General features: G+C 39.7%; 1 protein-coding gene and 2 pseudogenes across 1 annotated transcript; 2 read left to right on the forward strand and 1 right to left on the reverse strand.

Moving 5' to 3' along the window:
• Positions 1 to 10,872: 10,872 nt before the first annotated feature.
• Positions 10,873 to 151,394, forward strand: LOC127669341 (zinc finger protein 431-like; annotated as a pseudogene).
• Positions 41,591 to 42,121, reverse strand: LOC127669955 (60S ribosomal protein L23a-like). Its single transcript, XM_052164218.1, has one exon. The coding sequence runs from the start codon at positions 42,110 to 42,112 to the stop codon at positions 41,642 to 41,644; it is 471 nt and encodes a 156-aa protein (XP_052020178.1). The 5' UTR covers positions 42,113 to 42,121; the 3' UTR covers positions 41,591 to 41,641.
• Positions 151,395 to 255,636: 104,242 nt separating the features above from the next.
• On the forward strand, positions 255,637 to 283,569 carry LOC127669342 (zinc finger protein 431-like; annotated as a pseudogene).
• Positions 283,570 to 288,358: the final 4,789 nt, after the last annotated feature.

Here is a 288,358-nt window from a genome sequence, read left to right on the forward strand (position 1 = left end):
CACTGAAACATTTAAGTTTGAGTTTTGATTTTGATTTTGACTGTGCACTGATATTTTTCCCTCTTGAAGGAAGAAAGTATTTTAGTGGAGTCCACAGTTAAGAGACTTTGAATTTTTAAAATATTTTGAATTTTAAAAGATTTTGAACCATTTAAAGGAATTGAATTTTTAATATGTAAACACTGTGGGAGTTTTAAAGTTATTTATATCTTGGGGATGAATAAGAAAATAAGGTTTGAGGCTAAATAGTGATGGGTTTGTGTGTCGAGTTGACAAGAGGTCAATTGTACTAGCTGGTTTTGTGTGTCCACTTGACACAGGCTGGATTTATCACAGAGAAAGGAGCTTCAGTTGAGGAAGTGCCTCCATGAGATCCGGCTGTGGAGCATTTTATCAATTAGTGATCAAGTGAAGAGGACCCCTTGTGGGTGGTGTCATTCAAGGGCTGGTAGTCTTGGGTTCTATAAGAGGGCAGAATGAACAAACCAGGAGAAGCAAGCCAGTTAGGGACATCCCTCCATGGCCTCTGCATCAGCTCCTGCTTCTTGCCATGCTTGTGCTCCAGTACTGACTTCCTTTAGTGATGAACAGCAGTGTGGAATTGTAAGATGAATAAATCCCTTCCTCCACAACTTTCTTCGTGTTCATGATGTTTGTGCAGGAATAGAAACCCTGACTAAGAAAAGGGGAAATGAAAATGAGTACCAGTTGAGCCTTGCCAGTATAAGAGCTCAGGAAAGATCAGTGCAGAGGAGAAGACACGGGGGTAATTGAAGAATCAGAACTGAAGAGATTTTGAAATGATGGTGGGACTTGCAGAGTTGTGTGTGTGTGTGTGTGTGTGTGTGTGTGTGTGTGTGTGTGTTTGTGTGTGTGTGTGTGTATGTGTGTGTGTGTATTGGGGGGAATGCTTGTCCTGATATGGTTACCCGTTTTTTGTTTGTTTGTTTGTTTTCTATTGTCTTCACCATTCTTTATGTCTGAGTGTATTCTTCCTTTCTGTCCCCTAATTGCTTTTGGAGAAACTTGGAAATACAGTTTTGCCATTGGGAAAGCAGTGGTGAAACTTAGCGGATCATTGAAGAACTTTGTTGCTTTCCTTTAAAAACAAAATGAAACAAAACTAGAATTGTCCATCTGTTGAGTCTGGAATTCAAAACAGTTAAAAAATGTATAACAGCACTTTATCTTCATCATTATTATTATTTTGGATTTTCAAGATTTTTTTTCTGTGTAGACCTGGCTGTTCGTGATCTTTTTCTGTAAAGTAGGCTGGCCTTGAACTTACAAGAGATCCAGTTGCCTCTGCCTACAGAGTGCTGGGACTAAAAGCTAGCACCACCACCACCACCACCAGACTTAAGAAATCAGGAGAAAGGCATTTTACTTTTTTGGTGACATACTGATCATCCCATTTGGGGAAATTTAATTTACAATTGTAATGAGAATTATGTATCTAGGTGGTCTAGATCATGTTCAGCTACCTGTAGAAAGGAATGTGATTTGACATCACTTAATAATGGCTTTCCCTATTGTGCTACCTCATATGGCAGACACTGCAGCTCCCCCAGCATTGCTGATGGAGACTATGCTAACAGCAACAGGGGCTGAGTTGGATGACACATGTGTGTTAGACATTAGGGATACCATACAGCACCAGTATCCAGAACAGATATCACTTTGATAACTGTCATGGATGCTGCTTATGCCTGGTGTGGTAGAGATGGTGAGAGTTTATTTGTTAAACAATTGAGATAGTGGAGTTGATGTGTTAAGTGGGGAGTCTAGCATCTAATCAGTTATCGAATGCCCAGCGAATGGTTATATGGAAAGGCTTAGGATGAGCCTTATTTAAGTATGCATGCATATATATTAAAAATAATAGCAGTGTATTTAAATTGTTGACAGACCGTAAAATTAAATTTGTTACAGGAAATAAGAGAGCTTTTCCTTTTAACTTAGAGAACTAATATAAAATAATAATGAGTGAATGTCCCAGATGTCTAGAAAAACAAAGATATATAAGTTTTAAATTTTTCCCCTTAAAGACCTCTGTAATAGACATGCTATGAATAGGATTTGATTAAAAAACTAAAACCTTAAAATAATTTTTTTTATTTAAAAAACAAACACATTTGGATGTGGAATTTACCTTTCCATCAAATGCAGAAGTGTGACACCTGAGGTTCAGCCTTAAGGCATCAGGCAGGGAGTTTGCTGGAAATTAAAGTGCTGTTGACTTGTCAGGATGAGATGAGGCTGTGGGAGAAGATGATCTGGATGTTTCCTGAATGGATGGGTAAGGGGATGGCCTTGGAGCATGTTTGAGACAGGTGGGACATTTTACATCTTCTCAAAGCTTTTTTCTATCATTTTTTTTTAGTTTGATTTGTTTTTTTTTTAAACAGGTTTTCATCATTAGCCCAACCTGTCCCTAGATATTGTTGTGTAGACCAGGCTGGCCTCGAACTCACAAGAGATATGCCTGCCTCTGCCCATCAAGCACTGGGATTAAAGGTGTGTACCACCACTGCTTGGCTATCCAGGTTCTTTGGAAATATGGCTGGGCATAGACTAACAGTGAGATTCACCGGAGACCTGAGACCACATGACAACTGCTAATTGTAAAACCTATTCTTGCTGTCTCACTGTTTAGTTGAAACAGTAGGGATATGAGAAGGGTTTAGAGGGGTCATAACTTCAGCGGGCAAACCATTAGCTAAGTGGCGAAACTTTTGTCCCATATTTTTTTGAATGTGTTTGCAGTTATCATTGTAAAGCCATAAGATCCTCCAGTGTTATTTAATATGACACCTGAGAAAGAAGGTCAAGCCCTGTGTCCAGAGGTTGCTGCATTGAAGCAACTTGCTGTAATTTCTAAATGTTGCCTGTAAGCTATTTTCCCAAACTGAAGTCCTTTGAGGAGGATACATGTAGAGTGTGATGTTTATTAACCTGAGTGTTTTGAGACAGGATCTTGCTGTGTAGTCTAGGGCTGCCCTAGAATTTACTATGTCTTCTATTTTGGCTGGAACACACTGCAGTTTCCTGGTTTACAAGAGAGCAGTGATGATGATGATCATGATGATGATGATGATGTGTGTGAGTGTGTGTGTGTGTGTGTGTGTGTGTGTGTGTGTGTGTGATGGCAGTGTATGCATGCCTCACCTGACTAGGCTTATGCATTTTAAGAAGCTCTTCAGAGCCTGGGGAAAGATGAGGTGTGTCCTGACCTCAGAGTAGATAATAAATTGATCAGAAAGTACTAACTAAAGACAAGGACATTTTACTGCCATTATTTAATAAACACAAGAATTTCTTTAGGTACAGTATGTTTTTGAGCTTAGGAAAACCGATGGTGTGAGTCATATTTACTCTTCTGTTATATGCGAACTGGAACCAATAATAATGTAAAGATATCTCCCAGGTTCTTGGATAACTCACTTTCCACTTTCATTGAATGTGGAAAAGAAGACTTTATTCTTTTGTTTGTTTGTTTGTTTGTTTGTTTGTTTTCAAGACAAGGTTTCTCTATGTGGCTCTGACTGTCCTGGAACTCACTCTGTATGCCAGGCTGGACTTGAACTCAGAAATCTGCTTGCCTCTGCCTCCCAAGTGTTGGGATTACAGGCATGTGCCACCATAACCTGGCGGGGAAAGAAGATTTTGATACTATGAAAAAAAAAAAAAGAATAGGAAGGCAGATGAGCAAAAAGACAGAAGCTGATTTAGAACAGCACAACAAACAAATCTTTTGACCTAATCCTGAGATTAATACTAACCCTGACATTTCTTCTTTGTGTAATAAGGATACTATTGATCAAGAATAATAGTGGTAAACTTAACCCTAACCTTGAGCCTAACCCTGGGAATTGCTCTAAATCTCTAATCCTATCTTAACCCCTTAATTTCCTAAGCAGGCTAACCATAACAATGCTTGTCTTGATCCTAACCATAACCCTCTAATTCCCTAACCCTAACTCTAACCTTGGTTACTGTGGGGGATGTTTCTTAAGTATACCTTTTGAAGTGAGAAACCCTTTCTTCTTTTTTTTTTTTTTTTTTTTTTTGGCTTTTTGGCTTTTTGGCTTTTTGGCTTTTGGATTTGTCGAGACAGGGTTTCTCTGTGTAGACCTGGCTGAACTGGAACTCACTCTGTAGACCAGGCTGGCCTCGAACTCAGAAATCTGCCTACCTCTGCCTCCCAGAGTGCTGGGATTACAGGCGTATGCCACCACCGCCCGGCGAGAAACCCTTTCTTAATCTTGATCTTTTGAAATGTTCTGATCCACCTTTGATCTAGGCTATATGTGCTTTTTGCAACCTACCTATAGAAGTGTCATGAAATCGATCTTTAGTGTTAATAGCTTGGGTCATGCATTGTTTCATCTATTACTGGGTCAGATTGATATGGCCAATGTACCTTCAGTAATGGTCTAGGCAAGCTGCTCACCATGACTTTGGGAAGAAGACAAGTGCTTTGAGGAAAGCTCAGGCACAGGTCATGGTAAGTGCAGGGTCCTGGCTCACAGAGGGGAGGAACAGGCAGCTGACCAGCCTGAGCTGGAATGTTGTTTCCTCCCACAAGGCTGGGTGAGGTAAGATACCTCTTGGAATCTTATTTCAAATGTTGAAGGGGTGCGAACCACTCCTGAGATCTTGAAAAGGTATGGCCCTGGATAGGAAGCACACTTTAACCTGAGGAGAGATAAGGCTGACAGGCCAATCAAGGGCACCAGGCAGACCTGCCAGTCAGACAAAGAGGCAGGCTTTTTTGGAAGTCTTTCTGTGTGTTCACTGTAGCTGTGCAGTTTGAATGGTTCTCTACGTCCTGCTCTGAGCTCTGCTGTTGGGTGCTGTGAGGGGACTTCAGGGAACCTCTGAAATCAAGACATGGTGAGCACAGGATCACTGCCCACAATGGGGAGGAACATGCAGCTGAGCAGTGGGATCTGGGGTGGTGGGTCCTCTATGGGGTTGGATCGAAAGCACTAGCCAGATGTGACTTCCTGTGAGGTTTCTAGTGGTGCTTCTTACTTGCAAGTTCAGGCCGTGACCTATGAATAACTCCAGTATCATGGCTGATTGTAATTCTGTCCAAAACATCTGGACTAGTTGCTTTCTTGTAGAAGCTTGGGTAGTTTCTGTGAATATGCATCACCTGTATCCAATCTATATTTTCTTTTTATAATATACATTAAGAAGACAAGGTCAGTCCTGGAGAGATGGCTCAGAGGTTAAGAGCTCTGGCTATTCTTACACAGGCCATTATGTTCAATTGTTAGCAACCACATGGTGGCTCATAACTATATGTAATGGAATCTGGTGCCCTCTTCTGGCCTTTAGGAATACATGTAGGGAGAACATTGTATAAGTAATGAATTCATTCCTTAAAAAATTAGAAGACAGATATGAGTCTAATAGTTCTGATTTCATACATTACTCATTCTATTGTTAAGTTTGTTATTTTTTCTATAGTTTTTTATATTTTTTAATATGTTTAGTGTTTTGATTATTACGTGTCAAAGGGACTTTTTTCCCAATGTTTGGTATTTTTGATATTTCTTGTACATTAACGGGCACCTTTATTGGTTTAGGAAAAAAATTCATTCATGATTTCATTTGAAATATTTTCTAGACCTTTATGCAGATTGATCCTTTTCCTCTTCCTCCTCGTCTTCTCCTCCTCCTCCTAATTCTCCCCCTCCTCCTCTACCTCTTCCTCTTCTTCCTCTTCCCCATATTCTTCCTCTTCCCCATATTCTTCCTCCTCCTCTTCTTCTTCTTCTTCTTCTTCTTCTTCTTCTTCTTCTTCTTCTTCTTCTTCTTCTTCTTCTTCTTCTTCTTCTTCTTCTTCTGTTTCTGCTTCTGCTTTTGCTTCTGCTTATTTTTCCTTATTCCTGTCTAACATGTCCTGAGAAATTAAACTAAACTGAAACATGTAAGAGTCTGATGCTAAAGAGGTTGTTTATTGGAAAGACGTGGAGGGAGAACCTTAGGATGGTGATTTATTTTCTTGTTTGGTATTCCTTATCTTCCTATGCTGGTATCTAGGCAGGTGCATTTGTGGTGACTATTAGTCTAGGTAAGGTTTCTCAGTTTGTCTTGTTTGTGTGGGTATTTATTCCTTTGTTGCAATTTTCTGTCTAGATTTTCAGTGTTGGCTGAGTGTGGCCTCTTTTACTGACCTTTTGGTTTTGTTCAAGAAAGATTGCTGGTTAATGTTGAAAGCTAGGAGAGGAGGTGCGAAGAAAGAGATAATCTCAGTACACAAGGAAACATAGTCAGAAGAGAGTTAAAGCTGCCAACATTTCAATATTTCAGAGCTACAGTCATCTGAAGGAACCTCAGTTGAGGGTGTGCCCTCATCAGAATGGCTGGTTGATATGTCTGTGTGAGATAGTGTTGATGATTGATGTGGGAATGGTCTTCTACTGAGGGTGCCAATATTCATAAGCAAGTGGGTCTGGGCTGGATGAGAGAGCTACCTGAGCATGGGACACTGACAAGCAGGAGAACAAGCCAGGTGACAATGTTTCCCATGCTTTAACCTTCAGTTTGTAGCTTCATTTTCCACTCTAAGCACCCAAAATGATGAACTGTGATCTGAAAAAAAAATCACAACTGTTTATTACCTGAGATGCTTTTACTCAGAAGATTCCATCACAACAGCATAGTAGGTAATTAGAACAACAAAAATAACAACAGCAAATGATATCAATAATTGATTTTGCTGCCAGACATAATCTATCTTCTTATTGGATGGAATGTGGAAATTATCAGAAACTGAGATGATGAAAGTCATAGAAAGCTTTTCATGGATCTTAATAAGTTATTCTTTTATGACTTGGAAGATTGGAGTGTTGACAGTATGTAGCCAGATGCAATTGAGATCATAGCATTTCAGAAGAAAGTAGACACTGTGTAAACTTTAGTGAGAGGTCATTTGTGTGATATTTTGTCCAAAAACCTTTTCTCCTTGTCTTACACATGAAATATAGAGTGGAGTAAAATTTAAAAATAATGGGCTGATTTCTAAATTTTCATTCTATCTGTATGCATTTGTGCATTTTCCCCACTTATTATTTATTATTTATTTATTATATTTAAATTCCACTTTCTCCCATCTCTCCATTCCACCTTACACAGTCTTTCATCTCTAAGCCCTTTTACCTCTCCAAGGAGCATGGGGACCACTGGAGTATCAAACAACTATGGCATTTCAAGTTTCTGCATGGTTAGACATATCTCTCTTATTAAATTTAGACAAGGCAGCCAAGTGAGAGAAACAGTGTACTGGCTGGTTTTGTGTGTCTATTTGACACATGTTGGTACTACTACTGAGAAAAGATCTTCAGTTGGGGAAGTGCCTCTATGAGATCCAGCTGTGGGGCATTTTCTTAATTAGTGACTGAGGGCAGATGGCCCCTTGTTTGTGATACCATACCTGGATTGGTATTCCTAAGTTATATAAGAGAGAAGGCTGAGAAAGCCAGGGGAAGCAAGTCAAGAAAAAAAATACATTCATCCATAGTCTCTGCATCAGCTCCTGTTTCCTGACCTGCTTGAGTTCCAGTCCTGACCTCCTTTGGTAATGAACAGCAGTGTGTAAGGATAAGCTGGATAAACTCTTTCCCACCCAACTTGCTTCGTGGTCATGATGTTTGTGCAGGAATAGAAAACCTGGTTAAGGTAAATTGGTACAAGCAAAATGGGGTATTCATGTTACAACCTGACCATGTTTGGGGGAGGGCTGTACAATGACTTTGGAACTTTAGGCTAGAAAAGCCATTGGGTGTTAAGAGCTATGTGGAATGTTCTGTAGGAGTTTAGAAGATAAAGATGAGAACAGTGAAGAAAATGGTGCCCTGGCTTGTGAAATTTCAGAGAGAATATTTAAGTCTTATCAGGGCTGTTGCTCTTTTGATTGTGAGGATTCGGTGGTTTTGGTTTGCTGGGGCTGACAAATCACCTGTGGTTAACAAGATACTAGAACTATTAAAGCAAAGCCTTTTACATTACTGGGAATATTGATGCTGGTTAGCTAGAGCGAAGAAATTAGTTGTGATTAAGAAGAGACCTGCATCACTGAGGTGAAATCTTCTAGAAAGTGTTTTCTGAGAGCACATAATTTGTGTTCCGGGGATAGGGACAGTTGTAATTTGTGCTGTGCTGGACATGGTACTGTGTAAGAGTCACCCAGGTGGTACTGGATTTGAAGGCATGAACAACAGCTGGGCCTTAGCACTGTGAGAGTCCATGGAAGGACATTGGTGAAGATGCAACCTCAGTTGAACTTGATGGCCCAGGAATGAAGGGGTAATGTATAGGAGTTGAGGATTAAAAGTTCAGGAGAAAGGCGTTTCTGTTTTTTGGCAACATGCTAATGATCTTGTTTGGGGAAATATAAATGTGAGTTGCGAGGAGAATTAAGTATCTGGGTGGTTAAGGTAATGGTCATCTACCTGTAGAGGGGAATGTAAGTTGATATCACTTTATCTTAGCTTTCCCTGTTGTGCTCCCACAGATTGCAGACACTGCAGCTCCCTTGGCATTGCTGATGGAGACCTTGATGACAGCAACATGGGCAGAGTTGTATAACACATGCGTGTTAGGCATTAGGGAATCCGTACAGCACCAATATCTGGTACAGATACCACTTTGATAACTGTCCTGGATGCTTATCCGGTACAGATACCACTTTGATAACTGTCCTGGATGCTGATTGTGCCTCATGTGGCAGAGATGATCGGAGCTTTTTTGCTCAACAAATGAGATATTGAAGTTGTTGTGTTAAGCATGGAGCCTGGCATCTAATAAGTTACCAAGTGCCCAGGGAATGGTTATATGAAATGCTTAGGCTGAGCCTTATTCAAGTATGCCTACATATATTTTAAAAATAACAGCAGTGCATTTAAAATGTTGACAGACCCCATAATTAATTGTCTTACAGTGGATAGGCCATCTTTTCCTCTTAACTCTGAGAACTAACATAAAATAATAATGAGTGAATGTCCCAGATGCGTAGAAAAGACAAAGATGTATAAGTCCTGACTTTTTTTCACCTTAAAAGGCATCCATAATAGACATGCTCTGAATAGGATTAGATTCAAAAACCAAAACCTTAAAATATTTTTTTATTTAAAGAACAAACACCTTTGGAAGTGGGATTTACATAGCAATCAAATGCAGAAGTGTGACCCCTGAGGCTCAGTCTTAAGGCATGAGGCAGTGAGCTTGCTGGGAATTAATGTGCTGTTGATTTGTCAGGGTGAGATGAGGGGGAAGATGACCTGGATGTGTCCTCAATGGATGGGTAAGGTGATGGCCTTGGAGCATGTTTGAGACAGGTGGGACATTCTGCATGCTTATCAAAGCTTTTTTTTTTTTTTTTTTTTAGTTTGATTTGGTTTTTTTGGTTTGTTTTTTGTTTTTTGTTGTTTTTTTTTTTTTAGAAAGGTTTTCATCATTAGCCCAGTCTGTTCCTAGATATTGTTGTGTAGACCAGGCTGGCCTTGAACTCACAAGAGATCTGCCTGCCTCTGCCCATCAAGCGCTGGCATTAAAGGTGTGTACCACCACTGCTTGGCTATCCAGGTTCTTTTGAAATATGGCTGGGTATAGACTAACAATGAGAGCCACATGAGACCTGAGGCCACATGGCAAGTGCTAAGTACAAAACCTGTACTTGCTGTCCCATTGTTTAGTTGAAGCAGTAGGGATATGAGAAGAGTTTACAAGGGTGATAACTTCAGCAGGCAAGACATTAGCTAAGTGGCGAAACTTTTGTCCCTTATTTTTTTTTGACAGTGTTGCAGTTATCACTGTAGAGCTGTAAGGTCGGCCAGTGTTACTTAATATTTCCCCTGAAAAAGAAGTTCAAGCCCTGTGTCCAGAGGTTGCTGCATTGAGGTAACTTGCTGTAATTTCTAAATGTTGCCTGCAAGCTATTTTCCCAAACTGAAGTCCTTTGAGTAGGATACATATAGAGTGTGATTATTAACCTGAGTGTTATGAGACAGGATCTTGCTGTGTAGCCTAGGGCTGCCCTAGAATTTACTATGTCTTCTAGTTTGGCTGGAGCACACTGAAGTTTCCTGGTTTACAAGTGGCCAGTGATGTGTGTGTGTGTGTGTGTGTGTGTGTGGCAGTGTATGCGTGCCTCACCTGACTAGGCTTATGCATTTTAAGAAGATCTTCAGAGCCTGGGGAAGGATGAGGTGTGTCCTGACCTCAGAGTAGGTAATAAATTGATCACTAAGTTCTTAATAATAACAAGGACATTTTACTGCCATTCTTTAATGAACTTAAGAATTTGTTTAGGTGCAGTTTGTTTGTGAGCTTGGGAAAACTGATGTTGTGAGTCATATTTACTCTTCTGTTGTATGTGAACTGGGCCCCATAATAATGTAAATATATTTCCCATCTGGGAATTCTAGGTTCTTGAATAATTCACTTTCCATTTTCATTGGGCCACTAAAGAAGATTTTATACTTTTTTGTTTGTTCGTTCATTTGCTTTTTTCAAGACATTTGCTTTTTTCTCTCTATAGCCCTGGCTGTCCTGGAACTCACTAGACCAGACTGGCCGTGAACTCAGTAATCTGCCTGCCTCTGCCTCCCATGTGCTCAGATTAAAGGCATGCACCATCATCTCTTGGTGGGTGTGGAAAGCCGCGTGTATTCGCCATTACAAGATGGCGCCGGCTTCCACTGTGCCAGCTTCGCTTTCTTAGTAAACAAGCTATCTGCGCATGTGCAAGAGTATTTTCGCGCCAAATCTCTGCCCGTCCCAGGGCACTCGAATGAGGTCATGAGTAAACAGTCAATCAGGTGTGTACACGTCACGCCAAGGGGTATATAAACCGCGTCCATGTTGGGCGCGGCATCTCCCTCCACGAAAAGCGTCAATAAAGCTTGGCTACAGAAGAATCCTGAGTGTGCTGCGTCGTTCTTGCTGGCGAGACGAAAGCGCGGGACAGGTGGGGAAAGAAAAAATTGATACTATGAAAGAATATAAAAAGGACTAGGAAGGCAGAAGAGCAAAGAGATAGAACCTGATTCCACTCAGCATAACAAACAAATACTTTGACCTGAGATTAACCCTAATACTGACATTTCTTCTTTGTGTAATAGGGATACTATTGATCTATAATAATGGTGGCCAGCTTAACCTTAACCCTGAGCCTAACCCTGGGATTTACCCTAAATTTCTAATCCCATCTTCCCTATATTTTCCTAAGCATCCTAACCCTGACAATGCTTGTCCTGATCCTAAACATAACCCTCTAATCCCCTAACCCTAACTCTAATCATGCTTATTGTTGGGGATGATTCTTAATTATACCTTTTGAAGTGAGAAACTCTTTCTTAATCTTGGTCATTTCACATGTTCTGATCCACCCTTAATCTAGGTTGTAGATGCTTTCTGCCACCTACTTGTAGAAAGGTCATTTCTTTATTTGTACTTCTTTATTTTACAAAACAAAAGTGATTTGTTTGATTATTTTATTTTAAAACACACATTGGAAGTACTTATTACTTATGTATTCTGGTATATAATAAAGATCATCTGTAATATCCTGCAACATGAAGTAAAACAGCCCTGATTTTTCTAATTTTCCTTGGCTGACAGCCTGTATTGGGACATTCTATTAACTACCTTTTCTTTATACATAGAAAGATTAATATCCATGATTTGAGACAGGCTTTTCTAGAACATCTGTACTAATCCAACTGTTTTTTTATTCTCTACTTTGCCAATGATAAAAATGCCCTGACTAGCAATAGTGCTCAACAGTGATTCCATTGTGTTTCTGGCTTTTCTCCTTGGGCTGTTTGATATCTAACATCTGTTAAAGGGAGCTTCTGTTTTCCTGTGCCAAGCATTTATCCATAAACAAAACTCTTGTTTTTGTTTGTTTGTTTTTTGTTTGTTTTTTGTTTTTGTTTTTTGTTTTACTTTTTGAGACAGGGTTCCTCTGAATAGCACTGGTTCTCCTGGAAATCACTGTGTAGACCAGGCTGGCCTCAAACTCAGAAATCCACCTGCCTCTGCCTCCCAAGTGTTGGGATTACAGGCCTGTACCACCACTGCCTAGCTAAAATGCTTGTTAGTAAAAATCGATCTTTAATAGCTTGAGTCATGCATTCGGTCATTTATTCCTGGGTCAGATTGATATGGCCAATTCACCTGCAGTAGTGGTCTAGGCAAGCTGCTCACCATGATTTTGGGAAGAAGGCAAGTCCTTTGAGGAAAGCTCAGGCACAGGTAGTGGTAAGTGCAGTGTCCTGGCTCACAGAGGGTAGGAACAGGCAGCTGACCAGACTGACCTGGAATGTTGTTTCCTCCCTCAGGGCTGGGTGTGGTAAGATACTTCTTATAATCTTATTTCAAATGTCAATGGAGTGTAAAACAATCCTGAGATCTTGAAAAAGTGTGTCCCTGGATAGGAAGCACACTTTAACCTGAGGAGGGATAAGACTCACTGGCCAATCAAAGGCACCAGGCAGACCTGCCAGTCAGACAAAGAGGCGGGATCTTCTGGGATTCTTTCTGTGTGTTTACTGTAGCTGTGCAGCTTGAATGGTTCTCTGTGTCCTTCTCTGAACTCTGCAGTTGGGTGTTGTGAGGGGACCTCAGGGAAACTCTGAAATCAAGACATGGTGAGCACAAGATATCTGCCCACAATGGGGAGGAACATGCGGCTGAGCTTTAGGACCTGGGAAAGTGGGTCCTCTATGGGGTTGGATAGGAAGCATCAGTAAGATGTGACTTCCTGTGAGGTTTCCAATGGTGCTTCTTAGTTGCTAGCTCAGTCCATGACCTATGAATAACTTCAGTATCATGGCTTATTGTAATTCTGTCCAAAACATCTGGACCAGTTGCTTTCTTGTAGAAGCATGGGTGGTTTCTGTGAATATGCAGCACCTGTGTCCAATCTATATTTCCTTTTTATAATATACATTAAGAAGACAGGGTCAGGTCTGGAGAGATACTCAGAGGTTAAGTGATCTGGCTATTCTTACACAGGCCATGAGTTCAATTCCTAACAACAACATGATGGCTCATAACTATATGTAAGGGAATCTGGTGCCCTCATCTGGCCTTCTGGATTACATGTAGGGAGAACATTGTATAAGGAATGAATTCATTCCTTAAAAAATTTGAAGACAGATATGAATCTAATAGTTCTGATTTCATACATGACTCATTCTATTGTTTACTTTGTTTTTTTTTTTTTTTTTGGCTGTAGCTTTTTTTTTATTTCTTTAATATGTTTAGTGTTGTGATTATTATGTGGCAAAGGGACTTTTTCCCCAATGTTTGGTATTTTTGATGTTTCTTGTACATTAACGGGCATCTTTTTTGATTTAGGAAAACTTCATTCATTATTTCATTTGAAATATTTTCGAGACTTTTATGCTGATTGATCTTTTTCGTCTTCCTTCTCCTCTTCCTCTTCCTTCTCTTCTTCTTCTTCTTTTCTTCTTCTTGTTCTTGTTCTTCTTGTTCGTGTTCTTTTTTTCTTCTTCTTTTCTTGTTCTTGTTCTTTTTTCTTCTTCTTTTCTTGTTCTTGTTCTTGTTCTTGTTATTGTTCTTCTTCTTCTTCTTTTTCTTCTTCTTGTTCTTCTTCTTGTTCTTCTTCTTCTTCTTCTTCTTCTTCTTCTTCTTCTTCTTCTTCTTCTTCTTCTTCTTTTTCTTCTTCTTGTTCTTGTTCTTCTTCTTTTTCTTCTTCTTCTTCTTCTTCTTCTTCTTCTTCTTCTTCTTCTTCTTCTTCTTCTTCTTCTTCTTCTTCTTCTTCTTCTTCTTCTTCTTCTTCTTCTTCTTCTTCTTCTTCTTCTTCTTCTTCTTCTTCTTCTTCTTCTTCTTCTTCTTCTTCTTCTTCTTCTTCCTTCTCCCTCTCTAACATGTCCTGTGAAACTAAATTAAACTGAAGCATGTAAGAGTCAGATGTGAAATGGTTGTTTGTGGGAAAGGAGTGGCATGAGAATCTGAGGATGGTGACTTATTTTCCTGGCTGGTATTCCCTAGCTTTCCATGCTGGTGTCTAGGCAGCATCATTTGTGGTGATTATTGGTCTAGGTAAGGTTTCTTAGTTTGTCTTGTTTGTGTGAATGTTTATTCCTTTGTTACAGTTTTCTGTCTAGATTTTCATTGTGTTGGCTGAGTGTGGCCTCTTTTATTGACCTTTTTGTTATGTTCAAGAGAAATCACTTGTTAGTGTTGAAAGCTAGGATCAATCCACAAAGAGACATAGACAAGAGAGAGGTAAATCTGCCAGCATTTCATTATTTCAGAGCTACAGTCATCTTAAGGAGCTTCAGTTGAGGGTGTGCCCTCATCAGAATGGCTGGTTGTTATGTCTGTGTGAGATAGTGTTGATGATTGAAGTGGGAAGGGTCTTCCATAGAGGACGACAATATTCATAAGCAAGTGGGCCTGGGCTGGATGGGAGAGCTACCTGAGCATGGGACACTGACCAATGGGGAGGAACATGCAGCTTAGCAGTGTGTGCTGGGGTGGCAGGTCCACTGTGGGGTTGGATTGGAAGCATCAACCAGATGTGACTTCCTGTGAGATTTCTACTGGTGCCTCTTACTTGCAAGTTGAGACCATGACCTATGAATAACTTCAGTATCATGGCTGATTGTAGTTCTGTTCAAAACAGCTGGACTAGTTGCTTTCTTGTAGAAGCATGAGCAGTGTCTGTGACTATGCAGCACCTGTGTCCAAACTATATTTTCCTTTTATAATATACATTAAGAAGGCAGAGTCAGGCCTGGAGAGATGTCTCAGAGGATAAGAGCTCTGGCTATTCTTACACAGACCATGAGTTCAATTCTTAGCAACCACATGGTGGCTCATAATTATATGTAATTGGATCTGGGATCTGGTACCCTATTCTGGACTGTAGGAATACATGCAGGGAGAACATTGTATTAGTAAAGAATTAATTCCTTATAAAAAGACTAACCCTAGCACTGGCATTTTTTTGTGTGTAATAGGAATACTATTGATTCAGTGGGATCATCAAGAATAATGGTAGTCAGCTTAACCTTAAACCTGAGTCTAACCCTGGGACTTATCCTAAATTTCTAATCCTATTTTAACTCCTTAATTTCCTAACCCTAACAACCCCTATCCTGATCTTAACCATTACCCTCTAATCCCTTAACTGAAACCCTGATATCTGTGGGGGATGCTTCATCTGTTGTATGTAAACTGGTTTGGTTGGTATAATTAAATCTCAACTGGGGGGAGGTCCTGCTTGACTTTAGGATGTGGCCATCTTCAGTGTCTAATTCTCACTACTATACATTTCAGCTAAGATCGGCCCCATAGACTCGCTCTTGCCATCGCTTTCATTGTCTGTGGCACATCCTTTAGCCTGTACCCTTAGAACCCTGACAGCTACAGATTTCAATTCATTTTCCTGACAATATGGCCCTTCCTTTTCTCTCACCACACATGTTCCTTGCGTCCCCTTTCCCTTTCTTTACTACTGGCCCTTCCAGTTCTCTGTCTTTCATCTGCCTCCTATGTCTGCTTTATTTCCACTTCTGAGTGAGATTCAACCATGCTCATTTTTGCCTTCCTTTTCTTTTTTAAAGATTTATTTATTTATTCATTCATTCATTCATTCATTCATTCATTTATTATTATAAGCAGGGTATCTGTCTTTAGACACACCAGAAAAGGGTGTCAGATCTCATTATGGGTGGTTGTGAGCCACCATGTGGGTGAGGGATTTGAACGGTGGACTTTCACAAGAGCAGTAAGTGCTCTTACTAGCTGAGTCATCAATTCAAGCAGTTAGCCTTACTGCTTGTTTATCTTCTTCAGGGACAAAAAATGTAGTATGGATATCCTGTAATTTATGGTTATTATTCATTTGTTAGTGAGTACATACGTGCATGTCCTTTTGGATCTGGGATACCTCATTCAGGATGATATTATCTAGTTGTACACATTTGCCTGTAAAAATTTTTGTAAAATAAACATGTCTTTAAGCTGCTATATATCCATATCTTTAGTTTTGAAATATAGTCAAATATATAGGTTCTTTTCTATTTCTTAGGATGGCATATGTTCATGTTGTCAATATTATCTGAAATTTCAGGATCATTGCGTGCCTGGTGTATGCCATTCTACCTCAGTCTTTGTTTGTTCTGAAATGTTTATATTAATACAACTCTTTTGCCTGTGTGCATGAATAAGAATATCATGTGTTTCTCACCTTTACTATTGTCAGAAGATGGCCTCAGAAGTCTTGATTTTGAAGTAATGAGTAGTTGTTGGTCCTGTGTGTTTGTGAGAAATTAACCACCATTATGTGGAAGACAAGCAAGAGCTTTCCACTGATGAATTCTCTCTCCAAACCTACAGTGCTTATTTATAATCAACATTTATATTACTATTATTTTCATCTGTTCATTTGTAACTATTTAATCATGCATTGTCTTTTAGTAAAATTTTATTAATGTTATAGTTTAAACTGTTGCACTTCATGTGTCTGCAACATTAATACAGATCTGAAATGAATGCATGATTCTTTGTAGCGACTTTGTAGTAAAGAATTGTGAGTTCTCTATCATTTTGTTTCCTTGGTTGATTTTGGTAGAGTATTGATGTTCTTAATATATAATTTTGGTCTCCTAGAACACATTACATAGGCCATGCTGGAGTCAAGCTAAATGACATATACCTGCCTGTAGCTCTGTGATTAAAGGCATGAGCAAATACGCCCAACTTGCCCCTGAGTTCACACAATTTTTCAGATGTGTGTTCAGTATTGTGGATCTGTTTCCCCTGCATCAACTTCTCAATTGGCAATTCTCTGGCAAGGCTGTATCCTAGTCAATATGTTCAAAATTGACATACCTACATCTTATAATTCAAGATCCCTCTAAAATGACATAGTGATTATAAATTCTGAGTCAGAATATAAGTGGATCAAGTGTCAAAATTATATGTATATGTTTTTGAGGAAGCATATATTTCCTTTACAGTGATGTTAATATTATCCTTTGTGTTATACACATGCATGGGATATTTTGGATGCTGTGAATTTTGATGATGTACATGTGAACTTCTCTGGGGAAGAGTGGAATTTGCAGGATCCTTCCCAGAAAAATCTCTACAAAGATGTGATGTTGGAAACCGACCTGAACCTCAAAGCTATAGGTAAGACTGTTATTTTTTTTCTAAAGGAAAGAAATGTTTCTTGGTTATTGATGATATTCTATTATTTTAATTGTGAATAATAAAGATTGAGCTGAATAATTCAGTTTTACTGAATTTTAATTGTAACATTCATAATGCAGTGATAATTCACAGTACCTTGAATTTTGCCTAATTTCCAATAGTATGTCATTGATTTTCTGGTACTATGTTTTAGGCTACTATCGGGCAGACCATCATCTTGAAGAACATTGTCAAATTAGTAGAAGACGTGAAAGGTAATTTTTATGTGCAAGCGGATACAAATTTGCCTCTGAGGAAATTTCCATATGTTCTGGAATCTCCAATGAAAAGCAAGAGTGTAAAATAACAGTCCTTTTAAGTGCAGCTCTAATTATAATGTTCTTACAAAACCATTTACCTTGAGATCTGATATCTGGTTAGTGTATCCATTTGATATGTAGCTCCTTTAGAACTATGCTATGCACATGTCAATCTGTATTGTCTCATAGTTCTTAGAAATTGTATATTGAATAGTGAAAAATTTTATTCAAAACATCCTAATAAGCAAATAGTCCATGTTAAGATTATAGGGATATTGAAGGAAGCAACAATATTTTTTTTTGTTCTAGAACAATGAGAAGATATGTAGCATTCTGCCTTTGATAGACATTAGGAATATGATGTACATTTGCAACTAAGTGATTTTATATTTTTACGGAGAATATCCCCAAACTCATAGTGTAGAAAATCTTTATGGGAACTAGGAATTTGGAAATTTTTCTGTGTATCCTGGTTCACACTAAAATGTGTTGTAATTCACTCTATAGGGAAAATTATGAATGTAATTATTGTTGCAAAGATGAAAGTTGTTCAAACTTTCTTCAGATAGCTGAAATATATTATATAAAAATCCCTTATATAAAGAGGATGTTATAAATATGAGCCATGTAATAATGATCACAAGTGACTTGAACAACTCATGATGATGGAGAAAACCATAAACATACAAAGGGATAAAACCTTAAGATCTGATGCTTTTCTACCATATACCAAATTGTAAACATAATTCAAACTGATTACATGATTCATAAGAGTAATTAATACAGTAAAGGTTTCACATATGCTAATTATTGTTGCAGTCTTGTAAGAAGTCATAGTGGCGAGAAACACTATGAATGTAACCAATGTGGTAAAGTCTTGGCAAGATCCAGTCATCACCAATATCATAAAGGAACACATACTGGAGAGAAACCATATGAATGTAATCAATGTGGTAAAGCCTTTGCAAGACCCAGTGATCACCAGTATCATAAAAAAAAAAACACATACTGGAGAGAAACCTTATGAATATAATCAATGTGGTAAAGCCTTTGCATGTCACATTACTCTCAAATACCATAAAAGAACACATACTAGAGAGAAACCTTATGAATGTTATCAATGTGGCAAAGCCTTTGTACACTATAGTCATCTCCAAAGACATAAAAGAACACATACTGGAGAGAAACCTTACGAATGTAATCAATGTGGTAAAGCGTTTTCCCAGCACAGTACTCTCAAATACCATAAAAGAACACATACTGGAGAGAAACATTTTGAATGTAATCAATGTGGTAAAGCCTTTGTGCAGTATGGTCATCTCCACTAACATAAAAGAACACATACTGGAGAGAAACCTTGTAAAGGTAATCAATGTGGTAAAGCCTTTGCATGTCACATTACTCTCAAATACCATAAAAGAACACATACTGGAGATAAACCTTATGAATGTAATCAATGTGGTAAAGCCTTTGCACAGCACAGTCATTTCCAAGGACATAAAAGGACACATACTGGAGAGAAACCTTATGAATGTTATCAATATGGTACAGCCTTTGTACACTATGGTCATCTCCAAAGACATAAAAGAACACATACTGGAGAGAAACCTTATGAATGTAATCAATGTGGTAAAGCCTTTGCATGCCACAGTACTCTCAAATACCATAAAAGAACACATACTGGAGAGAAACTTTGTAAATGTAATCAATGTGGTAAAGCCTTTGCCCAGCATAGTCATTTCCAAAGACATAAAATGACACATACTGGAGAGAAACCTTATTAATGTAATCAATATGGTAAAGTCTATTCACAATGGAAAAGTCTACATAGTCTCTCGGCTGGAGAAAAACCTAGTGAGTATAATCAGGAAATAAGCAGGAATTATGATACCATCATTGTAAGAATGATAGACATGGGTGTTTGGTATGATTTCAACTGTGGAGCTGGGTGTTATAATGTTTTAGCAAAGAATGTTTCTGCCTTTTACCCTAGTCTAATTAGTTTCCTCGAGGTTTAGGTAAAGACATTTACATTACTTGGATTGACAAAGTAAGTCTCAAAAATCCCCATATAAAATTTGGCCTGACACTTTTAGCAAGCATAGAAAACTAAGAAAGGAAAAATACAAAATGTAAGGTTCAAAATGCAAAGCATCATCAGTAAGTTGAATGAAGTAAAATCCTATTATCAAGGATATTCAATGATATTAAAGTAATGGTTACATTAGGGCAGGGTTCCGTCTTGCTAACCTTATGGTATTGCAGTTGAATGAATGTGAACAGTGTCATGTTAGGAATTATTATTACCTGGGTATTGTTTTCATATGGAGATACAAAAATACAAGTATGTATCAAAGAGAGAAGGGATGGATCTTGATTGCTATTCTGAGTTTTCAACTTAAGTTCTAAAATTAAAAGCTTAGATCGAGGCATGGTGTTACATGATTGTTATCCCAGCATTAAGGAGACAGAGCCCTGCAGATCTCCATGTTCAAGGTTAATCTACTGAGCATGTTCCTGGAGCAACATGCATAGGCAGTGACGTTTTTGAAAAATAGAAAGTGGGTGATAATGTAACAGAAGGGGTCATGTTTCAGCCACATCAAGCAGCAGAACTCAGCAGCTTTGTCTCTGTGGCTCTGGATTTAGAGGCAAGAAGAGAAGTGACTAGTGAGACAATGCTAAGTACCTGTAGTTCAAGAATTAGAGGTGATGGAAAATAAACCTGCATCACTGAGGTAAAATCTTCTGAGTAGTGTATTCTGAGTGACAAAGAAGGTGTGTTCCAGAAATATCCAAGGTTGGACCTAATGGTGCAGCTGGACTTGGTCATGTGTCCTAATCACCCAGGTGGTCATGGTTTTGAATCCATGAAGTTGTCATGCAGAACAGCTGAGGCTTGGCATCATTGAACAAGCATAAAGGAGGCTATGGGTCAACTATGAGCCTAGTTGCAGCAGAAGTACCCAGCACCCTGGAGATGCAAATACCATGGGATCAACATCAAGAACTTAAGGAACAGAGTGGAGTCAACCAGAGCTTAGAGTGATACAGATGACAGAGTTGGAAATGTGACCCAAACTCTTTGGAGGAGCAGAGATGATCATGTGTGGACAGCGGACATTGAAAAAAGAATCTCAGATATTGAAATTAACTTAGTGACTCCAAGAACTTGAGATGTTAGAACTGTATCTTATCTACTCAGGAAAACTACTTTCAGGGAATAAAATCACTCAAAGAGCAAGAATTCTGCTGCATTGAACAAAGCAGAAAGGAGTTGGAGATCTGAAGATAACTTTGACAACTGATATGGAGATGAAGAGTTTGGAGATTGCTCATCTGGCTTTGGTCTTTTTAGGTCCATTATTTCCTCATGATGCCTTTAGGAAAGGTGAACTATAACCAGTAAATTTGGAGGTAAATTATGTGCTTTATGATTTTGAACATGATTACACGATAGGATTAATTTCAAAAGAGTCTTTGACCTTTGGACATTTTTGAGACTGCTATAGTCTGGACTTTTGAAGTAGGAGCTCATGTATTCTGAATGTTTAAGTGTGATCCCTGTACACTCATGTGTTTGAACAATCATATGGGAGCCAGGCAGTGCAATGTAGTAATTTAAATATGCCAAGCTAAGTGAGTGAAATTATGAAGACGTGTAGCCTTGTTTGAGGATGTGCATCACTTTGGTGGTGGGCTTTGAAATTCCTACCAGTGCTGGAGAGACCCCCATATTAGGTCCCTGGAAGACAGTCTCTTCCTAGCTGCCTTTGGATAAACATGAAAAACTCTCAGCTTCTTCTCCAGCATCATGTCTGACTGCATGCCTGCCATTCTTCCTGCTAAGATGACAATGGACTAAACCTTTGAAAGTGTAAGCCATCCCCAATTAAAAGGTTGCTTTTATCAGAGTGGTGTTCTCATGATGTCTTTTCATAGCAGAGGAAATGCTAACAAAGAAACTCTGTAAGTTCTGTGAGTATATGCAAAGGAATAATGTCTATGGACAACTCTTTAGTCTTCATGTTCATGAAAGTGTACATTCTAGAGAAAATCTTTATGAATGGGTTTAGTATAATGAAGCCTTTGCAAACCTCTATAATCTTCATTATGAAACTATTCATACTGGAGAGAAATTCTGTGAATGTTAGCAGTGTGGTAAAACCTTTATGTTATGGCATCCCTGAGTTCCAACACAAATTAAACACCAGGACACTTCAAATGACAAGATTTTTGTAGTCAACTTACTGCTAATTAATCAGGACCATAAAAATATACTCAGAAGCTTAGCCATTGAATTTTGTTTGTATTTTTTAGTTAGCCATGTATCCACGAACATTTCTGAAAGTGTTTATTAGCTCAGGAATTGCCTTTGGGAAGATTTGTTTCACTTATGCATACAACCATGTCAGCTTCAAATAAATGTTATTTTACTTACTCTTTTCTAATTCATATTGCTTCCATACTCTTCAGTTATATTAATCTAGTTAAACTTTTAGATAGAACTTTGAATATATATATATAGAGAGAGAATGAACCACCTTGTTTTGTTTGTGAATTAGGGGAATTGATTGGAATATCTCCCATTTAAATTAATGTTCGATGTAGGCTTGTTGTAATGTAATGTTAGTATATTTAGGTATATCCTTTGTGTGCTTATTTACTCCAAGAATTTTTTCATAAAGTGGTGATGGATATTGTCAGAGAATTTTCTTCACCTAATGAGATGATCACTTCTTATTTATGCTTTACACTTTTGGCACATTATGTTGAGCCATCCCTGCATCTCTTTAATAAAGCCTACCTCGTTGATCATGATTGAAGACCTCTTAATGAATTTTCCATTTTATTTTATATGTTGTTTTACTTTATTAAGGTTTTTCGGCATTTGTGATTTTAAGAAAAATTGGTCTGTAATTCTATTTTGTTGCTTAGTCTTTTTTTACTTGATATTTTAGCATCCATGGGTTCACAAAATAAATTGGCTAATGCCTGTTCTGTGTTTATATTGTTGAATACATTGAGGAGTATTCTCATTAACTCTTCTCTGGAAGTCTGGTAGGATTCTACCCTAAATCTCATAGTCCTGGTCTCTTTTGGTGACAGATTTGTAGTGACTGCTCTTTTTCTAGATGTTTTGGTCTGTTTAAGTTGTTTATCTTAGGGCTGGAAAGATTGTTCAGTAGATAAGACCACTGGCTGCTATTCCAAAGGTCATGAATTCAATGCCCAGAAAACACATGGTGGCTGACAACCATCCGTAATTGTGTTTAATGCCCTCTTCTGGTGTGTCCGATTAAGTTTAAATGGAAAGATCTACATGTAATCCAGAACTATGAAATACATGCCTTTAATTTGTGTCTTGATCATGGAGGCCACAGCATTTGTTTAGATGTTTAAGTTATAAAAATCCCACCTCTAATCTGGGCCATGACTTGTAATGCAAGCCTATATAATGACATGAAAGAAGAAGGCTTTTGCTCATTAGCTTCTTACTCTCACCTCAATAGAAAGTACATTCCTGCACTGTCATTAAACTCAGCTTTTTTGAATTCTGGCTTCTTCTAAAGATAAGTTGTGATATCCAGCCTTGTGGTCATAACAACTATTGGATCCTTGGATTTTACTTTCATAGCTGGTTATTTTTGAAATAGCTGGCCCACCAGAGACTCTAAGTCATTCTAAACAATACCCTTGATACAGAAAAAAGTTATTAGTTTGTCTTTCTTTCTTTCTTTCTTTCTTTCTTTCTTTCTTTCTTTCTTTCTTTCTTTCTTTTTTTCGTTCTTTTATTTATTTATTTATTTATTTATTTATTTATTTATTTATTTATTTTTGGTTTTTTGGATTTGATTTTTTCGAGACAGGGATTTTCTGTATAGCCCTGGTTTTCCTGGAACTCACTCTGTAGACCAGGCTGGCTTTGAACTCAGAAATCCGCCTGCCTCTGCCTCCCAGAGGGCTGGGATTACAGGCCTGCACCACCACCACCCAGCTTAGTTTGTCTTTCTTTGAACTCCTGACTAATATACTAGACAAGAACAGAATACTTTTAGAGCAGTTTGGATCTCACAATCATCTCAGCTCAGTTACAAATTAAAAATGGCCACCTTCCCTTAACCTTTTGTTCAGGTGATCCTTTGATGCTGGGTGTCTATCACTACTGGAAAAGACTGTTAGTAGCAAATGTGTAAATTATCTCAATTAGAACACAAATAATATAATTATAGTAGGACATCAGATAGGGAGACTCCCGATTCACTGCTTAATGGTAAACCAGATGTCATAGATTCTGTAGCCTGACATGGCACCCTCAGGTGACAGTAGATAATTTTTATCCTTGTATTTACAGCACCAGTCTTGAGAATGACAAAATTTCTTCTCCCATAAATTGACACTCTGTCAATACACATAAATTGATACACTGTCAATCTCATTAATCAGATCCTTTCTAGGGATATCCACAAGAACAAAGCACTGGAAAAAAACACATTTTTCACTATGCCATGAGGTCTCCAGCAGTAATAGAGCAGCACTGACTAAACCTCTCCAACCTTAGTCTTTCAGAGATTCTCCTCCAGATGTATGTGAACACTAAGGCAGGTTCTATCTAATCCAACAGAGATGAAGGTCTGCAAATGGTTGCTTATTTGGATAATAAAATAAAAGCTCTGTGCTAATCATTAAATGTTTGCATATTCATTTGTTTTAATGAGGCTTTACAAGATATAGATAGCTTTTAAATTATTAACATGGTCTTTCCTGAATAAAAAATGAAATAAGTATATATTATAATTCAAAGCACAGGTATGTTATTCTTATGTGAGGGAGGACAATGTTCAATATGTACAATATGTCTCCTGGTCTAGGAGTAGCTAACTTTATAGAACTAGTTTAGAACCTTAAGGGGTAGAGACCATGTTTTGTACTAGAATTGGGATAGGGTTCAATGAAATAGCATTGTAACCAGAATTGTATGTTTACATGTTACATGTCCTTAAAAGTAGAAAATAAAATTTAAGTATATATCCCCATGTTATCTACTGAAAAAAATATTCAAACCCATATGACCATTTTATAATTAATTTACCAATGTCTATACATTCATTAAATATATTCTTATCCTTTTGTATCAAATTTTAAGTTTAATTTCATTAGGAACAAAAGGAACTAAGGTCAAATTAACAAGTTTAATTTATTTGTAATCCATTTGCTATTAAGTACATGATATTAATAACAAACCAGAATCCCATATGTTAAGAGTTTATACATAAATAATAAAAAGACAAATTTCCATAAGACATGAATTTGTGTTTATTGCTTGTTGGGATTCTAATTCCATAATTTTCATAGTTAAATTCAAATTTCACAGAGACCTTTACCAGTCTGTCTGACTCTTGTCAACTTATCTTTTGAATATCTGTTGGGTTTTGTGAATATCAAGTTCATTGCTTCCTCATTAGTTTGCTAGTTTTGGAAATATATGACTAGAAAAACTTAAACGTCCATTTGAAAAACCATTATATATGCAAGGTAGAATCTATCAGAATAAGAATGAAAAAAGCATGAAGATAAAAAATGAGACTTCCGGTTTCTGTCTCAACCTTGTGGCCATCCTCTGCTACAGCCATGCCGTACCCAAGTGGCACAGGGAGGTAGCTAACCACCAAGAAGTGCAGAGAGGCCAGACAGCACAGGTAGCAATTCCCCTGCTGCTCAGAGGATCACGTCTGGAACCCTCTAGTGGAAGCCTTCCATTTTCTGACTCCAGCTTGGGACCACGCTTTGCCACAGTGCGCCATACACTAGTGATGCAGGCAAGTAGGCAATCACCCAGGAGTGCAGAGAGGACATACAACACAGGTAGAACCACCACTGCAAGTCAGAGGAAACAGCCAGAAACCCTGAGGACACAAGAATCTAGGAGAAGCCTGGAACAGGAGATTTCTGAATTTCGCCCACACCCAGGGCTGATCAGGGCCACAGAGCTACACACCTAAATACAACAACAAGTGAGCTGATCTCACAGGAGTACCTGCATACCTGTGTACACAGAGATAACAGGCCAGTTTTATCAGAAATGTTATAATACATGGCTGGCCCTTCACTACAGCTGTGTTCTCCATCACAAGATGTGATTGCTCAGTGAAGTTTCCTAACTGAAGTCCTCCAACTTTGTGTTATTTTTGTCATTCAATACCATGAAAATGAATATGAATATGAATTTTATTCTTAATTTCTATTAAACAACATGCTAGCATTTCCATTGACATTACATGAAATCTGTAGATAAATTTGGAGAAAGTGAACATTTTGACAATATTAACTCTTCTAATGTCACAACAAAGTGTATCTTTTTATTTCCTTTAGTGCATGTTTTTCTCAGCAATTAGTTGTGACTCACATTATACATGCTTTTGCCTCTATTCTTGTTTCTTTCTGTAGCTTTGATAAAAAACACTATAGCAAAAGTGACTTGGGGAGAGAAGGGCTTTATTTGCCCAGTCAGCAATCCATCATGTGGAAAGGCAGGGCAGGATCTGGAGGCAGAAATCATGGGGATCTGTTTTTTTTTTTTTCAAATCTTGTTTTTTCTTGTATTTAAATAGTTTCATCCAAAGTATGTTGATTGGTTTTTTCCCTCCCAGAATCCTCTCTGATCCTTCCTACCTCCTTAATCTCATAAAGTTAGCTAATTCTCCCTCTCAACCTTTCTCAAAAAAAAAAAAGAACAAAAAATATAAATCAAAACAAAAAAGCACAATAAAAATAAATACCAAATCAAAATGAAACAAAAATTCTCTGTTCAAAAGTATGGATGTTGCATGAAATATTTTAAAAAGGGCAATCCATGTTACCTTCTGCAAAGCACCAGCAGGCAGGCCTGCCTGGTCTCAGCCAGGCAGACATTAAGACATATTCTCAGCCTGATAGACTCTCTGACTCAGAGCTCTGAAACCTTTCCACCTGGTTCGCTATGTTCCCATGGTGGGCTGTTGTCACCCCTGTCCCCATCCCCTCACACACTTTAAAATATCTGTGGCTGGCTGGGTTGTCCCGCCACCATATCTTCCTCTGGAACTCAATTGAGTCTCTTTGGGAAGGAAAACACCACACAATCTTAGGTTAGAATTTGCAGGTAACACAATCGCCGGGCATAGAAACTAGCATCCTAACTTTGTATGCTATTTCAGTTATAAATCCTATGGTGGTATATCCCGGAGGATCTACCACCTAAACTTGGGGCATCTCACTACCAGCATTGTGTCTCCATGCTTTCTTCTGTCCAAAAGGAAGTATCTTACTCCTGTTCCTCCTCATCTTCTCCTACATATCCAGTGATAGTTTCTTTAAAAACTTTATTCATTAGGGGAACATTCTGCCACATATGGAAGTTACAACAATAGCCCTGGACTATATAACAAAGCACACTGTGTAATTTTCTGGTGGCATTTTCTCAGTTGAGGTTTACCTCTTCAAAAATTATTTTAGATTATGTCATGGCCAGCATAAAAGTAGCAATCACATTGGATTAGTCTAATCTGTGTCAATTTGATGATTAGGAATAACCATAGAAACACCCTTTGTTAAATATAATCTTTGTGTATATGACACAAAGAAATTCCCTTAAAATGGTCAGTTTGAATGTGGGGAACACATCACCTGGCAAGAAATTCTATTTCCACAGAGAAGACCCATGTAATCATTACAATCAGATCAAATTAAAATCAAATTCTAACAGTAAAACAAGCTACCTGTAGACAATCCAGGGCAGGCTATTGGCCAAAGAGAGGATCAGCTATATTTTGGAGCTAGCATGCATATATAGTATGGCAAATATGCCTAGGGATGGAGCTTACTACAGGGATCTTAGCGTTTCCATTGCAGTCACCACCAATCCTTCACAGACATGGCCACAGTTCAGTTTACCTTGGTCTCTCCCACAATTAAGGTCCTTACATTGGGTGTCATAAGGATTCTATTGATGTAATAGAGATCCTAAGATAACTGTCGAAATAATCTTAACCCCCAGCATTTGGGGATGGAAGTGTTTATTTCATTTTCTACTTCTTCATTAAAGTGCATCATACAAAGGAGTTAGGGCAAAAAACAGAAGTCTTGAACCCAGAGGTAGCCACCGAAGCAGAAACCATAGAGAAATGCTGGTCACTGTCCTGCTCCTTAAGGTTCGCTTAGCCTGATTTCCTGTAGATCTTGAAGTTCACCATCCGAGGAATAGAACCATAGACTCACTAATGAGCTAGGCACTTCAGTGAGCTTAGCCAATCAAGAAAATATATGAAAGACTTGCTGACAGGCAAATGTAGTGAGGAAATTCTCTCAATTGAGATCCACTCTTCCTAAATTATTCTTGCTTGTTTCAACTTGTAATTTCTGGAAGTTTTGTGGTAGAATTGTTGGGATATCTTATATATAATATGCTCTTTTCTAACAAAAGATTGTAAGAACAAGATATAAGAAACGATGAGTGAAAGTGTGTGCAGATCTAAACAAAGAATTTTCACCTGCAGAAATTCAGATGGCTGAGAAACACCTTAAGAAATGCCCATCATCATTAGTCATTAGGGAAATGCAAATCAAAACAACCCTGAGATTTCACCTCACACGTCAGAATGGTTAAGGTCAAAAACTAAGGAGACAGCAGGTGTTGGTGTGGATGTGGAGAAAGAGGAACACTCCTTCACTGCTGGTGGGGTTGCAAGATGGTACAACCACTGTGGAAATCAGTCTGGCGGTACCTCAGAAAACTGGACATGGCACTTCTGGAGGACTCTGCTATATCTCTCCTGGGCATATACCCAAAGGATACACCGGCATGCAATAAAGACACATGCTCCATTATGTTCATAGCAGCCTTATTTATAATAGCCAGAAGCTGGAAAGAACCTAGATGTCCCTCATTGGAGGCATGGATACAGAAAATGTGGTATATTTACACAATGGATTACTACTCAGTAATTAAAAACAATGAATTCATGAAATTCGTAGGCAAATGGTTGGAACTGGAAAATATCATACTAAGTGAGGTAACCCAACCACAAAAGAATACACATGGAATGCAATCTCTGATAAGTGGATATTAATTATCCCAGAACCTCTGAATACCTAAGATACAATTCACATAACAAATGACTCCCATGAAGAAGTATTGGGAGATTCCTGATCCTGGAAAGGATTGATCTAGCATTGGAGGGGAATATAAGGACAGAGAAAAAGGAGGGAGGTGATTGGAGAATGGATGGAGAGAAGAAGGTTTCTGGGACATATGGGGAGGAGGGATCCGGGAAAGGGGAAATCATTTGGAATGTAAACAAAGAATATAGAAAATAAAAATATTAATAAAAAATGGGGGAGTCAGACACACTAGGCCTTACTGTTGGTTGTGACTCTGTAATGACAGGGTGAGCAGCTTGTGGCAGACCTGTTTTTTGCTATGTGCGTGTTTACATTGGCTGGTTGTACATCACAGTTGTCCCCATTACAGTTTGTAGACAGATTTCTAAACAAACCTGATGAACAAACACATGAATCCCAGCATCCCAGTCTCTAACCACCCTGCTTAGCACACTATTCATCTGTGGAGTCTTTTTAAGGGAGTCCTTCATCAGCTAAATGCTACTTACTGTCACTACGTCCTAAGATTGGTAAATCCTTTTGTAGGACCTCCTTTTGTGGAGACCCCCACTCCATGCTCGGGATTGTGTACACCCAAGGAACTGCAGGAGACCAACTTCATGCAAACACACGAGGCAGTTTATTATCGGAGCTCTGGGCTGACACGTATCTCGCACAGGAGACAGAGGAGTCGACCCTGAGGCTCAAAAGTTAGGGGTTTATATAGGAAACGTCAAGGGGTTTTGGCGTGGTTACACATGATTTGCTGATCCAAATATTGACGGAGGATTCTGGTGTGCAGAGGGGGCTTTTTGGCATACATACAGCTTGGGCCATCAGCAATGTAAGAGGGAGATTTAGTTTGTTATCAGGAAGGTAACTTTGACATTAGTAAACTGCATCCAAGAGACAGGAGACAGGAGACTCCAGTCCAGATGATATATGACCCATAGGAGTTTTCCCAGGCATGCCCCTTATCTTTTATGGCTGGTCTGTTTGTGGAATGACTCAATCACAACCTTGCTTCAGGTTGTCCTGCATGCCCGGGCTCTAAGTCTGCCTGCTGCCTCAACTATGGATTCTGAGAAATCCTTGCTCCCTTCAATGTCTACCATTTATCTGTATTATTTTTCGATTAAAACCTTCACTATTTCAAGTTCTACTCAATTTTCTCACAAATATTTTCAGTAAATGTTTCTACTACCTTTTTCAATTAGTTTAGAAATATTTATATGTCTAATATTTTATCTGTATTATCTTTTCTGATATCTTAAATTATAATATATTTCCTGTATATTACTTCAATTGTATTAGAAATATTTTCCATCAAAATCTTCAATTTTATCAAAATTGTTTCTAGGTTCTTGGACAATGATCTAGGTATATTTTCTATGTTTACTATTATACTATAATATTTTCCATCTAATTCTGCATTTTTAACACATATCTATATATATATATTAATATTACTTGAATATTAGTTAAGAGAAACTTTAATTTTATCAGAAAATATTTCTATTTAATTTTCAATTATTTAGAGATGTTTTTATGTACACAATATTATCTGAGTAATTTTCCATGAAAATCTTCAATTTAACATTACTTTTCTATATATTGCTTCAATTTATCAGAAATATTTTCCATGAAAATCATCAATTTAATAAGAAAATGTTTGTAAATGCTTGATTTAGTAAAGATGATTTATCTTTTACCATTATTATTTTCCAACAGATTCTTGAATTTTAACACTTTATTTTTCAATTTTTTCCTAAAACTGAGTTTGCCTACACATTTAGTTTTCTTTGTCAACTTTTTATGTATATTTATTTTCAATGCCAAATCTTAATTTTAAATAAATTTTCTGTATATTTCTTCAATTTTATAAGAAGTATTTTCCATGAAAGCCATCAATTTGATTAGAATTTTTTACATGGTTTTTCAATCAGTTTTGATGTATTATCTATGTGTATACTTTCATGTGTATTATTGTACATCAAATTCTTCAATTTTAATACACATATTTATATATTTCTTCAAATTCAGTGAAAATGTCACATTGGCATTACTGTCAGTCACTCAGAGACTGCTGGCCCTGCCCTTGACCCACGCCGACCCCGCCCCTCGCCCCTCTATCTCAGCCCAGGGCAGGAACCATGTTGGAGTCCCTGACTGTCACCCAACAACCGCTGGCCGCGCCCCCTGACATCACCAGAGCCCCGCCCCCACCCCATGAGCCTGCATCTCAGCCCCTGGCGGGCGCCATGTTGGAGTCCCTGTCCATCACCTGGAGACCGCTGGCCCCACCCCTGACATCCCTGTGGCGCCGTCCCAGCATCCAGCCTCCTGGAATGATGTCATTTCCTGTCTTCTATTTTCTGAATGAAATTGGGCTGGGAGTTTGAATGTGCGTGTTGGTCGGAGGTCTGGCAGGGGTGGAAAGGAGGTGATCATGCGCATTTACAGCTGCTGGGATTGCTGAGCTTCCCGGGCTCTGAGCAGCCCGGCCTGGAATTGTGGAACGGGACCGCATTCGCGTGCGCATTCGGATGAAGATAGTGCTCCATGCTGCGGGTGTCTGTGAGCTCTGGAGTCACTCTGCTCTATCCTCCTGTCGTCTCCGCAGACGTGGTATGTGAGTTTGGAAAGGCCTGGCTAGGCGCGGTCTTCCTGCTCTGCTCTGGAAAGTTTATAGGGGGACTGAGTGCAAACTCTCTCTGTGCTCTGGGCGGGGACAGTGGCCGGGAAAGGCGCAGGTTTCCTGCTCTGGAAAGTTTACAGTGCAAACCCTCTCTGTGCTCCGGGCAGGGACAGTGGACCAGCAAGGCACAGGCTTCCCACTCTGGAAAGTTTGCAGCAGGGCAGAGTGCAAACCCTCTCTGTGCTCCTCCAGGCAGGGACAATGTCCGGGCAAGGTGCGGGCTTCCCGCTCTGGAAAGTTTGCAGGGGGACGGAGTGCAAACTCTCTCTGTGCTCAGGGCAGGGACAGTGTACAGGCAAGGCGCAGGCTTCCCGCTCTGGATAGTTTGCAGCAGGGTGGAGTGCAAACTCTCTCTGTGCTCTGGGCAGGGACAGTGGACTGGCAATTCGCAGGCTTCCCGCTCTGCTCTGGAAAGTTTGCAGCGGGGTGGAGTGCAAACCCTCTCTGTGCTCCTGGGAGGGACAGTGGACAGGCAAGGACTGGGCTTCCCGCTCTGGAAAATTTGCAGCGGGGCAGGGTGCAAACCCTCTCTGTGCTCCTCTGGGCAGGGACAATGGCCAGTCAAGGCGTGGGCTTCCCGCTCTGGAAAGTTTGCAGGGGGAAGGAATGCAAACTCTCTCTGTGCTCCAGGCAGGGACAGTGGCCGGGAAAGGTGCAGGCTTCCATCTCTGGAAAGTTTACAGTGGGGAGGAGTGCAAACCCTCTCTGTGCTCTGGGCAGGGACAGTGGACTGGCAAGTCGCAGGCTTCCCGCTCTGCTCTGGAAAGTTTGCAGCGGGGGCGGGGGGGGGGCGAAGTTTGCAGCAGGGCGGAGTGCAAACCCTCTCTGTGCTCCTCCAGGAGGGGACAGTGGCCTCCTGGCAGGACACTCCTGTGGGAATGGAAGAAGAGCCTGGGCTGCCCTGTATTGCTGGGCTGTGTGCCCGGCCCTTGCTTCTGCCTGTGAGCTGCTGAGTTAGGTAGGGAATTCACAGGCCAATAAAGTGAATCCAGTTCTTTAATGAGACAGGCTGGGCTGTGAAATGACAAAGACCTGGTAGAGTTTACAGAGGTCTGGGCTGACACTTTCCCAAGGAACATAAATGATCAAGTTGGAGCTGGATGGGGTCAAGGGCTGTAGGTTGGGTGGGGCTAGGTTCCAGGGTAACTTGTTTTTTTTTTTTTTGTTTTTTTTTTTCTTTAGTAGTTTTTTTTAATTGCTTTACTTTAGATGTTTAGTGTTTTGATTGTGCAGCAAAGGGAATTATCCCCAAACTGTTTGGTATTTTGGATGCTTTTACATTAACTCTGGCTATATATTTATAATAACTCTGGCTATTCTTACATAGGCACCTTCTTTAGTTTAGGAAATTTTCATTTAGGATTTTATTGGAAATGTTTTCTAGACATTTATGCTGATTTATCTTCTTCACTCTTGCCCTCACCTTCTCCTTCTGAGGTGTTCCCTGTGGGTGTGCAGCTTGAATGCTTCTCTGTGTCCTGCTCTGAGCTCTGCTGTTGTGTGCTGTGAGGAGTCCTCAGGGAAGCTCTGAAATCAAGACATGGTGAGTACAGGATATCTGCCCACAATGGGAAGGAACATGCAGCTGAGCAGTGGGTGCTGGGGTTGTGGATCCTCTATGGGGTTGGATTGGAAGCATCATTAAGATGTGACTTTCTGTGAGGTTTCTATTGCTGCTTCTTACCTGCTAATTCAGGCCATGACATCTAATTACCTTAAGTATCATGGTTGATTGTAATTCTGTCCAGAACATCTGGACTAGGTGCTTTCTTGTAGCAGCATGGTTGGTTTCTGTGACAATGCAGCACCTGTGTCCAAACCTTTTTGTCTTTTATAATATACATTAAGAAGACAGGCTTAGGGCTGGAGAGATGGCTCAAAGGTTAACAGCTCTGGCTATTCTTACACAGGCCATGAGTTCAATTCTTACCAACCACATGGTAACTCATAACTATATGTAATGGGATCTGGTGGCCTCTTCTGGCCTGCAGGAATACATGTACTGAGAACTTTATATAAATAATGATTTCAATCCTTAAAATAATAAATTGGATATGAATCTAATAGTTCTGATTTCATACATTAATAATTTTTGTTTTGTTTAGTTTGTTATTTTTTCTCCTGTAGTTTTTTTATATTTCTTTAAATTATATGTTTAGTGTTTTGATTTTTATGTGGCAAAGAGACACTTTCCCAATCTGTTTGGTATTTTTGATGCTTCTTCTACATTAACAGTCATCTTCTTTAGTTTAGAAAAGTTTTCATTTATGATTTCTGTAGAAATATTTTCTAGACCTTTATGTTTATTGATCTTCTTCTTCTTCTTCTTCTTCTTCTTCTTCTTCTTCTTCTTCTTCTTCTTCTTCTTCTTCTTCTTCTTCTTCTTCTTCTTCTTCTCTTCATCCTTCTCCTCCTCCTCTCCTTTCTCCTTCTCCTCCTCCTTCACTAATATGTCTTGAGAAACTAAACTAAACTCATTGATTCAAAAGAGGTTGTATGAAGCGAGGCAGAGTATTAAAAATCGGAGGATGTTGAATTATTTTCCTGGCTGGAATACCTTATCTTTCTGTGCTGGTGTCTAAGCATCTGCATGTGTGGTTATTTTAGGTTAAGTAAGGTTTCTCAGTTTGTCTAGTTTGGATGGGAAGTTATTCCTGGGTTATAGTTTGCTGTCTAGATTATCAGATAGTGTTGACTGAGTGTTACCCCTTTTACTGCTCTGCTTGTTGGGTATGGTCAAGAGGGAATGCTGGCTAATATTGAAAGCTAGGATAGGAGGTTGGCAGGAAGACATAATCTTAGCAATCCACATGGAGATGTAGTCAGGAGAGAGGTGAAGCCGCCAACATTTCAGTATTCCAGAGCTACAGTCATCTGAACAGGCCTCATTTGAAGGTGTGCCTTTGTCATAATTGCTGGTTGTTCTATCTGTGTGAGATAGTATTGATGATTGATGTGGGAAGGCTCTTCCACTGAGGGTAACAATATTCATAAACAAGTGGGTCTGGGATGCATGAAAGAGCTACGTTAGCATGGGACACTGACCAAGGACGACAACAAGCCAGGAGATAATGTTTGTCCATGCTTTTACCTTCAGTTTGTCCTTTCAGTTTCTACTCTAATCTCCCAAAGTAGTGAACTGTGGTCTGACAGATCCATTCACAACAACCATTTATTACTTGAGATCCTTTTGGCCAGAGGATTCCAGCACAGAAGCAGAATAGCAAGTTAGAACAGCAACAACAAATGGTATCAATATATGATTTTGCTGCTGGACAGAATCTATGTTCTCTTTTGAAGGAATATAGGATATATCAGAAATTGAGATGGTAAAATTCATAGAAATCTGTGGATGGTATTTGATCATTTTTTTTTCTCACAGGACCCGGAAGATGGAAGTCTTGACAGTATGCAGCCAGAGAAAATTGAGAACATAGCATATCAGAGGAATACAGAAACTGTAAATTTTAGTGAGAGGTCATTTGTGTGATATTTTGCCAAAAACACTTTTTCCTTGTCTTATACCTGCATATAGAGTGGGGTAAATTTTAAAAATAATGGGCTGATTTCTTAATTTTCATTCTTTTTATATGTATTTGTCACTTCCCCACTAATTTATTTATTTATTTATTTATTTATTATTAATTTTATTTAAATTCCATTTTCTCCCATCTCTCTTTTCCACCTTACACAGTCTCTTATCCCTAACTCCTTTATCTCTTCAAGAAGCGTGTGCATCACTGGCATATCAAACACCTATGGAATTTCAACTCTCTGCATGGTTAGGCATAGCTCTCTTACTGAATTTAGACAAGGCAGTCAAGTGAGTGAAAGAGTGTACTGGCTAGTTTTGTGTGTCAACTTGACTCAGACTGGAGTTATCACAGAAAAAGGTGCTTCAGTTAGGGAAGTGCCTCCATGAGATCCAACTGTGGGGCATTTTCTCAATTAGTGATCATGAGGAGAGGGCCCCTTTTGGGTGGTGCCATCCCTGGACTGGTACTCTTAGGTTACATAAGAGTGCAGGCTGAGCAAGCCAGGGGAAGCAAGCAAGTAAGAAACATCCCTCCATGTCCTCTGAATCAGCTCATGAATCCTGACCTGCTTGAGTTCCAATCCTGACCTCCTTTGGTAATGAACAGATGTATGGAAGTATAAGCTCAATAAACCCTTTCCTCCCCAACTTGCTTCTTGGTCATGATGTTTGTGCAGGAATAGAAACCCTGACTAAGAGAAATTTGTACCACTATAATGGGGTATCCCTGTGACAACCTGGCCATTCTTTTGGGGAGGATTGTTCAGAGATTTTGGAACTTTGGGTTAGAAGAACCATTGGTTGTTAAGAGCTCTGTGGAATTTTCTGTAGGAGCTTGTATGATAATCTTGAGAACAATTCAGAAAATGTTGGCCTGGCGCGTGAAATTTAATAAGGAAAATTTAAGATTCTTTTCAGGGCTGTTGCTGTTTTGATTGTGAAGATTCTTTGGTTTTGGTTAGCTGGGGCTAAAGAATCAGCTGAGATTAACAAGATACTAGAACTATTAAAGCAAAACTTTTTACATTACTGGGACTATTGATGGCTCCTTCGCAGGAGCTAAGAAATTAGCAGTGATTAAGAAGAGCCCAGCACCACTTAGCTAAAATCTTCTGGGAAGTGTTTTCTGAGAGTACAGAGGCTGTGTTCCAGAGATAACCACAGTTGTACTTTGTGCTGTGGTTGGAATTGATAATGTGCATATGTGTAACACAGACAGTACTGGTTTTGAAGGTGTGAAAGTCCCAAGAAGAACAGCTGAAGCGCAGCACTGTGAGAGGCTGGCCATGTAAGCCCTTTGGTGAAGGTGCAATCTCAGTTGCAATTGAAAGCCCAGGACTTAAGGGGGTCATGCATAGGAGCTGAGGCTTGGCACCATGAAAAGTGCCTAGGAGAGGCTATATGTGAAGCCTAGTTATGGCAGAAAACAGCAGTGTTTTGGAGATGCCAGTACCATGAGATGACCACCAAGAACAACAGCAGCAGTGGAGTACAGGCAGCTGGACCCTAGAAGACAAGTTGTGTGCTACAAAGGGCAGAGTGGGAGAAATGACCCCATCCCTCAGAGGAGCCTGGATGTTCTTGAGTTGGATTCCAGACATTCAACTATTTAAGTTTGAGTTTTGCTTTTGATTGTGACTAACCTGATATTTTTCCCTCTTGAAGGAAGAAATTATTTTAGTGGAGCCCAGAGTTAAGAAAATTTGAATTTTTAAAGTACTTTGAATTTTAAAAGATATTGGACCTTTTAAAGGAATTGAATTTTTAATATGTAAAGAGTATGGGACTTGAAAATCTATTTCGATCTTAGGGATGAATAAGAAAGTAAGGGTATAGGATTAATCGTGATATATTGGTGTGTCATGTGACAAGGGGTCAAATGTACTGGCTGAATTTGTGTGTCAACTTGACACAGGCTGGAGTTATCACAGAGAAATGAGCTTAAATTGGGGAAGTTCCTCCAAGAGATTCAACTGTGGGCCATGTTTTTCAATTAGTGATTAAGAGGGAGGGTCTGTTGTGGATTGGGACCATCCATGGACTGGTATTCTTAGTTTATATATGAAAGCAGGCTGAGCAGGCCAGGGGAAGCAATCCAGTAAGAAACATCCCTCCATGGCCCCTGCATCAGCTCCTGCTTCCTGACCTACTTGAGTTCCAGTACTGACTTCCTTTAGTGATGAACAACAGCATGGAAGTGTTAGCTGAATAAACCATTTTCTCCCCAACTTGCTTCTTGGTCAAGATGTTTGTGCAGGAATAGAAACCTTGATTAAGACAAAGGATAATGAAAATGAGTAGCAGTTGAGCCTTGATAGTATGAGAGAACAGGAAAGGTCGGTGGAGAGGTGAAGTCTCAGGGGCAGTTGAAGAGTCAGGACTGAAGAGATTTTGAAACAAAGCTGGGTCTTGTAGAGCTGTGTGTGTGTGTGTGTGTGTGTGTGTGTGTGTGTGTGTGTGTGTGTGTGGGGGGACATGCTAGTCCTGATTCAGTTACGTATTTTCTTTTTCTATTGTCTTATCTTGGAGGTTCACCATTCTTTATGTCTGCATGTAATTTTCCTTTCCATCTCCTGATCGCTTTTGGAGCAATTTGGAAACACAGTATTGCCATTGGAAATGTGATGTAGAAACTTAGTAGGTCATTGAAGAGCTTCATTGCTTTCCCTTAAAAAAATCAAAACAAAACAGGACTCTAATTGCTAATCTATTGAGTTTGGAATTCAAAACAATGAAAAAATGTATAACAGTACTTTATCATCACCATCATTGTTATTATTATTATTTATTTTCAACACATTTTTTTTTTCTGTGTAGACATGGCTGTTCTGGAACTTGCTCTGTAGACCAGGCTGGCCTTGATCTCACAAGAGATCTGCCTGCCTTTGCCTACAGAGTGCTGGGATTAAAGACTTGCACAACCACCACCAGGCTTAAGAGTTCAGGAGGAAGGCATTTCACTTTTTTGGTGACATGCTGATCATCATGTTTGGGGAAATTTACTTTACAGTTATGATGGGAATTAAGTATCTGGGTTGTTAAGATAATGTTCATCTACCTGTAGAAAGGAATGTGAGTTGACATCACTTAATAATAGCTTTCCCTGTTATGCTACCAGAGATGGAAGATTCTGTAGCTCCCCCAGCATTGCTGTTGGAAACCATGCTAACAGTAAAATGGGCTGAGTTGGATGACATGTGTGTGTTAGGCATTAGGTATTCCACACAGCACCAGTATCTGGTACAGAAATCACTTTGATAATTGTCATAGCTACTTCTTATGCCTGGCCTGGTGTTGCAGAGATGATGAGAGTTTATTTGTTCAACAAATGAGATAGTGGAGTTGATGTGTTAGGCAGGGAGCCTGGCATATAATAAGTTATTGAGTGCCCAGGGAATGGTTACATGGAAAGCTTAGGATGAGCCTTATGCAAGTATGCATGCATATATTTTAAAAATAACAACAGTGCATTTAAAATGTTGACAGATCCTAAAATTAAATTTCTTACAAGAAATAGGACAGATTTTCCTCTCCACTTAGAGGACTCAAATAAAATAATAATGAGTGAATGTCCCAGATGTCTAGAAAAGGTAAAGATGTATAAGTTTTGATATTTTTTCTCCTTAAAGGCCTCCATAATAGACATGCTATGAATAGGATTTGATTTAAAAACTAAAACCTTAAAATGTTTTTATTTAAAATACAAACATTTGGAAGTGGGATTTACCTTGCAATAAAATGCAGAAGTGTGACTCCTGAGACTCAGTCTTAAAGCATCATCCAGTGAGCTTGCTGTTAATTAAAGTGCTGATGACTTGTCAGGATGAGATGAGGCTGTGGGGGAAGATGATCTGGATGGGTCCTCAATGGATTGTTAAGGGGATGGACTTGGAGCATGTTTGAGATCGGTGGGACATTTGGCATACTTGTCAAGGGTTTTTGTTCATTTGGCTGTTATTCTGGGTTTTTGTTGTTGTTGTTTTTTGTTTTCTTTTGTTTTGTTTTTTGAGATAGGGTTCCATCATTAGCCCTTGCTGTCCCTAGATCTTGTTCTGTAGACCAGGCTGGCCTTAAACTCACAAGAGATCTGCCTGCCTCTGTCCCCCCCAAGAGCTGGGATTAAATGTGTGCACTACCGCTGCTTGTCTGTTCAGGTTCTTTTTAAATATGGGAGGACACAGATTCATTTTCTCTATGATTTGTGATAGGCTTATCTGGAAAATCTGTACTAATCCAACTGTATTTTCTTTTTTAATTTGCCACTGTTGAAAATGTGATGATTAGTAATAGTGCTCAACAGTGTTTCCCTTATGTTTCTAACTTTTCTTATGAGGTTGTTTGAGAAGGGAGCTTCAGTTTCCCTGAGCCCAGGATTTAGACAAAAAACAAAACACTTGGTTTGTTTTTGTTAGTTCTTTTCTTTCTTTCTTTCTTTCTTTTTTGGAGACAGTGTTTCTCTGTATAGCAGAGGCTGATCTGGAACTCACTCTGTAGACCAGGCTGGCCTCGAACTTAGAGATTCACCTGCACGCCACCCAAGTGCAAGGATTCCAGGCATGCACAACCACTGCCTGGTTAAAATTGTTGTTTCTAAATATCAATGTTTTATGTCAGTAACATGGGTGATACATTGGGTCATCAATTCCTGGGTCAGATTGATACGTCTAATGCACCTTCAGTAATGGTCTAGGCAAGCTGTTCATCATGATTATGGAAAGAAGACAAATGCTTTGAAGAAAGCTCAGGCACAGGTACTGGTAAGTGCAGGGTCCTGGCTCAGAGAGGGGGGAGCAGGCAGCTGACCTCCCTGAGCTGGAAAGTTGTCCCTCCAGCATGGCTGGGTGGGGTATGATACCTCTTGGAATCTGATTTCAAATGTAATGGACTGCAAACCACTCCTGAGAGCTTGAGTAGGTGTAGCCCTGGATAGAAGCACTCTTTAACCTGAGGAGGGCTAAGATTCACTGGCCAATCAAGGGCGCCAGACAGACCTTCCAGTCAGACAAAGAGGCGGGATCTTCCGGGTGCCTTTTGGTGTGTTCCCTGTGGCTGTGCAGCTTGAATGATACTCTGTGTCCTGCTCTGAGCTCTGCTGTTGTTTGCTGTGAGGGGACCTCAGGGAAATGCTGAAATCAAGACATGAGGAGCACAGGATATCTGCCCACAATGGGAAGGAGCATGTGGCTGAGCTGTATGTACTGGGGTTGTGGGTCCACTTTGGGGTTGGATCGGAAGCATCAGCCAGATGTGAGGTTTCTAGTGGTTCTTCTTACTTGCTAGTTCAGGCCATGACTTCTTAATAACTTCAGTATCATGACTGATTGTAATTCTGTCCAAAATAACTGGACCAGTTGTTTTTTCGTAGAAGCTTGGGTGGTTTCTTTGACTATGCAGCACCTGTGTCCAAAGCTTTTTGTCTTTTACAATATACATTAAGAAAGCAGGATTAGGCCTGCAGTGATGGCTCAGAGGTTCAGAGTTCTGGTTGTTCTTACACAGGCCATGACTTCAATTCTTAGCATCCACATGGTGTCTCATGACCATATGTAATGGGATCTGGTGCCCTCTTCTGGCCTGCAGTAATACATGCAGGGAGAACATTGTATAAGTAATGAATTTATTCCTTAAAAAAAAAAAGAACACAGATACGAATCTAATAGTTCTAATTTCAAACATTACTAGTTTTTGTTTTGCTTTGTTTATTAATCTTTTTCTGCTGTAATTTTTTTAACTAATATGTTTAGTGTTTTGCTTATGATGTGGCAAAAGTCTCTTTCCCAATCTGTTTGGTATTTTTGATGCTTCTTGTACATTAACAGGCACCTTCCTTTAGTAAAGGAAAGCTTTCATTTGTGATTTACTCAGAAATTCTTTTCTTTATGCTGATTCTTCTTCTTCCTCCTCCTCCTCCTCCTCTTCCTCCTCCTCTTATTTCTCCAACATATACTGAAAAAGTAAAACACAAGCGCTCTGATACAAAAGAGGTTGTTTGTGGAAAAGAAAAGGAGTGAGAACCTGAGGATGGTGACTTATTTTCTTGACTGGTATTGTTATCTTTTATGCTGTTGTCTAAATATCTGCATTTGTGATAATTATTGATCGAGGTACTAGTTTCTCAGTTTGTCTTGTATGTGTGGGAGTTATTCCTCTGTTACAGTTTTCTGCCTTGACTTTAATAGTATTGGCTGAGTGTTGTCACTTTTACAGACCTATTTGTTATATTCAAGATAAATTGCTGTTTAATGTTAAATGCAAGGAGGGGAGGTGTGCAGGATAAGAAAATCTTAGCAATCCACTAGGTGTCATAGTCAGGAGTGAGGTGAAACTTCCAACATTTCAACATTTCAGAGCTATAGTCATCTGAAGTTGTCTCATGATTAGAAACCCTGACTATGAGAAATTGATACCAGGATAGTGGGGTATCACTGTGACAACCTGACCATTGTTTTGTGGAGCACTGTAGAAGGACTTGGGATCTTTGGGCTAGAAGAGCCATTGGTTGTTAAGAGCTCTGTGGAATGTTCTGTAGGAGTTTGTATGATAAAGTTGAGAACAGTGCAGAAAATTATGGACTGGCTTGTAAAATTTCAGAGGGAAAATTTAAGAATCTTATCATAGCTATTGCTGTTTTGATTGTGAAGATCCTGTGGCTTTGGTTTGCTGGGGCTGAAGAATCACCTGTGATTAACAAGATACTAGAACTTCTTTTTTTTTTATGGTGAAAAAAATGTGTATATTTAGAATTAGCCATCTGGACTCATTTTAGATGATCCCAATCTTGTTGGCAACATCTAGAGCATCATAATCAGGAGCCAAGCGAACATACGCCTTCTTCTCTCCATCAGGCCTTATTAGGGTGTTGACTTTGGCCACGTCAATGTCATAGAGTTTCTTCACAGCCTGTTTGATCTGGTGCTTGTTGGCCTTGACATCCACAATGAACACAAGCGTGTTGTTGTCCTCTATCTTCTTCATGGCTGACTCGGTGGTCAGGGGGAATTTGATGATAGCATAGTGGTCAAGCTTGTTTCGCCTGGGCGCACTCTTTCGAGGGTATTTTGGCTGCCTCCGGAGCCGCAGGGTCTTGGGCTGCCGGAAAGTGGATGACGTTCGGATCTTCTTCTTTTTGTGGCTGTGGACTCCTTTTAACACTGTCTTCTTAGCTTTCAAGGCCTTCGCTTTGACTTTGGCTTTGGGAGGGGCAGGAGCTTCCTTCTTCGCTTTCGGCGCCATCTTGGCGAAAAGCGATATTAGAACTTCTAAAGCAAAATCTTTTACATTATTGGGACTATTTATGGCTTCTTACTGGAGCTAAGAAATGAGTGGTGATTAAGAAGAGACCAGCACCACTGAGGTGAAATCTTCTGGGAAGTGTGTTCTGAGAGCACAGAAGATGTGTTCCAGAGATAACCACGGTTGTACATTGTGCTGTGGTTAGAATAGGTAATGTGTAAGTGTCACATTGACAGTACTGGTTTTGAAGGCATGAAGGGGTCATGAAGAACAGCTGAGGCTTGGCACTGTGTGAGGCCATGGAAGGCCATTGTTGAAGGTGCAAACTCAGTTGAACTTGATGTTCCAGAAATGAAGCGGTCATGCATACGAGTTGAGGCTTGGCATCATGAAGCAAGCCTACGAGAGGCTATTGGTAAAACCTAGTTACAGCAGAAAACAGCAGTGTTTTGGAGATGTCAGTGCCATCTAATGACCACCAAGAACAATAACAGCAGTGGAGTACAGGCACCTGGGTCCTAGAAGGCAAGGTTGTGCTACAAACGGCATAGCTGGAGAAGTGACCCAAGCCCTTGAAGGAGCCCAGAAAATGGTGAGCAGGTGATTTGGATTCCAGATATTGGAGTTTGATTTTTTTCCTTTTGATTGTGACTGTACGCTGATATTTTTCCTTCTTGAAGGAAGAATGTATTTTAATGGAGCCCACAGTTAAGAGACTTTGAATTTTTAAAAGATATTGGACATTTTAAAGGGATAGAATTTTTAATATATAAAGCCTGTGGAACTTTTATTCATCTTGGGGATGAATAAGAAAGTAAGGGTTGAGGATTAATAGTGATATGTTGGTGTGTCAGGTTCACAAGGCGTCTGATGTACTGGCTGGTTTTGTGTGTCATCTTGACACAGGATGGAGTTATCACAGAGAAATGAGCTTTAGTTGGGGAAGTGCCTCCATGAGATCCAACCTTGGGACATTTTTTTTCAATTAGTGATCAAGAGCATAGGGTCTCTTGTGGATTGGGGCCATCCATGGACTGGTATTCTTAGTTTATATAAGAGAGCAGGCTGAGCAAGCCAGGGAAAGCAAGCCAGTAAGAAACATCCCTCCATGGCCTCTGCATCAGCTCCTGCTTCCTGACCTGCTTGAGTTCTAGTCCTGACTTCCTTTAGTGATGAACAGCAGCATGGAAGTGTAAGCTGAATAAACCCTTTCCTCCACAACTTGCTTCTTGGTCAAAATGTTTGTGCAGGAATAGAAACCTTGACTAAGACAAGGGATAGTGAAAATGAGTAGCAGTTGAGCCTTGCCAGTATGAGAGTCCAGGAAAGTCAGTGGAGAGGTGAAGACTCAGGGACAGTTGAAGATTTAGGACTGAAGAGATTTTGAAATGAAGCTGGGTCTTGCAGAGCTGTGTGTGTGTGTGTGTGTGTGTGTGTGTGCGTGTGTTGGGGGGACATGCTAGTTCTGATCTGGATACCCATTTTCTTTTTCTATTTTCTTATCATGGAGGTTCACCATTATTTATGTCTGAGTGTATTCTTCCTTTCCTTTTGGAAGAACATCGAAACACAGTTTTGCAATTGTGAAGGCAGTGTTGAAACTAAGAGAATTGTTGAAGAGCTTCCTAGCCTTCCTTTAATAACAAAACCAAACTAGAATTGCCCATCTGTTGAGTCTGGATTTCAAAACAGTGAAAAAATATATAACAGCACTTTATCATCACCATCATCATCATCATCATCATCATCATCATCATCATCATCATTATTATTGATTTTCAAGACAGTTTTGTGTGTGTGTGTGTGTGTGTGTGTGTGTAGCCCTGGCTGTTCTGGAACTTGCTCTGTAGACCAGGTTGGCCTTGATCTCACAAGAGATCTACCTGCCTCTGCCTATAGAGTGCTGGGATTAAAGACTTGCAGCACCACCACCACCAGTCTTAAGAGTTCAGGAGGAAGGCATTTCACTTTTTTGGTGACATGCTGATCATCATGTTCTGGGAAATTTAATTTACAGTTATGATGAGAATTAAGTATCTGGGTGGTTAAGATAATGTTCATCTACCTGTAGAAAGGAATGTGAGTTGACATCACTTAATAATGGCTTTCCCTGTTGTGGTACCACAGATGACAGACAAAGCAGCTCCCTCAGATTGCTGATGGAGTCCATGCTGACAGCAACATGGGCTGAGTTGGATCACACGTGTGGGTTAGGCATTAGGTATTCTGTACAGCACCAGTACCCAGTACAGAAATCACTTTGATAACTGTCATGGCTACTGCTTCAGGGAAGGTCTGAAATCAAGACATGGTGAGCACAGGATATCTGCCCACAAAGGGGAGAAACAGGTGGCTGCTCAATGGGCACTGCGGTGGTGCGTCCTCTATGTAGTTGAATATGAAACATCAGCCAGTTGTGACATCCTGTGAGATTTCTAGTGGTGACACTTACTTACTACTTCAGTATTATGGCTGATTGTAAATCTGTCCAAAACATCTGGACCAGAAGCTTTCTTGTAGAAGCATGGGTAGTTCCTGTGACTATGCAGCACCTGTGTCCAAAGCCTTTTGTCTTTTATAATATACATTAAAAAGGCAGGAATAGGGCTGGATAGATGGCTCAGAGGTTAAGAGCTCTGGCTGTTCTTACACGGGCCATCTGTTCAATTCTTACCAATGACATGGTGGCTCATAACCTTATGTAATGGGATCTGGTGCCATCTTATGGCCTGCAGGAATACATGCAGGGGGAACATTCCATACTTAATGGATTAAATACTTTAAAAAAACAAGACAGATATGAATCTAACTGTTCAATTGTATACATTACTAGTTTTATAACTTAATGTTTTGTTTTCATTCTGATAGATTCTACCTTACATATTTAATAGCTTCTCAAAAGAACCTAAATGTTTGCGCAGTCATATACTTCCAAAACAAGCATACTAACAAAGGAAGCAAGCTTGTAGGCCTGATACTTCTTCTTTGTGTAATAGTGATCTCCTTGACTCAGAAGGCTTGATTCAAGAATCATATCTTGTACAGAGTGGTTATATTAACTAAATCTGTGGTGAAGACACATGGCCCATGCTATATTCATGATATCATTATCAAAGAAGATCATGATGTTCCATGATTGCTTCCATATTATGAGGGAGGATCCCCAAATGAAATGTAGAACAACCAAAGTGATCGTGGTTTTCTATTTTATGTGACCAGGTTCCCCAGGAGTTCCCCAGACTGATTTCCAGTCAGGGAATCCCAAACTCTTGGATAAGGAAATCCCATATTCTTGGATAATTTACTTTCCACTTTCCTTCAGGCTGGAAAACAGATGTTGATATTTTGAAAATGAGTACACAGAAGGCAGAGGAGAGAAAAGATAGTAGCTGATTTCACAAACCACAACAAATCCTTTGCCCTAACCCTGGACCAAACCCTAACCCTAATATTTCTTCTTGGTGTAAAATGCATACTATAGACTCAGCGAGACCATCAATAATAATGTTTACCACCTTAACCCTAACCCTGGCCTTCAACTTGGGACGTACCCTAAAGCTCTAACCCTAACTTAACCCCTAAATTTCCTAATCACACTAACCCTAACAACCTTACCCTGATCTTCACTGTAACCCTTTAAACATTTAATTCTTATGCAAACCCTCCTTACTGATATGATCTTTCTTTCTTTCTTTCTTTCTTTCTTTCTTTCTTTCTTTCTTTCTTTCTTTCTGTCTGTCTGTCTGTCTGTCTGTCTGTCTGTCTGTCTTTCTTTCTTTCTTTCTTTCTTTCTTTTTGTTTGTTTGTTTGTTTTTCAAGACAGGGTTTCTCTGTGTAGCCCTGGCTGTCCTGGAACTCACTATGTAGATCAGGCTGGCCTGAAACTCAGAAATTTGTCTACCTCTGCCTCCCAAGTGCTGGGAATAAAGGTGTGCACCATCACCGCCTGATTCAATATTTCTTAATTATACCTTTTGAAGTAAGAAACCCTTTCTTAATCTTGATATTTTGAGATGTTTAGATCCACATTTGATCTAGGCTATAGATTCTCTTGGCCACCTACATATATATAGGATATTGAGCAAGTGGTTTTTTTTGCTTTGTTTTGTGTTTTTTGGTTCTGAGCCTCTACTTTTTTTTTAACAAAAAATGTCGATTTCTTTTTTTGTTTGTTTGTTTCTTTTTTTTTTTTTTTTGAAACTGGCATTAGTATGTACTTATTTCGTCAAAATTCTAGTTTATACAGAAAATCAGTTGTAATATCCTGCAACATGAAGTCAACCAGTCCTTGATTTTTCTAATTCTCTTTAGCTGGCAGTCTTTATTGGGACATTCTATTAACAACCCTTTCTACATACTTAGATTTATTTCCTTTATGATTTCAGATATGTTTATCTAGAGAAATTGTATTACTCAAACTGTGTTTTTTCTCCACTTACCCACTGATGAAGATGTGCTGGCTAATAATATTGCTCAACATGATTTCCCTTACGTTTCTGGCTTTTCTCCCAGGGTTGCTTGTCACCTATCATCTGGCGAAAGGGAGCTGCAATTTCCCTGAGGCCAGAATGAAGCCAAGAAACAAAATTCTTTTTTTAAGATTCATTCATTTATTATGCTTAAGTACACTGTAGCTGTCTTCAGAGACCCCAGAAGAGGAAGTTAGATTTCATTACAGATGGTTGTAAGCCACCATGTGCTTGCTGGGATTTGCACTCTGGACCTTTGGAAGAGCAGATAGCGCTCTTAACGTCTGAGCCATCTCACAAGCCCCTTTAAAAAAATCTTTATTATTATTATTATTATTTTCTTTTTCTTGGTTCTTCGAGACACTGTTTCTCTGTATATCCCTGGCTCTCCTGGAACTCACTCTGTAGACAACCTGGCCTTGAGCTCAGAAATCTGACAGCCTCTGCCTAACAAGTGCTAGGATTAAAGGTGTGTGCCACAACCGCCAGGCCAAAATAATTCTTGCTTCCTAAAATCCCTCTTTAATGCTAATAACCTGGTAAACTTTCCCCTCCTGAGTCAGATTGACAGCTCCACTGCACCTTGAATATTGGGCTATGAAAGCTGTTCACCTTGATTTCTGGAAGAAGCAGGCAAGTCCTGTGGGGAAATTTCAGGAAAGGTCTAAATGTCTAAGTCTGGATTATTGCTAACAGATGGGAGGGACAGGCAACCAGTAAGGTAAGTCCTCCCCCAGGGCTGGGTGGAGTGAGATTCCTCCTGGAGAGTGGGCCTAAATGCTAATTAAGTGTAAACCAATCCTTTGATCTTGAAAGGGACTGGCCCTGGACAGGAAGGGCCTTAACCTGTAGGAAGGATTAGACTCACTGGCCAATCAAGCCCGCCAGCTAGACCTGCGAGTCAGACAAAGAAGCGGGATTCTAAGTGACTTTTTGTGGTGTTCTCTGTGTGCAGCTTTGATCTCTGTTGTGGGTACTGTGAGGGGGCCTCAGGGAAGCTCTGAAATCGAGTCATGGTGAGCAGAAGATATCTGCCAAGAAAGGGGAGAAACAGGTGGCTGAGCAGTGGGAGCTGAGGTTGTGGGTCCTCTGGGGTTAGATTAGAAACATCAACCAGATGTGACTTCCTGTGAGATGTCTAAACGTTTTTCTTACTTGCTAGTTCAGGCCATGACCTCTTGATAACTTTAGTATCATGGATGATTGTAAATCTATTCAAAATATTTGGACCAATTGCTTTCTTGTATAAGCTCTGGTAGTTTCTATGACTATGTAGTAACTGTGTCCAAGCCCTTATACTTTGATAATATACATTAAGAAGGCAGGAATAGGACTGGAGAGATGGCTAAGAGTTTAATACGATTATTATTTTGCAAATGGACTTTTTCTTACTCTGTTTGGTATTTTAGATGCTTCTTGTACATTAAGAGACAACTACTTTTCTTAAGGAAATTTTCATTTATGATTTTATTAGAAATATTTTCCAGACCTTTATCTTCTTTTTCCTCCTCCTCCTCCTCCTCCTCCTCCTCCTCCTTCTTCTTCTTCGTCTTCTTCTTCTCTCTCTCTCTCTCTCTCTCTCTCTCTCTCTCTCTCTCTCTCTCTCTCTCTCTCTCTCTCTCTCTCTCTCTCTCTCTCTCTCTCCAAGACAGTGTTTCTCTGTGTAGCCCTGGCGGTCCTGGAACTCACTCTGTAGACCAGATTGTCCTCGAATTTAGAAATCAACTTCCCTCTGCCTCCCAAGTGCTGGTATTAAAGGCATGTGCCACCACTGCCCAGAGTTCCTTCTCCTTCTTCTCTACTTCCTCTTCTTCCTCCTCCTCCTCCTTTCTTCTCTTCATCCTTCTCCTTCTCATCCTTCTTCTTCTCTAAACATTTGTGTTTTTCACTTCTCATATGTTGCGATCTCTTGGTTTTTTTTAGTACCAGGAAAGGTTTATATTTCAGATTTTTCAAATAATTTATCCATATTTTCTATTCATTTTTTAATGCTTGTGATTCTGTCTTCCATCCTTATTCTTGGGGGAGAGCCTTGCCTAAATAATTGACAGTGTACAGAAAATTTCAATGGCCTGTTCTTAGTGACATAGGATATTTTACACTTGATCTTAGCCAAAAGGCCGAGAAGCAATGACATAGGATATTCGTAAGTCATTATCTGCCTCTCTCACCTGCTGCTGTTTCTAGTTTGTGCATTATATACATGGACAGCCTGTTATTTTTGTTCCCTGTCTCTGTTCCCTGCACATGCGCTCTATTATTTTTTTTCTTCCCTCATTGCTCTTTCCGTGCTTCCAGTCTGTCTGCCTGTCTTCATGTTCTCTTGTGAACTTCAATCTCAACCTAAGGTTCTCACTCTTCTCCCTTCCCCCATACAACCTCTTCTGCTTCAGATATCTTGCATTTTTTTTTAGTTTTTCAGGACCTGATGTGAAAGCATAACTTGGATTTCTTGGTGACATAGTTTCCTGGCTGTTATTCATTATATTCCTATGTTGATGTCTAGCCATCTGGGTTTGTGGTGATAATATCTCTAGGTATTAGTTAGTGCGTTTGTCTTGTTTAGTGCGAGTTTTATTCCTGGGTTAGAGTTTGCCATCTGGATATTTAGAGAGTGTTGCCTAAGTGTTGTCTCTTTAGTTACCTGTTTGCTGCATATATTCAAGAGGGAATTCGGACTAATGTTGAAAGCTAGGTGGGTGGTTGACTGAAAGAGTTCATCTTAGCAATCCACAAGAAATGTAGTCAAGAAAGATGTGAATCTGCCAACATTTCAGAGTTACAGTCATCTGAAGGAGCCTCACTTGAGGATGTGCCCTCATCAGAATAGCTGGTTGCTGTCTGTGTGAAATAGTGTGGATGATAGATGTGGGATGTTTCTTGCATGGAGGGTGACAATATTCATAAGCAAGTGGGCCTGGGTTGGATGAGAGATCTACCAGAGCATGGGACACTGACTCAGTATGGAAGCAAGCCAGGAGGCAATGTTTGTCCATGCTTTTACCTTCAGTTTGTACTTTAAGGTTCTACTCTAAGCACCCAAAGTGGTGAGCTGTGATCTGACAGAACCATTCTTTTATGACAACAACCTTTTATTACCTGAGATGCTTATTCTCAGAGGATTCCATCATAGCAGCAGAGTAGCAAAGTACAAGAACAAAAACAATAAAAGCATTATCAAAAAAATGATTTTGCTGTTGGACAGATTCTAGGTTCTCTTTTGAAGGAAAGTGGAAATTATCATAAATTGAGGTGGCAAAAGTCATATAAAGCTGTTTATGGATCTAAATCGGTTGTTCTCACAGGACTTGGAAGATTGAAGTTGACAGTTTGCAGCCAGAGGAATTTGAGATCATAGCATTTTAAAGGAAAATAGATACTAGGTAAATTGTAGCAAGTGGTCATTTTTATGATACTTTGGTGTGAGGGGCCGCCCGTTGCTCCTGCAAACTCCACTACAAGGTGGCATTCGCATCTAGTTAAAATGTATCTTTAACCGGCGATTCAAATCAGTGCGCATGCCTGAAGTGATTTAACGTCCTTCGGTCTCTGCCTACCTCGTGGCGTAATATGGGCTGATGAGCTACAACCAATTAGGAAGTGCCACGTCCTAGGCGGGCTTACCAGCCTATATAAGGGGACGGTTTTTCAGACCGTTAGAGTCTCCGTGGTTGTAAGCTTATGCTCTGCCTCTCAAGAGCCATTAAAGCATTCTACAGAAGGAACCTGAGTGTGCCGCGTCGTTTTGCTGGCGAGACGGTAGCGCGGGACACTTTGGTAAAAATAATTCTTTTCCCTTACACCATGAAATATTGAGTGGGTTAAAATTTAAAATAATGAGCTAATTTCTAAATGTGTATTCTATTTATAAGTATGTATTCATTTCCCCACCTATTTAGTTATTCTTTATTTATTTAATTTAAATTCCTCTTTCTCCCATCTCTCCATTCCACCGTATAAAGTCCTTCATCCTAACTCATTTTTATCTCTTCAATGAGTGTGGGGACCACAGGATTATCCACCAACCATGGAATGTCAAGTGTCTTCATCATTAGGCATATCTCTCTTACTGAGGTCAGAAAAGGCAGCCAAGTTAGGGGAACAGTTTGGACAGACAGGCAACAGCATAAGGGACATCTCCTGCTACATTTATTGGGGGAAACAGATGAAAACTGAGTAGCTCCTGTAAAATATGTGTGTGTGTGTGTGTGTGTGTGTGTGTGTGTGTAGGGTACTCAGTCTATTCTGTGTATGCTCTTTACTTTGTGATTCAATCTCTTAAAGTCTCCTAGTGTCCAGTTTAGTTGACACTGAGGGTCTTTTTATGGATATCCTGTTCCTTCAAAGGTTCTCAATCATTTACACAACTATTCCAAAAGCCCCCCTGTTTTCTGTCCAATGATAGGTTGTGGGTGTTTGCATCTATTTCAGTCAGGTGCTGGATGGACAGTGTTGGAGGACAATTATGCTAAGATACTCTCTGGAAGTAAAACAAAATAGAATCCTCAGTAATGCTAGGGATTGGTGCTTGTCCATGGGATGGGTCTCAATCTAGTCTGGGTATAATATGGATATTCCCTCATTCTCTGCTTCATCTTTTTAACAACAATTCTTGTAGACAGCACAAATTTTGAGTGGAAAGGACTTTGGTTATGTTTGTGTTCTTAACTCTCCACTGGGGGTTCTGCCTGGCTTCAGGATGGGGCCTCTTCAGTGTCCATAACTCATTGACATGTATTTCTGCTTAGATTACCCCCAAAGACTCCTTGGTGCCCTCAAATTTGTCATCTCTGACAAATAATAAAGATACCACACGCGTCTACCCTCACCTGCTGCAGATTTCAATTTATTGTCCTAGTTGTCATTTATCTCTGACCACACCTGTTCCTGTTCTCTCCCACTTCACATTTCTTATCTGCTCTCTTATACAGTTCTCTCTCATATATGTGCCTCCTATGACTGCTTTATTCCCCCTTCTGAGTGAGACTCTACCATGCTCACTTCAGTCTTCCTTCTTGGTTAGCTTCTTTTGGTTTATGGAGAGCAGTGTGGATACCCTGTACTTTATAGTTAATATCACTTGTTAGTGAATACATACTAGGTTGTCCTTTTGTGACTGGGTTATCTCAGTCTGGATGATAATTCATAGTTGTATCCATTTGCCTACAAAATTCATGATGTGCTTGCTTTTAATAGCTAAATAGTATTCATATTTTAAAAGAAAACACCTTTTCTAAATCCACATTTCAGTTGAAGGACATCTGGACTTTTTCAAGTTTCTAGGTATTATAAATAATACAGATATGAATTTAGTGGATCAAATTCTCTGGTGGGTATATGCCTGAGGAGGTGGCCTATGTGAAATTCTTCCTCCTGCAAAGTCGAAAATTAGTTCAAGAACTGGGAAAATTATTTCATAGATCCAAGAAGAAACTTTCAACTGTGGTAAAAGTGAGAGAGGGTGCATCAACATAGAAGCTAAACTTGATAGGATCACCCATATTATGCTGGTTCTGGAAAGTGACAGAAGAAAAATTCAAGGTCATGGATTATTCCTTTATGGTTTCACTTTTGCACTATTCTAGCTATCTGTTGGCAGAGTCAGAGCCTCAGTTAAGGCTCTCAGATTTCATTGCCTAGAAGTTGTGAGTATGATGGTTAACTTGCATTTGGGGGTCATAATGTGTTGATACCTTAGGCATTGATAAATCTGCTAAAAAGAGAGGCATATAGGGAGAGGGAATAACCAAACTGAGAGATGTATGTGAAGTTACAGAAGAGTGCTACCTAAGCCTTTAGAAACTGAAGTCCAATTTGGTTAAGACAAAGATATAGGATTTGGTGTTTGTCCTGATGTGTTTCTTGTCTTGGTCCAATCTTCTCTCCATATGTCCACGTTCCTATTATTGGAATATGAAGGAGTATTCTGTGTCATTCCATGCTGGAAAGATAAAACATGTTTTCTGAATTACGATATGTGGCTGTTCAGCTGTTGCCTTGAGTGTCAGAGGAGACTTTAGAACTTTGAACAGTGTGGGAGCCCATAAAGACTATTAGGATCACAGGAGAGTGAATGCGTTTTCACCCAAGGAAGAGCGTGAAACTATCATGAACAGGGCCACAATGCAGTTTAATGAAACATAAAGCATCAAGATAGGAGGAATTCTGTAATGCTTGTCTGTCCTGTCTGGCTTTCTTTGTAGAATTTGTGGAAGGTCATGTATGAGAGTCTTTTCCAGAGACCTATTAGGGGAGATGACAATGTATGTAGATTTAGAAAGTTCATTCTTCCTTAATTTTTTTTTATCTCCAATAGTTTATATATTTTACATTCCCCTGATCACTGTCCCCACACTAGGTCCCTTGCCCTCACAAACTCCTTCCTCCAAATCACCTCTTTTTTTGCTTTTAGTGGGTGTGGGCCCCATGGGTATCCCCACACCATTCAGTTTCCTTCAAAAATGACATGGTGATTAAATTATAACTTCCGAATCAGGAAATAATTGGAGGAAGCACCAAAATTAAATAAATATTTTGTGGCAAAGTATACATTTACTTCACAGTGATATCAGTATCATGTTTTGTGTTGTACACGTTTGTGGGGTATTTTAGGATATAGTGACTGTTGTTGATGTGCATGTGAACTTCACTTCAGAAGAGTGGAATTTACTTGATCCTTCACAGAAGAATCTCTACAAAGATGTGATGCTGGAGACCTACTGGAACTTCACTATTATACGTAAGACTATGAGTTTTCTTATGACTTTCAAAATAATGGAGAGATGTTTCTTCGTTATTGGTGATATCCTGTTATTTCAGTTGAGAACCAGGAAGATTGTGCTGAATCTACCAGGTTCAGTGCTGTGAAAATTCACAGTAACGTGAATTGTATCTGTTTTCCAATCTAAATCATTCCTTTTCTGGAATTGCATTTTAAGTTCCCATTGGAAAGACCATCATATTGAAGAACAATGTCAAACTTCTAGAGATCATGAAAGGTAATTTTCATGTGCAAGCTGAAACAATTGTGCCTCTACCAAAATTAGTATTTTCTGGAAGCATTAAATTAATGCAAGAGTGTTAAATTTCAGCCATTTAAATGTAGCTAAGATTATAATATTCTCTTAAAACCATGCACCTCACTGTAGATTATGTGATTTCTGTATGCAAGGCATTCCCTTAAAAAGAAGACAGGGAAACAATGCCTTTAGTGATAACTTTATTTGATTTACAGCTTCATTAGTGCTATGCAGTGAATCCTCCAATCTGTGCAGTCTTATATTATTTAGATGTTGCATATTAAATAGTGATAAATGTATATCCACAATCTTTTAGTAAGTTAATAGTCCATGTTTCTTTGTGGTACTAATATTCGTGTAGTGACATTGCTAAAAATAACTGAGAGTTCAGTTTATGAGAGTATAGAATGATGTCATGGAGAAACCTTAATCAAAATATCAAATGTCTATGAGGAACAAAATATCAAGCAGTGTGAATGCAATGTGTGTAAAAATCTTTCATTTGTTCTTCTTTAAAAGATATATCATGTGTCACAATAATTTTTAGTTACATGAGCATAGGGATATTGACCTAACCAATGTAACTTTTTCTATCCCAAAACAATGAGAGTATATGTAGTATTTTGGATTATTAGACTTTCTGATTATGATAGAAGTTTGCAATTAATTGGTTTTCTAAATTTATTGCAAACTTCCCCAAACTCACACTTCAGTAAATTTTTATGAGTACTAGAATTTGGAAAATCTTCTGTTTCTCTTGGTTCACATTGGATGTGATATTATTTGCACTAGAGGAAAAACTATGAATGCAAACAATGTTATAAAGCTCTAAGTGGTTCCTATTTTTTGAGATAGGAAGTACAATAGGATGTATATTTTTTCATATAGCAATCCCATATAAAAACAGATATTATAAATATGAGACATGCAGTAACTATCAAAGGTATCTTCAGCAACCCATAATGTGGGAAAACACCATCAACATATAATGTGATAAAACTTTAAGGTCTGATCCTTCTATACCATTGGACCAAATTGTACACTTAAGTGATACTGATACAATGATTGATCAGGGTAATGAATGTTGTAAAGATTTCAAATGTGCCAATTATTGTTGCAGGCATGTAAGAAGTCATAGTGGAGCAAAACCCTATAAATGTAATCAGTGTAGTAAAGCCTCTGCAAAACCCAATCATCTTCAATATCATAAAAGGGTACATACTGGAGAGAAACCTTATGAATGTAATCAATGTGGTAAAGCGTTTGCAAGACCCAGTGATCTCCAAATACATAAAAGAACACATACTGGAGAGAGACCTTATGAATGTAATCACTGTGGTAAAGCATTTGCAAGATCCAGAGATCTCCAAGTTCATAAAAGAATACATACTGGAGAGAAACCTTATGAATGTAATCAATGTGGTAAAGCCTTTGCAAGACTCAGTGATCTCCAAATACATAAAAGAACACATACTGGAGAGAAACCTTATGAATGTAATCAATGTGGTAAAGCCTTTGTCAGATCCAGAGATCCCCAACATCATAAAAGAACACACACTGGAGAGAAACCTTATGAATGTAACCAATGTGGTAAAACCTTTGCAAGACCCAGTCATCTCCAGTATCATAAAAGAACACATACTGGAGAGAAACCTTATGAATGTAGTCAATGTGCTAAAGCCTTTGCAAGACTCAGTGTTCTCCAAATGCATAAAAGAACACATACTGGAGAGAAACCTTATGAATGTAATCAATGTGGTAAAGCTTTTGCGAGACTCAGTCAGCTCCAAATACATAAAAGAACACATACTGGAGAGAAACCTTATGAATATAATCAATGTGGTAAAGCCTTTGCAGGTTACAGTAATCTCCAAAGACATAAAAAAAAAAAAAAACACATACTGGAGACAAACCTAATTAATATAATCATGAATTAAGTGGGAGTTAAGAGGAGTTCGGAATAGGAATATGAGAGACATGGGTGCTTACAATTATTTCAATTTTGGAAACGGTTATTATGTTTTGGAAAAGAATGTTGCTGCCTATTAACCTTGCCTAAAGAGTCTACATGTGATTAGGGCAAAGATTTTTATATTGATAGCATTGATAAAGGAAGTCTCAAAAATCCCCATCTAGACTTTGGAGTGACAGTTTTGATCAAGCACAGCAAACGTAGAAAGAAAACAACTACAAAATGTAAGGTTCAAAGATCAAAGTATTATCAGGAATTTGAATGAATCTAAATCTGTATTCAAGGATATTCAATGGTATTTAAGGAATGGTTACATTAGGGTAAGTTTCCATCCAGCTAAATTTAGGGAATTGCAGTTGTATGAAAAATTCTTTTATGTTAATAATTATTGTTATCTAGTTATAGTTTTCATGTGGAGATACGAAGATAGAATATGTGTCAAACTGACAAGAAATGGATTTTGATTGCTATTCTGGGTTTTCAATTTAACATATAAAAGGAAAAGCTAAGGTCCAGGCATGGTGTTACATGATTTTTATCCCAGAATTTAGGAGACAGAGCCCTGCAGATTGCTGAGTTCAAGGTTAATCTACTGAATAACTTCCAGGACCACAATGTTTAGGCAGTGAAATTTTTTGAAAAAATAGAAAGTGGGTGATAAAGTTATCAACGGGGCAATGTTTCAGCCACATCAAGCAACAGAACTTAGCAGCTTTGTTTATGTGGCTCTGGATTTAGAGGCAAGAATAGAAGGCACTAGTGAGATAGTTAATTCTGGAGAGCTGTAGTTCAAGCATTAGAGGTGATGGAGATGAGATCAGCATCACTGAGGTAAAATTTTCTGGGTAGTGTTTTCTGAGTGACAAAGCAGGTGTATTCCAGAGATAGCCAAGATTGGGCATAGTTGTGAAACTGGACTTGGTTATGTGTAAGAATCACCCAGGTGGTACTGGTCTCGAATGCATGAAGTTGTCATGCAGAGCTGCTGAGCCTTGTCACCATTGAGCGATCATAACAGAGGCTCTCTGCCCAGCTTTGTTACAGCATAGGAACCCAGTACCGTGAAGATGCAAGTACCATGGGATGAACAGCAAGAACAGTAGGCTAGTGGAGTTAGCCAGAGCTTAGAGTGATACAGGGGGCAGAGCTTGAGAAGTGACCCAAACTCGTTCCAGGAGCAGTGAAAATCATGTGTGGATCCTGGACATTGAAAAAAAGAAGCTGTGATATTGAAATTACCTTGGAGACACCAAGATTTTAAGATGTTAGATCTGTGGGATACATGCTCAGGAAAATTGCTGTCAGGGAATAAAAGCACTCAAATTGAAAGAATTATGCTTCAATAAACAAAGCAGAAAGCAGCTGGACATCTGAAGATCACTTTGACAACAGACATGGAGTTGCAGTTTTTGGAGATTGCTCAGCTGGTTTTGGTCTTATTTAGGTTAAGTATTCCCTCATGCTGCCTTTAGGAATGGTGAAGTATATACTGTGAATTTGAAGGTACATGGTGTGCTTTTTGCTTTTTTTGTTTTTGAACATGATTACATGATAGGATTTATTTCAGAAGAGTCTTTGACCTTTGGACATTTTTGAGATTGCTATAGATGATGGAGACATTTGAAATAGGAACTCATGTATTCTACATGTTTAAGTATGATGCCTATACACTCTTGTGTTTGAACAATCATATGATGGCCAGGAAGTGCAATGTTATAATTTAAATATGCCAAGATAAGTGAGAGGCATTATGAAGTGGTGTGGCCTTGTTGGAGGAAGTGCATCACTGTATGGGTGGGCTTTGAAATTACTAACATTGTTGAAGAGTTCCACCTATTATATCCCTGGAAGACAGTCTCTTCTGAGCTGCCCTTGGATTAAGATGCAGAACTCTCAGTTAAATGGGGCTTTTATAGAAGTTTCTTTGTGCATTATGACTTTTCATAGCAATGGAAATGAATGAAAGTAACACTTCAAGTTCATTTAAAGTTCTCAAGACTGCACAATTCTGTAGTCTTCATTTTCATAAAAGGATATGTGTTAGAGAGAAACCTCATGAAAGTGTTTAGTATAATGAAGCCTTTGTACACCTCTATATTCTTCATCATTATGACACCATTTATACTGTAGAGACATTCTGTGAATGGTAGCAATGTAGTAGAGTCTGTATGTTATGGGATACACTGAATTACAACACAAATCAAACACCAGGACAATTAAAATGACAAGAATTTTTTGTAGTCAATTTGCTACTCATTAATCAGGACAGCCAAAATATATTCAGAAACTTAGCCATTGATTTTTGTTTGTATTTTTTAGTCAGTCATGTATGCAACAACTTTCCTGAAAGTCTTTATCAGCTCAGGAATTGCCTTTGGGAAATTTTGGTTTACTTATGCATATGACCATGTCATCTTCAAATAAACGTAATTTCACTTACTGCTTTTTAATTCTTATTGCTTTCATCCCCTTCAGCTATATAGCCCTAGTTAAACATTTAGATAGGACTTTGAATAGATACAGAATGAACTACTTTGTCTTGTTTGTGAATTATTGGAATTGATTGCAATATCTCTCCATTTAATGTAATGTTGGCTATAGGATTGCTGTAATGCGATGTTAGTACATTTAGGTATATCCTTGTGTCCTTATTTACTCTTACTCTAATAATTTTTCCATAAAGTGGTATTGGGTATTGTCACATAGTTTTCATCACCTAATGAGATGACCACTTATTTACTCTTTACACTTTAAGCAACTTATGTTTAACCATCCCAGCATCTCCTTAATGAAGCCTACATCACTGAGCCTGGTGGACGACCTTTTGATGAGTTTTCTATTTTATTTCGTTTTATTGGTTTTGTTTTTTTTAAGTATTTTTACATATGTGGTTTTAAGGAAAATTCGTCTGTAATTCTCTTTTGTTGCTTAGTCTTTTTTGACTGGATATTTCAACAATCATGTGTTCACATAATACATCAGCTAATGATTCTTCTGTGTCTATATTGTTGAATACTTTGAGAAGTATTCTTATTAACTCCTCTTTGGAAGTGCTGTAGTTTTCTACCCTAAAACTCATGATCCTGGGCTCTTTTGTTGGTAGATTTGCAGTGAGTTCGCTTTTTCTAGATATTTAGGTCTGTATAAGTTGTTAGGGCTAAAGAGATAGTTCAGTGGATAAGAGCACTGGCTGATCTTCCAAAGTCATTGGTTCACTGCCCAGAAAATGCATTATGGCACACAATGATCCATATTTGCATTTAATGTCCTCTTGCGTGTGTGAATACAGGGACAGTGTACTCATAAACATTAAATAAATAAATAAATAAATAAATAAATCTTTTTTTTAAACGTTGTTTATCTTAATTTGATTTAATTATGGTATATGTATCCTATCCATGAAATTACCTATTTATTTTAGACTATCCAATTCGGTAGAGAACAGGTTTTTTAAAACTAGCCCTTTATCATTTTCTGAATTTCTGTCTTTTATTTTCTCCTCATTTTCATTTTACATTTCATTAATTTTGACATTCTCTGTCTTTTGATATGGGATTGTGTGTCTTGTTTAATATAATGTTCAAAGGATCAACTCCATGAATCATTGATTCCTTCTTTCTTCTCTTTCTCTTTTATTGATTTCAGCCCCCAGTTTGATAGTTTCTTGATGTCTACTCCAGTTTATTATTCCTCATTCCCTTTTTTTCTGTACTGGACTTTAATTTGTACTCTTATATTACCAATATGTAAGCTCTCCATCTTTAAATATAGACATTTGTGCTATGAACTCTCTTCTAAGCACTACTTTTATTTTCTTTGTGTTAAATAGGATGCTGCGTGTTGCGTATTAATTTTCATTAAATTCTAGAAAATCTCTAATTTCTTCCTCTATTTCTGCTTTAACCTATTTTTCATTCAGTAGTGTGGTGTGCAGCTTCCATGAGTTTGTAAGCCATGTGCTCTTTCTGGTTTTGTTAATATCCAGTTGTAATTCATGGTGGTCTGAAAAGACACATGGTGTTTCAAATTATTTGTATATATAAAGACTTATATTGTGTCTGAATATTTGGTCAGTTTATAAGTTTCATGAGGTGGTGAGCAGGAGGCATATTCTCTTATATTTCAGTAGAATGTTCTCTAAATATCTGCTGGATTCATTTTCATTCTTTCAGTTAGTTGGAGTATTTCTGTTTAGTTCTGGTCTGGAGAATTTGTCCACTGGTGAGAGAGGGGTATTGAAATCACTGAGTATATTTGGACGAGGGTTATTATGTACTTTTAGCTTTAAAAAATGTGTCTTTTATAAAGGTTGGTGACCATGTGTTTAAGGCAAAGATATTAACAATTACAGTGTCATCTTTGGAGATATTTATTCCTTTGAGGAATATGTAGTGTACCTCTCTAGTTGTTTAGATTATTTTTTGTTAAAAATCTATTTTGCTAAATTTTAAAATGGCTACACCAGCTCTCTTCTTTGATCCATTTGATTTGAATATATATTTATGTCCCTTTACCTTGAAACAATGCTTATTCTTGATGTTGAACTGTAATTCTTGCATGTAATAGAAGGATAGATTTGTGTTAGCATTCATTCTGTTAGTCAGTGTCTTTTTATTGGTGAACTTAGATTATGGATATTGAAATGGTTCATGAACAGGGATTGTTACCTTCTGGAATTTTGTTGTTTTTGTTGTTGTTGTTGATTTTGTTGTTGCTACCACAGGGTGTTTTGGTACTGGGCTGTGTGTGTGTGTGTGTGTGTGTGTGTGTGTGTGTGTGTATTTCTCTGTGTGTGTGTGTATGTGTATGTTTGTGTGTGTGCTTTCCCTTCTTTGTAGATAACACAAGACTTTTGACTACCTGTGAATCATGAACTACTTTGGGTTAGATTCTTCTTCGATCACTTTTTTAGGTCTGTATTGGTAGACAGATATTTTCAACAGATCTTCCTTTATATGCTTTTATGGCTTTTATAACTTTGTAGCATTATTTGTTCTTTGTATTGTATGTTTTGATTATTATTTAGGGAAGAGACTTCATGTTTTGGTCCATTCTGTGAGGTGTTTTGATTATTCTTGTGCTTTGTTAGATACATCCCTCTTCAGGTTAGGAAACTTTTCTTGTATGAATTTTTTTGTCAATACTTTCTGAGACTCTGATCTAATGTTCTTCCTCTATTCCTAGTCTTCTAATGCTTTGACTTTTCACAATGTCCTGGATTTTGTGGATATTATGTCAGGAAGTATTAGATTCATCAGTTTTTTCTGATGTGTCCATCCCTTCTATTGTATCTTCCATGCTTGAGATTTGTCTTGCATCTCTGTATTCTCTCAGTGAACATTGCCTCTCTAGTTCCAATGTGCACTCTAAAATTTTTATTTCCAGTATTTCCTCAGTTTGTGTTTGCTTCATATTTTTTGTATTTCTTGGTCTCGAATAGTTTGTTTCCTTCAACACTTGGTTTATGATTACTTTATTTATAGATTTATTGGTTTCCTCCACTTTTTTGTTTGTGTTTTCCTGGCTGTCTATGAGGTTTTTATTGATTTCCTCAAATTGTTTTTTCCTGGATTTCTGTAAGTGATTTAGCCTTTTCCTCTTAAGGACCTCCAGGAACTTCTTGGCTTCAAAGCCTTTATCTCATAATGCAGCTATGTTGGGATATTTAAGAACTACTTTGGTAAATGGACTCACAGTCATTAACCAGGGAGCAATCAATGTTTGTCCTTATTACATCATCTTTTGCCAACATCATGGAATAGAATGGTGCTATCACTTCTCAAAGTGAAAAGATCCTTTTCATGTGGATGAACTTGATATACAATAGTTTGTTTCCATACAATGAAATTTCTTGTGGGGACCTCCTAAGAAACCATGATAGAAACAGAATGAATACTACCTAGTTGATTCTATCTTTATTTGTTTAAAAATCAATAATCAATCTCAAATGCATTACTGCTATTATCTCTTGTTTGATTTTATTCCCCAATAATTCCAGATAATTAAGAATCCCTTCATGCTTTTTTTTTCAAGTCCTATTGATTATTTCTGTTTCCCGAAAAGTTGCCTGTAGCTGAGGCTTCCTCTTTTCATGTAATTGAGAATTGCTTTGAGCAGTCCATAATTTCTCTGCTGCTCAGTGCAGGAATGTGTGTCTTGCAACTCTTCCAGACTATTCATTGACTGTTCAGTAAAAAGTAATAATAAAACACTTAGTGGGTTCCTCCAAACTCTCTGTCTTTTCTTGGGGTTTAAAATGAAGAGCTTCCTGTGCTAGAATCAATTTCTAAGACCATCTTTGAAGCATGGTTAATCACAGTACAAAAAGGGTTGGAAAAAGAAGGTAAAAGCTTCCCTGCTTTGACTGTGATTTGCATTAGCAAGGAGTTGACAGGTAGTCAATTGTAGATGATCAATAAATGTCCTGACTGACCATTTCTCACATATGCATATTAGGCAATCAAGAATCTATATAAAATACTTTATGTTTAACCAAAATAATTTATGTTTTTTGTTAATTTTTTGTTAAAAATAATTTATGTTAAACCAAATTACTGGAGTAACACTGGTTCAACCAAAATAGGAAATCTAGGTATCATTATGTATTCCTATCTACAAGGAAAATTATTTTCAAGATTTAAAATATTCAGCTTGAGAGAAAAAATTATAAGCAAAATGTATGTGCTCTAATATGAAATCGTAGACTCTGGACATATGGCCATGAAGCCTGGTACATTTTACAATAATTTTGGTATTATAATTACATCATTTCTTTCCTGCCTTCCAAGATTACTTAAGAAAAATGCATAAAGCATAATAGTGGGGAGAAGAAAGGTAGATGGGGCTTCAGTTCCCAGACTTGGTGTCTGGGGTTGAGACGATGAAGGAGAGAGAAGAGGAAGAAGAATGGGCTATGGGATAGGTGGATTGGCCATGAGGACTGGCCCGGGGGTCTGAGCAGCCTAGGTAGAACATGGCAAGTCATATCTCACTGTTATTAACAGGAACTATACAACATTTTCTGCCCAACTCTAGAGTTTAAAATCTTATTATAAATACCAAGTCTTTTGTGTCTTTTATTTTTACCTTTATGATTCAAGTGTAGTAAAAAAATAAGTAAATAAAATAATATTTACCACAACAAGGTATCTTTAATTATTGTTTCTCTCTGATGATTGAAATGGATTGAAAATTAAGATGGCAGAGGATACTCAGTAGTCCTGGCTCTTGTTCTTTCCAAAAAGTGTCACAGTTTAATCAAAAGTAAAAGCTGTGACTAATAGTCTATACAACAAGTAAGTCCTACAATGTGTGATAATTTCATTCTAATTCCTATGGTTTTGTTTCCTCTTTGTTTCCAACCCATTTCCCCACTAAATGAAAGCTCAACTCAATCAGTTAACAAATCAAGCTACAACCCTAGATTGGGCAGATCTCCACCTACTCTATTTCCATCTATGTTATCCCATATAACTTGCAGTTTCTCCAGGTCCCCAGCTTCTTTCTCTGCTGCCTCTCTGTTCATCTTCTGTAGCTCCTCCCCCTCCTGTTTATCCCACAACTTGGAGAAATGGTACTTTGCAGATCAGTTTTAGCGTTCGATTTCGCAGCAGCAGCAGCTTCAATTCTCTAATGATGACTCAGTTTACCACTCAGAATCGGTTTAGGGTATAAGGTAAGTCCACATCTTGAGGGTTCTCCTTATAGCCTATGAATGAGCCATCTGTCTTCAAAAGGACGTATCTTTGCCTACAATTTCTTTTTATATTCTCCCAGTTGCCATTTTATGAATCCTGTGCTTCTTTTCCACCTGTAGGTTCCACTAAAGAGGACTCTGTTTTATAAGATTCTTTGGAGCAACTCCTGTTTATGTTGTCTGGAAATTGGCAGTTTGGCTCATAGGTCATCAGGCAGTGGCAGATCGAGTCACTCACAAACACCTCATGGATACATCAGCAGTCCAGTTCAGTAGATTCAGGTTAGCAACAATGGTGAAATTCCCCCTCTTCTGAACCCAACCTTCTTTCACTATGGTAACATCGCTCATGATGCCCCCCCCCCCAACTTGGTCAAAGTAGCTACATGTTTTTTTTTAAATATAGTTATTAAATACATATTTGTGGTCCACATACAGAGGTCACACATGGATCTGGAGGCTGTCTAGTAGGGGAAGGACATGAAAACCTGCAGTCTAAAAGATACATAACATAATGGCCAGTATGAGGTTTTGTTTTCTCATTAAGCAGCAGCATAGCCTGCTTTCAAACAAAACACTGACATTGCTTATCTCAAAAGAAGCTTAGTAAGGTGGAAGCAGAGATTGAGAGCTAGGGCAAAAGCATCAGGAAATGAGAAAGAAATCAGAAGGATGTAGAGCAGTTCATAGCCTAGATGTCAGCAGTGTGATGAACAGTGAAGAGAAGAGGCAGCTAGGTTAAAAAGTGACTTAGTGCAATCCTTACTTCAGAAGATGAGCACAACTCTTGGTACATGGTGTGCAGTTACTGATCTAGTAAATGTCTTTTCACCACTATTTCTCCATTAATATCACCAGAAGCAATTTGCTTTATTTGGCACCGATAGTCATATACCTTTACAGTTTTGCCTTGAGAATATATTATGTGTGCGGCCCTGTGTCATCAATAAGGTAGAAGGGATCTGATCATCTGTGTCGTCCAATACATATGCTATTCATGCTCTAAACTGCACATTATGTAGAAATTACCTAGAGAGCACAAGGTGTCAATTAATTTTGAATCTTTGGTAACCCATAAGGGCATCAGAGGACTAAAAATAAATTCAACTAAAATGTAGTAATCTTCTAATTCAGTACAATGCTTAGGAATCTACTAGTGTAGGATATACAGACATATTAATTCCTAGGTGGAAGATAAGTCATTGCACTTGGCCACTCCCACAACAAAGAAAGAAGCACAACATTTAGTGTGTATAACTCAACTCTGCAGACACTACATTCCTCACTTGGATTTGTTACCCTAGCCAGTATACCAAGAAGCCAAGAAAGCTGCTAGCTTTTTGCTGGGGACTAAAAGGAGGAGAAGGCTCAGTAGCAGGCTTCTCTACCTGCTGGCTGCTGTTCAGGCTGCTCTACCAGTTTCATGGTCAGATAGTAATGTCTTTTGGAGCTTTGACAGACCCTTATAATGAACCATAAGTTTTGAATATTGGACCAATGTTCTACTATCATCACCTTAATACAACTATTTTCCCTTTTAAAGACAGGTCTTGTCCTGCTATTCCTTGTTTGTGGAAATTGAGTATGTTGAGCCAGGGGAATTTTAGTGATCCCCAAATAGACAAACAATGGAGAGAATCCGACACAACTCAAATCAGGGTCTTTATTCTATTAGAGCTAACTTGGGTCCCCTCCCCCAATGTATCACCACCACACATGATTTTGATGGTGGGGGAATCTTTAATATCTATAAGGGCAAGGATTTAGGGTAAGCATCAAGCAGGGAGTACATGTGCAAGCATCTAATTGAAAATCTACTGTAGCCTTTAACATAATTGGCTGGTACTTGGAGTCATTTCATAAATTTAACTTCTGCTCCCATCGGCATTGATAATCATTAGGCAAGGGATGGGTTTGTAAACTGGGGACACAGGTTTGTTGGGGTAATACCCTGAGACAGTGGTCTTGTGGAGGGTGTAACCTGGAAACTCTGGTCTTGTTGAGGATTAACCTACAGACTGAATTTAGGCTCAGGCTTTGTTTGGGGCAACTTAGAAACTATTGCTAGGTATCAGCCTGTGAGTTTACCTGAGTTCAAAATAATGTCTGGTTCTGAAAAATGGAATCTGACATTAAAAGATTTTTCATTTTAGTGAGGAATGGAAACGCAGATATTTTAGCTTCTGTATTCTGAGACCTGGCACCACACTCTCATGAAATCAGGTGACAGTAGATTCTTATTATCCATGATTTTCAGCACCATTCTGGAGACACACAATATCTCTTGTTCCACACAATGACCTCTGATTCACTGTCAGTCTCAGGAATCAGATTCTTTCTAGGGATCTTTACAAGAACAGAGCACTGCAAGAAACATTTCCTCAGCATTCTCTGAGGTCTCCTGCAGTAAACAGCAGCACTAATTAACCCTCTCCATGCCTGCTTCTGGACTCTGTGGGAATTGTATATATGTGGTACAAAGTATTTCAGCAGTCAGAACACCCATGTATTATAAAATGTTCTTATTCAAAATATTATTTTAATTGTTTTATATAAATTATTATCGACATCTACAATTCCAGTTCAGTTTTTATCATGTGAACTCTTCCTCAAGAGACACTTCTCTTGAACTAAGATTTATTTTAAATAGATATTGATATGAATGATAATTTGTTAGAGATTTTTGTTTGGTTTGATTTTTTGTTTTTGATTTTGTTTTTATTTTTGGGTGTTGTTGTTGTTGTTGTTTGTTTGTTTTTGGCTGTTTTGTTTTATGATACAAGGCTTCTTAGTATAGTCCTGACTGTCCTGGAACTCACCCTATAAACAATGATGGCCTCAAAATCAGAAATCCACCAACCTCTGCCCCCCAAGTGATAGGATTAAAGGTTTTCACCACCACTGCACAGTGTGTTTTTGTTTTATGTGTGCAAAGACCTGGTCTGATTAACAAGTACTGTACAAATAGACTTAGTGTTCATGCTTATAATCCCAGCACCCAGAAGATGGAGCAGAAAGAAAACCATTGAAGAATATTGTTAGACAGGACACAATGAGTTTGAGATCATCCTGGGTCACAGTGCATGAGTAAATACATATAATGAGAACAGCACATATGTCTTTCCCAGCATGAAATGTTAACACTTGTCACGTGGCTTCTCTGTGGTCCTCATTCCTTCTTTCCTTTTGGCCTGGACTTGCTTTGGATAGTGTATAATCATAGTAGTTTTCAAATATCCTAAACTTTGTGGTGTTAACCAACAAGTTTTCAACATACCCTGATTTAAACCAAATTGCTCCCTCTCTATAAAGTTCTTTAACTTTCACAAAAGTAGAGAACATGTTTTGAAATTGTGGTTTAGTGTACGTTTCAGGGTGGTTTCTTTATAAAGTGTATAAAGCACTTGAATAATGACAAGGTCCTGATGTGGTCATAACTTTTATTTGTGTGTGTCTGTGTTGAGTGTGTTCCTATTTTCTCTCGCTCCCCCCCTGCTCAGTCTCTCACTCTCGTTCACTCTGTGTGCTTAGTCAAGCTCTCTCTGTATGTCTGTGTGTATGTTTTATCTGTGAACATTTGAGTATTTATGTGTCTGTATGTTTGTATGTGTCAGGGAGCACGCATGATTAGTGTAATGGGGGGCTCAATCTATTAGTTAGAAGTGCTCTCTGATAATGGAATGATGTTTTATATTTGGTAAATAGAGATTTCAGATTTGGCATCAGAAAATAATAAGGTTGACCGGGTTTTCCACAGCTGTGCGCAGACCCTGCTGTGCTGAGGTAAATCACGATATGTTCTTCCATCCGGGACACTGAGACACATCTGCGTGTGACAACGAGGATCAGTAGTGAGGATTTATTTTCTAAATAACAATACAAAATACCAAACCCTGAATCCTGTCATATCTGTGACCCCTGATGTTGTCTCCTGTGATATTACCCCCTGAGACCCTAGGACCCCTTTACCCACAATATCCCACTGTGACACCCCAGAGTTTACATGTGATATCTGGGTCAGGTGTCAGGTCAGGGTTCCCATGTTAGGTCAGGGGTTGCCCTTGGGGTCCAGGAACACTCTGGAACCCAGAGTTTACCCCTGCCTGTCCCCTCAGAATGTGACCTGTGAGGCCATAGAGGACCTACAGCGGTAACAGTGAGAACAATTCAGAGAGGACCAGGCGTGGGCTGTGACATCATTGGGGGACACCCGAGGTCTCAGGAGAAGCCCTGTTTAGTGTGGTGGGGTAAAACAGACTGCAGAGGGGGCGTGATCAGGGCTGGGAGATGGAGGGGCCAGTGTCCTGGTCAAGTCTGGGTCACTGGAGAGTGTCATCAGGGACACAGGGCAATTGATTTCAGGGCCACAGCAGAGAGTTGGAGTCAGAAAGCACTGTAGTGGTCATGTAGGGGTCAGAGGTCATGGGTCACATGTGATATCTGGGTCATGTGTCAGGTCAGGGTTCCCATGTTAGGTCAGGGGTTGCCCTTGGGGTCCAGGAACACACACCCATCCGGGACTCTTAGTGATCCCTGGCCATACACAGATATGCCACCCCACCTTGCCCCAGTGACAGCTGTTTTGCCTGGCCCAAATAGTGCTAGCCCAGTGTCAGGGTGCAAGGTGGTTCATTCTCGACCTAAGGACCCCACTGTATCACTCCTGGGTATAAACCCAGAAGATGATCCAACATGTAATATGGAAATATGCTCCACTATGTTCATAGCAGACCTATTTATAATAGCCAGAAACTGGAAAGAAGCCAGATGTCCCTCAATGGAGGAATGGATACAGAAAATGTGGTATATTTACACAATGGATTACTACTCAGCAATTAAAAACAGTGAATTCGTGAAATTCTTAGACAAATGAATGGAATTGGACAATATAATGCTTAGAGAGGTAACCCAGTCACAGAAGAACACACCTGGTATGCACTCACTGATAAGTGGATATTAGCCCAGAAGCTCGGAATACCCAAGACACAATTCACAGATCAAGTGATGTCCAAGAAGAATGCCACTCTGAAGTTTGAAGCAGCTGCTCACTCACATCAGGTGTATAAATAATCAGGAAGCCAAGAGCAATGAACACCTGCTGCTGCTCAGCCCCTTTTCACACACTGCCCGGGATCCTAGCCAGGGAATGGTGTGGGCCACAGTGGGTGGGGCTTCCCACACCAGTTAAAATAACCCAGGCAGTCCCTTACAGCCACGCCCCGAGGCACCTCACCTTTGTTAGGATTTTATCTAAACTCCGCCCCCCCAGGTACCAGGCAACAACCGGGTATGCCCCACCCCACCGTTACCTGACAACAGTCAGTTAGGTCTGGTGCACTATAAAAGGGGATGCCTGCTCCTCCCCCTCTCTTATTCTCTCACTCTCACCTTCCCTCTTGCCCCTTCTTGGGTTCCCCTCCCTTCTTCTCCCCTCCCCCCTCTCTCCACGTGGTCATTGCCGGCCTCTGCTTCTCTACTCTCTCCCTCTCTCTGCCTTTCTATGCCTCTACTACCCTCTTAATTCCCTTCTCCATGCCCTGAATAAACTCTATTCTGTACTATACTGTCTTGTGTCTGGTAACCTCAGGAGGAAGAGAAGCCTTGGCCTGGATGTACTGAGGCACCCCATACCCCCACACCGCTGTTAGTACATATTCTCTCACCTCTTTCTCTTTTAATGATCACAACACCCCTGGCCACTCCTGATTTTATCCAGTAGACAATTGAGGTTAGCCACCCTGGGGGCTTTGAAGCTCGGTCTATTTATCTAGACACTGTGGTCCTCTATCTTGCCTTGCAAAAGTATATGAAATCATTTTTTCAGAAAGTAATAGATTTTTATATTTAAAAGTATTTTATATTTTATATTTCTAAAACCTACTTATTGGAATTTGTGCATGTACTAGCTTTCCAACCAGATCTTTTTTTCTTTCTTTTCTTTTCTTTCTTTCTTTCTTTCTTTCTTTCTTTCTTTCTTTCTTTCTTTCTTTCTTTCTTTCTTTCTTTCTTTCTTTTTTCTTTCTTCCTTCCTTCCTTCCTTTTTTTTGTTTTGTTTTTGTTTTTTTTTTGTTTTTTGCATTTGTTTTTTTCGAGACAGGGTTTCTCTGTATAGCCCCGTCTGTCCTGTAACTCACTCTGTAGACTAGTCTGATCTCAAACTCAGAAATCCACCTGCTTCTGTCTCCCAGAGTGCTGGGATTACAGGCGTGTGCCGCAGCCGCCACCACCACCCAGCTTCCCACCAGATCTTAAATATATTGGGGACTATGCCTGACAAAATAGACGTTCAAAAGTTAAAAGGCTGTGTGGGTATAAACCAGGGCTAGAGACTTCTACATATTCTGCTCCTTGCTCCCCTCTCAATCCCCTCCTTACCAAGGGTAGTATTTTCCTTCATTACTGTAAATAATATGACTGCCCAGTGGCTTCGTTCCACATAGATCAAAGCTCTTTGTAATATTTACCTCATTTTCTCGCCTTGGTCAGGGAGCGGCGAATTGCTAGTTAGCCTAGGATGACCACTCCCACTCCACAGATGAGAACAAAAGCAAGGATTCAAGAACTGACTCGTGGGTGGAGAGAGCACCTAGTCACAGCCTGACAGGGAAGCATGGCTCCCTAATGACTATGTGGGTGACTTGGATTTCCCATATGGCATTTTCACCATGAGCATAAATGGTCTCAACCTCCACTCTTTCCCTCAAAGTGACTCCCACTGTTGATTTCTTCAAATCTCTGTGTAGGGTTGTCAGTTTTAAAGGGAAGTCAAGTATGTGTTTGGAGGAGGTGGTGCAGTATGGTATGTTGGAAGGGGGTGCCTCTACGAACCATGCTCAGGCAGTACTTCCCCATACAGTACCAGCAACAGGATGGTATAGCATAGAAAAGAGTTTAGGGCATAGAGAGTGGAGTTGAGGGAGTAGAGACAGAAAAAGGCAGAGAGAGAAAGACAGAGAGAGGAAGAAGAGGAGGGGAGGAAGAAGAGTGAGGCAGGTCATGAGCACATGGAGATGGTGGGAGGGTAATGGGGACAGAGGAGAAGGGGAATGGGCAGAGAGGGGGAAGAGGGTAAGGGAATAAGATCAGGAGAAGAGAAGAGAGTGAGGAGGAGACAAGCAGCCCTTTTTAGAGTGAGTTGTCATACCAGACTGTTGCCAGGTCAATGTGGGGCAGAACCTAGACAAAATGCAAACAGCCAGGACTACAGGACCTCTTAGAACTAAAGAAGGGAATCCTGGGGCCTGGCTGTGTGGCAAGCCAATGCAGAGTCTACACAGCATATTTTTGTCAATCTTCCTTGCTGAAAAATTGTGGTTCATGCTGCCTAACATTCATGCGAGTCACCTGTTTGATCCTTGATGGCCTCTGAACTAGGAATGCCATGACCTGTGACCCTGCTCAGTCCACACCTCTATCACTGAGCTGAAAGAGTATCCTGGAAGGAATTGACTCTGTGGTTTGAGGTTGTGTATAAAGTATCCTCGAGAACCACATCCAAAAGCAGATTCAGGGAACAGGAATCCCCTAAATCAAAATGTATGGAAAAACATAATTCCTGTCTACCAGTAGAGCTTTCTTAAATATTAATTAAATGGGAATCTTAGGTGAACATTTTAACTCCTGGTTTACAGTGACTGTTCAAAAACATTTGTTAGGAGTATAGGGGTTACTTTTTTGTTTTATTTTATTTCATTTTTTGAGACAGAGTCTATGTGGCTCTTTCTGTCCTGGAACTCATTATGTAGACCATAAATCTATCTGCCGCTGTCTCAAGAATGCTGAAATTAAGGCAAGTGCCACCAGGCCTGGCTGTAGAGGTTTATTATATGCTCAAGCCTTTCTATTCAGTTCTTAATTTCAAAAGCTCAGCAGGACTGACCATTGGCCTGTCTCTTCCTGTTCCAGAACAATCCATCCATTCCTAGACTGTGCTGAAAGTCTCCTATGTCCCAGGAGTTACATCAGAACTGGTGGTATTTCAGACATGTTTTCATCATGACAGCAGCTTGGCCTGGTCTCCCGCCACTCTCTGCTCTGCTAGGACTTCTCAACCAGCGTGGGTAGTGTTGGAGGTGTTGGTGACGGCCTTGGAACACAGCCTCAGCAAAGTAGCACTTGACTGAGAGCCATATGACTGATCATTCCGGAGTCATGAGTTCTGGGATGCCTTCTATTCCCACCTTGGAACAGACCAGGCAGTGTTGCTGACTGAACTGTGCTTTAAGGTCAGCCAATGGTCAGGCCTGTGTGGCAGTAGGGACCTTTCTTCTGCAGAAGGGGAACATGGTCACAGTGTAATGAGTAAGTCTCATTCTGAGTAGGTATGTGTGTTCATTGTGTGTCCAGAATGGCTTTCACTCAAAGCACTCTGACCACAGAGCCTTGCTGTGGGACTTCACACTCACAAGATGTGTGAATCTTGAGACTGCTCTGCTGACAAATATTCATCAAGAGCTCACTGTGCACCTGTGTTTCCATTGGGGTGTATACCAAAAGCAGATGCCGTGAGAGGATTTGTTGAGGAGGGTCCCACACCCACCCCACCCCCCCCATGAGGATGTTTAGAAAGGTGTGGGTTCAGGGCCACACAGGATGAAACAGTAACCCGAGTCCCAGGGGGAGCCTCTGTGTTACCAGATCCAGCCCTCACAACATAATCATCATGGAATGCTCTCAGTGCATATTTGTGGGAAGCCCAGCTGAAGGGACCTTTAGCTAAGGGACTTCACTGCTCGTGTGTGTGTGTGTGTGTGTGTGTGTGTGTGTGTGTGTATGTGTATGTGTGTGCACAAGCACACATGTGCTTGCTGAGAAGAAATCAGAAGAAACACCACCTTCTTTAGCTGGCTTTCCTTTTTTTCTCTCATTCTCAGCGTCCCCATGGATCAAACTCACCAGAAACCTGGAAGCAGTTGCCATGCAGTACAGTTTTGTGGGTCTGTTATATGGGGCAGATGGCAAAAAGGAAAGAAACCGGAGCAGGTGTGGGTACCTGGGACAGTGAATGCAAGATATAAAGATCCATGTTAAATTGCACACTGGGCAACAACTCAGATTATGTGGCGACCAAAGCTCATACAGTGTTTTAGAATCTGCCTTAAGCAAAAACGCAGGCCAGGAGTGGTGGCTCACTCTTTTAACTCAGCTGTTGGGAGTCTGAGGCAGGTGGATCTCTGTGTGTTTCAGGCCAGCCTGGTCTACATTGTGAGTTCTAGGACAGCCAGCTAGAGTTCCATAGTGAGACTGAGTCTTAAAAAATGAAAGCAAACAAACCAACAAAAAATCTAATTGGTCAAACCATAGCAATAACAAGAACATCACCAAACCCGAGGCCTTTCCCAGTGCTTCAGAAGCTGCAGATCCAAAGTGCAGCTTGAAGCCTGCGCTTCCAGCCTCTAGGAAGGAGATGGTGACACAGAGCAAACTGATGTTATACAACAGCAGCTTAAATACTGCGGTGGGTTAAGTAAACACCAAGATGTGTTTCAGATTTAAGATATTTGAAATGAGTCTCTTCTTTTATTTCATTTCTTGCTTTTTTTTTTTTTTTTTTTTTTTTTTTTTTTTTTTTTTTTGGTTTTTCGAGACAGGGTTTACCTTTGTAGCCCTGGCTGGCTACCCTGGAACTCACTCTGTAGACCAGGCTGTCCTCAAACTTGGAAATCCACCTGCCTCTGCCTCCCAAGTGCTGGGATTAAAGGGATAAATGTGTGTAAAACCACTGCCCAGAGCCACAGTAGCTGGTAAAACAGCAAGCAGGCTGCAATCCACACTTCCCAGAAGCCCTGGGACTCAGAGGAACATGACTGCAGCTCTCCCCCGCCCCTTAAGGGTTTAAAGACTACAGTTCCCAGCATGTATCATTATAAGTATCACAACTTCCGGCATGCATGCTGTGGTGACAGGGGAGTGCTGCCTTCCTCTTGTCCTGCCTGCCCCAATGCTTGCAGCCAATGGGAAGGCTCTGACCTACGAGGTGTGGTGTTGTCATGAGTCTAGGGAAGCAGATAGCCTTGGTGTAAAACTGAGCCACATTGTGAGGTCTGTGTGTGTGTGTGTGTGCCTGTGTGTGTCTGTGTGTGTGTGTGTCTGTGTGTGTCTGTGTGTGTCTGTGTGTGTGTTTGTGTTGGGGAGGCCACACTAGTCTTGATCTAGTGACCCATTCTTTTGCTATTGTCTGATCGTGGAGGTTCACCATTCTTTACATCTGCATATATTTTTCCTTCCTTTCTCCTCATTGCTTTTGGAGCAATTTGGAAACACAGCTTTGCCATTGGGAAGGCGGTGGTGAAACTTAGCAGATCATTGAAGAGCTTCATTCCTTTCCTTTTAAAAAAATACAAAATAAAACTAGAATTGCCCATCTGTTGATTCTGGAATTCAAAACAGTGAAAATAAATGTATATCAACAATTTATCATCAATATTATTATTTTGCATTTTAAAGACAGTTGGGTTTTTTTGTTGTTTTTTTGTTCTTGTTTGTGGGGTTTTTTTCTGTGTATTCCTGGCTGTTCTGAAACATGCTATGTAGACCAGGCTGGCCTTGAACTCAAAAGAGATCCACCTGCCTCTGCCTTCAGCGTGCTGGGACTAAAGGCTTTCACCACCACCACCAGGCTTAAGAATCCAGGAGAAAGGCATTTCACTTTTGTGGTTACATGCTGATCATCATGTTTGGGGAAATTTAGAGTTATGATGAGAATTAAGTATCTGGGTGGTTAAGATCATGTTCATCTTCCTGTAGAAAGGAATGTGAGTTGAGATCACTTAATAATGCCTTTCCCTGTTGTGCTACCACAGATGGCAGATGCTGCAGCTCCCCCAGCATTGCTAATGTAAACCATGCTGACAGCAACGTGGGCTGAGCTGGATAACACGTGTGTGTTAGGCATTAGGGCTTCTGCACAGCACCAGTATCCAGTACAGATATCACTTTGATAACGGTAATGACTGATGCTTATATCTGGTGTGGCAGAGGTGAGGAGAGTTTATTTGTTAATCAAATGAGAATGTTGTGTTGATGTGTTAAGGAGGGAGCCTGGCATCTAATCAGTTATTGAGTGCTCAGGGAATGGTTATATGGAAAGCTTCAGCTAGGCCTTATTTAACAATACATGAATATATTTTAAAAATATCAGCAGTGTGTTTAAAATGTGGAGAGACACTAAAATTAAATTTTTTACAGGAAATAGGACAGCCTTTCCTCTTAACTTTGAGAACTAACATAAAATAATAATGAATGAATCACCCATTTGTCTAGAAACGACAAAGATATATAAGTTATGAATTTTTCCCTTAAACGTCTCCATAATAGACATGGTATGAATAGGATTTGATTTGAAAACTAAAACCTTAATTTTTTTAATCACATTTGGAAGTGAGATTTACCTTGCAATCAAATGCAGAAGTGTGACTCCTGAGACTCATTCTTAAGGAATCATGCAGTGAACTTGCTGGGAATTAAAGTGCTGTTGCTTGTCAGGGTGAGATGAGGCTGTGAGGGAAGATGATCTGGATGAGTCCGCACTAATCCTAACTCTAACCCTAGTTACTGTAGTGGATGGTTCTTAATTGTACTTTTTGAAGTGAGAAACCCTTTCTTAATCTTAATCTTTTGAGATGTTCTGATCTACCTTTGATCTAGTCTGTAGATGCTTTTTGCAACCTACATATGGAAAGGACATTTTTGGTTTTTGTATTATTATTAATTTATTTTACAAAACAAAGGTGTTTTTTTTTTTTTGTATTTTACAACTGGCATTAGGAAGTACTTATTTGTTAAGTATTCTGGTATATAATGAAGACCGGTGGTAATATCCTGCAACATAAAATCAAAAAGTCATGATATGTCTAAATTTTCTTGGCTGACAGCCTTTATAGGAACATTCAATTAGCTACACTTTGTATATACATAGAAAGATTCATTTTCTCTATGATTCAAGATATGCTTATCTAGAAAATCTGTACTAATCCAACTTTGTTTTTTCTCTACTTTGCCACTGATGAAAATTTGCTGACTAGTAATAGTGCTCAACAGTGATTCCCTTATGTTTCTAGCTTTTCTCATTGGGTTTTTTTGATAACTATCATCTGTAGAAGGGAGCTTCTGTTTTCCTGAGCCCAGCATTTAGCCATAAACAAAAGTCTAGTTTTGTTTTGTTTTGTTTTGTTTTTGTTTGTTTGATTGATTGATTGATTTTTCTTTTTCTTTTTTTTTTTTTGAGACAGGTTTTTTCTGTATAGCCCTGGCTTTCCTGGAACTCACTCTGTAGACCAGGCTGGCCTGGAACTCAGAAATTCACCTGCCTCTGCCTCCCAAGTAATAGGATTACAGGCACGCACCACCACTGCCTGGCTAAAACTTTTGTTATTGAAAATCTATCTTTAAATTAATAGCTAGTGTCATGCATTTGGTCATCCATTCTTGGATAAGATAGGTACGTTCTAGTCAACTTGGGTAATAATCTATGCAAGTTATTCATCTTGATTATGGGAAGAAGACACGTGCTTTGAGAAAATCTCAGGCAAGTTCAGAAGTGTGGACCACTTAATGTCGTGGTTTACAGAGGGAAAGAACTGGCAGCTGACAGGTCAGAGCTGGAATGGTGTGTCCTCCCTCAGGACTGGGTGGGGTGAGATTCCTCTTGGATACTTCTTTCAATTGCGAATGGAGTGCAAACCACACCTGAAATCTGGGGGGTTGGGGAGGTAGGAGGTTGAGCCTAGGCCTGAAGCACACTTTAACCAGAGGAGGGGTAGGAATCACTAGCCAATCAAAGCTGCCAGGCAGACCTGCCAGGCAGACAAAGAGGCGGGATCTTCCTGGTGCCTTTCTGTGTCTGTGGCTGCGCAGGCTTCAATGGTTCTCTGCCCACTGCTCTGAGCTCTGCTCTTGGGTGCTGTGATGGCACCTCAGGGAAGCTCTGAAATCAAGACAAGGTGAGCAAAGGATGTCTGCCCACACTGGAGAGGAACCCACAGCTGAGTGGTGGATGCTGGGGTTGTGGGGCCCCTATGGGTTTGGATCTGAACTATCAGCCCGATGTGACAACCTGTGAGGTTTCTAGTGGTGTTTCTTACTTGATAATTCGGGTCATGTCCTCTTAATAACTTAAGTATCATGGTTGATTATAATGCTATCCAAAACACCTGGAAAATTTGCTTTCTTGTAGAAGCACAGACAGTTCTGTGACTATGCAGCACCTGTGATTTAACCTTTTTGTTTTTATAATATACATAAAGAAGGCAGAAATAGGACTGGAGAGATGGCTCAGATGTTAAGAGCCCTGGCTGTTCCTAAACATGAAATGAGTTTAATTCTTACCAACCACATGGTGGCTCATACCAATGTAACAGGATCTGTTGCCCTCTTCTGGCCTGCAGGAATACATGCAGGGAGAACTTTGTATAAATAGTGGATTAAATCCTTAAAAAGAAGAAGATGGATATGAATCTAATCGTTCTGAATTCATACATTACTAGTTTTTGTTTTGTTTAATTTGTTATTATTTTTTCTGGTGTAATTTTTTTGTTTATATTTCTTTAACTGATATGTTTAGTATTTTGATTATTATGTGGAAAAGGTCTCTTTCCCAATCTGTTTGGTAGTTTGGATGGTTCTTTTACATTAAGAGGCACGTTCTTTAGTTTAGGAAAGTTTTCACTTATTATATATTTGGAAATGTTTTGTAGATATTTATGCTGATTGATCTTCAAACTCGCCCTCACCCTCTCCTTATTCTGAGGTGTGCCCTGTTGCAGTGCAGGCTTGAATGGTTCTTTGTGTCCTGCTCTAAGCTCTACTGTTTGGTGCTGTGAGGGGACCAAAGGGAAGTTCTGAAATCAAGACATGGTGAGCACAGTATATCTGCCCACAATGGGGAGGAACATGGGGCTGAGCAGTGGGTGCTGTGGTGGTGGTCCTCTATGGGGTTGGATCATAAGCATCAGCCAGATGTGAACACCTGTGAGGTTTCTAGTGGTGCTTCTTACCTGCTAGTTCAGACCATGACATCTTAATAACTTCAGCATCATGGCTGATTGTAATTCTGTTGAAAACATCTGAACCAGTTGCTTTCTTGTAGAAGCATGGGTGTTTCTGTGACTCTGCAGCGCCTGTGTCGAAATCATTTTTTCTTTTATAGTATACATTAAGAAGGCAGGATAGGGCTGGAGAGATGGCTCATATGTTAAGAGCTCTGGCTGTTCCTACAGAGGTCATGAGCTCAATTCTTAGCAACAACATGTTGGCTCACAACCATATGTAATGTGATCTGGTGCCTTCTTCTGGTCTACAGGAATAACTGCAGGGAGAACATAGTATAAGTAATGAATCCCTTAAAAAAAAGAAGATGGATATGTATCTAATAGTTCTGATTTCAACCATTACCAGATTTTGCTTCGTTTAGTTTGTTATTTTTTTCTGCTGTTGTTTTTTTGTTTATATTTCTTTAACTTATATGTTTACTGTTTTGATTATTATGTGGCAAAAGTTCGTTTTCCCTATCTGTTTTATATTTTTGATGCTTTTGTTCATTAACAGGCACCTCCTTTATTTTATGAAAGATTTCACATATTATTTCATTTGAAATGTTTTCTAGACTTTTATGCTTATTGATCTTCTTCTTCTTCTTCTTCTTCTTCTTCTTCTTCTTCTTCTTCTTCTTCTTCTTCCTCCTCCTCCTCCTCCTCCTCCCTCTCTCCTCCTCCTCTACTCCTCTTCCTCATTCTCCTTCTCCTCCTCCTCGTCCTCCTCCTCCTCCTTCTCCTCCACCTCGTCCTCCTCCTCCTCCTGTTCCTACTACTCTTTCTCCTTCTCTTCTCCTCCTCCTCTTCTTCCTCCTTTTCCTCCTGTAACATATCCTGAGAAAATAAACTAAATTAAAATGGAAGAGATATGATGCAAAGGAGGTTTTATGAGGAAAGGGAGAGGACTGATAACTTGTCTATGGTGACTAATTTTTCTGGCTGCTATTCCTTATCTTCCTATGCTGGTGTCTAGGCATCTGCATTTGTGATGATTATAGGGCTATGTGCTGGATACTCAGCTTGTCCTGTTTAAGTGGGAGATTATTGCTGGCTTATAGTTTGTTGTCTAGATTATCAGAGAGTATTGACTGAGTGTTGCCTCTTTGACTTAACTGTTTGGTGGGTATATTCAAGAGGGAATGCTGGCTCATGTTGAAAGCTGGGAGAGCAGGTGGGCAGTAAGAGATAATCTTAGCAATGCACAAGAATACATAGTCAGTAGAAAGGTGAAGCTGCCTACATTTCAACATTTCAGAACTACAGTCATCTGAAGGAACCTCAATTGAGTATGTGCTCTCATCAGAATGGCTGGTTGCTAAGTCTATATGAGATAGTGTTGATGAGTGAGATGGTAAGGTTCTTGAACTGAGGGTGACAATATTCATAAACAAGTGGGCCTGGTCTGGATGAGAGAGTTACCTGAGCATGGGGCACTGACCAAGCAGGAGAGAAAGCCAGGACACAATGTTTGTCCATGCTTTTACCTTCAGTTTTTAGCTTCAGTTTCTACGCTAAGCTCCCAAACGGATGAACTGTGGTCTGACAGAACCATTCACAACAACCGTTCGTTTATTTCCTCAGATTCTTTTGTTCAGAGGATTCCAATAGCAAAGTAACAAGTTAGAACAACCGAAACATCGAAAAAATCATTATCAACAAGTGATTTTGTTGCTGTACAGAATCTAGGTTCTCTTTTGAAAGAATGTAGACATTATCAGAAATTGAAGAGGCAAAAGCTATAGAAAACTATTCTTGGATCTTAGTCTGTTGTTCTCATACGACGTGGGAGATTGGAGTATTGACAGTATGCAGCCAGAAATATTGAGATCATACAATTTCAGATGAAAATAGACACGGTAAATTTTAGTGAGAGGTCATTGTGTGATAATTTGGCCAAAAATCTTTTCTCCTTGGCTTACACATTGAAAGACTGTGTGAGGTAAAATCTAAAAATAATGGGCTGACTTCTATACTTTCATTCTAGTAATATGTATTTGTTCATTTCCCCCACTCATTTATTTATCATTTATTTATTTAATTTAAATTCCATTTTCTACAATCCCTCCATTCAACTTAAACAGTTATTCATCCCTCACTCCTCTAAGGGGGGGTGCAGTCTACTTGAGCATTTGCTAAGAACAGAATTTCAAGTCTCTGCATGGTCAAGCACATCCTCTCTTACTGAGTTCAGAGAAGGTAGCCAAGTTAGGGGAACAGGTTGGATAGACAGACAACAGCATAAGGTGCATCTCCCGCTTTAGTTTTTGTGGGACCCATGTGAAGATGGATAACATATGTATTGCATATATGGTGTGGGTCTCAGTCCATCCTGTGTATTCTCTTTGGTTTGTGGATCAGTCTTCTAATGTCCAGGTTAGATGAATCTGAGGGTCTTTGAATGGACTTCCTGTTCCTTCAGTGGCCTTCAACCCTCTCCCCAAAGACACCCTAATACTGTCCAATGTTAGGCTGTGGGTCTCTACATCTGTTATAGTCTGGTTCTAGATTCAAACTCTCACAGGCCAATGCTGCTAAGGTGCTGCCTGAAAGTATTATACAGTATCCTCAGTAAAGTTAAGGTTTGTTGCTTGCCCATGGGAAGGGTCTCATGTTGGGCAGGTTATCGCTAGGGCATTCCTTCAGTCTCTGCTCCATCATTTTGATTAAATTTCTTGTAGACAGGACAGATTTTGACTGGCAATGGTTTGGGTTCAGGTGGTGTCCTTAACTCTCCACTGGGGGTCCTACCTGACTGCAGGATATGACCCTCTTCAGGGTCCATATCTCATTTCCATGCATTTCAGCTAATATTACCCCCATAGACTCCTGAATATCCTCCATTTTGTCATCTCCGGCACATGTTAAATATACCCTACCCTTTGACCACCATCTACTTCAGATTTCAATTTATTTTCCTGACCCTCTTGACCTCTCCTGTCTGTCACCTCACCTGTTCCTGTTCTCTCCCCTTTCCCCTTTCTTATCTGCTCTCTTATCCAGTTCTCTCTCTTCCATCTGCCTCCTATGTCTGTTTTATTCACCCTTCTGAGATTGAGCCACAGGCAATTGGATCTTCTTTCTTGTTTAGCTTCTTTTGCTCTATGACGATTAGTGTGGATATCCTCTACTTTATATTCAATATTCACTTGTAAGTTTGTACATACATGATTTTCCATTTATGTCTGTGTTATCTCAGACTGGATGATAGTTTCTAGTTGTATCAATTTGCCTGTAAAGTTGTAATGTCCTTGTTTTTAATAGCTGAATTGCATTCAAATTTGGAAATGAAACACGTTTTCTGTATCCATATTTCAGTTGAGGAACATCTGGACAATTTCAAGTTTCTAGCTGTTGTAAATAAAACACAAATGAACTTAATGGAGCAAACGTTCTGGTGTGTATGTGCCTGAGCAGGAACCCAACATAAATTTTTTCCTCCTGTTAAGTCATAAATTATTTGAAGGAGTGGGCAAATTATTTCCTAGGTCCAGGAAAGTGAGTTAGTGCTATCCTTACTTCAGAAGATGAACACATCTCTTGGTACATGCTGTGCAGTTACTGATCTAGTAAATGCCTTTTTGCCACTACATCTCCATTAACATCAACAGAAGCACTTTGCTTTATTTGGCATTGACAGTGGTATATCTTTATATTTTTGCCTTGAGAATATATTGTGTTTGCATCCATATGTCATAACAAAGGTAAAAGGGATCTTGATCATCTGTGCCTTCCAATAAATGTGATATTAATTATCTAAAGTGTATATTATGTAGAAATTACCTAGAGAGCACAAGGTGTCAATTAATTTGGACTCATTGTTAACCCATATGGTCATCAGAGGACTGAAAATAAATCCAACCAAAGTTGTTTAGTAGTCTTCAAATTCAGTAAAATGCTTAGGAATCTAATCATGAAGGGTATTCAGATACATTAATTCCAAGGGGAAAGATAAGTTTTTGTGCTTGGCCACTCCCACCACAAAGAAAGAAGCACAATAGTTAATGTGCATATCAGGACTCTGGAGACACCACACACTTCATTTGGATTTGATACCCCAGCCAGTGTATCAGGTAGACCAGAAAGCTGCAAGCTTTCTGTAGGGAGTAAAAACAGGAGAAGGCTCTGGAAAAGGAGCAGGCTGCTGTGCAAGCTGCAATACCAGTTTCATGGTCAGACAGGAGTGTTGTTTGGAGCAATTGGCACACCCTTATTGTGAACTATAGGATTTGAATATTGGACCAATGCTCTACCATCATCATCTCAATCTCACTATTTTCTCTTTTAAATGCAGGTCTTGGTCTGATATTCTATGTTAGTGGAAATTGAGCAAGTTGAGCCAGGGGAGCATTATTGATCCAAAAAGAAGCCACACGCAGGAGCTGATCAGATGCAACTCAAAGCAAGATCTTTATTCTATTAGAGAGAGCTCCAGCCCTCTCCCCCAATGCACCACCATCATGCATGATGGTTTTGATGGTGGGGGAGCCCCTAATATCTATAGGGGCAAAACTTTATGGTAAGCATCAAGCAGGGAGTACATGTACAAGCACCTAATTGGAAAGCTACCTTGGCCTTTAACATAAATGACTGGTGCTGGAAGTCATATCATAAACTTAAACTCCTGCTCCCTTCTGCATTGATGGTCAATTGACAAGATATGGGCTCATAGGTTTGTTGGGGAGAATACTCTGAGACACTGGTCTTGCTGAGGGTGTAATCTGGAAACTCTGGTCTTGTTGGGGATTGACCTAGAGACTGGATTTAGGCTCAGGCTTTGTTGGGTGCAACTTGGAAACTAGTGTTAAGTATCAGCCTGTGAGTTTACCTGAGTTCAAAGTTATGTGTGGTTCTCTAAAATGGAGTCTGACGTGAAAATTTATGGCATCTCAGTGAGGAATGGCAAAGCAAATGTTTTAGCCGCTGTAGGCCAAGACCCGACTCACATGAAATCAGGTGACAGTAGATTCCTGTTATCAATGATTTTACAGCACCATTCTGGAGATACATAACTTCTCTTGTCCCACATATTGACTATCTGATTCACTGTAATTCTCAGGAATCAGATTCTTTCTAGGGATCTTCACAAGAAGAGATCACTGAAAAAAAAAAACAGGTTAAAAGATAAAGATATTTTTAAATTAATATGTTTTTGTCTGTATAATAATTCAAATATGTATATGTCATAATTTAAAGAACAGACTTGTTTTTCTTGTATGAGTGAGGACTAAATTCAATGTGAATAACATCTCTTGGTCTAGGAGTTTAAATCCCTTTAGAATTAATTTAGAACCTTAAGGGATACAGACTGTGTTATGTACTGGAATTTGGATAGGGATCAGTTAGATGCCATTTGGATATCTGTGTGTTTACTTATATCTTGTACTTAAAAGTAGACAATAAAATTTAAAAATATGCCAGGTGGTGGTGGCACACTCCTGTTATCCAAGCACTCTGGGAGGCAGAGGCAGGCCAGTTTCTGAGTTCTCAGCCAGCCTGGTCTACAGAGTGATTTCCAGGACAGCCACGGCTATACAGAGAACCCCTGTCTCAAAAAAACCAAAAATAAGTAAGTAAGTAAATAAATAAATAAAATTTGAAAATATATCCTTAAGTTACATATTCCCAAGTAAGATTTAAACCCATATTATTAATTTATATTTATTTTACATGTTTGGATTTATTGAATAAATATATTTTCATCATTTCAGGTAGCTGCTCGCAGCTCAGTTCAAATGGTTTACCGGTGCAACTGGAAGGAAAGCTGGATATGGGATAAGGGTGACAGGAGAAACATAGAACCAAAAAAAAAGATTTCCTGCTCAAAGCTCAACGTTTTATAAAGGTCTCCAAATACAAATAGGAGGGGCAAGACCCCTCCCCCAAAAGCTGGAAACAGGTCTGCAGAAATGGTTCTGCCTGCTCAGCAGGAGGCTGGCATCAGGTGGAGGCTATGGTTCTTGGAGAACAATGGGCTTCACCTTGGTTTGAGAACTCCATTCTAGGTGTGAAGCAGTGGCTAGCAGAATTTTGAAACTCCTGCTCAAAAAGGCTGGGGATAGGGCACACTTTCATATAAATATATAACTTTAATGTCATAAGAATCAAAATGAAATAGGGCCATATTAGCAAGTTTAATTTAATTGTAATCCATTTGCTATTATGTACATGATATGAAATACAAACCATGATCTCATGTGAATGGTCTATACACAGGAAATAAAATTACCTATTTTAGTAAGCCATGCATTTTTGTTTATTTATAATAAGGTAAAAACTATTAGAATAAGAATAAATCAAAACAGTAAGATGTAAAATGTAGGCCTGGAGAGATGGCTCAGCAGGTAAGAGCACCGACTGCTCTTCCAAGGTCATGAGTTCAAATCCCAGCACCCATATGGTGGCTCACAACTATCCATAAACAGATCTGATGCCCTCTTCTGGTGTCTAAAGACAGCTACATTGTACTTATATATGATAAATAAATCTATAAATAAATAAATATCTTTTTAAAAAAAGATGTAAAATGTAGCCGGGTGGTGGTGGTACACACCTGTAATCCCAGCACTCTGGGAGTCAGAGGCAGGCAGATTTCTGGGTTTGAGGCCAGCCTGGTCTACAGAGTGAGTTCCAGGACAGCCAGTGCTATACAGAGAAACCCTGTCTCGGAAAAAAAAAAATCAAAAAGAAATCGAAACAAAACAAAAAACAAATCCAAACAACTAAAAAAAAAGATGTAAAATGAATAATGAATAATTATTATAATTTGTGTAATAGGGATACTGTTGATTCACTGAGACCATCAAGAATAATGATGGCCACCATTTTATCTTGTACCACCTGGTTATATTTATTAAAACTGTGGTGAAGACACATAGCCCATGCAATATTTATGACATCATTATAAAAGATGACTAAAAAGTCCCATGATTTTTTCTCTTATGAAGATCCCCAGGTGAAACTTAGAACAACTAAAGCAGTATTAATTTTCTGTTGTATGTGAACTACACCCCATAATTATGTAAAGATATTTCCCATCTGGGAATTCAAGGTTCTTGGTTAACTTACTTTCCACTTTCATTGGGGCAGGAAATATTTTAATGTTCTAAAAAACTAGTACTAGAAAGAGAGATGAGTAAAAAGATAGAAGCTGAGTTCACTTAGCAAAACAAACAAGTCCTTTGACCAAACCCCGAGTCTTACCCTAACCCTGGCATTTCTTCTTTGTGTAATAGGGTTACTATTGATTCAGTGGGATCATCAAGAATAATGATGGCCACCTAAACCTGACCCTAATCCTGGGGATTATCCTAAATCTCTAATCCTGTCTTAACCCCTTAAATTCCTAAGCAACCTAATTATAAAAACCCTTATCTTGAACCTAACCATAACCCTCTAATCTCCTAACACTAACTCTAACCCTTTTTACTGTGGGAGATATTTCTTAATTATGTCTTTTGAAATGAGAAACTCTTTCTTAATTGAGATCTGTTGAGATGTTCACATCCATCTTTGACCTAGGCTATAGTTGCTTTTTGCAGTCTACACATAGAAAAGGTCACGAAAAGGTAGTTCTTTGTTTTTTGTACTTGTACTACTTAAATTTCCTGAAGAAAGGTGAATTTTCTTTAACACTAGTAGTAGGAAGTACTCATTTGTTAAGTATACTGGTATATACTGAAGATCAGCTGTAATATCCTGCAATATGAAATTAACCAGTCCTTGATTTTTCTAACTTCCCAGGACAGACAGCCTTTATTGGGACATTCTATTAGCTGCCCTTTCTATATACATAGAAAGATTCATGAAAAATCTGTAAAAGTACAGATCTAGAAAATCTGTACTAATCCAAATGTGGTTTTTCTCCACTTGGCACTGATGAAAATGTGCTGACTAGTAAGAGTGCTCAACAGTTTTTCACTTATGTTTCTGCCTTTCCTCCTGGAGTAGTTTGATACATGCTTCATCTGTTGAAGGGAGGTTCAGTTTTCCAGAGCCAAGCATTTATCCATAAACAAAGCTATTGGTTTGTTTTTGTTTGTAGCTTTTTTCTTTCTTTCTTTCTTTCTTTCTTTCTTTCTTTCTTTCTTTCTTTCTTTCTTTCTTTCTTTCTTTCTTTCTTTCTTTCTTTCTTTCTTCCTTCCTTCCTTCCTTCCTTCCTTCCTTCCTTCCTTCCTTCCTTCCTTCCTTCCTTCCTTCCTTCCTTCCTTCTTTCTTTCTTTCTTTCTTTCTTTCTTTCTTTCTTTCTTTCTTTCTTTCTTTCTTTCTTTCTTTCTTTCTATCTTTTTAGGACAGGATTTCTCTGTATAGCACTGGCTCTCCTGGAAATCACTCTGTAGATCAGGCTGGCTTCAAACTCATAGATTCACCTGCCTGCGACACAAGTGCTAGGATTACAGGCATGTACCACCACTGCCTGGCTAAAACTGTTGTTTCTAAAAATCAATATTTAATGTTAGTAACCTGGGTGATGCATTGGGTCATCAATTCCTGGGTCAGATTTATATGGCCAATGCACCTTGAGTAAAGGTCTAGGCAAGCTGTTCACAATGATTATGGTAAGAAGACAAATGCTTTGAGGAAATCTCAGGCACAGGTCCTGGTAAGTGCAGGGTCCTGGCTCCGAGAGGGGAGGAGCAGGCAGCTGACCAGCCTCGACTGGAATGTTTCCTCCCACTGGGCTGGATGGGGTAAGATACCTCATTGAATCTTATTTCAAATGTTAATGGAGTGCAAACCACTCCTGACATGTTGAAAAGGTGTGGCCCTAGATAGGAAGCACACTTTAACCTGAGGAGGTCTAAAAGTCACTGGCCAATCAAGGGTGTGAGGCAGACGGCCAGTCAGAAAAAGAGGCGGGAACTTTCCGGTGTGTTCCATGTGGCTGTGCAGCTTGATTGATACTCTGTGTCCTGCTCTGAGCTCTGCTGTTGTTTGCTGTGTGGGGACCTCAGGGAAACGCTGAAATCAAGACATGGTGAGCACAATATATCTGCCCACAATGGGGAGGAACATATGGCTGAGCTGTATGCACTGGGGTGGTGGGTCCACTATGGGGTTGGATTGGAAGCATCAGCCAGATGTGACCACATGTGCAGTTTCTAGTGGTGCTTCTTACTTGCTAGTTCAGGCCATGACCTCTTAATAACTTCCGTATCACGGCTGTTTGTAATTCTGTCCAAAATATCTGGACTAGTTGCTTTCTTGTAGAAGCATGAGTGGTTTCTGTGACTAAGCAGCACCTGTGCCCAAAACTTTTTGTCTTTTACAATATACATTAAGAAGGCAGGATTAGGCCTGCAGTGATGGCTCAGAGGTTCAGAGTTCTGGTTGTTCTTACACAGTCCATGATTTCAATTCTAAGCAAGAACATGGTGTCTCATGACCATATGTAATCATAGGAATCTGGTGCCCTCTTCTGGCCTGCAGTAATACATGCAGGGAGAATATTGCATAAGTAATAAATTTATTCCTTAAAAAAAAAAACACAGGTATGAATCTAATAGTTCTAATTTCAAACATTACTAGTTTTTGTTTTGCTTGGTTTGTTAATTTTTTTCTGCTGTAATTTTTTGTTGTTTTTTAACTAATATGTTTATTGTTTTGATTATGATATGGCAAACGTCTCTTTCCCAATCTGGTATTTTTCATGCTTCTTGTACATTGATAGGCAACTTCCTTTAGTCAATGAAAGCTTTCATTTGTGGTTTTCTTGGAAATATTTTCTTTATGCTGATTTTCTTCTTCTTCTTCTTCTTCTTCTTCTTCTTCTTCTTCTTCTTCTTCTTCTTCTTCTTCTTCTTCTTCTTCTTCTTCTTCATATTCTCCTCCTCCTCCTCCTCCTCTTCCCCCCTCCTCCTCCTCTTTCTCTAACATATATTGAGAAAGTAAAACACACAAGATCTCTGATACAAAAGAGGTTGTGGAAAAGGAGAGGAGTGAGAAGGTGAGGATGGTGACTTATTTTACTGGCTGGTATTACATATCTTTCTATGCTGGTCCTAGGTATCTGCGTTTTTGGTGATTATTGGTCTAGGTACTAGTTTCTCAATTTGTCTTGTTTTTGTGGGAGTGTTATTCCTGTGTTACAATTTTCTTTGTAGATTTTTAGAGTGTTGTCTGGGTGCTGGCTCTTTTACTGACCTGATTGTTATGTTCAAGAGGGATTGCTGGTTGATGTTGGAAGCTAGTAGAAGAGGTGGGCAGGGTAAGAAAATCCTAGCAATCCATAAGGAAACATAATCAGGAGAGAGGTGAAGTTGATAACATTTCAACCTTTCAGAGCTACAGTCATCTGAAGGTTGGCTGGTGGCTCAGTCTCTGAGAGTTTCCTAGTACCCAGGTTAGTTGACACTGAGGGGCTTCTTATGGGTTTCTTTTTCTTTGGAGGCCCTCATTTCTTTCCCCAACTCTTCCAAAGATCCGCTGTGTTCTGTGTAATGTTAGACTGTGGGCTCTGCATCTGTTTCAGTCAGGTGCTGGATGGAGACTCAGAGAACAATTATGCTAAGCTACTCTCTGGAAGTATAACAAAGTATATCCTCCATATAGTCAGATCCTAAAGATGCCTAAACTCTTATATCCCTGTCAACTAGAGATTTCAATATATTTTCCTTGTCTTATGGCCCTTCCTTTTCTCTCACCACAGCAGTTCCTTACCTCCCCTTCCCCTTTCTTAACTACTGGCCCTTCCAGTTCCCTCTCTCTTTCAACTGCCCCCTTTGACTATTTTACTTCCACTTCAGAGTGTGATTCAACCATGCTCATTTTAGCCTTCATTCTTTTAAAAAAAAAATATATTTATTTTTTATATGTAAGTACCCTGTATTTGTTTTCGGACACACCAGTGGAGGGCATCAGATCTCATTACTGGTGGTTGTGAGCCACCATGTCGGTGCTGGGATATGAACTCAGGACCTTCACAAGAGCAATCAGTGCTTTTGCCAACTGAGCCATCTATCTAGCCCCTTGGCATTCCTTCTTATTTAGCTTCTTCAGGACCAAGAAATGTCATGCAGATATCCTGTAATTTATAGTTATTATACATTTGTAAGTGAGTACATACATGCATGTCCTTTTGAGTCTGGGGTACTTCACTTAGGGTGATAGTATCTAGATGTATCCAATTCCTGCAAAATTCATAAAGTTCTTGCTTTTACTAGCTGAATCGTATTCCATTTTGTAAATGAATCACATATTCTGTATCCAAATTTTGGTTGGCGGCCTTATTGATTTTTTTAGTTCCCAGCTGTTATAAGTAAAACAGATATGAACTTAGTGGAACACATGCACTAGTGGGTAGATGTCCTAAGAAAATATCCTAAGTGTAACATTTCCTCTGGCTAAATCTTAAATTAAGGGAAGGAATAGGTAAAGTGTTTCCTAGTCCCAAGAATGTACTTCAAATAAAACCTGCTGCAACTGTGGACCAAGTGAGGCAGAGTCCATCACCTTAGAAGCCAAACTTAAGAGGATCTTGTATATGGTGTGGCTTCTGAAAACTGATAGATGATAAATTCGAGTTCCTGGATTCTTCCTGTATGGTTTCAATTTGGCACGATTCCAGCCATCTTTTGGCAGAGTCAGAGCCATGGGGAAGACTCCATGAGAGTTCATTGCTGTGAAATTATGAGGATGATTTTTGAATTGTATTTTGCGACCACAGCTTGTATTGAGATAACTAAAGCATTGGTAAATCTGCCATGGAGAGATGTATACAAGGAGAGGATGTACCCAAACTGTTACAAGAGGTGACCTTCAAGATTTTGCCTTGTGTGTCAGAAGAGACTATAGATGTTTGAACACTGTAGGAGTTCCTACAGACTGTTAGGATCCCTGAAGAAAGACTGAATGCATTTTCATCACAGGATGAATATTTGCCCATAGCGTCAAGGGTCACGATGCAGTTTATTTAAACCAAAAACTTCTAGATAGGATGATGTCTTTGACTGCTTGTCTGTCCTGTCTGGCTTTCTTTGTGAATCTTGTGGAAGATCTTCTGGTAGGAGCCATTCCAGATACCTTCCAGGATAGTGTTTATAGAATGAAATTTTTATTTTTTCTCTCTTTTTCTGCTTTTCCAATAATTTATATATTCATTGTCACCCTTATCACTATCCCCATTATATGTCCCTTGCCATGGCAGAGTCCCTCCCCGAGTCTCCTCTGTTTTTCTTTGAGACGTTGTGGGGCCCCCAGGTATTCCAAAAATTGGTGCATCAATTCTCTTGTGAGTTAAGTAAATCCTCTCTCACTGAGGCTAGACATGGCAGCCCAGTTAAGGAAACAGATTCAAAAGATATCCCCCCCCCCACAGCTATAGGGAAAACCCTTGCTACAGTTGTTATTAAACGACCTTCTGAGCCTGTGAGCTACACATCTGCTATATATGTGCCAGGGGCCTTATTCCGTCCTGTGCATGATATTTGGTTGGTGGCTTAGTCTCTGAGTGTCCCCAAGGGTGCTTCTTACTTGAGTCTCTTGGTCTTCGTGTGGAGTTCCTATCCTCCTCAAGGATAGCAATCTTTCCAACAAATGTTCCATAATAGTCCCCAAGGTTCATGCAATGTTTGATTCTGGATCTCTGCAGCTTTTTCGTTCAGCTGCTTGGTGGATCCTCTCAATGGACAATTGCTCAAGGATTCAGTATGGGAGCACAACAGAGTGTTGTTAATAATGTCAAGGATTGGTGCCTGTCCATAGAATGGCACTCAAGTGGGGCAAATTTTCATTGGCCATTTCTTCAGTCTCTGCTCCAGATTTAACCCACCTATTAGAGGGGAAATACTGTGTTCTTGGTGTCTACTGTGTTGTGGTTGAAACTGACCCTTCAGCTTTCTTCTCATGCTCCCATACCTTCACTATAATCTCTTTCCTTAAATTATATAAAATACAGTAGATACATTTGCTATTCAATAATAATCTATTTATTAGTCTGGTTGCTTTATATTTTTAAATTTATTTTATTTTTTGCTTTTCTTTTCCAAAACATATTTCTCTGTGAACCTTGTCTGTCCTTAATATAGGAAGAGAAACTGCAAAAGACACATGTCTTGTGCTTGTAATATAAGCATATTTTTGTGCGGTTTTTCATGCACATCTTTAGTACTGAAATTTGGCCAAATATATAGACTATATTCTATTTCTCAAAATGGCATATATTCATGACATCAATATTATCTGAGCATTCAAGTTCATTAGGTTTCAGATGAATGATGTTCTTTCTCTGTCTCTTGTTTGTTCTAAAATATTTGAATACATGAAAATATTTTGCCTGTGTGCATGAATATGAATATCATGTGTGCCTCATCTTTACTGTTGTCAGAAGATGACCTGTAAACTCCTGATCTTGAAGTAATGAGTAGCTGTTGGCCCCATGTGTTTGCAAGGAATTGTCCACCATTATGTGGAAGATGAGCAGGAGATTTCCAATGCTGAGATCTCTCTCCTGCCCTATGTTTCTTATTTGTGATCAACATTTATATTACTGTTATTTTCATCCATCCATTTGTAACAATTTAAGCATGTATTCTCTTTTAGTAAAATTTTATTAATGTTATAGTTTAAACTGTTATACTTCCTGTTTCTGCCAGATGAATTCAGATGTGCAGTGAATGTATAATTCTTTGTAGGAACTTTAGTAAAGAACTGTGAGTTCTCTGTCATTTTTATTTCCTTGGTTGATTTTTGTATGGATTGAGGGTTTTAAAATATAACTTTTAGTCTCCTAGAACACATTACAAAGGTCATGCCAGTATCAACTTATTAGCCATACACCTGCCTGTGCCTCTGATTAAAGACATGAGCAAATACACCCAGCTTGCCCATCATGTTTGTCATTAGTAATTGTTCATACAATTTTTCAGGTGTGTTCTCAGTACTGTGGATCTGTTTCCCCTGCACGTCCCTCTCAGTTGGCATTTTCTCAGTTGGCATTTCCCTAGCAAGGCTTTATCCTATTCAAAGTGTTCAAAAGTGACAGAGGTGTAACTTATAATTAAAGATCCTTCTAAAATGACACAGTGATTATAAATTTTGAGTCAGAAAATAAGCAGAGCAAGCATGAGAATTATGTGACTATATATTTGAGAAAGCATATATTTATCTTCTGGTGATGTTAGTATCATGCTTTGTGTTGTACATGTATGGGATATTTAGGATGCAGTGACTTTTGATGATGTGCATGTGAAATTCACTGAGGAAGAGTGGAATTTGCTGGATCCTTCCCAGAAGAGTCTCTACAAAAATGTGATGCTGGAAACCTACCTGAACCTCAAAGTTGTAGGTAAGACTGTTAATTTTTTTTTCAGAAGGAAAAAAAATGTTTCTTGGTTATTGATGATCTTCTATTATTTTAATTGTATGAAAATTGAGCTGAATAATTCAGTTTCACTGAATTTTCACTGTAACTTTCACAGTACAGTTAAAATTCACAGTATCTTTAATTTTGCCTATTTTCAAATAGTATATCATTGATTTTCTTGTACTGTGTTTTAGGCTATAATTGGGAAGACCATCATCTTGAAGAACATTGTCAAAGTAGTAGAAAACACGAAAGGTAATTTTCATGTGCAAGCTTATACAAAATTGTCTCTGAGGAAATTTTAATATCTTATGGAATCTCCAGTGAAAAGCAAGAGTATAAAATAAAAATCCTTTAAGTGTAGCTATGTTTGTAATATTCTTACAAAACCATGTACCTCAAGATCCAACATCTGGTTTGTGTATCCATTTGATAAATAGCTCCAATAGAGCTATGCTGTGGACCTGACATTCTGTATAGCCTCAAAGTATTTAGAAATTGAATAATGAATAATGATAAATCTATATCCAAAGCATTCTAATAAGCAATTAGTCCATAGAAAGTTTGGTGATACTCATATTCTTGTAGTAATATGGTTAAGTTTGGTGAGAGTGCATTTTATGAGTATCAAGAATGTTGGTAGACAATATTGCACATGGTATGAGAAACAAAAATTCAAACAGTGTGAATTCAATGTGTAAAATTTTCATTTATCTGTACAGAGCCATATTGGGGCAGTCTTGCACTTGGTCAGAGTTTGACTTTGGTCAAGGTTAACTTCTCCCAGTTAGCCAGGATCCTGCTCCACCTAGGGTGGAGCGCTCGTAGTAAAGGTTAAGTTCATTGTTCCTCCAGGTATAGGGATTCCTGAATTAAGCAAGTGACCCACCCAGCTGCCGGAGCAGTCAAGACGAAGACCTCCAAGAGAAGCTAGACAACTTCCACCGGAACTCAGCCTGGAGTCTGGGGGGAAGGGTTTGCCCGAACTGTTAAAAGGTCTGGCGCCATTAAAGTTTAGGGCTTTGATCAGTGAACATTGACTTGGCCGCACGTTCTTTTCGCCCCTCTTCCCTATGACCCCAAAATTCTCTCAACAGGTAACCCGGTTTACATGTGGCTGCGGGCAGCTACATATTGGCGCCTGAACGTGGGAAGACCTGGCACGAGAGAATTTCTTGAGGTAGCCCTATCCAGCGAAGCTTCGCAGAAAAAGGTGAAAATTAATGGTATCCGCACGGTAAGCAACATAGAAGTCAAAACTAGCGCTAGTGAATTCGTGTCTATTGTTGTGAGTGCAGGAATGGATACAGTTTTTCAAGCATACTGTGTGGACCCAGCGCAGGACTGCTTGGGTTGATAAGATAGGGAAATATGGGGAAGGAATTTGGCAGGCATTTGCCCAAAGCTCGTAAGAGCTGATTTCGGCGAAAAGAAAGGGGTTTTTAAAAATAGGCATATGTCCACAGCTTCTAAGAGCTGTTTAAAGAGGAAAATGGATGCAATTGCTTAACAAGCACGCTTAACTTTCTGTATATCTTTCCGTGTTTGTCCCGGTGCACCGACCGACTGTCTATGTGTATGTTTATGTCCTCTCTGTGTCTTTGTGTGAATGACTGTTTCATGTTAAAAAGAAAAATTGGTAAAGATTACATCTGCTGGTAACCTCTTGAGCTAGCCACAGTTTGTGTGGGGATTGATTCAAAGCCACGCCGCGACAGCGCAGCTCACTCAAGAGGCAAACATGGCTGGGGAAAAAGCCGCTCTTAAAGCCCAGAAACCTCAAGATTTGGGAAGACCTTGGTTTGACTTGTGAAATTCATGTAGTCGCTTTATACTTGTTTCTAATTGGTTTTAATGATATAAGGCTTTACATTTCTTGACTAAAGAGTTATAAATTAATTGGTTATTATGTAAAAGGTATAGTGTTATTAAGAAAAGGTTAGTTTAAAACTGGTGATTCAGTGTTAGAGCTATCTTAACTAACTACACGTGGCCTAACGCCACTCATGCCTTGTTCTTGTTTATAATTGGATTTAAAGGTATATTTTGCATGACTTGACTATAGAGTATTGGCTTAAGTCACTGGACATGATTTAAAAGGTATAATGTTATTAACAAATGTTAGGTGAAAGCTGGTAGTTTAGGGTAGTCGCCATTTTTAAACAAACACGTGGCATGACGATTAAGGCTGGTAGTTTAGGGTAGTCGCCATTTTGAACAACACCACGTGGCATGACGGTTAAGGCTGGTAGTTTAGGGTAGCCGCCATTTTGAACACCACGTGGCATGACGCAATCCAGGAAATACAGGCCTTTGGGACGCTCCTAAATTGGCATGGTGTTTCATGTGAATCTTGGCCTGGAGATTAGACTTAATGAAGATTAAGATTTAAAATATTGTCTCTTTAATAAGTTACACTGTTATACACTTGAACATAAGAACTGGCATACAAACCTTGTGCTGTAAATATGTGTTTGCCATTAATTTTAAAGAAAATAGATTGTTTAAAATTGGGATTTGCTTCCAAAATTACAATTGTGCTCTAATATTGCAAGAAAACATTGAGTTACAATAAAAATCAGTGTGTCATTGGCTACAGTTTTCAGTTTGCAGGCTCGTAATTGTTAACATTTTGTAATTAAGATAATTTTGAGAGTGATACAGCTATGGGTTTTAGAGGCCCATTGCCACTTTTCCACAAGTTTATAGGCTACAATGGTAGGAGCAAAATTTAACCCTCCAAGATTAAAAAGGATATCTCTGTAGAAATGTATTTGATATCAAGTAGGTTCCTTTGACCATGAAATTACAGGTTTCTTTTGTTTAATCCTGTCTTAGTTAAAAGGCTCAGGTCTAGTCCTTGCCAAGGACTAAAGGTAGATCCTAGGGCAGATAAAAAAAAATGTGTTTTGTCTCTGTTTCAATACTAGAAGTTAAGATCTTAAAATTTTCAGTGTATAATGTTCATAGAATGTTTGTTACAGGCCCTTGCTCCTATAGACTTTTAGAATTTTTAGGTAAATGGCTTTCAAAGGTTGTTAAGATATATTAATTGGCTTTATCTTATATTTACCTCATTTTAAGCTTGCCACAGAAGGTCTTAAACCTCTGTTTTCAAGGTAGGAAACGTTTGTTCCTTGCTTCAAGCAACAATCAAATTTATTATTAATGATCTATTACATGGCAAGCATTTTTAGGCAAAATTAATAATTGTTATCCAAAAGATAATTTGTACTATCAGATCACATGTTTATTCCTTTAAGTTTCTCCCTGCTTCAACACAGATACCTGAATTGGGTGCTATAGCAGCTATTTTTAAGATGTTAAAGGTCAAGCTTTTAATAATAGTAGATATACATAGCTCATGGTTTATAATTGCTTAAAATTGGTCCATTTTTAATACTGCTAATTCTTAATTTCTACAGTTTATACAAATGTGATTCAAATTTCTAAGAACAAAGGATATGTTCTCTAAATGACTGTCCTTTAGGTATTTGAAATAATTTTATATTTTGTGCACATCAAATTGTAAAGATTTGTTCTTGATGTCCTCAATTTCTACCTCTACCACGTAATGGTGTTAATCCTAGAGGACTTAGTTATTACAGATAAATGATATTCATATTTCTAATTTAAAAGATTAAAAAAATATGTACATGTGACTAATGATTCATTTTTAGGCTGTCTAGTTGCAACTGCTCTAACAGAAAAAGCAACTATATTTTATATAATTACATAGTTATTGCCTATGTTATGGTTTCTACTTTGTGTTCCAACTTAAATTAATAAAACAATATCTTCTTGGAAGAAAGAAGAGAGGGGAAATTGTGTCCCTGTGCATATAATTTAAATTATGCTTGCATGTTTTTAAAAAAAAATTTTAAAATTTGGATGCCAAGAAACTCCTTGCTAAATGTATATGACATCTTGTAATTAGACATATTGATGTCTAGGTGAAATGAAGGAATTCACTTACTAACATATGCCATGATCCTGATTTAATATTGGGGGAGAAGGCATGTCCTCTGTTTTTTCCACAGAATGCTGCAGAAGATATGCTGACTGTGTGCTTGCTGAATGCCCAGACCATGGTAACATAAGAGCTATATTGGGTATATGTTCTTGACTTACCTCAATTGTCAAATGTCCCAGGTTAGATAAATTGCCTAGCTTCAAGCTTTTAGACTTTGTGGGACAGAACATGGAGACTGTTATGCTAGCTTAGGAAAAATTAATTAGAAGAGTTAAAATGACTCTTCTCCTTATTGTGCTCAGCTGACTCAACCATAGACTGGTCTAGAAATAATTCCAATATTGAAGATTCCAATTTTGAAGATGGCTAACAATCTTCAGCCAGCTGTGTTAATTTAACATATAGTCTCCACTTTTCCTGAGAAGTAACAGCTTATTTCTTGATTCACAAGGCTACCTCTCCCACCTCAGAGGCCAAGCCTTGGGTCCTTAAAGTTGTTAATTTACAACTGAATTGGATACTTCTGGGACAAGTTAATCCTATTCCACCTTTAACTCTTGACCTTGTCTGTTAAGCAGACTGGCTGTCTCCACCCAGGCTCACCTGGATGGAGAGATTACATGTCTGTTAAAGACACTTGCAGACCCCCCTGGCTTCAAAACTTACACAAGTGGATCTCCAAAGAGGGAGCCACATAGAACTCAGATCTATGTGTGTTTGTTTATGAACAAACATGGGTACCAGCGAGACGTGCGAGGCAAAGCACTGCATGGGGAGGTGAATTTCTGCTTCTGAGTCCCCAGGAAGTACACCTAATTGCATAGGGGTTAACGTCGAGAGGCTGTCCTTAAAATAATAAGGGAGCCTATTACCCCTCCTCTGAAAAAGACGTTATACAATATTTAAGAGGAATTACGGTCAATGCTTCCCCTCCTGGTTAAGGCCCGCCTTCTTATGAAGGATATTTATCCACTTGTTTTCTACCTCCTCGTGTTCAAATTAATAAAAAAAGGGAGGACATGTACAGAGCCATATTGGGGCAGTCTTGCACTTGGTCAGAGTTTGACTTTGGTCAAGGTTAACTTCTCCCAGTTAGCAAGGATCCTGCTCCACCTAGGGTGGAGCGCTCGTAGTAAAGGTTAAGTTCATTGTTCCTCCAGGTATAGGGATTCCTGAATTAAGCAAGTGACCCACCCAGCTGCCGGAGCAGTCAAGACGAAGACCTCCAAGAGAAGCTAGACAACTTCCACCGGAACTCAGCCTGGAGTCTGGGGGGAAGGGTTTGCCCGAACTGTTAAAAGGTCTGGCGCCATTAAAGTTTAGGGCTTTGATCAGTGAACATTGACTTGGCCGCACGTTCTTTTCGCCCCTCTTCCCTATGACCCCAAAATTCTCTCAACAGGTAACCCGGTTTACATGTGGCTGCGGGCAGCTACATTTATCATTCTTTTTTTTATTATGTATATCATGTTACAATGGATAAAAAAGATGTGAGCATAGGAATATTGAAAGAGGAAACATAAAATTTTTTGTTCTAAAATAAGAAACTACATAGTATTCTGACTTTAATAGAAATTAGTAATGTGAAAGATATTTCCAATTAGTTGGTTTTCTAGTTTTACAGAGAATATCCCAAAACTCATAGTTTAGAAAATCTTTAAGGGTATTAAGAATTTGAAAATTCTTCTGTGTGTCCTGGTTAATAGTCAAAAGTGTTGTAATTCACCCTAGAGGAGAAAATATTAATACAATCAGTGTTATAAAGATCAGAGTTGTTCTTTCTTCAGATAGCTAAAATACATCATATTAAAAGAGGGTGTTATAAATATGAGACATGTAATAACCATCACAGGTGTCTTGAACAATTCATGATGAGGGAGAACACCATGAACTTATAAATTGCTAAAACCTTAAGATATGCTTCTTCTTTACCATTAGAAAAATTGTAAACATAATTCATATTGATTACATGATTGATCAGAGTTATGAATGTGGTAAAGATGTGCTAATTATCGTTGCAGGAATGTAAGAAGATATACTGGAGTGAAACTCTATGAGTGTAATATATGTGGTAAAGCCTTTACAAGATCAAGTCATCTCCAATATCATAAAATAGCACATATTGGAGACAAGCCTTATGAATGTAATCAATGTGGTAAAGCCTTTGCAAGACCCAGTGATTTCCAAAGACATAAAATGATACATACTGGAGAGAAACTTTATGAATGTACTCAATGTTGTAAAGCCTTTGCAGCTCACAGTTATCTACAAAGACATAAAAGATCACATACAGGAGAGAAACCTTATAAATGTATTCAATGCAGTAAAACTTTTGCACATCACAATACTTTCCAATATCATAAATGAACACATACTGGAGAGAAACCTTATGAATGTATTCAATGTGGTAAAACCTTTGCATGTCACAGTACTTTACAATATCATAAAAGAACACATACTGGAGAGAAACCTTATGAATGTAATCAATGTGGTAAAGCCTTTGCACAGAACCATGCTCTCCAAATACATAAAATAACACATAATGGTGAGAAACCTTATGAGTGTAATCAATGTGGTAAAGCCTTTGCACAGCACAGTCATCTCCAAATACATAAAAGAACACATACCGGAGAGAAACCTTATGAGTGCCATCAATGTGGTAAAGCCTTTACACAGCACAGTCATCTCCAAATACATAAAAGAACACATACTGGAGAGAAACCTTATGAGTGCCATCAATGTGGTAAAGCCTTTGCACAGCACAGTCATCTCCAATATCATAAAAGAACACATACTGGAGAGAAACCTTATGAGTGTAATCAATGTGGTAAAGCCTTTGTACAACGCAGTCATCTCCAATATCATAAAAGAACACATACCGGAGAGAAACCTTATGAATTTAAATAATGTGGTAAAACCTTTGCACAGCACAGTCATCTCCAGTATCATAAAAGAACACGCACCAGACAGAAAACTTATTAATGTAATCAATGTGGTAAAGTGTTTTCACCAGAGATACGTCTCCAAATTCTGTGTGCTGAAGAGAAACATAATGAATAAGATCATGAATTAAGTGGGAGTTAGGAGGGTATCATAGTAGGATATGATAGACAGACATGGGTGCTTGGGATTATTTCCATTCTGGAGATTTTTTTTTTATGCTTTTGTAAAGAAGTTTGCTGCCCTGGTATGAAGAGTTTCCTTGAGGTTAAGGTAAATCTGTTTACACTAATTGTATTGAGAAAGTAAGTCATGAAAATCACTGCATAGAATTTGGTGTGAAAGTTTTTAACAAGCATAGAAACTAAGAAAGGAAAAATAAAAAAAGAAAGGTTCAAAATACAAGGCATCATCAGGAAGTTGAACGAAGTTAAAATTTCTGATCAAGGATATTCAGTGGCATTAAAGGAATTGTTACATTAGTACAAGATTACATTCAGCTAAACATATAGGTTTGCAGTTTTATGAAAGAGAACTGTATCATGTTAGGAATTATTATTACCTGGTTATTGTTTTGATGTAGACATATGAAGATACAAGTATGTGTCAAATTGCTGAGGGATAGATTTGGATTCTGGGTTCTGAATTTAAAATATAAACAGAAAAGCTTAGTTCAAGGCATGCTGTTACATGCTTTTTAACCCACCATTCACGAGACAGAGTCATGCAGATCTTTGAGATCAAGGTAGATCTCTAAGCAAGTTCCAGGAAAGCCAAGATTAGGCAGTGATATGTTTGAAATATTGAAAGCTGCTGATAATGTAATAGAAGGAGCCATGTTTCAGCACTAGTAGGTAGTAGAACTCAGCAACTCTGTCTTAAATGGTAAGAATAGAAGGATCTACTAAGACAATTGATGCTGGCTAGCTGGTAATTAGAGGTGATGAAGAAAAAATCAGCATCACTCTGGTGAAAACTGACTAGTATTTTCTGAGTGACAAAAATGGTGTGTTCTAGAGCTCACCAAGTTTGGACCTAATGGTGCAGCTGTCCTTGGTCATGTGTAAGAATAACCCAGGTGGTACTGACTTCGAGTTCATGAAATTGTCATGCAGAACAAATGAGGCTTGGCACCATTGAGCAAGCATAAGGGAGGTTATGGGTCAAGACTAGTTCTAGTAGAAGAACCCAGCATCTTGAAGATGGAAGTATCATGTGATGAACAGCAAGAACAACAGGAACAGTAGAATGGAGTCAACCAGAGCTTAAAGTGATACAGAGGGCAGAGCTAGAAAAGTGACCTCTTTGGAGGAACAGAGAAGATCATGTGTGGATCCAGGACACTGAAACAAGGACCTGTGAAATTGAAGTTATCTTAGAGACCCCAAGTTTTTGAGATGTTAGAACTGTATGATACCTGCTCAGGAACTGAATAAAACCTTTCAAAGGGAACAAATTGTGCTCAGTGAACAAAGCAGAAAGGAGTTGGAGACCTGAAGTACACTTTGATAACAGACATGGAGATACAGAGTTTGGAGATTGTTTTGCTGGCTTTGGTCTTCCTTTGGTCTAGTATTTCCTCATCATTACCTTTACGAATAATAAAGTATATCCTGTGAATTTCAAGATATATGATGTGTTTTATTGTTTCCAAAAATATAGCGGATTAATCTTGCATGATAGGATTAATTACAGAAGAGTCTTTGACCTTTGGACTTTTAACATTTTTGAGACTTTGATAGATGATGGTGCCTTTTGACATTGGAGATCATGGATTTTGCAATATGCTTTCTTTAAGTATGGTCCCCATACACTCTTGTGATTGAACAACCATATGGGGCCAGGCACTGGAATGTGATAGGTATGATTTATGTGGGGGAGGGAGTGGAAATAATAGGAGGTGTGGTTTTTTGGAAGAAAGTTTAACAGTGTTGGGGTGGGCTTTGGGGATCCTCCCAGTGCCGAAGAAACCCTCCTTTTAGCTCCCTGGAAGAAGGCTCTTCCTAACTTTCTTTGGATCAAGATGCAGAACTCTCATATCCTTCTCCAGCATTATGTTTGCCTGTATGCGTACTATGTTTCCTCCTATGAGGAAAATGTTCTAAACTTCTGAAACTGAAAGACGGCCCGAATTAAATGTTTGCTTTTATAAATGTTGCATTGATCATCTCATCTATTCTTAGTAATTAAAATCTAATTTAGAAATAAAGTGAGTGAATTTAGGTTGGTGAAGCTTCTGCACAATTCTACAGTTTTCTTCATCATGTACGAATTCGTACTGCAGATGATCCTTGTGAATATATTTGGTATGGTGAAGGCTTTGCAAAAATCTGTAGTCTTTATCGTTATGAAATTATGCATGCTGGAGAGAAATTATATGAAATACAGCAATGTGGTATAGCATTTATGTTGTGTGTCCCCTGAAGTCCATCACAACTCAAACATCATAAGAATTCAAATGATATGAAATTATTGTAATCAAGTCAGTACTGATAAATATGGGTGAGAAAATACACTTCCATGCTTATCTGAAATATTCCACCCCTATCCACACAAAGTCTGAAAGTTATATAGCTTCCGTTCCTGAAATCCACAACTACCAGTGACAAGTTATATCTATATTTCCCCCTCAATCACTACATTTTCCTATTCTTAATCTATTTCAACTGATACAGAATATACATGTTATGCTCTCGCCTATCATAATCATATGTTCTTTTGTGGATAGAAACAGGTATTATATTTTGAGGAATAAAACTGGAGTAATAGAAATTATGGTTATGAATAGTTGTTATTTTGGGGGAACAAAACTTGAATAAAGAAAGCTACCTAGAAATTTTTAAGTACTAAGGTCAAGTATCACCTGGCACTTAAAATAAGTTTGAACTTACATTTAAATGAAAGTTGTTAACAAAAAGGCAGTCCTTAGGACAAATTTCTTTTTGCTTGTTCCCAATATCTATATATTATAGACACACACACACACACACACACACACACACACACAGATGCACACACACACACACACACACACACACACACACACACACACACACACGGGGTCATTTGCATAAATTTGCATGCACTGTCAGTCTCAGGAATCAGATTCTTTCTAGGGATGTTCACAAGAACAGAGCACTGCAAGAAACATGTCCTCAGCATGCTCTGAGATCTCCAGAAGTAAGAGAGCACCACTAAGCAACCCTCTCCATTCTTAGCCTTGCAGAGCCACACTCTCCACCAGGTGCATGTGGACCCTGAGGCGGATTCTATCCACTCCAGCTGGTAGTAAGGTTCCTCCCAACATTCTCTTACCTACAATCACAGATTAGAAGGTCTTCTCAACTGCATATGTCATCTGATGGGCCTAATCTGCATTGATATCCTAGATGCGATGTGACAAATTTGTTGCAAACTGACAATCACTGATCCTGTGGCTGGTTACGGAACTCAAAAGATCCTGACATGCATGGTTAACAGCCTAAGGCAATCAGCATACCTACCTCATGTTCCTGTCACTACAGGTTTCCAGAATTTTCTCTCTTTGATTGGGAGTGATCCAGCACACTTACTTGGAAGGACAAAAGCCAAGTGTAGTGTGGGCTGCAGAGATGTGTTCTTCATTAAGAACATTTGTTGCAGTCTCAGAGGCCTCAGGTGACAGCTACAAACCTCTTTATCTCGAATTCTGGTGGAATCTGATGCCTGCTTCTGTGTGAGTGTTTGTTTGTTTATTGTGTGTGTTTGTATGTGTCAAGGTGTGTCTGTGTGTGAGTGAGCATGTGTGTGAGTGTCTGTGTGTGTGTCTGTGCTTGTATGTGTTACGGTGTGTTTCAGTGTGTGTGTGTGTGTGTGTGTGTGTGTGTATGTGTGTGTGTATGCACATGAGGATGTCTGTGCCTGGGAATTTCATATTCTTCTTTTGCATGATGTTATAGACCAAGGGATACTAAAGGGAGAGATATTTCAAAGCCACAGAGGGTGATATGTATGGCAGATTCTCTCATTCCCCAGCATGCTCAATGGATCTGCATATCATCCATACCTAACACACAATATTCATTCCAATCACCATCTTAGGTTTTCTTTAAGGGTCCATTTCATGGGATGCAGGTCCTCTGGTTTGCATGGCCACCACACACACCTGAACCACTTTCCTTACCTAATTTGAAGAAATAGTTGTATGACAATGTTTCTTAAATTCCTGTATTTAGCCTTTCCCATTCTCCAGGTATCTCACAAATTCTCCTGCCTTTCCATGAATATAGCACTGGGGCTGTATTGGCAAGATGAATATGAATGGACTGGGACTGTAGTCAGGTGTGAGAGAATATCTGTATTTTTTTTTGGTGTTCGTACAATGGATCCTCCTACATTTTAAACTAACCAAAGGGGTGAAATCCAAAGAGAAGCAGTTTTGGTGTTGCAAAGAAGGTTTATTTTAAGAGCCAAAATGCAATTAAAGAGATGACAAAGATCCTGAAAATAAGACAGTCATCAAAGGCAGTGTGAATGGAAGGGTTCTCTTATGCTAGTGGGGTAAAAACTAAAATACACAAAAATCAGACCATTAGAACTTTTATAATTACTATTCAGGATGTAGTTAAGAACATAATTAGGGCAGTGTTACACTTATTACAGGAACAAAACAGTCAAGTGTATAATTTAAACTGAATGTCATAGTTTTTGTCGGCTGTTACATGTCTGATTTTTGGTCTTCTTGTAAGACCAGTAGTTTGGTGGAAACCAATGAGGAATATTGCACTAACCTGGATAAGTTTATATTCAACCACTGTGTTTCCTTTATTACAACTTTGTGTGATATATGAGCAATTAAATTTTGAAAAAATATTCTTAGCATCAATAGTAACATGTTTATGTTTAATCAAGTTGAAGGAGCTTTTAATATGAGTTGGTCTATATTCCAGAGTCCTTCACAAAAGGATATAACTTGAACCAGCTATTTCCTTCTTGAGATCCCTACATGAAGAGCATGTGATTGTTATATTATAAGAAAATCCAGTTGAAGTCCACGGACATGAGATAGGATACCTGAATAATTATGCAAATCTGTGAGTTTGATGACAGAAGCTCCTGCATCACATTTAAATCAGGCAGCAGGCATGATTGGTGTAAAGGAGAACACAATCTATTAGTGAGAAGTGCTCCTTGATAACGTGATGGTGTTCTATATGTGGTAAATATACCTTACAGTTTTGGCCTCTTTATTTAATAAGATTGTTCAGTTTTCCTCAGTTGTATATGGACTCAGCTGTGCTGAAGTAAGCCAAAGTCTGTTCTTTCATCTGGGATACTGAGATACATCTCTAAATGACAAAGAGAATCATGACTGAGAATTATTTTCTAAATAACAATTCTAAAGACTGACCATAATTTTTGAGCACTCCTGTGCCTTCAATTGTTGACGAGAAACACTGCATTCTGAAAGTGATCATATACTCTATATACCTAAGATTATATATTAAGCTTAAGATTATATATTTAGCAAAATCGACACTGTTTATGTTCTGTTAAGGCCTACCAAACTTTCATGTCTATGTTATCACTTGAACTTCTCAAGAATTTCTGTATCTTCAAGCTTTTCTTTGTGCTATTTTCCCTTTTAGTGAACAATACTCTATATCCTTGCTTGGACTGAGTGTGACTACCCTTGGAAGATCTGTGGGAATCAACCCTGTATTTTCACTCTCCTCAATGTAACCTGGACACAGGATAGAATTAAACTTAAATTATAGCCAGTTTGTTATAAAAGTTTATTTGATGACAGAGACTTTAATTCCATGTATATTTGCCATAAGTCTTATAATCTAAGTGTCTTAAGTACCTCAATTACTTATTTGGAACTACCAAAAGCTTTGTGCATATAGTTTCATCTCTTTTTCAAAATTTTCATTGTAGTCTATATATCAATCATGTATTAAAACCGTTTCCATCTTTAGACCATTCTAATATTTAATAAATGTTAATGCCATAAGATACAATAGATTTAACAAATCCTCAATGTATTGAGATATTATTTATTCAGGGGTGAGGAATAAGCAAATTATATTCCCTCTTATATTCCATTCTCAATGGCATCACCTTTTAAAAATATCATCGCTCATCAAAGGAAATAAGTGAAATTATTGGTTTTCCCTACAGAAAATTGAGAAACTATTTCTCTTTTTTATAGGTTTATTTATTTATTTCATGTATGTGATCATATTGTTGTTGTCTTCAGACAGTGCAGAATAGGGCATAAGATCCCATTACTGATGTTAGTGATCCATACTGTGTTTTCTGAAAATTGAACTCAGAACCTTTAGAAGAGCAGTCAGAGCTCTTAACTGCTGAGCGTTCTCTCCAACCTGGTGAAACTGTTTTGTATGAGACTATAAATAGCCTGCAGTCTGTACATCAAAAATAATTTACTCAGGATGTCTTTAAACTAATTCACATTACCTAACTAATTGTTCCCCATAAAAAAATTATACAAATACTGGCCACCCATGTTAATAACTTTTAAGAAGACCTACTGTGATTATATTAATTCAAGGGTGCTGAAGGTATGAAAATGGTTGTTGTTTAATTTAGACACAAACCCTGTGCTGCTCTTTCTTCCTTAGTATATTTATGGGTTTTTAATGAGGCCTTTTGTTATATAAATAATGTTTAGTGTACAAAAGTGTTTTTGTCTGAATAGACATTTACATATATATTATATATTTACATATATTACATATATGTTATATATGCATACATATATATATATATCATTTTCAAAAGAACAGATATATTATTCTTATATTGAGTGAAGAAAATGCATAATATGAATAACATTTCATAGTCTAGGAGAGTAAATCTCTTTTTTAATTTTTCTTTTTTTTTTTTGTTGTTTATTTCTTTTTGGAGACAGGGTTTCGCTGTATAGCCCTGGCTGTCCTGGAACTCACTCTGTAGACAAGGGTGGCCTTGAACTAAAAATCCACTTACCTCTGCCTCCAAAGTGCTGGGATTACAGCCCAGCTGAGAGCAAAACCCTTTAAAATTAATTTAGAACCCTCAGGGATAGAGAACATGTTGTGTACTAGAATTGATATAGGGTTCATAGAGATACCACTGTGACCAGATCTGTATGTTTACACATATCATATCCTTAAAAGTCTACATTAAAATTTAAATATATATCCTCTTATTACCTATTACAAATATCAGCCACATATTCATTTCATATTTATTTTATCTGCGGAGATTTATTGATTGAATAAATTTTTGTCTTATCAGTTTTTAAGTTTTATTTAGTATGTATAAAATTAACTTAGTCAAAGTTAGCAAGTTTACTATATGTTTGATCTATTTGGCATTATGATGTGTAAAAGAAACCACGATCCCATGTGTGTATTGGAAAAATATGTAATAAAAATTAAATTTCTTTAAGCCATTTGTATTTATTTCTTGGCTGGGATTATTTTTTCATTATTTTATTGTCATGTAAAAATTCACATAGAGATATTTCATAAACATATTTTTAGTTTGGAGAGAAAGAAAACCGTACATATCTAGAGCAGAAAAATTCTGAATGCCTTTTGAATCTCAGAGGAAATTAGTTGCATAAATAAGTGACCATGAGACTCAGCACAAGCTAGCACAATTATTCTTTGCTGACAGCAGTCTGTCTGGCCCTTGGCAGCTTATCCTGTGATTAGCTGTAGGGTTTATGGAATATCAAAGCCTTCACTTCCTTTATTTGTATGCAAGATTTGGAAGTATATGTGTGGATAAACTTTTAGGATATTTTGAGAAGCCATTAAATAAGTAAGGTAGAAGCTACTAGAATAGGAATAAATCAAAATATTAAGATATAAAATGAGTAATTTACAGGTCTGATATTTTGTGTAATAGGGACACTGTTGATTCACTGAGACCATCAAGAATACCATTTTATATTGTATCATCTGGTTATATTTACTAAAGCTGTGGTGAAGACACATGGCCCATGTGATATTTATGATATCATTACCAAAGAAGGGCATCAAGTCCGGTGATTTTATCCATGAGGATTCCCAAGGGCAACTGAGAACAACCAAAGCAGTAGAGGTTTTCTCTTGTATGTGAACTGGGCCCCATAATAATATAAAGATATTTCCCATCTGAGAATTATAGGTTCTTGGATAACTCACGTTCCACTTTCATTGGGGCAGGAAAGTTTTTGATATTATAAAAATGAGTACTAGGAAAGCAGATGAGCGAAAAGAAAGAAGCTGAGTTCACATAGCACAATAAACAAATCCTTTGACCTAATCCTGAAACTATCCCTAAACCTGACATTTCTTATTTGTGTAGTAGGGATACGTTTGATTAAGTGAGACCATCATGAATAAAGATGGCCACCTAAACCTGCCCCTAACCCTGGGACTTATGCTTTCCTAAATCTCTAATCCTATTTTAACCCTTTAATTTCCTAAGCATCCAAACCCTAACAACCATTATCCTGATTTTAACCATAACCCTCTAATCCACTAATGCTATCTCTAACCCTGCTTACTGTAGGGAATATTTGTTAATTATACCTTGTGAAATGAGAAACTCTTTCTTAATTATGATCTTTTGAGATGTTCTGATCCACCTTTTACGTAGGCTATAGGTACTTTCTGCTACCTACATATAGAAAGGTCACGAAAAGGTAGTTCATTACTTTTTTTGTACTTGTTCTAATTTATTTTAAAAAACAAAATTCATTTTTTTTAAACTAGCATTAGGAAGTACTTATTTCTTAAGTATACTGGTATAGACTGAAGATCATCTGTAATATCCTGCAATATATAATTAACCAGTCCTTGATTTTTCTAATTTCCCTTGGCGTACAGCCTTTATTAGGACATTCAATTAACTACCCGTTCTATACACATAGAAAGATTACTTTTCTCTATGATTTGGGATAGGCTTATCTAAACAATCTGTACTAATCCAACCTTGCTTTTCTCTACTTTGCCACTGATAAAAAATGCTGACTAGTAATAGTGATCAACAGTGATTCCCTTGTGTTTTTGGCTTTTCATCTGAGGTTGTCTCATACCTATCATCTATTTAAGGGATCTTCAGTTTCCCTGATCCAAGCATTTAGCCATAAACAAAATTCTTGCTTGGTTTGTTTGTATGTTTGTTTGTTTGTTTTGTGACAGGGTTTCTCTGTATAGTCCTGGCTTTCCTGGAACTCACTTTGTAGACCAGGCTGGCCTATAACTCAGTTCACCACTCTCTCTGCCACCCAAGTGCTAGGATTACAGGCATGCACCCCCACTGCCCGACTAAAACTCTTTTTAGTAAAAATACATCCTTAATGTTAATAGCCTGGGTCATCCACTGGTTCATCCAATCCTGGGTCACACTGATACCTCCAATGCACCTAGAGCAGTGGGCTTTGCAAGCTATTCAATGATTATGGGAAGAAGACAAGTTCTTTGAGGAATGCTCAGGCAAGTTCTGAAGTAAGTTCCTGGTAAGTGCAGTGTCCTGGATCACAGAGAGGAGGAACAGGCAGCTGACCAGCCTGCCTTGGAATGTTGAGTCCTCCCCCAGAACTGGGTGAGGTGAGATTCCTCTTGGAATCTTATTTCAAATGCTAATGGAGTGAAAACCACCCCTGAGATCTTGGAAAGGTCTGGCCCTAGACCTGAAGCACACTTTACCCTGAGGATGGCTAAGACTCACTGGCCAATTCAGGGTGCCAGGCCGACCTGCCGGTCAGACAAAGAGACAAGATCTCCCAGATGTGTTTCTGTGTGTTCACTGTAGCATTGCAGCTTGAATTGCTCTCTGCTCTGAGCTCTGCTGTTGGGTGCTGTGAGTGGACCTCAGGGAAACTGAAATCAAGACATGGTGAGCACAGGCTATATGCCCACAATGGGGAGGAACTTGTGGCTGACCTGTATGCACTTGGGTGGTGGGTTCTCTATGGGCTTGAAGGGGAAGCATCAGCCAGATGTGACTTTCTGTGAGGTTTCTAGTCTTGCTTCTTGCTAGTTCAGGCCATGACCTCTTAATATCTTCAGAATCATGGCTGATTGTAGTTCTGTCCAAAACATATTGGACCAGTTCCTTTCTTGTAGAAGCGAGGGTGCTTTCTGTGATTATGCAGCACCTGTGTCCAAACCTTTTTGTCTTTTTTAATATACATTAAGAAGGCAGGAATAGGCCTGGAGAGATGTCTCAGAGGTTAAGAGCTCTAGCTGTTCCTACACAGGTCATGAGTTCAATTCTTACCAACCACATGGCAGCTCATAACTGTATGTAAGGGGATCTGTTGCCCTCTTCTGCCCGCAGGAATGCATGCAGGGAGAACTTTGTTTAAGTAATGAATTAAATCCTTAAAAAAGAAAATGGATATGAATCTAATAGTTCTGATTTCATACATTTCTAGTTTTTGTTTTGTTTAGTTTGTTATGTTTTTCTGCTGTAGTTTTTTATATGTCTTTAAATTGTATTTTTAGTCTTTCGATTTTTATGTGGCAAAGGGACTCTTTCCCAATCTGTTTGGTATTTTTGATGGTTCTTGCATATTAACAGGCAGCTTTTTTAGTTGAAGAAAGTTTTCATTTATGATTTCAGTGGAAATATTTTCTATACAATTATGTTGATTGATATTCTTCTTCTCCTTCTCCTTCTCCATCTCCCTCTCCTTCTCCTTCTCCCCCTCTTCCTCCTCCTCCTCCTTCTCCTCCTCCTCCTCCTCCTCCTCTGCTCCTGCTCTTCCTCCTCCTCATCATCCTTTTTCTCATTCTCATTCTCCTACTTCTCCTTCCCTAATATGTCTTGAGAAACTAAAATAAACTATGTGATGCAAAAGAGGTTGTATGGGGAAAGGAAGGCTACTAAGAATGTGAGGATTGTGACTTTTTTTCCAAGCTGATATTCCTTTTATTTCTATGCTGGTTACTAGGCATCTGCATTTGTGGTGATTATTGGTCTAAGTAAGGTTTCTCAGTTTGTTTAGTATGAGTGGGAGGTTATTCTTGGGTTATGGTTTGCTGTCTAGAATATCAGAGAGTGTTGGCTGAGTGTTGCCCATTTTACTGTTCTGCTTGTTGGGTATGTTCAAGATGGAATGCTGGCTAATGTTGAAAGCTAGGAGAGGAGGTGGGCAGGAAGACATAATCTTAGCAATGCACATGAAGACGTAGTCAGGAGAGAGGTGAAGTTGCCAACATTTCAATATTTCAGAGCTACAGTCATCTGAAGGAGCCTCAGTTGAGGGTGTGCTTTTGTTATAATGACTGGTTGCTCCAAAGAAAAGTCATCTTGTTCTGAGAAACACAAACGCAGCACACAAAAATACAAATAAAGCCTTCCCTGTCTATCATAGGTAAAAGAAACAACCAGAAAGTACCACTTATGAGAAAGACTACAGGATCCCCAATGGAGGAGGTAGAAAGGACACAAGGAAAAGAAGAGGGATTTCAGAGGGGAAATGAGGAAAGGGGATAGCATTTGAAATGTAAATAAAATATAAATATGAACATATGAATATATAATATAAAACATATAAAATATAAATAAATATAAAAATAAAAAAAAATTAAAAAGCACTGGGGAAGCAGAGGCAGGTAGATTTCTGAGTTTGAGGTCAGCCTGATCTACAGAGTGAGTTCCAGGACAGCTAGTACTACACAGAGAAACCCTGTCTCAAAAAAACAAAAACAACAAAAAAAATGTAAATAAGAAAATATCTAATAAAAATTATTTAAACAAAACACAACATTAACTCTCATTGTGACCACCTTGACAGGCTAAAGGTCAATTCACAAGAATCTTAGTCACTGCTGTTGCTTTGATCAAATACTCTGTCAGGAGAACAGGTTTATTCCAGCTCAAGGTTCACAGTAAAGTCCCTCATGGTGGGGATGCCACTCTGAAGTGTGAAGCAGCTGCTCACTCACATCAGGTGTGTAAATAATCAGGACACCAAGAACAATGAACGCCTGCTGCTGCTCAGCCCCTTTCCACACACTGCCCGGGATCCTAGCCAGGGAATGGTGCCGCCCACAGTGGGTGGGTCTTCCCACATCAGTTAAGACAACCAAGGCCATCCCTTAGAGCCCCGCCCCGAGGCACCTCCCCCTTGTTAGGATTCTGTCTAAGCTCCACCCCACAGTTACCTGGCAACAGCCATGTGTGCTCCTCCCCACTGTTACCTGGCAACCGCCCTGTAGGTCTGGCGCACTATAAAAGGGGCTGTGTGTCCCTCCTCACTATCTTATTTTCTCACTCTCTTGTTGCTTTTTGGACTCCTCTCCATTCCTCTTCCCCCTCCACATGATCATGGCCAGCCTCTGCTTCTCTATTCTCTCCCTCTCTCTGCCTTTCTCTATCTCTACTTCCCTTTTAACTCCCCTCTCCATTCCCTGCATAAATTGTATTCTGTACTATACCGTCTTGTGTCTGGTGACCTCAGGAGGAAGTGATGCCTTGGCGTGGGCCCACTGAGGCACGTGAGACCCAACACAGGGTAGAACAAATATTCTTTGCTAGTAGAAGTCTATCTGGCCAGTGGCAGCTTATTCAATGATTATCCGTTGGGTTTTGTGAATATCAAATCTTCACTTTCTTTTTTAAGTATGCTATTATTGGGAAAATATGTATAGATAAATTTTTAGGTTCATTTGAGAAGCCATAAAGTAAGTAAGGTAGAAGCTATCAGAGTAAGAACAAACCAAAACATTAAGATTTAAGATAAGCAACTTATAGGTCTGAATTTGTTTGTGTGTGTGTGTGTGTGTGTGTGTGTGTGTTTGTGTGTGCAATAGGGACACTATTGATTCAGTGAAATTATAAAGAATAATGATGGCCACGATTTTATCTTGTAACATTTGGTTATATTTACTAAATCTGTGGTGAAGACACATAGCCCATGTCATATTTATGATATCATTACCAAAGGGGGACACCAAGTCCTATAATTTCATTCATCTTATTAGGATCCCCAGGTGAAACAGAACAGTCAAAGCGGTAACAATTTTGTCTTGTATGTGAACTGGGCAGACTCTGGTTTCTGAATTCACACACTTGTAAAGTGAATACAAAAATGACGACTGCACCTTGAAAGATCCAATGAGCAATAGAAAAAGACAGATGCAGATGTTTGCCTCTGACCAATGGACAGAGGCCGCTGACCCCTTGGATGAATTGGGGAGAGGCTGAAGGAGTTTGAGGAGGACAATCCTGTGGGACGACCAGCATCTCAGTTAATCTGGACCCCAAGGTCTGTCAGTCACTCGAACAACACACAGGCCGCACACACAATAGCACACATGAGGCCCCCAACACACACACATACAGAACATGACTGTGTGTCCAATCAGAGAAGATGCACCTGTCCCTCAAGAATCTGGAGGCCCCAGTTAGTTTTGAGGTAAGGTGGGGTCTGGGTGGGGAGTGGGGATATCGTCGCGGAGACAGGGGATTGTCAGGTGGTATGAGATGTGGAACAGTCTGATGGAGGACCAGGAGGGGGGTAATAAATTCTGGAGTGTAAAAAAAAAATACATAAATTAATTAATTATAAAAGAATAGTTCCAAGGAATCAGTGCCCTATATTCCAATTATTGATTCAGAATCCATCTATGTTCACATGTTCACATTACAACACACTCAAATAACAAACAAAAACATAACTGAAATTTGATAATAATAATAGTAATAATAATAATAATAATAATAAAATTGGTTAATTGATTTTACAAAGAAACCTACTGGGACACTGGTTTCATTTTGTCCCGTTCTAATTTTTTAGCACTGTAAGAACTTTTAATTAATTAATTATTTAATTAATTAAGTGTTTTACAGTCTTTATTTTACCCTGCCCACTCCGACTGCTCCACATCCCACCCCTCCTCCTCAACCCCGACCCAGCTGACCTCTGAACTCCCTGGTTCCCCCAGTCTCCTGAGGCCTAGATCCACCATCTTTGAATAATCATAGACCCAGCCATCCTCTACAGCATGTGTGTTGGAGGCCTCACATCCGCTGGTGTGTGCTGCCTGCTCTGTGGTCCAGTGTTTGAGAGATCTCAGGGGTCCCGATTAAACGAGACGGCCGGTCCTCCTACAGAGCTGCCCTTCTCCTCTGCTTCTTTCCATCTTCTCTCATTCAACAACCACAGTCAGCTGCTTCTGTCCATTGGTTGGAGGGAAATACCTGCATCTGACGCTTGAAGCTGCCTGCTGGGACGTCTGGAGTGTGGTCACACTAGGCGCCTTTTTGTGAGCTTTCCATGGCCTCAGTAGTAGTATCAGGCCTTGGGACCTCCCCGTGGCCTGGATCCCACTGCTGACTAAGATTCCCTGCAGAGTCAATATCCTTTGCTTGGTCCCTGGCTAGGTATGGCCAACCTTTAAGTCCCATGGAATCACAGTCAGGTAGCATTGAAAGGTAGGTCAAACCATTTCACAGCTAGAGGAACAGCCAGAGAAACCTGCAACTCTGGGAACCTGGGAGGATGCTGCAGAAGAATGATTCACAGTGGAGATATAGCCCAGGTCCTGTTCCAGACTGCCCCACCATGGGGAGGACGCACAGAACCCTGTGACCCGTGGCAGGAATTCCCCAGGGAGCTCCAGCTACTGGCCACCAGAGAACAGGATAGATTTAGGATTTGTCTGGACACCTGGGGCGCAATCACTGCTTGCTCTGCTGCCTGCTCTGGGGCTGCTGCCCTCTGGCCTTTGGCAGCATGGAGCCTTAGATATCAGCAGGCGCCTTTCTGGGAATTTAGAGCAAGGTCTGAGCCAAACAGAATCTGTGCCTAAACCTGTCCAGTCCCAGAAGCCAACTATCTTCAGGACAACCCCCTGCTTCCCAAATAAAACACAAGATTTTCCTTTATTGATCCATGTCATTTATCAGTCCTTTAATACATAATTTCAAAGGGATTTTTTGGGTGGTTCCGCCTATTTTCGAGGGCACTGGTTGCAGCTGGAATCACCTATTTTTAAGATTCATGGAAAGGCCTGAGATGAGCCAACCTCAAATGGGAAGGCGGGTCTAGTTTTAGGCTTTGGTGATTCGGGAAAAGTGTTGTCCTAGGCACTAAAGCTGTGCCCTGTCTGCTGGCCTCTCCATGGACACCTTTTCTGAGGTGATCTGCCTGTTATTCACTTGCATGTACTTGTCCAGTGGGCAAACAGCCAAAGATAGAGGCCTGATGGCACCACACTGTTACCGTCTGGGTTTAGTCCACCCTTTAAGTCCTGGAGAGTCCGTGGTTAGTGCATTTGTCTGCTTTTCCACATTGTTAGCAGACTTGCCCAGAGAAGGAACCATGGATGGAATTCTAGCCAGAAGGAAAACGGGTCCTTTCGCAGACGGCCATTTCAGCTTGGGAGCTGCAGGCACTGATGGCTCCTTTACACTGGGGTGCACAGTGGCACCAGCATTCAGATAGGTTTAGATTAATGAGGGTGAGCTCTGGAACTTTAAATTCTGTGGACCATGTTCCCTAGTAGCAGCGAGTTCACCTTGGTTCCTAGTAATATGGAGCTTAAATCCGAGGGTGATTTCAAATCTAATATGGCATTTTGTTTCATGATTTTGTACGTGATTGTGCTCCCCGCAGGAGCCGCCACCCTATCAAGAGCATAGCAGTCAGAGAGCCCTGACTCCCCAGCTATGCAGCACCAGGTTCGGGCTCCGTCTTGCAAGTGGCTCCTGCTTTCGCCTCTCCTACCAATGCCTCTGAGTTCTGGCTTTCAGGACAGAATGCTGCAGGACTTTGCCCTATACTGTGCTGGAATCCATTACCAATGGTGAACCCACCAAGCCCTCAGCCTGCTGGGGAAGCGATTCTTCCTGCAAAATTCTGCCTTCATTGGATGAGAGCTCTCTTAATGACAGGACTTAGGGCATTGATCAAAAGTGCAGGGTTTTCCAGGCCAAGGCCCCACTAGGCTGGTTTTCTCCCTCTGTTCCTCCGGAGGCATCCCAAGAGTTTTCCATGAACATGAAGCAGAAAGTCGACTCCATGGCACAAACAACATTCACAACAAGAGAATTTATCTATAGCCACAGTGTTTTATATAGCAGTCTGCTGCTATTTCTGTTTCAGTTTTTCTGTATTACAAAGTTTAGGCAGTTGTGTTTGCTTATTAGCTCGGGTAAAATGAGGTTCAGTCTGGGGTTGCGAGTCTGTTCTGCCTTTTTATACTCTGCATGGAGATTGGAGAACAGAACCTTCTAGGTATTTACCAAGCTCGTAAAAAAAAAAATCTCTCAGAGAAAACAATATAATTTTTAAGTCATTATGGAAAACAAATTTGGCCTCGAAAAAGGAAACAGCGAGCCCATCAGCTAGGAGGAAGAAAAACAAAATCTTGCAAAGAGCACAGAGAAGACTGCATAATTTATACTGTTGCTAAGCACCCTAAAACAAACTTGGCCCACAAAAGAGGACCCAGGAAGCCTGGTGTCCAGGAGGATGAAAAATACAAAAACTCACAGAGAACACAGTATAATTTATGTCGCTACTAAAATATAGAGACCACCAAAACCAAACTCTGCTCGGAAAGAGGAATCAGTGATCCTGTCAGCTTAGAAAGGCAAGGCAAAGCTGAGCTACGCGAACCCAAAAGCACCTAGAAGGGTCCACACTAACGGAGGTTGTGGAAAGGACTGAGACCACTGCCCAGTGAAGCCGGCCTCCTCTTGGCCCAGGGCTGATATGGATTTAGGGATCCTAGTTGCTCTGTTCCATATCCAGGACCTGGAATAAATGCTCAGAGAATTCCAGAAGCCAGCTCTGGCTGCCTCCTTGCTCTTCACGGCCCAGGGGGTTCCTTCAGCCAAGGGGAAGGACTACGGTAAGAAAAAGACTCTGGCATGGTTTAATTTGTGCAGTTTCACAACAAATAGAAACACTGCCTTCATCTATTGTAGCTCTATTTCAGAGAAAGCACAGAAAGCTAAACGTGAAGCAACAGCAAGAACATGATCAGATTCCAGGACACATTTGTGCTTGCCAAATAAATTCAGACTGGAGATTTTGTCAAGGGTTATAAGCCTAGTATGACATTCTTAGAGTCGCTTTTCTTCAAAACATGGACTGCTATCAAAAGGCAAATGTATGAAAACGACAGTTTATTAAAAGCATATGCATAATTGAACGATGAAATTTGGGGGATAATAATAGCATTTTATTTACTAGATGGACTTTTTACTCAAAAGAGCTGACTCTTGTAACAATGAACCCATTTAAAATTTCACCTACCATTTATTTAAAGAACTGGCTTTACTTAGAGTTACTCTGAGCCAGATGTGGGAAATCAAACCTTATATCCCAGCACTCAGGATGCAGAGTCAGGCAGATCAATGTGAATTCAAGGCCAGATTGGTCAGAGAGTGTGTCAAGGGAGAAAGGGCTGGGGAAAGAGAGGGAAACTGACAGAAACACAGACACACACACAGACACACACACACACACACACACTCACACACACACACACACACTCACACATACACACACACACACACACACACACACCAATTTACTCTGAATTTAAAAGATTGAGTTTTTAAATCTTGGCATTTTTAATTGAAATGGAATTACATTATTTTTGCTCCTCTTCTTCTGCCTTCCAGGCCTTTCCACGTAACCCAATTGTCACGATCTCATGGCCTCTCCAGCAAAGGCTCTCCATTGCTTTCTTGAGAACCACCATTGCCATTGTAACTGGGACAAGAAGGAATCTCAAAGTAGTGTCAGCACCTTCCTCCGCTGGCCAACAAAGATGAACAAACCACTTCCCCAAGCGGACTGGTATTTATACTTCAGCCTCTCAGAGTCTAAGGTTTTCAGTTTCATGATGTTCCACTTGCCAGTTGGTGGAGCTGTTTCCTTAGCGACCAGAGTCCTATCTAGAAAGGAAGGGATCCTGAAGTGTATTTTGTTGCTATTTTGTTTGTTTGTTTTGCTGTTTTCTGCGTTTTTTTCATTCCTATCAGCCTTAAAAGTTCCTTCTGGTATCACAGGAAGGTGTTGTGTACTTCTCAGTTGCTGTCCCTTATAGGGTGACAGAGAGGAAGCTAGAAGCATTATACTTGTTGCCACCCAGGTTTCCAAGGATCATTTGTTGAAGGTACTGTCCTTTCCCAAAGGAATATCTTTGGCCCCTCAGTAAAAATAAAATACAATACAAAAAAAATTTTTAAAAAAATTAAGTGCTTCTTCTGGCGTGAGATTATTATGGAAGCTGAGGTCTGGTCTCTGATTCATGTATCCATGCATCTGATCTCAGCACATCAAGACTGTTTCCACTAGGATGTTTCTACTAGGGTGGATGTTTCTCCTAGTATGGATGTTTCTACTAGGTCTCCCAGAAATCACATCTTGCATTGTTTCTTTTACGAACAGTTTTGCTATGTTGGATATGTTGCAATTGTAATCAATTCCAATTACAATGTTTAAAAAAATTACCACAGAGTCTGCCTGGCTGGCTCTACAGTGCTTAATAGAGACTGTACTGAATAGAACATTTTAAAATGTCAAATAAAATGCTGGCCAGGACACCAGAAGCTGTTGTTAATGCGTTTCTTTTTGATATGAAGGTGTTTGAGCAGCAGCCCAAAGGTGCCGGCTGTTCTCAAAGGCTCCCTGGTGCCAAACATTGAAGAGCAGCAGTCAGTTGGCAGAAAAGCACTGGGCAAACAGGAGGCCTGACAAAATCGTACAACCTCTCCACAGCTTGCAGGAGAGATCCACCCCCACTAGTCTTGGCACTTCGAGTAAGTGTTCTTGGAGTACTGACTGAGGCACCTGGCTTGGGGACCCTGACTTGTAAGAGGAAACTGCTGCAGCACAAGCCTATATGGTGCTACCCAGGGTTCTCCTCTGCAACCAAGCCTTTGGCATTTGGTATCCATGAAATAAAGCAGGCAGTGAGTTCACTCTGTGCTCTGCCAGGATGTATTTCCCGGAGCAAGCCCTCCACCAGCCTGGGGAGAGCTTCCCCGGAGCAAGCCCTCCACCAGCCTGGGGAGAGCTTCCCCCAAGAGAAGCACACAGAGGAGAACCAGATAGCAAGGCATAGGCCAAAGGCTATTTGATATCTATATCTCTGTCTCTATCTATCTATTTATCTATCTATCTATCTATCTATCTATCTATCTATCATCTATCTATCTACCTATCCATCTATCTGTCTATCTACCTATCCATCTATCTATCTATCTATCTATCTATCTATCTATCTATCTATCTATCTATCTATCTATCATCTATCTATCTATCCATCCATCCATCCATCCATCCATCCATCCATCCATCCACCCATCTATCTATCTATCTATCTATCTATCTATCTATCTATCTATCTATCTATCTGTCTGTCTGTCTGTCTGTCTGTCTGTCTGTCTGTCTGTCTGTCTGTCCGTCCGTCCGTCCGTCCGTCCGTCCGTCTATCTATCTATCTATCTATCTATCTATCTATCTATCTATCTATCTTCCTAATAACTTTGTTGTTAATTTACCCACGGTATTTACAGTCTCTTTCACTCTCAGAGACTACAGATTCGAATCTTTGGTATAAACTGTACAGGCACCAGGAAGAGCCTTGTTTGTCATCCCCTGGAGTGATTTCTCTGTTTCAGATTTCCATAATTACACAGTTGAGGAAAGCAGAGCTTGCTCAGCAGCTTGGGTGTCATAAGGTACAGCCTGGTCAGACAGCCAACTCTGCTTTTTTTTAGCACTCTATCTAGGGGAGAGAGGTCTGAACCCTGGTGGCTACTGGCAACTGTATGCTTACCAAGCCCACAAAAAGAGATGGGGAAGAGAAAGAAGTGGGGACCAAAAACTCGAAGAAAGCACAGAGATAACATGGGTGGGTTGTTGTCTCTATTTTTCCACTGGGGTTCCTGTCTGGATACAGGAAGTGGTCACTTCAGGCTCCATAATCCCAATGTAGTGAGTCACAGCTAAGGTCACCCCTATTGATTCTTGAGCACATCCCTTGTCCCTGGCCAGGTATCATCCTGGAGATTGTCACCACCACCTCACCCCTATCAGCTGCAGATTTCCATTCATGTGCATGGCCATCTGGTCATTTCTCCTGTCCTTCCCCACACCTGATCTCTCGCCCTTTCCAAGTTCCCTGCCTCCATCTACCTCCTATGACTATTTTATTCCCTCTACTAAGTGAGATTGATGCTTCCTTATTTGGGCCTCTATTTCTGTTTAGCTTATTTGTGTCTGTGGAGTATAATGTGGTACCTGCATTTTCTGCTAATATCCACTTACAAGTGGGTACATACTATGCACGTCTTTTTGAGACTGAGGTACCTCACTCAGGATGATATTCTCAACTTCCATTCATTGCCTTCAAAATTCATGATATCTTGCTTTTTAATCGCTGAATAGTCTTCCAATGTGTAATTGTACCACATTTTCCTTATCTATTTTTTCATCTGAGGGACATGCAATTTGTTTCCAGTTTCTAGCTATCATGAATAAAGCTGCTATGAACACAATTAAGCCAGGGTTTTTGTGCAATGCTGGAACATCTTTTGTGTATTTATCCAGGAGTAATGTAGCTGGGTCTTGAGGTTGAACTATTCCCAGTTTTCTGAGAAAATGCTAAATTAATTTACAAATTGGATGTAGAAGTTTGCATTCCAACCAGCAATGGAGCAATGTCCCCGTGCTCCATATCCTCACCAGTATTTGGTGTCACTTGAGTTTATGATATTAAGTATTCCAATGGGTATAAAATGTAACCTCAGAGTGTTTTGATTTGCATTTCCCTGATGACTAAGGAATTTAAATATTTCTTTACTTGATTCTGGACATTCAAATTTCCTCAGGTGAAAATTCTCTGTTTAGTTCTGAAGTCCATTTTTTATTTACTTTGGTTGACTTTCATTTTGTTTTGTTTTATCAGGGTTTTATTTGTGGTGGATTATTTGGGTTGTCAGTGTCTAAATTCTTAAGTTCTTTGTAAATTTTTAATATTAACCCTCTTACAGATATATTGTTGTTGAAGATCCTTTCCCAATCTGTGGGCTACTGATTTGTCCTATTGACAGTATCCTTTGCCTTAAAAAAGCTTTTCAGTTTCATGAGGTCCCATTTATCAATTGCTGATCTTACAGCCTCAGTCATTGGTGTTCTGTTCATGAACTTGTCACTTGTTCCAATGTGTTCAAGGGTATTACACACTTTCTCTTCTATGAGATTTAGTGCCTCCAGTTTTATATTGAGATCCTTGATCCACATGGACTTTAGTTTGGTGCAGTATAATAAATAAATTAATGAATACATAAGTAAATAAATGAATAAATACTTATTTATGTAGACATCTGGTTAGTCCAGCACCATTGTTTGAAGCTGCTTTCATTTTTCCTTTGTGTGGTATTAGATTTTTTACCAAAAATCAATGTCCATAGTTGTATGAATTTACTTCTGGGTCTTCAATTCAGTTCCACTGATCAATGTTTCTGTTTCTGTACAAATATCATGTGTTTTTTAATAATGATTGCTGTGTAGTATAGATTGAAGTCAGGATTGTTGATTCCTCTCAAAGTTCTCTTGTTGTTCAGGAACGTTTTGGAAATCCTGGGTTTTTTATTTTTTTATATGTATGTATATATATATATATATATATATATATATATATATATATATATATGTGTGTGTGTGTATGTATGTGTATGTGTATATGTATGTGTATGTGTATATGAATATATATGTGTATATATATATATGAATATATATGTGTGTATGTGTGTATATATATACACATATATGTATATGTATATATGAAGTTGAGAATTGCATTTTCAGGATCTATAAAAAATTGCGCTGAAATATTGATGAGGGATGGCATTGAATCTGTAGTTTGCTTAAGTATGATGTTCATTTTCACTATGCCAATCCCTTGAGCATAGGAGTTTTTCCTTCTTCTGATATCTTTTTCATATTCTTTCTTCAGGGACTTGAATTTTTTGTCATACAGATCTTTTTCTTGCTTGACTAGAGTTACAACAAGATATTTTATATTATTCACAGCTATTGCGTGTGTGTGTGTGTGTGTGTGTGTGTGTGTTGTTTCTCTAATTTCCTTCTCTGCAATTTATCTGGAGGGTTACTGAATTCTTTGAGTTAATCGAGACACTTTGCTGAAGGTATGATCAGCCGTAGGAGTTCTCCAGTCAAATTTATGGGGCTACTTATGTATACAATCCATATAATGCACAAAAACCAATACTTTGACTTCTTCCTTTCCAGTTTTAATCTTCTTGATGTTGTTTTGTTGTATTATTGTTCTATCTAGAACTTCATCTCTACATTGAATAGATAGAGACTGAGTGGTCAGCCTTGCTTTGTCCCTGATTTTAGGGGAAATGCTTTAAATTTCTCTCCATTTAGTTTGATATTGGCTACTGGCTTGATGTATTTTCTTTGACTGAATTTAGGTATGAGTCTTATATCCCTTATTTGTCTAATATCTTTAGAATGAAGTAGGGTTGATTTTATCAAGGGCTTATTCACCACGGAGTGAGAAAATCACATAATTTTTACAAATTCACTTGGTTTATATGGTGGATTACATTGATAGATTTTCTTATATTGAATCATAACTGAATCTCTGCTGTGAAGCATACTTGATCTTTTTGGATGATTTCATAGATGTGATCCTGGATTCAGTTTGTGAGAATTCCATTCTGTATTTATGAATCAATATTCATAAGAGGAATCAGTCTGACAGTCTCTTTCATTGTCGAGTCTTTGTGTGGTTTAGGTATTAGGGTCACTGTGGCCTCATGTAATGAGTTTGGTAATGTCCCTTCTTTTTTTTATTTTTTGGAATAGTGTGAGGCGTATTACAATTAATTCTTCTTAAGAAGTTTGGTAGAATTCTGCACCAAAACCATCCAGCCTGGGGATTTTTTTTAGTTTGGAGTCTTAAATGACTGCTTCTATTTCTTTAGGAGTTGTGGGGCAGATTAAATAATTAACCAGATGTTAATTTAATTTTGGTAAGTGGAATAGTGTCTATGAATTCCAGAAGATTAAGACAAGATCTCTGAGTTCAAGATCATCTGAGATTAAAGCCGGAGAGCCACACACCTTTAATAGGGGCCACACCCTCTGCTGGAGACCCACATGCCTTTAATCTGTGCCACACCCTCTGTTGGAGATATATAAGGACATTGGAAGAAGGAAGATTTACTCACTCTTCCTTGCCTGCTTGCCTCGTGGGACTGAGAAACTGCTAGGTCCTTGGACTTCCATCCAAGCTGCTGCTGACCATTGTTGGGGAGTTGGACTATAGACTGTTAGTCATCGACAAATTCCCTAACTTTATAATACTATCCATACATTCTGTGACTCTAGAGAACCCAAACTAATACAGACTGATTTCACTGAGTTTCGTGAATGTACCTTCATAATCGCTGAATTCTATAGAGGTTTAATTTCTTCCCTGACTCAGAGATCAGTGAGCAGAGAGTTGTGTAGACTTTCTGGTGTTTCTATTGTTGTTGAAGGGCAGCTTTAACCCATGGTTGTCTGACAAGCTACACGGTGTTATTTCAATTTTCTTGTGTCTGTTGATTTGGGATTTAGGATATGGTCAGTTTGGAGAAGGATTCCTGAGGTGATGAGAACAAGGTCTATTTCTCTGTGTTTAACATTGAGCTACATCGTTAACATGGCATTCTGTCTTTGAATACAGGCAAAATACAGAAAGCAGCTATCATAAAACAGATATCAGTTGAAAGTATTTAATGTATTTACCTCTACAGGTTTAGCAGCTGCACCTGTTTATACATGTCATAAATGAGCTATGTCTGTTACCACTCCTTGAGTAAATATATTAAATAAATATTAAAAGGAGAAATAAAAATATAAAATAAGATATATATGTATATATATTATATAATATATAATATTTTCCACTACTCTCAGATTATAGTATAATTTGAAAACATCACATGCTAAACTCTGATTTCAGGAAACAAGCCGTAGCTTTGGTTGCATCACACTTAGAAGAGGCGCCTGGAAGGAAGGACCACCCAGAGTCCCACATGCCTTCAGACATGACCCAAGAACAGGTATGGGCCTGGGCAATGGATAATTTTGAGGCCCTGAGTCAACCCTCCTGCCACCACCCCTCGTGCTGTGGGCCTGGGAACCCAAGCATAGCCACATTGCTGGATAGAGCTGCATATGAAGATGAGAGGGGGCAGAAACGCTGTAGAGAGCCACATGGAGAGGATCCAATGGCTGAAAATGCAGAGAGACTTTGGGGTCCTCAAGAAGTAGGAGCCACATCCAGGAGAAGGATTCAATGGGCTCTGAACCAGCCAGAAGATGACAGCTCAGACAGCAGTGGAGACATGCTTGTCCCAGGTGAATTCTGGAGCCAAGGCTGCTCCCCGAAACGACTAAAAACAGAGGCTACATGAGAGAGGAACCTGGAAAGGAAAGACATCCAAGCATTGTGGAGAGCATATACCTGGAAATCCTTCAATACATTCACTGAGAGGAGCCAGAGCAAAACTGAGCAAGAGCCTCAGGCTGCCTCTGTGGACTTCTGAGCTGGGACTGTGCCCTACATATCCAGGAGGCTTGAAGACTCTTTATTTTGTCCTCCTGACTCTTCAATTGATATGTTGAGGAAATTTACCTTAAATCTATGTAGAATCATTGCATTCTAATGGAGAGTGTACATAATTAAAATATTTCCTCTCTAACACCTGTTAATTGTACTTCAGGGGCAATGTCAGGATTGAATATGGGGTAGGTAAGAATAAGGAAGGAGAGGGCCCTGGTCCTAGAAGGGCTTGATACAGCACTGTAGACGATTACCAAGACAGAGAAGTAGGAGGGGGTAGATTGGGCAATGGGCATAGGGAAGAGGGCTTGTGGGACTTATGGGGATGGGGGCACCGGGAAAGGGAAAGTCATATAGAATGTGAAGAACATAGAAAATTTTTAAAAAGGAGAATATGGGGTAGAAAGTGGTCACTAATCAATTCAGAGAAATTTCTTGAGGGTGGAGTTTCAATAGGGTTGGGATGCAGAAACTAACAGTTTTGGTAGGGACAAAAAGTGTCCCACCCACTAGGAAGTAGGTGGAGTGGTAGTGTGGGTAAAAGTGGGTGGGCAGGGTTGGTCATGGGTGGGGAGCATGGTAAGTGACCTACAGCTTATAATGACGAGAAAGGAACAATCTGATTGTAGATCCTCCATGGCAACCAAGAGTTGACGGGCTACCAGGTTCATGCAAGCACAAAACACTTCTGTATAATTCATGACTTCAATGTGTAAGTTTGACTGCCACATCTAACAAACTGAGTTCATGGATGTGGTCCAAGGAACTGCAAAGTCCTTTAAGACTTATATTCAAATAACAAGGATTTCCAGATCCAGGCATGGTTGTGCACACATTTCATCCTAGCATGCTAGAGGCAGACAGGTCTCTGAGTTCAAGGACAGTCTGCTCCACAGAGTAAATTCCAGGTCAGGAAGTACTGCATAGTGAGACCCTGTCTCAAATGGGATGAATTCTTTTCACGTTGGGTTGACAGATTATCAGATAAGAATTTCTGTTGGTCAGGTTTTTATTTTTCGTTTTGTTTATTGTTTTTTTTTGTATTTTCTTTTTTGTTGTTGTATTTTTTTAATAATCCAAGCACCTGCATGGCTGGAGGGAGGGGGATTCTGTGTTCAGAGAGAAGGTAAAGGTAAGTAGCAACACTCACAACAAGGAAATGAATCCCTTAGAGGAAACAACTCTGAACTGGGCAGATTGGTGAAGGAATTGGTTACAATGTAAAGCAGCAACTGAGGCAGCTAATCTTCCTGTCCCACTCTAGGATGCCCCTAAGTTCCACATCCATAGGAGTGAAACAGCTTAGGATAGTTGTCAGAAAGGATGTAGACATGGCTAATCCATCAACAACAGCAGCCTCTGGGGTTTGACAGTTCAGAGATGCCTGATTTAGAAGGTGTACTGGCTGGTTTTTGTGTCAACTTGACACAGGCTGGTGTTATCACAGAGAAAAGAGCTTCAGCTAGGGTGGTGCCTCCATAAGATCCAGTTGTGGGGCATTTTCTCAACTAGTGATGGGGGGGTGTTGTGGATGGTACCAACGCTGGACTGGTATTCTTAGGTTTAATAAGAGATCAAGCTGAACAAGCCAGGGGAAGCCAGTCAGTAAGAAACATCTCTCCATGGCCTCTGCATCAGCTCCTGTTTCCTGACCTGCTTGAGTTCCAGCCCTGACTTCCTTTGGTGATAAACAGCAATTTGGAAGTGTAAGCTGAATAAACCATTTCCTCCCCAACTTGCTTCTTTGTCATGATGTTTGTGCAGGAATAGAAACCCTGACTGAGAAAGAAATGGTCTGGAAATCCAAGGACTGTAGTGACCCAGCAGAGATCTGCATACCTGAAATCTATAGTAAGGTAAATTTTCTTTTGATTTTGTTTTTGTTTGTGTTTTTCTGTGTATCCTTGGTTGTCCTGGCTGATTTTCTCTTGAACAGTTTTTCAGAATAAAATCTACTAGCAGGGACAAGAACTACCTTTTAAATGGGCAACAGCTTGCTTCCTTGAACGTCCATCCAAATGCCCATAAGAGTCCTGCCTACTTTTCTCTGTTTTCTTGATGAAAATATTTCTACAAGAAGTCTGAATGCTGAATTCTTTTTCTGAGCGGTAAAACCCTTCCTGTACTCCTAAGTTGGCAAGGAAGGGGATGCTACTTAATTTTCCTCCTCACGCTCACAGCTGTGTGATCACTCTCTAGCCTGGGACATGACTTACTTCACAGCTTAGGTCTTTCTGGGGAGTGGGGAAAAGATGCCTTAAAATTTCTGGGAATACTGAAAAGATGAAACTGATACCCACAGTCCAAGAAAGTACAAAACCTCTAACTTGGAATCACAGTGGATGTTGGCCATGCCTGATTACTAGCATCTACATCTTCAGCATGGTGTCGAGAACTCAGTGGGCACTGGAGGGAAAGTTTGGGCTGCAGAGTGAGACCCACTAACTTCCCAGGCATTGTCTTGTGCAGGTGAATGCCAGGAGAACGAGCATAGCTGACTCTCCCAGTTGCTGAGCATTGTTTTACACAGATGTTTCATTTTATACTCCACAAATGCAGCAAGGACTGTCATTCAGATCCATCCATCATGCGTTTGTTCCTCTCGCTATATATCCCTGTCTGCCCTAGAATTCTCTGTGCAAATCAGACTGACCTGGAACTCACAGGGATCCACCAGCCTGCGTGAACATGCCTCCTTCAGATCCATTTCCTGCTGAGAGGCAAGAATTTCGAGAAGACCAAGAGGTAAAGTAAGGCTTATAAATTGAGAAGACCTTCCTTCTGACAAACATTTTGTAGAATAAGATGACCACCAAGTCAAAGAAACCCCTGCCTCGGACTCCCTCATTCTGAGAACTCTGGAGTTTGACCTGTTTTATGGAAATCAAGAAGTTTAAGCCAAACATGTTTGTGCACCCATTGAACACCCTGGAATGTGTAATAACTCTGTCAGTAGATGAGCCAAACTTAACTTTAATAGTGTTGAGTCCCATCTGGTATGGGGAGTTCTGTACTCTATAGAGGATGAAGGTCAAGAAGAGTCATCCAGTCACCTTCAGTCTCTAAGGTCAACTTAGTTAAGGTCTCTTATAGGGCTCGATTTATCTTTTTTTACCTGTCCTGAATTCTGTGGTCTCTACATTTTATTGACTTTTTAATCAATCTCCAGAAAGATATTTCTTTCTAGGACCATTTATCAGGAGAACTACTGACCTCCTTGAGTAAAGTTTTTATCCAGATACTTTGCTGCAGGTGTTATCAGCTGTAGGAGTTCTCTGGATGAATTTTTGGGGTTGCTTCTGTATTCTATCATATCCTACGCAAATATCAATACTTTTATTTCTTCCTTTCCAAGTTGTATCTACTTGATCTCCTTTTATAGTTTTATTGCTCTCGCTAGAGCTCAAAGTACTATGTTGCATAGATAGAGACAGGGTGGATAGCCTTGTCTTGTGCCTGATTTTAGCAGAAAAGCTTAAATTTCTCTGCATTTACTTTAAGTTTTGCTATTGGTTTGCTGAATATTGCTTGGTTGTATTATGTATGTGCCCTGTATACCTTATTTTTTAAAATATCTATAATATATAGGGGTATCAGATATTATCAAATTTTTTTTTCAGTATCTAATGAGATAATCCTGTGAGGCATTTTTTTTTCAGTTTATTTATACAGTGGGTTCCTTTGATGGATTTTCTTATATTGAATCATTCTTCCATCCCTGAAATAAAGTCAACTTGATCTTGATGTGTAATTTTTTGGTGTGTTCCTGGATTCAGTTTGCGAGATTTTTATTGATTATTTTTATATCAATGTTCATAAAGGAAATCGGTGTGACATTTTCTTTCTTTGTTAGGAGTTTGTATAGTTTAGGTATCTGGGTCACTGTGGATTCATAGAATGAGTTTGGATTTGTCTCTTCTGTTTTTATTTTGTGGAATAGTTTGAGGAGTACTGGAATTAGCACTTCTTAGAAAATCTGGTAGAATTCTGCACCAAAACCATCTGGCACTGGGCCTTTTTTGGAAAGGAGACTTGAGATGACTGCTTCTCTTTCTTTAGGGGTTTAGGTCTATTTAAAGAGTTTGCCTGATCTTGATTTAAATTTGGTTAGTAGTATCTATCTAGAACATCGTCCATTTTGTTAAGATTTTTCAATTTTGTGGAGGACAGGTTTTTGAAGTAAGACCTAATGATTCTTTGACTTTCCTCACTGTCAACTCTCAGGCCTCCCTTTTAATTATGGATTTTATTTTGGATTCTGTCTATCTCTTTGGTAATTTTACTAAGGTTTGTCTATTTTGTTGATTTTCTCAAAGAACAAGCACTTAGTTTGGTTGATTCTTTGCATTGTTTTCTTTGTTTCTAACTGATTGCTTTCAGACCCGATTTTGATTATTTCCTGCCTTCTACTCCTTTTTTGCGTGCTTGATTCTTCCCTTTTATCCTAGAGCTTTCAGGTGTTTTATTGTGATGGCTATTCCTGGCTGTCCACTTAACTATGTGTGAAATGAAGCATAATTCAGAAGTGGAGGCCACAGCTGTGATCCAGATCTTGAGGCTGGAAGACACAGGCTTCTGATCTAGATTTGAGCAGGAAGATCTTGAAGCTGAGTGGCTATGCAAAGCTTAGCCCCAGGCAAAATAGTCCATGCCTTTAATCCTGGTAGACTTAGACAATCAGATCTCAGAGTTCAAAGTCATCCTGGGAAAAAGCAAGTCCCAGATCCAGGCCTACTTGCACACACCTTTAATCTGAGCCACACCTCGTGCTGGAGGCCTATATAAGGACAGTGGGAGAAGGAGGACTCACTCTCTGCCGGCTTGTAGTTACTTGCCAGTACATGTGTTGGAACCTACCTCTTCAGGATTCCAGATTATACAGAATATCAACTGGAACTACTAGACTATTGGACTTTGCATTCACAGTTGCCAATTGTTGGGTTGTTTGGATTGCAGACTGTAAGTCATTACAATTAATTACCTTAATGTATAGAGACATTCCATAAACTCCCTGACTCTAGAGAACCCTAACTAATATGACTTATATGTTGCTGATATGAGAACTTTCTAATTTCTTTATATAGGCATTTTACTATGAACTTAGGACTATTTTCATTGCGTCTCATAAATGTGCCTTCATTTTAGTTGCATTCTTGAAAGAACTGAATTTCTTCCTTTATTTCTTCCCTGACACAGAGATCAGTGAACAGAGGGTTGCATAGACTTTCTGTTGTTTCTGCTATTGTTGCAGGGCAGCTTTAACCCATGGTGCTCTGACAAGATACAAGGTGACATTTCAATTTTCTTGTATGTGTTGATTTGGGATCCATTATATCATCAATATTGGAGAAGGATCCCTGAGGTGATGAGAAGTAGGTCTCCTTTGTGTTTGCCATTGAGCTATATCCACAGTCACTGAAATGCTGGTCTGTCTTTGAATTCAGGCAAAATACACAAGGCAGCTATCATAAAACATATCCGTTGAATGTATTTGATAAATTAATCTCTATAGATTTAGCAGCCTCACCTGTTGATACTAGTAATATATAGGCTAAATCTGCACCCACTCCTGTGCTAAATATATTACATACATATTAAAAGGAGAAATATACAGGATATAATATAACAGATAAATATTATTAATTATCTTTTCAAATTTTCTCAGATTGTAATCTGGAAAAAGGCACCTGCTAAATTCTGTTACTTGGTTGAGAAGCTGAAGCTATGGCTTCTGCATCACCCTTGGAAGAGCTGCTTGGAAAGAAGGACCACTCAGAGCCCTACACGCCTCCAGAAATGACCCGAGAACAGGCATGGGCATGGGCAATGGATAATTTTGAGGCCTTGAGTCAAGGGAACCGAAATGCTGTATAGAGACACATGGAGAGGAGCCAATGACTGAGAATTCAGAGAGACTTTGGGGTCCTCAAGAAGTAGGAGTCACTTCCAGGAGAAGGGTTCAATGAGCTCTGAACCAACCAGAAGATGACAGCGCCCACAGCAGAGGAGACATGCTTACCCCAGGTGAATCCTGGAGCCAAGGGGGTTCCCAGAAACGACTAAAATCTGAGGCTACATGAGAAAGGGACCTTGAAATGAAAGACACCCAAGCTTTGTGGAGAGCATACACCTTGAAATCCTTCAATATATTCCCTGTGAGGAGCCAGAGCAAAACTAAGCAAGAGCTTCATTTTGCCCTTGTGGACTTCTGAGATGGGCTCGATATTGTCAAGTACTCAAGTCAGCAATCACCTGGCATTTAAATTTAGTTTGAACTCATGATTAAATGGAGTTTGGTAACAAAAAGGCAGTCCTTAGGACAAATTTCGTTTTCTTGTTTCCAAAATTAATATATTATAATCATTTACAAATGTATAACAGAACACAAATTGCTGAGGAATCTTACAAATGTAATAAATGTGATAAGACATTCACAAAACATTTATCTATTAATATATAAAAGAACACATTCTGTAGAGAAATGCTGTGCATAAGCAACATTTTAAAGCCTTTGCATGTAACAGTAGTCTTAGAAAAAGACTTTGAAAATTCATGATAAAAAGTCATAATTTACATAAATGCCAAAAACATAGATGATGTGGTAGTGTTTTGCAGTTTCTGGTATCTTTATACAAGAGTAAACTCTTTAGTATGCAATCAGTCTTCTATAGCCTTTACATATTACAGTAGTCTTTAAAGGTATTCCCAAAAACCAAAAGTACTCTGTGACTACAAATATTTTGTAAAGTACTGAAGCAACACACTTACATTGTTTTACTCGAGATTATTTATTTTTGTAAAAACACTATGACATGTGTCAAGAATCAATTCAAACATTATAATTCCCCTCAATTTGATTTGCCCTTGAAAACATGTATTGACTAAAGACACATGAAGTCAACAGTAAGGAAATCTTTTTAGATTTCACAATTAAGTTACATGAAAGATATTTTGCAGGTGTAAGAATTTATGGCAGTGTACTAGTGTCTTTTATGTTATAATTATAAAATATAATGCCCAAGACAACTTCTGAAAGAGTTTAATTTGGTTTATGATTCCAGAGGGATATGGGCTGACCATGAAAGTGGAAACACAGCAAATGTCTAACAAGTGGGAGAATTAGCCTGAGGCAGAGAGAGCGTTCAAATTGCTTATCCAATGCAAGAGTTCATCTAAGTGTTCATCCCTGGATCATATACACCCAACCAACAGAAATGCAATCAGCATATTGTATTCTCATATTTGTACATACTTTCTAAAACATACTCACTTGAAATGAATGACTTGGAAGTGAAGAATTGGGGAAGGCATTGAGAGATAACAAGGTATAACAAGATATAATTTAATTAAAATGTCAAATATTTTTTCAATAAAATCACAGGTAGACAGGCATCATGCTAGGGAAGAAGATTGTGAACTGAAGGAAGATAAGGTTCAGTGCCATAAACAACTTGGTAGGTAATCAAGTCCTGTAAATACAGTCCCAAGGAATTTGATGCTCCTTGGCCTAGCAGGTATTGCACACAGATATACACACGCAACACATCCATGCACATAAAAATGAAAATATAAAGGAGTTGACTATAGTGCTGACTTAGCCCTGAGACAGAGCACAGTCAGGGCGAGATAAAATGGACTCCTTCTGGTCTGGATTTAGACACAGCTGTGGACATCCTTGGAACCAGCCTCCTTAGAGTCAAAACCAGCCATTTTCTAAGGATAGAATAGCACCACGTAGCTGTTCATCTGAGATCTGCAACCACGGTGCTATTAGAACACTTTTCCTTGATGTTATTTGTATTCTTTGTCCTTGAAATGTCAGAAAAATTTGTTAAATCTTTATATCCTTGAACATGCGAGATCTTTCAGTCTTGTTTTTTTTACCTTTTAACTCTTTTATTACTTTTATATTTTTGTCTAGTTCTTATGTCTCTCATGGTACACAATCCCAAAAATGCCCATCCCATTCCTCTATCCCTCTCACTCTAATAGCATGTTTCAATCCCTCAACACCCAGTTCAAACTACTAGAAAAATATCTTCAATAAAATCAATAAATAAAAACCTTCACAAACCTAAATAAGAGTATGGCCATAAATATCCAAGAAGCCTATAGCACCCCCAAATAATTTAGAACAAAAATAAAATTCTCTTGTCACATAGTAACCAAAACAGTAAATGTGAGAGCTAATTCTGTGCCACTGTTCTCCATCTTCAAATACTGCAGTGTGAGAGAGGGTCTTCCAAGAGTGATGGCAATCCTGTGAGTATAGTTAAGACTACCATTTCTGCTCAAAAGGACCCCCACAGAGAAATCAGGTCAAAAAACTGAGGAGCAGCCTGGGACATGGCCCTTCCATTGTCTTCCTGCACCCAGAGCTGATCCGGTGCCACAGTGCTCCATATCCAAATACTGTGGGGAGGGAGCTGATCTCCCAGGAGTAACACCACACCTGCAAACATAGGTAAGACTCCACTTCTTCTTAAAATTCCAGGCCCAAGAGGGATCCACCCAGAGCCATCAGGACACAGAAACCAAGTAACAGCTGGGGACAGAATCCCTCTGGAGCTCCACCTAAGAGCTGGCTGACTATGTGCAAATTATCCCCATACCAAAATTCCTTCTGGAGAGAACTGTTCTCAGACAGACGGGCTTGCAGGAGAGCGAAACCTCAGTCACAGACAGATCAGCTAACACCAGAGACAAACAGAGAGTGAGACACAAGGGCAAAAACAAAAGCAGCAGAAACCAAGGCAAATTGGTATCATCAAAATCTAGTTCTCCCACTACAGCAAGCCCAGGATACCCCAACACACTAGAAAAGCAATGATGTTGTGACTCATATTTATTCTTCTGTTGTATGTGAACTGGGCCCCATAATAATGTAAAGATAGTTCCCATCTGAGAATTCTAGGTTCATGGATAACTCACTGACCTATTTCATTGGGGGTAAGAAAGAAGATTTTGATATCATGAAAACGAGCATTCAGAAGGCATAGGAGAGAAAAGATAGAAGCTGAGTTAACAAAAAACCACACACTAATTCTTTAACCTAATCCTGAGACTTATCCAACCCTGACATTTCTTTGTTTAATAGTGATACTAATGATATATATGTGTGTGTGTGTGTGTGTGTGTGTGTGTGTGTGTGTGTGTGTGTGTGTTTAGGTATATATATATATATTGAATGTTTATTATTTTACCATTAGTATTTTCCAATAAATTCTGTAAGTATAACTCTTTTTTCCATTTTTTCAAATATATCTTTACTAATGGACCAAACACATAGGAAACATTTTTTTTATTTGATATAATTTATTTACATTTCAAATGATTTCCCCTTTTCTAGCCCCCCCCACTCCCCGAAAGTCCCGTAAGCCCCCTTCTCTTCCCCTGTCCTCCCTCCCACCCCTTCCCAGTTCCCCGTTCTGGTTTTGCCAAATACTGTTTCACTGAGTCTTTCCAGAACCAGGGACCACTCCTGCTTTCTTCTTGTATCTCATTTGATGTGTGGATTATGTTTTGGGTATTCCAGTTTTCTAGGTTAATAACCACTTATTAGTGAGTGCATACCATGATTCACCTTTTGAGTCTGGGTTACCTCACTTAGTATGATGTTCTCTAGCTCCATCCATTTGCCTAAGAATTTCATGAATTCATTGTTTCTAATGGCTGAATAGTACTCCATTGTGTAGATATACCACATTTTTTGTATCCACTCTTCTGTTGAGGGATACCTGGGTTCTTTCCAGCATCTGGCAATTATAAATAGGGCTGCTATGAACATAGTAGAGCATGTATCCTTATTACATGGTGGGGAATCCTCTGGGTATATGCCCAGGAGTGGTATAGCAGGATCTTCTGGAAGTGAGGTGCCCAGTTTTCGGAGGAACCGCCAGACTGCTTTCCAGAGTGGTTGTACCAATTTGCAACCCCACCAGCAGTGGAGGAGTGTTCCTCTTTCTCCGCACCCTCTCCAACACCTGCTGTCTCCTGAATTTTTAATCTTAGCCATTCTGACTGGTGTAAGATGAAATCTTAGGGTTGTTTTGATTTGCATTTCCCTAATGACTAATGAAGTGGAGCATTTTTTAAGATGCTTCTCCGCCATCCGAAGTTCTTCAGGTGAGAATTCTTTGTTTAACTCTGTACCCCATTTTTTAATAGGGTTGTTCGGTTTTCTGGAGTCTAACTTCTTGAGTTCTTTATATATATTGGATATTAGCCCTCTATCTGATGTAGGATTGGTGAAGATCTTTTCCCAATTTGTTGGTTGCCGATCTGTCCTCTTGATGGTGTCCTTTGCCTTACAGAAACTCTGTAACCTTATGAGGTCCCATTTGTCAATTCTTGCTCTTAGAGCATACGCTATTGGTGTTCTGTTCAGAAACTTTCTCCCTGTACCGATGTCCTCAAGGGTCTTCCCCAGTTTCTTTTCTATTAGCTTCAGAGTGTCTGGCTTTATGTGGAGGTCCTTGATCCATTTGGATTTGAGCTTAGTACAAGGAGACAAGGATGGATCAATTCGCATTCTTCTGCATGCTGACCTCCAGTTGAACCAGCACCATTTGTTGAAAAGGCTATCTTTTTTCCATTGGATGTTTTCAGCCTCTTTGTCGAGGATCAAGTGGCCATAGGTGTGTGGGTTCATTTCTGGATCTTCAATCCTGTTCCATTGATCCTCCTGCCTGTCACTGTACCAATACCATGCAGTTTTTAACACTATTGCTCTGTAGTATTGCTTGAGGTCAGGGATACTGATTCCCCCAGATTTTCTTTTGTTGTTGAGAATAGTTTTAGCTATCCTGGGTTTTTTGTTGTTCCAGATGAATTTGATAATTGCTCTTTCTAACTCTGTGAAGAATTGAGTTGGGATTTTGATGGGTATTGCATTGAATCTGTATAGTGCTTTAGGCAAAATGGCCATTTTAACTATATTGATTCTACCGATCCATGAGCATGGGAGGTTTTCCCATTTTTTGAGGTCTTCTTCCATCATAGGAAACATTTCTAATATATCGAAGAATTTGATGGTAAATATTTCTGATAAAATTGAAGAATTATAGAAAATGTATTAAAAGCAAATATTTTCATGGAAAATAATACAGAAAAAATGGTAGACATAGAAAACATTTCTAAAACTATTTCAAGCGTTAAGTAGAAATATTTTCTCATTAGATAGAAAACTTACATCAAATATAAATGGTGAGAAACTTGAAACAATCCCAGTGAAATCAGGGACCAGACAAGGCTGCCCGCTCTCTCTATATCTGTTCAATATAGTACTCAAAATCCTAGCCAGAGCAAATCTCCCAAGGGCTAGGCCTGAGGCTGTTATTGTCTCTGCCAAATATGTTCCTGCGTTTGAAGAGGAGCTATGTCATTCTCCATCTATGAGGGTCTCATGGAAAGACTTGCTGGATGAAGATAGCCCTCCATACATCTCTCTCTCTCTCTCTCTCCCTCTCCCTCTCCCTCTCCCTCTCCCTCTCCCTCTCCCTCTCCCTCTCCCTCCCTCTCTCTCTCTCTCTCTCTCTCACACACACATTCTCTCTCTGCCTCTATGTCTGTCTGTCTGTCTCTTTAATTGTTTTATTTACTTATATTCCATCTGTGGCTTCAGTATCCAGTACCCCCTCCCAGGGTTCTTTACTCTACTGCCCCTCACTTTTGCCTTTGAGAGTGTGCTCCATCACCCCCACTTCCACTCCTCTCATCCACCTATCCACCACCAGCTCACCTCCCCCATTTTCCTTCCCTGGGACAGCCTGTCTATTCAAGATTAGACAAATAGTGTCCCATTGAGTACAGACAATGCCTTCCTCTGCTACATATGTCATGGCCAGCCCATTCTTTTAGGTTGATGGCTTAGTCTCTGAGCTCCCAGGGGTCTGGGATACTTGATACTGTTGGTCTTCTTAAGGGATTGACGTCCCATCCAATCATTCAATCGGAACTGGTGGAGTTTCATGACAGCAGCTTGGACTGGTCTTCGCCCCTCTCTGCCCTGCTAGGACTTCTCAACAGGTGTGGTTTGTGTGGAGGTGTTGGCAATGGCTTTTGAACACAGCCTCAGAAAAGTAGCTCTGGACTGAAATCCAGCCAACTTATCATGCCAGGGCCATGAGTTCTAGAATGCATTCTATTCCCACCTTGGAACAGACCAGGCAGTGTTGTTGACTGAACTGTGCTTTAAGGTCGGCCAATGGTCAAGCCTGTGTGGCCGCAGGGACCTTTCTTCTGCAGGAGGGGAACCTGGTCACAATGTAACGAGTAAATCCCATTGTGCGTTCATTGTGTATCCAGAATGGCTTTCACTCAAAGCTTTCTGACCACAGAGTCTTTCTGTGGGACTTCACACTCATGAGATGTGTGATTCTTGAGGCCTCTCTGCTGACAAATATTCGAGAGCTCACCTTGTGTTTCCATTGGGGTGTGTACAGAAAGCAGATGCCGTGAGAAGATTTGTTGAGGAGGGTTCTCCTGACCCCGTGAGACTGTTTAGAAAGATGTGGGGTCAGGGCCACACAGGAAGAAACAGCTACCCGCGAGTAGCCTGTTTTATAAAGTGAGTTCCATCGAGGTGAGAAGAGATTTGTGGTGCTAGGGAAATGTTAGTGATCTACAAAATAACAGACAGGAGCCGAACTGGTGTAACTTATATTATGGTTGTTTATTTTATTTTATTTTATTTTATTTTATTTTATTTTATTTTATTTTATTTTATTCGAGTTATCTTGGTCCCTTCCAAGGAACCACTCTCATGCAGGATTGTTGTGGTGCTTGAGGGCAATGCAGGAACCATAGTCAAGGAATGAGGAGGCCTGGCAAGAAGGCTAAAGTCTCCATGTGCAGACCCTCAGTCCTCCTACATAGCTGCAGTCCAGAAAGTTCTTCACCACAGGGGGTGCTGCCGCACTGGAGTTCCAGGTGATGGGGGCCTCAGTGCTCCTCACATGAATCCACTTCTCTATTAGCTATGACTTGTCCCTCAAGCCATCTTCCTTAGGCTGTAAGCAGGCCCGAGTTGTTTTCTGAAGGTGATTTGAAACCACATATGTGTTTTTGTTCCTCCGAACATTCACTGTGCTGACAGGATTATGCTCTGCCAGGAGAACAGAGGTGCAATTCTGCAGGAGCTCTGGTTCTGGAAGGTGTGCTCCAAAAGGCTAACAAAAACCCCTGGCACCTTTGATCAAGAATGGTGATGCATTGCACGTGCCACGGGTTCAGATTGTTTTCTGCCCTGCTCACCCTCCTGACATTTCGAAAAGCAGACTTCATACTGTCTACCTTAGGTAAAGACCCATTTGGCCCTACAAGTGTGCTAAGACTTGTGACACACACCCCCTCATGCAATGCAACAAACTCAGTGCAAACATAAATCTCCTTACAGCTGGTTTCCTTTCTGTTCTGCTAAGATTTTCCAGATGGCTCAGACAAGTACTCAACTGGTATTCCTTCTCAGCTGGACTTTCCATCAAGCTGTAGTTTCCCTGTTGCCTTGGGGCCATGGTCCATGAGTCCACTTGACAGGGAAAACACAGGACAGCCACGATCGACTCACTCAAAAACCCTGAGTTTTGTGTGAGTCTTGCAATCCTGGCAGGGCAGGACCATAGTTCGTCGCCCTGTTGGCTTCTCCACACTTATAGAGGCCACTTCCCCCTGAAGGACCAGCCACAGGATGGTATAGTGTAGAATAGAGTTTATTTAGGGCATGGGGAGGGGTGATGAGGGAGTAGAGACAGAGAGACAGAGAGAGAGGAAGTGAGAAACAGAGGAAGAAGAAATGACCCCACCCTGACACCTTGACCCTGCAGGCTATACACTAATACCCACTTATCAGTAATTGCATACCATGTGTGTTCTTTTGTGATTGGGTTATTTCACTCAGGATAATAGTTTCTAGCTACTTCCATTTGCCTAAGAATTTCATGAAGTCATTGTTTTTAATTGCTAAGTAGTAATACATTATGCAAATCTACCACAATTTGTATATCCATTCCTCTGTTGAAGGAGTTCTGAGTTCTTTCCAGCTTCTGGCTATTATAAATAAGGCTTCTCTGAACATAGTGGAGCATGTGGCCTTATGTAATTTTGGAGCATTTTCTGCGTTTATGCCCAGGAGTGCTGTAGCTGATTCCTCAGGTAGTGCTATGTCCAATTTTCTGAGGAATCGCCAGATTGATTTCCAGTATGGTTTTTACCAGTTTTCAATCCCACCAGCAATGGAGGAGTGTCCTTCCTTATCCACATCCTCTCCAGCATTTGCTGTTCCCTTAATTTTGATCTTGGACATTCTGACTGGTGTTAGGTAGAATCTCTGTGTTGTTTCCATTTGTATTTCCATGAGAATTATGGATGTTGAACATTTCTTTAGGTGTTTCTCAACCATCCAATATTCCTCAGTTGAGAATTCTTTGTTTAGCTCTTTACCCCATTTTTAATAGGGTTATTTGGTGCTCAGTAGTCTAACTTCTTGAAATATATATATATATATATATATATATATATATATATATATATATATATATATATATATATATATATATATGTAGGATGTTAGCCCCCTATATAATGTAGGATTGGTAGAGATCTCTTTCCAATCTGTAGGTTGCCATTTTGTCCTATTGACAGTGTAGGTATTGTTTTGGTATCCTTGACACATTTTATATCACTTAATTCTCTCCCTGATTCTTCCAAAACACTCTCTAAGCAATGCCTGAGGTTCGTTTTTGAGTCTCTGCATCTGTTCACACCAGCTACTGGATATCTCTAAGGAGACAGTTATGTTAGTCTCCTTTGTGCAAGTATAACAGAGTGTCATTTATAGTGACAATCTTTGGCTCGCTGCCATGGGAAGGGTTTTAATTTGAGCAACTCAATGGTTGTCCATTCAGGGAACCACTGATCCATCTTTATCCATGTGAATCTTGTCATCAGGACAAAATATCAGCCCAAGGGTCTGTGGGTTGTGTGATGTCTTCCTTTCTCCACTGGAATTCTCACCTGGCTGTAAGTTGTTGCCACCTCAGTCTCCATGTCCACTCTGCTATGAATCTTAGTTAAGGTCACCCAATGAACTCCTGTGAGCATCAGCATCTCAGGTCTCCCATTAATCCCAGAGACAAACATTTATTTTGGTAAACCAAAAACAGTATGACTCATAGGAGTCCCATATTATATGTAGAAATTTGAAATTAAGAAGTGTTTACTTACTTTTAAATGTCATGCTAACCGTTTAAATTTAGATCAACTCATAACAGAAGAATGCATGCATTCTGAGTTCAGGAGATTGGATAACAACATACTGAGTCCTCAGTATATTTAATACAAAAGGAAGAAAAGTATGTTCATAATCCCTTGGAACTGAGATAAATGAAATTATTTTATTATTATTAATTAATTGATTTATTACATCCCAATTGCTGTACCAACCTTGCCCCTCCTTACAGTGTTCTTCACCTCATCCCTGGGTATTCCCTGACCCTAGTGTACCAAGTCTCTGCAGGATTAGGCACATCCAGACCCATTGAGACCACACAAGGCAGTCTAATACTACATAAATTCCACGGGGCCTTGGACACGTCTCTTTATTATTATTATGTTATTTTTTTGGTGGCTCAATCTCTGCGAGCGCTGAGGTGTACATGTTAGTTGACACTGTAAGTCGTCAGGACCTCAATCTTTCCCCAAACTCACCTATGTGATCCCCAATATCCACCTGAGTATAGCTGTGGGAATCTGAATCTTTCTTAGTCAGCTAATAATTACAGCCTCTGAGAAGACAGCTGTGCTAGCCTCCTCTCTGCCACCACAGCATTGAATCACTAATAGTGCCAGGGATTGGTGCCTGCCCATGGGATTAGTCTCAAGTTTGGCCTGTCACTGTTCAGCCATACCTGCAGTCTGTGCTCCATTTTTTTTACCTGCATTTCTTTTGAACAGGGCATATTTTGCCCTCTCCAAAAGATAGCAGATATTTTCTAGGTGAGTTTGTGTCCCCATCCTTCCACTGGGAGTCCTGTCTGGTTGTCTCTTTAGATGTCTTATTCCAACTGTTGGGTATTTCTGCTAAGGTCATCTACAATGAGTCCTGGTGGCTTCCATCATCCAGATATCTGGAACTTCCTAAAGATTCCCTCACACATACGTCTGACATCTACATATTTTCATTCATTATTCTGGCTCTCTGTGACTCTCTCTCTCTCCCCATACCTGATTCTACCTGCTATGGCTTTCACCTTCCTGTCTCCCATCCAGGTCTCTCTCTCTCTCTTTTAGCCTCCAACAGCTATTTTGTTCCTTCTAAGTGGGATTAAAATATCCTCACTTAGGCATTCATTCTTGTTTAACTTTGAGTCAGTGGGTTCTATCACGAGTAATTTATACTTTGGGGATAATATTCACTTATCACTATGTACATCCCTTGCATGTTGTTGTTGTCCTAGGATATCTCACCCAGGATGATATTTTCTAGTTCCATCCATTTGCCTTCAAAATTATTGTCTTTGTTTTTAATAGCTAAAAAGCATTTCATTGTTTATGTGTACCATATTTTACATGTACGCAAACAAATACATGTCCATGTCCATGTACATATGCATACACACATACATATACACGAGCCCTCTGTTGTATGTTGAATTATTAAAATGTTTAAGCTGCCATTTCCTGCAGCTGACACTTTTTTTGCCTTACGGAAGCTTTGGAATTTCATGAGATCACATTTATTTATATTTGTTATTAGAGCCTAAGATACATGTTTTCTGTTCAGGAAAATTGTCTCCTCTTCAAGACTACTCCTATTTTTTTCTCCTATTACTTCAGGATTTATATTGAGGTCCGTGATCCTCTTGTACTTGAAATTTGTGCAGGATGATAAATATCAATCTGTATTCCTTCTTCTACACGCAGAGAGCCAGTAAAGTCAGCTCCATCCATTCTCGGTGCTGTCCTCATTCTATAGGATGGTTTTTAGGTCTTGGTAAAAGATCATGTGGCCATATGTATGTGGGTTTATTTCTGGGTATTGGTTCTATTCCATTGATTAGTCTGACTTTTTCTGTACCAAAACCATGCATTTTATATCAAGATTGCTCTGTAATAGAGCTTGAAGTTAGGGATGGTGATTCCTCCAGATTTATTTTTTATTGTCCAGGATTGTTTTGGTTATCCTGAGGATTTTTTTTCCATATGAATTTATGAGTTGCTATTTCAAGGTTTTAAAATCTGTAATGGAATTTTGATTGGAATCATATTGAATCTGTATATTTCTTTTAGTAAGATAGGTATTTTATTAAAATATTTCAATCCTACTGTCCGGGACCATGTGTGACCTTTCCATCTTCTGAGGACTTCTTCAATGTCTTTCTTCAGGAACTTCAACTTCTTATCACACCATATCACTTGCTTGGTTAGAGTTACATCAAAATGTTTTCAATCATTTACAGCTCTTGTGAAAGAAGTCCTTCCCCTAATTTTTTGCTCAGGATGATTATCATACTTTTAAAATTAAGGCTACTGATTTGAGTTAACTTTATATCCACCCACATAGTTGAAGTTGTTAATAAGCTGTAGTAGTTCTCTGGTAGAATTTTGTGGGTTGCTTATATATACTATCATGTCTTCTGCATGCAGTAACACCTATCTTTCTCCTCTCCAATTTGATCCACTTGATCTTCATTTTTTTTTTTTTTTGCCTTTTTGCTCTAGCAAGAACTACAGCTTCTATATTGAATACATGGGGAGTGCGTGGTCAGCCTTGTCTTGTCCCTGATTTTAGTAGGATTGCTTAATGGTTTTCTGAATCTATTTGAAATCAGCTGTTGGTTTGTAGTGTATTACTGTTATTATGATATGTTATGTTCTTTGAATTCCTGCCCACCGCCCTTTTCAGTGACGCCCACAATGACACCCAGTAGTGCTGAGACCCACCCACATCCCCTGTCAGTGACGCCCACAATCATGAGGGTTCTGTCATTTTCTGGAACTCCATGCTCAATGCACACCCTTAAATGATTGCTTGTGGTGAAGGCGATGTGTGGACACAGGGGATGAGTCCCTGTGCATCCAGTGCATTCACTGAATATATGCGGTTTTACCTAAAGTGTCACCACACTAGGCGCCTTCCAGATATTCAGTGAATATCTGCGGAGACTTGCCACGCCTCCCATCAGATTTTAGTTTGTATATAATATTTATATGTATGTATATAATATTTAAATACACAATATTTATATATAATATTTACATATAATATATATAATGTTTGTATATATAATATTTACATAAATTCCATTTTGTATGCTAATAAAATAAAATATTTAAATAGGCACAATTTAAATAGGGGCAAGAGACTGTCCCTATTTATGGTATATATATATATATATATATATATATATATATATATATATATATATATATATATATATATATATGTGTGTGTGTGTGTGTGTGTGTGTGTGTGTGTGTGTGTGTGTATAATAAATCTTTAAAGTAAAAAAAAGAATATATCAAAGTTGTGGTGCAGAGGTTTTGCAGAAGCCATGCCTTATACTAAATAAAGCTCTTAAGAATAACGTATATATTTATATATTTATTCAAATATACATTTATGTGTTTATGTATTTCTGTATTATATTTTTATATATTTTAAATAAATGACATATATATACACAAACATAATTATGGAATATAAATATATATAAATATAGAATGTATTTTTATAAAAAATATAAATGTAAAAATATATAAGCATTTTAAAATAAATCGTTAAAATAAAAAAATTGTATAAAAGTTGAGGTCTTGCAGAAGCCATGCATTGTGCTAAATAAAGCTCTTAAGAATGGCATATATATTTACATATTTATTCATATATTCCCGTATGTATTTATGTATTATGTATATTATTTATTATTTATTTTAAATATAATTATGATACATATATATATATAGTGGCCTCAGGATGAATTTATATTTATATAAATATATAACATATATCTATATAAATATAGTTATATAGACATAAAATATATTTTTATAAAAACAAAAATATATAAATCTATACATCTTTTGAAATAAATATTTAAAGTGAAAAAAGTACATATATAAGTTGTGATGGAGGTTTTACAGAAGCTATGTCTTAGACTAAGTAAAGCTCCTAAGAATAGCATCTTGTGAACTACTTACAGAGGGAAAATGGAAAGAAATTGGAGACTTCCATGAAGCCAGCAGAAACTATCATATAACAGGACAAACTTGAGAGGTGTCTCATAAACAATGCTACAGTAGGAGAATACACCATATCTCAAGAACATTACTGACAACCACAGCACCGTATGATGGACAGAGTTGAGTTCTGAGGACATAAAATGTCCTGAAGGCCCTGACCCCAGACCAGTACCAGCTCTCCTAGCATGTTCCTGGCTTTAGAAAAGGAGCTCTATTTTATTATCAGTACATTGTGGCCTCAGGAAAAGCTCCCAAGGCCTAGGCCCAAGCCTGTTATTGGAGGACCTTAGGGAAAGACATGTTGGACAAGGATAGCTCACCAAACAATAGTCTCTCTCTCTCTCTCTCTCTCTCTCTCTCTCTCTCTCTCTCTCTCTCCCTCCAAACCCCTCTCAATTGTGATTTTTTACTTACATTACAAATGTCGCCCAACTCTCCTGTTCCACCTCCCAGCATTCTTTACCCCACGCCCCTCCCCTTTTACTTTGAGAGTGTGCCCCATCACCCCACCTCCACTCCTGCTATGCACGCACCCAGAACCACCTCACATCTGCCGTTCTCCTTGATGGCATCAAGTCTCTGCAGGATTAGGTGTATAGTGTCCCACTGAGTACACACAATGCGGTCCTCTGCTACATATGTTCCTGGGGCCATGCACCCGTCCATACATGCTCTGTGGTGGATTGCTTAGTCTCTGTGAGCTCCCACGGATCTGGGTTACTAGACACTGTTGGTCTTCTTAAGGGATTGGCGTCTCTCAGAGCCTCTTCATTCCTTCCCCTAAGTCTTCCCCTGACTCTGACCTGAGTCCAATGATTGGCTGTAAGTATTTGCATCTGTCTCAGTTGTTGTTAGAGCCTTTCAGAAGACAGTCGTGCTCAGCTCCTGACTGCGAGTGCATAGGTGTTTTTCCCTCTCAAATGGCTGTCAGCTAGTGTAGTCTTTCCAATGAGGCAGAACTATGCTTTTCTCAATTAGAAAACAGGCACTTGAGGAACACCAGGCCTCAATGTTGGTTATGATGCTGTAATGACCCATGGAAATGCTTATTACTGTCCTGAGTTTTGCTATGGCCATGTGCCAAGCAAAAGGACATTTGTGTTGTACATTATAGTTGCCTCACCTGTTATGGTTTGCAGCCATATATCTCGAGAATCCTGGTGAACAAATATGTGAATCCTAGCATCCTAGTCTCTAGCCAGACGGCTTAGCACACTACTCACCTGTGGGGTGTTTTTGAGGCAGTCGCTATCAAGTAAATGCTACTTAGTGTCACTATTTCCTAAGCTTGATAAGTTCTTTACATTATAAATTCTACTCTTCTACATCACAGGTTAATATGGTTGTGCTCCACAATATATGAGATGCCTTTTAACAGCTCTACAAAATAAACTGCAGGTGGATCTTACACATAAATAGTAAATGCTGAGGGCAGAACTTGTATAAGAATCAAGAGAAACTAGGGTTGTCCATGTTTGGCATCCTGACAACGACTTTTCTAAAAGCAAGCCTCTGGTCCAAATGTTTTGAGCAGATTCAGCCCTGGTAGTGAAGTTATTCAGAGGTCACCACCTGATGTACCAAATGAGGAGCACCACAAGGGACCTCACAGGTGGCCACATCTGACTACATGTGACTGATGCTTCTCATCCAGCATGAAGGAGGATCCACCACCCCAGATCCACTACTCCTCCACATTCTCCTCAATATGGGCAGAGACCCTGTGCTCAACATGTCTCAAAAACAGATCTTACTTGAAGTCACCACACAGCACTCAAGAGCAGCACTCAAAGCAGGACACAGAGAACCATTCAAACCTGTTAAGACAAAAAAAAAAAAAAAAAAAACTTTAACATGTCACTAGGAAGAACCTGCCTCTTAGTCTGACTGGCAGTTTTGCCTGGTGTCTTACTCCTCCTCAAGGTTAGAATGTGCTTCCAGTCCTATTCCAGAACTTTCACATATCTCAGTTCAGGTTTGCACACCCATAGCATTTGTGCCTGTCCTCCAAGAATGTCATCCATCTGTACTCCCACCCAGCACTGGAGGAGGACACACCATTGCAACTGAGGCTGTGAGGCGTTGTTCAGCTGCTTTCTCTTCCCCTTTGTGGGCAGTGATCCTGCTCTCATCATGACCTGACTACATAGCTTGTTTGAGAATTCCGCACAGCGTTTTCCCTTCTTCTTTCTGATATCTAGGGGGATAACCTGTTACGTGACTTCCACTGGAGGTATAAAGCTGGCTCATCAGAAGAAGAAGCCCAGTTAAGAGCCCAGGCTCTTAACATTAAAGAGGGATACTAGGAAACATGTGCTTGCTATGTGGCTTCATACAATTCCCTTCTACTAGATGATACATATGAATAAAACCTGGGAGCAAACCAGGAAACAGATGACAAACAGTGTGGAACACTACTTATAGTTAGGACATCTTTCTCAATGGAAAGGTGGGGAAAAAACCCACAGTGGTGTTAGCACAGATTCTCTAGATCAAAATATCTCATAGAGAGGGTGAATTTTTCTGTGTATGTAGAAAGAAGATTTATTATAATGTCTCAGAGACAGTTGTCCTCTTCTTCTAATAATGGCTGTCTGCCAAGGCCAAGGGAAACTTCAAAATCAAGGACTTATCTTCCAGTGAAAGGGAGCTGCAATTTCCCTGAGCCCAGCATGAAGCCAGAAAAGAAAACTCTTGTTTCCTAAAGTCACTACTTAAAGTTAATAGCCTGGGCACCCTTCCCCTTGTGAGTCAGATTGATATCTTCAGTGCACCTGAGGAATGGACTATGCAACTTATTAACCTTGATCACATGAAGGGGAAGGCAAGTGCTCTGAGGAAAGCTCATGCAAGGTCTGAATTTTGGTCCTGTCAAGTGCATGGTCATTGCTAACAAGGAGAGTAGCAGGCAGCTGAATAACCTGAGGTGGAATAGTGGGTCCTTCCATAGGGCTGCTGGGTGTGAAAGTCCTCTTGCAAGGCAGGGCACAAATGCTAAGAGAGTACAACCCACTCCTAAGATCTGTAAAAAATTTCACCCTGGACTAGAGGCACAATTTAACTGTAAGGAGTGGTAAGGCTTACTGGCCAATCTAGAACTCAAGCCAGACCTGCCATTCAAAGAAAGAGGCGGGATCTTCCGGGTAACTTTCTTCAAGTTCCCTGTGGCTTTGCAGACCAGAATAGTTCACTGTTTCCTGATCTGAGCTCTGCTGTTCACTGTTGTGCTGTGAGAGGACCACAGGGAAGTTCTGAAATGGAGACATGGTAAGCACAGGATATCTGCCCACAATGGGGAGGAACAGGTGGCTCAGCAGTGGGTGCTGGAGTGGAGGCACCTATCAGGGGTTGGATGGGAAACATTAGCTAGATATGACTATGTGTGAGGTTTCTAGTGGTGCTTTTTACTTGCTAAATCAGACGGTGACCTCATGAATATCTTCCCTATCATGGCTGAATCTTTCTAAATCACTTGGACCACTGGGTTGATTTTAGAAATGTCATGGCTGTTTTATTTTTTTCCTTCTGCAGCATGTTTCCAAAACATTTTTTTTTGTTTTACACTATTTATTGAGAGGGCTGATATGAATCTAATAGCTTTATATTACATGTGACTGGTTTCTGTTTTGTTTTCTTTTTATTTTCTTCTTTTTTGCACTATTCCTATTTCTTTACATGTACAGTGTTTTGAATATTGTGTGGTGAGGGGGCTTTTTTTTTGTTCCAACCTATTTGATATTTTGGATGCTTCTTATACCTTAATAGGAATCATAGTTTTAGTTTAGAAATTATTCATTTAGGATTTCATTAAAACTGCTTCCTTGTCTTTGAGATAATATTCATCTTCTATTACAGTCATTTGCAGTATTTGCTTTTGATATGTTGCAGTGTTCCTGTTTACTTAGTGTCAGGACACTTTTAGACTCCAAATATTTTTTGATATAACTCCATTTATTCATTTAATCCCCCTTTCTTGTTTGGTATGTGATCCTTGCCTCTGTAGTAGTCAACGTGCAGGCAATTTCAATGGCCTGCCCTCAGGGACTTAGCTCCTGTTTAATCATTACCTGTCTCCATCAACTGTTGCTGTTGCAGGTGTGCTTTAGATACATGGAACACTAGCTTCAACTGCTCTCCATATTTCTTCCCTGTTTCTGTTCTCTACACATGCCCCTTCTATAGTCTTTCTCTACTCTCATCATGTTCTCTCTGCTCCATATAGGTATTCCAGTTTGTAGGTTCTCGCTCCTGTCCTTTTCACAAAACAACCTCTTTTGTATCAGATCTGTTGCATGTTTTAATTTTTAGGACCTGCTGTGACAGGACACTTTGAATTTCTTGGTGACATATTTCCCTGGCTGATCTTCATTATATTCCTATTCTGGTGTCTACACATCTGGGTTTGTGGTGATAATAGGTCGAGATTCTGGTCTCTGGTTTCGTCTTATTTGGGTGGTAATTTTATTCCTGAATTACTGTTTTCTGTTTGTATTTTCATAGAATGTTGGCTGCGTTTTGCCTCTTTTACTGATCTGTTTGGCGGGTATATTCAGGAGGGAATGCTTGCGAATGTTGAAAGCTGGGAGAAGTGGCAGGCAGTAAGATATGATCTTATCAGTCCACCCTGAGAATTAGTCAGGAAAGAGGGTAAGCTATCTCTGGTGTTTGAACAGTGTTAGGGACAACCGTGTAAATTGCATGTGGGATAACAAATAGTGTGGTAGACCCATGGAATGCCTACTTTATTTCCTGGCAGAAATGGCATGTGGTTGAAAAGGGAGTATATATTCCTTTCTACTGGAAAAGGAAGGAGTATTCTGTATCATTGTATGTCAGAAAGATATGACTTACTTTGAGATTTTAAAAGATTTGAAGTTCAACATATTTCCTTGAGTGTCAGAAGACACTTAAGACATTTGAACCATGTAGGAGCTCCTGCAGACTATTAGGATCACTGTAGATTGAGTGCATTTTTATCACAGGATAAACATGAGCCTATAGCATCCAGGGTCAGAATGGAGTTGATTGGGTCCCCTGGGTATACCCAAAACGTGGGGCTTCAAGTTTCTGTTGGGATAAGTGCATCCTCTCCCACTGAGTCCAGACTTTGGAGTACAGTAAAAGGAACAGATACCAAAGATAGGCTGCAGGTTTAGGGATAGCCCCTGTTTTATTGGAGGACCCTCATGAAACCTAACCTGAATGTCTGCTACTTATGTGCCAGGGGCCTTATTCCAGCCTGTGTCTGCTATTTGGTTGATGGCACAGTTTCTCAATGTCCCCAGGTTAAAGATTATTGAGTCTGCTAGACTACCTGTGGATGTCCAACCATCTTCAGGGCCTTCAATATTTCCCCCAATCTCCCTTAAGCATCTCCAAGGTCCATCCCCTGTTTCACTGTGTTTCTCTGCATCTGTTTCAGTCAGCTGCTGGCTTAAGACTCTCATTGGACACTTATGAATGTCTCCTGTCTGTGAGCATATCATTGTATCCATAATAATGTTAAGGATTGGAGATTGCCCATAAGGTGTGTCTCCTTTTGGGCGAGTATTCATTGGGCATTCCCTCATTCTGTGCTCCAGGTGTGCCCCTGGTTTTATTTTAGATGGGACAAATTTTGTTCTGTGTGTGTACTGTGCTGTAGTTGAAACTGATCCTTCAGGTTTCCTCTCATGCTCCCATACAGTCAATATTTGGACTCTGTCCCTAAATCACATAAGATGCTTTAGCCTCATTTACATTTAATACTAAGCTATTTTGCAAGCATGGTGGCTTAATTTTTTTTAACTTTGTTCCTGTGTTTTTGTTTTTCATGAAAAAAATCTCTCTGTGAAATCCTTCCTGTCCTCATAGTCGATATAGGAACCACATAAGTCACCTGAAATGGTTTTGCACAATAAGGAGATGTTTTTGTGCAACTTTTAATCCTCATGTTTCACTTTGAAATTTGGACAAATAGATAGGTCATATTCTATTTCTCAAGTTGATATATTTTCATTACATCAATACTACCTGGGGCTTCAGAGTCCTTGGATTCCAGGTATATGATGTACTTCCTCACACTTGTGATTATTCTGAAATATTTTAACTAATAGTATTTTGCCTATGTGTATGAATATGAATATCATATGTCTCTTCATTACTCTTGTCATAAGATGGCCTCAGAACTCTTTATCTTGAAGTAATAAGTAGTTGTTGGTCCCCATGTGTATGTGACAAATTGATGAACACAATGTGGAAGACCAGAAATAGCTTTCCACTGCTGAGCTCTCTCTCCTGCCCTACATTGCTTATTTATGATCAACATTTATATTACTATATTTTCATCTGTTCATTTGTAACTGTTTAAGCATGCATTCCCTTTTAGTAAAATTTTATTAATTTTATAGTTTAAACTGTTGTACTTCATGTTTCTACAAGATGAATTTGGATCTGAGGTGAATGTATAGTTCTTGGTGGGAACTTTTCATAAAAAACTGTGAGTTCTCTATCATTTTTGTTTTTTTGACTGATTTTTGTAGGGATTGGGGGTCTTAATATATAACTTTTGGTCTCCTAGAACACATTACATAGGTCATGCCAAAATCCAACTCTATGACATACACCTGCCTGCGCCTCTGTGATTAAAGACATGGGCAAATACACACAGTTTGCCCATTACTTTTCTAGTTAGTAATTGTACATACTATTTTTCTGATGTGTGTTCAGGATTGTGGAATTTCCTATGCATTTCTCTCTCAATTGTCATTTATCTGTCAAGGCTGTATCCAACTAAAAGTGTTCAAAAACAACACAGGTGAATCTTATAATTCAAGCTCCTTCTAGAATGACACAGTGATTGTAAATTCTGAGTCAGTATATTAGTGGAGCAAGTGCCAAAATTATATGAATATGTTTTCAAAAAAGCATGCATTTCTTTTACATTGATGTTAGTATCATCCTTTGTGTTGTACACATGTATGGGATATTTAGGATGTAGTGACTTTTGATGATGTGCATGTGAACTTCACTGAGGAAGAGTGGAATTTGCTAGATCCTGCCCAGAAGAATCTCCACAAAGATGTGATGTTGATAACCTACCTGAATCTCAAAGCAATAAGTAAGACTTATTTTTTTCTAAAGGAAACAAATGTTTGTTGTTTATTTATGGTCTTCTATTATCTCAATTGTGGATAATGAAGATTGAGCTGAATAATTCAGTTTCACTAAATTTTCACTGTAAATTTCATGGTGCAGTGAAAATTCACAGTACCTTGAATTTTTCCTAATTTCCAATAGTATATCATTCATTTCTGGTACTGTGTTTTAGGCTTTAATTGTGAAGACAATCATCTTGAAGAACATTTTCAAAGTAGTAGAAGACAAGAAAGGTAATTTTCATGTGGTAGCTTATACAAATTTGCCTCTGTGGAATTTTTTATATCTTTTGGTATCTCCAACAAAAAGCAAGAGTATGAAATAGTAGTCCTTTAAGTGTAGCTATGATTATAATATTCTTACAAAACCATGTACCTCAAGATCCGATATCTCATTTGTGTATCCATTTGATAAGTAGCTACATTAGAGCTGTGCTGTGGACCTGCCAATCTGTATAGTCTCATAGTACTTAGATATTGCACATTGAATAATGATAAATTTATATCCTAAACATTCCAGTAAGCAAATAGTCCATAGTATAATTGGTAATACTCATATTCTTGTAGTAATATAGTTAAGTTTTGTGAGAGAGCATTTTAGGAGAATCAAGAATGTTGTTGTTGAGAAACATTAACTTATATTGCACATGATGAGGAACAAAAATTCAAACAGTCTAAATGCACTGTGTAAACCTTTCGTTTGTCATTATTTTTTTAATTAGGCATTTCATGTGTCCCAATGGATAAAAACCATGTGAGCATAGGGACATTGAAAGAAGCAACATAAAATTTTGTTCTAAAACAATGAGAAGATATGGAGTATTTTGTCTTTGATAGACATTAGGAATATGATAAACATTTACGATTAATTGGTTTTCTCTTTTTATGGGGGACATCCCCATACTCAAAGTGTAGAAAAGCTTTATGGGTACTAGGAATTTGGAAATACTTCTGTGTGCCCTGGCTCACAGTCCAATGTGTTGTAATTCCCACTACAGCTAAAATTATGAATGCAGGTAGTGTTATAATGATGAAAGTTGTTCAAACTTTCTTAAGAAAGCTGAAGTACGTCATATAAAAATACCATATAAAATAGTTTGTATAAATATGAGCCATGAAATAACCATCACAGGTGACTTGAACAACTCCTGATGAGGAATAACACCATGAACATACAAAGTGATAAACCCATAAGATTTGATGCTTCGTTACTATTAGACCAAATTATAAACATAGTTCATACAGATTACATGTTTGATCAGAGTAATGCATGTGGTAAAGGTTTAACATTTGCTGATTATCATTTCAGGCATGTAGGAAGTCATTGTGGAGAGAAACCCTCTGAGTGTAATCAATGTGGTAAAGCCTTTGCACAGCACAGTACTTTCCAATATCATAAAAGAACACATACTGGAGAGAAACCTCATAAATGTAATCAATGTGTTAAAGGTTTTTTATATCACAGTTATCTCAAAAGACATAAACTGACACACACTGGAGAGAAACCTTATGAATGTAATCAGTGTGGAAAAGCCTTTGCAGCACCCAGTCATCTCCAATATCATAAAAGAACACATACTGGAGAGAAACCATATGAATGTAATCAGTGTGGAAAAGCCTTTGAAGGTCACAGTACTCTCAAAAATCATAAACTGACACATACTGGAGAGAAACCTTATGAATGTAACCAATGTGGTAAAGGCTTTACAAGAGTCAGTTATCTCCAAATTCATAAAAGAACACATACTGGAGAGAAACCTTATGAATGTAATCAATGTGGTAAAGCCTTTGCAAGACCCAGTAATCTCCAATATCATAAAAGAACACATACTGGAGAGAAAGATTATGAATGTAATCAATGTGGAAAAGTCTTTACAAGAGCCAGTTATCTCCAAATTCATAAAAGAACACATACTGGAGAGAAACCTCATGAATGTAAACACTGTGGTAAATCCTTTTCATGTCACAGTAATCTCCAAAGATATAAAAGAACACATACTTGAGAGAAACCTTATGAATATAATCAATGTGTATATTCCCATTCATCTCCACTATGATCAAAGAACACATACCAGACAGAAACATCATTGATGTAATCAATGTGGTAAAGTATATTCACAATAGAGAAATCTGCAAATTATCTGTGCTGGAAAGAAATCTCCTGAATATAATCATGAATTAAGTGGGAGTCGGGGAGCTATCATATTCGGAATATGATAGACATTCTTGCTTGGAATTATTTCCACGCAGAAGATGGTTCTTTTGATGCCTTAGCAAAGAAGATTGCTGCCTTTCACCCTTGTCTGAAGAGTTTCCTTGAGGTTATGTTAAAGAGATTTACATTAATTGCCTTGACAAAGTAAGTCATGAAAATCACCACATATAATTTGTACTTAAAGTTTTTAAAAAGCATAGAAAAACTAAGAAATCAAAAATACAAAACATATGGTTAAAAATGCAAGGCATCATCTGGAACTTGAAGGAAGATAAATCCTGTGATCAAGGATATTCAATGGTTTTAAAGGAATGGTTACATTAAGGCAAGATTCCATCCAGCTAAACATATGGATTTGCAGTTGTATGATTTTGAACTGTGTCATGTTAGGAATTATTATTACCTAGTTCTTGTTTTCATGTGGTGATATGAAGATACAATTATTTCAATCTGACAAGGGACATATCTTAATTGCTATTCTGGGTTTTCAAATTAACATATAAAAGGAAAAGCTTAGGTCCAGGCATGGTGTTGCATGATTTTTATCCCAGAGTTCAGGAAACAAAGCCCTGGAGATCTCTGAGTTCAAGGTTATTCTACAGAGCAAATTCCAGGATCGCCAAGCTTAGGCAGTGAAGTTTTTGAAAAATAGAATGTGGATAATGTAATGGAAATGGCCATGTTACAGCCACATTAATTGGCAGAACACAGCAGCTTTGTCTATGTGGTTCTGGATTTAGAGGCAAGAATAGAAGGGACTAATGAGACATTTAATGCTGGGTAGCAGAGGATGGCCTGGTCGGACATCCATGAGAGGAGAGGCCCTTGGATTCGTGAAGGCTCATTGCCCCAGGGTAGGGGAAATACCAGGTCAGGGAAGCAGGAGTGGGTAGGTTAGTGAGCATGGGAAGGTGGGATGGGATAGAGGGTTTTCAGAGGGGAAATGGGGAAAGGGGATAGCATTTGAAATGTAAATAAAATATAAATATAAACATATGTATATATAATATAAAAATATATAAAATATATAAATAAATATAAAAATTAAAAAATTAAAAAAATAAACACTTGGGAAGCAGAGGCAGGTGGATTTCTGTGTTTGAGGCCAGCCTGATCTACAGAGTGAGTTCCCGGACAGCCAGGACTACACATAGAAACCGTGTTCAAAAAAACAAAAGCAAAAAAAATGTAAATAAGAAAATATCTAATAAAAAATTCTTTAAGCAAAACACATTACCTCTCATTGTGACCACCTTGAGTGGACAAAGGACAATTCACAAGGGTCTTAATCACTGCTGCTGCTGTGATAAAATACTCTGTCAGGAGAACAGGTTTATTCCAGCTCACGGTTCACAGTAAAGTCCCTCATGGTGGGCAATGCCACTCTGAAGTGTGAAGCAGCTGCTCACTCACATCAGTTGTGTAAATAATCAGGACACCAAGAGCAATGAACGCCTACTGCTGCTCAGCCCCTTTCCACACACTGCCCGGGATCCTAGGGAATGGTGCCTCCCACAGTGGGTGGGGCTTCCCACACCAGTTAAGATAACCAAGGCTGTCCCTTACAGCCACGCCCCGAGGCACCTCCCCCTTGTTAGGATTCTGTCTAAGCTCCACCCCACAGTTACCTGGCAATAGCCAGATATGCCCCACCCCACCATTACCTGGCAACAGCCAGCTATACCCCTCCCCACTGTTACCTGGCAACAGCCAGGTAGGTCTGGTGCACTATAAAAGGGGCTGCTTGCCCCTCCTTCTCTCTTATTCTCTCACTCTCAGCTTCCCTCTTGCTACTTCCTGGGCTCCCCTCCCTTCCTCTCCCCTCTCCCCTCTCTCCACATGGTCATGGCCGCCTCTGCTTCTCTACTCTCTCCCTCTCTCTGCCTTTCTCTGCCTCTACTACCCTCTTGACTCCCCTCTCCATGCCCTGAATAAACTCTATTCTGTACTATACCATCTTGTGTCTGGTGACCTCAGCAGGAAGGGATGCCTTGGCATGGGCCCACTGAGTCACGCCCTTCTCCCACACCGCCATTAGAACATAGTCTCTCACCTCTTTCTCTTTTTATGATCACAACACCACTGTCCACTCTAGATCTTATCAAGTAGACAGTTGAGGTTGACCCTCATGGTGGCTGTGAGGCTCCGTCTATTTATCTAGACACTGGGGTCCTCTGTCTTGCCTTGCAAGAGTATACAGGATGGTATAGTAGAGAATAGTTTAATTATGACATGGGGAGGGGAGTTGAGAGTAGAGACAGAAATGGCAGAGACAGAGAGAGAGACAGAGAGAGAGAGAGAGAGAAAGAGAGAGACAGAGAGACAGAGGAAGACCTGACCCCACCCTGATCCCGCGACCCTGCAGGTCATGCAAAGGATCTGTTATTACACAATGAACAGGTCAGTCATGGAAACCATTAGGAGAGGAGGGACCTGCAGAGGGGCTTGTCCTACAATGTGGGTGTGTCTCTGAGAGGCAGAGTCAGGACAAGGGCGGGGCTTCCTGATTAGGGGGCGGGGCCTCTGGGACCTTCCTGCACCCAGTGAAGAAGAGGAGGAGGAAGTGGAGGAGGCTGGTCACGAAAACATGGAGAGAGGGGGGGATGGGAGAGAGGGGGGAGAGGGTGAGGGAGGACAAGCAGGAGAAGAGAAGAGAGTGAGGAGGGGACATGCAGCCCCTTTTAGACTGAGTTGCCACACCAGGCTGTTGTCAGGTCAGTGTGGGGCAGGGTGTAGACAAAATGACAACAGCCAGAACCACTGGGCCTCTGAGAACTGAAGAAGGGCAGCCTGGGGCCTGGATGTGTGGCAGCCAATGCAGAGTCTACACAGCACATCGTAGTGAGTCTTCCTTGAAGAAAACTTGCAGTTCACACTGCCTGACCTTCCTGTGAGTCACATGCTTGATCCTTGATGGCCTCTGAACTAGGAATCTCATGACTTCTGACCCTGCTCTGTACACACCTCTGTCATTGAGCTGAAAGGGTTTCAAGGAAGGAATTGCATTCGTGGTTTGAGGCTGTGTATAAAGCATCCTCAAGAACTGCATCTAAAATCAGATTCAGGGAACAGGAATCCCCTAAATCAAAATGTATGGAAAAACATAATTCCTATCTACCAGTAGGGATTTCATAAATATTAATTAAATGGGAATCTTAGGTGAACACTTTAACTTCTGGTTTACAGTCAATGTTCAAAAATATTTGTTAGGGCTTAGAGATTATTTTTTTGTTTTATTTTATTTTATCTTATCTATTTTATTTTAAATTATTTTATTTTATTTTATTTTTTGAGATAGACTCTATGTGGCTCTGGCTGTCCTGGAACTCATTATGTAGAACATAGATGTATCTGCCTGTCTCAAGATTACTGAGATTAAAGGCAAGTGCCTCCAGGCCTGGCCATAGAGGTTTATTATACACTCATGCCTTTCCATGCAGAGCTCAGTTCTTAATTTCAAAAGCTCAGCAGGACGGATCCATTTTTTTCTACTCACAACAAAGGGACTTACCTCAAATACAATAATGGATAAATTATTGCATAAATAAATCATGCATAAATAAAACTCCACACTGAAATATAGATAACTTACTTCAAGTGATTTCCCAAATCTCTTTCTGTGTGTCTTAGAACCTTCAGTTTTCAACATATACACTTTGTGATTCCTCTGAAAATGGAAAAGATAGGCATGGATGCCCCAGTGTTAGAAGGAACTCAATGGTAGGACACTGTTATGGCCTTGAAGCCATTATTTCTCCTCTCCCTCCTTTTCTTCTTATTCCTCTGCTTCTTAAAATTTATTTTTCCATGCATTTATTCACTTGGTTTATATCTTGATCACAGGCCCTGCACATCCCCACCTCACAATTCCCTCTGCCCATCCTCCCTCCCCTTCACCTTGACCTCTCTGGGTACCTCAATCATTCACTCAACTCTTCCACAAGACTCCATGTTCTTGAGTTCTGCCTATGTGTTTGGCTTTGGGTTTCTGCATCTATTTCCATCAGCTGCTGGATGCAGCTTCACAGATGACAGTTATGCTAGGTCTCTGTATGGAGGAATTGCAGAGTATCATTAATTCTCTCAAGGGTTGACTCTCTCCTGTGGGGTGGGACTCAAATTGAGTCAGTCATTAGTTCTGAGATAACCATAAACAATTAATAAAGGGTAAATTTGAAGAAATGAAGCACCGTAAAGTATCAATTTGTGGGAACCAATGATAGAGAGGAATGGAATGTTTTACAATTCAAATTCTCCGTTTGGATTATCATGAATATTGATAAGATTGGATGTTTCTGGACCCAGCACAAGTCACAGAATTTCAGGATTTATCCTTTTCATTGGGGCTCCACAAAATGAGAATCAGGGACGCTAGTTGGTTATTAGGTGTCTTAATCGGGGTTTCTATTCCTGCACAAAATGCCATGACCAAGATGCTGGTTGGGAAGGGAAGGGTTTACTCACTGTAAACTTCCACATTGCTATTCACCACCAAAGTAGTCAGGACTGGAACTCACTCATGACAGGAACCTGGAGGCAGGAGCTGATGCAGAGGCCATGGAGGATGTTGATTTCTCTGCTGCTTTCTTTGTCTTGCTCAACTTGCTTTCTTAGAAAACCCTGGATCAACCCACAGATGGTGTCACTCACAGTGAGCCCTCTCACCCCATCACTAATTGTGAAAATTTCCTACAGCTGTGACATTTCCTAAATGGAAGCTCTTTTGTCTGTGATAAGTCCACCTTGTGTCCAGTTGACACACAAAACCAGCCAGTTCACTAGGTATCTGTGACTGCTGTAGCATGAGCCACAGTGCTCATGCTCTAGGAATGGTGGAATCCATACTTGTGAGTCTGATGCTCTCTTATTTTTACTTTTGAATAGAAGATGCTGCATGCTTGAATGAGTTCTGATTGTAATAGGTATGTTCAAACTATTATCTTATCTTCCAACTGTGAAACTTCTGATCCATTCTCCTGACATCATTTCTAAATATGTTCACATACACAAACAATTGACACTGGCCTGATAACACTTTGACCAGCAACATATTCTCATTGGGGCCTCAAAATCCAGGAGCCTGGATGATGTCATAGAAATGAAGACTGAAATGTCCTCAACTACACATTCCAGCTCGTGTTTTTCACCTCTACTCTGGAACTCAGAAACAGAGTTGTGCTAAATATTATCCTTTTTGCTCAGAAATGCCTTACATGCCCAGGAAATTTTTTTGCCACTATATGAATTTTAAGATCTCCTTTTTCTTTCTGCAAAGTGTAGCATTAAATTTCTTTTCTAGTGAACATTGGCCTTTAAATTAAGTTTCTTTTTTTTTATCAGCAAATATCTTTGTAAATATGAAAGCTTCTGAGATTTGTATTAATTTTACTTGGAAAATTTTATCCAGAAGGTTACTCTGAGGTAATTTCATTCCTTGTTACTGAGGTGTGTTTTCTGAATGCAACAGAATGATAGATCTAGTTTCACATCAATTCTGTTAGCCTGTGTGTGTTTATTGGAAAACTGAGTTCATTGATGTTGAGAAATGTTAATGACCAATGATTGCTAAGTGTGTGTGCACATCCCCACCTCACAAGTCCCTCTGCCCAGGCCCCTCCCAATATTGTCAACAAATGTCAAATTATACATGTTCTGAATAGCTCTTGTCTGTCTCTTTGCCTTAGAAATAGGCACAAAAATGTCTTAAAATTGAATATTTTCATGGAAAATAATACAGATAAAATGATAGACATATTAAACATGTCTAAACTAATTGAAGTATTAAGTAGAAATATTTTCTGATAAAAGTGTAGACTTTCAACAAAAGTATTTCTGATGAAATTGAAGAAATATATAGAAAAATGTGTTAAAATTGAAGATATTCAAGATTAGGAGGGGGGAGCGGCAGCAGCAGCAGCAGCAGCAGCAGCAGCAGCAGCAGCAGCAGCAGCAGCGGCTGGTCCAGAGGAAGGGCCATCAGCAGTAGAACCAAGCGGACAGGGTCCAGGCAGACCCGGCGCCCACGACCACTGGCCATCGCTGGACAGCCAGGCTGCAAGCAGCGGCGGATTTACGGTGCCTTTCACCACACAGAAGTCACATCAAAACTCTGCCTCCTGCCAGTCAGTTACGAGGGCTCCATATTGGTTCTCGGTCGCCAGAGAAATCAGACTGAGGTACGCAAATATAACCCGAGACCAACATCGCGGGGGTCTAAGCCCGACGGGCGTTGGCCTGCACCCAGGCCCTGGGCTGATAGGGGGGCCACCAGGGTGCAAACCCGGCCAGGAGGTTTTTTTCCTCCCAGGCCAGCGCGCGCACCACCGCCATTTTGCCTAAGGGAATCCAGGGAGACCTAGCAGGCAAAACCAAACCTGCTAACAGGCATAGCCCAAGGCGGACATAGCAGGGGTCTCAGACGGTCAGGCCCTGGACTGCCCCCAGGCCCTGGGCTGCTCGGTGGGCCATCTGTGTGCCGACCCGGCCAGGAGGTTGTTTATCCGGGCCCGTTTGCGCACCACCGCCATTTTGCCTACGGGAAGCCAGAGAGACCTAGCAGGCAAAACCAAACCAGCTAACAAGCATAGCCCGAGGCGGACATAGCAGGGGTCTCAGATGGTCAGGCCCTGGACTGCCCCCAGGCCCTGGGCTGCTCGTTGGGCCATCTGTGTGCTGACCCAGCCAGGAGGTTGTTAGCCCAGCAGACTCTCCCAGCACTCTCAGGGAACTCGCGCAGGCCACCATCCTAGCCACCTGACACACCCAATTAACACCCACAGCTGAGGGGAACTTTGCTCCGACATTGGCCTGCCAGGCTTTTGCCTAGACTCCGGGCCTGAGCAGCTAGGCTAGCCTTGTGTGTACCAACCCGGTTGGGAGTTCTGCTGCCCAGCAGAGAGATCAGCACGCAGAAAAGGTCCCTGCAGCATACAGCCTCAGCACTCACTGAAGGAGCAAACGGGCACCTCCTGGCTCACAGACACAATCTGGGGCAAAGAACACTAGGGCTGCAAGGGCACCCAAGAGGAGGAAAGCACATCAGCAATCAGCAACAGGGGAAACCCTGCCCTCCAGTGTTGCAGAAATAGCCCTAGAGCCTCTCAGGAGGCTGAAACACCAGCCGGAGTCAAGACCAATTAGCTCCAGAGAACAAGATGGCAAAGGGCAAACGCAGGAACGCTACTAACAGAAATCTAGGCAATATGGCAGCATCTGAACCAAACTCTCCAATATCAGCAAGTCCTGGTTATGCCAACACACCAGAGAAACAAGATTTGGATTTAAAATCACTGTTCATGATGATGCTAGAAGAACACAAAAAGGACGTGAATGAATCTCTTAAAGCAATACAGGGGAACATGAGTAAGCTAGAAACCCGTTTGATGGAAACACAAAAAACACTTAAAGAAATGCAGGAGAATAAGGCCCAAGAGAGAGAAGCCAATAAAGAAGAAAGGCAAAAAAAACTTAAAGAAATGCAGGAGAACTTGTGTCAACAGGCAGAAGGCATGAAAGAGGAAACACAAAAATCTCTTAAAGAAATACAGGAAAACACAGACAAACAAATGATGGAACTGAGAAAAACCATCCTGGACCTAAAAACAGAAGTAGAAACAACTAAGAAATCACAAAGGGAGACAACTTTGGAGATAGAAAACCTTGAGAAGAAATCAGGGGCCATAGATGCAAATATAAACAACAGAATACAAGAGATGGAAGAAAGAATCTCAGATGCCGAACATACCATAGAAACCATTGACTCAACTGTCAAAGAAAATGCAAAATGCAAAAAGCTTGTATCCCAGAACATCCAGGAAATCCAGGATACAATGAGAAGACCAAACCTAAGGATTATAGGTATAGATGAGAGTGAAGATTTACAAGAGAAGGGGCCAGCAAATATCTTCAACAAAATTATGGAAGAAAACTTTCCTAACTTAAAGAGAGAGATGCCTATGAATATACAAGAAGCCTACAGAACTCCAAACAGACTGGACCTGAGCAGAAATACCTCTCGTCACATAATAATCAAAACCCCAAATGCACTAAACAAAGAAATTATATTAAAGGCAGCAAGAGAGAAAGGCCAAGTAACATATAAAGGAAGACCTATCAGAATCACACCAGACTTCTCACCAGAGACCATGAAAGCTAGAAGATCCTGGGCAGATCTCATGCAGACTCTAAGAGAACACAAATGTCAGCCAAGACTACTATACCCAGCAAAGCTCTCATTGACCATAGATGGAGAAACCAAGATATTCCATGACAAAACCAAATTTACACAATATCTTTCCACAAACCCAGCTCTGCATAGAATAATAGGAGGAAAACTCCAATACAAGGAGGGAAACTACACCCTGGAAAAAGTAAGATAGTTACCTTCCTTCATCAAACCCAAAAGAAGATAACCACTCAAATATAAAAAGAACATCAAAAATGACAGGAAGTAATAATCACTATTCCCTAATATCTCTTAACATCAATGGTCTCAATTCCCCAATAAAAAGACATAGACTAACAGACTGGATAAGGAAACAGGACCCTACAATTTGCTGTATACAGGAGACACACCTCAGTGTCAAAGATAAAAACTACCCTAGAGTAAAAGGCTGGAAGACAATCTTACAAGCCAATGGTCACAGGAAACGAGCAGGAATAGCCATTCTAATATCAGATAAAATTGACTTTCAACCTAGTCATCAAAAGAGACACAGAAGGACATTTCTTGCTGGTCAAAGGAAAAATCCACCAAGAAGAACTTTCAATTCTGAACATCTATGCGCCAAATGCAAGGGCACCCTCATTCGTAAAAGAAACTTTACTAAAGCTCAAAGCACACATTGCACCTAACACAATAATTGTGGGGGACTTCAACACTCCACTTTCCTCAATGGACCGATCGGGAAAACAGAAACTAAACAGGGACACAGTAAAACTAATTGAAGTTTTGGACCAATTGGATTTGACTGATATTTATAGAACATTTCACCCTAAAGCAAAAGAATATACCTTTATCTCAGCACCTCATGGTACCTTCTCCAAAATCGACCATATAATTGGACACAAGGCAGACCTCAACAAATATAAGAAGATCGAAGTAATCCCATGCCTCCTATCAGATCACTATGGAGTAAAAGTGATCTTCAATAGCAACAAAAACAACAGAAAACCCACATACACGTGGAAACTGAACAATATTCTACTCAATGATACCTTGGTCAAGGAAGAAATAAAGAAAGAAATTAAAGACTTTTTAGAACACAATGAAAATGAAAACACAACATACCCAAACCTATGGGACACAATGAAAGCAGTGCTAAGAGGAAAACTCATAGCCCTGAGTGCCTCCAAAAAGAAAATGGAGAGAGCATACATTACCAGCTTAATGACACACCTGAAAGCCCTGGAACAAAAAGAAGCTATTTCACCCAGGAGGAGTAGAAGTCAGGAAATCATCAAGCTCAGGGCCGAAATCAATCAAGTAGAAACAAAGAGAACCATACAAAAAATCAACAAAACTAGGAGCTGGTTCTTTGAGAAAATCAACAAGATAGATAAACCCTTAGCCAGACTGACCAAAGGGCACAGAGAAAGTATCCAAATTAGCAAACTTAGAAATGAAAAGGGAGATATAACAACGGAAACTGAGGAAATCTAAAAAATCATCAGTTCCTACTACAAGGGACTGTATTCAACACAACTGGAGAATCTGGAGGAAATGGACAATTTCCTTGACAGATACCAAATACCAAAATTAAATCAGGACCAACTAGACCATCTAAACAGTCCCATAATGCCTAAAGAAATAGAAGGAGTCATAGAAAGTCTTCCAACCAAGAAAAGCACAGAACCAGATGGTTTCAGTGCAGAATTCTATCAGACCTTCAAAGAAGAGTTAACACCAATACTCTTCAAACTATTCCACAAAATAGAAACAGAAGGAACATTACCCAATTCCTTCTACGAAGCCACAATTACGCTGATACCAAAGCCACACAAAGATCCAACAAAGAAAGAGAACTTCAGACCAATCTCCCTTATGAACATCGATGCAAAAATACTCAATAAAATTCTTGCCAACTGAATCCAAAAACACATCAAAACGATCATCCACCATGATCAAGTAGGCTTTATCCCGGGAATGCAGGGTTGGTTCAATATACGGAAATCCATCAATGCAATCCACTGCATAAACAAACTCAAAGAACAAAACCACATGGTCATTTCATTGGATGCTGAAAAAGCATTTGACAAAATTCAGCATCCTTTCATGCTTAAAGTCTTGGAGAGAACAGGAATTCAAGGCCCATACCTAAACATAGTAAAAGCAATATACAGCAAACCGGTAGCCAGCATCAAACTAAATGGAGAGAAACTTGAAGCAATCCCACTGAAATCAGGGACCAGACAAGGCTGCCCCCTTTCTCCTTATCTTTTCAATATTGTACTTGAGGTACTAGCTCGGGCAATTCGACAACATAAGGAAGTCAAAGGGATACAAATTGGAAAGGAAGAAGTCAAACTATCATTATTTACAGACGACATGATAGTCTACCTAAGTGACCCAAAAAACTCCACTAGAGAGCTCCTTCAGCTGATAAACAACTTCAGCAAAGTGGCAGGTTATAAAATCAACACAAGCAAATCAGTGGCCTTCCTATACTCAAAGGATAAGCAGGCTGAGAAAGAAATTAGGGAAATGACCCCCTTCACAATAGCCACAAACAGTATAAAGTATCTTGGGGTGACTCTAACCAAACATGTGAAAGATCTGTATGACAAGAACTTCAAGACTCTGAAGAAGGAAATGGAAGAAGACCTCAAAAAATGGGAAAACCTCCCATGCTCATGGATTGGTAGAATCAATATAGTTAAAATGGCCATTTTGCCAAAAGCAATATACAGATTCAATGCAATACCCATCAAAATCCCAACTCAATTCTTCACAGAGTTAGAAAGAGCAATTATCAAATTCATCTGGAACAACAAAAAACCCAGGATAGCTAAAACTATTCTCAGCAACAAAAGAAAATCTGGGGGAATCAGTATCCCTGACCTCAAGCAATACTACAGAGCAATAGTGTTAAAAACTGCATGGTATTGGTACAGTGACAGGCAGGAGGATCAATGGAACAGGATTGAAGATCCAGAAATGAACCCACACACCTATGGCCACTTGATCTTCGACAAAGAGGCTAAAAACATCCAATGGAAAAAAGATAGCCTTTTCAACAAATGGTGCTGGTTCAACTGGAGGTCAGCATGCAGAAGAATGCGAATTGATCCATTCTTGTCTCCTTGTACTAAGCTCAAATCCAAATGGATCAAGGACCTCCACATAAAGCCAGACACTCTGAAGCTAATAGAAAAGAAACTGGGGAAGACCCTTGAGGACATCGGTACAGGGAGAAAGTTTCTGAACAGAACACCAATAGCGTATGCTCTAAGAGCAAGAATTGACAAATGGGACCTCATAAAATTACAAAGTTTCTGTAAGGCAAAGGACACCATCAAGAGGACACATCGGCAACCAACACATTGGGAAAAGATCTTCACCAATCCTACATCAGATAGAGGGCTAATATCCAATATATATAAAGAACTCAAGAAGTTAGACTCCAGAAAACCGAACAACCCTATTAAAAATGGGGTACAGAGTTAAACAAAGAATTCTCACCTGAAGAACTTCGGATGGCGGAGAAGCATCTTAAAAAATGCTCAACTTCATTAGTCATTAGGGAAATGCAAATCAAAACAACCCTGAGATTTCATCTTACACCAGTCAGAATGGCTAAGATTAAAAATTCAGGAGACAGCAGGTGTTGGAGAGGGTGTGGAGAAAGAGGAACACTCTTCCACTGCTGGTGGGGTTGCGAATTGGTACAACCACTCTGGAAAGCAATCTGGCGGTTTCTCTGAAAACTGGGCACCTCACTTCCAGAAGATCCTGCTATACCACTCCTGTGCTTATACCCAGAGGATTCCCCACCATGTAATAAGGATACATGCTCTACTATGTTCATAGCAGCCCTATTTATAATTGCCAGATGCTGGAAAGAACCCAGGTATCCCTCAACAGAAGAGTGGATGCAAAAAATGTGGTATATCTACACAATGGAGTACTATTCAGCCATTAGAAACAATGAATTCATGAAATTCTTAGGCAAATGGATGGAGCTAGAGAACATCATACTAAGTGAGGTAACGCAGACTCAAAAGGTGAATCATGGTATGCACTCACTAATAAGTGGATATTAACCTAGAAAACTGGAATACCCCAAACATAATCCACACATCAAATGAGGTACAAGAAGAAAGGAGGAGTGGCCCCTGGTTCTGAAAAGACTCAGTGAAGCAGTATTTGACAAAACCAGAACGGGGAAGTGGGAAGGGGTGGGTGGGAGGACAGGGGAAGAGAAGGGGGCTTACGGGACATTCGGGGAGTGGGGGGCTAGAAAAGGGGAAATCATTTGAAATGTAAATAAATTATATCGAATAAAAAAAATTAAAAAAAAAATTGAAGATATTCCTGGAAAATTATACAGATAATATGGGGGATATACGAAACATTTCTAAACTAAATAAAGAAGTAAGTAGAAACTTTTTATTTTAAAATTGAATATTTACTTGGAAAATATTTCAGAAAATATTGAGGAAACAGAAAAATGTACTAAAATAGAATAATTTGTTGGTAAATAGAAAACATATAAAATATATCTTAATTAATTGTCCAAGCACACATAAGATCATAGAATTATATTTTAATGAAATTGAAGATTTTGATGGAAAATATATGATAAAATTGTAGAAATATATAGAAATATGTGAAAATTAAATATTTCATGGAATATAATACAGAAAAAATGTTAGAGAAAATTAGATACTTCTAAAATTACTAAAATCTAAGAAGAAACACTTTCTGATTAAATATAAGATTTACATGGATACTGTTTTTGAACAAATTGAGGAAATATATAGAAAAACATGTTAAAATTCAAAAAATTGGAAAATAATAAAGGTAAAATAATAAACATAGAAAATATATCTTTACTAATTGACCAAGCAGATAGAAAATATTGCTGATAAAATTGTAGATTTTGAAGAAATGTATTACTGATAAAATTGAAGAAATATAAAGTAAAATATTTAGAATATTTTCCTGGAAACTAATACTGATAAAATAGTTGACATAAAAAATTGTAAAATAATTAAAAAGGAAGAAGAAACATTTTCTGGCAAAATTGTAAATTTATAAGGAAGTATTTTTGACAAAATTGAAGAAATATAAAGAAAGTGCTAAATAGAAGAAATAGTTAGAAAATAATACAAATTAAAAGCAAATATTGAAGAATTTACTTTTACTAAATGATCAAGGATAGAAAATTTTTCTGATGTCTTTGAAGGTTTTGATAGAAAATGTGTCTGATAAAATGAAAGAACTCTATAAAAAAGTGTTAAAATAGCTTTTCATAGAAAATAATAAAGATAAAATGGTAGAAATAGAAAACAAATTCTGGACGCAGAGATGGCTCAGTGGTTAAGAGCACTGACTTCTTTTCCAAAGGTCCTGAGTTCAAATCCCAGCAGACACATGGTGGCTCACAACCATCTGTAACAAGATCTGACGCCCTCTTCTGGGGTGTCTTAAGACAGCTACAGTGTACTTACATATAATAATAAATGAATCTTAAAAAAAGAAAAATGTAAATTAATTAAAGAGTACTTTAGAATCGTTTTCTGATGGAATTGAAGATTTTGATGTTTTTATATATATTTCCAATAAATTTGAAGGAAATATATATAAAAACATGAGAGGGTTAAAGATTTTTCAAGGAAAATTATAAAGATAATATGGTAGATATATTAACCATTCTTAAACTAATTGAAATGGTAAATAGAAACATTTTCTGATAAAATTGAAGATTTTCATGGAAAATATTGATAAAATTAAAGAAAGTTATAGAAACAAGCATTAAAATTGTAGACAACAATTGTTGGAGAACAATAATCATAAAATATTAAAAATACAAAATATCATTTCTAATTGAGCAAGGATATAGAATAAATTAATATTTAAATTTTAATGAAAAATATTTCTTTTAAATAAATTTTATTATAAATATATTAGATTTTAAATGTTTTCCCCTTTCCTGGTTCCTCATCCCTGAAAATTCTTGAAAAACAATAATGGTGAAATATTAAACATACAAAATATATCTTTACAAAATGAAAAAGCAAGTACAAGAAATATTCTAATAATGAAGATTTTCATGAAAAATATTTCTGTTAAAATTGAAAAACTATAGAAAATTGTATTAAAATTGAAGATATTCATGGAAAATAATACAGATAAAAAGGTACACATAGAAAACATTTCTAAACTATTTAAATAATTAAATAGAAACTTTTTTTATAAAATGGAAGATTTACATAGAATATATTTCTCATAAAATTGAAGAAATATACACAAAAATGTCTTAAATAGAAGATTTTCATTGATAATAATACACATAAAATGATAGACGTATTAAGCATTTCTAAAATAAGAAGTGGTCAGTAGAAACATTGCTTGATAAGACTGAAGAAATGCATAGGAAAAGATGTAAAATTGAAGAATTTCTTGTAAAATAATACTGGTGAAATAGTAAACGTACAAAATATATCCTTACTAATTGACCAAGCACGAAGAAACACTTTCTAATAAAAGTGAAATTACTGATGGAAAATATTTCTGATAAAACTGAAGAAGTATAGAAGAAAAGTGTTCAAATTAAAGATTGTCATGGAAAATAATACAAATAAAATGGTAAATATATTACATATTTCTAAACTTAATGAGGTGGTATCTAGGAACATTTTTGATAAATTGAAGATGTTCATCTAAAATATTTTTGAGCTGGATGGTGGTGGCGCACACCTGTAATCCCAGCACTTGGGAGGCAGAGGCAGGCAGATTTCTGAGTGTGAAGCCAGCCTGGTCTACAGAGTGAGTTCCAGGACAGCCAGGGCTACACAGAGAAACCCTGTCTCAAAAAAACCAAAGTCCTAAAATATTTCTGATGAAACTGAAGTAATATGTAGACAAATGTATTAAGGTTGAATAATTTAGTAGAAAATAATCATGGTAAAATGCTAAACATAGAAAATATGTCTTTATTAATTGACCAAGTGCATTAGAATGTTTGGTAAAATTGGAGATTTTGATGGAATATACTAATAAAATTGAAGAAATATATAGAAAATGTGTTAAAATAATAGCATTTCTTGGAAAATAATAATGGTAAAAGCTAAAAACATCAAATTTATCTATACTAAATGGTCAAGCACAAAGCACAATTTTCTGATAATATTGAAGTTTTTGATGGAAAATATATCTTTATATATATATATATATATATATATATATATATATACATATACATATATTCTATATTCATTGTTTATATTCCAAATGATTTCCCCTTTCCCAGTTCTGCCCTCCCCATAAGTCACATAACCCCCCTTCCCTCTGCCCATTCCCCAATCAACCCCCTCCCACTCCTCTGTCCTGCTAATCCCCTACAATGCTGCATCAAGCCTTTACAGGATGAAGGCTGTCTCCTTCCTTCTTCTTGGGTATCATTTGATAAGTTAATGGTGTCTTTGTATCCTAACTATAAGCCTTGAAATGCCCAAGTCTAATTCTAACCCTGCTTACTGTTGGGATATTTCTTAATTATACATTTTGAAGTAAGAAACCCGTTCTTAATCTTGATCCTTTGAGTTTTTCAGATCCACCTTTAACCTAAGCTATAGATCTTTTAGCATCCTACATATATAAAGAACATTGAATTGGGTAGATCATTTGTATTTTTGTACTTGCCATACTTTTTTTTTTTCTTTTTGGTTTTTTTTTTTTTTTTTTTTTTTTTTTTTTTTTTTTTTTTTTGGTTTTTAAAGTGGCATAGGTATGTACTTATTTCTTCAAAATGTTGTTATATACTAAAAATCCTCTGTAATATCCTGCAACATGAAATCTACCAGTCCTTAACCTTTCTAATTTCCCTTGGTCAACATCCTTTATTGGGCTTGGTTAACCATTGTCTGTGAGACATTCTATAACATACCCTTTCTATGTCCATAGAGAGATACATTCTTTCTATGATTTGAGATATGTTTATCTTGAGAATCTGTACTAATACAAATGTTATTTTTCTTCACTTTGCCACTGATGCTTGTTTTTTTATTAACAGGGTTCTTTATAAGGGATTATTGTAAAATACCATGATTAATTGAATATTTCTTTTTACTTCTGATTTGTTTGATTGACACAAGTAAATCTTATTAATGTCCCCAGATACCTCAAGCACAAGAAGCAAAGTAATATAAGATTATACATTATTTATTCAGATATTCAGTGGTCATTCCCATCTGTACTACAGAATAATAGTGATAAAACTTCGTTGTATATGCACAGAGACTGGATGGAAGATCAATGGGATAAAATTAAAGACCCAGAAATGAACCCACAACCTTATGGTCACTTAATCTTTGAGAAAGGAGTTAAAACAATCTAGTGTGGGGTAAAGTGACATTTTTAAAAAATGGTGCTTGTTCAATTGTCAGTCCGCATGTAGAAAAATGCAAAATGACCCATTCTTATCTCCCAGTACAAAGCTTAAGACCAAATGAATCAAAGACCTCCACATAAAACCAGATACACTGAATCTAACAGAAGAGAAAGTGGGGACGACCCTTAAATATTTTGACAAAGGGGAAATCTTCTTGAATAGAACACCAGTGGCTTATGCTTAAAGAGCAATAATCGAAAAATGGGACCTCACAAAACTGAAAAGCTTCTGTAAAGCAAGGGGCACAGTCAGTAGTATGAAATGGCAGTCAATAGGTGGGAAAATATTTTTATCAAACTTTCATCCAATAGAAGGTTAATATCCACAATATCCAAAGAACTCATGAAGGAAGGCTTCAGAGAACCAAATAGCCCTATGACATTTGGGGAACAGCACTAAAGAGTGAATTCTTATGTGAGGAATCTTGAATGGCTGAGAAACACAAATGTTCTACACCCATAATCATCTGTGAAATTCAAATCAAAGTGACTATGAGATTCTACCTCACACCAATCAGAATGGCTAAAATAAAAACTCCAGCAGATGTTGGTAAGGATGTGGAGAAAGAGGAACACTCTTGTAGTGTTCGAGGAATCAGTAGCTGGTGCGACCACTCTTGAAATCAGACTGGTGGTTCCTCCAAAAATTGGACATAGTAGATCCTCAGTAGCCAGCTATACCACTCCTGGACATAGGCCAAAAAGATATCTCAACATATAACTAGAACACATGCTCCACTATGTTCATAGCAGCCTCATTAATAATAATAGCCAGAACCTGGAAATGCCCAGATGTCCTTCAACAGAGGAATGGATACTGAAAATGTGATACATTTACACAATGGAGTACTACTCAGCTATTAAAAACAATGAATGAATGAAGTTTGCAGGCAAGTGGTTGGAAATAGAACATATCATCTTGAGTGAGGTAACTCAGACACAAAAGAACACACAATGTATGTACTCACTAATAAGTGGATACTAACCCTAAAAGCTCACAGTACATATGATACAACCTACAGAGCCTATGAAGTGAGGAAGGAAGGAATATCAGTGGATGGATGTTTCCTGCATTGAGGGGTATACAGGACACTTGTGGGGAATGGAAGGTGAGTGACACAAGGGAGTGAGAAAGGAGGAGGAGGAGGAAATAAGGGTGACAGTATCAAAATTTGGAAGAGACATAAGAGATATACAGAGAGTCAGAAAAATGAATAATATAGGTAGAAGGGGGAGTGAGGAACTCGGACTAGCCACTGGAGGGTCCAAGATACCATAGAAACATGAGACCCCTAGGAACCAATGGGATTGGCTTCAGTCATAATGAACAAGGAAGGAGGAGATAAAACCTGTGGAGACCAACTCTAATAGACATCCATGAGAGGAGAGGCCTTTGGACCCGTGAAGGCTGTCACTCACTCTCTCTTTCCTGATAGGGAGATATATTAGATTGACTTACAGGATGCCGTCTGTCTTATTCCACAAAACAGAATAGGATTCAAAGTCAAAGATTCCACTGACCCCACACCTTTCTAAACAGTCTCATGGGGTCAGGAGAACCCTCCTCAACAAATCTTCTCACGGCATCTGCTTTCTGTTCACACCCCGATGGAAACACAAGGGGAGCTCTTGATGAATATTTGTCAGCAGAGAGGCCTCAAGAATCACACATCTCATGAGTGTGAAGTCCCACAGAAAGACTCTGTGGTCAGAAAGCTTTGAGTGAAAGCCATTCTGGATACACAATGAACGCACAATGGGATTTACTCGTTACATTGTGACCAGGTTCCCCTCCTGCAGAAGAAAGGTCTCTGCGGCCACACAGGCTTGACCATTGGCCGACCTTAAAGCACAGTTCAGTCAACAACACTGTCTGGTCTGTTCCAAGGTGGGAATAGAATGCATTCTAGAACTCATGGCCCTGGCATGATAAGTTGGCTGGATTTCAGTCCAGAGCTACTTTTCTGAGGCTGTGTTCCAAAGCCATTGCCAACACCTCCACACAAACCACACCTGTTGAGAAGTCCTAGCAGGGCAGAGAGGGGCGAAGACCAGTCCAAGCTGCTGTCATGAAACTCCACCAGTTCCGATTGAATGATTGGATGGGACGTCAATCCCTTAAGAAGACCAACAGTATCAAGTATCCCAGACCCCTGGGAGCTCAGAGACTAAGCTATCAACCTAAAAGCATGGGCTGGCCATGACATATGTAGCAGAGGAAGACATTGTCTGTACTCAATGGGACACTATTTGTCTAATCTTGAATAGACAGGCTGTCCCAGGGAAGGAAAATGGGGGAGGTGAGCTGGTGGTGGATAGGTGGATGAGAGGAGTAGAAGTGGGGGTGATGGAGCACACTCTCAAAGGCAAAAGTGAGGGGCAGTAGAGTAAAGAACCCTGGGAGGGGGTCCTGGATACTGAAGCCACAGATGGAATATAAGTAAATAAAACAATTAAAGAGACAGACAGACAGACATAGAGGCAGAGAGAGAATGTGTGTGTGTGTGTGTGTGTGTGAGAGAGAGAGAGAGAGAGAGAGAGAGAGAGAGAGAGAGAGAGAGGGAGAGGGAGAGGGAGAGGGAGAGGGAGAGGGAGAGGGAGAGGGAGAGAGAGAGAGAGATGTATGGAGGGCTATCTTCATCCAGCAAGTCTTTCCATGAGACCCTCATAGATGGAGAATGACATAGCTCCTCTTCAAACCCAGGAACATATTTGGCAGAGACAATAACAGCCTCAGGCCTAGCCCTTGGGAGATTTGCTCTGGCTAGGATTTTGAGTACTATATTGAACAGATATAGAGAGAGCGGGCAGCCTTGTCTGGTCCCTGATTTCACTGGGATTGTTTCAAGTTTCTCACCATTTATATTTGATGTAAGTTTTCTATCTAATGAGAAAATATTTCTACTTAACGCTTGAAATAGTTTTAGAAAGGTTTTCTATGTCTACCATTTTTTCTGTATTATTTTCCATGAAAATATTTGCTTTTAATACATTTTCTATAATTCTTCAATTTTATCAGAAATATTTACCATCAAATTCTTCGATATATTAGAAATGTTTCCTATGTGTTTGGTCCATTAGTAAAGATATATTTGAAAAAATGGAAAAAAGAGTTATACTTACAGAATTTATTGGAAAATACTAATGGTAAAATAATAAACATTCAATATATATATATATATATATATATATATATACCTAAACACACACACACACACACACACACACACATATATATATCATTAGTATCGCTATTAAACAAAGAAATGTCAGGGTTGGGTAAGTCTCAGGATTAAAAAATTAGTGTGTGGTTTTTTAACTCAGCTTCTATCTTTTCTCTCCTATGCCTTCTGAATGCTCGTTTTCATGATATCAAAATCTTCTTTCTTACCCCCAATGAAATAGGTCAGTGAGTTATCCATGAACCTAGAATTCTCAGATGGGAACTATCTTTACATTATTATGGGGCCCAGTTCACATACAACAGAAGAATAAATATGAGTCACAACATCATTGCTTTTCTGGTGTGTTGGGGTATCCTGGGCTTGCTGTAGTGGGAGAACTAGATTTTGATGATACCAATTTGCCTTGGTTTCTGCTGCTTTTGTTTTTGCCCTTGTGTCTCACTCTCTGTTTGTCTCTGGTGTTAGCTGATCTGTCTGTGACTGAGGTTTCGCTCTCCTGCAAGCCCGTCTGTCTGAGAACAGTTCTCTCCAGAAGGAATTTTGGTATGGGGATAATTTGCCAGCTCTTAGGTGGAGCTCCAGAGGGATCCTGTCCCCAGCTGTTACTTGGTTTCTGTGTCCTGATGGCTCTGGGTGGATCCCTCTTGGGCCTGGAATTTTAAGAAGAAGTGGAGTCTTACCTATGTTTGCAGGTGTGGTGTTACTCCTGGGAGATCAGCTCCCTCCCCACAGTATTTGGATATGGAGCACTGTGGCACCGGATCAGCTCTGGGTGCAGGAAGACAATGGAAGGGCCATGTCCCAGGCTGCTCCTCAGTTTTTTGACCTGACTTCTCTGTGGGGGTCCTTTTGAGCAGAAATGGTAGTCTTAACTATACTCACAGGATTGCCATCACTCTTGGAAGACCCTCTCTCACACTGCAGTATTTGAAGATGGAGAACAGTGGCACAGAATTAGCTCTCACATTTACTGTTTTGGTTACTATGTGACAAGAGAATTTTATTTTTGTTCTAAATTATTTGGGGTGCTATAGGCTTCTTGGATATTTATGGCCATACTCTTATTTAGGTTTGTGAAGGTTTTTATTTAATTATTGATTTTATTGAAGATATTTTTCTAGTAGTTTGAACTGGGTGTTGAGGGATTGAAACATGCTATTAGAGTGAGAGGGATAGAGGAATGGGATGGGCATTTTTGGGATTGTGTACCATGAGAGACATAAGAACTAGACAAAAATATAAAAGTAATAAAAGAGTTAAAAGGTAAAAAAAAAACAAGACTGAAAGATCTCGCATGTTCAAGGATATAAAGATTTAACAAATTTTTCTGACATTTCAAGGACAAAGAATACAAATAACATCAAGGAAAAGTGTTCTAATAGCACCGTGGTTGCAGATCTCAGATGAACAGCTACGTGGTGCTATTCTATCCTTAGAAAATGGCTGGTTTTGACTCTAAGGAGGCTGGTTCCAAGGATGTCCACAGCTGTGTCTAAATCCAGACCAGAAGGAGTCCATTTTATCTCGCCCTGACTGTGCTCTGTCTCAGGGCTAAGACAGCACTATAGTCAATTCCTTTATATTTTCATTTTTATGTGCATGGATGTGTTGCGTGTGTATATCTGTGTGCAATACCTGCTAGGCCAAGGAGCATCAAATTCCTTGGGACTGTATTTACAGGACTTGATTACCTACCAAGTTGTTTATGGCACTGAACCTTATCTTCCTTCAGTTCACAATCTTCTTCCCTAGCATGATGCCTGTCTACCTGTGATTTTATTGAAAAAATATTTGACATTTTAATTAAATTATATCTTGTTATACCTTGTTATCTCTCAATGCCTTCCCCAATTCTTCACTTCCAAGTCATTCATTTCAAGTGAGTATGTTTTAGAAAGTATGTACAAATATGAGAATACAATATGCTGATTGCATTTCTGTTGGTTGGGTGTATATGATCCAGGGATGAACACTTAGATGAACTCTTGCATTGGATAAGCAATTTGAACGCTCTCTCTGCCTCAGGCTAATTCTCCCACTTGTTAGACATTTGCTGTGTTTCCACTTTCATGGTCAGCCCATATCCCTCTGGAATCATAAACCAAATTAAACTCTTTCAGAAGTTGTCTTGGGCATTATATTTTATAATTATAACATAAAAGACACTAGTACACTGCCATAAATTCTTACACCTGCAAAATATCTTTCATGTAACTTAATTGTGAAATCTAAAAAGATTTCCTTACTGTTGACTTCATGTGTCTTTAGTCAATACATGTTTTCAAGGGCAAATCAAATTGAGGGGAATTATAATGTTTGAATTGATTCTTGACACATGTCATAGTGTTTTTACAAAAATAAATAATCTCGAGTAAAACAATGTAAGTGTGTTGCTTCAGTACTTTACAAAATATTTGTAGTCACAGAGTACTTTTGGTTTTTGGGAATACCTTTAAAGACTACTGTAATATGTAAAGGCTATAGAAGACTGATTGCATACTAAAGAGTTTACTCTTGTATAAAGATACCAGAAACTGCAAAACACTACCACATCATCTATGTTTTTGGCATTTATGTAAATTATGACTTTTTATCATGAATTTTCAAAGTCTTTTTCTAAGACTACTGTTACATGCAAAGGCTTTAAAATGTTGCTTATGCACAGCATTTCTCTACAGAATGTGTTCTTTTATATATTAATAGATAAATGTTTTGTGAATGTCTTATCACATTTATTACATTTGTAAGATTCCTCAGCAATTTGTGTTCTGTTATACATTTGTAAATGATTATAATATATTAATTTTGGAAACAAGAAAACGAAATTTGTCCTAAGGACTGCCTTTTTGTTACCAAACTCCATTTAATCATGAGTTCAAACTAAATTTAAATGCCAGGTGATTGCTGACTTGAGTACTTGACAATATCGAGCCCATCTCAGAAGTCCACAAGGGCAAAATGAAGCTCTTGCTTAGTTTTGCTCTGGCTCCTCACAGGGAATATATTGAAGGATTTCAAGGTGTATGCTCTCCACAAAGCTTGGGTGTCTTTCATTTCAAGGTCCCTTTCTCATGTAGCCTCAGATTTTAGTCGTTTCTGGGAACCCCCTTGGCTCCAGGATTCACCTGGGGTAAGCATGTCTCCACTGCTGTGGGCGCTGTCATCTTCTGGTTGGTTCAGAGCTCATTGAACCCTTCTCCTGGAAGTGACTCCTACTTCTTGAGGACCCCAAAGTCTCTCTGAATTCTCAGTCATTGGCTCCTCTCCATGTGTCTCTATACAGCATTTCGGTTCCCTTGACTCAAGGCCTCAAAATTATCCATTGCCCATGCCCATGCCTGTTCTCGGGTCATTTCTGGAGGCGTGTAGGGCTCTGAGTGGTCCTTCTTTCCAAGCAGCTCTTCCAAGGGTGATGCAGAAGCCATAGCTTCAGCTTCTCAACCAAGTAACAGAATTTAGCAGGTGCCTTTTTCCAGATTACAATCTGAGAAAATTTGAAAAGATAATTAATAATATTTATCTGTTATATTATATCCTGTATATTTCTCCTTTTAATATGTATGTAATATATTTAGCACAGGAGTGGGTGCAGATTTAGCCTATATATTACTAGTATCAACAGGTGAGGCTGCTAAATCTATAGAGATTAATTTATCAAATACATTCAACGGATATGTTTTATGATAGCTGCCTTGTGTATTTTGCCTGAATTCAAAGACAGACCAGCATTTCAGTGACTGTGGATATAGCTCAATGGCAAACACAAAGGAGACCTACTTCTCATCACCTCAGGGATCCTTCTCCAATATTGATGATATAATGGATCCCAAATCAACACATACAAGAAAATTGAAATGTCACCTTGTATCTTGTCAGAGCACCATGGGTTAAAGCTGCCCTGCAACAATAGCAGAAACAACAGAAAGTCTATGCAACCCTCTGTTCACTGATCTCTGTGTCAGGGAAGAAATAAAGGAAGAAATTCAGTTCTTTCAAGAATGCAACTAAAATGAAGGCACATTTATGAGACGCAATGAAAATAGTCCTAAGTTCATAGTAAAATGCCTATATAAAGAAATTAGAAAGTTCTCATATCAGCAACATATAAGTCATATTAGTTAGGGTTCTCTAGAGTCAGGGAGTTTATGGAATGTCTCTATACATTAAGGTAATTAATTGTAATGACTTACAGTCTGCAATCCAAACAACCCAACAATTGGCAACTGTGAATGCAAAGTCCAATAGTCTAGTAGTTCCAGTTGATATTCTGTATAATCTGGAATCCTGAAGAGGTAGGTTCCAACACATGTACTGGCAAGTAACTACAAGCCGGCAGAGAGTGAGTCCTCCTTCTCCCACTGTCCTTATATAGGCCTCCAGCACGAGGTGTGGCTCAGATTAAAGGTGTGTGCAAGTAGGCCTGGATCTGGGACTTGCTTTTTCCCAGGTTGACTTTGAACTCTGAGATCTGATTGTCTAAGTCTACCAGGATTAAAGGCATGGACTATTTTGCCTGGGGCTAAGCTTTGCATAGCCACTCAGCTTCAAGATCTTCCTGCTCAAATCTAGATCAGAAGCCTGTGTCTTCCAGCCTCAAGATCTGGATCACAGCTGTGGCCTCCACTTCTGAATTATGCTTCATTTCACACATAGTTAAGTGGACAGCCAGGAATAGCCATGACAATAAAACACCTGAAAGCTCTAGGATAAAAGGGAAGAATCAAGCACGCAAAAAAGGAGTAGAAGGCAGGAAATAATCAAAATCGGGTCTGAAAGCAATCAGTTAGAAACAAAGAAAACAATGCAAAGAATCAACCAAACTAAGTGCTTGTTCTTTGAGAAAATCAACAAAATAGACAAACCTTAGTAAAATTACCAAAGAGATAGACAGAATCCAAAATAAAATCCATAATTAAAAGGGAGGCCTGAGAGTTGACAGTGAGGAAAGTCAAAGAATCATTAGGTCTTACTTCAAAAACCTGTCCTCCACAAAATTGAAAAATCTTAACAAAATGGACGATGTTCTAGATAGATACTACTAACCAAATTTAAATCAAGATCAGGCAAACTCTTTAAATAGACCTAAACCCCTAAAGAAAGAGAAGCAGTCATCTCAAGTCTCCTTTCCAAAAAAGGCCCAGGGCCAGATGGTTTTGGTGCAGAATTCTACCAGATTTTCTAAGAAGAGCTAATTCCAGTACTCCTCAAACTATTCCACAAAATAAAAACAGAAGAGACAAATCCAAACTCATTCTATGAATCCACAGTGACCCAGATACCTAAACTATACAAACTCCTAACAAAGAAAGAAAATGTCACACCGATTTCCTTTATGAACATTGATATAAAAATAATCAATAAAAATCTCGCAAACTGAATCCAGGAACACACCAAAAAATTACACATCAAGATCAAGTTGACTTTATTTCAGGGATGGAAGAATGATTCAATATAAGAAAATCCATCAAAGGAACCCACTGTATAAATAAACTGAAAAAAAGACTCACAGGATTATCTCATTAGATACTGAAAAAAAAACATTTGATAATATCTGATACCCCTATATATTATAGATATTTTAAAAAATAAGGTATACAGGGCACATACATAATACAACCAAGCAATATTCAGCAAACCAATAGCAAAACTCAAAGTAAATGCAGAGAAATTTAAGCTTTTCTGCTAAAATCAGGCACAAGACAAGGCTATCCACCCTGTCTCTATCTATGCAACATAGTACTTTGAGCTCTAGCGAGAGCAATAAAACTATAAAAGGAGATCAAGTAGATACAACTTGGAAATGAAGAAATAAAAGTATTGATATTTGCGTAGGATATGATAGAATACAGAAGCAACCCCAAAAATTCATCCAGAGAACTCCTACAGCTGATAACACCTGCAGCAAAGTATCTGGATAAAAACTTTACTCAAGGAGGTCAGTAGTTCTCCTGATAAATGGTCCTAGAAAGAAATATCTTTCTGGAGATTGATTAAAAAGTCAATAAAATGTAGAGACCACAGAATTCAGGACAGGTAAAAAAAGATAAATCGAGCCCTATAAGAGACCTTAACTAAGTTGACCTTAGAGACTGAAGGTGACTGGATGACTCTTCTTGACCTTCATCCTCTATAGAGTACAGAACTCCCCATACCAGATGGGACTCAACACTATTAAAGTTAAGTTTGGCTCATCTACTGACAGAGTTATTACACATTCCAGGGTGTTCAATGGGTGCACAAACATGTTTGGCTTAAACTTCTTGATTTCCATAAAACAGGTCAAACTCCAGAGTTCTCAGAATGAGGGAGTCCGAGGCAGGGGTTTCTTTGACTTGGTGGTCATCTTATTCTACAAAATGTTTGTCAGAAGGAAGGTCTTCTCAATTTATAAGCCTTACTTTACCTCTTGGTCTTCTCGAAATTCTTGCCTCTCAACAGGAAATGGATCTGAAGGAGGCATGTTCACGCAGGCTGGTGGATCCCTGTGAGTTCCAGGTCAGTCTGATTTGCACAGAGAATTCTAGGGCAGACAGGGATATATAGCGAGAGGAACAAACGCATGATGGATGGATCTGAATGACAGTCCTTGCTGCATTTGTGGAGTATAAAATGAAACATCTGTGTAAAACAATGTTCAGCAACTGGGAGAGTCAGCTATGCTCGTTCTCCTGGCATTCACCTGCACAAGACAATGCCTGGGAAGTTAGTGGGTCTCACTCTTCAGCCCAAACTTTCCCTCCAGTGCCCACTGAGTTCTCGACACCATGCTGAAGATGTAGATGCTAGTAATCAGGCATGGCCAACATCCACTGTGATTCCAAGTTAGAGGTTTTGTACTTTCTTGGACTGTGGGTATCAGTTTCATCTTTTCAGTATTCCCAGAAATTTTAAGGCATCTTTTCCCCACTCCCCAGAAAGACCTAAGCTGTGAAGTAAGTCATGTCCCAGGCTAGAGAGTGATCACACAGCTGTGAGCGTGAGGAGGAAAATTAAGTAGCATCCCCTTCCTTGCCAACTTAGGAGTACAGGAAGGGTTTTACCGCTCAGAAATAGAATTCAGCATTCAGACTTCTTGTAGAAATATTTTCATCAAGAAAACAGAGAAAAGTAGGCAGGACTCTTATGGGCATTTGGATGGACGTTCAAGGAAGCAAGCTGTTGCCCATTTAAAAGGTAGTTCTTGTCCCTGCTAGTAGATTTTATTCTGAAAAACTGTTCAAGAGAAAATCAGCCAGGACAACCAAGGATACACAGAAAAAACACAAACAAAAACAAAATCAAAAGAAAATTTACCTTACTATAGATTTCAGGTATGCAGATCTCTGCTGGGTCACTACAGTCCTTGGATTTCCAGACCATTTCTTTCTCAGTCAGGGTTTCTATTCCTGCACAAACATCATGACAAAGAAGCAAGTTGGGGAGGAAATGGTTTATTCAGCTTACACTTCCAAATTGCTGTTTATCACCAAAGGAAGTCAGGGCTGGAACTCAAGCAGGTCAGGAAACAGGAGCTGATGCAGAGGCCATGGAGAGATGTTTCTTACTGACTGGCTTCCCCTGGCTTGTTCAGCTTGATCTCTTATTAAACCTAAGAATACCAGTCCAGCGTTGGTACCATCCACAACACCCCCCCATCACTAGTTGAGAAAATGCCCCACAACTGGATCTTATGGAGGCACCACCCTAGCTGAAGCTCTTTTCTCTGTGATAACACCAGCCTGTGTCAAGTTGACACAAAAACCAGCCAGTACACCTTCTAAATCAGGCATCTCTGAACTGTCAAACCCCAGAGGCTGCTGTTGTTGATGGATTAGCCATGTCTACATCCTTTCTGACAACTATCCTAAGCTGTTTCACTCCTATGGATGTGGAACTTAGGGGCATCCTAGAGTGGGACAGGAAGATTAGCTGCCTCAGTTGCTGCTTTACATTGTAACCAATTCCTTCACCAATCTGCCCAGTTCAGAGTTGTTTCCTCTAAGGGATTCATTTCCTTGTTGTGAGTGTTGCTACTTACCTTTACCTTCTCTCTGAACACAGAATCCCCCTCCCTCCAGCCATGCAGGTGCTTGGATTATTAAAAAAATACAACAACAAAAAAGAAAATACAAAAAAAAACAATAAACAAAACGAAAAATAAAAACCTGACCAACAGAAATTCTTATCTGATAATCTGTCAACCCAACGTGAAAAGAATTCATCCCATTTGAGACAGGGTCTCACTATGCAGTACTTCCTGACCTGGAATTTACTCTGTGGAGCAGACTGTCCTTGAACTCAGAGACCTGTCTGCCTCTAGCATGCTAGGATGAAATGTGTGCACAACCATGCCTGGATCTGGAAATCCTTGTTATTTGAATATAAGTCTTAAAGGACTTTGCAGTTCCTTGGACCACATCCATGAACTCAGTTTGTTAGATGTGGCAGTCAAACTTACACATTGAAGTCATGAATTATACAGAAGTGTTTTGTGCTTGCATGAACCTGGTAGCCCGTCAACTCTTGGTTGCCATGGAGGATCTACAATCAGATTGTTCCTTTCTCGTCATTATAAGCTGTAGGTCACTTACCATGCTCCCCACCCATGACCAACCCTGCCCACCCACTTTTACCCACACTACCACTCCACCTACTTCCTAGTGGGTGGGACACTTTTTGTCCCTACCAAAACTGTTAGTTTCTGCATCCCAACCCTATTGAAACTCCACCCTCAAGAAATTTCTCTGAATTGATTAGTGACCACTTTCTACCCCATATTCTCCTTTTTAAAAATTTTCTATGTTCTTCACATTCTATATGACTTTCCCTTTCCCGGTGCCCCCATCCCCATAAGTCCCACAAGCCCTCTTCCCTATGCCCATTGCCCAATCTACCCCCTCCTACTTCTCTGTCTTGGTAATCGTCTACAGTGCTGTATCAAGCCCTTCTAGGACCAGGGCCCTCTCCTTCCTTATTCTTACCTACCCCATATTCAATCCTGACATTGCCCCTGAAGTACAATTAACAGGTGTTAGAGAGGAAATATTTTAATTATGTACACTCTCCATTAGAATGCAATGATTCTACATAGATTTAAGGTAAATTTCCTCAACATATCAATTGAAGAGTCAGGAGGACAAAATAAAGAGTCTTCAAGCCTCCTGGATATGTAGGGCACAGTCCCAGCTCAGAAGTCCACAGAGGCAGCCTGAGGCTCTTGCTCAGTTTTGCTCTGGCTCCTCTCAGTGAATGTATTGAAGGATTTCCAGGTATATGCTCTCCACAATGCTTGGATGTCTTTCCTTTCCAGGTTCCTCTCTCATGTAGCCTCTGTTTTTAGTCGTTTCGGGGAGCAGCCTTGGCTCCAGAATTCACCTGGGACAAGCATGTCTCCACTGCTGTCTGAGCTGTCATCTTCTGGCTGGTTCAGAGCCCATTGAATCCTTCTCCTGGATGTGGCTCCTACTTCTTGAGGACCCCAAAGTCTCTCTGCATTTTCAGCCATTGGATCCTCTCCATGTGGCTCTCTACAGCGTTTCTGCCCCCTCTCATCTTCATATGCAGCTCTATCCAGCAATGTGGCTATGCTTGGGTTCCCAGGCCCACAGCACGAGGGGTGGTGGCAGGAGGGTTGACTCAGGGCCTCAAAATTATCCATTGCCCAGGCCCATACCTGTTCTTGGGTCATGTCTGAAGGCATGTGGGACTCTGGGTGGTCCTTCCTTCCAGGCGCCTCTTCTAAGTGTGATGCAACCAAAGCTACGGCTTGTTTCCTGAAATCAGAGTTTAGCATGTGATGTTTTCAAATTATACTATAATCTGAGAGTAGTGGAAAATATTATATATTATATAATATATATACATATATATCTTATTTTATATTTTTATTTCTCCTTTTAATATTTATTTAATATATTTACTCAAGGAGTGGTAACAGACATAGCTCATTTATGACATGTATAAACAGGTGCAGCTGCTAAACCTGTAGAGGTAAATACATTAAATACTTTCAACTGATATCTGTTTTATGATAGCTGCTTTCTGTATTTTGCCTGTATTCAAAGACAGAATGCCATGTTAACGATGTAGCTCAATGTTAAACACAGAGAAATAGACCTTGTTCTCATCACCTCAGGAATCCTTCTCCAAACTGACCATATCCTAAATCCCAAATCAACAGACACAAGAAAATTGAAATAACACCGTGTAGCTTGTCAGACAACCATGGGTTAAAGCTGCCCTTCAACAACAATAGAAACACCAGAAAGTCTACACAACTCTCTGCTCACTGATCTCTGAGTCAGGGAAGAAATTAAACCTCTATAGAATTCAGCGATTATGAAGGTACATTCACGAAACTCAGTGAAATCAGTCTGTATTAGTTTGGGTTCTCTAGAGTCACAGAATGTATGGATAGTATTATAAAGTTAGGGAATTTGTCGATGACTAACAGTCTATAGTCCAACTCCCCAACAATGGTCAGCAGCAGCTTGGATGGAAGTCCAAGGACCTAGCAGTTTCTCAGTCCCACGAGGCAAGCAGGCAAGGAAGAGTGAGTAAATCTTCCTTCTTCCAATGTCCTTATATATCTCCAACAGAGGGTGTGGCACAGATTAAAGGCATGTGGGTCTCCAGCAGAGGGTGTGGCCCCTATTAAAGGTGTGTGGCTCTCCGGCTTTAATCTCAGATGATCTTGAACTCAGAGATCTTGTCTTAATCTTCTGGAATTCATAGACACTATTCCACTTACCAAAATTAAATTAACATCTGGTTAATTATTTAATCTGCCCCACAACTCCTAAAGAAATAGAAGCAGTCATTTAAGACTCCAAACTAAAAAAAATCCCCAGGCTGGATGGTTTTGGTGCAGAATTCTACCAAACTTCTTAAGAAGAATTAATTGTAATACGCCTCACACTATTCCAAAAAATAAAAAAAAGAAGGGACATTACCAAACTCATTACATGAGGCCACAGTGACCCTAATACCTAAACCACACAAAGACTCGACAATGAAAGAGACTGTCAGACTGATTCCTCTTATGAATATTGATTCATAAATACAGAATGGAATTCTCACAAACTGAATCCAGGATCACATCTATGAAATCATCCAAAAAGATCAAGTATGCTTCACAGCAGAGATTCAGTTATGATTCAATATAAGAAAATCTATCAATGTAATCCACCATATAAACCAAGTGAATTTGTAAAAATTATGTGATTTTCTCACTCCGTGGTGAATAAGCCCTTGATAAAATCAACCCTACTTCATTCTAAAGATATTAGACAAATAAGGGATATAAGACTCATACCTAAATTCAGTCAAAGAAAATACATCAAGCCAGTAGCCAATATCAAACTAAATGGAGAGAAATTTAAAGCATTTCCCCTAAAATCAGGGACAAAGCAAGGCTGACCACTCAGTCTCTATCTATTCAATGTAGAGATGAAGTTCTAGATAGAACAATAATACAACAAAACAACATCAAGAAGATTAAAACTGGAAAGGAAGAAGTCAAAGTATTGGTTTTTGTGCATTATATGGATTGTATACATAAGTGGCCCCATAAATTTGACTGGAGAACTCCTACGGCTGATCATACCTTCAGCAAAGTGTCTCGATTAACTCAAAGAATTCAGTAACCCTCCAGATAAATTGCAGAGAAGGAAATTAGAGAAACAACACACACACACACACACACACACACACACACACACACGCAATAGCTGTGAATAATATAAAATATCTTGTTGTAACTCTAGTCAAGCAAGAAAAAGATCTGTATGACAAAAAATTCAAGTCCCTGAAGAAAGAATATGAAAAAGATATCAGAAGAAGGAAAAACTCCTATGCTCAAGGGATTGGCATAGTGAAAATGAACATCATACCTAAAGCAAACTACAGATTCAATGCCATCCCTCATCAATATTTCAGCGCAATTTTTTATAGATCCTGAAAATGCAATTCTCAACTTCATATATACATATACATATATGTGTATATATATACACACATACACACATATATATTCATATATATATATACACATATATATTCATATACACATACACATACATATACACATACACATACATACACACACACACACATATATATATATATATATATATATATATATATATATACATACATATAAAAAAATAAAAAACCCAGGATTTCCAAAACGTTCCTGAACAACAAGAGAACTTTGAGAGGAATCAACAATCCTGACTTCAATCTATACTACACAGCAATCATTATTAAAAAACACATGATATTTGTACAGAAACAGAAACATTGATCAGTGGAACTGAATTGAAGACCCAGAAGTAAATTCATACAACTATGGACATTGATTTTTGGTAAAAAATCTAATACCACACAAAGGAAAAATGAAAGCAGCTTCAAACAATGGTGCTGGACTAACCAGATGTCTACATAAATAAGTATTTATTCATTTATTTACTTATGTATTCATTAATTTATTTATTATACTGCACCAAACTAAAGTCCATGTGGATCAAGGATCTCAATATAAAACTGGAGGCACTAAATCTCATAGAAGAGAAAGTGTGTAATACCCTTGAACACATTGGAACAAGTGACAAGTTCATGAACAGAACACCAATGACTGAGGCTGTAAGATCAGCAATTGATAAATGGGACCTCATGAAACTGAAAAGCTTTTTTAAGGCAAAGGATACTGTCAATAGGACAAATCAGTAGCCCACAGATTGGGAAAGGATCTTCAACAACAATATATCTGTAAGAGGGTTAATATTAAAAATTTACAAAGAACTTAAGAATTTAGACACTGACAACCCAAATAATCCACCACAAATAAAACCCTGATAAAACAAAACAAAATGAAAGTCAACCAAAGTAAATAAAAAATGGACTTCAGAACTAAACAGAGAATTTTCACCTGAGGAAATTTGAATGTCCAGAATCAAGTAAAGAAATATTTAAATTCCTTAGTCATCAGGGAAATGCAAATCAAAACACTCTGAGGTTACATTTTATACCCATTGGAATACTTAATATCATAAACTCAAGTGACACCAAATACTGGTGAGGATATGGAGCACGGGGACATTGCTCCATTGCTGGTTGGAATGCAAACTTCTACATCCAATTTGTAAATTAATTTAGCATTTTCTCAGAAAACTGGGAATAGTTCAACCTCAAGACCCAGCTACATTACTCCTGGATAAATACACAAAAGATGTTCCAGCATTGCACAAAAACCCTGGCTTAATTGTGTTCATAGCAGCTTTATTCATGATAGCTAGAAACTGGAAACAAATTGCATGTCCCTCAGATGAAAAAATAGATAAGGAAAATGTGGTACAATTACACATTGGAAGACTATTCAGCGATTAAAAAGCAAGATATCATGAATTTTGAAGGCAATGAATGGAAGTTGAGAATATCATCCTGAGTGAGGTACCTCAGTCTCAAAAAGACGTGCATAGTATGTACCCACTTGTAAGTGGATATTAGCAGAAAATGCAGGTACCACATTATACTCCACAGACACAAATAAGCTAAACAGAAATAGAGGCCCAAATAAGGAAGCATCAATCTCACTTAGTAGAGGGAATAAAATAGTCATAGGAGGTAGATGGAGGCAGGGAACTTGGAAAGGGCGAGAGATCAGGTGTGGGGAAGGACAGGAGAAATGACCAGATGGCCATGCACATGAATGGAAATCTGCAGCTGATAGGGGTGAGGTGGTGGTGACAATCTCCAGGATGATACCTGGCCAGGGACAAGGGATGTGCTCAAGAATCAATAGGGGTGACCTTAGCTGTGACTCACTACATTGGGATTATGGAGCCTGAAGTGACCACTTCCTGTATCCAGACAGGAACCCCAGTGGAAAAATAGAGACAACAACCCACCCATGTTATCTCTGTGCTTTCTTCGAGTTTTTGGTCCCCACTTCTTTCTCTTCCCCATCTCTTTTTGTGGGCTTGGTAAGCATACAGTTGCCAGTAGCCACCAGGGTTCAGACCTCTCTCCCCTAGATAGAGTGCTAAAAAAAAAGCAGAGTTGGCTGTCTGACCAGGCTGTACCTTATGACACCCAAGCTGCTGAGCAAGCTCTGCTTTCCTCAACTGTGTAATTATGGAAATCTGAAACAGAGAAATCACTCCAGGGGATGGATGACAAACAAGGCTCTTCCTGGTGCCTGTACAGTTTATACCAAAGATTCGAATCTGTAGTCTCTGAGAGTGAAAGAGACTGTAAATACCGTGGGTAAATTAACAACAAAGTTATTAGGAAGATAGATAGATAGATAGATAGACAGACAGACAGACAGACGGACGGACGGACGGACAGACAAACAGACAGACAGACAGACAGACAGACAGACAGACAGACAGACAGACAGACAGATAGATAGATAGATAGATAGATAGATAGATAGATAGATAGATAGATAGATAGATAGATAGATAGATAGATAGATGGATGGATGGATGGATGGATGGATGGATGGATGGATAGATAGATAGATAGATGATAGATAGATAGATAGATAGATAGATAGATAGATAGATAGATAGATGGATAGGTAGATAGACAGATAGATGGATAGGTAGATAGATAGATGATAGATAGATAGATAGATAGATAGATAGATAAATAGATAGATAGAGACAGAGATATAGATATCAAATAGCCTTTGGCCTATGCCTTGCTATCTGGTTCTCCTCTGTGTGCTTCTCTTGGGGGAAGCTCTCCCCAGGCTGGTGGAGGGCTTGCTCCGGGGAAGCTCTCCCCAGGCTGGTGGAGGGCTTGCTCCGGGAAATACATCCTGGCAGAGCACAGAGTGAACTCACTGCCTGCTTTATTTCATGGATACCAAATGCCAAAGGCTTGGTTGCAGAGGAGAACCCTGGGTAGCACCATATAGGCTTGTGCTGCAGCAGTTCCCTCTTACAAGTCAGGGTCCCCAAGCCAGGTGCCTCAGTCAGTACTCCAAGAACACTTACTCGAAGTGCCAAGACTAGTGGGGGTGGATCTCTCCTGCAAGCTGTGGAGAGGTTGTACGATTTTGTCAGGCCTCCTGTTTGCCCAGTGCTTTTCTGCCAACTGACTGCTGCTCTTCAATGTTTGGCACCAGGGAGCCTTAGAGAACAGCCGGCACCTTTGGGCTGCTGCTCAAACACCTTCATATCAAAAAGAAACGCATTAACAACAGCTTCTGGTGTCCTGCCCAGCATTTTATTTGGCATTTTAAAATGTTCTATTCAGTACAGTCTCTATTAAGCACTGTAGAGCCAGCCAGGCAGACTCTGTGGTAATTTTTTTAAACATTGTAATTGGAATTGATTACAATTGCAACATATCCAACATAGCAAAACTGTTCATAAAAGAAACAATGCAAGATGTGATTTCTGGGAGACCTAGTAGAAACATCCATACTAGGAGAAACATCCACCCTAGTAGAAACATCCTAGTGGAAACAGTCTTGATGTGCTGAGATCAGATGCATGGATACATGAATCAGACATCAGACCTCAGCTTCCATAATAATCTCACGCCAGAAGAAGCACTTAATTTTTTTAAAAATTTTTTTGTATTGTATTTTATTTTTACTGAGGGGCCAAAGATATTCCTTTGGGAAAGGACAGTACCTTCAACAAATGATCCTTGGAAACCTGGGTGACAACAAGTATAATGCTTCTAGCTTCCTCTCTGTCACCCTATAAGGGACAGCAACTGAGAAGTACACAACACCTTCCTGTGATACCAGAAGGAACTTTTAAGGCGGATAGGAATGAAAAAACCCAGAAACCAGCAAAACAAACAAACAAAATAGCAACAAAATACACTTCAGGATCCCTTCCTTTCTAGATAGGACTCTGGTCGCTAAGGAAACAGCTCCACCAACTGGCAAGTGGAACATCATGAAAATGAAAACCTTAGACTTTGAGAGGCTGAAGTATAAATACCAGTCTGCTTGGGGAAGTGGTTTGTTCATCTTTGTTGGCCAGCGGAGGAAGGTGCTGACACTACTCTGAGATTCCTTCTTGTCCCAGTTACAATGGCAATGGTGATTCTCAAGAAAGCAATGGAGAGCCTTTGCTGGAGAGGCCATGAGATCGTGACAATTGGGTTACGTGGAAAGGCCTGGAAGGCAGAAGAAGAGGAGCAAAAATAATGTAATTCCATTTCAATTAAAAATGCCATGATTTAAAAACTCAATCTTTTAAATTCAGAGTAAATTGGTGTGTGTGTGTGTGTGTGTGTGTGTGTGTGTGTGTGTGTGAGTGTGTGTGTGTGAGTGTGTGTGTGTGAGTGTGTGTGTGTGTGTGTGTGAGTGTGTGTGTGTGTGTGTGTGTGTGTGTCTGTGTGTGTGTGTGTGTGTCTGTGTTTCTGTCAGTTTCCCTCTCTTTCCCCAGCCCTTTCTCCCTTGACACACTCTCTGACCAATCTGGCCTTGAATTCACATTGATCTGCCTGACTCTGCATCCTGAGTGCTGGGATATAAGGTTTGATTTCCCACACCTGGCTCAGAGTAACTCTAAGTAAAGCCAGCTCTTTAAATAAATGGTAGGTGATCTTTTTAAATGGGTTCATTGTTACAAGAGTCAGCTCTTTTGAGTAAAAAGTCCATCTAGTAAATAAAATGCTATTATTATCCCCCAAATTTCATCGTTCAAATATGCATATGCTTTTAATAAACTGTCGTTTTCATACATTTGCCTTTTGATAGCAGTCCATGTTTTGAAGAAAAGCGACTCTAAGAATGTCATACTAGGCTTATAACCCTTGACAAAATCTCCAGTCTGAATTTATTTGGCAAGCACAAATGTGTCCTGGAATCTGATCATGTTCTTGCTGCTGCTTCACGTTTAGCTTTCTGTGCTTTCTCTGAAATAGAGCTACAATAGATGAAGGCAGTGTTTCTATTTGTTGTGAAACTGCACAAATTAAACCATGCCAGAGACTTTTTCTTACCGTAGTCCTTCCCCTTGGCTGAAGGAACCCCCTGGGCCGTGAAGAGCAAGGAGGCAGCCAGAGCTGGCTTCTGGAATTCTCTGAGCATTTATTCCAGGTCCTGGATATGGAACAGAGCAACTAGGATCCCTAAATCCATATCAGCCCTGGGCCAAGAGGAGGCCGGCTTCACTGGGCAGTGGTCTCAGTCCTTTCCACAACCTCCGTTAGTGTGGACCCTTCTAGGTGCTTTTGGGTTCGCGTAGCTCAGCTTTGCCTTGCCTTTCTAAGCTGACAGGATCACTGATTCCTCTTTCCGAGCAGAGTTTGGTTTTGGTGGTCTCTATATTTTAGTAGCGACATAAATTATACTGTGTTCTCTTTGAGTTTTTGCATTTTGCGTCCTCCTGGACACCAGGCTTCCTGTGTCCTCTTTTGTGGGCCAAGTTTGTTTTAGGGTGCTTAGCAACAGTATAAATTATGCAGTCTTCTCTGTGCTCTTTGCAAGATTTTGTTTTTCTTCCTCTTAGCTGATGGACTTGCTGTTTCCTTTTTCGAGGCCAAATTTGTTTTCCATAATGACTTAAAAATTATATTGTTTTCTCTGAGAGATTTTTTTTTTTTACGAGCTTGGTAAATACCTAGAAGGTTCTGTTTTCCAATCTCCATGCAGAGTATAAAAAGGCAGAACAGACTCGCAACCCCAGACTGAACCTCATTTTACCCGAGCTAATAAGCAAACACAACTGCCTAAACTTTGTAATACAGAAAAACTGAAACAGAAATAGCAGCAGACTGCTATATAAAACACTGTGGCTATAGATAAATTCTCTTGTTGTGAATGTTGTTTGTGCCATGGAGTCGACTTTCTGCTTCATGTTCATGGAAAACTCTTGGGATGTCTCCGGAGGAACAGAGGGAGAAAACCAGCCTAGTGGGGCCTTGGCCTGGAAAACCCTGCACTTTTGATCAATGCCCTAAGTCCTGTCATTAAGAGAGCTCTCATCCAATGAAGGCAGAATTTTGCAGGAAGAATCGCTTCCCCAGCAGGCTGAGGGCTTGGTGGGTTCACCATTGGTAATGGTTTCCAGCACAGTATAGGGCAAAGTCCCGCAGCATTCTGTCCTGAAAGCCAGAACTCAGAGGCATTGGTAGGAGAGGCGGAAGCAGGAGCCACTTGCAAGACGGAGCCCTAACCTGGTACTGCATAGCTGGGGAGTCAGGGCTCTCTGACTGCTATGCTCTTGATAGGGTGGCGGCTCCTGCGGGGAGCACAATCACATACAAAATCATGAAACAAAATGCCATATTAGATTTGAAATCACCCTCGGATTTAAGCTCCATATTACTAGGAACCAAGGTGAACTCGCTGCTACTAGGGAACATGGTCCACAGAATTTAAAGTTCCAGAGCTCACCCTCATTAATCTAAACCTATCTGAATGCTGGTGCCACTGTGCACCCCAGTGAAAAGGAGCCATCAGTGCCTGCAGCTCCCAAGCTGAAATGGCCGTCTGCGAAAGGACCCGTTTTCCTTCTGGCTAGAATTCCATCCATGGTTCCTTCTCTGGGCAAGTCTGCCAACAATGTGGAAAAGCGGACAAATGCACTAACCACGGACTCTCCAGGACTTAAAGGGTGGACTAAACCCAGACGGTAACAGTGTGGTGCCATCAGGCCTCTATCTTTGGCTGTTTGCCCACTGGACAAGTACATGCAAGTGAATGACAGGCAGATCACCTCAGAAAAGGTGTCCATGGAGAGGCCAGCAGACAGGGCACAGCTTTAGTGCCTAGGACAACACTTTTCCCGAATCACCAAAGCCTAAAACTAGACCCGCCTTCGCATTTGAGGTTGGCTCATCTCAGGCCTTTCCATGAATCTTAAAAATAGGTGATTCCAGCTGCAACCAGTGCACTCGAAAATAGGCGGAACCACCCAAAAAAATCCCTTTGAAATTATGTATTAAAGGACTGATAAATGACATGGATCAATAAAGGAAAATCTTGTGTTTTATTTGGGAAGCAGGGGGCTGTCCTGAAGATAGTTGGCTTCTGGGACTGGACAGGTTTAGGCACAGATTCTGTTTGGCTCAGACCTTGCTCTAAATTCCCAGAAAGGCACCTGCTGATATCTTAGGCTCCATGCTGCCAAAGGCCAGAGGGCAGCAGCCCCAGAGCAGGCAACAGAGCAAGCAGTGATTGCGCCCCAGGTGTCCAGACAAATCCTAAATCTATCCTGGTCTCTGGTGGCCAGTAGCTGGAGCTCCCTGGGGAATTCCTGCCACAGGTCGCAGGGTTCTGTGCGTCCTCCCCATGGTGGGGCAGTCTGGAACAGGACCTGGGCTATATCTCCACTGTGAATCATTCTTCTGCAGCATCCTCCCAGGTTCCCAGAGTTGCAGGTTTCTCTGGCTGTTCCTCTAGCTGTGAAATGGTTTGACCTACCTTTCAATGCTACCTGACTGTGATTCCATGGGACTTAAAAGTTGGCCATACCTAGCCAGGGACCAAGCAAAGGATATTGACTCTGCAGGGAATCTTAGTCAGCAGTGGGATCCAGGCCACGGGGAGGTCCCAAGGCCTGATACTACTACTGAGGCCATGGAAAGCTCACAAAAAGGCGCCTAGTGTGACCACACTCCAGACGTCCCAGCAGGCAGCTTCAAGCATCAGATGCAGGTGTTTCCATCCAACCAATGGACAGAAGCAGCTGACTGTGGTTGTTGAATGAGAGAAGATGGAAAGAAGCAGAGGAGAAGGGCAGCTCTGTAGGAGGACCGGCCATCACGTTTAATCGGGACCCCTGAGATCTCTCAAACACTGGACCACAGAGCAGGCAGCACACACCAGCGGATGTGAGGCCTCCAACATACATGCTGTAGAGGATGACTGGGTCTATGATTATTCAAAGATGGTGGATCTAGGCCTCAGGAGACTGGGGGAACCAGGGAGTTCAGAGGTCAGCTGGGTCGGGGTTGAGGAGGAGGGGTGGGATGTGGAGCAGTCGGAGTGGGCAGGGTAAAATAAAGACTGTAAAACACTTAATTAATTAAATAATTAATTAATTAAAAGTTCTTACAGTGCTAAAAAAAATTAGAACGGGACAAAATGAAACCAGTGTCCCAGTAGGTTTCTTTGTAAAATCAATTAACCAATTTTATTATTATTATTATTATTACTATTATTATTATCAAATTTCAGTTATGTTTTTGTTTGTTATTTGAGTGTGTTGTAATGTGAACATGTGAACATAGGTGGATTCTGAATCAATAATTGGAATATAGGGCACTGATTCCTTGGAACTATTCTTTTATAATTAATTAATTTATGTATTTTTTTTACACTCCAGAATTTATTACCCCCCTCCTGGTCCTCCATCAGACTGTTCCACATCTCATACCACCTGACAATCCCCTGTCTCCGCGACGATATCCCCACTCCCCACCCAGACCCCACCTTACCTCAAAACTAACTGGGGCCTCCAGATTCTTGAGGGACAGGTGCATCTTCTCTGATTGGACACACAGTCATGTTCTGTATGTGTGTGTGTTGGGGGCCTCATATGTGCTGTTGTGTGTGCGGCCTGTGTGTTGTTCGAGTGACTGACAGACCTTGGGGTCCAGATTAACTGAGATGCTGGTCGTCCCACAGGATTGTCCTCCTCAAACTCCTTCAGCCTCTCCCCAATTCATCCAAGGGGTCAGCGGCCTCTGTCCATTGGTCAGAGGCAAACATCTGCATCTGTCTTTTTCTATTGCTCATTGGATCTTTCAAGGTGCAGTCGTCATTTTTGTATTCACTTTACAAGTGTGTGAATTCAGAAACCAGAGTCTGCCCAGTTCACATACAAGACAAAATTGTTACCGCTTTGACTGTTCTGTTTCACCTGGGGATCCTAATAAGATGAATGAAATTATAGGACTTGGTGTCCCCCTTTGGTAATGATATCATAAATATGACATGGGCTATGTGTCTTCACCACAGATTTAGTAAATATAACCAAATGTTACAAGATAAAATCGTGGCCATCATTATTCTTTATAATTTCACTGAATCAATAGTGTCCCTATTGCACACACACACACACACACACACACACACACACACACACACAACAAATTCAGACCTATAAGTTGCTTATCTTAAATCTTAATGTTTTGGTTTGTTCTTACTCTGATAGCTTCTACCTTACTTACTTTATAGCTTCTCAAATGAACCTAAAAATTTATCTATACATATTTTCCCAATAATAGCATACTAAAAAAAGAAAGTGAAGATTTGATATTCACAAAACCCAACGGATAATCATTGAATAAGCTGCCACGGGCCAGATAGACTTCTACTAGCAAAGAATATTTGTTCTACCCTGTGTTGGGTCTCACGTGCCTCAGTGGGCCCACGCCAAGGCATCACTTCCTCCTGAGGTCACCAGACACAAGACGGTATAGTACAGAATACAATTTATGCAGGGAATGGAGAGGGGAGTTAAAAGGGAAGTAGAGATAGAGAAAGGCAGAGAGGGGGAGAGAATAGAGAAGCAGAGGCTGGCCATGATCATGTGGAGGGGGAAGAGGAATGGAGAGGAGTCCAAAAAGCAACAAGAGAGTGAGAAAATAAGATAGTGAGGAGGGACACACAGCCCCTTTTATAGTGCGCCAGACCTACAGGGCGGTTGCCAGGTAACAGTGGGGAGGAGCACACATGGCTGTTGCCAGGTAACTGTGGGGTGGAGCTTAGACAGAATCCTAACAAGGGGGAGGTGCCTCGGGGCGTGGCTCTAAGGGATGGCCTTGGTTGTCTTAACTGGTGTGGGAAGACCCACCCACTGTGGGCGGCACCATTCCCTGGCTAGGATCCCGGGCAGTGTGTGGAAAGGGGCTGAGCAGCACCAGGCGTTCATTGTTCTTGGTGTCCTGATTATTTACACACCTGATGTGAGTGAGCAGCTGCTTCGCACTTCAGAGTGGCATCCCCACCATGAGGGACTTTACTGTGAACCTTGAGCTGGAATAAACCTGTTCTCCTGACAGAGTATTTGATCAAAGCAACAGCAGTGACTAAGATTCTTGTGAATTGACCTTTAGCCTGTCAAGGTGGTCACAATGAGAGTTAATTTTGTGTTTTGTTTAAATAATTTTTATTAGATATTTTCTTATTTACATTTTTTTTGTTGTTTTTGTTTTTTTGAGACAGGGTTTCTCTGTGTAGTACTAGCTGTCCTGGAACTCACTCTGTAGATCAGGCTGACCTCAAACTCAGAAATCTACCTGCCTCTGCTTCCCCAGTGCTTTTTAATTTTTTTTATTTTTATATTTATTTATATTTTATATATTTTATATTATATATTCATATGTTCATATTTATATTTTATTTACATTTCAAATGCTATCCCCTTTCCTCATTTCCCCTCTGAAATCCCTCTTCTTTTCCTTGTGTCCTTTCTACCTCCTCCATTGGGATTCCTGTAGTCTTTCTCATAAGTGGTACTTTCTGGTTGTTTCTTTTACCTATGATAGACAGGGAAGGCTTTATTTGTATTTTTGTGTGCTGTGTTTGTGTTTCTCAGAACAAGATGACTTTTCTTTGGAGCAACCAGTCATTATAACAAAAGCACACCCTCAACTGAGGCTCCTTCAGATGACTGTAGCTCTGAAATATTGAAATGTTGGCAACTTCACCTCTCTCCTGACTACTTCTTCATGTGCATTGCTAAGATTATGTCTTCCTGCCCACCTCCTCTCCTAGCTTTCAACATTAGCCAGCATTCCATCTTGAACATACCCAACAAGCAGAGCAGTAAAATGGGCAACACTCAGCCAACACTCTCTGATATTCTAGACAGCAAACCATAACCCAAGAATAACCTCCCACTCATACTAAACAAACTGAGAAACCTTACTTAGACCAATAATCACCACAAATGCAGATGCCTAGTAACCAGCATAGAAATAAAAGGAATATCAGCTTGGAAAATAAGTCACAATCCTCACATTCTTAGTAGCCTTCCTTTCCCCATACAACCTCTTTTGCATCACATAGTTTATTTTAGTTCCTCAAGACATATTAGGGAAGGAGAAGTAGGAGAATGAGAATGAGAAAAAGGATGATGAGGAGGAGAAAGAGCAGGAGCAGAGGAGGAGGAGGAAGAGCAGGTGCAGAGGAGGAGGAGGAGGAGGAGAAGGAGGAGGAGGAAGAGGAGGAGAAGGAGAAGGAGATGGAGAAGGAGAAGGAGAAGGAGAAGGAGAAGGAGAAGGAGAAGAAGAAGAATATCTATCAACATAATTGTATAGAAAATATTTCCACTGAAATCATAAATGAAAACTTTCCTCAACTAAAAAAGCTGCCTGTTAATATGCAAGAACCATCAAAAATACCAAACAGATTGGGAAAGAGTCCCTTTGCCACATAAAAATCGAAAGACTAAAAATGTAATTTAAAGACATATAAAAAACTACAGCAGAAAAACATAACAAACTAAACAAAACAAAAACTAGAAATGTATGAAATCAGAACTATTAGATTCATATCCATTTTCTTTTTTAAGGATTTAATTCATTACTTAAACAAAGTTCTCGCTGCATGTATTCCTGCGGGCAGAAGAGGGCAACAGATCCCCTTACATACAGTTATGAGCTGCCATGTGGTTGGTAAGAATTGAACTCATGACCTGTGTAGGAACAGCTAGAGCTCTTAACCTCTGAGACATCTCTCCAGGCCTATTCCTGCCTTCTTAATGTATATTAAAAAAGACAAAAAGGTTTGGACACAGGTGTTGCATAATCACAGAAAGCACCCTCGCTTCTACAAGAAAGGAACTGGTCCAATATGTTTTGGACAGAACTACAATCAGCCATGATTCTGAAGATATTAAGAGGTCATGGCCTGAACTAGCAAGAAGCAAGACTAGAAACCTCACAGAAAGTCACATCTGGCTGATGCTTCCCCTTCAAACCCATAGAGGACCCACCACCCAAGTGCATACAGGTCAGCCACAAGTTCCTCCCCATTGTGGGCATATAGCCTGTGCTCACCATGTCTTGATTTCAGAGTTTCCCTGAGGTCCACTCACAGCACCCAACAGCAGAGCTCAGAGCAGAGAGCAATTCAAGCTGCAATGCTACAGTGAACACACAGAAACACATCTGGGAGATCTTGTCTCTTTGTCTGACTGGCAGGTCGGCCTGGCACCCTGAATTGGCCAGTGAGTCTTAGCCATCCTCAGGGTAAAGTGTGCTTCAGGTCTAGGGCCAGACCTTTCCAAGATCTCAGGGGTGGTTTTCACTCCATTAGCATTTGAAATAAGATTCCAAGAGGAATCTCACCTCACCCAGTTCTGGGGGAGGACTCAACATTCCAAGGCAGGCTGGTCAGCTGCCTGTTCCTCCTCTCTGTGAGCCAGGACACTGCACTTACCAGGATCTTACTTCAGAACTTGCCTGAGCATTCCTCAAAGAACTTGTCTTCTTCCCATAATCATGGTGAATAGCTTGCAAAGCCCACTGCTCAAGGTGCATTGGAGGTATCAGTGTGACCCAGGAATGGATGAACCAGTGGATGACCCAGGCTATTAACATTAAGGATGTATTTTTACTAAAAAGAGTTTTAGTCAGGCAGTGGGGGTGCATGCCTGTAATCCTAGCACTTGGGTGGCAGAGAGAGTGGTGAACTGAGTTATAGGCCAGCCTGGTCTACAAAGTGAGTTACAGGAAAGCCAGTACTATACAGAGAAACCCTGTCGCAAAACAAACAAACAAACATACAAACAAACCAAGCAAGAATTTTGTTTATGGCTAAATGCTTGGATCAGGGAAACTGAAGATCCCTTAAATAGATGATAGGTATGAGACAACCTCAGATGAAAAGCCAAAAACACAAGGGAATCACTGTTGATCACTATTACTAGTCAGCATTTTTTATCAGTGGAAAAGTAGAGAAAAGCAAGGTTGGATTAGTACAGATTGTTTAGATAAGCCTATCCCAAATCATAGAGAAAAGTAATCTTTCTGTGTGTATAGAACGGGTAGTTAATTGAATGTCCTAATAAAGGCTGTACGCCAAGGGAAATTAGAAAAATCAAGGACTGGTTAATTATATATTGCAGGATATTACAGATGATCTTCAGTCTATACCAGTATACTTAAGAAATAAGTACTTCCTAATGCTAGTTTAAAAAAAATGAATTTTGTTTTTTAAAATAAATTAGAACAAGTACAAAAAAAGTAATGAACTACCTTTTCATGACCTTTCTATGTGTAGGTAGCAGAAAGCACCTATAGTCTACGTAAAAGGTGGATCAGAACATCTCAAAAGATCACAATTAAGAAAGAGTTTCTCATTTCACAAGGTATAATTAACAAATATTCCCTACAGTAAGCAGGGTTAGAGATAGCATTAGTGGATTAGAGGGTTATGGTTAAAATCAGGATAATGGTTGTTAGGGTTTGGATGCTTAGGAAATTAAGGGGTTAAAATAGGATTAGAGATTTAGGAAAGGATAAGTCCCAGGGTTAGGGGCAGGTTTAGGTGGCCATCTTTATTCATGATGGTCTCACTTAATCAAACGTATCCCTACTACACAAATAAGAAATGTCAGGTTTAGGGATAGTTTCAGGATTAGGTCAAAGGATTTGTTTATTGTGCTATGTGAACTCAGCTTCTTTCTTTTCGCTCATCTGCTTTCCTAGTACTCATTTTTATAATATCAAAAACTTTCCTGCCCCAATGAAAGTGGAACGTGAGTTATCCAAGAACCTATAATTCTCAGATGGGAAATATCTTTATATTATTATGGGGCCCAGTTCACATACAAGAGAAAACCTCTACCGCTTTGGTTGTTCTCAGTTGCCCTTGGGAATCCTCATGGATAAAATCACCGGACTTGGTGCCCTTCTTTGGTAATGATATCATAAATATCACATGGGCCATGTGTCTTCACCACAGCTTTAGTAAATATAACCAGATGATACAATATAAAATGGTATTCTTGATGGTCTCACTGAATCAACAGTGTCCCTATTACACAAAATATCAGACCTGTAATTTACTCATTTTATATCTTAATATTTTGATTTATTCCTATTCTAGTAGCTTCTACCTTACTTATTTAATGGCTTCTCAAAATATCCTAAAAGTTTATCCACACATATACTTCCAAAACTTGCATACAAACAAAGGAAGTGAAGGCTTTGATATTCAATAAACCCTACAGCTAATCACAGGATAAGCTGCCAAGGGCCAGACAGACTGCAGTCAGCAAAGAATAATTGTGCTAGCTTGTGCTGAGTCTCATGGTCACTTATTTATGCAACTAATTTCCTCTGAGATTCAAAAGGCCTTCAGAATTTTTCTGCTCTAGATATGTACGGTTTTCTTTCTCTCCAAACTAAAAATATGCTTATGAAATATCTCTATGTGAATTTTTACATGACAATAAAATAATGAAAAAATAATCCCAGCCAAGAAATAAATACAAATGGCTTAAAGAAATTTAATTTTTATTACATATTTTTCCAATACACACATGGGATCGTGGTTTCTTTTACACATCATAATGCCAAATAGATCAAACATATAGTAAACTTGCTAACTTTGACTAAGTTAATTTTATACATACTAAATAAAACTTAAAAACTGATAAGATAAGACAAAAATTTATTCAATCAATAAATCTCCGCAGATAAAATAAATATGAAATGAATATGTGGCTGATATTTGTAATAGGTAATAAGAGGATATATATTTAAATTTTAATGTAGACTTTTAAGGATATGATATGTGTAAACATACAGATCTGGTCACAGTGATATCTCTATGAACCCTATATCAATTCTAGTACACAACATGTTCTCTATCCCTGAGGGTTCTAAATTAATTTTAAAGGGTTTTGCTCTCAGCTGGGCTGTAATCCCAGCACTTTGGAGGCAGAGGTAAGTGGATTTTTAGTTCAAGGCCACCCTTGTCTACAGAGTGAGTTCCAGGACAGCCAGGGCTATACAGCGAAACCCTGTCTCCAAAAAGAAATAAACAACAACAAAAAAAAAAGAAAAATTAAAAAAGAGATTTACTCTCCTAGACTATGAAATGTTATTCATATTATGCATTTTCTTCACTCAATATAAGAATAATATATCTGTTCTTTTGAAAATGATATATATATATATATATGTATATATAATATATATGTAATATATGTAAATATATAATATATATGTAAATGTCTATTCAGACAAAAACACTTTTGTACATTAAACATTATTTATATAACAAAAGGCCTCATTAAAAACCCATAAATATACTAAGGAAGAAAGAGCAGCACAGGGTTTGTGTCTAAATTAAACAACAACCATTTTCATACCTTCAGCACCCTTGAATTAATATAATCACAGTAGGTCTTCTTAAAAGTTATTAACATGGGTGGCCAGTATTTGTATAATTTTTTTATGGGGAACAATTAGTTAGGCAATGTGAATTAGTTTAAAGACATCCTGAGTAAATTATTTTTGATGTACAGATTGCAGGCAATTTATAGTCTCATACAAAACAGTTTCACCAGGTTGGAGAGAACGCTCAGCAGTTATGAGCTCTGGCTGCTCTTCTAAAGGTTCTGAGTTCAATTTTCAGAAAAGACAGAATGGATCACTAACATCAGTAATGGGATCTTATGCCCTATCCTGCACTGTCTGAAGACAACAACAATATGATCACATACATGAAATAAATAAATAAACCTATAAAAAAGAGAAATAGTTTCTCAATTTTCTGTAGGGAAAACCAATAATTTCACTTATTTACTTTGATGAGCTATGATATTTTTAAAAGGTGATGCCATTGAGAATGGAATATAAGAGGGAATATAATTTGCTTATTCCACACCCCTGAATAAATAATATCTCAATACATTGAGGATTTGTTAAATCTATTGTATCTTATGGCATTAACATTTATTAAATATTAGAATGGTCTAAAGATGGAAACGGTTTTAATACATGATTGATATATAGACTACAATGAAAATTTTGAAAAAGAGAAGAAACTATATGCACAAAGCTTTTGGTAGTTCCAAATAAGAAATTGAGGTACTTAAGACACTTAGACTCTAAGACTTATGGCAAATATACATGGAATTAAAGCCTCTGTCATCAAATAAACTTTTATAACAAACTGGCTATAATTTAAGTTTAATTCTATCCTGTGTCCAGTTTACACTGAGGAGAGTGAAAATACAGGGTTGATTCCCACAGATCTTCCAAGGGTAGTCACACTCAGTCCAAGCAAGGATATAGAGTATTGTTCACTAAAAGGGAAAATAGCACAAAGAAAAGCTTGAAGATACACAAATTCTTGAGAAGTTCAAGTGATAACATAGACATGAAAGTTTGGTAGGCCTTAACAGAACATAAACAGTGTCGATTTTGCTAAATATATAATCTTAAGCTTAATATATAATCTTAGGTATATAGAGTATATGATCACTTTCAGAATGCAGTGTTTCTCGTCAACAATTGAAGGTACAGGAGTGCTCAAAAATTATAGTCAGTCTTTAGAATTGTTATTTAGAAAATAATTCTCAGTCATGATTCTCTTTGTCATTTAGAGATGTATCTCAGTATCCCAGATGAAAGAACAGACTTTGGCTTACTTCAGCACAGCTGAGTCCGTATACAACTGAGGAAAACTGAACAATCTTATTAAATAAAGAGGCCAAAACTGTAAGGTATATTTATCACATATAGAACACCATCATGTTATCAAGAAGCACTACTCACTAATAGATTGTGTTCTCCTTTACACCAATCATGCCTGCTGCCTGATTTAAATGTGATGCAGGAGCTTCTGTCATCAAACTCACAGATTTGCATAATTATTAAGGTATCCTATCTCATGTCCGTGGACTTAACTGGATTGTCTTATAATATAACAATCACATGCTCTTCATGTAGGGCTCTCAAGAAGGAAATAGCTGGTTCAAGTTATATCCTTTTGTGAAGGACTCTGGAATATAGACCAACTCATATTAAAAGCTCCTTCAACTTGACTAAACATAAACATGTTACTATTGATGCTAAGAATATTTTTTCAAAATTTAATTGCTCATATATCACACAAAGTTGTAATAAAGGAAACACAGTGGTTGAATATAAACTTATCCAGGTTAGTGCAATATTCCTCATTGGTTTCCACCAAACTACTGGCCTTACAAGAAGACCAAAAATCAGACATCTAACAGCCGACAAAAACTATGACATTCAGTTTAAATTGTACACTTGACTGTTTTGTTCCTGTAATAAGTGTAACACTGCCCTAATTATGTTCCTAACTACATCCTGAATAGTAATTATAAAAGTTCTAATGGTCTGATTTTTGGGTATTTTAGTTTTTACCCCACTAGCATAAGAGAACCCTTCCATTCACACTGCCTTTGATGACTGTCTTATTTTCAGGATCTTTGTCATCTCTTTAATTGCATTTTGGCTCTTAAAATAAACCTTCTTTGCAACACCAAAACTGCTTCTCTTTGGATTTCACCCCTTTGGTTAGTTTAAAATGTAGGAGGATCCATTGTACGAACACCAAAAAAAATACAGATATTCTCTCACACCTGACTACAGTCCCAGTCCATTCATATTCATCTTGCCAATACAGCCCCAGTGCTATATTCATGGAAAGGCAGGAGAATTTGTGAGAAACCTGGGGAATGGGAAAGGCTAAATACAGGAATTTAAGAAACATTTTCATACAACTATTTCTTCAAATTAGGTAAGGAAAGTGGTTCAGGTGTGTGTGGTGGCCATGCAAACCAGAGGACCTGCATCCCATGAAATGGACCCTTAAAGAAAACCTAAGATGGTGATTGGAATGAATATTGTATGTTAGGTATGGATGATATGCAGATCCATTGAGCATGCTGGGGAATGAGAGAATCTGCCATACATATCACCCTCTGTGGCTTTGAAATATCTCTCCCTTTAGTATCCCTTGGTCTATCACATCATGCAAAAGAAGAATATGAAATTCCCAGGCACAGACATCCTCATGTGCATACACACACACATACACACACACACACACACACACACACACACACACACACACACACACCCTGAAACACACCGTAACACATACAAGCAAAGACACACACACAGACACTCACACACATGCTCACTCACACACAGACACACCTTGACACATACAAACACACACAATAAACAAACAAACACTCACACAGAAGCTTGCATCAGATTCCACCAGAATTCGAGATAAAGAGGTTTGTAGCTGTCACCTGAGTCCTCTGAGACTGCAACAAATGTTCTTAATGAAGAACACATCTCTGCAGCCCACACTACACTTGGCTTTTGTCCTTCCAAGTAAGTGTGCTGGATCACTCCCAATCAAAGAGAGAAAATTCTGGAAACCTGTAGTGACAGGAACATGAGGTAGGTATGCTGATTGCCTTAGGCTGTTAACCATGCATGTCAGGATCTTTTGAGTTCCGTAACCAGCCACAGGATCAGTGATTGTAAGGTTGCAACAAATTTGTCACATCTCATCTAGGATATCAATGCAGATTAGGCCCATCAGATGACATATGCAGTTGAGAAGACCTTCAAAGCTGTGATTGTAGGTAAGAGAATGTTGGGAAGAACCTTGCTACCAGCTGGAGTGGATAGAGTCTGCCTCAGGGTCCACATGCACCTGGTGGAGAGTGTGGCTCTGCAAGGCTAAGAATGGAGAGGGTTGCTTAATGGTGCTCTCTTACTTCTGGAAATCTCAGAGCATGCTGAGGACATGTTTCTTTCAGTGCTCTGTTCTTGTGAACCTCCCTAGAAAGAATCTGATTCCTGAGACTGACAGTGCATGCAAATTTATGCAAATGACCCCGGTGTGTGTGTGTGTGTGTGTGTGTGTGTGTGTGTGTGTGTTGCATCTGTGTGTGTGTGTGTGTCTATAATATATAGATATTGGGAACAAGGAAAAAGAAATTTGTCCTAAGGACTGCCTTTTTGTTAACAACTTTCATTTAAATGTAAGTTCAAACTTATTTTAAGTGCCAGGTGATACTTGACCTTAGTACTTAAAAATATCTAGGTAGCTTTCTTTATTCAAGTTTTGTTCCCCCAAAATAACAACTATTCATAACCATAATTTCTATTACTCCAGTTTTATTCCTCAAAATATAATACCTGTTTCTATCCACAAAAGAACATATGATTATGATAGGCGAGAGCATAACATGTATATTCTGTATCAGTTGAAATAGATTAAGAATAGGAAAATGTAGTGATTGAGGGGGAAATATAGATATAACTTGTCACTGGTAGTTGTGGATTTCAGGAACAGAAGCTATATAACTTTCAGACTTTGTGTGGATAGGGGTGGAATATTTCAGATAATCATGGAAGTATATTTTCTCACCCATATTTATCAGTACTGACTTGATTACAATAATTTCATATCATTTGAATTCTTATGATGTTTGAGTTGTGATGAACTTCAGGGGACACACAACATAAATGCTATACCACATTGCTGTATTTCATATAATTTCTCTCCAGCATGCATAATTTCATAATGATAAAGACTACAGATTTTTGCAAAGCCTTCACCATACCAAATATATTCACAAGGATTATCTGCAGTACGAATTCGTACATGATGAAGAAGACTGTAGAATTGTGCAGAAGCTTCACCAACCTAAATTCACTCGCTTTATTTCTAAATTAGATTTTAATTACTAAGAATAGATGAGATGATCAATGCAACATTTATAAAAGCAAACATTTAATTCGGGCCGTCTTTCAGTTTCAGAAGTTTAGAACATTTTCCTCATAGGAGGAAACATAGTACGCATACAGGCAAACATAATGCTGGAGAAGGATATGAGAGTTCTGCATCTTGATCCAAAGAAAGTTAGGAAGAGCCTTCTTCCAGGGTGCTAAAAGGAGGGTTTCTTCGGCACTGGGAGGTTCCCCAAAGCCCACCCCAACACTGTTAAACTTTCTTCCAAAAAACCACACCTCCTATTATTTCCACTCCCTCCCCCACATAAATCATACCTATCACATTCCAGTGCCTGGCCCCATATGGTTGTTCAAACACAAGAGTGTATGGGGACCATACTTAAAGAAAGCATATTGCAAAATCCATGATCTCCAATGTCAAAAGGCACCATCATCTATCAAAGTCTCAAAAATGTTAAAAGTCCAAAGGTCAAAGACTCTTCTGTAATTAATCCTATCATGCAAGATTAATCCGCTATATTTTTGGAAACAATAAAGCACATCATATATCTTGAAATTCACAGGATATACTTTATTATTCGTAAAGGTAATGATGAGGAAATACTAGACCAAAGGAAGACCAAAGCCAGCAAAACAATCTCCAAACTCTGAATCTCTATGTCTGTTATCAAAGTGTACTTCAGGTCTCCAACTCCTTTCTGCTTTGTTCACTGAGCACAATTTGTTCCCTTTGAAAGGTTTTATTCAGTTCCTGAGCAGGTATCATACAGTTCTAACATCTCAAAAACTTGGGGTCTCTAAGATAACTTCAATTTCACAGGTCCTTGTTTCAGTGTCCTGGATCCACACATGATCTTCTCTGTTCCTCCAAAGAGGTCACTTTTCTAGCTCTGCCCTCTGTATCACTTTAAGCTCTGGTTGACTCCATTCTACTGTTCCTGTTGTTCTTGCTGTTCATCACATGATACTTCCATCTTCAAGATGCTGGGTTCTTCTGCTAGAACTAGTCTTGACCCATAACCTCCCTTATGCTTGCTCAATGGTGCCAAGCCTCAGCTGTTCTGCATGACAATTCCATGAACTCGAAGTCAGTACCACCTGGGTTATTTTCACACATGACCAAGGCCAGCTGCACCATTAGGTCCAAACTTGGTGAGCTCTAGAACACACCATTTTTGTCACTCAGAAAATACTAGTCAGTTTTCACCAGAGTGATGCTGATTTTTTCTTCATCACCTCTAATTACCAGCTAGCCAGCATCAATTGTCTTAGTAGATCCTTCTATTCTTACCATTTAAGACAGAGTTGCTGAGTTCTACTACCTACTAGTGCTGAAACATGGCTCCTTCTATTACATTATCAGCAGCTTTCAATATTTCAAACATATCACTGCCTAATCTTGGCTTTCCTGGAACTTGCTTAGAGATCTACCTTGATCTCAAAGATCTGCATGACTCTGTCTCGTGAATGGTGGGTTAAAAAGCATGTAACAGCATGCCTTGAACTAAGCTTTTCTGTTTATATTTTAAATTCAGAACCTAGAAACCAAATCTATCCCTCAGCAATTTGACACACACTTGTATCTTCATATGTCTACATCAAAACAATAACCAGGTAATAATAATTCCTAACATGATACAGTTCTCTTTCATAAAACTGCAAACACATATGTTTAGCTGAATGTAATCTTGTACTAATGTAACAATTCCTTTAATGCCATTGAATATCCTTGATCACAAATTTTAACTTCGTTCAACTTCCTGATGATGCCTTGTATTTTGAACCTTTCTTTTTTTATTTTTCCTTTCTTAGTTTCTATGCTTGTTAAAAACTTTCACACCAAATTCTATGCAGTGATTTTCATGACTTACTTTCTCAATACAATTAGTGTAAACAGCTTTACTTTAACCTCAAGGAAACTCTTCATACAAGGGCAGCAAACTTCTTTACAAAAGCATAAAAAAAAATCTCCAGAATGGAAATAATCCCAAGCACCCATGTCTGTCTATCATATCCTACTATGATACCCTCCTAACTCCCACTTAATTCATGATCTTATTCATTATGTTTCTCTTCAGCACACAGAATTTGGAGACGTATCTCTGGTGAAAACACTTTACCACATTGATTACATTAATAAGTTTTCTGTCCGGTGCGTGTTCTTTTATGATACTGGAGATGACTGTGCTGTGCAAAGGTTTTACCACATTATTTAAATTCATAAGGTTTCTCTCCGGTATGTGTTCTTTTATGATATTGGAGATGACTGCGCTGTGCAAAGGCTTTACCACATTGATTACACTCATAAGGTTTCTCTCCAGTATGTGTTCTTTTATGATATTGGAGATGACTGTGCTGTGCAAAGGCTTTACCACATTGATGGCACTCATAAGGTTTCTCTCCAGTATGTGTTCTTTTATGTATTTGGAGATGACTGTGCTGTGTAAAGGCTTTACCACATTGATGGCACTCATAAGGTTTCTCTCCGGTATGTGTTCTTTTATGTATTTGGAGATTACTGTGCTCTGCAAAGGCTTTACCACATTGATTACACTCATAAGGTTTCTCTCTATTATGTGTTATTTTATGTATTTGGAGAGCATGGTTCTGTGCAAAGGCTTTACCACATTGATTACATTCATAAGGTTTCTCTCCAGTATGTGTTCTTTTATGATATTGTAAAGTACTGTGACATGCAAAGGTTTTACCACATTGAATACATTCATAAGGTTTCTCTCCAGTATGTGTTCATTTATGATATTGGAAAGTATTGTGATGTGCAAAAGTTTTACTGCATTGAATACATTTATAAGGTTTCTCTCCTGTATGTGATCTTTTATGTCTTTGTAGATAACTGTGAGCTGCAAAGGCTTTACAACATTGATTACATTCATAAAGTTTCTCTCCAGTATGTATCATTTTATGTCTTTGGAAATCACTGGGTCTTGCAAAGGCTTTACCACATTGATTACATTCATAAGGCTTGTCTCCAATATGTGCTATTTTATGATATTGGAGATGAGTTGTTCTTGTAAAGGCTTTACCACATATATTACACTCATAGAGTTTCACTCCAGTGAAGTGGAATCTTTGACTTTGAATCAGTGAAAGATTCCTCAGGTGTACGCGGCCTCTGATGGTCTTTATGAAATTGTCTTTATGAACTGACCCAGATGCAGAAAGTCCCATCTACAGACACACTGGAATCTAGGTGAGACTAGCACTGGGACCCAGAACTAAGTGACTCTTTTTTTTTTTTTTTGAGACAGTGTTTCTCTGTATAGCCCTTGCTGTCCTGGAACTCACTCTGTAGACCAGGCTGGCCTTGAACTTAGAAATCCGCCTGCCTCTGCCTCCCAGAATGCTGGGATTAAAGGCATGCGCCACCACCGCCCGGCTTAAGTGACTCTTATACAGAGTGGGTCTCATTGTCTATCCTAATACCGGTGAATATCCTGAGCCTCACTGTACCTTACTCACCTGGGGTCCTCTCTATAGTGTTTAGTGTCTTTGGTAAATAATACCAGGTGGATATACTGACCTCGCTACCTCTACGAGTGCCATGTTCTGTTAGAAGGTAGTTTGATATCAGTATTTCCCAGACGAAACCCTCCTTAGTAAACAGTATGGCCTGAGGGACATCTTTTCTATCCAGGTGGCAAACCATTCCCTGTCTTCATAATATCCTGTCAGCCATTCCCGTGGACCAGATTTGGGACGGCCAAAACAGAAACCGAGTGTCTTCATTCAGTCTGCCCTGTAACTGTCAAAGAATGGGGTTAGAGTCACGAAGTCTACCTCAGTGGTAGAGTATTTCTCTAACAAGAACGATGCCCTAGAAACAATCTGAGCCATATTTTTTTTAGTAATTTTACCATTTGTTTTCCTACTATCAGACATCTCTTCATTAGAATCTCACTCCAAGCTAAGTCTGTTCCTTGACAAATGATTTATGATTCATGAAGTGTTGCTGACTTACTGAGACTGAATGTAAGCCAGAGAGTAAATCGTGGAGGAAGTGATATAATGGACACCCAGAGAGTTCCTGGCACACTGGGGCTTTTCAAAATCAACATCCATTGTAACTCTCTGCCTTAAGAGAGTCATCTTGTCTTTCTAAGCTGACTCTGACAGAGAAAGTAAACACTGGAAACTTTATGAGACTAGGGTTTTTTGTTTGTTTGTTTTTTTATGTTATTATTGTTATTTTTTTTGTTGGTTTTTCAAGACAGGGTTTCTCTGTGTAGTCCTGGCTGTCCTGGAACTCACTCTGTAGACAAGGCTGGCCTCGAACTCAGAAATCCACCTGCCTCTGCCTGCCAAGTGCTGGGATTACAGGCATGCACCACCATGCCCGGCGGAGACTAGGTTTAAGACACAGTACCAAGGAACTAGTATACTAAATAGGTCTCCATGTCCATAGTAGTACCTGGAAGGAGCTTAGACCTGTCTATGACATATTCTCCTGTGGGTTCTCAGCATAATGTGTGTTTGCTTTGGACAATGCTAATAGATGAATAGATTAACCTGGCATCTTCTACTGGCACATGTGCAGGAATAGAACAGGTTCATACCAGACTTTCTGAGACTGAAATATCCTTATTACACTCTGTGGAGTCGAGTTTCTCTATCAGGGAACTAAACACTGCCAATCTTGAGAGCATTCTTTCAGTCGTTCTCTATGATGTCCAATCTATGCATGGACAGATTCCAAGCTAAATACCTTCACTCAATCTACCCTGCGATTTTGTGGAAGATAAATGGGATTTTGTACCTACAACTTATTGTTACAGTATTTATATAGCATGTACAGTGCCCTATGAACAATCAATCCTATCCCAAGAGAACCCAGGCAAAGGATAATGAAGAGACCAATTTACAGCTAAGATGTAGGCTTCGAAAAAAGATGTGTCTCCATAGAGACTATAGTTCACTCTAACCTCAATCCTCCACTGGTCCTACCAGGATTTCTGGTATATATATACACACATAAAAACAGATGAAGACCTTGTAAAATTCCTTGCATGAAATGATCAGATAGCCAAGTGGTGGTGGCACACTCCTTTAATCCCAACACTTGAGAGGCAGAGGCAGGCAGATTTCTGAGTTCGAGGCCAGCCTGGTCTATAGAGTGAGTTCCAGGACATCCAGGACTACACGGAGAAACCCTGTCTAGAAAACAAAAGTAATGATCAGATAAAGGTACAGTTTTGTTGTGAAAACACAGCCAGGCCACAGGAACCCATGAAGACTAGAAAATGGCAGAAAAAGCCCTGAGAGCTCTTATGCCAAGACAATAAACATTAGGTATAGATGTTCCTCCAAAACAAGGAGGGATCTCCAGTTTTTCCTGACTGAAAGGTAATGGGAAAACAACAAAAATTATGTGCGGTATAAATACTCTCAAGATAGTACTGTAGACACAAGTAGAGGATATTCTATGTACCAATTCAATAACAATATGCTTTCTAAACTCTGCCTAATCTAAGAGCTGCCAAACATTTTTTTTCCTTATTCTTGAGGTTCATTAGGCTGACAAGACAATTCTGGGTGGGGCAACAGTCTCGTTCGCATTTAGCAAAACTTAGGCCAAATCCCATAAGGTTATCTGATGGACAAGAGGCAGAAGGGATAAAATAAGGCCTACAGATCATGCAGCCCCCCCCAAAAAAATGCAAAAATATCCATTCCACAACTGGTGGGCTCCCTGAGAGGCCCTTAGCAGTAGAAGCATTTCTTCTTCTTGAGCTTCATGTAGTCCTCTGAGGCTCCATTGTTCTCAGTCTCTAATCTCTGCAGGTGTGATATTACCAGCTCATGACCTAATTTCAGAATCTTCTTGAAAGACTATGCCCTGTGGTAGGACATTTCCCTAGGAGTGTAGACTCACATGAACACTGGCCCTAAAACATCACATCAGCACACGGTTGTCCTCAAAGAACACATACCATGAGATGAAATATCCTGGATCCTGTGTACTGCCAAATTATGGCAATTATAAAACATGTTATACTGACACTAGGTGAACAAAGGCTATGTGTCCAACTGGGGTATGCCGGGGTTGCATGTGGTCACTCAGTAGGATTGGAAATGCCGTCTATCCCATTAGGTTCTCAGGAGCAATGTCAGTCAGAAATTGCAAGTTATTGTGGGGATGAGAACCAAGAAGAGAACAACTTTATAAACTGCCAAGGGTCTCAAAAGTGTACCATGGTGAACTCTTCCTTCGAGAAGCATTTATGGATATGACATGGGGCATAGTGACATCCTGGGGGTGCAGCCACTTAGAACAAAAGACCTGAAAAATATGAGTGGGGCATTGCATACCCAAGGATGACACTATGGGATTTGAAATAATGAATTGCTGTAGTCCAGGGATGCATCAGTAATGACTGTCAAGGGATCTTGCAGCTCATTTCTCTCACTGGGCATCAGGTAAGTGGTCAAATTCTCTATTTACTTTTCCTGCTTGTTGATGACAATTGTTGGTAGGAGGTGGTTGTGGCATATGCCAGCCTCTGTAGCTAGAGGAAGACAATTGAACTTGCTTAATGAGAAGGAGTAGAGGGTGGACCGACCAGACTGAGACCCAAACAGAAAGAGAGAATGAATCTATTTGCTTTTCCTGCTTCTTTTTTTGGATTTGTTTTTTTTTTCAAGACAGCGTTTCTTTTTGTAGCCCTGGCTGTCCTGGAGCTCACTCTGTAGACCAGGCCTCGAACTCAGAAATCCACCTGCCTCTGCCTCTCAGAGTGCTGGGTTTACAGGTGTGTGTCACAGCCCTCCCCCAGCGTACTTTTCCTGCTTCTTGATGACAATTGTTGGTAGGAGGTGGTTGTGGCATATGCCAGCCTCTGTAGCTAGAGGAACACAATTGACCTTGCTTAATGAGAAGGAGTAGAGTGTGGACAGACAAGGCTGAGGCCCAAACAGAAAGAGAGAATGCCTGGAATCCAGTGAGACACCAAAGATTTTGCACAGGCTCGAAAAGCCCGCTCTGTGGATCTCAGCTCTCCCATCATCCTATAGAGATTTGGGTATCTATGCAGCCAGGTGTTTTATCTGCCTCCCTACACATGCTAACGATGACCTCACAGAGGGCCTCTCCATGCATGTTAACAACTGCACAGGGCACAACTAAGGTTCAGAGTCCCCAACCATGTAGCTACAGAAACCAGGAAAAATGGCGCAGTCCCATAGCACCCGTATGCAGTGTTCATAACCAGATGCCCTGTCGTGGATTCTAGGCTCATGACAGTGCGTTAAATAGTCGTGTATGACAAACCACTATCAAAACCTGAAAAATTTATGCAACTGAAAGACTAAAACAATACTGAGATGGAGAAAATACCCAGTCTCTGATCCTGGCAGTTGTTTGGTTGCATTAGAGATATGTCTGACACCCAATCTGCTGATTCAGGAAACTCAGGGCGTCATTCTCAGGGATAAAGTTGTCAGAGGAGGTCTGAGAATGTAAGGTGTCAAAATAATATTTTGCTCTGAGTTGCTATAGTCTGATAGCCACTGTGCCTAGAAAAACACACTGGGAGTAAAGTTTGTTGAGCTGATATAAACTGTGAAATATTTCTTCCCTGGATATTTATGGTCTCCTTATGGCCCCAGGTTACACCCCAATGACCAGTAACATGGAAATATAAAAATTCACTATATAATATCTTTGGAATACCCAGCTCCTATTTTCTGGGATGACCACAAGTGATGGCATGAGTCAGGGGGATGTCCATGAGTGAGGGAAGTGAGGCATGGGTATAATTTCAAGTGCAGTGTGTGAGGCAGGGGGATGGATGTGAGCTCGGGTTTGTTGGCTATTGATAAATTATCATTCATTGATCAAGTATCAATCAACCTCAGTATTGATCACAAATTAATTATTGACAGGCTGTGGTTTATTCCATGACTGGCTGTATAGCAACTATGACTCAATTGTCGAATAAGTATCAATTATCAATCGATTGATGATTATTGATCAATTAGCAATCGATTTTCTGTCATAGCTTCAACAACATCTGCATGCTACAGGTTGGGATGCTCAGGCAAGGTCAAGGCTGCATATGCTAACTCTTCCTTCATGGGACCGAGATAGAGGCTGGGAGGGCAGTGTACTGCAGACCTGGGTGCACTATTTCATGTTATCCACTCCTAGGAAGCCAGGCTCAAGCGTGCCAAATCCAGGAATTTTCACTTCACTGTTCCATGACTCACTGAGACTCCCAGGACCACATTTTCCTCACTGATTTACAGTGAGATTGAAAGTCAACCTTTTTTGGACTCACTTCTCTTAAGCTCCCATTCTCACTCTTAAGTAGACTCCTCCTCCATCTTGCAGACATAAATGTGGGTGAACTCTCTAGGGACTAATTGAAAGCCCTAAGAGCAATGGGTGTTTTGACATCAATGGTGAAATCACAGGGGATGCCTAGAGCTCTCCCGGATTCACTAGACTGTTCAGACAAGGGATTGTTTATGTCATGGGGAACAGGCTTTGCCTTCCTGTTAATGCTCTCCCTCTACTGAACAGAAGCTGAGGAGCCCATCCCGGGAGACTGTCCTGGGACACAAATGTTGATCACCTCCCTTTCAAAAGCCAGAGGTCTCAGCCACTGAGATTTGTCGGTGTCAGAACAACGGGAAAGTGCTGTGCTTTATTTCCAAATGTGTTAGCTGTGGAGACCTGGGTCAGGATGGAGAGAAGAGCCAGCCCATCAAGTTGGCAGCTGAAGACTTGAGATGTCCACTTTCTTCCTAGGCTTTGGCCGCACGAACTTGTTAGAAGGCAGTTCCAGGGTCACCTCCAGCAAGTGGAGATTCAGGATGGGAGGGACGTTCTCAGGACGGTCTTGCTTGGAGATGATGCCTGTGGACAGGGATCAGGAAAACAAGATTATTCTGTTTTGTTCTCTTCGGTCAGAGTGTCAGATCTGAGTAATCTTGTATATATTATATAGTATATTGTATAGTATATATATTTTTTTCTATGTTTACCATTTTACTATTATTATTTTCCAGCTAATTCTTCAATTTTAACACATATTTGTATATATTTCTTCAACATTACTTGAATATTAGTTAAGAGAAACTTTAATTTTATCAGAAAATATTTCTATTTAATTTTTCAATTATTTAGACATGTTTTTATGTACACAATATTACCTGAATAATTTCCCATGAAAAATCTTCAATTTAACAATACTTTTCTATACACTGCTGCAATTTATCAGAAATATTTTCCATGAAAATCATCAATTTAATAAGAAAATGTTCATAAGTGCTTGATTTAGTAAAGATGATTTATCTTTTACCATTATTATTTTCCAACAGATTCTTCAATTTTAACACTTTATTTTTCAATTTTTTCCTAATATTGAGTTTGCCTACACATTTAGTTTTCTTTGTCAACTTTTTATGTGTATTTATTTTCAATGCCAAATCTTAATTTTAAATAAACTTTCTGTATATTTCTTCAATTTTATAAGAAGTATTTCCCATGAAAGCCATCAATTTGATTAGAATTTTTTTACATGGTTTGTCAGTTAGTTTTGATGTATTATCTATGTGTACACTTTCATGTGTTTTATTTTACATCAAATTCTTCAATTTTAACACACATATTAATATATTTCTTCAAATGCAGTGAAAATGTCTCATTGGCATCACTGTCAGTCACTCAGAGGCTGCTGGCTCTGTGCCTGACATCACGCCAACCCCGCCCCTCACCCATTTATGTCAGCCCCGGGCGGGAGCCCTGTTGGATTCCCTGCCTGTCACCCAGCAACAGCTGGCCACGCCCCCTGAGGTCCCCCGAGCCTCGCCCCCGCCCCGTGACCCTGCACCTCAGCTCCGGGCGGGCTCCATGTTGGCATCCCTGTCCGTCACCTGGCAACCGCTGGCACCACCACTGATGTCACCACAGCGCCCGCCCTGCATCCAGCCTCCTGGAATGGTGTCATTTCCTGTCTTTAATTTTTATGAATGAAAGTGGGCTGCGAGTTTGAATGTGCATGTTGGTCAGAGGTCTGGCTGAGGCGAGAAGGAGGTGAGTGCGCACATTTAGCGACTGCTGCGATTGCTGAGCTTCCCGGGCTCTGAGCAGCCCGGCCTGGAATTGTGGAATGGGACCGCATTCATGTTTGCATTCAGATGTAGATAGTGCTCCATGCTGCAGGTGTCTGTGAGCTCTGGAGTAACTCTGGGCTATCCTCCTGTCGTCTCCACAGACGCCTTCTGTGAGTTTGGAGAAGCCAGGCATGACGCGGGCTTCCAGCTCTGGACAGTTTGCAGCAGGGCGGAGTGCAAACCCTCTCTGTGCTCCTCCAGGCAGGGACAGGCGCGAGCTTCCCGCTCTGCTCTGGAAAGTTTGCAGGGGGACAGAGTGCAAACTCTCTGTGCTCCAGGCAGGGACAGTGGCTGGGAAAGGCGCCGACTTCCCGCTCTGGAAAGTTTACAGTGGGGCGGAGTGCAAACCCTCTCTATGCTCTGGGCAGGGACAGTGGATGGGCAAGGTGCAGGCTTCCTGCTCTGGAAAGTTGGCAGTGGGGCGGAGTGCAAACCCTCTCTGTGCTCCTCCAGGCGGGCACAGTGGCCTACTAGCATGACCCTCCTGTGGGAACAGAAGCCGAGCCTGGCTGCCATGGATCTCTGGGCTGTGCGCCAGGCCCTCGCTTCTGCCTGTGAGCTGATGAGACAGGAAGGGTATTCACAGGCCAATAAACTGCACCCTGTTCCTTAATGACACAGGCTGGGCTGTGACATGACAAAGACCTGGTAGAGTTTACAGAGGTCTGGGCTGGCGCTTTCCCAAGGAACATAAATAATCAGGTTGGAGATGGCTGGTGTCAAAGGCTGTGGGATGGACGGGGCTAGGTCCCAGGCTATTTTTTTTTTTTTTAGTTTTTTTAATTATTTCTGTAGTAGTTATTTATATTGTTTTCCTTTGATGTTTGCTGTTTTGATTATTGTGCAGCAAAGACACTTTTCTACAATCAGTTTGATATTTTGGATGCTTCTTTTACATTAACAGGCACCTCCATTAGTTTAAGAAAGTTTTCATTTATGATTTTATTGGAAATGTTTTCTAGACATTTATGCTGATTGAGCGTTTTCCCTGTGGGTGTGCAGCTTGAATGGTTCTCTGTGTCCTGCTCTGAGCTCTGCTGTTGTGTGCTGTTAGGGAACCTCAGGGAAGCTCTGAAATCGCGACATGGTGAGCACAGGATCACTGCCCACAATGGGGAGGAACATGTGGTTGAGCAGTGTGTCCTCTCTGGGGCTGGATTCGAATGATCAGCCAGATGTGAACACCTGTGAGGTTTGTAGTGGTTGCTTCTTACTTGATAGGTGAGACCATGACCTATGAATAACTTCAGTATCATGGCTGATTGTAATTCTGTCCAAAACATCTAGACCAGTTGCTTTCTTTTAGAAGCATGGGTGACTTCTGAGACTATGCAGCATCCTTTTGTCTTTTATAATATACAAGAAGAAAGCAGGAATAGACCTGGAGAGATGGCTCAGAGGTTAAGAGCTGAGGCTGTTTCTACACAGTTCATGAGTTCAATTCTTAGCAACCACATGGTGGCTCACAACCATATGTAATGGGATCTGTTGCCCTCTTCTGGACTGCAGGAATACGTGCAGGGAGAACATTGTGTGTGTAATGAATTAATTCCATAAAAATAAGATGGATATGAAGCTAATAGTTGTGATTTCATACATTTCTAGTTTTTGTTTTGTTTAGTTTGTTAAATTTTTCTGCTGCAGGTTTTTTTTAATATTTCCTTATCTTATATGTTTAGTGTTTTGATTATTATGTGGCAAAGGGACTTTTTCCTCAGTCTGTTTAGTATTTTTGATGGTTCTTGTACGTTATCAGACACCTTCTTTAGTTTAGCAAAATTTTCATTTATGATTTTATTGGAAATATTTTCCAGACTTTATCCTCTTCCTCCTCCTTTTCCTCCTCTTCCTCCTCCTCCTCCTGTCCTCCTCCTCCTCCTCCTGTCCTCCTCCTCCTCCTCCTCCTCCTCCTCCTCTTCTTCTTCCTCTTCTTCTTCTTCCTCTTCTTCTGCCTTTCTCCAATTGTTTGTAACTTTGCTTTCTCATATGTTATAGAACGCTTTGTTGTTTAGTCCCAGTAAAGTTTTATAATCCAGATTTATTTTTGACCATTGTATCCAATTTTTTTCTATTCATTTTTTAAATATATTCTTTATTTACATTTCAAATTTTGTCCCCTGTCCTGGTTCCCCCTCCCCCAAAAATCCATTAAGCCATCTCCCCTCCCCAATCAACCCGAAACTGCTACTCTTTTCTGATATTCCTCTACATTATGGTATCAAGTTTTTCCAGGGCCAAGGGCCTCTCCTCCCTTTGGTGTCTAACAATACCATCCTCTGCTCCTTTGTGTCTGGAGTCATGAGTGATTCCATGTGTACTCTTTGGCTGATGATTTTGTCCCTGGGTTTTCTGGGACTACTGGGTGACACATTGCTGTTCCTTCTGTGGCACTGCAAAGCCCTTCAGCTCTGTGGGTCCTTTCTCTAGCTCCCCCATTGCGGACAAATGATGTTTCACAGTTATTAACAGGAACTATACAAAATAGTCCGTCCAACCCTAGTGCTTTAAATCTTATTATAAATACCAAGTCTTTTGTGTCTTTTACTTGGAATCCTTATCATTTAATTGTGGTAAATAAAATAAATAATAATATTTACCGCAGCAAAGTGGCTTTAATTATTCTTTCTGTCCAATGATTGGAATGAAAAATAAGATGGCCAGTGATACTCAGTAGTCCTGGCTCTTTTTCTGTTTAGAAAATGTGCTTTTAAAAAGCTTTTTAAGAAGATAAAAGAATGACCTTGAACTCCAACTATATAGGATCAGAGTAGAGGACATAGAAGTCTCTCTATATAAATACTTCTTTTTTAAGACCATTAAATGTTAACACCAAAAGTTAAAATAATTTTAACAAATAAATCCACAATTTATTGTCAGAATATTAATTCAGGAGTGGGGAATAAAATATTTTTATTCCCCTTTTCTAAGTTTCAATGATACCACATTTTAAAAGTATCATAGTTTATTAAAGGATAAAAGGTAAAATTATTGTTTTTCCCTAAAGAAAATTGACAAAGCATTTCTTTAAAAAAAAGATTTATTTATTTATTTCATGTATGGGAGCATAATATCCCTGTCTTCAGACACAGAAGAAGAGGGCATATGATCCTGTGACATATGGTAGTGATCCACCTTGTGGTTGCTAGGAATTGAACTCAGAACCTCTCGAAGAGCAGTCAGCGCTCTTAAATGCTGAGCCTTCTATCCAGCCCTGAAGTACATCCTATACATCAAAAACAATTTACTCAGGATATCTTTAGACAAATTCACATGACCTAACTAGTTATTCCCCTTACAAATTATAGAAATATTGGCCACCCATGTCCTCTCATTTCACAGAGTTTGAATAACATTTAAAAAGACCTTCTGTGATTCAAGGGAGTTGAAGATATGAAAATGGTTGTTGTTTAATTTAGACAATAAGTCAGAAGCCCTGTGATGATCTTTCTATCTTAGTTTATTTATTGGTTTTTAATGAGGCATTTTGGGAAATAAATATTTTTTAAATTCTTAAAGTGCTTTTGTCTATATAAATATTTACACATGTATATTTCATTTTCAAAAGCACTCATGTATCATTATTACATTGAGTCAAGACAATGTCCAATATAAAAAACAAATCCTGCTCTAGGAAAGCAAAAATCTTTAAAACTAATTTAGAACCCTAAGGGATAGTGACCATGTTGTGTACTAGAATTGGGATAGGGTTCATAGAGATACCACTGTGACCAGATCTGTATGTTTACATATATCAGGTACTTAAAAGTAGACATTACAATTTAAATATATATCCTCATGTTACCCATCACAAATAAAGATTCAGAGACATAATGCTATTTCATATTTATTTTACCTGTGGGGATTTATTGATTAAATATTCATTTGTCTATTCATATTAATTTTTAAGTTTTATTTATTCTGAATAAAAATAACTTAGTCCAAGTTAACCAGTTTACTTTACTTGTAATCTATTTGGTATTAAGAAAAAGATATGAAGAATAAATCATGATCCCATGTGGATATTCTATACATAAGTAATAAAAGACAAATTTCATTAAGCAATGAATTTATGTTTATTGCTTGTATAAGATTTTTTCCATAATTTTTATTGATTATTTTGTGAAAACTTCCCAAAAAATCTTTAGTAAGCATATTTTTAATTTGGACAGAAAGTAAACCATACATATCTAGAGCAGAAGAGTACTGAAGGCCATTTTATCACTGAGGGGAATTAGCTGCATAAATAACTGACACTGAGACCCAACACAGAGTAGCACAGATATTCTTTGCTGACAGTAGTCGGTCTTGCCCTTGGCAACTTGTCCCTTGATTATCTGTTTGATTTTGTGAATATCAGAGTCATCACTTCCTTTTTCAGTATACTAGTTTGGAAGTGGTATGGATAAATTTTAGGTTCTTTAGAGAAACCATTGAGTGAATAAGGTAGAAACTATCAGAGTAAGAACAGAACAAAACATTAAGATATAAAATGAATAGCTTATAGTTTTGGTATTTTGTGTAATTGGGTTCCTATTGACTCAGTGAGACCAGCAAGAGTAATGATGGAGACCATTTTGTCTTGTACAATTTGGTTATATTTACTAGGGATGTGGTGAAGATCAATGGCCCATGCAATACTTATGATATTACCATAGAGGGACACCAAGTCCCATGATTGTGTACATCTTATGAGGATCCCCAGATGAAACTTAGAAAAACTAAAGGAGTAGTGGTTTTCTGTTGTCTGTGAACAGGACCTCATAATAATGTAAAGATATTTCCCATCTGGGAATTCTAGGTTCATGGATAACTCACATTCCACTTTCACTGGGACAGGAAAGATTTTGATATTATAAAAAATGAGGACTAGGGAGGCAGATGAGTAAAAAGATAGAAACTGAGTTCACATACAACAAACAAATCCTTTGACCTGATCCTGAGACTGACCACAACCCTAACAATTCTTCGTTGTGTACCAGGGATACGATTGACTCAGTGGGACCACCAAGATTAATGGTGGCCATCTTAACTTTAACCATGAGCCTAGCCCTGGGACTTTTACTAAATCTATAATCCTATATTAGCCCCTTAATTTCCTAAGCATCCTAACCCTAACAACCCTTGTCCTGATCCTAACCATAACCCCCTAATCCCCTAACCCTAACTCTCACCCTGCTTACTCTGGGGGATGTTTCTTAATTATACCTTTTGAAGTGAGAAACCCTTCCTTAATCTTCATCTTTTGAGATGTTCTTATCCACTTTTGATCTAGGCTATATGTGCTTTTTGCAACCTACATATAGAAGTGTCATGAAAAAGCAGTTCTTTTGTTTTGGTACTTGTACTTTTTATTTTATAAAGCAAAGGTGATTTGTTTGTTTCTTTTTTAAACTGGCATTAGGAAGTACTTATATCTTAAATATACTGGTATACGCTGAAGATCAGTTGTAATATCTTGCAACATGAAATCCACCAGTCCTTGATTTTTCTTACTCCCCTTGGCTGACAGCCTTTATCAGGACATTCTGTTAACTACCCTTTCTATATACATGGAAAGATTCATTTTTCTCTATGATTTGAGATAGGCTTATCTAGAAAATCTGTACTAATCCAACTGTATTTTGTTTTTTTAATTTGCCACTGTTGAAAATGTTCTGACTAGTAATAGTGCTAAACAGTGTTTCCCTTATGTTTCGCTTATGTTTCTGGCTTTTCTTATGGGGTTGTTTGAGTTTCCCTGAGCCCAGGATTTAGACAAAACAAAACAAAACAAAACAAAACAAAAAAAAGCCCACGTGGTTTGTTTTTGTTATATTTTTCCTTTTTTTTTTTTTTTTTTTTTTTTTTTTTTTTTTTTTTTTTTTAGAGACAAGTGTTTCTCTGTATAGCAGAGACTGACCTGGACCTCACTCTGTAGACCAGGCTGGTGTTACATGGGGTCATCAATTCCTGGGTCAGATTGATACATCCAATGAACCTTCAGTAATGGTCTAGGCAAACTTTTCATCTTTATTATGGAAAGAAGACAAGTGCTTTGAGGAAAGCTCAGGAACAGGTACAGGTAAATGCAGGGTCCTGGCATCAGAGGGGGACAAGCAGGAAGCTGACCAGCCTAAGCTGGAATGTTGTTACTCCCTCAAGGCTGTGTGGGATGTGATGCCTCTTGATATCTTATTTCAAATGTTAATGGAATGCAAACCACTCCTGAGATCTTGAATAGGTGTGGTCCTGGATAGGAAGCACACTTTAACCTGAGGAGGGCTAAGACTCACTGTCCAATCAAAGGACACCAGGCAGACCTGCCAGGCAGAAAAAGAGGTGGGAACTTCAGGGTGCCTTTTGGTGTGTTCCCTGTGGCTATGCAGTTTGAATGATTCTCTGTGTCCTGCTCTGAGCTCTGCTGTTGTTTGCTGTGAGGGGGACCTCAGGAAAACGCTGAAATAAAGACATGGTGAGCACAAGATATCTGCCCACAATGGGAAGGAACATGCGGCTGAGCTGTATGCACTGGGGTGGTGGGTCCTCTATGGGGTTGGATCAGAAACATCAGCCAGATGTGACCACCTGTGAGGTTTGTAGTGATGCTTCTAACCTGCTAGTTCAGGCAATGACCTTTTAATAACTTCAGTATCACGGCTGATTGTAATTCTGTCCAAAACATCTGGACTAGTGCTTTCTTGTAGAAGCTTGGGTGGGTTCTGTGACTATGCAGCAACTGTGTCCAAAGCTTTTTGTCTTTTACAATATACATTAAGAAGGCAGGATTAGCCCTGGAGAGATGGCTCAGAGGTTAATTACAATATACATTAAGAAGGCAGGATTAGCCCTGGAAAGATGGCTCAGAGGTTAAGAACTCTGGCTGTTCTTACACAGGCCATGAGTTCAATTCTCAGCAGCCACATGGTGTTCCATGATCATATGTAATGGGACCTGGTGCCCTCTTCTGGCCTGCAGCAATACATGCAGGGAGAACATTGCATATGGAATGAATTTATTCCTTAAAAAAAAAAGAACACAGATATGAATCTAATATTTCTGATTTCAAACATTACTAGTTTTTCTTTTGTTTGGTTTGTTAATTTTTTTCTGCTGTAATTTTTTTTTGTTTCTTTAACTAATATGTTTATTGTTTTGATTATGATGTGGCAAACATCTCTTTCCCAATCTGGTATTTTTGATGCTTCTTGTACATTAATAGACACCTTCCTTTAGTCAATGAAAGCTTTCATTTGTGGTTTTCTTGGAAATATTTTCTTTATGCTGATTTTCTTCTTCTTCTTCTTCTTCTTCTTCTTCTTCTTCTTCTTCTTCTTCTTCTTCTTCTTCTTCTTCTTCTTCTTCTTCTTCTTCTTCTATTCCTCCTCCTCCTCTTCCTCCTCCTCCTCCTCTTCCTCCTCCTCTTCCTCTTCCTCCTCCTCTTCCTCCTCCTCCTCGTCTTCTTCCTCCTCCTCCTCTTCCTCCTGCTCGTCCTCCTCATCCTCCTTTTTCTCTAACATATATTGAGAAAGTAAAACACACAAGAGCTCTGATACAAAAGAGGTTGTTTGTGGAAAAGGAGAGGAGTGAGAGCCTGAGAATGGTGACTTATTTTCCTGGCTGGTATTACATATCTTTCTATGCTGGTCCTAAGTATTTGCATTTATGGTGATTATTGGTCTATGTACTAGTTTCTCAGTTTGTATTGTTTTTGTGGAAGTGTTATTCCTCTGTTACAGTTTTCTTTGTAGATTTTTAGAGTGTGGCTGAGTGCTGGCTCTTTTACTGACTTGTTTGTCATGTTCAAGAGAGATTGCTTGTTGATGTTGGAAGCTAGGAGAGGAAGATGGGCCGGGTAAGAAAATCCTAGCAATCCATAAGGAAACATAATCAGGAGAGAGGTGAAGTTGATAGCATTTCAACCTTTCAGAGCTACAGTCATTTGAAGTATGGCTGGTGGCTCAGTCTCTGAGAGTTTCCTAGTGCCCAGGTTAGGTGACACTGAGGGACTTCTTATGTGTTTCTTTTTCTTTGGAGGCCCTCATTTCTTTCCCCCAACTCTTCCAAAGATCCCCTGTGTTCTGTGCAATGTTAGGCTGTGGGCTCTGCATCTGTTTCAGTCAGGTGCTGGATGGAGACTCTCAGAGAACAATTATACTAAGCTACTCTCTGGAAGTATAACAAAGTATATCCTAAGTATAGTCAGGGATTGGTGATTGCCCATGGGATTGTTCTCAACTTGGGCAGGGTATAGTTTGGTGAGTCCCTCATTCTCTACTCCATATTTTTGCCTGTATTTCTTGTAGACAAGATAAATTTTGGTTGGAAAGGTTTTTGGTTTGGTTGGTGTAGTTAACTTTCCACTGGGAGTTCTGCCTGTCTTTAGTGTGTGGCCCTCTTCAGTGTCCAAATCTCACTGCTAAGTATTTCAGCTATGATCATTCCCCATAGACTGCCTGTTGCCCTCCATTTCATGGTCTGTAGCAGAACCTAAAGATGCCTAAGCTCTTAGATCCCTGTCAGCTGGAGATTTCAATTCATTTTCCTTGTCCTATGGCCCTTCCTTTTCTCTCACCACAGCTGTTCCTTACCTCGCCTTCCCCTTTCTTAACTACTGGCCCTTCCAGTTCTCTCTCTCTTTCATCTGCCTCCGTTGACTGTTTTATTTCCACTTCAGAGTGTGGTTCAACCATGCTCATTTTAGCCTTCTTTCTTTTTAAAAATGATGTTTTTATATGTAAGTACCCTGTATTTGTTTTCAGACATACCAGAGCAGGGCATCAGATCTCATTACTGGTGTTTGTGAGCCACCATGTGGTTGCTGGAATATGAACTCAGGACCTTCACAAGAGCAGTCAGTGCTCTTACCAGCTGAGTCATCTATTCAGCCCCTTAGGCTTCCTTCTTGTTTAGCTTCTTCAGGACGAAGAAATATCATGCAGATATCCTGTACTTTATGGTTATTATTCATTAGTACGTGAGTACATACATGCATGTACTTTTGGGTCTGGGATACTTCACTTAGGATAATAATATCTAGTTGTATCCATTTGCCTGCAAGATTCATAATGTTCTTGTTTTTACTAGCTGAATAGAATTCCGTTTTGTAAATGAGACATATAGTCTTTATCCAAATTTTGGTTGAAGGACATCTTGATTTTTTTCAATTTATAGCTGTTATAAGTGGACCAAGTGAGGCAGAGTCCATCACCACCGTAGAAGCCAAACTTAAGACTATATTTTATATGGTGTGGCTTCTGAAAACTGATAGATGATAAATTCGAGTTCCTCGATTCTTCCTGTATGGTTTCAATTTGGCACGATTCCAGCCATATTTTGGCAGAGTCAGAGCCATAGGGTTCATGAGAGTTCATTGCACTGAAATTATGAGGATGATTCTTGAATTGCATTTTGCGACCACAGCTTGTTGAGATAACTAAAGCATTGGTAAATCTGCCATGGAGAGATGTATACAAGGAGAGGATGTAACCAAACTGTTACAGGAGGTGACCTTCAAGATTTTGCCTTGTGTGTCAGAAGAGACTTTAGAAGTTTGAACAGTGTAGGAGTTCCTGCAGACTGTTAGGATCCCTGAAGAAAGACTGAATGCATTTTCATCACAGGATGAATATTTGCCCATAGTGTCAAGGGTCAGGATGCAGTTGATTGAAACAAAAAGCTTCTAGATAGGATCATGTCTTTGGCTGTTTGTCTGTCCTGTCTAGCTTTCTTTGTGAAGCTTGTGGAAGATCTTCTGGTAGGAGCCATTCCAGATACCTTCCAGGATAATGTTTATAGAATGAAAATTTTATTTTTTCTCTCTTTTTCTGCTTTTCCAATAATTTATATATTCATTGTCACCCTTATCACTATCCCCATTATATGTCCCTTGCTATGGCAGAGTCCCTCCCCCAGTCTACTCTGTTTTTCTTTGAGAGGTTGTGGGGCCCCCAGGTATCCCCAAAATTGGTGCATCAATTCTCTTGTGAGTTAAGTACATCCTCGCTCACTGAGGCCAGACATGGCAGCCCACTTATGGCAGCCCAGTTAAGGAAACAGATTCAAAACATATCCCCCCACACACACACACAGCTATAGGGAAAGCCCCTGCTACAGTTGTTAGACGACCTTCTGAGCCTGTGAGCTGCAAATCTGCTATATATGTGCCAGGGGCCTTAGTCCATCCTGTGTATGCTATTTGGTTGGTGGCTTAGTCTCTGAGTGTCCCCAAGGGTGCTTGCTACTTGAGTCTCTTGGTCTTCCTGTGGAGTTCCTATCCTCCTCAGGGATTACAATCTTTCCAACAAATCTTCCATAATAGTCCCCAAGGTCCATGCAATGTTTGATTCTGGATCTCTGCAGCTTTTTCAGTCAGCTGCTTGGTGAATCCTCTCAATGGACAATTGCTCAAGGATTCAGTATGGGAGCATAACAGAGTGTCGTTAATAATGTCATGGATTGGTGCCTGTCCATAGCATGGCACTCAAGTGGGGCAAATTTTCTTTGGCCATGCCCTCAGTCTCTGCTCCAGATTTTACTCTGCATTTCTTTTAGAGGGGAAACATTGTGTCCTTGGTGTGTTCTGTGTTGTGGTTGAAACTGACCCTTCAAATTTCTTCTCATGCTCCCAAACCTTCACTATAATCCCTTTTGTTAAATTATATAAAATACAATAGATACATTTGCTATTCAATAATAATCTATTTATTAATCTGGTTGTTTTATATTTTTAAATTTATCTTATTTTTTGCTTTTCTTTTCCAAAACATATTTCTCTGTGAACCTTGTCTGTCCTTAATGTAGGAAGAGAAACCGCAAAAGACACATGTCTTGTGCTTGTAATATAAGCATATTTATGTGCGGTTTTTCCTCCACATCTTTAGTGTTGACATTTGGCCAAATATATAGACTATATTCTATTTTTCAGAATGGCATAAATTCATGACATCAATATTATCTGAGGATTCAGGTTCGTTAGGTTTCACATGAATGCTGTTCTTTCTCAGTCTTGTGTTTGTTCTCAAATGTTTGAATAAATGGAAATATTTTGCCTGTGTGCTTGAATATGAATACCATCTTTGTCTCATCTTTAGTGTTGTCAGAGGATAGCCTCGGAACTCCTGATCTTGAAGTAATGAGTAGCTGTTGGTCCCCCATGTGTTTACAAGGAATTTTCCACCATTATGTGGAAGACCAGCAGGTGCTTTCCAATGCTGAGCTCTCTCTCCTACCCTAAGTTGCTTATTTATGTTCAGAATTTATATTACTATTATTTTCATCTGTCCATTTGTAACAACTTAAGCATGTATTCTCTTTTAGTAAAATTTTATTAATGTTATAGTTTAAACTGTTACACTTCCTGTTTCTGCCAGATGAATTCAGATGTGCAGTGAATGTATAATTCTTTGCAGGAACTTTAGTAAAGAACTGTGATTTCTATATCACTTTTATTTCCTTGGTTGATTTTTGTATGGATTGAGGGTTTTAAAATATTACTTTTAGTCTCCTAGAACACATTAAAAGGCCATGCCAGTGTCAAGTTATTAGACATACACCTGCCTGTGCCTCTGTGATTAAAGACATGAGAAAATACACCCAGCTTGCCCATCATGTTTGTAGTTAGTAAATGTTCATACAATTTTTCAGGTGTGTTCTCAGTACTGTGGATCTGTTTCCCCTGCATGTCCCTAGCAGTTGGCATTTCTCTAGCAAGGCTGTGTCCTATTCAAAGTGTTCAAAAGTGACAGAGGTGAATCTTATAATTAAAGATCCTTGTAAAATGACAGAGTGATTATAAATTCTGAGTCAGAAAATAAGCAGAGCAAGCACGAGAATTATGTGAATATATATTTGAGAAAGCATATATTTATTTTCCGGTGATGTTAGTATCATGCTTTGTGTTGTACATGTATGGGATATTTAGGATGCAGTGACTTTTGATGATGTGCATGTGAAATTCACTGAGGAAGAGGGGAATTTGCTGGATCCTTCCCAGAAGAGTCTCTACAAAAATGTGATGTTTGAAACCTACCTGAAACTCAAAGCTGTAGGTAAAACTGTTATTTTTTTTTCAGAAGGAAAAAATGTTTTTTGGTTATTGATGATCTTTTATTATTTTAACTGTATGAAAATTGAGCTGAATAATTCAGTTTTACTGAATTTTCACTCTAATTTTCACAGTACAGTTAAAATTCACAGTATCTTTAATTTTGCCTATTTTCCAATAGTATATCATTCATTTTCTTGTACTGTGTTTTAGGCTATAATTGAGAAGACCATCATCTTGAAGAACATTGTCAAAGTAGTAGAAAACCTGAAAGGTAATTTTCATGTGCAAGCTTATACAAAATTGTCTCTGAGGAAATTTTAATATCTTATGGAATCTCCAGTTAAAAGCAAAATAACAGTGTTTTAAGTGTAGCTATGATTATAATATTCTTACAAAACCATGTACCTCATGCTCCAATATCTGGTTTGTATATCCATTTGATAAATAGCTCCATTAGAGCTATGCTGTGGACCTGACATTCTGTATAGCCTCAAAGTATTTAGAAATTGCATAATGAATAATGATAAATCTATATCCAAAACATTCTAATAAGCAGTTAGTCCATAGAAAGTTTGGTGATACTCATATTCTTGTAGTAATATGGTTAAGTTTGGTGAGAGAGCATTTTATGAGTATCAAGAATGTTGTTGTGGAGAAACATTAGACTATATTGTACATGGTATGAGAAACAAACATTCAAACAGTGTGAATGCATTTGTAAAACTTTCATTTATCATTCTTTTTTATTTGGTATTTTGTGTGTCACAATGGATAAAAATGATGTGAGCATAGGCATATTGAAAGAGGAAACATAAAATTTTTTTGTTCTAAAACAAGAAGGTACATAGTATTCTGACTTTGATAGAAATTAGGAATGTGAAAGATACTTGCAATTAGCTGGTTTTCTAGTTTTACAGGGAACCTCCCAAAACTCATAGTATAGAAAATCTTTATGGGTATTAAGAATTTGAAAATTCTTCTGTGTGTCCTTGTTAACAGTCAAAAGTGTTGTAATTCATACGAGAGGAGAAAATATGAATACAATCAGTGTTATAAAGATCAGAGTTGTTCTTTCTTCAGATAGCTAAAATACATCCTATAAAAAGAGGGTGTTATAAATATGAGCCTTGTAATAACCATCACAGGGGTCTTGAACTACTCATCATGAGGGAGAACAACATGAACATATAAATTACTAAAACCTTAAGATCTGCTGCTTCTTTACAATTAGAGAAATTGTAAACTTAATTCATATTGATTACATGATTGATCAGAGTTATGAATGTGGTAAAGATTTCACATGTGCTAATTACCGTTGCAGGAATGTAAGAAGATATACTAGAGTGAAACCCTATGAGTGTAATATATGTGGTAAAGCCTTTACAAGATCAAGTCATATCCAATATCATAAAATAGCACAAACTGGAGAGAAACCTTATGAATGTAATCAATGTGGTAAAGCCTTTGCAAGATCCAGTCATCTCCAATATCATAAAACAGCACATACTGGAGAGAAATCTTATGAATGTAATCAATGTGGTAAAGACTTTGCAGCACACTGTGATCTACAAAGACATAAAAGATCACATACAGGAGAGAAACCTTATGAGTGCCATCAATGTGGTAAAGCCTTTGCACAGCGCAGTCATCTCCAATATCATAACACATACTGGAGAGAAACCTTATGAATGTAATCAATGTGGTAAAACCTTTGCATGTCACAGTAATCTACAAACACATAAAAAAAAAACACATACTGGAGAGAAACCTTATATATGCAATCAATGTGTTAAAGCCTTTGCACAGCACAATGATCTCCAAAGACATAAAAGAACACATACTGGAGAGAAACCTTATGAATGTAATCAATGTGGTAAAGCCTTTGCATATCACAGTAATCTCAAATATCATAAAAGAACACATACTGGAGAAAAACCATATCAATGTAATCAATGTGGTAAAGCCTTTGCACAGCGCAGTAATCTCCAATATCATAAAAGAACACATACTGGAGAGAAACCTTGAGTGCACTCAATGTGGTAAAGCCTTTGCAAGACCCAGACATCTCCAGTATCATAAAAGAACACACACCGGACAGAAAACTTATTAATGTAATCAATGTGGTAAAGTGTTTTCAACAGGGATAAGTCTCCAAATTCTGTGTGATGGAGAGAAATATAATGAATATAATCATGAATTTAGTGGGAATTAGGAGGGTATCATAGTAGGATATGATAGACATGGGTGCTTGGGATTATTTCCATTCTGGAGTTTTTGGTTTTTTTTAATGCTTTTGCAAAGAAGTTTGCTGCCCTTGTCTGAAGAGTTTCCTTGAGGTTAAGGTAAAGCTGTTTACACTACTTGTATTGACAAAGTAAGTCACGAAAATCACTGCATAGAATTTGGTCTGAAAGTTTTTTATACCGATAGAAACTAAGAAAGGAAAAAGAAAAAAAAAAAAGAAAGAAAGGTTCAAAATACAAGGCATCATCAGGAAGTTGAATGAAGTTAAAATTTGTGATCTAGGTTATTGAATGGCATTAAAGTAATGGTTACATTAGGACAAGATTACATTCAGGTAAACATATAAATTTGCAGTTGTATTAAATAGAAGTGTATCATGTTAGGAATTATTATTACCTTGTTATTGTTTTGATGTAGACATATGAAGATACACGTATGTGTCAAATTGCGAAGGGATATATTTCGATTCTGGGTTGTGAATTTAAAATATAAACAGAAAATCTTAGTTCAAGCCATAGTGTTACATGCTTTTTAAGCCACCATTCACGAGACAGAGTCATGCAGATCTTTGAGATCAAGGTAGATCTCTAAGCAAGTTCCAGGAAAGCCAAGATTAGGCAGTGATATATTTGAAATATTTAAAGCTGCTGATAATGGAATGGGAGGAGCCACGTTCCAGCCCCAGTAAGCAGCAGATCTCAGCAGCTCTGTCTTAAATGGTAATAATACTGAGACAATTGATGCTGGATAGCTAGTAATTAGAGGTGATGAAGAAGAAATCAGCATCACTGTGGTGAAAGCTGGTATTTTCTGAGTGACAAAAAAGGTGTGTTCTAGGGCTCACCAAGGTTGGACCTAATGGTACAGCTCGGCTTGGTTATGTGTATGAATAACCCAGGTGGTACTGACTTCGAGTTCATGAAGTTGTAATGCAGAACAGCTGAGGCTTGGCACCATTGAGCAAGCATACGGGAGGCTATGGGTCAAGACTAGTTCTAGCAGAAGAACCTAGCACCTTGAAGATGGAACTACCATGGGATGAACAGCAAGAACAGCAGGAGCAGGAGAATGGACTCAACCAAAGCTTAAAGTGATACAGAGGGCAGAGCTGCAAAAGGGATCCAATCTCTTCAGAGGAGCAGAGAAGATCATGTGTGGATCCAGGACATTGAAACAAGAACCTGTGAAATTGAAGTTATCTTAGAGACCCCAAGTTGTTGAGATGTTAGAACTATATGATACCTGCTCAGGGATTGAATAAAAGCAGTCAAAGAGAACGAATTATGCTTCAGTGAACAAAGCAGAAAAGAGTTGGAGACCTGAAGAACACTTTTATATCAGACATGGAGATGCAGAGTTTGGAGAATGTTCTGCTGGCTTTGGTCTTCTTTAGGTCCAGTATTTCCTCATGATTACCTTTATCTGTTTCTTAGGATGTTTTGGTAAAGAATGTTGCTGCCTATTACCCTTGTCTGAACAGTCTTCTTGAGGTTATGGTAAAGAGGTTTACATTGATTGCATTGACAAAGGACGTCTCAAAAATCCCCGCATAGAATTTGGCCTGACTGTTTTGATCAAGCATAGCAATCTGCCAATGCAGTATTACAAAATTTAAGGTTCAAAAAGCAAAGCATCACCAGGAAGTTGAATGATGGTAAATCTTGTAATCAAGGATATTCAAAGATACTAAAGGAATGGTTATATTAGGGCCTGATTCCATCCATCTAATCTTACAGATTTGCAGTTGAATGAAAGAGAAATGTGTCATGTTAGGAATTATTATTACCTGGTTATCGTTTTCATGTCGACATATGTTGATACAAATTTGTGTCAAAGTGAAAAGGGATGAGTTTGATTGCTATTCTGTGTTTTCAATTTAAGTTCTAAAAGGAAAAGCTTAGGTTCAGGCATTTTGTTACATGCTTTTTATTCCAGCATTTATGAGACAGAGCCATACAGATCTCTGAGGTCAAGTTAGATTTCTGAGCAAGTTTCAAGACACCCAAGCTTAGGCAGTGAAGTTTTGGGGGAAAAAAGCTGATGATAATGTATTAGAAGGGGCCATCCATATTCCAGCCTCAGGAAGTATCAGAACTCAGAAGCTTTGTCCATGTGGCTTTGTCTTAGCTGTAAGAATAGAAGGAACTAATGGAACAATAGATGCAAGCTAGCTACAGCTAAGTAATTAGAGGTGATAATGAAGAAATCAGCATTTCTGAGGTTAAATCTTCTGGGTAGTGTTTTCTTAGTGGCAAAAAACATGTGTTCCAGAAATTGCCAATATTTGACCTAGGTAATGTGTGAAGATTGCTTTTTTATTTGTTTTGTTTTATTAAGTATTTTTGCATTTGTGGATTTAAAGAAAATTGCTGTGTAATTCTCTTTTGTTGCTTAGTCTTTTTTGACTGGCTACTTGAGCAACCATGGGTTCACAAAATAAATCAGTCAATGTTTGTTCTATGTTTATATTGTTAAATACTTTAAGGAGTATTCTCATTAACCCTTCTTTAGAAGTCTGGTAGAATTCTACCCTGAAACTCATGGTCCGGGGTTCCTTTTGGTGGCAGATTTGTAGTGCCTTCTCTTTTTCTAGATGTTTACGTCTAAGTTGTTTAACTTAGGGCTGGAGAGATAGTTCAGTGGATAAGAGCACTGACTGCTCTTCCAAAGGTATTGTGTTATATGCCCAGATAATACACAATCACTAGCAACCATCCATAATTGGATTTAATGCCCTCTTCTGATGTGTCTGAAGTCTGTGATAGTGTACTTATATACATTAAATAAATAGATAGATAGACAGACAGACAGACAGACAGACAGACAGATAGATAGATAGATAGATAGATAGATAAAGAAATATATCTTTTTAAAAATTGTTTGTCATAGTTTGATTTAATTATGGTAAGTGGATGCTATCCAGGAAATTTCTCATTTCTTTTAGAATATCCAACTCAGTGGAAGAAAGGTTTTTTTTCAAGTCTAGGTTTTTATCATTCTCTCAATTTCTTTATTGTCTTTTATTTTTTCGCCATTTTTATTTTAGATTTCAGTAATTTTGTTATTCTCTATCTGTCAATAAGGGATTGCCTGTCTTTTATAATAAAATGTTCAAAGGATCAACTCCATGTTTCCTTGTTTCCTTGTTTTCCTCTCTTTCTATTTTATTGATTTCAGCTTCCCCCCAGTTGGATAATTTCTTGATGTCTACTACATTTTATAATAGCTCATTCACTTCTTTCTGTTCTAGACTTAAATTTGTGCTTTTAAATTGCCAATATGTGTGAGTTCTCCTATTTTTAATGTAGGCATTTGTGCAATGAACTTTCTTCTAAGCACCACTTTTATTTTTCTTTGTTTTAAATAGGATTGTGCATGTTGCATATTCATATTCAATGAATTCCTGAAAATCTCTTATTTCTTCCTCTATTTCTTCTTTAACCTATTTTTCATTCAGTTGTGTGGTGTGCAGTTCCCATGACTTTGTAAACCTTGTGTTCTCTCTTGTTTTGTTGATATGCACCTGTAATTTTTGGTGGTTTGATGAGACACACGGTGTTGTTTCAATTTCCTTGTATGTATAAAGACTTTCAATGTGTCTGAATATGTGGTCAGTTTATGAGTAAGTTTTGTGAGGTGGTGAACAGAAAGTATATTATCTTAAATTTCAGTACAATGTTTTCAAAATATCAGCTGGATTCATGTCCTTGCTCTCAGTTAGCTGGAATATTTCTCTGTTTAGTTTTGGTCTGGAGAATGTGTCCTTTGGTAAGAGAGGGGTATTGAAATCAATAATTCTAAGTGTATGAGGTTTAATACATCATTTTGGCCTTAAAATGTTTCTTTTACATAGCTTGGTGGCCATATATTTAAGGCAAATATTAAAAAAAAATACGATGACATCTATAGTAATATTTATTCCTTTGAGGAATATGTAGTCTACTTGAATTATTTTGATTATACTTTGATCAAAATCTATTTTGCTAATTTTTAAAATGGCTACACCATCCTGGTTCTTTGTCCATTTGATTAGAACACATATTTACTCACCTTTATCTTGAAGCAATGCCTATTGTTGCTGTTGAGCTTTAATTCGTGTATGTAATAGAAGGATAGGTTTGTGTTAATATCCATTCTGTTAGCCTGTGTCTTTCATTGGTGCACTGAGATTATGGTTATTGGAATGGTTCATGAACAGGGATATTTAACTCCTGGAATAATGTTGTTGTTGTTGTTGTTGTTGTTGTTGTTGTTGTTGTTGTTCTTCTTCTTCTTCTTCTTCTTCTTCTTCTTCTTCTTCTTCTTCTTCTTCATCATCATCTTCTTCTTCTTCTTCTGTTCTTCTTGTTCTTCTTGTTCTTGTTCTTGTTTATGTTCTTGTTCTTCTTGTTCTTGTTGTTCTTGTTCTTTTTGTTCTTCTTGTTCTTGTTGTTGTTGTTGTTGTTGTTGTTGTTGTTGTTCTTCTTCTTCTTCTTCTTCTTCTTCTTCTTCTTCTTCTTCTTCTTCTTCTTCTTCTTCTTCTTCTTCTTCTTCTTGATACTGCAGGGTGTTTTGGTATTGGTGTGTGTGTGTGTGTGTGTGTATGTGTGCTTTCCCTTCTTTTGTAGATAACACAAGACTTTTGACTACCTGTGTATCATTAACTTCTTTGCGTTAGATTCTTCTTCGATTACTTTGTGAAGGTCTGTATTTGTAGACAGATATTGTTCAAATTTAACTTTATCATAGACTATCTTATTTTTCATTTGTGGTAATTAAATATTTTCTACATATAATAATCTGGGCATATGTATGTTCTGCAAAACATGTGTGCAAACCATTTTGGCATTAACAGACTCCAATGAGAAGTCATCTGTGATTTCAACAGATCTTCCTTTATATGTTTTTTGGCTTTTATACCATTGCATCATTTAATATTTGTTCTTTGTATTGTATGTTTTGATTATTATTCAGGGAAGAGACTTCATTTTATGGTCCATTCTGTGTGGTGTTTTGATGATTCTTGTACTTTGTTAGGTACCTCACTCTTTATGTTAGAAAATTTTTCTTGTATGATTTTGTTGTCAATACTTTCTGAGACTTTGATCTAGTGTTCTTCCTCTATTGCTAGTCTTCTAATGCTTTGATCTTACACAATGTCCTGCATTTTGTGGATATTATGTCATGAAGTATTAGATGCAACATTTATTTCCTGATGCGTCCATCCCTTCTATTTTATTTTCAATGCTTGAGATTTGTCTTCCATCTCTGTATTCTCTCACTGAACCTTGCCTCTAGTTCCAATGTGCACTCCTAAATTTTTGTTTCCAGTATTCACTCAGTTTGTGTTTGCTTCATTTTTTTTTGTATTTCTTGGTCTCTAATAGTTTGTTTCCTTCAACACTTGGTTTATGATTTCTTTATTTATAGAATTTATTGGTTTCATCCACTTTTTTGTTTCTGTTTTCCTGGGTGACTTTGAGGTATTTATTGATTTCCTCCAATTGTTTGTGTTTTCCTGGAATTCTGTAAGTGATTTAGCCATTTCCTCTTTAAGGACCTCCAGGAACTTCTTATAGTTGGCTTCAAAGCCTTTGTCTTATAATGCAGCAATGTTGGGATATTTAAGACCTTCTTTGGTAATATAAATGGACTCACAGTCATTAACCAGAGAGGGATCAATGTTGGTCCTTATTACATCATCTTTTGCCAACATCGTGGAATGGAATGGTGTTATCACTTCTCGAAATGAAAAGTTCCTTTTCATGTGGATGAACTTGATATTCTGTTTGTTTCCATACAAAGAAATCTATTGTGGGGACCACCTAAGAAACCATGATAGAAACAGAATGAATACTACCTAATCCATTCTATCTTTATTTGTTTAGTAAGTCAATAATTAATTTCAAATGCATCACTGCTGTAATCTCTTGCTTGAAATTATTCCTCTAAAATTCCAGATAATTAAGAATTCTTTCATGTTTTTTTTCAAGTCTCCTTTTGCAAATCCTCAGTTCTCCTACAGAGCTGCAGCCCAGCGACTTCTTCACCACAGAGGGCGCTGAGGCACTGGCGCTCCAGGTGGTGATTATCTCAGTGCTCACACTTTGGATCTCTAGTAGCTATGACTACCAAGTTCGGCTAGGCTGTCAGCAGGCCCGAGTTGTTTTTCGAAGGTGATTTGACACCTCATATGTGTTTTTGCTCCTCTGAGCATTTGCTGTGCTGACAGGATTAGATTGTGACAGGCAAGCAGATGTGGAATTCTGCAGAGAGCTCTGATTCTGGAACTTGTGCTCCTAAAGGCTGACAAATGCCTGGCACCCAGGTTTGAGGATGAAGATTCATTGCAGGTGCTGAGATTTTTTTTTCCTGACAGCTCAGCCTCGTGGCATTTCAAAAAGCAGACTTTATTCTGTCTACCATAGGTAAATGACCCATTCGGCCCTACAAGAGTGTCAATACTTCCAACACTGTCCCCCTCTCATGCAATGTAAAATATTCATTGCAAACACAGATCTCCTTGCAGTTGCTTTCCTTTCTGTTTGCCTAAGATTTTCCAGATGGCACACACTAGTGCTCAACTGGTATTCTGTCTCAGCTGGTCATTTCATCTAGCTGTAGTTTTCCTGTTGCCTTGGGGCAATGGCCCAAGAGTACACTTGACAGAAATGGAAAACACAGGACGACCCCAGTTGACTCACTCATACACCATAAGTTTTGGAATCCTGGCAGGTCAGGTCCATAATTAGTCCCCCTGTCACCTTGTCTACACGTGTAGAGGCCACAGCTGGAGTAGGGACCAAGAAGCCAGTAGCTGCAATGATCCATAGATCCACAGCTCTGACTCTGAGCTCCAGGTACTTCCACTTCTTCACAGCAGGGGTCGCTGTGGGGCTGCTCTTCCTCCAGAGAGGAATGGCAATGGTCTGTGCACATCTTTGGAAGCTCAGAGCTCTATTAAATGCGAATTTCCCACACAACCAAGTTCTTCTTGGCTGTTGGCTTGTGTGCGCTGAAATCATTTACAACAGTGTCCATGAGTTTGTATCTTGGTGCTTTTGTTTTGTCAACCAAATCAGATTATGCCCAGCAAGCTGCAATGGGACTTGATTCGAACCCAGCGTGCACTCATAAATACTGACAGAACAGCCTGGTGCCGATAGATGAGTCATTCTCTCAGTGAATTCAAGATGTATTTCCTGAGTCTTCCCACCTCTGTTGAAAGTTCTAGGTGATGAGAATTACAGATAATATTTAATATTCAAAGGAAAGCATGCTGGTCAGTATTTCTGTGCAGTGTCTTTTTTTTTTCTACATACACTTCCTGAGAAATGAAGTTCAGAGAGCCAACTGTAAGAAATGATACTTAATTGTCCTCTTTACACTGAGAGCTGTGCAATCATTCTTTAGCCTGGTGCATGGCTTAGCCTACTGAGGGATTCAACTGTAAGGAAGACCAACAATAGAAGTAAGGCTTGTAAAACAAGAAGCTCTTCCAAGAGAGGAAGCACATAAAAGACACACTCTCAAGGCCAGAGAGCTGTCTTTTCTGTGTCAGGGTCAGCACTGCTCTGAACTTCCAACTTACCCAGTCCTGTTTCTGCAGGTGAGTTCCCCTGTGAAGCAGAAATTTCCAAAAGAAATTGCTGAAAATAGAAATAATCTTCAATGCAGAAGTGGTGTCCCAGGCCTCTAATCCCCATACTAGAGAGACAAAGCGAAGTAAATCTGAGTTCAGGGCTAGTCTATTCTACACAGAAGGAAGAAAGGGTAAAATGGAAGTTGCAAGTGGACTCTAGATAAACGTATAAAGGAAGCATCTGGGCAGATCACTTCTCAACCATGTTGATTAAGCAGAGAGTTTTCCCAAATTGCCCAAGGTTACTCCCTGAGTGCTGGTTCTTTTATTTCCCAGAACACATGAAAACCAGAATGTCAAATTCTCCTAAGGACTTCCTTCAAAACAAACCAGCAGTTACTCCTGTAACCAAAGGTAGGAAAGAGTAGAGTATCCTCATCTGTGTCCACTCTACCCTTCATCTTTTCCCTTGGGCCATTTCAAAAAGAAAACAAATTTCCAGATTTTTAACTGTAAATAAAGAAGCAAACAAACATCAGAAGGCTGCAAAGAAAAAACTTCCTTGTGTGTGCCATTTCTGTAATAGAGGAGCTGACAGAAGGTCCACTAATTTCAACTCTTAGCAGGCATCAGGGCTCCTGGACTCCAAACAGAGTTCTGGTGGCTTGTTCACTTCTTCTTCTTCTTTTGGCCAAAAGCCTTTTGAAACCATGCCCAGCATCCTAGGTTCCAGGGACTGTCAGAGGCAGGATGCTGTTCAGGGCAGTCTATACCATCATAGGTCTCAAGTTCCAGCCCTTTCTCCCTCAGCAAGCTTGGTGAGGGTTGTTCTACCTCCTCTATACCTTTGTCTTAGTTGTTGTTGTCCACATCTCCTGAATCCACATGTGTGTTCCTCTGACTCAAAATCTGGGAGATCTCTGTGCTCTTCTTCATGGCACAATTCTATCTTTGGTCATATCTCAGGTAGTCCAAGGTCGCAAATACACAAAAGGAGTATAGATCCCAGTCTGCAAACCAGCCATCCTCAGAGAAGTGGCTTGACTCTTCACAGAAACAACATGGATCAGACATGGAACACCTTTTACTCAGGACTGGCAAGACAGGTGCACTTGTCAGTGCATGTTCTTCAAAATCTAATGTATCTTTGTCAAAACTGGGAGAGGACTGCATCATCTCCTTGGCTTTATCTATGGAACTCAGAGGCCAAGTCCTTGACCTTCTGATTCAGAGAAGAATCTAGTTAGTGGATTTTACTCTATACTCCATGGCTTCTCCCAACCATTACACGGTCTGAATCTGGGGATTAAACCCACAATCCTAGCATCTGTTTGCATTCCCTAAGTAGGCAAGATTCTGCTCAGTCTGAGGGCAAAATCCTGTCATCCCAGAACCTCAGGCAAAGAAGCACATCTGGAACAACAGAATCAGAGGCATGTGGATCTCTGATCTCAAGGCCAGCCTGGTAGTCAGACCTACTTTCATGACAGCCAGGGCTATACAGGAATGCCTATGCTCAAAGAATAAAACAAAACAAAAACCCAAAAAACAAAGGAGTGAAGCTGATCAATATAACATGATATCTCTCTGGATGTTGTAATGATATTTAATAAAAACAATGAGCCAATACATTCCTCACCCACCATAACTACAGGAGAGACAACCAGCCCACTCAGTGAAGTCCTTGGAAGGGGTAGCAATCTAACCCTTTGTTAGGGTCAAGCCAGGCTATCAAGAATCTGGTCACTGCCTCAGACATTCTAGAGCAGTCTGGGCCACTTCTTGCCTCACCTGACACTTACCAGGTCTCCACAGCTGCTCCACCTTCAGAGGTGATCTCACTTTTGCCTCTGAGGCAATCTCTTCCAACTAGCTTTCTCAGCATCTCAGCTGAGTTCTCTCTCTGCCATATGCAGGGGACCCACGTTTCACACATGTCACACTACCTGTGGGGCACCAGCTCTGTTGGTTCCCCAACCAAGGCGCCTCAAATTGCCCATAAGAACAGACTCTAAACACTTAATTAATTAATTTGCCAATTAGATTTAAATATATTTTTAAAAATTTCAAGATGTCAGTAAGGTAATAACAAAGCCATCTACAATAGTAAACGTTCTATCCCAACAGTCTAACTTTTAGATATATTTACCTCTGATTCTACCTTGGCACCCTGTATCTCTACCCTCTCGCACTCATGGCTCTTGCATGCATCTCCCTGTGTTTCTCTCCCTAGTTCCTCCCCCTCTCTGCCTTCTAATCACTAGCCCCTCACCACATCAATGTGAAGGGATAGGAAATACCTTTCAACAATTGTCTAGAGTTAAACATTATAGGCAAATAGCTAGACAGGCAATGGGGAAAGTGCTCATGGGCCAGCAAGTGTATTTGGGGTGCCTTCTTTCAAGAGAAAAAGATCACATAAAATGATCTGTCACTCACTCTCTCTTTCCTGATAGGGCGATATATTAGATTGACCTCCAGGATGCAGTCTGTTTTATTCCACAAGAACTGGATAGGATTCAAAGTCAAAGAATCCAGAAGATCTCAGTCACCGAAGCTGGATATCTCAGCTGGTCCTCAGTAGAAAATGGAATCACAGAGAAGCAAGGTCTAATGCCAGCTAAGCAATATGACTTGCTAGCTAGAGAGAGCAAGTAGGCAATGTGAAAACTTGCTTTGTCTGTGTCCTTATATAGGCCTCAAGATGAAGTTGTGGCCCAAGTTAAAGGTGTGTGTTCCAGATTCAATCTCTGGATTAAAGGTGCGTGTCTTCTGCTGGGTGTGGTGACTCATACCTTTAATCCAAGCACTATGGGTATGAATCTTGAAGCTGGATCTCTGTGAACAGCCTGAGCTACAAAATGCACTCCTATACAGCCAGTGGTATTATAGACAAACCCTGGCCCATAGAAACAATAACAACCAGAATGACACAGTTAAGTGGCTTTCTTGCTCTATATCCAGATTCAAGGCCCGTGTCTTTCAAGCTAAAAGAGATCTGCATTGAATTGGAGTGTTCCTACTTCAGAGAACCTGGTTACCTTCTACAAATTAAACAACAAATCCATTGAAGTTGTGTCCTTAAGTTTTGGATTTTGCATAATTCTTGATATAATCAAGTGAAAGCGATTTTCAGAACAGCCATGGTTGCACAGAGAAATACACGCTGTGTTCTCTATTCTTCTCACCAGAGAAAAAGCCTGGACAGGAAATGAGTCTAGCCAGAAGGTTGAATGTTTCTTGGCTGTGAGCTGCAAGCCAGTAACTACTTCAACTTGAGACTTGCAGCCCAGTTAAATTCCACTTGACTGTCAACAACTCCAAGCTGAAATTGCATAATGATTTCAAACATCACTGGTGATTTTGTTTCTAGGTGCTATCCTTTTGCCAATGAGATCATACCCTGCCAGGTATGCTGCAGTGGGATCCTGTGCAAACCCAACATGTAGACCCCATGCACCAAAGCACTGACCAAAATGCTTGGTATCTGAGTGTGAGTGTGCAGGAGACGTGATGCTGTGCTGTCAACAGGCTGAGGCTAAATCAGACCTTGATTGCAAACAACATATTTGATTATGTTTCTACGTGATTTACTCTTCAAATGGAACCAGACTTTGCCAGGGAGGCTCTAATGAGATCCTTTTTAAACCCATTTCCAGAAGGTGTGGAGGAAACCCTGGATGAAACCCCTGGTGCCCATGTGCCAGTATAAAAGAAATGTGATCCAGACCCAATTTCATTTTTGTTCAGGTCCTCTCTGTTTGCTATTATTTCTAAGTATATCTGGGGTGTGTTCAATTTCTATACTCTCAGAAGAGGGGTTTCTCAAAATTCTCAGGGTTACTTCCTATGTGGTGGTTATCTTATGACCCAGCACACATGAGAACCAGGTTTCCTAAAACTGCCTGAAAACACTATTTAGTCCTCTGACCTAGGCTCAAAAGACAAAAAAAAAAAGCAGGAAAAAAGGAGGGAAGCTTCCCAAATTAAGATCCTATTACTCTGGATGCAATTTTCTAGACTTAAGCATTATAGGCGACTGATGAGACAGTCAAAGGGTAAAGTTCTCATGGGCCAGCAAATCTACTTGAGGAGCCTACTCTAAAGATTAAATGATCATATAGAATGATCTCTCAATCACTCTATCGTTCCTGAAAGGGGATATATTAGAATGACTTACAGGATGCAGTCTGCCTTATTCCACAACAGCTGTATAGGAAGGAAAGTCCAAGAATCAAGATGTTCTCAGTTCCTGTGGCTGGAAGTCTCTGCTGGTCTTCAGTAGAAGATGGAATCACAGACAAGCAAGCTCTAAGCCAGTGAAGTCATAAGACTTGCTATCTAGGAGAGAGCAAGCAGGCAATGTGAAAGCTTTCTTCCTCTGTGTTCTAATATAGGCCTCAGGATGAAGGTGTGGCCCAAATTAAAGGTGCGTGTTCCAGAATCAATCTCTGGCTTGAATCTAAGTGTCTTCTACTGGGTGTGGTGACACATGCATTTAATTCAAGCACTGTGGGAATGAATCATGCAGGTGGAAATCTGTGAGTAGCCTGGTCTACAAATTGGGTTCCAGGTCAGCCAGTGGTCTTACAGAGAAACCCTGGTTCATGACAACAACAACAATCACAAAGTTCTGTGGCTTTCTTGCTCCATATCCAGATTAAAGTCCTGTGTCTTTCAAGCTCAAAAAGATATGCATTAAAGTCCAGTCTTCCAACTTAAGACACTGAATACTTTCTATGTACTAAACAATAATCCCCTGAAGGTGTGTCCTCAAGTATTGGATTTTTCATTAATTGGAGATTTAATCAAGTTGACAACAAAGAATAGCGACAACAGACAGGGTTTCATGGAAAAATATAATATAAGCAGGGCCTTGCAGACCCAAAAATGGCACCATGAGATTTGAAACAATGAACAGCTGTAGTCCAATTTATCAGTCCATTTATCAGTGATAAATACCAGGCAATCTTGGAGCTCATTTCTCTCGCTGGATATCAAGTGAGTGGTCAGATTCTCCAGTTTATTTTCCTACTTCTTGAAAACAATTGTTTGAGGGGGTTATTTGTGGCATTCCCCAGCCTCTGCAGCTAGAGGAGCACAAGTAAACTTGCAAAGTGGGAAGGCATAGAGAATGCACAGACCAGGCTGAGGACCAAAGAGAAGGAGAGCACACCTGGAATCCAGTGAGGCAGAAAAGACTGGCACAGGCTTGAAATGCCTTCTCTGTGGATCTCAGCTCTCCCATCATTCTGTAGAGATTTGGGTACCTATGCAGACAGGCATTTTGGCTGCCTCCCAAAAAATAATGACTTCAAAGATGGCCTCCCATGATTGTTAGTAACTGTACAAGGTGCAACTTGGCTTCAGAGCCCCCAAATATAAAGCTACAGAAACAATAAAATATGGCAGAGTCCCCAAGCACCCATATGCAGTGCTTATAATCAGATGCCCTATCCTGGATTCTAGGCTCCTTACTGTGGATTAAATAGTTGCATATGGCAAACCATTATCAAAGGACTGAACAATTCATCCAACAGAAAGACTAAAGCAATCTAGAGATGGAAAAAAATATCCGGCTTCTGATTCTGACAGTTGTTTGGCTGCATTAGAGATATGTCTGACACCCAATCTGCTGATTCAGTAAGGTCAGGGGATCATTCTTAGGGCTAAGTTTGTCAGAGGAAGACTGAGAATGTAAGATCTCATAAGAATATTTTGCTCTGAGTTACTATAATCTCAAAGCTCCTATACCTATAAAAACAAACTGGAGGTAAAACATTGAACTGATATAAATTGGGAAATATTTCCTCTCCAAATTTTATGGACTGCTCTTGAACCCTGGTTACACCCCCATGGTCAGTAAGTGGAAATTATAAACATTCACAATGTAATAGTTTTGGACTAACCAGTTTGTGTCTTTGGTGTGGACAAACTAATGTACTAGAATCCTCACCTTTCAGGAATTATAATCAGGAAAGTTCATTAAATTCACTGTGTCAGCATTTCCTGTTACCAACTACTGGGAAGCCAGGCTCAACTGTGCCTACTTCAGGATTTTTAACATAACTGTTCCGTGAATCACTGTGCCTTTCCCAGGACCACATACTCCTTACTGGTTTACAGTGAGATGGAATGTCAGATTCCTTTGTCTGCTTTCTCATTTCTCTAAGCTCCCCATTCTCACTGTCAAGCAGACTCCTCCATTTTGCAGACATAAATATGGGTGAACTCTCTAGGGACTAATTGAAAGCCCTGAGAGCAGTGGATGTTATTACATCACTGGTAACATCACAGGGGATGCCTAGAACTCTCCAGAATACACTAGACTGTTCAGACAAGGGATTGTTTATGTCATGGAGAACAGGCTTTGCCTTCCTGTTAATGTTCTTCCTCTACTGATCAGAAGCTGAGGGGCCCATCCCGGGAGACTCTCCTGGGACACAAATGTTGATCACCTCCCTTTCAAAAGCCAGAGGTCTCAGCCACTGAGATTTGTCAGTGTCAGAATAATGGGAAAGTGCTGTGCTTTATTTACAAATGTGTTAGCTGTGGAGACCTGGGTCCGGATGGAGAGAAGAGCCTGCCCATCATGTTGGCAGCAGAAGACTTGAGATGTCTACTTTCTTCCTAGGCTTTGGCCGCATGAACTTGTTAGAAGGCAGTTCCAGGGTCACCTTCAGCATGTGGAGATTCAGGACGGGAGGGACGTTCTCAGGACGGTCTTGCTTGGAGATGATGCCTGTGGACTGGGATCAGGAAAACAAGATTATTCTGTTTTGTTCTCTTCAGTCAGAGTGTCAGATCTGAGTAATCTGGTATATATTATATAGTATATTGTATAGTATATATATTTTTTCTATGCTTACCATTTTACTATTATTATTTTCCAACTAATTCTTCAATTTTAACACATATTTGTATCTATTTCTTCAATATTACTTGAATATTAGTTAAGAGAAACTTTAATTTTATCAGAAAATATTTCTATTTAATTTTTCAGTTATTTAGAGATGTTTTTATGTACACAATATTATCTGAATAATTTCCCATGAAAAATCTTCAATTTAACACTACTTTTCTATGCACTGCTTCAATTTTATCAGAAATATTTTCCATGAAAATCATCAATTTAATAAGAAAATGTTCATAAGTGCTTGATTTAGTAAAGATGATTTATCTTTTACCATTATTATTTTCCAACAGATTCTTCAATTTTAACACTTTATTTTTCAATTTTTTCCTAAAATTGAGTTTGCCTACACGTTTAGTTTTCTTTGTCAACTTTTTATGTGTATTTATTTTCAATGCCAAATCTTAATTTTAAATAAACTTTCTGTATATTTCTTCAATTTTATAAGAAGTATTTTCCATGAAAGCCATCAATTTGATTAGAATATTTTACATGGTGTGTCAATCAGTTTTGATGTATTATCTATGTGTACACTTTCATGTGTATTGTTTTATATCAAATTCTTCAATTTTAATACACATATTTATATATTTCTTCAAACTCAGTGAAAATGTCACATTGGCAGCACTGTCAGTCACTCAGAGACTACTGGCCCTGCCCCTGACGTCACGCCAACCCTGTCTCTTGCCCATCTATCTCAGCCCCGGGCGGGAGCAATGTTGGATTCCCTGACTGTCACCCAGCAACCCCTGGCTGCACCCACTGACATCCCCCGAGCCCTGCCCCCGCCCTGTGACCATGCACCTCAGCCCCTGGAGGGCGCCATATTGGCGTCCCTGTCCGTCACCTGGCAACCGCTGGCACCACCCCTGATGTCACCGCAGCACACGCCCTGCATCCAGCCTCCTGGAATGTTGTCATTTCCTGTCTTTAATTTTTATGAATGAAAGTAGGCTGGGAGTTTGAATGTGCGTGTTGGTCGGAGGTCTGGCAGAGGCGGGAAGGTGGTGAGCGTGCGCATTTAGCGACTGCTGGGATTGCTGAGCTTCCTGGGCTCTGAGCAGCCCGGCCTGGAATTGTGGAACAGGACCGCATTCGCATGCGCATCCGGATGAAGATAGGGCTCCATGCTGCAGGTGTCTTGTGAGCTCTTGAGTCACACCGCGCTATCCTCCTGTCGTCTCCACAGAAGCAGTCTGTAAGTTTGGAGAGGCCGGGCAAGATGCAGGCTTCCCGCTCTGTAAAGTTTACAGTGGGGCAGAGTCTAAACCCTCTCTGTGCTCCTCCAGGCGGGGACAGTGGCTAGGCAAGGCGCAGGCTTCCCACTCTGGAAAGTTTGCAGCGGGGCCGAGTGCAAACCCTCTCTGTGTTCCTCCAGGCAGGGACAATGGCCGGGCAAGGCGCAGGCTTCCCGCTCTGCTCTGGAAAGTTTGCAGCGGGGCAGACTGCAAACTCTCTCTGTACTCCAGGTGGGGACAGTGTAAGGGCAAGGCGCAGGCTTCCAGCTCTGGAAAGTTTGCAGCGGGGCAGAGTGAAAACCCTCTCTGTGCTCTGGGCATGAACAGTGGACTGGCAAGGCGTGGACTTCCCGCTCTGGAAAGTTTGCAGCGGGGCCAAGTGCAAACCCTCTCTGTGCTCCTCCGGGCATGGACAATGGCCGGGCAAGGCGCGGGCTTCCTGCTCTGCTCTGGAAAGTTTGCAGTGGGGCGGAGTGCAAACCCTCTTTGTGCTCCAGGCGGGGACAGTGGCTGGGCAATGCTCAGGCTTCCAGCTCTGCTCTGGAAAGTTTGCAGCGGGGCGGAGTGCAAACTCTCTCTGTGCTCCAGGCAGGGACAGTGCCTGGGCAAGGCGCGAGCTTCCCACTATGGAAAGTTTGCAGCAGTGAGGAATGCAAACCCTCTCTGTGCTCCTCCAGGCAGGAACAGTGGCCTCCTAGCACGACCCTCCTGTGGGAACAGAAGCCAAGCCTGGCCGCCATGGATCGCTGGACTGTGCGCCCGGCCCTGGATTCTGGCTGTGAGCTGGTGAGACAGGTAGGGAATTCACAGGCCAATAAACTGCATCCTGATCCTTAACGCGACAGACCAGGCTGAGAAAAGACAAAGACCTGGTAGAGTTTACAGAGGTCTGGGCTGGCGCTTTCCCAAGGAACATTAATGATCAAGTTGCAGCTGGCTGAGGTCAAGGGCTGTAGGTTTGGCAGGGCTAGGTCCCAGGGTAACTTGATTTTTTTTTTATTTTTGTTTTTTTTTTTTTTAGTTTTGTTAATTATTCCTGTAGTAGTTTTTTTTTTTGTTTTGTTTTGTTTTGTTTTTTGTTGTTGTTGTTTTGTTTTGTTTTTTTATTGCTTTACTTTAGTTGCTTAGTGTTTCAATTATTGTGCAGTAAAGGGACTTTTCCCCCAATCTGTTTGGTATTTTGCATGCTTTTACATTAACTCTGGCTATATATTTATAATAACTCTGGCTATTCTTACACAGGCACCTTCTTTAGTTTAGGAAATTTTCATTTAGGATTTTATAGGAAATGTTTTCTAGACATTTATGCTGATTGATCTTCTTCACCCTCACCCTCTCCTTCTCCTTCGGAGGTGTTCCCTGTGGGTGTGCAGCTTGAATGCTTCTCTGTGTCCTGCTCTGAGCTCTGCTGTTGTGTGCTGTGAGGGGACCTCAGGGAAGCTCTGAAATCAAGATATGGTGAGTACAGGATCACTGCCCACAATGGGGTGGAACATGTGGTTGAGCAGTGTGTCCTCTATGGGGTTGGAATGGAATGATCATCCAGATGTAAACACCTGTGAGGTTTCTAGTGGTTGCTTCTTACTTGATAGTTCAGGCCATGATCTCTGAATAATTTCAGTATCATGGCTGATTGTAATTCTGTCCAAAACATCTGGACCAGTTGCTTTCTTGTAGAAGAATGGGTGGCTCCTGAGACTATGCAGCATCTTTTTGTCTTTTATAATATACAAGAAGAAAGCAGGAATAGACCTGGAGAGATGGCTCAGAGGTTAAGAGCTGTGGCTGTTTCTACACAGTTCATGAGTTCAATTCTTAGCAACCACATGGTGGCTCACAACCATATGTAATGGGATCTGTTGCCCTCTTCTGGCCTGCAGGAATACATGCAGGGAGAACATTGTGTGTGTAATGAATTAATTCCACAAAAATAAGATGGATATGAAGCTAATAGCTGTGATTTCATACATTTCTAGATTTTGTTTTGTTTAGTTTGTTAAATTTTTCTGCTGCAGTTTTTTTTTTAATATTTGCTTATCTTATATGTTTAGTGTTTTGATTATTATGTAGCAAAGGGACTTTTTCTCAGTCTGTTTAGTATTTTTGATGGTTCTTGTACATTATCAGACATCTTCTTTAGCAAAATTTTCATTTATGATTTTATTGGAAACATTTTACAGACTTTATACTCCTCCTGCTTCTTCTCCTCTTCCTCCTCCTCCTCCTCCTGCTCCTTGTCCTCCTCCTCCTCCTCCTCCTCCTCCTCCTCCTCCTCCTCCTCCTCCTCCTCCTCCTCCTCTTCTTCTTCTTCTTCTTCTTATTCTTCTTCTTCTTCTTCTTCTTCTTCTTCTTCTTCTTCTTCCTTTCTCAAATTGTTTGTAACTTTGCTTTCTCATATGTTACATAACTCTTTGTTGTTTAGTCCCAGTAAAGTTTTATAATCCAGATTTATTTTGACCATTGTATCCAATTTTTTCTATTCATTTTTTTCTTTTTTAAAATATATTCTTTATTTACATTTCAAATTTTGTCCCCTGTCCTTGATCCCCACTCTCCTGAAAATCCATTAAGCCATCTCATTTCCCCAATCAAGCCTCCCCCGCCCTCTGTCCTGGTAATCCTCTACACTGTGGCATCAAGTCTTTCCAGGGCCAAGGGCCTCTCCTGCCTTTGGTGTCTCTAACAAGACCGTCCTCTGCTACCGATGTGTTTGGAGACATGAGTAATTAATTCCATGTGTACTCATTGGTTGGTGATTTTGTCCCTGGGAGGTCTGGGAGTATTGGGTGACTCATTACTGTTCCTTCTGTGGCACTGCAAAGCCCTTCAGCTCCTTGGATCCTTTCTCTAACTCCCCATTGCAGACAAGTGATATCTCACAGTTATTAACAGGAGCTATACAAAATAGTCCATCCAACTGTAGTGCTTTAAATCTTATTATAAATACCAAGTCTTTTGTGTCTTTTGCTTTTATACTTATCATTCATTTGTGGTAAATAAATAAATAAATAATAATATTTACCACAAAAATGTGGCTTTAATTATTGTTTCTGTCCAACGATTGGGATGAAAAATAAGATGGCCAATGATTCTCAGTAGTCTTGGCTCTTTTTCTTTCCAGAAAATGTGCTTTCAGAAAGCTTTTTAAGACGATAAAAGGATGGCCTTGAACTACAACTATATACGATAAGAGTAGAAGACATAGAAGTCTCTCTATAAAAATACTTCTTTTTTAATACCATTGAATGTTAACACCAAAAGTTAAAATAGTTTTAACAAATAAATCCACAATTTATTGTCAGAACATTAATTCAGGAGTGCGGAATAAAATATTTTTATTCCCCTTTTCTAAGTTTCAATGATACCACATTTTAAAAGTATCATAGTTTTTCAAAGGATAAAAGGTAAAATTATTGTTTTTCCCTAAAGAAAATTGACAAAGCATTTCTTTTAAAAAAAAAGATTTATTTATTTATTTCATGTATGGGAGCATAATATCCCAATCTTCAGACACAGAAGAAGAGGGCATATGATCCTGTGACAGATGGTAGTGATCCACCTTGTGGTTGGTGGGAATTGAACTCAGAACCTCTCGAAGAGCAGCCAGTGCTCTTAAATCCTGAGCCTTCTCTAAAGCCCTGAAGTACATTCTATAAATCAAAAACAATTTACTCAGGATATCTTTAGACAAATTCACATGACCTAATTAGTTATTACCCCTACACGTTATAGAAATATTGGCCACCCATGTCCTCTCATTTCACAGAGTTTTAATAACATTTAAAAAGACCTTCTGTGATAATATTAATTCAAGGGAGTTGAAGATATGAAAATGGTTGTTGTTTAATTTAGACAATAAGTCAGAAGCCCTGTGCTGATGTTTCTCTCTTAGTATATTTATTGGTTTTTTAATGAGGCATTTTGGGAAATAAATATTGTTTAAATTATTAAAGTGTTTTTGTCTATATAAATATTTACACATGTATATTTCATTTTCAAAAGCACTCATGTATCATTATTACATTGAGTCAAGACAATGTCCAATATAAAAAACAAATCCTACTCTAGGAAAGCAAAAATCTTTAAAACTAATTTAGAACCCTAAGGGATAGTGACCATGTTGTGTACTAGAATTGGGATAGGGTTCATAGAGACACCACTATGACCACATATGTATGTTTACATATATCAGGTACTTAAAAGTAGACATTACAATTTAAATATATATCCTCATGTTACCCATTACAAATAAAGATTCAGAGACATAATGTCATTTCATATTTATTTTACCTGTGGGGATTTATTGATTAAATATACATTTGTCTATTCATATTAATTTTTAAGTTTTATTTATTCTGAATAAAAATAACTTAATCTAAGTTAACCAGTTTACTTTACTTGTAATCTATTTGGTACTAAGAAAAAGATGTGAAGAATAAACCATGATCCCATGTAGATATTCTATACATAAGTAATAAAAGACAAATTTCATTAAGCCATGAATTTATGTTTATTGCTTGTGTAAGGTTTTTTTCCATAATTTTCATTGATTATTTTGTGAAAACTTTACAAAAAATCTTTAGTAAGCATATTTTTAATTTGGACAGAAAGTAAACCATACATATCTAGAGCAGAAGAGTACTGAAGGCCATTTTATCACTGAGGGGAATTAGCTACATAGATAACTGACACTGAGACCCAACACAAGGTAGCACAGATATTCTTTGCTGGCAGCAGTCGGTCTTGCCCTTGGCAACTTGTCCCTTGATGATCTGTTTGATTTTGTGAATATCAGAGTCATCACTACCTTTTTCAGTATGCTAGTTTGGAAGTGGTATGGATAAAATTTTAGGTTCTTTAGAGAAACCATTGAGTGAATAAGGTAGAAGCTATCAGAGTAAGAACAGAAGAAAACATTAAACTTATAGTTGTATATAAAATGAATAGCTTATGGTTGTGGTATTTTGTGCAATTGGGTTCCTATTGACTCAGTGAGACCAGCAAGAGTAATGATGGAGACCATTTTGTCTTGTACAATTTGGTTATATTTACAACAGATGTGGTGAAGACAAATGGCCCATGCAATACTTATGATATTACCAAAGAAGGACACCAAGTCCCATGATTGTGTACATCTTATGAGGATCCCCAGATGAAACTTAGAAAAACTAAAGGAGTAGTGGTTTTCTGTTGTCTGTGAACAGAACCTCATAATAATGTAAAGATATTTCCCATCTGGGAATTCTAGGTTCATGGATAACTCACTTTCCACTTTCACTGGGACAGGAAAGATTTTGATATTATAAAAAATAAGGACTAGGAAGGCAGATGAGCAAAAAGATAGAAACTGAGTTCACATACAACAACAAACAAATCCTTTGACCTGATCCTGAGACTGACCACAACCCTAACATTTTTTCGTTGTGTACCAGGGATACGATTGACTCAGTGGGACCATCAAGAATAATGGTGGCCACCTTAACCCTAACCCTGAGGCTAACCCAGGGACTTTTACTAACTCTATAATCCTATCTTAACTCCCTAATTTCCTAAGCATCCTAACCCTAACAACCTTTGTCCTGATCCTAACCATAACCCCCTAATCCCCTAACCCTAACTCTAATGCTGCTTACTCTGGGGGATGTTTCTTAATTATACCTTTTGAAGTGAGAAACCCTTTCTTAATCTTGAACTTTTGAAATGTTATTATCCACTTTTGATCTAGGCTATATGTGTTTTTTGAAACCTACCTATAGAAGTGTCATGAAAAAGCAGTTCTTTTGTTTTGGTACTTGTACTATTTTATTTTATAAAACAAATGTGATTTCTTTGTTTTTTTTAAACTGGCATTAGAAAGTACTTATTTTTAAATATGCTGTTATACAATGAAGATCAGCTGTAATATCCTGCAACATGAAATCCACCAGTCCTTGATTTTTCTAACTCCCCTTGCCTGACAGCCTTTATAAGGACATTTTGTTAAGTACCCTTTCTATATACATAGAAAGATTCGTTTTTCTCTATGATTTGAGATAGGCTTATCTAGAAAATCTGTACTAATACAACTGTATTTTGTTTTTTATTTGCCACTGTTGAAAATGTGCTGATTAGTAATAGTGCTCAATAGTGTTTCCCTTATGTTTCCCTTATGTTTCTGGCTTTTCTTATGGGGTTGTTTGAGAAGGGAGCTTCAGTTTCCCTGGGCCCAGGATTTAGACAAAACAAAACAAAACAAAACAAAAAAAACCACACTTGGTTTGTTTTTGTTATTTTTTTCTTTCTTTTTTTTTTTTGGAGACAAGTGTTTCTCTGTATAGCAGAGGCTGAGATGGACCTCACTCTGTAGACCAGGCTGGTGTTACATTGGGTCATCAATTCCTGGGTCAGATTGATACATCCAATGAACCTTCAGTAATGGTCTAGGCAAACTTTTCATCATTATTATGGAAAGAAGACAAGTGCTTTGAGGAAAGCTCAGGCACAGTTACTGGTAAATGCAGGGTCCTGGCATCAGAGGGGGAGAAGCAGGAAGCTGACCAGCCTAAGCTGGAATGTTGTTCCTCCCTCAGGGTTGTGTGGGGTGTGATGCCTCTTGATATCTTATTTAAAATGTTAATGGAATGCAAACCACTCCTGAGATCTTGAGTAGGTCTGGTCCTAGATAGGAAGCACACTTTAATCTGAGGAGGGCTAAGACTCACTGTCCAATCAAAGGACACCAGGCAGACCTGCCAGGCAGAAAAAGAGGTGGGATCTTCAGGGTGCCTTTTGGTGTGTTCCCTGTGGCTATGCAGTTTGAATGATTCTCTGTGTCCTGCTTTGAGCTCTGCTGTTGTTTGCTGTGAGGGGGACCTCAGGGAAATGCTGAAATCAAGACATGGTGAGCACAAGATATCTGCCCACAATGGGAAGGAACATGCGGCTGAGCTGTATGCACTGGGGTGGTAGGTCCTCTATGGGGTTAAATCAGAAACATCAGCCACATGTGACCACCTGTGAGATTTGTAGTGGTGCTTCTAACCTGCTAGTTCAGGCCATGACCTCTTAATAACTTCAGTATCACGGCTGATTGTAATTCTGTCCAAAACATATGGACTAGTTGCTTTCTTTTAGAAGCTTGGGTGGGTTCTGTGACTATGCAGCAACTGTGTCCAAAGCTTTTTGTCTTTTACAATATACATTAAGAAGGCAGGGTTAGGCCTGGAGTGATGGCTCAGAGGTTAATAGCTCTGGATGTTCTTACACAGGCCATGAGTTCAATTCTCAGCAGCCACATGGTGTTCCATGATCATATGTAATGGGACCTGGTGCCCTCTTCTGGCCTTCAGTAATACATGCAGGGAGAACATTGCATAAGGAATGAATTTATTCCTTAAAAAGAAAGAACACAGATATGAATCTAATATTTCTGATTTCAAACAATACTAGTTTTTCCTTTGCTTGGTTTGTTAATTTTTTTTCTGCTGTAATTTTTTTTTTGTTTCTTTAACTAATATGTTTTTTGTTTTGATTATGATGTGGCAAACTTCTCTTTTCCAATCTGGTATTTTTGATGCTTCTTGTACATTAATAGACACGTTCCTTTAGTCAATGAAAGCTTTCATTTGTGGTTTTCTTGGAAATATTTTCTTTATGCTAATTTTCTTCTTCTTCTTCTTCTTCTTCTTCTTCTTCTTCTTCTTCTTCTTCTTCTTCTTCTTCTTCTTCTTCTTCTTCTTCTTCTTCTCCTTCTCCTCCTCCTCCTCCTCCTCCTCCTCCTCCTCCTCCTCCTCCTCCTCCTCCTCCTCGTCCTCCTCCTCCTCCTCCTCTTCCCTCCTCCTCTTCCTCCTCTTCCTCTTCTTTCTCTAACATATATTGAGAAAATACAACACACAAGAGCTCTGATACAAAAGAGGTTGTTTGTAGAAAAGGAGAGGAGTGAGAGCCTGAGGATGGTGACTTATTTTCCTGGCTGGTATTACATGTCTTTCTATTCTGGTCCTAGGTATTTGCATTTTTGGTGATTATTGGTCTAGGTACTAGTTTCTCAGTTTTTTTTTTTTTTGGGGGGGGAGTGTTATTCCTGTGTTACAGTTTTCCTTGTAGATTTTTAGAGTGTTGGCTGAGTGCTGGCTCTTTTACTGACCTGTTTATTATGTTCAAGAGAGATTGCTGGTTGATGTTGGAAGCTAGGAGAGGACATGGGCCAGGAAAGAAAATCCTAGCAATCCATAAGGAAACATAATCAGGAGAGAGGTGAAGTTGATAGCATTTCAACCTTTCAGAGCTACAGTCATCTGAAGTATGGCTGGTGGCTCAGTCTCTGAGAGTTTCCTAGTGCCCAGGTTAGTTGACACTGAGGGACTTCTTACGGGTTTCTTTTTTTTGGAGGCCCTCATTTCTTTCCCCAACTATTCCAAAGATCCCCTGTGTTCTGTGCAATGTTAGGCTGTGGGCTCTGCATCTGTTTCAGTCAGGTGCTGGATGGAGACTCTCAGAGAACAATTATGCTAAGCTACTCTCTGGAAGTATAACAAAGTATATCCTCAGTATAGTCAGGGATTGGTGACTGCCCATGGGATGGGTCTCAATTTGAGCAGGGTATAGTTTGGTGAGTCCCTCTTTCTCCACTCCATATTTTTGCCTGTATTTCTTGTAGACAAGATAAATTTTGGTTGGAAAGGTTTTTGGTTTGGTTGGCGTAGTTAACTTTCCACCGGGAGTTCTGACTTTCTTTAGGGTGTGGCCCTCTTCAGTGTCCAAATCTCACTGCTATGTATTTCAGCTATGATCACCCCCCATAGACTGCCTGTTGCCCTCCCTTTCATTGTCTGTAGCAGATCCTAAAGATGCCTAAACTCTTAGATCCCTGTCAGCTGGAGATTTCAATTCATTTTCCTTGTCCTATGGCACTTCCTTTTCTCTCACCACAGCTGTTCCTTATCCCCCCTTCCCCTTTCTTAACTACTGGCCCTTCCAGTTCTCTCTCTCTTTCATCTGCCTCCTTTGACTGTTTTATTTCCACTTCAGAGTGTGATTCAACCATGCTCATTTTAGCCTTCTTTCTTTTTAAAAATATATTTATTTTTTATATGTAAGTACCCTGTATTTGTTTTCAGACACAACAGAGGAGGGCATCAGATCTCATTACTGGTGGTTGTGAGCCACCATGTGGTTGCTGGAATATGAACTCAGGACCTTCACAAGAGCAATCAGTGCTTTTGCCAACTGAGCCATCTATCTAGCCCCTTAGCATTCCTTCTTGTTTAGCTTCTTCCGGACCAAGAAATGTCATGTAGATATCCTGTACTTTATGGTTATTATACATTTGTAAGTGAGTACATACATGCATGTCTATTGGGTCTGGAATACTTCACTTAGGGTGATAGTATCTAGATGTATCCATTTGCCTGCAAAATTCATAAAGTTCTTGCTTTAACTAGCTGAATAGAATTCCATTTTGTATATGAACCACATATTCCGTATCCAAATTTTGGTTGGTGGCCTTATTGATTTTTTTCAGTTTCCAGCTGTTATAAGTAAAACAGATATGAACTTATTGGAACACATGCTCTAGTGTGTAGATGTCCTATGAACATATCCTAAGTGTAACACGTCCTCCTGCTAAATCTTAAATTCATGGAAGGAGTAGGCAATGTGTTTTCTTGTCCCAAGAAGGAACTTTAAATAAAACCTGCTGCAAATATGGACCAAGTGAAGCAGAGTCCATCACCTTAGAAGCCAAACGTAAGAGGATCTTTTATATGCTGTGGCTTCTGAAAACTGATAGATGATAAATTCGAGATCCCGGATTCTTCCAGTATGGTTTCAATTTGGCCCGATTCCAGCCATCTTTTGGCAGAGTCAGAGCCATGGGAAGACTCCATGAGAGTTCATTGCAGTGAAATTTTGAGGATGATTCTTGAGTTGCATCTTGCAACCACAGCTTGTTGAGATAACTAAAGCATTGGTAAATCTTCCATGGAGAGATGTATACAAGGAGAGGATGTACCCAAGCTGTTACAAGAGGTGACCTTCAAGATTTTGCCTTGTCTGTCAGAAGAGACTTTAGACGTTTGAACAGTGTAGGAGTTCCTGCAGACTGTTAGGATCCTTGAAGAAAGATTGAATGCATTTACATCACAGGATAAACATTTGCCTATAGTGTCAAGGGTCAGGATGCAGTTTATTGAAACAAAAAGCTTCGCTGGGCGGTGGTGGCACATGCCTGCAATCCCAGCACTCTGGGAGGCAGAGGCAGGCAGATTTCTGAGTTCAAGGCCAGCCTTGTCTACAGAGCGAGTTCCATCCAGGACAGAAAGGGCTATACAAAGAAACCCTGTCTCAAAAAAAAAAAAAATCAAAGAAAGCAAACAAACAAACAAAATAACAAAAAACAAAAAGCTTCTAGGTGGGATGATGACTTTTGCAGATTGTTTGTCCTGTCTGGCTTTCTTTATGGAGCTTGGGGAAGATCATGTAGGAGGAGCCTTTCCAGATACCTTAGAGGATAGTGTTCATAGAATGAAAAATTTTATTTTTTATCTTTTTTTTTTGTTTTTCCAGTTATTTATATATTCATTGTCACCCTTATCACTATGGCTCTTATATGTCTCTTGGTATGGCAGAGCCTCTCTACCACTCTCCTCTCTTTTTATTTGAGAAGTTTTGGGGCCCCATGTAACCCTCAAATCGGTATATCAAGTCCCTTGTGAGTTAAGTACATCCTGTTTCCCTGAGGTCAGACATGGCAGCCCAGTTAAGGAAATAGGTATCCCTCTGCAGGTATAGGGAAATCCACTGCTACAGTTGTTAGATGACCTTCTGATTCTCTAAGCAGCACATATGCTATATATGTGCCAGGGGCCTTAGTCCATCCTGTGTATGCTATTTGGTTGGTAGCTTAGTCTCTGAGTGTCCTCAGGGGTGGGTCTTACTTGACTCTCTTGGTCTTCCTGTGGAGTTCCTATCCGCCTCAGGTATTTAAATCATTCCACAAACTCTTCCATAATAGTCCCCAAGGTCCATGCAAGGTTTGAATCTGGATCTTTGCAGCATTTTCAGTCAGCTTGGGGGTGGATCCACTCAGTAGTCAATTACTCAAGGCTTTGGTGTGGGAGCAAAACAGAGTGACATTAATAATGTCATGGATTGGTGCTTGTCCATAGGATGGCACTCTCAAGTTGGGCAAATTTTCATTGGCCATGCCCTCAGTCTCTGCTCCAGATTTTACCCAGCATTTCTTTTAGAGGGGAAACATTGTGTCCTCGGTGTGTACTGTGTTGTGGTTGAATCTGACCCTTCAACTTTCTTCACATGCTCCCATATATCCAGTATAATCTCTTTCCTTAAATCATATAAGACACAATATATACATTTGCTATTCAGTGATAATTTATTTCACAAGTCTAGTTGTTTTATATTTTTATATTTATTTTATTTTTTGCTTTTCTTTTCCAAAACAAATTTCGCCGTGTAGCTTTGTCTGTCCTTAAAGTAGTAGAGAAACCACAAAAGACACATGTCTTGTATTTGTAATATAAGCATATTTTTGTGTGGTTTTTCTTTTTTGTTTTATTTTGTTTTGTTTTTTGGATTTTGTTTTTTCGAGACAGGGTTTCTCTGTATAACCCTGGCTGTCCTGAAACTCACGTTGTAGACCAGGCTGGCCTTGAACTCAGAAATCCGCCTGCCTCTGCCTCCCAGAGTGCTGGGATTACAGGTGTGCGCCACCACTGCCTGGCTCTGTGGTTTTTCATCCATACCTTTAGTATTGAAATTTGACCAAATGTTATAGATTAAACTTCATATTTCTGCCAGATGAATACAGATGTGCTGTGAATTTTTAATTCTTTGTAGGAACTTTCATAAAGAACTTTGAGTTCAGTATCATTTTTCCCATGGTTGTTTTTTGTAGGGATTGAGGGTCTTAAAATATACATTTTAGTCTCCTAGAACATATTACAAAGGCCATGCCAGTGTCTAGGTAAATGGCATACACCTGCCTGTGCCTCTGTGATTAAAGACATGAGAAAATGCACCCAGCTTGCCCATCATGTTTGTAGTTAGTAATTGTTCATACAATTTTTCAGATGTGTGCTCGGTATTGTGGATCTGTTTCCTATGCCTCTTCCTCTCAATTCGCATTTCTCTGACAAAGCTGTATACTATTCAAAGTGCTCAAAAGTGACAGAGGTGTATCTTATAATTAAAGCCCCTTCTAAAATGACACAGTAATTATAAATTCTGAGTCAGGAAATAAGCAGAGCAAGCACGAGAATTATGTGAGTATATATTTGAGAAAGCATATATTTGTTTTCTGGTGATGTTAGTATCATGCTTTGTGTTGTACATGTATGGGATATTTAGGATGCAGTGACTTTTGATGATGTGCACGTGAAACTCACTGAGGAGGAGTGGAATTTTCTGGGTCCTTCCCAGAAGAGTCTCTACAAAAATGTGATGTTGGAAACCTACCTGAACCTCAAAGCTATAGGTAAGAATGTTATTTTTTTTCTGAAGGATATAAATGTTTCTTGGTTACTGATGATCTTCTATTGACCCGTCCAGCAGGTCCAGTTATTCCTGGGTCCTGAAGGGGCACTACCTGAGGGTCAAAAATGGGGGGGAGAGAAAAGGGACGCCAAGCACGCTAACAAAATCAGAGTCAGTCTGGGTTGTGTCAAGGCTTCATTTAATGTCGGGGAGGTAAGTGGGTTTTAAGGCTTACAGAGAAGGAATTAACCTTCACACCACACAAAGGAGGGAAGGGTAGAGACACCCCTAGAGATTGAATACAATACAGGAAGCAAGGAGGTCATCTGGAGGGGACACCCGGAGTTAACGCCGGCAGGAACATTCCGAGGTTAGGAATACCGATGGTTGCTACCTCCGCGTCTGTCAAGGCAGAATCAATCTGTGATTTAACAAATCTGTTAAAGGCCCAGGGGCCAAATGACAAAAGCAACAAAAGACCCAGGAGGGGCCCCAAAAGGCTGGAGAGCAAGGTGGAAAGCGAGGGCGAAGTCTCAGCATCAGCATACTCTGGCAGGTAGAATGTTCCTTCAGCATCCTGTAGAAAGAACACAAACATGCCTCTTTTCTACACTTAGAGTTCCCTGGCATTAAAATTTTTAAATTTTGGAGGCATATAGAGATCTGATTCTCACTTCTTTTATTATAAAAATATTGTTGTAAAGTTCTATGGGCCTGTTCTATAATATCTTGCCTCTACGAATTATGAAGAATCTCAGTAATATGACTAATATTAAATTATTAATATAACATTTCAATTGACTGACTATAATAATCAGTTATAACATTTGTCTTAATCCGATTTGGAACATTCAGTATAAAAAATAACATGTAAAAACAGTTATAACTAGAAAGCTTGAAAAGCTGTCAGTGGTCATATGTATATTTTGATTAATTATTTGAATTGCATTTGTATTGTAAAATTTAAGAATTAGTAGCATTAAAAAAGAAACAATTTCAAGCAATTGTAAGCCATGAGTTTTATATATATATTATTAATATATAAATCAAAAGTTTGATTTTTAACACTTTAAGAAGAACAGCTACAGCAACCAATTCAATTATCTGTGCTGAAGCAAGGGGACACTCAAAAGAATAAACATGTGATCTAATTATATGAGCTTTACTCCCATAGTAGATGTATTTTTATAGGATGATGTATAAATCTATAAGAATAAAAATATGTATAGAGGTATATTTTTAACAATTTATCTTTTAGATAACAATTATTAATTTTGCCTAAAAATAGCTTGCCATGTAATAAATCAACCATCAATGTTTTGTAATAATTAATTTGATTGCTGTTTGAAACAAGGAACAAATGTTTTTTACCTTGAAAGCAGAGGTGTAGTTCTTCCATGGGCAATCTTAAGATGAGGTTAATATAACATAAAGCCAATTAATATATCCTAACAACCTTTGAAAATCATTTATGTAAAAATTCTAAAGGCCTATGGTTAGAAGAAAAAGCCTGTAATGAACATTCCATGAACATTATACACTGAAGAATTTAAGATCCTAGCTTCTTGTATTGAGATAGAGACAAAATATTTTTTCTCACTTAAGGTAAGGCTACTTGCCATTCCTTAAAGAAAAAACCTTCTAATGAAATTGTTTTATTGCTTCTTTAAAGTTAGAAGCGAATGCTTTTATAATTGTCAGAATGTAAAGCAAAAAACACCCTTTAATCTATAATTTTGTATGGAGTAGACAGGCCAAATGTTAATGCCATATTGACCTTTTATAGATTTTAACTGCATTTTAAACCACACGGATAAGGATGTAAGGAATGTCCTTTAAGCCAAACATTCCCTAGTTGAGGTGAGGTCTATAAGGCAAAAATAGTTTTTCACAAGCTTCCACTGAGGCAGCCTCAAGCCTTGCATTAATTCAAATGTAAATTCCTTTTTTTTCCTCCCCAAGGACCCACCTTGAGTCTTTGTCTAGGACATTACATGTGCTTCCTCAATCTAAACCACCTTCTAATCTGAGCTTTTTATCTAAGACCAGACCCAACCCGCCTGTCCAGTCCAGCAAGGACACCTTGAGGATTGAATAACCAAAGTAACCTGCAACTCCAGGATTCCGGGAAAGATCCCAGTTTCATAGTAGTCAAAGGAGCCTGTTTGATATCAAATAAATTTCCACTGAGATCTCCCTTTTAATTTTGGAGGGTTAAATTTTGCTTCTAACATTGTAGCCTATAAACTTGTGGAAAAGTTGCAATGGGTCTATAATGGCCACAGCAGTATCATTCTTAAAATTATCTTAATTACAAAACATGTTAACAATCATGAGCCTTTAACCAGGTGCAAACTGAAAACAGCAGCCAATGACACACTGGCAATTTTTATTGTAACTCAATTTTTCCTTGCAATATTAGAGCACAACTACAACTTTGGAAGCAAGTCCCAATTTTAAACAATCTATTTTCTTTAAAATCAATGGCAAACATATTATCTTTACAGCACAAGGTTTGTCTGCCTGTTCTTATGTTCAAGTGTATGACGGTGTAACTTATTAAAGAGGCATTATTTTAAATCATATTTCTTATAAGTCCAATCTCCAGGCCAAGATTTGCACATGAAACACCAAGCCAATTTAGAAGCATCATAGAGGCCTGTATTTCCTGGGTTGCATCCTTTTACGTGTAGCTAGTTAAGATGGCTCTGACACTGAATCACCAGTTTTAAACTAACCTTTTCTTAATAACACTATACCTTTTAAATCATAGCCAATTAATTTATAACTCTATAGTCAAGCTATGTAAAACCTTATACCATTAAGACCTAATTAAAAACAAAATAAAGCGATTACACGAATTTTATTAGTTAAACCAGAGTTTTCCCAAACTGGAGGTTATTGGCCCTTCAAGAGAAAAGTTGAGCACGTTGCCACTGCCGGGTGTACCAGCTCGTGGGCCGCAGAGTTCCGGGCTCTCTGTCGGCCGCCGTTATTGCCTGTGCCCCGCGCGCCATGTGCTGCCCTGCACTCTACCTCCCAAGTGCTGGGATTAAAGGCGTGCATCACCATTGTCCACTGCTGCACATATTTTTTTTTCCTTTAGCTGTGTTTTACTCCTACTTATGAATGTGAGGCACCTCAAATTAGCCTCCTCTGTGTAAACTGCAATTGGCAGGACTGCCAGCAAGATAAAGTTTTTTTTTTTTTTTTTTTTTTACCATTTTTTTTTCTTTTTAACATAAAACATAAAAACGACCAATCATTCAGCCAAACAAAACAATAGACAACACAAACTGACACACATATAGACAAGTTTTGGTGCACCAAAAGACAAACAACAGACAGCGAGGGAACTTGATGTCCCAAAGAGATCCAAATATCTTAACCTGAACTAAAGAGCTCTCCAGTAGGTTTCAGAGAGAAAACAGGACATCTCCCGCTTTCCTGTCCTCACCAGGAGAGTTTTGAGATAGCTTCCAACCATTCTTTTTTTTTTTTATACTGTGTCCTACACATGGAAAAACTGCTTTTCTGAAACCTGCTTTTTCTCTTAAGATTTAACAAGGGGGAAGGAGGATGCCTAGTCAAACACACACACCTGTGGAGAGGGAAGGCGAGCCCAGGAATTTCTCTGCAGTCCAGGTCTTACATGCTGCCTGTTAGAGGCTTCTCCTTGGCCGCCTCAGCAGCAGGCCCCGACTTCTACCTGCATGGGTCTCCCCTGTCCATTTTTGCCTAGTCCCTGTCCAGCGAGATAGCTCTGGGAGAGCATTTGTTGAGCAATAACCTCATTAGGACCACACATAAGGACTTTCATTTGAGAGAGAATGTCTCTTCCCCAGAGGTTAACAGGCAGACCAGGGACCACGAAGGGCTGAGTAGAGCCAGTATTTCCCTCACTGTCCTCCCAAGTCAGCAACTGTGAGCTCTGGAGAGTATTTTTTGCTTGTCCAATCTCCTGCAGATGGGTCAGAGAGGCTTGCAAAGGCCAAGTGTGGGGGGGGGCAAGCACTTTGCGAGATCACAGTAGAATCGGCAGCTGAGTCTAAGATGCCCTCAAAGCTTTTACCATTTATTTTAAGGCTGAGTATAGGACGATCTCTGGTGATTGCCTGGACCCAGTAAAGGTCTGAGGAACCTGGCTGAGAGGAGCCGCGCTGCATGCCTATCGCTGGATATAGGGTGGCAGGCCACATGGAGGAGCTTGTTTTGGCTCTGGCTTTTTCTAGGCATTTGACTTTGAAATAAACCTTGAAGTTAGAATGACCATTTGTCCCTCGTAGCTCCTTTAAGAGGGATACTTGCTCTCTGCAGCTTTTCTCCTCCAAGTTGGCTTTCTCTCCGGGGGTTCTCTTAACTTAATGGCATATCAGCAAGGGATGGGTCCCTCAGGAGCGGAGGATAAAGAGAAGTTTCAGAAGCGTATTGCGGGCACTCAGCCCTGTGTATAACGACTGAGGAAGGTTTTGGAGATTTCTTTTTAGGGGAAAGTGAGGTCACAGAAGCTGCCCGTGACAAAGGGTAGAGGCAATATTCAGCAGGGTCCTTGTTCGCACTCTGAATGAGCCGCCAGTAACTAAAGAATGTATCAGACATTAGTTCACCTGTACCTGTATTCAAAATCTTATTAATTTCTTTACCAACCTTATTCCATGTTAGCAGGTGAATATCAGGTCCACTTAAACCCAACCAAAGGCATTTTTCATGACAAAACAAAAGAACTTAATTAAATCTTTTTTCGTAACTCTTACTCCTCTATCCCTGAATGATTGCTTGATTTCTCTTATGAATCAAGCCTCTTTAGCCTCTTTTTTCCCCAATGATAATTGGACAACAATGTTTGGCCACTTACCTGCCCCTACAGTGAAGCAAGAGCTATGCGGTCTGTGGGGTCCTTCATTCCTTTTTCTGGGATTTCTCCTCCGTCGTCCGGTAGTTGACCGTACTTCGGATCCCTGGTTCGGGTGCCACTATGACCCATCCAGCAGGTCCAGTTATTCCTGGGTTCCGAAGGGCCACTACCTGAGGGTCAAAAATGGGGGGGGGGGAGAGAAAAGGGAAGCCAAGCACGCTAACAAAATCAGAGTCAGTCTGGGTTGTGTCAAGGCTTCATTTAATGTCGGGGAGGTAAGTAGGTTTTAAGGCTTACAGAGAAGGAATTGACCTTCACACCAGACAAAGGAGGGAAGGGCAGAGACACCCCTAGAATTGAATTCAGAAAGCGAGGAGGTCATCTGGAGGGGACACCCGGAGTTAACGCCGGCAGGAACATTCCGAGGTTAGGGCAGGAACATCTTGTGGTATTCTCAGGAATCTTCTCGGTAGCTCTTGGGGAAGGCTCTAGTTAATTGTTCTCATATGTAGCAGCCACCACATTAGGGCCATGATTAAGCATAAGTCTGAATAGCTCAGGACAGCTTCCCACATTCTATTATTTTAATTGTATGAAAATTGAGCAGAATAATTCAGTTCCACTGAATTATCACTGTAACTTTCATGGTGCAGGGGAAATTCACAGTACCTCTAATTTTGCCTATTTTCCAAAGCTATATCATGTATTTTCTGTTACTATGTTTTAGGCTATAATTGGGAAGAGCATCATCATGAAGAACATTATCAAAATAATAGAAGTCATGAAAGGTAATTTTCATGTGCAAGCTGATACAAATTTGTCTCTGAGGAAATTTTAATATCTTATGGAATCTCCAGGAAAAATCAAAAGTGTAAAATCACAGTCCTTTAAGTATAAATATGATTATAATATTCTTACAAAACGATGTACCTCAAGATCTTATATCTGATTTGTGTATCCATTTGATAAGTAGCTCCATTAGACCTGTGTTGTAGATCTGCCAATCTGTATAGTCTCATAGTATTTAGAAATTGCACATTGAATAGTGATAAATTTATATCGAAAACATTCTAATAAAAAAATAGTCCATAGAAAATTTGGTGATACTCATATTCTTGTAGTAATATGGTTCAGTTTGGTGAGAGGGCATTTTATGAGAATCAAGAATATTGTTGTGGAGAAACATTAGTCCATATTGCACATTTTATGAGAAACAAAAATTCAAACAGTGTGAATACAATGCGTAAACCTTTCATTTATCATTCTTTTTATTAGGTATATCATGTGTCACAATGGATAATAATCATGTGAGCTTTGGGATATGGAAAGAAGAAGCATAAAATTTTTGTTCTAAAACAAGAAGATATGTTGTATTCTGCCTTCGAAAGAAATTAGGAATATGAAAGACATTTATAATTACTTGGGTTTTTAGCTTTACAGGGAATATCCCAAAACTCATAGTGTAAAAAAATCTTTATGGGGACTAGGAATTTGGAAATTCTTCTGTGTGTCCTGGTTCCCAGTCACATGTGTTGTAATTCACACTAGAGGAAAAATATGAATACAATCAGTGTTATGCAGATCAGAGTTTTTCTAACTTTATTCAGATAGCTAAAATACATCATGTAAAAAGAGGGTATTATAAATATGAGCCATGTAATAATCATCACAGTTGTCTTAAACAACTCATGATGAGGGAGAAAAACATGAATATATAAATTGCTATAAACTTAAGATCTGATGCTTCTTTACCATTAGACAAATTGTAAACATAATTTATATTAATTACATGATTGATCAGAGTAATGAATGTGGTAAAGATTTCACATGTGCTAATTATCGTTGCAGGCATGTAAGAAGATATACTGGAGTGAAACCCTATGAGTGTAATATATGTGGTAAAACCTTTACAAGATCAAGTTATCTCCAATATCATAAAACAACACATCCTGGAGAGAAACATTATAAATGCAATCAATGTGGTAAAGCCTTTGCAAGACCCATTTATCTCCAAAAACATAAAATGACACACACTAGAGAGAAACCTTATGAATGTGATCAATGTGGTAAAGCCTTTGCACAGCGCAGTAATCTCCAATATCATAAAAGAACGCATACTGGAGAGAAACCTCATGAATGCGATCAATGTGGTAAAGCCTTTGCACAGCACAGTCATCTCCAAAATCATAAAAGAACACATACTGGAGAGAAACCTTATGAATGCAATCAATGTGGTAAAGCCTTTACAAGACCCAATTATCTCCAAATACATAAAAGAACACATACTGGAGAGAAACCTTATGAATGTATTCAATGTGGTAAAGCCTTTGCAAGACCCAGTGATCTCCAAATACATAAAAGAACACATACTGGAGAGAAACCTTATGAGTGCAATCAATGTGGTAAAGCCTTTGCACAGCTCATTCATCTCCAAAGACATAAAAGAACACATACCGGAGAGAAACCATATGAATGTAATCAATGTGGTAAAGCCTTTGCACAGCGCATTAATCTCCAATATCATAAAAGTACACATACCGGAGAGAAACCTTGTGAATGTAAACAATGTGGTAAAGCCTTTGCAAGACCCAGTCATCTCCAGTATCATAAAAGAACACACACTGGACAGAAAACTTATTAATGTAATCAATGTGGTAAAGTGTTTTCACTAGGGATAAGTCTCCAAATTCTGTGTGCTGGAGAGAAACATAATGAATATGATCATGAATTAAGTGGGAATTAGGAGGGTATCATAGTAGGATATGATAGACATGGGTGCTTGGGATTATTTCTACTCTGGAGATTTTTTTTTTATGCTTTTGCAAAGAAGTTTGCTGCCCTCATCTGAAGAGTTTCTTTGAGGTTAAAATAAAGATGTTTACATTAATTGTATTGACAAAGTAAGTCATGAAAATCACCACATAGAATTTGGCCTGAAAGTTTTTAACAAGCATAGAAACTAAGAAAGGAAAAATAAAAAAAGAAAGCTTCAAAATACAAGGCATCATCAGGAAGTTGAATGATGTTTAATCTTGTGATCAAGGATATTCAATGGAATTAAAGGAATGGTTCTACTAGGACAAGATTACATTCACCTAAACATATGGATTTGCAGTTGTATGAAAGTGAAATGTATCATGTTAGGAATTATTATTACCTGGATACTGTTTTGATGTAGACACGTGAAGATACAATTATGTGTCATATTGCCAAGAGGTAGATTTGGATTCTGGGTTCTGGATTTAAAATATAAAATAGAAAGGCTTAGTTCCAGGCATGGTGTTACATGCTTTTTAACCCACCATTCACGATACAGAGTTATGCAGATCTTTGAGATCAAGGTAGATCTCTAAGAAAGTTCCAGGAAAGCCAAGATTAGGCCGTGATGTATTTGAAATATTGAAAGCTGTTGATAATGGAATAGAAGGAACCACGTTCCAACCCCAGTAAGCACCAGAACTCCAAGAATTTTATTATAAAGTGGTGTTGAATATTGTCAGAGAATTTTACATTACCTCATGAGATGATCAATTCTTGGTTTTTCTTACACTTTAATCCCATTTTGTTGAACCATCACTGTTTCTAGAATGAAGCCTTCCTCATTGTTAATGGTGGACGATCTTTTGATGTGTTTCATATTTTATTGTATTTGTTTTATCTTTTAAGTATTTTTGAATCTGTGGTTTTAGGGATAATTCGTCTGTAATTCTCTTTAATTGCTCAATCTTTCCTGACTGGATATATGAGTAATCAGGGGTGCAGAAAATAAATTGACTAACATTTATTTTGTTTCTATATTGTTGAATACACTGAATTCTTGTTAAATCCTCTCTGAAAGTCTGGTAGGACTCTACCCTAAAACTCATAGACGTGGGCTCATATTGGGGACATATTTTTAATGAATTCTGTTTTCCTTCATGTTTATGTCAGTTTAAGTTGTTTTTCTCTATTTTGGGGATGTGTAATCTATTGCGGAAGTTAGCTATTTCTTTTAGAATTTCCAAGTTGGTGGAATGCACCCTTTTTAAACTATGTCTTTACTACTCTCTGGATTTCTTCATTACCTGTTATTTAATCCCCCATTTCATTTTAGATTTCATTAATTTGTATATTCTTTATCTTTTAATAGGAGTTTGTTGATCTTGACTAATAAAAGGATCAAAAGACCAACTCCGTGTTTCATTAATTCGTTGAATTGTTTTCTTTCTATTTTATCAATTTCATCCCCCAACTTGAAAATTTCTTGATGTCTCCTCCTCGTTTTCTTTGCTCCCTCGCTTCTTTTTGTTGTAACCTTTAAAACGTGCTGTTAAATTGCCAGCATGTGAGTTTTCCAATTTTTTCCTGTAGGCATTTTGTGCTGTGAACTTTCTTTTAGCTCCACTTTCCTTTTCTTTGTGTTCCATGAGATTGTGCATGTTGCATATTCATTTCCAATGAACTCTAGAAAGTCTCTGATTTCTTCCTTTATTTCTGTGTAGACCCATTTTCTCTCAAACATTAGTTTGTAGTCAGTTAGCTGTCCTTCCTCATCTCTTACAACACTGAGACATCAACAGGTTTTTGGCCCAGGTCATATATTTTGTCTCATCAGAGTGTGTGGGGACTCCTGGGTCTGGTGCAATCAAGGACATGAGGAACCCAATTTCTAGGGGCCACCCACTGGGCTTTCTTGTTGTTCTCTGGGGTGCAATTTAGTCCTTCCCCATCAGATCGGTCCTCTCCTTACAAATGACCCCATGGGTATGAGAGGTAGCAATCGCATACCAGCCATGTGTGTCTTGTCTTTTCTCAGCTCTAATGACATTTCAGAGCTGCCAGTTCAACTTCCTGGGCTGACATTCCTGCCAGGTGTGGTCCTCCACATGTGTTCTCGGTATTTGACACCACCGCTGCCCCAGCATACCTCTGTCCATCCTGAATGAGGCAGTTTCCATTGGTGAACCCCGTTACCCCTACATCTATTTGAGCAGTCATACAGAGGCCCATCCAGCGAGGTCAGGGTCCAACAGCAGGGCAGCTGAGTAGATACTCTGGGGAGATTCAAGAAGAGAGGCTGGTAAAGAGTCCTTCTGGGATCATTTTTACCCAGAAGCCATTGTGACTGAGGTGTAAATAGAGTGGTTGTTAGCTTGTGCCCATTGGTGACACATTGGCCATTGGCTAATGCCAGGACCCCTGGTCTGAGTATGCAGTCCACAGGTCTACAAAGGTCACCTGAAGTTGGCAGAGTAAGGCTTTATTTCTTTGCAGAGGCTTAAATAGCCTCAATTTTAAGGCATCTAAGAGGGCCTCCATTTTTGTTTTCTTCTGTAGCCACTGGAAAGTCATTTATAAACTGATGAAGAGACTCTGTATGTAGCTTTTAGTACAGTATAGTGTTGAACTGTATCAACAAAAGATCATGGGTTTCCATTTTACTTTTAGGGTAACCCTGGTCTTGTGGTGGGGCACTTTTGATTCTCAGGGCCCCCTTACGTCCTTTTTAGGCATCACTTATGGTCTTCTCGTTTGGCCTTGGCTAACAACAGGGTCTTTCCCAGGTCTCCAGTCTGATGCTTCTGTCCTCCCATCTGCGTCTCCTCTGCAGTCTGTCCTCCATTAAATAATCTCTGTGCCACTGTCCTTAAATCTCTTAGAGAACTCTTTCCTAACTACTCCACCCTCTGGGGCTTTGTCTTCATAGCTGGTGGTCCCTGATGGACAAAAGCTCAAGCCACTGCTGCCTTGGCTTTGCTCTGGTGATTCAGGGTCCATGGGCGTGTATTGTCAAAAATGTCTCCATGACCCTATCTACAACAGTTGACTGTGCTTGCTTCCAGCGGATCCAGGTTTGACTTCCAGCACCCACAGGTTGCCTGAGGTCTGTAACTCCAGGTCCAAGGCAAACCTGGAGCTACAGACTCTTCTGGCCTCTGTAGGCATTGCATGCACATGATGTACAAATATACATACAGGTCCAAGGCAGTCTGATGTCCTCTTCTGGCCTCTGTAGGCATTGCATGCACATGGTGTACAAATATACATACATACATACATACATACATACATACATACATACAAAACACATATGCATAGAAATAAATAAATCTAAAAAGCCAGTGTACATAGCATAAACACCTTTATCTCTTCCAGTATTCACTTGGTGTTCAGAAGCATTTTTGGAATCACAAACAAAGTGTTCCTTTGGTTAGCACAGACTAGCCTGGAGCTCACTCTCCTTTTGCCTCAGCTTTCATAGCAATGGGAGCTGTGTTACTGTGTCACGTTTGAAGACATGATTTCTTTGAAAGGCTATACAACAGTCCCTCACGGGAAGGCATCCCACCACATATTTAAATTTCCCTCCTTGTTTGTTCTTAAGATAACTTAGCCTATGCTAGTCTGGAATTTGCTTTGTAGCCTAGGCTAGCCTTAAATCCAAAATCCTCCTGTCTTACCTTCCTGAGTGCTAGCATTATAGGTCTGAGGCACTACATCAAGTCTAAATTCATTTCTCAGCTGAGGGATAAAAGCGTAGATGGGACATACTGACCACCTACCACAGGACAGTTCAATAGCTGTGTGATTCACACCAGCTAAATGTCTACAGCTACACAAGTGTTTTTCATCTCTTTATGGCGAAAGCCTTCAAGATTCTTCCTTGTAATTTTTAAAATATACGGCATGGTATTATTATTATCCACAGACAATTGGCTGGATAACACTCCCCAGAACATCTTTTTCTTTTAATTATATCCACTTCTTCATTCTGTGTGTGCATGTGTGTGCTCACACCTAACTTCTTCTGACTGCAGCTTGCTGTATAAAACACGCATTTTCTATTGTATGCTTAGAATATTTTCTCATTACAGATGACATCTCGCTGAATATATACAAAGCTTCTTTGGGATAAATTCCAGCAAACGGAACTGTGAATGGACATTTCTAAGACTCCTGACACCAGCTGCCAAATAAATGCAATAAACACAACAAGCAATGCAGCACGGGTGCAGCTCTAGACATGCAATGCAGCACGGTGCAGCTCTAGACATGCAATGCAGCATGGGTGCAGCTCTAGACATGTAATGCTGCATGGGTGCAGCTCTAGACATGCATGGGCCAGCTGAGGCCACACCAACTCTGGGATCTGTCCCATGGCTGAGAAGCTCCCACTTCTGCACGTGGGACTGCACCTTGGAATCAGTGTGAAAGCATCCCTGCCAGCACTGGTCATGCCACCTCATACAGCAGTTAATGCCTAGTTGCTAGGAGCACCATGCTGTGACCCTGGGGATGCAGGCAGAGATGAACTCTGCTCCCCAGTGTATCCTCCTGTTCAACCTTTTCATCTTCCACAAACAGTTCCCAAACTATTTTTAATTGATTTTTTTTTAAATTTTGTGTGTGTGGATGTTTCTTGCCAGTGTTAAGTGATGTTAAGTATATCACATATAAGCCCATGGGGATGAAAAGAGGGTTTGAAACTGGAGGTACAGCTGGTTTTGAATTAAAATGTGGGTACTGGGAACTGAACCCAGGTCCTACGTGTCCCGCGCTACCGTCTCGCCAGCAAAACGACGCGGCACACTCAGGTTCCTTCTGTAGAATGCTTTAATGGCTCTTGAGAGGCAGAGCATAAGCTTACAACCATGGAGACTCCCAACGGTCTGAAAAACCGTCCCTTATATAGGCTGGTAAGCCCGCCTAGGACGTGGCACTTCCTAATTGGTTGCAGCTCATCAGCCCATATTACGCCACGAGGTAGGCAGAGACCGAAGGACGTTAAATCACTTCAGGCATGCGCACTGATTTGTTCGCCGGTTAATGATACATTTTAGCTAGATGCGAACGCCACCTTGTAATGGAGTTTGCAGGAGCAACGGGCGGCCCCTCACATCTCCCTCTTTTTGTTTTATTATGCAGCAAATAGATCTCCCAATAGAGAGGGTAGAGACAGTGGTCGCACCTCCCAGCTAAAAATATTGATCAGACCATGTGCGGGAGTTATCCCTAGGCTTATTCTGGAGCCCGAGATACTCTCGACCTGTCCTCTGCCATTTTTCTGGGAAAGGGAGACTTGGGCAGGCAACCCTTATGCGGAACGACATGTCTCTCAGAGGGATAGTGGCCCTCTGTGCGATACCTTGTTCAACAACCCTCCTTGGGTGCTGTATTGGACACTCTGCCCAGTGCAACGAACCTGAGTTCCGGGCGTGCAAGAGCTGTCCGGTCAGCGATCTATTGCTTGAGTATAGTTAACCATACATCAGTGGAAGCCCCATGTTCCAGGGCTGCAAGCGCCTGAGCAATAACCACCTTGTCTCCCTTATTTTGGGTTCTGAGTCTGCACACCATTCATAGGAGAAACACCAGTCCGCAGCAGATGGCCATGCCAAACAATCCAACCCCCACCCATTCTTTGAAATAGGAGACGGCCGAAGAGATCCAAGATGACAGCAAGACATGTGGAGTTGATCTGGAGCACGGCCATCCTTAATTCTCGAAGCGTCTGCTCAAACTCAGAAGTCCAATTCTAAAAAATGAACTGAAAAATGAACTGAAAAAGATTCTTAGACAAATTAGTAATGAATGTGAGGCTTTGGTAATTGGCCAAGACCTTGGCCACCAATGGGAAGAGATGATGCTCTTATCCACCCCAGTGTCTAGAATACCTTCAAAACTTTTGCCATTAACTTGTAGGAGCAGCTTCGGTCTATCTTGTAAGCTGACAACCAAATAGGTTGATGCCCCCCAGGGGAAATTAGTCTGGTTGGTCACATAGCGCCTCTGCCCTGTCAGCATGTCAAAAGTCCACTCCTGTTGTTCTGGTGTTAAAGATGCAGCATTGGCTCTAGCTTGCTCTTGAGCTGCTTCGTGCCAGAGGGCCTTCCATTCCATGTATTGGCCCATACTGCTAAGCGTGGCTTTGGCCACTGTCTGCCAATCAGCAGGTGTCATAGAATCTCTTGCCAACCTATCCAGTTGTGCTAATGTAAAATTGGCGCAAACGCCATACTTTCTGACTGATTCTGCTAATTCTTTTATCTGATTATATTCCACGGGCGCATATACCCGCCCGTCCTCTAGGCCTTCAAAAACAGGGAAGGCCGAGCGTAGCTTCCTTCTCACCTTATCAGGTAGGAGGGATAAGGATCCTCGGCGGACCTCATACAGAGGGGGTGCCGAAGGGACCACCTGTGAAGCAGCTATCCCATAATGTGAATGTCTTTGGTGTCTCTTATTGCCCTGAAAATGATGATAACTCTCCTCTTCATATTTTGCTACTTCCTCATCTAGCTCAGCCTCCTCCTCGGGGTCGAGGCTTTCATCCTCTGAGCTTCCAGGGCTGTCTGAACTACTTAATTGCAGAGCTTTCAGCTCTCGGACGGGGTATAAATTAGTCCCCTTGTCCAACTTTTCAACAAATAAAGAGTCTCTAGGTTCCTTAAAATACACTCCCTTGTCAGCAGACTTTCCGGGAGGGCCGTTTTCCTTATCTCTAGGTTCCTTAGAATACGCTCCCTTGTCAGCAGACTTTCCGGGAGGTCCATTTTCCTTATACTGGGTTCCTTAGAATACTCTCCCTTGTCAGCAGACTTTCCGGGAGGTCCATTTTCCTTATACTGGGCCCATTTTTTCCTTTGCGCGCCTAACCTCTCACTGCGTTCAGTTTCTGACATGCTATCCTGGACTTCCTCAAGAACACTTCCTCCATTCGTCTAACGAGGTCCCTACCTAGCTTATTCCAAGAGGCCAAAGTTAGTGAGCCGGAGCAGGCATCTGAGCGTTCGGTTGGTAATCTAAAAACCTGCGTGGAAAGCGAAAGTAAAAACCTGCCTGGAGAGCGAAAGTATCTACTTCGGTCTTATTGCACTTAACACCAACCTTGATGGATACAAATGTTACCACAATTGCCCCTAGAACAATAACCAAGGCCTCAATACTATCTTCCTGAAGCGGAGGAAACTCAAGCCCAAGTCCAGAAAAAACATACCTCTCTGAACATCTTTACCTACAGTTCTGAAACCTGAATTTAAGGGGTCTCCACTTTGGTGCTGACGATGGTCTGGTCGTATTCCCGGGTTTTCAGCACCAGTTGTCCCGCGCTACCGTCTCGCCAGCAAAACGACGCGGCACACTCAGGTTCCTTCTGTAGAATGCTTTAATGGCTCTTGAGAGGCAGAGCATAAGCTTACAACCACGGAGACTCCCAACGGTCTGAAAAACCGTCCCTTATATAGGCTGGTAAGCCCGCCTAAGACGTGGCACTTCCTAATTGGTTGCAGCTCATCAGCCCATATTACGCCACGAGGTAGGCAGAGACCGAAGGACGTTAAATCACTTCAGGCATGCGCACTGATTTGTTCGCCGGTTAATGATACATTTTAGCTAGATGCGAACGCCACCTTGTAATGGAGTTTGCAGGAGCAACGGGCGGCCCCTCACACCTATGCAAAAGCAAACAAAGAATTTGGAATTCTTAGCAACTTAACCACTGGGCCATCTCCCCAGCCCCATTTTTTTAAAGAGACAGAGTCACAGTTTTCTACTGCCCAGTCTGGCTATAAATTCCTGAGGTCAATCAACCATACCTCAGTTTCTCAAGTAGCTGGGACTGTAGGTGTGTCACCACCTGCTTTTATTTATTTATTTATTTATTTATTTATTTATTTATATTTTGAGGGAAGCGGTGAGACAGAGTCTCTCTGCACAGCTCTAGCTGTCCTGGAATTCAATATGTAAGCTAGGGTGGCCTCAAACTTGCAGAAATCCACCTGCCTCAGCCTCCCAAGTAGCTTGGACTGCAGATGCGCCACCACCTACTTTTAAACTCTTCATATCCCTGTCCTTACCAGTAAGTCACATGTCCAAGGAATCTGAAGTGAGAAAGATCTGGGACTTTGGACACAGCCTCTGGTATTCCAGAGTCCTAGTCTGTGACATGACAGTAAGGCTACCTCCCTCTGGAATTACTGGAAAGATTAGTGATGGAAAAGTGAGGAGAAGTGTTCAGTCACTGTGATAAGAACCTAGAAGACACAAAACAAATGATAATTCTTTCAAAAAAATTATAATACATAACAAAACCACCAAAAAAATGTCTAATCCTCTGCCACTGGAGGAGATTAAAGACTCACACGGCTGTCTCACTTGTCTGACACTTATCCAGCCCCAAATGCCTGCAGGAACTCAAACCGTGAGGTGCGTTCCAAACCCTGAACTTCAGTCCCAGGGCAAGGGAGGACAGTAAGCACGGCCAGTCTGGCAGCAGGCAGCTGGTCAGAGTAGAGTCCAGGAGCTCCCAGTGAGCTACACACAGAAGGGGTGAGGACAGGCCACAGCAGACCACAAAGAAGGGACTGGCCAGGCCAGGGGTTTGGGAGTACCAGGAGGAGCCAGTGGGGAAGAGGCTCAAGGAACAGTGGCTCCTCCCAGCAGGACCAAGCATGTGACAAGAATAACAACCCTCCCCTGCTGACACCCCCTTCCCCCCCCACCCCTACCCTCACCCAGGCAAAGCTGCCATTGTTCACAGGGACAGCAGAGGTGAGTCACCGTGACATTGTCTACCACTCTATCAGCAGGAAACAGCTGGACTGCCCAATAGACCAAATGCAGGAAACCTCAATCTCCCCAGGGCCCCCCAGGGCCCTTCCCTGCTTAGACACCCAGCATCCTGCCTGCCTGTCCCCTTGAGAGCCCTAACCAGCCTCAGGAATCCATCCTGCACAGACAACTCCGTTTCCTGCCCCCGTGTTTCTGAGGCAAAACTCCGAGCCGCATTTTAGAGACCTTAGAGCTGGTGGCTCCTGGACGACATGAAAACAGGCAACAGGCAGAACAATGGCGCTGCATTAATTCAGGAAAGACACTTTCCCTAGACTAATGCCCGGGCAGGTGGGCACCACCCAATGCCACAGCATGTTCAGACAGAACAAGGACCATTCTGCCTTTGAAAAGGGGGTGGGGGGATTCTTCCCAACTTCCTTATCTACAGATTTGACACAGGCTGGTGCAGATAAAGGCCCTTTCCATGCTGAGATTCATAACCAGCTAAAACAAACAAACAAACAAACAAACAAAACCCAATAAAGAAGGTGGTTTGTGGCCTCAAGTCAGAAGACAGCCCCACCTGGGTCCTATCTCCAAAGTTTCTTAGCAGTGTCTCCTGGAGCGCACTTTACTTGACATCCTTTGATGAAAGTCTATAGCAAGTGTCTGTGGGGGATAGAATGTAAATTAGTGAGGTCAACACAGCCACATCCTCACACGGTCAAAACCAAATGATCCAGCACTTGTGTGGCAGAGGCAGGTGAAATTCTGTGAGCTCCATACCAGACAGGGCTATAAATACTAAGGTCTTGTTTCCAAAACAAATGATAGGTAGGTAGGTAGATGGATGGATGGATGGATGGATGGATGGATGGATGGATGGGTGAATGGGTAGGTGGATGGGTGGATGGGTGGGTAGGTGGATGGGTGGATGTGTGGGTGGGTGGGTAGATGGAAGGATGAATGGGTGGGTGGGTAGATGGATGGATGGGTGAGTGGATGGATGGGTAAATGGATGGATGGGTGAGTGGGTGGTTGAATGGATGGATGGATGGATGGATGGATGGATGGATGGGTGGGTAGGCGGATGGATGGGTGGATGGGTAGGTGGATGGATGGGTGGATGGGCAGAAGGATAGATGGATGGATGGATGGATGGATGGATGGATGGACGGATGGATGGATGGATGGGTGGATGGACAGATGGATAGATGGATGGATGGATGGATGGATGGATGGATGGATGGATGTACGGGTGGGTGAGTGGGTGGATGGGTGGATGGGTAGATGGGTGGATGGGTGGATGGGTAGATGGATAGGTAGATGGATGGGTAGGTGGATGGGTGGATGGGTGGGTGGGTGGGTGGGTGGATGGAAGGATGAATGGGTGGGTGGGTAGATGGATGGATGGGTGAGTGGATGGATGGGTAGATGGATGGATGGGTGAGTGGGTGGATGGATGGATGGATGGATGGATGGATGGATGGATGGATGGATGGATTGGTGGATGGATGGATGGATGGGTGGATGGATGGATGGATGGGTGGCTGGATGGGTGGATGGATGGGTGGGTGGGTAGATGGATGGATGGATGGATGGATAGATGGATGGGTGGGTAGATGGATGGATGGGTGGGTGGGTAGGTGGATGGGAGGGTGGATGGATGGTTGGGCTGAAGTTCAAGTCCGTCAGGGTAGCTACAATTTTCAAATTACCCAGGCTCAGTCCTCATGTATATAACTCTCTCCTGGTTGAGGTATGAGCTCTAACCCTGAACAGTATCACTGGGTCCTGAATATATCCCTGTCTATATGGCATTCATCTTATTTTAAACCTTAGCCTCCAGGGCTGGGCGTGGGGGCACACACACTTGTAACTTAGCCCCTGGGAGACAAAGCAGGAAGGTCAGGAGTTCAAGGTCATCATCTCTTACTACAGAGTAGATTCCCAGCCAGCCTGGTTTTCATGAGACTCTCTCCCAAAAGAAAACCAAATCTCCATCTCCACTTCTAAGGATTACAATAAAAAACAAAACAAAAAACAAAAAACAAAAAACAAACCCCAGCTGGGGTAGGAAGTGATGGGATCGAGGCTGCTCAGGGTTTCATGAAGTCACTTCAAGTAGGTCCTTGGGTAGCCAGGTGGTGCTAGCACACGCCTGTGATCCCAGCACTCTGGGAGGCAGAGGCAGGCGGACTTCTGAGTTCGAGGCACCTGCCCCTAAAGGAGAAAGGCCCTTTAGCCCAGAGTCACTGTCCACCTTCCCTTACTAGAGTCCCTGTTCCCCTCCCCCACACACAGACAGAGGGGGCCCACCCCCTCTTCTGATAGACACAGCACCACCAGGGCTAGCTGCAGTGTAGGTCCAAAAAAAAAATCAAACGTGTTACAGTCCCCAGGGCTGAAGCCAATTCTGCGACTACCTTTCTTGACCCATGTGCCCTACGATTAATGTTTCCCAAAGCCAGTAAGCCTAAAAGAATTCGCTGGGGAGAAGACAATACAGAAGGCCTCACCAGCCCTGCATATGCACAGGGTCCTTCTGCATGTCAACATGTGAGCTCCTCAGAAAGAAAGACTATCCCACCTGACCTGTCGCAGACTGCAGTGTTCTACAAGAGAAGGGACAGGGCACCCACAAGTTCATCCAGCCCTGGGCATGGTGGCAGGGTGGTCTGACTCCCCATTTGTGAACTCCCTCTTGGCCACATCTGTATTCCAGAAGTGTTACCTGAGACTGTCACCTTCCCCATGGCTCAAGGCATGGTCCAGTGAGCATCTTCAGGCAAGAATAATCCCTTTCTGCTAGGATGTGAACAACCATGACTCGGGGATAACCAGCGCATGGGGTGGAGGGTAACACTTGTTCTATGGCCAATTTTGGTGTAACTATGGAAACCCCAGCTCTCCCAAAGATGGGCCTTCTCATCTGAGCGCTACACAGAGGGTACTGGCTGCTTCTGCACTGATTCCTACTCTACTTGGTGAGCTGTCATCACGGCCCACAGCCCACTCGTGGGTACCACACAGTGTTATAGGACCATCCCGGCAGGAAACCAGAGATCTAGATAAAACAAGCAGAGAATGTTGAAACCTAGGCACCTAACCCTAGCATAACTACAGCTCTCCTTTTGCTCAGAGCACCTAGCCCTAGTTGTTTCAGTGCTTGAGGAATTGGACTGTCTAGTAATTATCTGTTGCTTCCTTGAAACTGTGGCCCCAGAGCATACTAAAGCTTCATTCCTCCTCCCAGCCACAGAGATCCAGTAATGGGGCCCCGGGAAGGAGGAATAAGATTGCAACCAGGGAGTCAGGTATCAGAGAGAGCCTCCTGGATCTTCTATGGGAAGCTGACTTCCCATTTGCTTCAAAGTACCAAACACCCAACACAGCAGGCTGAGAACCTCTGCCCAGCCTTTCCAGATGCCTGGCTGAGGTTTTATCGCCTTGCCCAGAATGCCAGAGTGCACAAAGCAGTGCAGAGTCAGCTTTACACATGCCCATCCGCACTTAGCCCTGGAATGTATGGAGCCTATAAGCTGGCGAGGCACCACCAGTGTCACCACAGAAACATAGGGTGTCCCTAACTCACCCAGGTGCACTAGGCTGCACTCCCTCCCAAATTACAGCCTTCACCAAGTCCCCTTGCTGAGCTATCCAAGGAGGCTGCTGCGAGTTTATGCCTGGGGTGCAGAATGCTTTCACAGTGAACCTCTTGGCTGCAAAACATTTCTTTTCCAAAAGATGCTGCCAGGAAGCTGGGAGAAAAGAAAAGCAAGAGCAAAGGCCCACTCAGCCTTTGTTTTTCTTTGAAGAGTGCACACAGGCCTGAAGGCAAGAAAGCAGGGCTGAGCTCTGTGGGTGTGGCCCGCCTGGGGCCAGCCATGCCCCAGGGAGAGGTGAGTTTGATAATGGATAAGCTGTCCAGAGCCCTGCAGAGCTTCACCTCAGCTAGGAGAGAGCAACCTCAGAACTGGGAGCAGGATTCATTAGCGCCCTGCTGCTGACTCTTCCCTGTTTCCTCCTGCCTCCGGGCCACAGATGACATTCACAGGGAGAGAAGAGCTACGGAGGCATGAGGCTCGGCAAGAGAAAACCATTAAAAAGAACACCTTGTGGAAAGTCAAAATGCGAGTCCAATGGTGAGTTGCCTGAGAAATTTGGGAAAGTGAAATCTGTGAGTCAGAAGGGCCTCCTCTTCCACAGCTGGGGCGACAAGAGAAAGCCTGGAACCTAGGACAGATTTGTTGAACAAAGGAACAGATGAAATCCCAGCAGACCTGGCCCTGGGGTGCCCATCTGGCTTTGTTAAAGGCCTGTCACCCAGACTGACAGTTTTCAAAGAGACAATAAGAAACAGCAGCGGGTATCTAGAAGCTAAGCTCTTGGCTACTTTCAAAGGGCAAACAGGCTGAAGGGGGTATGGGGGCAGTCTTAGGAGCCTGAGGACAACAGACACTATTTATTACAAAACCCAGGACTCTGTTAGACAATCTGCACACCCCCTCCCCACACACGGCACACACCAAATCTACCCAAGACAGCGCCTGGAAGCAGCACAGGAATAGAATCCCCTTCTTAGCGATGACCCTAAGTGACTCGCCTAGGAGGAACAGCATCCTAGGCAGAGAAGGGGGCTGTTCCGCTGCTGCCCAGGTGTCTGTGCGGTTTGATCCCTGGTCCGTTCTCCTACCCCTGTATACAGGGACGGACTGTGCTCCTATATAGTTCCATCCCTGGGTACACACCCCTGAAGGTGGCCTGGCCAGACGTGTCACCAAGAAACACAACCTTTCTCCCACCCTAGAACAGCGTCTTTACCATAGTAGATAGCAGAGTCTTCCCTTTCCCTTCAGCAGTAGCTGGATTTTGTGTTGGGAGCATCCAGAGTCCAGATCTCAGTGCCACTTAACAGATTTCAACTGAAAGACTACTGGCTTCTTTCATAGTGAGAAAGCATATTGTAGGGGACCCCCTGATAGCCATAGTCAACCACCCCACATGCGAGCTAGGCTCCCCAGGACCCTCCAGTATCTGAAGAGTGACGAGTGCACTGCCACTGTGTTAAAGCTGTGGCATGGGCACAGGCAGCCGAGCTCAGAAGACAGAGCTAACCCACAGCACAGACGAGGTGGACAGCAGTGACCTGAACCCACTGAGTCTTGGAGCCGGCTATTCTGCTGCTTAGAAAACTGACACAAAAGCCATTCAGCTAGTCTGCGCAGCCACCGAGAGGAATGGGGTCATGCTGCTGTGGAAATATGGCTGAAGAGCGAGTGAATGAGCAGTCGACCTGTGGAAGGAGAAGTCGAGCAGAGCGACGGCAGGATGCCAGCTTACCATAAAAATATCTGGAAAGTGTCACGGAGATGGCTCAGTGGGCAACAGTACTCACTCCCAAGCCTAAAAACCCTAAGTTTCATCCCAGGACTCACATGGTAGGAGACACTGACTCCCACAAAATGGCCCTCTGAACCTCATACATGCACCCTCTGACACGCATGTACACCATCAATAAACAAACATGAAAAAATACCTTTTCATCTGGAAAGAGCACAAACCAAAGGATGAATGACCATCATCCCTGAAGGGCAGAAGAGGGGGAGATTTTCCATTTCTATAATATATGTAATTCTGAATGTCTGTTTTATGTCTACAACAATAGACAGAGGAGGAGGAAGAAGCAGAGGCCATTGCTGTCTTAGAAACTTTGTTTTGGTGTCTGCTCTAAGCTTGTGTCTGCTGAAGCGTACTTTCTCATTCCCCAGCCTCTGCTTCCCAGTGCTGTCTTCCCAACCCCAAACCGCTCTGCTCTGGGGAGCACTTGAGGCACCTGTGAGTAAGGACCCCACCCTCCTGGCCAGCAGACTCCTTCTCTATGCAAACAACACTTGCCTCCACCAATCTCCAAGCTTGCCAACCCCCACCCCTGCAAGCACACAGAGCCCCTTTCCAGAATCTACCCAAACCCCAGCCCCTTCACCACAGTCCTCGCTTGATGGACTGCCCTGTATTATTCTGCCCCTCCCAGCCTGGTACTTCCCCCTCTGCCATTCCCAACTATCCTCTGCAGCAAACCAGTGAGACCCAGTGACAATCTACTGTCTATTTAGTGACTCGTGTCACGGTTTATGCTGTAAGTGCACTGCCTTGTTAACCAGGAGTTCCACGTGCTGCATGCATACATGCATACATACATACATAATAGCCACACAAGTCCACAGGCTGGCTGCAAACTTAATTGCCTTCCTGAGAGACCAAAGAGCTCTTCCTCACTCGGGTTCCTGCAATATCCATGTCCAATTTTTTAACAAAGCTGTTTAGATTCTCCCAGGATTAAGACAAGTGGAAAATTGCAACCCCAGACCTCAACCTCATTTTCTCTAAAACAAAACATGTCACTCTGCGTGCGTACACACCCGAAAACACGCACTCCACTCAAACCCAGCCAGACACCCTGCTGCTCAGAGCATGCCTCCCATAGGCTGCGGCCCCAGCGTAGGCTAGTGGCTTGCTGAGACAAGATCTGCTCATCAGTCCCTGGCACCTCCACCCTCAGGCTGGTTGAAATGTTTGGGCACACCACTCTATGGCAGCTCACCGGAGCACAGGGAGCAGGCACAGGTACACGCTGATCCACTGAGAGGCCACAGCTGGGCTTCTCAGCGGAGTCCCAGAACACCACCACCACGTTCCTGTCTGTGCAGACTCACATGGGCACAGTGAGGCATGAACAAATACACTAACACACATATGCATCATCAGACCCTGTTACAAGTGAACTCTGGGCTTACCTCTGACCAAGATCACTCCCCATGCACCACTCCTCCGGAGCCTTGACCTCGAACCAACAATAATACCCCCATCATTAAGAGGGGAATATATTGTGTGTACTCCATAATATGAGAAGGGTGTGTGTGTGTGTGTGTGTGTGTGTGTGCGCGCACGTATTTCAGTTTTTCTTTGTAATCTAAGAAATTACCATTTTTCTTTCTATGGTTTTTGTTTCTGTTTTATTTTTTTGAGGCAAGGTCTCCTTTTATACCTTGTCTGGCCTGTAACTTGCTATTTAGACTACAGTACCCTTGAACTCACAGAGATCCCTCTACCTCTGCCTTAATTTAGGGCATTTAAAGGTATGTGTCACCACACCCAGCTTGGGAAGTGCCTTTTTTATTTTTCAAATCTGCACAAAGTTGTTCTAAGTTACCAAACTAAAACCAAACAGAATACTACCCAGAGATCATTGGCCCGTCAGAGATCCTGCAGGGACAGTCAGATCTCCCCAACACATCAAGGTGGCCCAGAAATATCTAGGGGCTTCCTGACCTTCAAGGTCCCCTGGCTGTTCTGTACCCACTTCACCCACAAGACTAACCGGTTTAGTAAATACTGGCTCTGAGAGCAGAGACAGTGTCAAGGCTCAGAAAGTCACTTCCAGATACCCCACTGCAAGAGGGGAAACAGGATGCAAGGGCGTGCCAAAGTCAAAGCACACACAGTGTTAACCAAGGGATAGGTCAGAAGAAGCAAAATGCTTCACCTGGCTCTGGAGTACAAACTGAGCTCTCAGGATGTGAGGCTCACGTGGCCAAAGGACACTCCTGTGTGCCCTCGCCGTCCTCACAGCCCAGCCCAGTTCTACCTGGCTTTTTGGTTTGTGTTGGTTTAGAAGCCAAAATACGCGGAGCTGGTGGTGGTCTCTCCTCACTGCCTGTGGCCTCTACAGGAGCTGAAGCTTCAAGGCTCAGGCCAGCAGCCACTGGCCCCTGTTGCAGTCACACTGCAAATGCAGGCTGCTGATCAGAAGCTGGGGTGTGAGCCGGTGGAGAGCTTTCCTGGCACACATGAGACCCTGGGGCTCATTCCCAGAGCAGATTTTAAAAGAAAAGGGAAGGACCTAGCAGGACAAAGTGAAGGGGAGCCCAAATATAAAGTCCTTGAGAAGGGAAGAGAAGCAACTCGACAGGCCAGAAGAGAGGCTGAGAAACAGGCCACCTCCAGATGGTCAGCCATCTCTCTAAACAATCCCTGTCCTCCATCAGAAATCAGAGCTGCAGTTACTCATTAACGTTCGTCCCTCCCTCCTCCTTCCTGCTTTAGGCCAGCAGCAAAGAGAGCTTTAGAGGAGATGATTTAGAAAGGCTTGGGTCTGGAAGCTAACTCCAGACAGGGCTCACCTTGAAAACCACCTGGGCAAGAACTAGAGTGACCTTAGTGCCCAGTCCTCCAGCCTGAATGACTTTATAAAGGCCACCTGCAATGAAAGGCAGCAGCCAGAATCTGAGCCCCCCACAGAGTGGGACATCATTCCCGACTCTCACAAGCATGACGAGAAATGGCAAAACCCAAGCCCCAGAAGCCGCAGCCCATCAGTCAGGACAAACTTCCTGTCTGCTAAGCCCTTCCCAAGGTCTCTCTCACTCAGGGTGTCAACACAGATGTGCAGGAGGAAGCCTCAGTCACCTGGCTGAGAAAGGCATGATGTCAGAAGCTGTCTGTCTGCCCGGGGTGACACAAGTCTCCTGGGAAGATCCCTTTCACATGCAGCCTGTGAGGCCCAACAGGAGCACAGACAACAGGGTCTGGGATGGGGCTGTGCCCAGGAAAACCATCCTTTGTTCCTAAGTCCTGAAGAGCGGGCACCACAGGGCTGCAGGCCAGGGAAGAAGGAGAAGGACTTAAAAATGGGAGCACACACCTTTAATCCCAACATTCAGATAGCAGAAGCTGCTGGATCTCTGTTAGTTCATGGCCAGCCTTGTCTACATAGGGAGTTCCAGGTCACCCAGAGCTAACCCACCCCACTCCAAAACACATGAGAGCTCCTGATTTTTGTCTGAGTCCTTTCACTGCCTCCTGCAGGAGATTGATTCCCAGGGGCTGATAAGAAATTGCCTGGGTCAGCAGATGTCAAGGTGCAGAGAGTTCCTGGGCTGGTCCCTGTTCTATCCTCCATAAGAAAGAGAACTTCAGCCTTATCCACTGTTCCTGTGAAATGCTACCTCGTGGGATTGTTATGAATGTTAACCTATGTTTTTTGGGGTATTAATATACAACTTTTGTTCACCTAGAACACATTACATAGCCCATGCCAGCATCCAGCTGTATGACAAAACCTGCCTGTACCTCTATGATTGCAGACATGGGCAAAAACACCAAGCTTGCCAATCACTTTTGTAGTTAGTAATTGTTCTTACAATTTTTCAGATGTGTACTCAGTATTGTGGATGTTTCCAATGCACTTCTCTATCAATTGGCATTTCTCTGGTGAGGCTGGGTCCTATAAAAATGGTTAAAAAGCAACACACATGAATTTTATAATTCAAGCTCCATCTGAAATGACACAGTGATTGTAAATTCTGAGTCAGGATATAAGTGGAGCAAGTGCCAAAATTATATGAATATGTTTTTGAAAAAGCATGTATTTCCTTTACATTGATGTTAGTATCATTCTTTGTGTTGTACACAAGTATGGGATATTTAGGATGCAGTGACTCTTGATGATGTGTATGTGAACTTCACTGAGGAAGAGTGGAATTTGCTGGATCCTTCCCAGAAGAATCTCTATAAAGATGTGATGTTGGAAACGTACCTGAACCTCAAAGCTATCAGTAAAACTTATATTTTTCTAAAGGAAACAAATGTTTATTGTTTATTGATGGTCTTTTACTATTTTAATTGTGAATAATGAAGATTGAGCTGAATAATTCAGTTTTACTAAATTTTCACTGTAACATTCATGGAGCAGTGAAAATTCACAGTACCTTGAATTTTTCCTAATTTCCAATAGAATATCATTTAATTTCTTATATTGTATTTTAGGCTATAATTGGGAAGACCATCACCTTGAAGAACATTTTCAAAGTAGTACAAGACATGAAAGGTAATTTTTATGTGGAAGACAATACAAATTTGCTTCTGAGGAATTTTTCATATCTTTTGGAATCTCCAACGAAAAGCAAGAATGTGAAATAGCAGTCCTTTAAGTGTAGCTATGATTATAAGATCCAATATCTGATTTGTGTATGCCTTTGATAAGTAGCTACAGTAGAGCTGTGCTGTGGACCTGCCAATTTTTATAGTCCCATAGTACTTAGATATTGCACATTGAATATTGTTAAATTTATATCCTAAACATTCTAGTAAGCAAATAGTCCATAGTAAAATTGGTGATACTCATATTCTTGTAGTAACATGATTAAATTTTGTGATAGGGCATTTTATGAGAATCAAGAATTTTGTTGTGGAGAAACATTAATCTATATTGCACATGTTATGAGGAACAAAAATTCAAGCAGTGTAAATGCAATGTGTAAACCTTTCATTTATAATTCTTTTTTAATTAGGTATATCATGTGTCCTAATGGATAAAAACCATGTGAGCATAGGAATATTGAAAGAAGCAACATAAAATTTTTGTTCTAAAACAATGAGAAGATATGTAGTATTCTGCATTTGATAGACATTAGGAATATGATAGACATTTGCAATTAATTGGTTTTCTAGTTTTATGGGGCACAGCCCCAAACTCATAGTGTAGAAAAACTCTTTAGGTACTCGAAATTTGGAAATTCTGTATCTCCTGGTTTACAGTCAAATGTGTTTTAATTCACACTACAATTATATTTATGAATGCAGTCGTATTATAAAGATCAGAGTTGTTCAAAGTTTCATCAGAAAGCTAAAGTAGATCATATAAAAATCCCATATAAAAAGGGTTTGTTATCAATATGAGCCATGAAATAACAATTACAGGTTGTCTTGATGAGGGAGAACACCGTGAACATACAAAGTGCTAAAACATTAAGATCTGATGCTTCTTTACCATTAGACCAAATTGTAAACATAATTCATATTGATTACATGATTGATCAGAGTGATGAATGTAGTAAACATTTCACATTTGCTATTTTTGTTGCAGGCATGTAAGAAGTCATAGTGGAGAAAAACCCTATGAGTGTAATCAATGTGGCAAAGCCTTTGCACAGTGCAATGCTTTCCAATATCATACAAGAACACATACTATGGAAAAACCTTATGAATGTAATCTGTGTGGTAAAGCCTTTGCAAGAGCCAGTCATCTCCAAATTCATAAAAGAACACATACTGGAGAGAAACCTTATGAATGTAATCAATGTGGTAAAGCCTTTGCAAGACTGAGTAATCTCCAGTATCATAAAATAACACATACTGGAGAGAAACCTTATGAATGTAACCAATATGGTAAAGCATTTGCAAGAGCCTGTCATCTCCAAAGACATAAAAGAACACATACTGGAGAGAAACCTTATGAATGTAAACAATGTAATAAAGCCTTTTCATGTCACAGTAATCTCGAAAGACATAAGAGAACACATACGCAAGAGAAACCTAACGAATATAATCAAAGTGCTATAACCCATTCATTTCCACTATGATCAAAGAACACATACCAGACAGAAACTTCATTGATGTAAACAATGTGGTAAAGTGTATTCACAATAGAGAAATCTGCAAATTCTCTGTGCTGGAAATAAATCTACTGAATATAATCATGAATTAAGTGGGAGTTAAGGGGCTATCATATTAGGAATGCAATAGACATTGGTGGTTGGGATTATTTCCACTCTGGAGATGGTTCTTTTGGATGACTTGGCAAAGAAGATTGCTGCCTTTTATCCTTGTCTAAAAAGTTTCCTTGAGGTTATGTGAAAGAGATTGCTTTGACAAAGTAAGTCATGAAAATCACCACAGAGAATTAGGCCTTACAGTTTTTAACAAGTATAGAAAACTAAGAAATGAAAAATATAAAACGTAAGGTTCAAAATGCAAGGCATCATCAGGACGCTGAAGGAAGCTAAATCGTGTGATCAAGGATATTCAATGGTGTTAAAGGAATGGTTCCATTAGGGCAAGGTTCCATCCAGCTAAACATATGGATTTGCAGTTGTATGAAAGTGAACTATATCATTTTAGGAATTATTATAACCTGGTTATTGTTTTCATGTGGAAATATGATGATACAAGTATGTGTCAAACTGAGATGGTAACTTGATTGCTATTCTGGGTTTTAAATTTAATATCTGAAAGGAAAAGCTTAGGTCCAGGCATGGTATTGCATGATTTTTATTCCAGAGTTCAGGAGACAGAGCCCTGTAGATCTCTGAGTTCAAGGTTATTCTACTGAGCAAGTTCCAGGACCACCAAGCTTAGGCAGTGAAGTCTTTTGAAAAATAGAAAGTGGGTGATAATGTAATGGAAGTGTCCTTGTTTTAGCCACATCAAACAGCAGAAATCAGCAGCTTTGTCTATCTGGATTTAGAGGCAAGGATAGCAGGGACTAATGAGACAATTAATGCTGGATAGCTGTAAATCAACAATTAGAGGTGATGGGGAAGAAATAAGCATCACTGAGTTAAAATCTTCTGGGTAGTGTTTTCTGAGTGAAAAAGAGGGTATGTTCCAGAGATAGTCAAGGTTGGACCTAGTGTTGCAGGTGGACTTGTTCATGTATAAGAATCACCCAAGAAGTACTGATTTTGAATGCATGAAGCTTTCATTCAGAGCAGCTGAGGCTTGGCATCATTGAGCGATTATAGGGAGGCTATAGGTTAAGCATATTTGCAGCAGAATAACTCAGCATCCTGAAGATGCAAGTACCATGGAATGAGCATCAAGAACAGCAGGAGCAGGTGAGTGGAGTCAACCAGAGCTTAGAGTGATAGAGAGGGCAGAGCTTGAAAAGTGACCCAATCTCTTTAGAGGACCAGAGATGATAATGTGTGGATCTCAGACATTGAAACAAAAAGCTGTGATATTGAAATTACCTTGGAGACAGAAACCAAGATTTTGAGATGGTAGAACTGTGTGTTACCTGCTTAGAAAAACTGCTTTAAGGGAATAAAAACCACTCAAAGTGAAACAATTGTGCTTCAATAAACAATACAGAAAGGAGGTATAGATCAGAAAAATGCTTTGACATCATACCTGGACTTGCAGAGTTTAGAGATTGATCAGCTGGATTTTGGTTTTCTTTAGGTACAGGATTTTCTCACAATGACCTTTAGGAATGGTGAACTGTATCCTGTCTATATGAAGACATATGATGTGGTTTTTGTTTTTAAAAATATATGTGATTACTATTATATGATTAGATTAATCTCAGGAGAGTCTTTGAACTTTGGACTCTTAACATTTTTAAGACTGCTCTAGAGAATGGGGACTTTGAAGTAGGAGCTCATGTATTGTACATGCTTAAGTATGATCCCTACACACTCATGTGTTTGAACAATCATATGGGGGCCAGGCAGTGGAATGTGGTAATTTAAATATGCTAAGCTAAGTGAATGGCATTATGAGATGGTGTGGCCTTGTTGGAGGAAGTGCATTACTGTGGGGTGGGCTTTAAAATTCCTACCACTGCTGAAGAGACCCCCCATATTAGGTCCCTGGAAGACAGTCTCTTCCTAGCTGCCACTGGATAAATATGCAGAATTCTCAGCTTCTTCTACAGCATCAAGACTGTCTGCATTCCTGATATGATGAAAATGGAATAAACCTCTCAAACTATAAGCCAGCCCCAATTAAATGGTTGCTTTTATAGGAGTTGCCTTGTTCATTATGACTTTTCATATCAATGGACATGACAGGACAGAAACACGTGAGTTCTTTTAATGTAGTCAAGACTTTGCACAATTCTGTAGTGTTCATTTTCATGAAAGAATATGAGTTAGAGAGAAACATTATGAATGTGATTAGTATAATGAAGCCTTTGTACACTTCTATAGTCTTCATTATGAAACTATTCATACTGGAGAGAAATTCTATGAATGTTAGCAATGTGGTAAAGCCTTTATGTTATGGGAACCACTGAGTTCCAACACAATTCAAACACCAGGACAATGCAAATAAGAAACTTTTGTAGTCAGATGGTTACTGATTAATGCATCCTTTAAGAATATATTAAGAAGCTTATTTGAATCAACCCAATCTGTCCCCATCCTGATATAGATTTCAAACCTGAAAACCACAAACATCAATGCTAAGTTACAGCTATATTTCCCACCAATGAGGATTTTCTTCTGTTGTTACTTTATGTGAAATGACAGAGAATGTAGGTTTTATTGTTTAGCCTATTACACCCACTAGTTCTTTTGTAGTTAGGAACAGTAATTTTATTTTAAGGAGTAAAACATGGATAACCAAAATTATTGCTAAGAACAGTCATTATGTTTTGGGGAATAAAAAAATAATGGAAGCTTGCCAAATATTTTTAAGTATGCAGGTCCCCTATGACCTGGGACTTGAAATTAGTTACAACTCATGATTAAATGGAGGTTGGCAACCAAAAGGCAGTCCGTAGAGCAAGTTTCTTTTAATTGTTCTGAACATTTGTATATCATAGTCACCTTTAGATATATAACAGACCACATATTGAAGAGAAAACTTATAAATACAATCAAAGTGATAAAATATTTCACTATAGTTATCTATGAATGCATAAAAATACATCCTGGAGAGAAATTCTATGAATATGCCATTTGGTAAAGAAAAACTTTGCATGTAGCAGTTCTCTTAGAAACCATAAGGAAAAGTTATAATGCAGAGAAACGTCATAAACATAGGCAATGTGTTAAAATTTTTACTTTCTAGTATCTTTATACAAGAGTAAACTCTTTAGCATGCAATTAATCTATTAAAGCCTTTGCATATCACAGTAGATTTTGAGAACCTCCAAGAATACCAAAAGTTTTCTGTGACTAAAAAGATTTTGGTAAGTTCTTTGCCAACACACCTACATTGAGTTTCTCTATGTTATTTATTATGTAGAAAAATGTGACAGGTGTCAAAAATCAATTAAAATTATATAATATCTCTTTATTTTTTGTACTTGCAAACTCATTTTTACCTACAAAGGCCATTAATTTTTATTTTCTTTTTTAGCTAACCTTGTATCCAGCAGCATTGTTGACAGTGTTCATCAGCTCTAGGAACTGCTTTGTGAAGTGTTGGTTCACTTATGCAAACTATCATATCATCCCAAAGAAAGATAATTTTACTTCATCCATTCTAATTTATATTACCTTCCACTCCTTCAGTTTTATTGCTCTAGCTAAACTTCTATATAATATATTGAATAGATAGTTATAGAGAGAATGGTCCATCTTTTCTAGTTTTGGATTTAGTGGAATTAATTTGAATTTATTTCCAGTTAATTTAATGTTGGCTCTAGGCTTGCTGTAAAGAGACATTTTTATGTTTAGGCATGTCTATTGTATGCTTAATCACTCCATGAATTTTATCAAAAAGTGGTGTTGAAAATTGCCAGAGAATTGTTTATCTCATGAGATGATCAATTCTTGTTATTTCTTACACTTTAATCCCAGTATGTTGAACCATCACTGTGTTTCTAGAATAAAGCCTTCCTCATTGGTCATGAAGGATGATCTTTTGATGTGTTTTATATTTTATTTTATTTGATTTGTCTATTAAGTATTTTTACATCTGTGGTTTTAGGAATAATTTTTCTGTAATTATCTTTTAATGCTCAGTCTTTCCTGACCAGACAGATGAGTAATCAGGGGTTCAGAAAATGAATTGACTTACATTTACTTTGTTTCTATATTGTTGAACACACTGAATTCTTGTTAAATCCTCTTTGAAAATCCCGTAGGATTATACCCTAAAACTCATGGACGTGGGCTTATATTGGTGGTGTATTTTTAATGAATTCTGTTATCATTTTGTTTATGTCTGGTTAAGTTGGTTTTCTTAGTTTAATTTTAGTATGTGGAATCTATTGAGAAAATTGTCCATTTCTTTTATAGTTTCCAATTTGGTGGAGTAGACCCTTTTTAAAACTATATCTTTACCATATTCTGTATTTCTTCATTGTTTGTTATTAAATCCCCAACTTCATTTTAGATTTCATTAATTTGTATATCATTATGTTTTAATAATGGTTTGTTTATCTTGCTAATATAAAGCTCAAAAGACTAACTTCATGTTTCATTAATTCTTTGTATTTTTCTCTTTCTATTTTATTGATTTCAGTTCACAAATTGAAAAAATTTTGATGTTTCCTCCTTTTTTTCTTTGCTCCCTCACTTCTTTCTATTGTAGCCTTTAAAACATGCTGTTAAATTGCCAGTTTTTCATGTAGGTCTTTTGTGCTGTGAACTTTCTTTTAGCTCCACATTCATTTTATTTGGGTTCCATGAGATGATG

Source organism: Apodemus sylvaticus, chromosome 19 (genome assembly GCF_947179515.1).
Source record: "Apodemus sylvaticus chromosome 19, mApoSyl1.1, whole genome shotgun sequence".
Taxonomy (NCBI): domain Eukaryota; kingdom Metazoa; phylum Chordata; class Mammalia; order Rodentia; family Muridae; genus Apodemus; species Apodemus sylvaticus.

What these genes read in the sequence shown, in the direction of transcription:
- LOC127669955 (XM_052164218.1), bottom strand. Translation starts at nt 42,112, where the DNA reads ATGGCGCCGAAAGCGAAGAAGGAAGCTCCTGCCCCTCCCAAAGCCAAA.